We start from the raw sequence: 288358 nt of genomic DNA on the forward strand, positions 1-288358 counted from the left end.
ACTTCATTCTTTTTTATCGCTGAGTAATATTCCATTGATTTAGGTTGTTTCCCTGTCTTGGCTATTGTGAATAGTGCTGCTGTAAACATAGTGGTACATGTATCTTATTTTTTCTGGATATATGCCCAGGAGTGGGATTGCTGGATCGTATGGAAATTCTATTTTCAGTTTTTTGAGGAACCTCCATACTGTTCTCCACAGTGGCTGCACCAATTTACATTCCTGACAACAGTGGGTTCCCTTTTCTCCACACCTTCTTCAGCATTTGTTATTTTTAATGATGGCCATTCTGACTTGGTGTGAGGTGAGATACCTCATAGTAGTTTTGATTTGCATTTCTCTAATAATAAGTGATGTTGAGCATCTTTTCATGTGTCTGTTGGCCATCTGTATGTCTTCTTTGGAGAAATGTCTATTTAGGTCTTCTGCCCATTTTTCGATTGGGTTGTTTGGGTTTTTTTTGTTGTTATTAAGTTGTATGAGCTGTTTGTATATCTTGGAAATTAAGCCCTTGTTGGTTGCATAATTTGCAAATATTTTCTCCCAGTCCATAGGTTGCCTTTTCATCTTATTTATGGTTTCCTTTGCTGTGCAAAAGCTTATGTTTGATGAGGTCCCATCTGGTTTTTTTTCTTTTTGCGGTACTTGGGCCTCTCACTGTTGTGGCCTCTCCCATTGCGGAGCACAGGCTCCAGACGCGCAGGCTCAGCAGCCATGACTCACGGGCCCAGCCGCTCCGCGGCATGTGGGATCTTCCTGGACCGGGGCACGAACCTGTGTCCCCTGCATTGGCAGGCGGACTCTCAACCACTGTGCCATCAGGGAAGCCCCCATTTGGGTTTTTTTTTGCTTTTATTTCTCTTGCCTTGGGAGACTGACCTAAGAAAACACTGGTACGATTTATATCAGAAAATGTTTTGCCTATGTTCTCTTCTAGGAGGTTTATGGTGTCATGCTTTATATTTAAGTCTTTAAGCCATTTTGAGTTTATTTTTGTGGATGGTGTGGGGCTGTGTTCTAATTTCATTGATTTACATACAGTTGTCCGGCTTTCTCAACACCAGTTGCTGAAGAGACTGTCTTTTCCCTATTGTATATTCTTGCCTCCTTTGTCAAAGATTGACTGAAGGTGTGTGTTTATTTCTGGCCTCTCTTATTCTGTTCCATTGGTCCACGTCTGTTTTTGTGCCAATACTACACTGTTTTGATTACTGTAGCTTCGTAGTAATTGTACAATTACCGTGGTACTGTCTGAAGTCTGGAAGGGTTATGCCTCCTGCTGTTTTTTTTTTTTCCCCTCAGGATTGCTTTGGCAATTCTGGGTCTGTTATGGTTCCATATAAATTTTAGGATTATTTGTTCTAGTTCTGTGAAAAATGTCATGGGTAATTTGATAGGGATAACATTAAATCTGTAGATTGCTTTGGGTAGTATGTCCATTTTAACAATATTAATTCTTCCCATTCAAGAGCATGGGATATTTTTCCATTTCTTAAACCACCTTCAATTTCTTTAATGTTTTATAGTTCTCAGCTTGCCTTTCACCTCCTTGGTCAGGTTTATTCCTAAGTATTTTCCTTTTTTTTTGATGTGATTTTAAAAGGGATTGTTTTTTTTTACTTTCCCTTTCTGAATTTCATTGTTAGTATACAGAAATGCAACCGATTTAACAGTTTTATACTGATAGACCCTAAGGTTTTTTCAAATTGCTTATTTAGAAATATTATATTAGCCTTATGCCTGTCATTTCTAACATGTATGAGAGTACCTATAATAAATTTCTGGAAGAATTACCCAGTTAATAGATATGTGCTTTTAAATTTTGATATTTTGAAAACTTTATTAGAAGTTGTATCCATGTGTACTGTTCTACAAATGTACATGTTGGATATGACATGGTAAAAATAGGTGTGGCCACAAGAGACGAGAATGAGGCTTGGGAGGAAGTTTATTATACTCACAGATCTCAGAGAGGAGGTGATCACGTGCCACCCAGGGCTACAGGGGAAACACTGGATTTGGCAGAAGATGGGAACAAGGGGAAAGTCTAGGCCAATGTCTTTATCAGGGTTTGTTTAGAAGAGGCGAGGTAGGGTAAACAGTTTAGGATTGGCTCGCCTGAACAATTCAAGTGGTCTCTGGGCTACAGAAGTGGCCTCTAGTTGCCTGGTATCTGGCCCTGGGATGATTGTAGGGCAGAGGGAATATATGATTGGTGTGTGAGAATTAGCTAAGGAGGTGGTTGGGGCCACAGACTTGGAATTGGCTGGTTTGTATGTGAAAGATGTGCTCCCGGGCAAGCCCTTTGTTCTAAGAAGGGCTAACCTTGGGAGAAGCAGTCTCTCAGCCTGCAAACTTCTTAAGGTGTAAAAACATAATAAAATACAGAAAAATTTAAAAGATTAATGCATATATTTTAACAGTGTACAAGATCACCTATTTTCTCACAACTTCACCAACATTAACAAATTGATGTTTGGTAATCTGGTGAAAAATGACATCCAGTTGTAGTTTTGAGTCATCTGTATTTCTTATTTTTGCTCTTTTTCTTCTATTTTCTCATTCATTCACTAAAAAATATTAACTGCTTACAATATGCCATGTACTTACGATGTGGGCACCCTCAGAAAGCTTACATTTTAAGAAATGAATAGGACCCATTAGAGAGAAAACTACACTTTAGAGAGACATAAAAAAACTGACTAACTGAAAGGACAATTGTTGATAGATGAGAAGAATCAATGTCAGAAACAATTATGGCAGTTATTACCAACTCAGTAGGTGTGGTATGGGATCACAGAGTTTTGGGGGGAAGGCAGAGGTGGCAACTTGAAATAGTGAATAGATACGAACATTTTTAAACCGAAAGGTACTATGAGGGTATCTGCTTTGCCAGATGTTAAAACATACTATGAAAGCACAATAATGAAACCAGTGTGGTGCTGGTACAATAACAGACAACCAGAAACAAACTCTAGTTTATATATGATGTGTGAGCAAGTACCATACTATTTTAATTATTACAGTTTTTCAATACTTAAAAATCTGGTTGTTTCCCCCAGTACAGTTTTCAGAATTTATAAAAATTGCATTAAAAAACAAAAACTGCTTTTGACTGTTTGGATTATGCTTCTTTGAATACGATTTCATCCAGAAAGCAGACCTCATAGATCCAGGTGTCATAAGGGTTATCCACATATACCCACAATATTAACATGCTTAGCGAAAAAAAAACAAAAACAAAACAAAACAAAAAAACCCCCCCACAATGGCCATGGGGGAGGGGTCAGAGATTACTGGGACTTTTTTTTAAACACTTATTTCTCTATTGTTTAGAATTTTTATATATAATAAAAATACCTTGACTTTATAATCTCCTAACCATACAAAAATATAGGCAAAACAGTATAACAGAAAGGTGTAATGGTAGACATGATATCAAATATTTAACTTTTGCAAAAATCCAGTAATTGAAGCTGGTATATTCTCTACTTATTCTTTCAAAGCAAATAGAAAAGTATTATTTTTCATGATTTGATTTACTAAAATTTTTGTGTTTGTCAGGAGTCTTTTCTGAGCAATCCTTAAAACCAGTTTCAGTTTAAGGTGAATTGCCTTTAAACTTCTGAGAATACTGTCTTGTTACAAACGTAAAGGAGATAATTTAAAGAATGCATCAAAGAGAAACACTTTACATAATGAGGTGTGGTTTTAAAAATGTCCTCAAATTGTTTATTTTGTATGAGCTAAATATGTGGGTAAAGTATAGCAGTACTCCATTTATATCTTATCTTTTCCAATTGAGGAGAGTCAAGCACCAAAATGCCCTGCTTATTAGCTAGATGACAAATGGGCTTGGAGAATGTAAAATACTTCTCTATAACACTATACATTCGTGAAATAGCCAAGTAAGTATACTGAACAAATATAAAGACAAGTCTCCAAATACTATCTATCTCACCAATGCTAAGGTGACACTGATCAGTATTAGAAGAAAAAAAATTTAATTTACTCTTTCATAAAGTTTTTAATAAGCTATAATTTTCTTACATGTACACTATTAACCTTAAAAAGACAAATACTACCAAATGTTAACTACTGTACAATTTATAAAAAATATAATTTTAAGAATTTGGAATAATAAAGGGAAGGTACCTATTTCAAATGGATTAAATAAGAAAATGCCACTTTTTAAGAAATTTCACCAGGAAATGGGAAATTTCCAATTTGTCTAAAGGAACACCAAAACCTTTTACTGACGTCAGAGACCTTGCTATTTTTATTCAAGACTTCATCTACACAGTTTCAAATAAGCCCTAAAAAATATTTTCCAGTACATATAAGGCCGCTACACACAGTACATGACGGGAAAAAAGGACTCCGTCAGAATGAGAAGTCATGAAGAACAGAGATATGTCTTGCTCACCTTTACATCTCCAGTTCCTAGCACAGTGCCTGGCTCAAGGTGAAAATGCTTAAGCAATGGTTGTTGCTTGGCATTGAACCAGGCAGATACACCCTTCTACCTTTGGTTCGATTTTCATTCCATATTAAGCACGACCTGAGTGGCAGTCCTGGTTCTTGGCCCTTGATGTTAAGCTGAATAAAGTAAGCCAATATGCATACACTTTCTACATCAGTTCTTCTGACAGGATCCTCAGCACTGACTCATCACGGGCTGTGAATCTTCTCTTATGTGGTCTAATTCTTATTTCTTGGATAATATCAGCATGCAAAAGTAATGCATTTTCAGTGCAGTACAAGTATGTTCATATGAGTAAGAATGGAATAAAGGCCTTTCTTTTCCATGTTTTAAATAACAGATACATAGCATCTTATGACATAATTAGCAATTTTTAGACACTGAACATAATACACTGTATTACAATGCGATGTGGTAGGCTTCCATTTTAGGAACAAAAATCAATTTCACATGAAAAAAGATTTATTTTACATTTAGAATAAGTCTAAATTTTTAGCATTTAAGTACTGTAAAATAAACAGAGAGGAGCTTTTAAGATGTATTGTCTCCATTCTGTCCAAAAAGCCTGTACAAAAAGCTTTTTTTTTACAGTTATTGATCATCACCTCGTTGCCTTAAATTTCTAGATTTTCCATTTTCAATTCTTCTCTTTTTGAAGACTGGGGCCACTCCATCTGCCACGACTCCAAGAGAAGTGACTGTTTTTTCTTTAAAAACCACTTTGGGTTCCCCACCAACATCAGCCTCTGAAGTTGGTACATATTCATTTTCAGTGCTTGGAAGTTCCAAATCTACCTTCTCACTGGAACAGAAAGTAAAAATAGAACCATTATTTGACAGAGTAAGATAAACTTTCACCTAATGTGGGAGCCCACCAAAGCCTCAAGGTCATCTTTCTAATGATAATAATAGAAGTTAGAAGCTGGTCATTTTGGAGTAGGAAACTATTTTAAAATACTGATTTTATAATATTATTTAAGGTACTGAGCACCTGTTGATGTGGACACATGAGGAAAAGTCCCATCTATTCTTTTGTTCCTGTTGGGTGTATCATTGAAGGAAATGCTTGTACTTACGATTAGCAGTATAAGTTACACAGGTGGATAAATGAGAAGTATCTTTGGAAACGGATTTTGCCGTGGACTGACAAGGACTCTGGAGGCTTACACAGCACAAGACGAAAACCATGGAATCTCAATGTTCTGGTGTAGCAGACTCCGTGAGACTGTTTGCCTAGCATCCCTTTTCTAGCACTAGCCCTTCAACTGTCCACTTGGTTAGTATGAATAATCAGACGACTAGTCCAGAGCTCAGTACCTAATTAATATGAACCTATCATAGTACCCTACTGTCTACATAGTCAACTGGTTTGTGAAAGATCAAGTAAGTCACACCATACCCATCAGTCCCGCCCATGAGCTTTTTGAACATGGACCAGAAAGACCATTATGTTTAATGCTCTAGTGGCTAAGAATATAAAACCTGTTGGGAACCATATATTCTCCTATTTAGAGAAAGAAGTTCTGCAGAGATAGAGAATAAGGCTGGCATGCAAAGAAAAGTAGGATGGGAGATGGAGAATCCTGCCAGTGTTTCAGGCCTGGTTCCAATAATTCGTGAGGCCCGATTCCTACCCCTCCTACAACTTGCAGGTAGAACCTTTCTGGGAATCTTTGAACTAATAACCTCTTTTTAAAATTTAAGGTAACTCAAGTTTCTATCACTTGAAACCAAAAGATTACCTGGTCAGCATGAAAGGAAGAGTGATGACAATAGAGAAAAGGGAATAAAAAGTAAAGGTATGATTTAAATGTTAGAAGTCCCAGATATTATATTTCCCAGTTGAGAAACCCCATCTAAGAAGAGTGAAGATTAGTACAGATCTACACTCCTCAATCTCAGAAGAACCCAGGTAATGTAGTCATTCATCTTGATTCCTGGAAATAAAGGGAGAAAATCCTTTCCTGGAGGCCAGGAGAAGTTTGAAAGGTTATGGTAGATCTACAGTAGTAGTTAACTCTAATAACAGCAGCTCTAGTGAATGTCTACTATAAACCAGACAATGCACTAGGCACTTGGAATAGAAATATTCTCTTTTTATTTGGGGTCTTCTAGTTAGTGTCTTTTTTAGCACTAGAACTCCTTTTAACTTTTTTTCCCTTTTGGGAACCACCTCTTCTCCCTTCTGAGTTTTGAGCTTAATTCAGTTCAGGTCCAGTCAGAATTCACCGTGGTTAGCTCAGTAATAGGAACTGGGTATGTGATGAAAGCTAAGCAGGACCACTTTTGGAACTCGCAAAGAGCACCTCTTTTTTGCTGGGGTCTCTAACTGTAAGTATGATATAAGCCTAAAGCTTTGCTGTCAAGTGGGGAGAGCCTGTGAGAACGGCAGTCAAGTCAGAGGAAAGCAGAGACAAAAGTCAGAGACATTCACAGTGATTTCTCATCAACTACGGCTCTTGACAACTGCAGTTTAGAGATAACATGATTTTTAGGTGTTTGCTTAGAGTTTAAATTTAATATATGCTATTCAGTTCAATTATCTTAAAAGTACATGATCACAAATTTGCTTCCCTCTCACACAGACCATATAGAAATGTCTATGGTGGTAGAACTGAGAGATCTTTTTATGTTCCATCTTATATATACATGGGTAAAAAAACAGGTTTAAAAGAGGTCTCTAAGCATTGTAATAATTTTTTTTTAAATGTAACAATAGTTAGGAAATTTGCTAGGATTGCAAAAAACAAAATAAATGAGAATATAAGTACAAAGAATATAAGAACAAAGAAAATTCTAAATCAGTGATGGATAGTTCAAAACTATAAAAACCAAAACCAAAAACTATTCTATATAATATAAAACTTGAGGAAGAAGCTATCTTGGTAGATCATGATGTTAAATAACATTTCCTCAAAATCTGACGAGGGGATGCAAGAAATAGGAATTCTCACTGGAACAGGTCTTAAATCTGATTTGTTTTGAATAGAGATGCCTTCCAAACTTTATTGTATTAAAAATATATGTTAGGGCCTCCCTGGTGGCGCAGTGGTTGAGAGTCCGCCTGCCGATGCAGGGGACACGGGTTCGTGCCCCGGTCCGGGAGGATCCCACATGCCGCGGAGCGGCTGGGCCCGTGAGCCATGGCCGCTGAGCCTGCACGTCCGGAGCCTGTGCTCCGCAACGGGAGAGGCCACAACAGTGAGAGGCCCGCATACCGCAAAAAAAAAAAAAAAAAAAAAAAAAAAATATATATATATATATATATATATATATATATATATGTTAAATGCCATTTTTGTTTGCTTTTCCTACTTCCCTGTTTTCCCTTAGATTGCCAATAATGGTGCTTTCCAAGAAGGCTAGTAGCCCCTGAAGTTGACGGGGTATTCATGCTTGGCTTTGTATTTTTATGTTTTTACAGGAGTGGAAACTGAGGCTTAGAGAGAAGTTAAATAACTTGGTCAACTAAACTGTTATGGTAGTAATATTACTTGGATTAAAACCCAGGCCTGTGTTGATCTAAAACCTATATTCTTCCCCCTAGACCACTCTGCTTCTGGGTGAAACTAAGAAATTCCATTAGCCAAGCAGAGAAAGATTTTGAGTAATGAAGAACAGTAGGGTTTGGTTGCTGGACAAATGAATCCCTGTCCAAGAAAATCTATGAGAGACTCATTTAATTTCACAATCTTGGTGTTTTGTGTTGTATTTTGATAAAGTGATCAAGTCATAGTATTACTTCTTAAGTGGGATTATGGGAGAGATAAAATAGAAAGAGTCCATTTTTGAAATCATGGTCCTAGGGAATTCCTAAGTGGAAGCTAACAGAAGTGGCAGTGAAGTAGGATATACACCCATGTGATATAATCAGAGGAAAAGAAGTTTGTATTTGAAAGAAAAGAGTCTGCAAATAAAATATCTTACAGAGAATACACCTTCTTTTCAAATAACTTTAGAACAGTTACAAAAAATAATTACATAAACACTTCCTCAAAACCATGGTCATTTCCAAATTCAAAATGTAAAAACTGTAAAGGTTATAATACCTGAACACAATGTAATAAAGGTGGAAAAAACCCAAAAAAACTTCCACCTATGTAGAGATTGAAAAATAAGTCCTTTTGGAAAACCACCAAGTCAAAAGAGTAAGCAAAAACACAATATTAAATTGTTCCAAAAACAATGAAATCAAGGAATCATCACCCAAAATTTATGTGATATATGGACAGAATTATATTCAGAGACAATACAGCTTTGACTATTTTCATTAAGAATAAGAACAGACCCCTTCCTCACCTCCTGTCAATAGTCTTAAGTGTTCCTCTGGAGAAAGAACAAACACAAAGAAACTTAAGAAAAGTCAGGGGAAGAAAATTACAAAAGTAGAAATGAAGAAACAGAAAATCCATTAATAAATGGATATGTAATAAAATACACAGTTAAAAATAAGAGCTGATTCATTAAGGAAAAACAAATTTAAAAAGCCTTTAGTGGAGACCCCAGTCTTCATTCCCACAAAATGATCAACAATTAGATAGCTATCCATGAAGAAAAACAGCTCTAGGAGAGCTCTGGAGTCCATTTAAGAAATTTAAGCAACACAGTGGAACAAAATACCATGAGAATAATTGCAAAAAAAAGATAAGAAAGACAACTTCACTTTGCCTGCATCATCCCATCCCCCGAGCTGACACTGCTCAGAGACAAGAGGAAACCTCCCAGTTGGAAACAGTTCCCGACAACATGAAAAGAAGAGTGGGTGGGTGACCAGCTGATACAGCCTTTTGGGCCACTGCACGAAGGTCCTGCTTAGGTTTCACTCCACCCACAATGGTGAAGGTGAGACGTATAGAGACTGCTAGGAACAAGGAAAACAATCAGGGACTACCAAGAACAGCCATGCAGTGGGAGTGATTGCAGTTCACGGTGACCTGCTCTACAGGCAAACAAAGGAGCTTTTGCCACTGAAGAAAGAACCAACAGACATCACAGCTGCTGCAGATGCCCTGCAGATTTCACCAGGTATTGTGCTGCACAGCTATTAGCTTTCACTTCTGTCAGCTGCCTCAGTCCCTTTGCCCTTGCCACTGCCAGAGCCCGGGAACCACACTGCAGTCAGCTCAGGCCTCCGTGCAAGATGGCAGCCTAGACTCCCATGGCTGACCCCACTGCCATTTGCATGTTTGGGGCTAGCCCCACCAGCTCTGCACTTGCATGGTGCTGCGCTGACACCCATCACCAGCCTCTACTGCAGGGCTTAGCCTCAGGGGGAGATTGTGCAGCCATGGGAAAGCACCCCGACAGCTAGGGTCCCTGAAGCTGTCAGTGAATGTGTAGTTGACTCTGGCCCTTGCTGCCTGCCTGGCCCCTACTACTGTGTGTCTGCAACTGGCCCTGACCACTACATACACAGGCATCTGTAGCTGGCCCCGCAGCCGAGTGCATGTTCACCACCAGAGCTGGCCACCACCACTGCCTGTCCTGGTCTCTAGCTGCTGGACCTGGAAGTGCTGCTGAGGACCCCAACAGCCCTTGCAGCCACTGTGGAACCCCTGCAGTGTTTGCCAAGAACCACGCAGTTGTTGGATTCTAGTGACCTGAGCTAAAGTGATAACACCCCCCCAGACCCACTGCTGCCACATGCACCCTTGGCGCCCGGTACCACCAGACCTGCTCCAGTGTGCCCCACCTGCAGATGGAAGTTCTCCCATACTGACATTAGTCTATAAAGTCTACAAGAGGTTATTCCTTTTTCAAATGTGTAGACACCTACACAAGGCTGCTAGGTTCACCAAGAATCGGGTAAAACTGTCTCTACCAAAGGAATACAGTAAACTCCCAGTAACTAGCCCAAAGAACTTGAGACCAGGAACTATCCAACAAAGAATTCAAAAAAAACTGTTCTACAGATGCACTGAGAACTATAAGAGAATACAGGCAAACAATTTAATGATACCAGGAAAACAACAGAAGAACAAAACGAGAAATTCAACAGAGAGAGAAAAAACATAAAAAAGAACCAAACAAATTTTGGAGCTGAATAGTACAATGACTGAACTGTAGCATTCAATAGAGAGCTTCAACAGCAGACTAGACCAAGCAGAAGAATCAGTGAGTTTGAAGACAGATCATTTGAAATTCTGTAGTCAGAGGAGAAGAAAAGAGTGAAAAGGATGAAGAAACCCTATGGGACTTTTGGGACACAATCAAGAGAAATAATGTATGCATCCTTGGAGTCTCAGAAGACGAAGAGAGGGAAAAAGGGGCAGAAAGATTATTTAAAGAAATAATGGCTGAGGGAATTCCCTGGTGCATCAGTGGTTTGGACTCCGTGCTTTCACTACCGAGGGCACAGGTTCAATACCTGATTGGGGAACTAAGATCCTGCAAGCCACATGGTGTGGCCAAAAAAGAAAAAAGAAACAATGGCTGAAAACTTGCAAAATGTGGGGGGAGATTTATGGGTCCAAGTTGAAGTTAGTAGGTCGCCTCAAAATTTCAATCCAAAAAGATCTTTTCCAAGACACATTTTACTAAACCTGTCTAAAATCAAAGAATTTTAAAAGCAGCAAGAAAAAAGAATTTCTCTCATACAAGGGAATTTCATAAGGCTATCAGCAGATATTTCAGTGGAGACCAGGATGATATATTCGAAGTGCTGAAAGAAAAAAAAAAAAGCTAACCAAAAATACTTTACCAAACTAAACTGTCCTTCAGAAATGAAGGTGAGATGAAGACTTTCCCCCAGGGGCTTCCCTGGTGGCGCAGTGGTTGAGAGTCCGCCTGCCGATGCAGGGGATGCGGGTTCGTGCCCCGGTCCGGGAAGATCCCACATGCCGTGGAGCGGCTGGGCCCGTGAGCCATGGCCACTGAGCCTGCGCGTCCGGAGCCTGTGCTCCGCAACGGGGGAGGCCACAACACTGAGAGGCCCGCGTACCACCAAAAAAAAAAAAAAAAAGACTTCCCCCAAAAAACAAAAAAATAACGGGCTTCCCTGGTGGTGCAGTGGTTGAGAGTCCACCTGCCAATGAGGGGACATGGGTTTGTGCCCCGGTCTGGGAGGATCCCACATGCCGCGGAGCGGCTGGGCCCGTGAGCCATGGCCACTGGGCCTCTGCGTCCAGAGCCTGTGCTCCGCGACGGGGAGAGGCCACAACAGTGAGAGGCCCGCGTACCACGAAAAACAAACAAAACAAAAAAAAAACGCTGAGGGTATTCATCATCACTAAAAGTGCCTTATAAGAAATGCTGAAAGGTTGCTAATTACCAACATGAGAACACACAAAACAATGGTAAAGGTAAGCAAGAGTCAGATACAAAACAGTTTAATAATAATATGGTGTTCTGTTAATACTTAACTCTAGTATAAAGGTTAGAGGGCAAAAGTATTAAAAATAGCTATAGCTAAAACAATTTGTTAATGTATACACAATATATAAAGATGTAAATTGTGACATCAAAATAATACTGTAAATCAACTACACTTCAATAAAACATTAATGGGGGGGCAAGTGAAAAGGTACTTTGTGTATTCAACCAAAGTTGTTATTAGCATAAAACAGACTGTCATATATATATGATTTTTCATATAAGCAGCATGGTAATTAAAAGCAAAAACCTAAAATAGATTCACAAAAGATAAAGAGAAGGAAATAAAAGCACACCACTATGGAAACTCATCAATTCAAAAAGAAAGGCAGCAAGAGAGAAAAAAAGGAAAAAGGGAACTACAAAACTGCCCCAAACCAATAAGATGGCATTAGTAAGTCCTTATGTATATTAATCTAAATGTAAATAGATTTAATTCTCCGATCAAAAGGTACAGAGTGGTGGATGGATAAAAACACAAGAACCAACTATATGCTGCCTACTAGAGACTCACTTCAGATTTAAAGACACACATAAGCTCAGAGTTAAGGAATGGAAAAGGATATTCCATGCAAACAGAAACCAAAAGAGGGCAGGGGTAACTATATTTATATCAGACAAAATAAACTTTAAGCCTAAAATGGTAACAAGAGACAAAGAAAGTCATTATATAATGATAAGGGGGTCAATTCATCAAGAAGATGTAACAACCTTAAATATATATGTGCCCAACACTGGAATATATTAAGCAAAAACTAACAGGTATGAAGGGAGAAATAGACAACAACACAGTAACAGCAGAAGCCTTAAATAAACCACTTTCAACAATGGATAGATCATCCAGAGAGAAAATCAACAAGGAAACATCGGACTTGAACAATACTTTAAACCAAATGGACCTTACAGACATATAGAGACCATTCCGTCCAACAGCAGCAGAATACACATTCTTTTCAAGCACACACAGAACATTCTCCAGGACAGATCACATAATAGGTCACAAAATAAATCTTGGCAAATTTAAGAAGACTGAAATCATACCAGGTATTTTTTCTGACCAAAACGGTAAAAAACCAGAAATCAATAACAGGAGGAAAGATGGAAAATTCACAAATATATGGAAGTTAACACACTCCTGAACAGTTAATGGGACAAAAAGGAAATCAAAGGAACTCAAAAAATATCTTCAAACAAATGAAAATGGAAACACAATATACCAAATCCTACAGGATGCTGCAAAAGCAATTCGAAGAGGAAAGTTTATACTGATAAATGCCTACATTAAGAAAGAGATAGATCTAAAAAAAACAACCTAACTTTACACCTCAAGGAACTAGAAAAAGAACAAACTAAGCCCAAAGTAGCAGAAGGAGGGAAATAACAAAGATCAGAGCAGAAATAAATGAAGTAGAGACCAGAATAATAGGGAAGATAAGAAACCTAAAAGCTGGTTTATTGAAAAGAAAAACAAATTTGACAAACTTTTACCTAGACTAAGAAAAAAAGAGAAGACTCAAAATCAGAAATGAAAGAGGAGACATTAAACTGATACCACAGAAATAAAAAGGATTGAAAGAGACCACTATGAACAATCATACACCAACAAATTGGATAACCTAAAAGAAATGGATACATTCCTAGAAACATACAACCTACCAAATGAATTGTGATAAATAGAAAATCTGAACAGATCAGTAACAAGGAAGGATACTGAACCAATAATTAAAAACCTCCCAACACAAAAAAGGCCAGGACCAGATGGTTTCACTGGAGAATTCTATAAAACATTTAAAGAATAATTAATGTCAATCCTCCTCAAACTCTTCCAAAAAACAGAAAAGAAGAGAATATTCCCAAACTCATTACAGGAGGCTGGCATTACCCTGATACCCAAGCCAGATAAGGACACGACAAGGAAAGAAAACTATAGACCAATATCCTCGATAAATATAGATGCAAAAATTCTCAAAATATTAGCAAACTGAATTGAACAGCACATTACAAGGATCATACACCATGATCAAGTGAGATTTATCCCTGAGATGTAAGGACAGATGGTTCAACATTTGCAAATCAACTGATATTGACTGAAACTGAAAGATAAAAATCTTATGATCATCTCAACAGATGCAGAAAACGCATTTGACAAAATACAACATCATTTCATGATAAAAATACTCAACCAATTGGGAATAGAAGGAACATAACATCACAAAGGCCATATATGACAAATCTACAGCCAATATCATACTCAATGGTGAAAGACTGAAAGCTTTCTCTCTGTGATCGCAAACAGGACAAGGGTGCCCATTCTTGCCACTCCTATTCAACATAGTATTGGAAGTCCTAGCCAGATCAATCAGGCAAGAAAAAAAAAGGCATCCAAATTGGAAAGGAAGTAAAATTATCTCTCTTTGTAGATAAGATGATCTTTTATGTAGAAAACCCTAAAGACTCCCCCTGCCCCCTTCCCCCTCCAGCAAACTGTTGGAACTACTCAATAAATTCAGTAAATTTGCAGGATACAAAATCAAAACACAGGAAATTCCCTGGAAGTCCAGTGGTTAAGACTTTGCGCTTCCACTGCAGGTGGCACGGGTTCGATCCCAGGTCAGGGAATTAAGATCCTGCAAGCTGCACAGAGTGGCCAAAACCAAAATCAAAATACAGAAATCAGTTGCATTTGCATACACTAACAACAAAACATTTGAAAAAGAAAACAATCCCATTCACAATGCATCATAAATGATAAAACAGTGATAAGTTTAACTGAGGTGGTGAAAGGTCTGTATACTGATAACTACAAGACACTGAAGGAAATTGAAGACACAGACAAATAAAGATACCCTGTGTTTATGGATCAGATCAATTAATATTGTTGTAATGTCCATACTACTCAAAGCCATCTGTAGATTCAATGCAATCCTGATCAAAATTCCAATGGTATTTTTCACAGAAATAGAAAAACAATCCTATAATTTTTATAGGAACCACAAAAGACCCCAAACAGTCAAAGCAATCCTGAGAAAGAAGACCAAAGCTGGAGGCATCACACTTCCTGATTTCAAACTATACTACAAATCTTTAGTAATCAAAACAGTATGATACTCTCATAAAAACAGAAACATAGACCAATGGAAAAGAATTGAGAGCCCAGAAGTAAACCCTCACATGTAGGGTCAACTAACATTTGACAAAGGAGCCAAGACTATTCAATAGGGAATATATATTCTCTTCAATAACTGGTGTTGGAAAAATTGGGTAACCACATGCAGAAGAATGACATTGGACCCCTATCTTACATCACTCACAGAAATTAACCCAAAGTTTATTAAAGACTTAAACAAAAGAAATGAAACTGTAAAACTGCCAGAAGAAAACATTTTAAAAAAGCTCTACCTGACACTCGTCTTGGCAATGATTTTTTGGATATGACACCAAAAGCACGGTCAACAAAAACAAAAATCAACAAGTGGGACTACATCAAACTAAAAGCTCTGGGCAGCAGAAGAAATAATCAACGAAATGAAAAGGAAACGTACAGAATGGAAGAAAATATTTGCAAATCATATATTTGCTAAAGGGTTAATATTCAAAATATATGGAAAACTCATAACCCAATTACAAAATAACCCCAAAGAATCCATTTAAAAAATGGGCAGAGAAAATGAATAGACATTTTCTGAAGAAGACATACAAATGGCCAAAAGGTACATGAAAAGATGCTTGACATCACTAATTGACAGAGAAATGTGAATCAAAACTGCAATATCACCTCATACCTGTTAGAATGGCTAGTATTAAAAAGACAAGAGATAACAAGTGTTGGTAAGGATGTGGAGAAAAGAGATACCTTCAGCACTGTTGGTAGAAATGTAAATTGGTACAGACACTATGGAAAACAGTATGGAGGTTCCTGATATTAAAAACAGGACTACCATATGATCCAAGATTCCCACCTCTGCATATACATCCAAAGGATATAAAAACAGGATCTTGAAGAGATACCTGCACCCCCATGTTCACTACAGCATTATTCACAGTAGCCAAGATATGGATAAAAAAGATGTGGTATATACATACAGTGGAATATTATTTAGCTATGAGAAAGAAGGAAATCTACCATCTGTGACAACATGGAGGGACCTTGACAGCACTGTGCTAAGTGAAATAAGACAGAGAAAGACAAATACTATATGATATCATTTATATGTGAAACCTAAGAAATCCAAACTTACAGAAACAAGAGAACAGAGGTGGTTACCAGGTTTGAGGAATGGGGGAAATGGGGAGATCGAGCAAAAGGTACAAATTTCCAGTTGTAAGACTATTTGGGGGAATCTAATTTATAGGATGGTGATTATAGTAATCATACTGTGTTACATACCTTAAAGCTGCTAAGAGACTAGATCTTAAATGTCCTCACCACAAAAAAACCAACCAACCAACCAACCAACCAGAAACATGGTAATTAAGTGTGACATGGAGGTGTTAGCTAACACTATTGTGGTAGTCATTTTGCAACATATCAATCAAATCAACACACTGCACACTTGACTTATTTATTTATTTTGGCCGCACCGTGTGGCTTGTGGGATTTTAGTTCCCCGACCAGGGATTGAACCCAGGCCCTCGGCAATGAGAGTGTGGAGTCCTAACCACTGGACCACCAGGGAATTCCTATGCATACTTTAAACTTACACATGTTATATGTAAATCATAGTATCTTAACACAGCTGGAAAAAAATTCTTTAACAAATATCATCCCAAAAGAATAAAAAAGTTTACAATGTGAAAGGATTTAAAAATAATTGAAAAATTTAAACATACAAGAAGTTTAATGTATTACCATATGTTTTAACTTTTAAGCCCTTGATGAAACACAAGATTTTAGGGGAAAATATGAATTACTGAAACTGACTAGATGAAGCTACTTCCTACCCCTGCCCCCTAACACCAGCTGCAGCATGTTAACAGTGACTGAGTGCTTAGGTGTTCTAGGTACCAAGTATGAACACAGTGATAAGTGTGTTAACTTGTTTTTTTTCTAGTTTATTCCTCACAATAAATTAGAAATTAGGCAGGAACTATTATTATCCCATTTTACAGATGAAGAAATTGAGGCTCATGTAGATTAGGCAACTTGCCTAATGTCACATAGATAGTATCCAAGAGACTGAAAAAGCTATCAAAACTTACCTCCCCCTAGAACTCCAGGACCAGAAGATTTTACTAGTGATTTTTTAAAAAACTTTTTAATCCCAGGGAAACTATTAACTGTTTTAGAACATTAAAGAAATGGAAAGCTACCTAATCCATTTTATTTAGCATAAGTCAGATACAAAAATCTCATAAAATTATCATACATTTAACAAAAAAAAAAACAAAACTAAACCATAGACCACCATTTCCCAATCAGTTTTCCACATCAGAGCTATGGCTACTGAAATTCACCAAAATCTATTTCTGATGATAATCCTTGAACAATCCAGAAATAAAGCACACTTCCTTAACATAATAAAGATTATCTATCTTAAGCCAATATAATCCTCAATATAAATTTTAGAGACATTTCTATTGATATCAGCAACAAAACAGATGTGTAGAAATGCCCACTCCCCTTATTATTATATAACATTGGGCTTAAAAATGTAACTAAAATAAATAGGACATGAAATAAATTAGGAAGTAGTATCAACAGAAAAAAATCAAAAAATATTTGCAGACAAGTTTCTACATGGAAAACCCAAGACTCAAAAGAGTAAGTCTTAAAAATAATAAAATAATCAGCAACATAATTGGACACATAGGCTTTTTCACACCATAATTACTGGTTTACAAAATAATGGAAAAAATGGACTAAATCTGCAATTAAAAATAGCAAAATATATAAAAATTTATTCAGGTACTTAATAAACATGTACTAAGCACCTATTATGTGCCAGTCACTGTTTTTAGTCCTGGGGTTACAGAAATGAATCAAGTAGACTAAGTGGCTACTTAGCTTACATTCAAGAAATGCAAGCATGAGACTTACACAGAGGTAGCTACAAAAGCCAGAGAGAGAATCCTACAAAATGACTTGAGTAAAAAGAGTCATGTACAACATTTTTTGATGAAACTATGAAATATTGAAAACACATCAATTTTTGCCAAATTCAACAAGTATAATTTATTTGTAATATTTATATAAATATTGTTGAACACTTGCAAATGATTTAACATGGAAAAAATGGGAAGAAACTACTTAAGAAAATGTGGGGAAAAAAAATACAGGGATACACCACCAGATATCAGAACATACCATATAAAAGGATATAGTTAAATCATAGTAATTAAGGCTTTATGGTATTGTCACAAAGATAGATGGACCAATGGAACAGAATAGGTAGCCAGAAACAAACTGGTAAATTTAAGAATTAAACACAAGATAAAAAAAAATGCAACTTAAAAATGGGGAAGAATGGTACTGGCAAAATCGGTTTGCCAGGTAAGATAAAAAATTATTTTACAATCTCATCTCGGGACTTCCCTGGTGGTCCAGTGGTTGAGAATCCATCTTACAATGCAGGGGACACCGGTTCGACCCCTGGTCAGGGAACTAAGATCCCACGTTTCGAGGGGCAACTAAGCCCACGTGCTGCAACTGCTGAGCCTGTGTGCCACGACTACTGAGCCCGCATGCTCTGGAGCCCACGTGCCACAACTAGGGAAAAGCCCACACGCCACAACTAGAGAAAAGCCCACGCACCGCAATGAAGAGCCCGCGCACCACAACTGAGACCCGATGCAGCCAAAGAATAAATAAATATTAAAAAAAACTCATCTCATACAATGTATCAAAATTATTAAAGATGGATTAAATAACTACATAAAAGATGGATTAAATAATTACATAAAAATGGGGGCTTCCCTGGTGAAACAGTGGTTAAGAATCCGCCTGCCAATGCAGGGTTCGATCCCTGGTCAGGGATGATCCCACATGCTGTGGAGCAACTAAGCCTGTGCGCCACAACTACTGAGCCTGTGCGCCACAACTACTGAAGCCTGCGTGCCTAGAGCCTGTGCTCTGCAGCAAGAGAAGCCACAGCAATGAGAAGCCTGTGTGCAGCAACGAAGACCCGACACAGCCAAAAATAAATTAATTAATTTAAAAAATAATAATAATTACATAAAAAAGAAGTAAGACCACACAAACCAGGAGGAGATACAAGTATAAACTTGACTTTTGGATGAAAAAGGGTAGTATCAATAAAACAGATCACAAAGGAAAAGAAAAGATACCAGACTAAACATTACAAAGTTCTACACATCTAAAACCATTATAAGCACAATTAAAAGTCAAACTACAAATGTGGAAAATCCACCATAACTACTACTAATAAATGGTTAGCTTCTGTGCTACATAAGGATCTTATGCAAGTAAGGAAAGACTAATACTTCAATAGAAAAATTTGCAAAGACTATGAACAGACAATTCACAGCAGAGTAAATACAAAACACTGATAAATACAGGTATATGAAAAAAATGTTTCAACCTCACCAGTAAATCTACTTAGGAAGTCAGACACAATCCATCACATATTAAACTGGCTGATGTTAAGAATAATGGCTTTACAGTAAACTTATCACATGGAAAACAAAATACTCAAATTTTAAGAAATCTCAACTTTGATGTACAGGAGATATTGGTATAGGAAGACCATCCTCCTATTTTAAGTCACTTAGGAAATCACTTAGGGGCTGAAGTAATCAATGTAGTCTATTATTTCTGCAACTTCAACATATACAGTCAATATCCTTACAGTCCCTGGCACTATGTAGCATTAAATACACATTTCCTAATATTTCATTAAGTAAAATAAAAGCTGAATATTTAATAAAAACATTTTAATAGTTCAAAGCTATATTATGGTACAATATCACTAAGGAATCAATTCTTATTAGAACAGTATATAAAGCTGTCCAAAACTTGTATTACTCCGTCTTCTGAAAAAACATGACCTTTTCATTAAAGTACAGTTTTTTGGTTTGTTTTTTTTGGCTGCCCGCATGGTATGTGGGATCTTAGTTCCTCGACCAGGGATCAAACCCAGGCCCCCAGCAGTGGAAGGGCAGAGTCCTAACCACTGAACCGCCAAGGAAGTCCCCTAAAGTACAGTTTTAACAATGAATAATTTCACTATAAAAGTATGCATGGAACAGTTATATTACATTACCATTTCAAAGCATTAATGTTTGGAGAAAAACTGCTTAATTCATATAAGTACTTTTTTCCCACCTGAAGATATTTTTTAAGCATTTAAGAAACAGCAATGTGTGAAGCTGGGGGTGACATTTTTCATTGTGTAAATGATCCTAAGACAATAGCTGATATGAACACGTAAGCTAATAATGTAAACCAGGTATCATCTCTACCATCATCTTGTTTAGTTGATAAAACAGCCATTTTTTGAATAAAAACTTAACAACTTAGCTAAGTGTCACAAGCCATTTTCAATACAGTAACAAAACAAGAGCTTTTTTCTTGCCTTTAGATAGATCCCATGAAGCATGTACTGAATACGCAGGTATTTGTTTCTCTGATAGAATAACGATGGTTGAGTGTGAGAATGCACATGTGTGTATGGTATGTTAGTGTGGGAATTTGTGGCCAATAGAAATGTCATGTCTTAGTAAGAATTAAAACAATCATTAGTTTACTTTAAAAAAATAAACCTTAGCTTACATTTTAAAATATTTAATTAGAAAAAACAAAACCATTCTAGAAATAAAGGAAATGAGCTACACTTTTAATGAGCACCTTATTCCTGAAATTAGGTACTGCAATTTATGGAAGTAATGGGACGTAAAATACCTGTAATAACAGTGGCATTAAGTTTCAGGTACTTACTGGGACTCAACCTCTTGTTTAATTTCTTGCCACTCTCCATATGGGTTTGATTTTTTATGAGCTTTGGGTTTTTCTTCATTTGGACCTGATGAGTTCTTCCCTTGGGTATCTTTTTCTTTCTGTGTTTCTGGTTCAGTTCCTTTATCACTGTTTTTATTTTTTTCCTGAAATGTCAAAGTTAAGAAATAATGAACTTCAAGCAAAACTGCCAGGACCAAAAATTTCTTTAACGTAGTCTTGGTATTGATTTATAAATAATACATTAACTCAATAGTTCAAATTTGCACGTAACACAACAAACGTACATAAAAGAACTTCTTTAATGCTTGATTAGGTTTTTCATTAAGTCTAAAATGCTAACACATCATGGCCAAGGCTGTTTTTTAAAATAATATAACATCATCCTATTAATGTTCTACCCCCCTCAGAGACATACACTGGCCTTTTATCCTCTCTGCTCCACTTTATTGCTTCTCTCCTTACTTACATGTCCAACAGTGACCTCCCTTCATACTGTGCCCCTTTTGAATTTAATGCCATGTCACTGGACCCTTCTATACCCATTATCTATTTAAAGAACTCCCTCAACAAATTAGTGTTAACTGAAATCCATCTTCATGTTGAGGACACTGCCAAAACCTCACTGGCCTGTACAACTGGTAATGATGTGAAATTAGAACAAGACACACCCCTGAGGTAGAAGTAGCTCCCAAGGAGCCCCTGGCGAGGGCTGGTGCTTTTACGGCGCTTTTATCATCTGGGATAACAAAGCCCCGTGGCCCGGGTTAGCGTGTGGACCATGCATTAGATTTCAGCCTCTTCGTAAACTGCACAGCCATGGGTGGCAGTCCTGGAACACTGTTCCGTTTGCAATTCTTTGAATGGATGTTCACTCATCCCCTTATGCTGCTGATAACACAGAAGTAGGAGACAGCACCAGCTTTCTCTTAGCCAACCTGACTGCTTCCAGGCCATGACATTTGTAAAGTAAGACATTTTTACTGAGGTCATGCAATAAATGCCTCCGCCTCTGAGGCTCATACCACCTTCTATACAGTTCTCTTCCATTCTTCCGCTCATGATCTAATGACCTCTGGCCACTACTCCATATATATATATTTTTAATGTTCACACTTAATTGTATGTATGTTTTCCTCTTTCTTTCTTTCTTTCTTTTCTTTCTTTCTTTCTTTCTTTCTTTCTTTCTTTCCTTCCTTCCTTCCTTCCTTCCTTCCTTCCTTCCTTCCTTCCTTCCTTCCTTCTTTCTTTCTTTCCTTTTCAGCCATGTGTCATGTGGGATCTTAGTTCCCTAACCAGGGACTGAACCCACGCCCCTGCATTGGAAGCGCAGAGTCTTAACCACTGGACCTCCAGGGAAGTCCCCATTTCTCCATATCAAGTGATGACTCTGGCAACTCTGTATGTTCTCTCTGTTCAAATTCTTGTTGTCCACACTGTAAAGCAACTATACTCCAATAAAAATGAAACAAAACAAAAAACCAAAACTCTTGTCATCCCAGAGCTTAAAAATTCCCTACCCTCAGTTTTGTGACCCACAAAACCAATGACTTTGGCCTTCACTGTATTTCAGCCGCCTAATAAGATAATCTCCTCATATGTAGCACCTGGTGCATAGGTAGTATTCAAATATTAGATCCTCACACATATGTTCCTTTTAATTTGAATGAGGTCATCACTCAAAAATGCCCCACTTACGAAATCTTAAACTCCAAAAGCCCACCCTCTGACCACAATGTTATTCTTTTGGCTTTCTGGCTCGCTTACTTCTACAATACCTCCTACCCAACATCGTTACCATCTCTACTACTTCAATTTCCTGTGTTCTGAGTTTGTTTCATCTAGACTTTACATTCTTCGTTATCAGGCCCCAGCCCACAGAGAATCACATTATAAATATTCTTTTGCTAGCACCCTTAAAATATCTTTGTCCCTATGCCTGTCTATTGCGTAGGACCTAAAAATCTCCAACACAAGTCTATCCAACCATTAGTTTGTCAAGTGTTACAAAAAAAATCACACAACCATACAAACTGATGAGATTTCAGAATTTATGACATCCAATTTCAGCAGAGACTTTAACACTGCTTAGTAATGTGTCTCCAGTTATTTCTTCTCCTGGTCCCCTTAGTGATTATTCAAAATACATATTCAGCTCCACAGGGTTGAATTAATAATTTTATAATGATTCATATCATGGAATACTATCCATCCATTATTTTAGTACATGAAGACTTAACGATGTCTTTGTGACAGATTAAATTGGAAAGTGATAATAAAACCTTATTACAGTATGACGCCATACCTTGTTTAGAGCAATGTACAAGTCTGAATAGAAAATTATAGACCAGTAACATCAAGGTATTATACTGATTTCTCTGGGAAGCGGCAGGATTATAGTTTGTCCTTCTTTGTTTATCTGTATTTTGTAATATTTTGTTCGCTTGAAGTTAATAATATCTGTCCCACGTTGGATGCTGGGTTACCTAAATTTCACTATAAACATTGTAAGGTACCTACTACACAAGAGCTTTGCTGCTGCTCTTCTATACACTGGATACATTCCTCACCCCTTGGTGGGACTTAGGGTGAGGGGTAGGTTGAGAAGTTGCAGGCAATGACAAGACCCTAGGTAAGGCTGGAAGTGCCCTCTCTCCAGCATCCTGGATATTCCTTCACCTCTCAGGCCAGTACTCAACCATGGATCAATGCTATGTATCTTGTCTGCTTTGGCACCCAGGCTCCTGAGTGTCCCTGGAAAGGTCACAAAAGCAGGAGGACTAGCGATACTATTAACACTATTAAAATGTCTGTTCTACTTTCCCACCATGGTTGGGCACTTAGCACCACCACCTGTCAATCCTCTTACTTAGTTCATTTCTTCTCCCACCCTGGCTCAGTGATTATTTTAGTCTGTTAATGTTGTCAAGCTCCCCAAAGCTTCTCACTCTCAGCAAGCAATCTTGATTTCTTTATACATGAGTAAGTTGAGGCTAAAAGGCAGAACTCTTCTTTCCTGACAGCAAATCATCCATAGCCATACCTTACAGAAAATGAAAACCTTACCTTCTTACAGAAAACGAGTTTATTCCTTGTTCAAGACCAACCTATCCACTCACCCTTGCTGGTATTCCCTTTCTACCTCCTTTGGAGTCCCTCTTAAGGAAAACATCACCCCCACAAATCTCTCACAATTAAAAGTCAGTATGTAGCCACCATCTTATCATCTAATTTCTACTTTTCACTTCACATCAAAACCACATATACACTGTGAACCACTTTTCACCCTCCTGTAATCTGAGTTTTCCCACCTAAAACTCTGGTATAGCTGCTAGAAGGATATCAAGGACTTCCTTACTGCAAAATTCAATGGACATTTTTCCTTTTCTAGACCTAGTTAATGCCTGATGTTTTCTGCTCCTTTGGCTTCTGGGATACTGAATTCTTCTGCTTCTCAGCATACCTTCCTAATCATTCTTTCCTCATTCTGCCTTGTGGGCTCCTTTTTCTCCTGTACTTAAATGTTTAATGTTCCCCAAGGTCATTTTCCTAGGTTACTTCATCCACTCTGAGACTTAAATTACTACCAGTATGTTGATGATACTCAAATTAACATTTCTAGCCTAGACATTCATACTTGCGTGTTCAGACAGCTCTCTGAATGTTACAGAGGCATTTCAAACTTAGGAGGTCTAAAAATGAATTTACTATATTGTTATCAAATAGATATCAATAAATGATACAACCATTTATCTGGGTGCCAAAATGCATCTCTTGGTTTTATTTCTATCTTCTACCAGAAAGCTGAAGAAAGTCTGTAGATCTTTTCATAAATTAACAAACTGTTGTAAAGAGTAAATCAAGAACTTACCTTAAACTTTATTTTTAGCTTTTGTGTTTCTGTAGAGACCTCTCCTTTTTTTCCTCCCTTTTCTGCTTCTTGTTCCCCATCAGAATCACTATGTGAACCTGATAATTTGGACTCTTCTAGGGTGCCAAGTGACTTTTCATTGACTTTACTAGAAAGCAGATCGCCAGAGTGTGGAATGAAATCATCAGGTTTTTCCCATCTGGATTCTATTCAACACATTTTAATAGTCATGTTATTTAGTTACCAATTCTATTTAGAAGTAATTCCCAATATCATGTTTCCTGTTACTTACAGTATATTAAGTGACAACACTGCATCTGTTTCACACCATCACTTGATCAAGAAGATAATAAATAAGAGATCCCAAAGGTCTTGCTATTATCTTTCAGAAATTAAATTCAAGCAATCTGGATTCACTAGATGTATAAACTACAGCCCCAATGGAAAGAGACCTAACAACTGGTAATACTTTCTGAGGACTCAAAATTGAACCAACACCAGTTTCAGGAAACATCGTAATGGGCACACATGAGATTTACTGAAGTTTATTTATCACAAAATTTCCCTGGGATCTTCATAAAGTGGAATAATATGGCGAAGATCTGAATGAATATAATTTGTCGTTTTATAATAAGGGAAAAAAAATCTCAGTTGAACTCTACTGCCACCCAGTGGTTTCTTGGGCTTTTAGTAAAATGATAGTTCTAATTATCCGCAGTTATTCTCTATTTTTAGTTTAATAAAAGGGACAGGGATTCTAAAATTTATTGTTCAACTGGCAAAGTTTTAAGAGTAAAGGGGGCTCTATTAATAATCACATTGATCCAGACATACACTGAAATTGTTGAGGGAAAATCAGTATGTATAGTCCCTTATTAATTACAGGGTTCTTTCCAGCACTAATAAAAAATATTACTTTTTCCTTGTCTTTATTTCACACAAGTAATAAAAGAACTTACAAGAAATAATTGGTTAAGCATCTAATATGTACCAGGCACTGTTTGGGGAACTTTAGAGACGCATGACCATCATGAACTCACATAGTACAGGATCAGCTCTACTTAAGCGCAAATATAGGCTCAGTGACTTACCCACAATCACAGAGCTGGTAAGGGAAGCTGTGCGTTGAGCTCACTCAGATCTAACTCTATAGTTATATGTTATTTTATCTTTATAAGGATTCAGTACATCAAGTTTACTGAGGTAGAAGCATTGTCATCATTGGGCAGGCTGGGTATCTACTTGGAGGTCAAAAGGGCCTTTTCCTCCTAAAAGACTTAATGCTATGTAGCAGTCTTTGGATAGCAGGAATTAAAAAACAAACAAACAAACAAAGCTCAAAGTTACACCAATACTATAGCTATTTTGGTAAATTTAATTGCAGAAGAAACCAACTATAATTACTGGAAAGACTAGTTTTATGAAATTAGGTAAAATCTTAATTTGAAAAACTTAGATAATAATTAGGTAACAATAATTATGCATGTTTTCTAAATATTTATATAACTGAAAATTATTAAATTAGTAAAAGTGAAAATTAGACAGTCTTAGCCACTGCTAAAATAGCTTCAGTTCTGCTTTTTAAAATAGGAGAAGGCAAGTTGAATGAGGTGATCTTCCAAGGTAATGATTATATTTCTAAAATAATCACGATAAAAACCAATGATGGTAGAGAAAGTAAAAATGATTTTCAAAGCAAAAAAATTTGTGAATGCAGTATCACTTGAGAAGAACAACACATGGCTCAGTGTATTAGAGAAATCTTTTTGCTTTTCCATTGTATTAGTGTTTTTAAATTATAAAAAATACGTACTTGCTACAGAAATATGTTTATTAGTATACTAAAATTCTCAGGTTCAGACAATTCATCAGCAGGCTAATAAGCAGTGTGAGGTACAATTTTAGACAGCTTAAGAGATAAACAAAGGTAATACTTACCCCCCGTTTCTGTATTATAATAATAGGTATAGCCATTTTCACTTAAACCTTCTACCCAAACGGTCTTCACTGCCGTCTAATGGGAGGAAAAAAACCAGCATAAACTGAAGATGTGGTCATATATTAGATAACTAAGGCAGAGTCAGCCAACCTTTCCTTTCCTCTTGACACCTGGCAATTAGGGGTGGTGATACTGATCATGGCCAGGAAGCTTGATTTGTGTTCATCATGAGCCACCTTTCAGGGAGGGAATGCCTTGCCTCTGAAAGCCAGGAACAGTTCTTTGCAGACTGACAGGGACATGTAAATGGCAACTGACTGCAAACCAACTAATAATATTTGCCCTGCGTGGACGTTTAGGGTAGACATCACTTTTCCACCACCATCCACCCTTTTAAAAAAAGGACTATAGAAAGAAAGGAACAAAGGGGGTTGGGGAGACAGGGAGGCTTATCTGGAAGTAAATTTGCTTAATCAACCCTACAAAAATCCCAGAAGCCAATCACTTAAAAGAATTAAAGCAAGACTATTAATGTGCTTCAGTTACCTTTTTTAAGTTTCCTTGAAATCCTTCAGGTTTCTCCCACTGAGATGCTTAAAACAAAATATATTGCATTTGTAAAATCTTCCCCCCAAAATTTAATTTGGCAAAAAATTGCAAGATATTCAACGTGAACGAAACGCTACGTGTCTACAGGTTAAAACATAACTGAAAAATAAAAAGAAACAACATACATCCCAGTAGTACTGTGAAGAATACATGTGGATGCTACGTAACCAAGACGGAAGGACAGAATGAAGGATAAGAAGTTACTGGTCCTTCACAAGAAGTATTAGAGCTAGGTAGGGCTCCTCTTAAAGATTTCTTGGAATTCAGGCTTGATCAATTTTGACATCTTGGGGCAGGGGAGAGTGAGAGATGGAATGAATGACTCCAAAGAGGAATAAGATGAAGAATGCAGGAATTAAAAACAAATATTGCTGAGAGCAAGAGTATATAAAGTAGGATGGTGAACAAAGGCAGCAAGGCATAGGCACCAGAAGAGAGAAAAAATGTAATTAATAAATAATTTCTATGTAAATTTGAGAAAGACTTATAATGCCTAGCATACAATTATTTATGGTTCACTGCTGAACAACAACACGCACTTCACTTACGGCTCAGTGCAAACTCTCAGAGATTACTATTCCTATGTCGTCAAAAACTGACTGTGATTCTAGAGATCTTAATAATTTCCATGATACTGGTAGCCCAAGGTTTTCTTCGTGATTAACTCTCTCATCTCATTTCCTACCTTCCTGACCATTCTTACCGTTTCTTCTACCATTCCTTTAATATATGTACCACCCACCCTTTCCACTTCTTGTTCTCTTCTTTCTCCTTGTGACCTCATACACTCCTAAAAGTTAAAATATTTACAAAGCTTTATCGAGAAAATATAAAGCTATAATTTATTTGTAAGGAACCCACCATTAAGTCTTTAATTATGACTTGGAGTCACTATGAGAAGGGTACCTTTTTATTTATTTATTTATTTATTTTTTTTTTTTTGCATTATGCGGGCCTCTCACTGTTGTGGCCTCTCCCGTTGCGGAGCACAGGCTCCAGATGCTCAGGCTCAGCGGCCATGGCTCATGGGCCCAGCTGCTCCGCAGCATGTGGGATCTTCCCGGACCAGGGCACGAACCCGTGTCCCCTGCATTGGCAGGCGGACTCTCAACCACTGCGCCACCAGGGAAGCCCGAGAAGGGTACCTTTTTAAAGGGCACATCATTTTTCTTTACCAGTGGCAAAAACGTAAAGTTAGTCTTTCAGTGTTTAAACGTTCCCATATTAACTAAAAGTCCTATAACCCAAAACAAACTGTCAGTTCTCATTCTCTACTGTTTTTATGCCTAAATGACTTACCTCCTGTGATAAGGTCATAATAGTAATGGTAACCCTCAGAGGTTATGCCTTCTACCCATCTGCCCTTTGAAGGGTCTTTTTTCTTCTTCTTCTTTTCTTTCTGCTGATTTGATGCAGAGGTGGGTGGGATAGTGCTGGTTACTGGTGACACGCTTGGATCTGAAATTTCTGAAGAAAGATGAGAGAAGGGTGATGTAGCTGATGTAAATTTTTTTTCCTGTTATAAAACACTAATAGGGCTTCCCTGGTGGCGCAGTGGTTGAGAGTCCGCCTGCCGATGCAGGGAACGCGGGTTCGTGCCCCGGTCCGGGAAGATCCCACATGCCGCAGAGCGGCTGGGCCCGTGAGCCATGGCCGCTGAGCCTGCGCGTCCGGAGCCTGTGCTCCGCAACGGGAGAGGCCACAACAGTGAGAGGCCCGCGTACCGCAAAAAAAAAAAAAAAAAAAAAAAAACCACTAATAATTTTATTCCAATTAAAAGCCTGACAAGATTGTTTTCGGAACTTGACTCGTTATTACAAAGCCTATTTAGAAAGTTAAACATGTAAGAATATAAGAATATCCTGGAGAATTATAAAAAAGAAGTGATAAGGGGAATCTAGTCCTACTAGATATTAAAACATTCTGAAACTCTGATTAAAAAACCAATAGTGTAAAACTGATCCAGGAGTAGACAAACATATGACTGAAACACAATAGTACAGAAACAGTTCCAACTGCATATTTCTGGTATTTCTTATTAGAGAAAAAATAATAATTTAACAAATGATGTTGGACTGACTGGTTAATTATTTGGGAAAAAGTAAATTTATTCTCCACTCCCTGCTCCTCCCATGTTTTTACATGAATATAAATTTCAGATCAAAGATATTTACGAGAAAAAACAAAAAGTAAAATAATGTTAAATTTGACTGCATAGAAATTCAAATATTTGGTATGGCAAAAATAAAAACAACAAAAAAAACATAAGACAGACAAATGATAAATCTTTACAACAAATATGACAGAGGATTAACGTTCCCAACAAAGATCCCTTACAAATCTAACATTTTAACACAAAAGTGGGCAAAAAGTACAAAGGTACTTTAACACTTAACTTCACTAATATCCAAAGAAATGCAAATACATACAATTTTTTTTTTGCATTAGATCAATAATACTGAAAAGAATGACCAAATCCACAGTTAGTCAGTATGATCTATCGGATATCTACATGGGTATAAAAAATGGGTAGTTTTTATGGCTTTGCTTTTTTCCAAAGGAATAATTATTCCCAACATCAGTTAATAAAATAATTTTATTTCTAGAAAAAGTATAAATCAGCCCAACATTTGTGAAGACAGCTTGATTTAATCAATCAATATACAAAATATATTTACACTTAAATCTGCAATCTCACTTCTAGAAATCGAGCCTACAGAGATAAATGTGAAAACATGCCTACATAAGGGTGCTCACTGAAACATTCTTCCTAACAGTAAAAAACTCCAAGGAACCTAAATGTTAATCAGGAAGAGACTAGTTACATAAATTATGGCATTTTAATGGCATCCTATTATGGCATTTTATACCCTTTATTGAACACTTGTTACAAGTGGTCATAGTAATGAGCAATTCATACTATTATGTTACTTAATTTTAGTAAAAATTGAAAGTCGTATCACTAGCAAGAGGCGATTTTGGTTGACCCCAAAGCTTGTGTTTCTAAACACTCTGTAGCCACTAAAAATAATGTGTATCTTTAATTATTTAAAAGAAAAGACGTATTTGACATATCATTTAGGGAAGAAATAAAACCACCCCCAAACAGACCATAGCATAAAATGTACAGTATAACTTTATTTTAAAAATTCTAAAGATGTCTGGAGAAATCTTAAAAGCAGCTAGTTTTAAAAACTCTCTTCTTTGCCTATACTGTTTCAATTTTAAAGGAATACATATTCTATTTAGAAAACAAGGCTATGAAAAACATTTGATAGGAAAAATCCAACTAAATATAAAACACTAAGATTTATTTGCTCATAGGGCAGCATAATAGAATCTCCTGATCTACCTAATTGATGAGATGAATTTTCAACTACGTCTTTAATTCTGCAGGAATGCCTACAATCCTTTTCCCCCTTAAAATGAACATAAAGCTTTAACCTTGTAGAAATACTACTACCCCCACCTTTTAACTAATAATGTCCAGGATATTTTAAAAGTCTGGTCACGGACTTCCCCGGTGGTGCAGTGGTTAAGAATCTGCCTGCCAATGCAGGGGACAGGGGTTTGATCCCTGGTCTGGAAAGATCCCACATGTCACGGAGCAACTACGCCTGTGTGCCACAACTACTGAGCCTATGCTCTCCAGCCCATGAGCCACAACTACTGAGCCCACATGCCACAACTACTGAAGCCCATGAGCTCTAGGGCCCACGTGTCACAACTACTGAGCCCGCGTGCTGCAACTACTGAAGCCCACGCTCCTAGAGCCCGTGCTCCGCAACAAGAGAAGCCACCACAATGAGAAGTCCTTGCATTGTAACGAAGAGTAGCCCCCACTCGCCGCAACCAGAGAAAGCCTGTATGCAGCAACGAAGACCCAACGCATCCAAAAAAAAAAAGTCTGGGCACAACTGTTCTTATGTGATGAGGGCAACACCAATTAACTTAACTGTTACTCTGCTTAAAAAGTTAATCAAAAGCAGATTTTGTTAGAAAGTAAAGAATACCATTCCATGTTGACTACTGCAACCGTTATGCAAGCTCAACAACTGAGATCTGGTTTCAGGATGATGGATTTGTCATGAAAGAAATGCTTTATAGAAAGTTACCAACTTAAAGTCTAAATTCAGTGACAAGATAGATATACACCACTTAAATAATGCCTTTTATCTGGAAATGAGTTATCCTCACACCCTCAAATTATCTACCTTCTTGCTGGCGAGCATGTGGTAAAATGGGAGCCTTCATACACTGCTGGTGAGAATGTAAACTGGTTCAACCACAGAGGAAAAAAATATGGAGGTTCTTCAGAAAGTTAAAAAATAGGTCTACTATACCATCCACCAATTCACGTCTGGGTATATACCCAAAGGAAATGAGACTGGATTGTGAAGAGATATATACTTATTGCAGCATTATCACAGCTAAGTTATTCATAGCTAAGATAGGAAACAGCCTAAAATGCCCATCAACAAATAAGTGGATAAAAAAAGATGTGGCACACACACACACACACACACACACACACACACACAAATTCAGCCATAAGAAGGGAGGATACCATGCCATTTGCGACAACATGGATGAACCCTGAGCACATTATGCTAAGCGAAATAGGCCAGATACGGAAAGACAAATACTGTATGGTATCACCTATATGTGGAATCTAAAAAAGTCAAACTTGTAAAAGACAGAGCAAAATAGGGGATGGGGGAGTGGAGGGATAAGACTGATGTTGTTTAAGGGTACAAACTTGCAATGAATAGTAAATAAGCCAGAAGTCTAATGAACAATATAATGAATATAGACAATGATATCATACTATAATTATGTAATATGATAAATATTGCTACAATGGCAATCCCATTACAATAAATGTATCAAAGTAACACACAATGTTACATACATGTCCAATATATTCAATAAAAAAATTTAAAAGTAAAAAAAAAATCTACCTTCTAGTAGTAAAGTCACTTAATTTGTCCACACAAGGTTAATTCACTATAATTCAATTATATAAATAAACATGATTCATAGTTTTGACCATATAGATAAAGTGAACGGGGGTTATAATGCAAGGCCAATTTTTTAAATGAATAGATCCATTTAGCCAAATAATTAGAATACATAAAAACTCAAGTGTCTCGGAAATGAACCGCTGACCTACCATAGAGCGAGGACTAGGAAACCCCAAGAGTAACACAGTTGTTGTGAATGGAGGTATTGAAAGATGACGATTTAAAAGCAAAACGAAAGTGCACGAGCAAAAGTCCCACAGTCTAAATAGGGCTGTGATGTACAGGCAAAGCACTAAGAGTACACCGAGTGTATAACCTCTCTATGGAAACACTAAGAGCTCACTTAGCATGACCTCTGATGTTACTTTTAGAACGTGCTGGCTCCTTTTTTACCTGACTCTAAGCCAAGCCTTTTCAAATCCTCTTGGTATGCTTTCAGGGCAGCTGCCTCCATTGCAGCAAACTCCTTTGATGCCTTTTCTTCTTCCTTTGCCTTATCCAGGCTTTTCTGTTTAATCTGCGTCAGACACATTAAAAGTGAAAGCTAGATAAAGGGCTGATATTTACATAGAGAAATTGGCAAAGAAAGAAACAAACTAGATTACCTCACTGATCCTCCTTGCCACATTTTCCTTATGGTTCTTTCCTCTTTCATGAAATTCGATGCTCTTGAAGATTATAAAAAAAAAGAAAATACAAAGGAAAACTACACATAATGTTCACAGCAAAGTAACAGTAAATAAAGATATGGAACATAATAAAATTGAATTACAATTGGCAGAAAAGATAAAAATAATTCTAATGCAAATTGGTCCTTTTTATCAAATCATGCTAAGGAACTAAACCACATTTTTTATTATTATGCCCTCTGACTAGGTTTCCTTTGGTGCTTAAAATAAACTATGATGACCATATTAATAGAGAAATATACAAGGTACCCTTGATGACTAATCTAGTGAATATTGTAAAGAGGACTCAAACAAGACATGAAGCCAAAGAAGGAGTGGAAAAAAAAAATCTTAACTTCAAGAAACACCTCTCAACATAAAATGTCAAAACCCGCGAACCTCTAGAATTTGTACTGCTCTACTTGCCACATTAGGTAATAGACACAGAGAATAAACAGTGATTCTTAGAACCTTATTCCTCCAAATTGCGAGAAAAGTAGATGTTAAAAAACTCCTCCTAAATTGTAAACAAATACTATTACTATGTGGTAATGGTACAAAATGTAAAACTTCTATGCAGGGCAATTTGGCACTATCTGTCAAAATTAGGCTGCTGTAATAGAGAACAAAGAAGCTCCTCATATACTGATGATGGAAGAGCTCCAGCATATGGTGTCCAATTAAAAAAAAAAAAACTGTGATGCATGGCAGTGTAAACAGCATGCTACCTTCTATGCATGCTGGAATCAGAACTTGTATCTATATGCCTATAGAAACAATGGACGGAAAGACAAGAAAATTTAAAAAGTGGTAACCTATGAGGAATGATGGTAAATGGATGGATGGGGACAGAGTTGGTGAGTGAATGCTATTACCTATTTAACAGCCAGAATGCCCCCTAAATTACAAATGTGTTGTTGTATGCAGTAAGAAATTTTTGGTAACTTTTCAAAATAAGTTTTGTCAGTCAATTCTTATCTAACACATTTGCTGATTATTCGAAAGTACTGCTGTGAATTCCTCTTTAAAGTGTGACTTCATAAAGCAAACATTCATCCTCTATTTTTCATATGTTCGTTTCCTAAAGTTGGTTATACTACACAAAGAATATTTAAGGCCTGTTCAAAAACAAATTAATTTTGTTTCTAAAGGTTAAATCAATGTATATTAGCAATTCAAGAAGATGAAGAAAGACTATCCCAGAAGGAATTATTTACTCTAGATCGTTGGTCCCCAAACTTTTTGGCACCAGGGACAGTGGAAGACAGTTTTTCCCTGGGGTGGGTGGTGGGTGGTGTTGGTTCAGGCAGTAATGTGAGCGATGGGGAGTGGCTGTAAATACAGATGAAGCTTCACTGGCTCGCCCGCCACTCACCTCCTGCTGTGCAGCCCGGTTCCTAACAGGCCCTGGACCAGTACCACTAGAGGCCTGGGGGTGGGGGACCCCTGCTCTAGACAACTCAAAAACACTGAATTGCTTGGATACTTCCAGGGAAGAGACTATCAGTGATTTGTATAGCTTTTAAAATTCGTGGCATTTTTTTTTTTTTTGTAAGGATGGCTAAGTCAAACAAAATAGTCAAGAACTTTAGCAACTATTCAAAAAGACAAAAGTAAAGCAAGACAAAACTGAAAAGAAAAAATCCTTAAACTCTTTGCAGATAATAGTAATAAATGTCTATCAAAGAAACATAACACTGTTAAAGATGGGGCTACTGTTCTTCTGTGCATCCCACTCTACCAAATAATAAGGATATGAATATACATTTAAAAGATACCCTACCGTTTATGTACTATGTACATAGACTATGACATGCATGAGATGGGGAAAAAACCAAAAATCAATGGTGCTTTTTGTTTCATGTCTTAAAAGCTGAATTTGGACTAAGGCATACGGTAATAATGTGCTTAAAGATTCCTATTTTCATATTCCATGACAAAGGTAACAATGTTCTTTCAAATTTAAGCATTTAGAGATATAAAGCTCTGCATCAAACATATTTAACTATCTCTAGAACAGAAAACATACAAGAAAAACTACAATAATGTCATTTCTTTCTACATATTAAGGGCTTTCTGCTTTTACTTTTGTATATGACAACATTACAAACAGCACCATCATAACGTAGGTGTTTCATAAACATTAATGCAATTACCCACGCTATGTCCAGTTCCTTAATGTGACTGAAGGGCCACAGAGAAATAATTTGGTTTAGTACATAATCAAATTTGGGCTGATGAAAAAGAGGCGGCTCACAGCTTTCCTACAAGGAATGAAAAGACAACAAAAATTGTTCGATGTTTTGAAAAATCAAGAGCAATGTATATGAAACTGTTTTGTAAGCTCTGAGTTTAGATCAAAAAGGAACATTTCACATGAATACAATATTATGAAAATCTTTAATAGAGCAATTATCATACAGGCCTATTGTCCGCTATCCAGCACTTGCAGTAATCACAGAATTTCTTTGGTTGGGACTTCCAGTAGTCTGCCCTGGAAAAGGAAAAACAAGTTTAAGTTTATTTACAATTTAAATTTAAAAAGGTAAATTTTTGCATGATTTACAACTTCTTAAAGAGTCCGAAATATAAGCCTCTGCTACTGAATCTTGACTTGTTACACACAGCACCCTGCTTTATTATTTAGCTGACTGAAATCAGTCAACTGAAACTGGGAGTGGAAAAAGTCTGCAACGGATTTAAAACGCCCTTAAACAAAATAGCTTTTTAAAAAATGCCTCATTTGTTACTGTCATCAGTGTTAAGAAATAAGGAACATATTGGAGAAGATTATCTATTCTTTCCATTCCTTTCTGGCATTTTTGGAGATTACTGTTAATTGAAACATGAAGAAACTCATAAAGTTCACTTTAAATCAAGTTATTTCTACCCGAAGAACAAAACATAAGACACCTCTGGTGGGAGGCCGTGGTTCCTCTGAGACTATCAGTTAATACAGTTTGTTCTTGAGCCTCATGGCAAAAGAGACTTGGAAAACCCAAAGGATCTCTCGGCCGGCAAGACCAAAAAATAAAAAATAAATTCATAGGCTAACCAAGGCTGGCCGCTTCTAGTAGGCGGAGGAGGCAGAGGTGGCCGCAGCCCAACCCTACAATTTCACAATACCCCACGGTTCAAACGCTACAGAAACCAGAAGGATGCTCTCGGCCCCCAACCGTGTAGGTGGCGGGAGCGCTCCGTCGCTTTGCGGCGGCCGTCCAATCTCCAGGGGCCGCCAGCCTCCCTCCCAGAGCCCGTGCTCCAGGCCCCCGGGGCGCTCTGCGGGGTAGCATTCCCACCCCGCCCAGAAAACCGGCCCCGCCTGTCCGCTGCCAGCCCCGAGCGAGTTAAAGGAGCGTCCGTCACGCCCCCCGGCCGAGGGCGGGGGGAGAGGGGTGGTGGCGGAGCGAGAGACCCGGAGGGGGAAAGGGCCGCCCGGCGAAACAAGACCTCGTTGTTTAGAGCCTGAGACCCGACTCACATGACAGGACCAGCCGCTCCGCGGGTCGCTCCGGGCCCGGCTGAGGCTCGCGTTCCCCACGCGGGGCGAGTCGGAGCCCAGCTCACCGCGAGGCCCACCGCAGCCTCCAAGCCCGGACACCTCCCTTCTTCCCCAGGACCAGTGTTCCACGGTTCCCAACTACGGGTGCCCAGAGGACTCAATCCGCGTTCGAAATTTCCTCTCCTTCCCCTCCCCCTCCAGGGGCGGTACTCCCGGCTCCGGAGAGGTGGGGTTGCTATAAACGGGTTGAGGTCACCGAGAAGGGGCGAAGGCGCGACGGGACCTGAGCTGAGGGACGGGAAGCTCAAGCCTCACGTCCCCGCATCATCCCGCCTTCTCTCTTTTTCCCTGAGATCCAGAACCTCCACCCTTCTTCTAGGCTCGCTGGCTCGTGGCCGAGGAGCTCGCGCGCCGCCTCCGCCCCGAACGCAAACAGCTGTTCCCAGAGACGTCGCCGCCCTCAACTTTGCCAACTAGTCCGCACGCACTTTGACCAGCAGAGCAGCCCGGACCTGTAGGCTGGGGGCCGTTGGCGGAGTTAAAAAAAAAAGAGGTGAAACAGCTGGTTTCGGAGTCGAGAGTCGCTTGGGTTGGCCTCAGAACTTTCCTGAGGCGGCGGAGCGACCCAGCCCCGCCCCCCGGACGCCCGCGCGCTCGGGTCGGGCGCGTTCCCTGGCTCGCGAGCGCGTGGGCAGCGGCGGTAGCGACTCGGGTGGCGCAGAGGCGGCGGCGGCTGGAGTGGCGGTGGGCGGTGGAGCTGAGGAAGCGGCGGCATTTGCGCTTGTCAGGTGAGTCACCGCAGCTATCTTAGCAGCACTTCCCATATGGTCTAGCGGTTAGGATTCCTGGTTTTCACCCAGGCGGCCCGGGTTCGACTCCCGGTATGGGAACGTTGTGTCCTTTTTAGAAATGGACTGGGGACTAACTCATTTTTATTTCCAGTGGCTCTAGCTCTTTTTTCCTGTCCCCTACCCCAGGTGATTTCGTGGAAAACGCGCGTTAGAGTAGTTATTAGTGACGCCGTGAACTGGGCTGCGGCTTTGGGAGACACGAGTGCCGCGCCGGGCGGGCTGGAGGAGCGAGTGCACGCAGGGTTCCTCTGCTCCTGCCGGAGGCTGGCGGGGCTGAGCGGCGGGGAAGAAGTTTCACTTTCCCCGGGGCCGCCCTCCCGCCCCTCCGGCCCCCGGCCGTCCCTTCCAAGCGCTCGGGAGGTGATGATTAACTCTGGCCTCGCCTTATCTGCCCCCAGTGCCCTCCTCGGGCCCACACCCTCCTCCTCGGCCGGCCCCTTCTGACGGTCCCAAGCGAAGCGGGGCGTGTTGCCCCCTGCCCTCGGCGCCCGGGAGCCCGCGCCCGGCTTGAAGCCCCGTTGTCTCGGCCGGGTGTTGACTAGAAACACCCCCGACACAAAGCAGCCCCCTGGCAGGGGAGGGGGGGCGCGGGGAGGCGCCGAGGGCGGTCCGGAGATCCTCAGTGCCCGCGGGTGCGCTCTCCTGACCGCGCAGCTGCCCGCGGCAGCCGGATTGGCCGCGTGTCCACCCCGGGCTCCCGCGGCGCCCGAGCCCCGCCCCGAGGCCGGCCTGCGAGGTCATCCCAACTTGACATCGGGGGCGCCGGCCGTAGTTCTCAGAAAGTACCCCAGACTCCGGAGCCACAGACTTAAGTGTTTCTGCTCGGGAAGGCCTCTGGGGAAGGGCGTCCGTCCCGTTCTCCGCCCACGCCCGTCCCCCCCACCCCCCCAAAACACACACACGCTGTGGAGAAGAAAAATACCACCAGGATGAGATGTCTTTAAAGAAGAAATGTGACTTTCCAAAAGGGTCTAACGTTTTGAGCGCCGCGGATAGAAAATCCTGGGGTGGAGGTGGGGCTTGGAAGAGAGAAAATTGGCCGGAGCCTGGGGAGGGGATGTTATAACAAAGTTTCACTGTATTTTTAAATATAGAAGCCCTGTGTTTATTACAAAGAAGGGGCAGCTGTGTCAGCAGCATGTGAGCTGTAAATGAAACAAAAGCGTTATCTTAAATGCAAGCTGAAATTGGAAAATGGGGTGAGCTCTAATGTTTAGTCTGTTGGGCCTCCGGGAACAAATGAAGAAGGAAAAAGTGGCTCTTCTGGACGGGTCTTTGGTCAGTGCCATTGAGAAGAGCAGAAGGGTTAGTTGTTAGTATGTGCCTCCCCAAACTGTGTTTGTTAGTTTTAACTGCACAGTGAATTTTGAAAGAATCTGTTAATGTGGACAGTATGATGAAGGATGAATTACTTTCACATTGTAAATAAACTTCCACAACTAAAAATGTTTTAGATCATCTTCATTAGTTCAAATATTTGAACGTTTTCTCTACACCGAGCATCATCAGATACTCTTGGAAGTTAACTGATGTTCAGGTTCTTCATGTTAGGAGGTTTCGGAGAGAATCCTGAATGGAGTCGTATTTTGGCCCTTTTGATTAGCTGTATGACCTTGTGATAGATCTTTCACCTTCTCTGTGCTCTGGGTTTAGAGCCATAAATTCTTGATAATACATACCACTCACAAACTTGAGAGTTAAAAGAATTGTTGAGCAATTCTTGTGTCGGTAATGAGAGTGGAAAAGTTTCAATTAAATAGAGGATTGTGTCGTTGTTCAGAAACCATTTACTAAAAAATTCGGCCTGAGTTTGGGAGGAAGGAAAGATCCTTCTGCCTTAATTGCCTCCAGAAGAGCTTCAATCTTGACCTCGCATTTTGTGATGACTTGGTATCAAATTGTGCTAAAGTGGATGTGATTTTCAACTGAGCACCCGGTAGAATTGCAAATAGCTTTATATATATTTGAGGGTATGCTAAGAGGAGTAGTTTGGTGATAATATATCTGTCCGAGACATAGACTTATATATTGTTGTGTACCAGGCACAATTGGCTAGGGCAACATCTGAGTTGCACAATTCCTTCAAGAGCACATAGGTGAGAAGTCACTTCTACGCAGGGAAGAGGACTAGAGACCAGACAAGGAAGGGAGAGTGTTTGCCCTGGACCTTGAAGAACGGGTTGGATTTCTCCTGGTGGGGAATGTGTATCAGAAAGCTGAGATTGGGGCAACAAGTGTGAGGCTGGCTAGTAGCCTGGCTGGGTGGGAGCACACAGTGCCTGGAGGGAGAGCCATGGGGGTCAAGTTGGGATGGTGAAAAGGGAATTTTAACTGGATAAATTTTGACTAGGTAACAAGTTGTTTTATGGCATTTACTAGACTTTTTAAAACATTTTGTGTCTCTTTGAAGAAACTATAGCATAATATGTGAAAAATTCTTTTTTTTATCAGTCAAACAATATAGAAACATGTAGAGTATTTTGTGTCCATGGGTTTTATGTTTAGCAATTAGATATTAATTTTTAACCAATGGAGTGGAGAAAATCAATTAACATTTAAAAAAATGAAATCTAGGTTTAGATTATGAGAATGATCTGCAACTATATTCTTACTGGAAATAGCCTAAGACAGAGCTGCTAGTTACTGGCGGTGAAGCATACACCTTAAATTGGTCAGGACTAGGTGATAAATTTGTAAGGATTCATTCAGATTCTTGTGCCTTGCTTCCAAAACACCACTGGTAGTCATGTTTTACATGTTCTCTCTTGAGCCACAAAATAAAGTGATACTAAATGAGTGGTGTGGATTACCCAAATAGTCTCTTTACTATTTGTTACTATTAGGTGCAGCTAGAAGATGTACTGACAGTTCAGTAAACGTTTGCGTAGATGAACACCTGTACGTAAAGAAATATAAGGGATGGGAAAATGACGATGGCATTTTAAAATCCAAAGACTTTACCGTGGTCTCTGAGCCTAACATTGTCTAGCCTCTCCTTGGGTCCCCAACGCCACCTCCTCCCTCCTCTCCCTTTTCATTGTACTTCAGCTGCACTGGCTTCTTGCTTTTTGTTCCTTGAATGTGCCATACTTGTTCTTTTCTCAGTCTTATGTCTTGCTGTTTCCACTGCCTGCAGTATTCCCCCTCCAGCTCTGCCCATCTCACTCCTGTCAGCGTTACCTTATCAGAGAGGCCTTTCTGTCTACCCTCACTAGAGACTCCCTTTTCTGGTTACTGTCTGGTTACTTCATGCTGCTTTATTTTCTTCTTTTTCTTATCTGAAATAAACGTGTTTGTTCCTGTTTATTTCTTGTCTTATTCTACTAGAATATAAGTTCCATGAGAGTAAGAATACTGTGTAGTGAGATCACTCTTGTTCTGTAAGAGTCAAACAGTAATGAAGAAGTTGGTACCGTCATAGGTTGCTGGGGGAAATGTAAAATGGTGCAGCCACTTTGGGACACTGTTTGGCAGTTCCCTCAAAATGTTAAACATAGAGTTGCCATGTGACCCAGCAGTTCCACTCCTAGGTATATACCCAAGACAAATTAAAACATGTCCACGCAAGAACTTGTACACAATTGTTTATAGCAGCATTCATAAGCAGAAGGTGGAAACAACCCTAATGTCTGTCAGCTGAGGAATGAATGAATAGAATGCAGTGTATCCGTACAATCAAATATTTTTTGGCAATAAAAAGGGATGAAGTACTGATATATACCACAGCATGGATCAATCTCAAGAACATTATGCTAAACAAAAGAAACCAGGTTCAAAAGACCACATTTTTCATGATTCCATTTATATGAAATGCCCAGAATAGACAAATCTGTAGAGAAAGAGGATGGATTATGGTTGCCGAGGACTGGCCGGGGTGGGGGAGGACGACACGGGGGATGGGAAGTGATTGCTAATGTAGGTACACAGTTTCTTTTTAGGGTGATTAAAATGTCCTAAAATTACATTATGATGATTGTTGCACAACTCTATAAATATACTAAAAAACATTGAGTTCTACTCTTTGTGTAGGTGAACTTCATGGTATGTAAATTATATCTCAGCAAAACTGTTAAGAAGAGATCGAGGCAATCAAAAGATACAGAATATTTTGTCTCCATTTTACGTTTATCATTTGGATATTAAGTATTTAAAAATAATAATGGAATGAGTTAACACTGCAACTCTAGCTCCTAGATAGTCCAGGAATGTAGCAAGAGCTCAGTAAATAACAGACGAAGGAGGTTGAAGTATACAGATAATTAAGATACAGTGCATAGTGTGATAAACGCTTAGAGGAGACTAAGCCAAGGCTTACAAGGGTTGGAAGGTCTCTAAAATGTCACGTCTGGGTTTGTGTGAAGAGAATGGGGAAAGGCCTCTAGAAGGCAGCATTTGAGATTGGCTTGGAAGGCTGCTTATGCTTTGCTGGTGGAGATGATTGAGCGGGAGACAAGGCTATAAGAAGGAAGCAAGCAGGAACAGAGGTCCCTCAACAGTTGCTAGCAGATTTTGGCTGAGCTGAGAGTACAAATAGTATAGGAATGGACCACTAGTAGTAGTAGCACAGTGTACGAGTGCAAGACTAGGCTACGGTCTGTAGCAGACAGTGTCAGCGCTGGCAGATCTCCTCTGATGTCTTTTTATCATCCCCCCCCAACCCCTCGTGTGCTTCTGATGGCTCATACTTGGGAAGAGTTGTATCCCTTACCGGCAGAGAGCTGGAAGTACCTGGGGGTTTATCCCCCTTCCCCTAATAGCTCTCAACCTGAGATTGTCCTGTCAGGAGAATATCTTTGGAGCAGGGACTTTGACTTTTCCCCCGTTCTGTATCATCAGCACTTGGAGCAGTGCTTGGCACTCGGTGAGCATTCAGAAAATATTTGAGTGAATGAATGAATGAATGAAAACCAGGAAGTTGCAAAGTATATTCAAAGTGAAGTTTATTTCCTAAATCCCCTTGACTCTTGCAGAGCGCTTAGATAGGAGATTTTGGCAGGTTCTGATTGTGAAGGTCCTTGAATTTTGGAGTAAGGAGTTTACTTAGCTAAAAGAGGGAACTTCTGGTAATATGATAAGTGTTTTAATGAAATTAATTTGGCAATAGTGTGCAGGATGAACTGGGGGATGGAAGGGTTGTGTCTGTGGTGTCCACACTGACCGAGGTTGGGGGGTCTTCTGCAGTACAGTAATAATCTAACAACTCTCTTTGCCTCTAGTATCTCCCTAAATAGTGTGGTGGCAAAAGAATATAAAGGATTAGATAGAAGAGGTGCATTGAAGGAAAAATTTAAGATGTCAGGAGTAAATACTCCTCAAAGAAATAGGGAAGTTAACGAAGCATAGATTTTTTTTGGAAAGGACAGACAATTTTTGCGATTGTTGGTCAGACAGTAAATTATTATTGCCCACCAGTGTGTGTGTGTGTGTGTGTGTGTGTGTGTCTGTCTGTCTTTTTGATCACTGAAATTGTACCTTGAATTCAGAGACAAAATTAAGACTGTGAGACTGCCACCCTGTGGACAATATAACTTAGAACTGAAATCCTCAAAAATTATAATAAAACTTGATCCACTTGAAATTAACTATTATAGAACTGATTGTGGTTCTTCCATATTGGTATATGTGGTTATGCTCATTAAATAGAAAGTTGAAATTAGTTTGTTTTCTAAACTTTTTCTGGGGCTTTTAAATAAACGGAATTTAAATGAAATCAGTAGCTTTAAAATGTTGCAAAGAAATTCAGGAATGCCTTTTAGATGGCATACTTCTTTCTCTAGAAATTTCATATCAAAGAGTGTGTTTTTTAAAACATGGTGGCATGTATGCCTGTTGTAAGGTGGTACTTTTTTCTTGTATTTTTTATCCTATTTTATACATATGTCCTTGAGAGTTATATTTCTTGAAAAATATGTGAGGACTTCCCTGGTGGCGCAGTGGTTAAGAATCGCCAACCAGTGCAGGAGACATGGGTTCGAGCCCTGGTCCTGGAAGATCCCACGTGCTGTGGAGTAACTAAGCCCGTGCACCACAACTACTGAGCCTGTGCTCTAGAGCCCGCGAGCCACAACTACTGAAGCCCACAGCCCTAGAGCCTGTGCTCTGCAACAAGAGAAGCCACTGCAATGAGAAGCCCACGCACCGCAACAAAGAGTAGCTCCCACTCACCGCAGCTAGAGAAAGCCCGGGCACAGCAACGAAGATGGAACGCAGCCAAAATAATAATAATAATAATAATAATAATAAAATAAAAACACTTGTTTTGAAGAAAATGAATATTTTAAAAAGAGAAAAATATGTGAAAGTGTACCCTGTCATTTTTTTCCTCCTAAGTGAAAGTGGCTTTCCCTTCCCATTTTTATAGAGTAGGATTTTATTTTTAGAAATTCGCCATGCTTTGAAGAATTGCCTTCATTGTATGTTTGTAAATAACTTGGCTTTTATTATAGGTTATTTATTTAGAAGGGCAGTCTGCTCACAAATTAAACTGGTAAACTAGCTTGAATCAAAATGAAATGGTGGGTGTGAAAAAATTGTTTGCTCTCTGCAACTCAGGAAATGGTTCTGTCTAGAACTCTGCAGAGTAAAACTTTCCCAGCAGATGAGCTGCTTACAGCCTAATGTTGTAACTGGCTTACACGCTTGTTTTCCCTGAGGAGTCTGGAGGGGTGGGGTCGCCATTTAGCGCTGGAAGTTTGTGCTAGCGGTAAAGCAGAAGTGGGCTGAAGCCCCATTCCGAGATCACAGTCATGCATCCTTTCTGAATGTGATATCCAGGATGAGGAAAAGAACGAATGATGCATCTACTGAACCCCTACCCCCTTCACTTTAGGGACCTTATGTTTTGGTCATGGAGAGGTTTTCAAATATAATGTTAATGGTTTAAAATATTCAAATATTTCTCTGAGTTATTTTTCTCAGAAGTGTAGCTTGACAAACATGATAATAGACTTTCAATATTAGGTTTTGTTTAACCTTTTCAAAGTAAATAGATGAGATTGCGACTTTTCTGAACTATTTTTTCCTACATTTATGTCTTATATTCCACAGTTGATGTATACTGTGTGATTTGAAGTAGACTATTAATGGTGAAAATGCAAATGCTTATCTAGGTCTGCAAGGTACATTGCCATATAAAAAACAGTATTATTTAGGTACTGTTTAAGGAAAGTAACTTTCAAAATACTTCATGGTCTATTTGCTCCTTTCCTAAGTATTGGGACAAAGAGCCAATAAAATTAGAGGTATATTTCTGTTTTCTAACCTTCTTTAATGGTTTAATTATCATATCATTTTTGAAACTATGGAATTGAACTTATATAAAGAAATTTTTAGCTTAATATTTAGCCTACACTTAAACTTTGTTATCACGTGGTATCCGCCTTTTTAATGCTAGAATGGTGATTCTTTTAGGATTAATGGTAGTTAGTATTCCCTTTTACTTTCTAAGCATGGGTTCATTTTCATAACTGTAAGTATAAAACATTTTGTTCTTTGAAAAATAATTCCAGCATAGATGACTTGAATTTTGATAATAACAATAACAACTGTGTCATGAGTTTTGTGTGTCTGTTGGGTGTGTGTTTACAAATCTTAATAGGTCTTTTATTTTAGAATGCAAACTATTCACTATTAAATAAATACCTTTGATTTGAACCTTTTTTTTTTTTTTTGCTTTATTTTAGATGTCTAGGGAGGTACTTAGCCTAGTGACTTCTAGATCCAGAGGGTCTTCTAGATAGTCTTAAATCTTTACTTGTAGTTTAATCTTTAAATTTAAAGTTTCTTTTGGGTTCAGAATCCCAAGATCAGGATACATTTCTGATTTAGGATGTGTTGATATACTGCTTTGTGTGAAGCTTTTTATCTGTTTCCAGGTTTAATTAAACACTTAATTCAAGTTTTCAAGGTTGTAATGGGATTTGTTTTGCCCCATCTGTGCTTATCACTGATACCTTCCTATGCCAAGGGACCCACTGACCCTATTACCTGGGAAGGATGGGGCCCTGCCACTTAGTCATCCCCTGAGTAGGGCAGGCACTGACCCAATCACAGAGCTGAAGTGGAAAGGAAGAGCATGACGGGAAGGGTGTGTCCCAGAAAACAGGTGGCAGGTAGCGGGAGGGGAAGCATCCTGATGGAAGGCCGAACGAACATAGGCTTAAGGAATTCAAAACTTCATGCAGGCAGTTGGCATCAGGAAATTTCAGATATGAGTGGGAATGCCTTTTTGTTATTTATTCTCCCTTTTTTTTTGCCCTTTCACATGAACCACAATTTTTTTAAATTAACTGATTTACTTTTTTGGCTGCATTAGGTCTTCGTTGCTGTGCATGGGCTTTCTCTGGTTGCGGCCAGTGGGGGCTACTCTTTGTTGCGGTGCACGGGCTTCTCATTGCAGTGGCTTCTCTTGTTGCGGAGCACGGGCTCTAGGCATGCGGGCTTCAGTAGTTGCAGCACGCGAGCTCAGCAGTTGTGGCTCACGGGCTCTAGAGCGCAGGCTCAGTAGTTGTGGCGCACAGGCTTAGTTGCTCCGCGGCGTGTGGGATCTTCCTGGACGAGGGATCGAACCCACGTTCCCTGCATTGACAGGTGGATTCTTAACCACTGCGCCACCAGGGAAGTCCCCTGAACCACAATTTTATTGTCCCTTAAATCTTGCTTTGAAGGACTGTTTCTTCTTTTCTATTTTCAATACCTTCTAGAATTGTCTTTCGCTAGTTCATGGAGCATATTTTAAGAGGGCTTTTTACAAGTTTGTAGGAAAAAGAAAGAACATAAAGTTTATATAAAAGTAAATCTGCCACCTCACACTCATTAGGATAGCTACTCTCAAAAAAACCCAAAAAACAAAAAACCAAATACCAAGAGTTGGTGAGAATTTGAGGAAATTAGAGCCCTTGTGTTCTGTTCATAGGAATGTAAAATGGTACAACCACTATGGAAAACAGTTTGGTGGTTCTTTGGAAAATTAGAAATAGAATTACCAAATGATCCAGCAATTCTATTTCTAGCTGTATACCCCAAAGAATTAAAAGCAGTCTCAAAGAGATGCTGTACATCCATGTTCTTAGTAGCATTATTTACAGTAGTGAAAAGGTGGAAGTAACCTAAGTGTCCATAAATGGATAAATGGATAAACAAAATGTGGCATACACTTACATGGGAATATTCTTCAGCCTTAAAGAGGAGGGGAATTCTGACGCATGCTACAACATGAATGAACTTGGAGAACATTATGCTAAGTGAAATAAACCAGTCACAAAAAGACAAATACTGCCATGATTCCACTTACATGTGGTAACTAGAGTAGTCAGAATCATAGAGACAGCAGTGGAATGTTGATTGCCAGGGGCTGGGGAGAGGAGGAATAGGGAGCCGTTTAATGGATACAGAGTTTCAGTTTCACAAGATAAAATGAATTCTGGAGATTGGTTGCAAAACAATATGAACGTACTTGTTACTACTAAACTGTACACTTCAATGGTTAATTTTACCATAATTTTTTAAAAAGGCAAATTTGAATTTGTATTTGGATATGCAAATTGTAGGAGAGTAAAAAGCATCTGTAAGGAGATAGAAGTTACTTGATTTGGTCAATATTTAGATGCTTGGGATGTAACAACGAAAAAATCAGACAAGATCCTCATGAAGCCTACCTCTTAGTGGGAAAGACAGACATTGATTGAACAAGTAAAAAGTGTGTTTGAGTGTTACATGCAGAACAGGGAGACAACTAACAGAGTAGGTGGAAACGCAGCTGTAGTGAAAAGGCTTCCCTAAGGAAGTGACATTGAAGTGGGATTTGAAGGATGGGTAAGCACTGGCTAGGAGAAAGAGAGGGATGGAAAGTGATGGGAGGCTGAGGGAGTAGCATTATGCAAATGCTCCAAAGCAGGAAAGAAAGGGTATTATGCTTTGGGAAATGGAAGGAGGTGCTGAGGGCTTAATGTGAAATGTGATGGGAGATGAGGATGGCGAGTATCGGACCATATAAGGCATTGTAGGTCATGTTAAGGATTTTGAGTTCTACCTTAAACAGAGTGGTTAGACATTGCTGTGTTTCAAGCCAGGGAGTATGGAGGTGAAATGAAGTGGAAGTAAGAAAAAAAAATGTGTCTTTTTATACAATGTACCCTTTAAATATAAATTACCTGCTTAATCTGGTGCTTGAATGTCAGAAGGAAAAGTGGTTCAGTTATGTTTCTTCAGATGATATATTGGTTGCCAGTGTGGCCTGTTAATGTGGTAAGATGTACTTAAAGGGTGAATTTAAGGGAATCGTCAAGGGTAATTGAGTAGAGGCGATTTTTACCTTTATATTCTGACTTGTTAGTTGAAACCGTAGAAATGGATGAGTTTGCCAAAGGGAGAGTCTGGAGTGAAAAGAGGCTTTTCAACGGAACCTTTAGGACATCCAGTGTTCAGTCATGAGATAGAGGAAGTGGGGCAGAGAAAGCTGAGGAAGAGTAGTGCAGCACTGGGGGAAAACCGGGAATGAGACTTACGAGTCTAACAAAACAAGCTCTGAAAGTGTTAATTGGATTTAGCCCAGTGTGGTCATTGACCTTAGTTAGAACAGATTTAGTGGCATAGTACAGGCAGGATTAGATTAGATAGATGAGAATGAGTCAAAGAATGGGTGGGAAATGAAGAAATGGAGTATAGACAAATCTTTGAGAAAGGTTGGCTGTGAAGGGAGTGAGAAAGGATGGTAGAAGGGATTGAGGTGTATGTGACAGTTGGGGTGTCAAATAACGGAAGTTTTTTTTTTTTTTAAAGAAAAGCTTGAATTAAAATAAAAATCTTCTTTAGATCTGTGAAATATTTGAAAAATGTATTACACACCTTGCTGATTCCCTAAATAGGATCTACTGAATACAGATGTGAACCCATTGACTTAATCTAGATATGGTATTGTGGGACTGTGTACACACAGGTGCAATCAGACCTGCCTGGTGAGGTACAAAGGTCTGTTTGTCACTATACTAATTTCTGGTCATCTGGGCAGTAAATATTGCAGAATCCTGGGTTCACTTAAGACCAACTAATTTGAGTCTTTGGTGTAGGACTCAGAAGTGTGTGTGTGTGTGTGTGTGTGTATGTGTATGTATGTATGTATGTGTGTGTCTTTAGATGATTCTTATGCATCTGTTCTGTGGACTGTCTTTGGAGAATCATCCCAAGAATGTTTTACTTTGAAGTCTTCTGAATCTTTTTTTTTAAAAACACATTTATTTATTTGTTTGTTTATTTTGGCTGTACTGGGTCCTAGTTGAGGCATGCAGGATCTTAGTTGCGGCATGCAAACTCTTAGTTGCGGCATGCCTGCGGGATCTAGCTCCCCAAGCAGGGATCGAACCGGGCCCCCTGCATTGGGAGGGCGAAGTCTTACCCACTGGACCACCAGGGGAGCCCCTGAATGCTTTTTAATAGCTCTATCATGAGGATTAAATGAGGTATGTATGTCAAGCACTTAGCAAGGAAAGATTTTCATAATTTTGTCTGCCTGTATGACTGGAGTAGTGGTAAAGTGTTTTTGTTTTTTAGCATGAACCTAGCTTGATCTTTTTTCCTGACTGTAAGGGTAATACACGTGTCCCCCTCCCTCCCCCGTAAGTCCTTCTTTAGCCACTTTTCATACTTCTTCCCTCCTCCCTGCCCTCTAAGGGCCATGGTGCTTCCTCCTACTGCCTTGCCTTTGTTCACTCCTACAACTTCCTCTGCTGAGAGTATTCTGCCCCAGCCTTTTACATGACTGCCACCTTATCATTCAGGTCTCAAAGCAGCTGTCATGTTTTCTGAGAGGCCCTCCCTTATCTAAAGTAAGTTTTCTTGGTCACCCTTTGTCCCTTTGTTGATTTCCTTCATATGTGGGCAGGGACTGTGTTCGAATTGTTTACTTGAGTCCACAGGTAAACTGACTATATCCCGAGTCTACAGAAGAGTGCCAGGCACATAGAAGCTACTTAAATACCAAATATCACAGACGAATAATACAAATCATAAAAATTTTACTAACCGGCACAAGTACTGTTAGCTTTCCGTTGATCATTACTTCAGATATTGAAATGTGGACCATATATGTATAAATGTCAATTGTGCAGTGATACATACTGTTTTCTAACTTGCATATTTCATGTAAATATATTGTGGAGATTTTTTTTTGGTACACTATTTTATATAGATAATCATTCTTAACAGCTGAATAATATGGTATGCTCCGTATAATGAGAAATGGTTTCTGGAACACCTAATTTATTTAACAGTTTGTTTTCAATATTTTACTGTTTTGAACAATGGTACTGAATTTCTCTCTGTATCTTTGTATATGTTATTTGTTTTGTTAGAATAAATTACTGAGACTGAAAAGGTACATAAAGACCTTTTAGGGACTTCCCTGGTGGTCTAGTAGTTACGAATCCGCCTTCCAGTACATGGAATGCGGGTTTGAGCCTTGGTCATGGAACTAAGATCCCACATGCCACAGGGCAACTAAGCCCGCACGCCATAGCTAGTGAGCCTGAGTGCTGCAACTACAAAGGCCGTGCTCTCTGGAGCCTGTGTGCCACAACTAGAGAGAAGCCCGAGTGCTGCAATGAAGAGCCCACGCACCGTAACAAAAGATTCCACGTGCTGCAACTAAGACTGGACACGGCCAATAAATAAATAAATAAATCTTTTAAAAATATAAATTAAATGGATTTAAAAAAAGACCTTTTGGTTGTGAAATTCCCTCTGGAATGCTATTCTTATACTCTCAAAAATAGAGTATGAGACCATTTATTTCCCCATACCCTCTCTAATCATTTTACTCTTTGCTAATAGGTGAAAAATGGTATTGTTTCTCTGCTCTGAGGTTGTGAGAATGAACATCTCTTGTATTTGGCCACATTTTGTGAAGTGCCTCTTCATGCCCAATGCCCATTTTTCTAATAAGAGTGTTTGATTCAATTAATAATAGTGTTTTCTTTCCTCCACATTTTATTACGAAAGTTTTTAAACATGCAGCAAAGCTGAAGTTTTATAATGAACACTCATATACCCACTATCTAGATTTTATCATTAACATTTTATAATATTTGCTTTACCATACTTGTATCCTTCTATCTAAAGTAAATTGCAAGGATGTCCCTGGTGGTCCAGTGGGTAAGACTGCATGCTCCCAGTGCAGGGGCCCTGGGTTCGATACCTGGTCGGGGAACTAGATCCTGTATGCATGCTGCAACTAAGAGTCTGCAGGCTGCAACTAAGACCAGGTGCAGCCAAAATTAATTAATTAATTTAAAAAAAGTAAATTGCAGGCATTAGCACATTTCCATCTAAATACTTTAGCATGCTTATCACTGACTATAGTTTCAATATTTGTTTACTTTTTTCCTTTTGAGGTACAATTTTTTTTTAACACCTGTATTTTATTAGGTATAGTTTGTTCTCTTGTATGCTTTTTTTTTTTTTAGATGTTGGGGGTAGGAGTTTATTCATTTATTTTATTTATTTTTGCTGTGTTGGGTCTTCGTTTCTGTGGGAGGGCTTTCTCTAGTTGTGGCAAGTGGGGGCCACTCTTCGTCACGGTGCGCGGGCCTCTCACTATCGCGGCCTATCTTGTTGCAGAGCACAGGCTCCAGACGCGCAGGCTCAGTAGTTGTGGCTCACGGGCCTAGTTGCTCCACGGCATGTGGGATCCTCCCAGACCAGGGCTCGAACCTGTGTCCCCTGCATTAGCAGGCAGATTCTCAACCACTGCGCCACCAGGGAAGCCCGAGGTACAATTTTTGTAAAATGAAATCTATGAATCTTTTTAGTTTAAACATTTTATTTCAATTTAAAACAGTTGGATGTTCATTGGTCAACCTTTGAAGAGGACAAGGCTGTTTTCTTTGAGAATGAGCCTGCTGTTGCATTTCCATATTGTATTGCCTTTCTTATTGCCTAAGATTTCTAGTTGGTTTTTTAAATGGAGCAAGAACTTTATTTTTTGTAAAGCATTTGTTGAGTTTCAACAAATGTTTTTGCCTGGGTAAGCCAAACCTAAGACTAGGTTTTGTTTCTTTTTTCTTTTTTTTTAAAAAAATTTGTCATATGTTCCCCCTAGTTTATTCTTTGCCTTACCTTTAGTTATGGTGCTTTTAGATTTTTATGTAGTCAAATGTCATTCTTTTCCATATCTTTTTTTCTGCTGTTTGTGTCATACATGGAAAGACATTCCTTACCGAATAGTATATAAATGCTTATATTTTCTTCTGGTCCTTTTTTTTTTTACATTTAAATCTAATTGGAATAATGTGATATAGGTTTTTTTTTTTTTTTTAGTGATTAGCAGTGGTTTGAAATTGTTAGCTAATACTGTCTAATGAACCCTCTTCCCTTCTGTGGGTTTTTTTTTTCCCCAGACAAAATAGGATTTAATGTTTTTGTTGATGCCGTTTTTATTATAACCTAAGTTTGTATAGTATCAGATTTCTTTTTTTGGTAGTATCAGATCTCTTTTTTAAAAAATTTATTAAAGTATAGTTGATTTACAGTGTTGTGTTAACTTCTGCTCTACAGTGAAGTAACTCAGTGATACACATACATTCTTTTTTATAGTATTTTCCATTATGGTTTATCCCAGGATATTGAATCTAGTTCCCTGTGCTATCCAGTAGGACCTTGTTACTTACCCATTCTATAATAATAGTTTGCATCAGATCTCTTTTTAAATAATATCCTATTCTGTTTAATCTATTTATTCCTACATTTAGCTACTTGAGATAATTTATTGTCTGGTAAAGTACATCCCTTTCTTCTTTCTTTCTTTCTTTTTTTTTTTTTTTTTTAAAGAATTCCTCACTTTTCTCATTTTCTTTCAGATGAACTTTAGCAGAGTCTTGAAGGATGGGGTGAAAGGATGGTGGGGAAACAACAGCAAGAGCCAAGGCAGAGAGATCAGTAAATCCTGGGGACTTGTTTCTCTAATTTGTGACTGTCTGAATTCTTAATCTGTGTAGCAGATGACACATGCTTATTTTAGTATCTTTAAATTTGGGAGATGTCTCTAGGGTGGTTCAAACTAAATTCTAAAGTTCAAAATGTTTATGAGGTTTTAAAAGTTTGGGATGTTATAGAAAGGGCATAGGATTCTAGGGTGAGAATGGTTTTAATTCCCTGCTTTAAATGAGCAGGTCATAATTTTTGAGCAACTATGTGCATCACCTATGCTGGTATTTTTCATGATTCTGTGGGTAGACTGGCTGCTTCTTCAGAGCTGACTCAGCTAGGGCTGGATGCATAATGTAGGGTGGTTTCACTTACATGGCTGGGACCTCTCTGTGTGGCTCTCATACTCTGTGGTGGCAGAAGGGATCCTAGCAGCAAGAGAGGGTAAGCCTCTGTGTGCCTCAGCTTTTCAAGCCTCTGCTTGTGTTTTATTTATCATTAATCCATTGGCCAAAGGAAATCACTTGCCCAATTCTTCATTTAAGGGATGGAGAAGTAGACTCCGCTTCTTCATGGGAGAAGAGGCAAAGTCAGTCATGTTTCACACAGAGAACGTTAAACAAATTAGTAGCTATTACTGCAGCAATTTAGCACAGGAGGTAAAGGCGTTAGCTACCGGGATTTCTAACAGAAAAGGCAGTGAGAACAGGCTGTGCAAGACCTGGGGGGAGGAATGCTTGATGCGTTCATGGGATAGCAGGGAGATATCAGTGTGACTAGAAGAGGGGGAGCAAGCGGGAAGTGGGAAGAGATACAATCACAGAGGCTGGGGCAGGGTACGATCTTGCAGTCCTGAACAGTTACGAAGACTTTTTTTTGTGTGTGAAAAGAGGCACTATGGGAGGGTTTTGAAGCTGGAGAGTGATATGATCTGACATATCTTTTTAAATGGATTACTTCTGATTGCTGCTTTGAGAGTAGACTGTAGAGAGAGAAGCAGCAATCAGAAGTAATCCATTTAAAAAGATAGGTCAGGCTGCTTGGACTACCTCAGTGATTGATGCAGGTAAGAGATATCAGTAACAATGAAGTTGAGTGTTGTTAGGGTTCTATGTATATTTTGAACATTGAACCAACAGGATTTCCTGACAGGTACATGACAGTCAAGAAAGCCAAGGTTTCTGGTCTGGGCAGCTAGAAGTATTGAATAGATACCAAGATGACTGGAGAAAACTGTGGGTAGGGTACTTTTTGAAGGGAACATCAGGAATTCAGGTTTGGATATGTTAAGTTTGCCAGTCAGATACTGGAATGGAGTTGTCAAGTTTGATAGAGGAGTCTGTGGTACAGGAGCGAGACCTGGAGATAGAAATTTGAGAACACTAAAATACTTAGAGCATCAAATATGTCCAAGAAGTATTTCATAAAATAAATAAATCTAAAATACTTTAAAGATTTCAAGTTTCATCCGTACCAGTGGTGTGGTTTCAAGTATGGGAGAAGAGCAGCAGAGCAGTTTGGCTGCAGCTAAAATGTGTCCTTTGTGATGAGAGTAGATTGTGATTCAAAAAGACATTAATTCGGCTTCCCTGGTGGCGCAGTGGTTGAGAGTCCGCCTGCTGATGCAGGGGACATGGGTTCGTGCCCCGGTCCAGGAAGATCCCACATGCCGCAGAGTGGCTGGGCCCGTGAGCCATGGCCCCTGAGCCTGCGCGTCTGGAGCCTGTGCTCCACAACGGGAGAGGCCACAACAGTGAGAGGCCCGCGTACCGCAAAAAAAAAAAAAAAAAAAAAAAAAGTCATTAATTGTCTGAATGGTGTTGTGAAACATGAATAAATAAAGCCTGTAGTCTAAATATTTTATTTGAATATTCCTCTTTACTGAAACGTTTACCAACTTGTTTCTAATTTGAGAAGTTTATTGACAGGATGCTGTATAAGTGAAAGCCTGAAAAGGTCAGAAGACAAAAGTTGAAAGAAAGGACCACTGATTAGGATAATCAGTCCTAATCTATTGGGGAGTCTCCTCCTTTGTTCTCTCTGTCTCTAATTTTATTTGTAGACTTAACATAATGCGATGTTCAGGTGTAAGCACTGGGACTAATCCAGAAGCTGTTCTCTCTTAACAAATGCAGAGCTTTGCTGCTGTGGGCTTGACCATTAAACAGGGCTGCCAGACCCAGCCTAACCAACCTATTCATCGGAATTGGACTGTTCAGGAAAGTGAGAAAGGGGCCTCGCTTTTTGTGTAATTTAGACTTGCAGAAATGACCTGGGAATGGCATGGACTGTGTGGAAGAGAAAAAAAGCAGATTTATGACTGAGACAGTATTTAGTTGAACCTCCAAATGTTTTCATTCAGCAAATATTTATTAAACACTGTTGTGGGTCAGGAATGCTATCCGGCTGAAATAAATGACCAATGAGACATGTAAATAAGTGACGAAAAAACAAAAAAGAGTGTCTTCACCAGATATTCCAGCAGAGTAAGCAAGAGGAATTATAAAGGAAATCAGTTCACCTTTAGGTCCCCGAAACCTCGAGTGCTTTGCATATTTTAGCAGTGTATAAATGTATGTATGAATGGATAAACGATGCGATTCGTTTATCTATTAGATCACTTACAAAATAGTGTGGGAGCACAAAGGAGGAAGTGACCAGTTCTTCCTTCTAATGGTGAAAGAGAGATTCCCCAGGTGGGGAAGGCCAGCAAATGTGGAGTGAGAAAGCATGACATGCTCTCAATTAATAAGTTCAGCAAAGCTGGATTGTAGGGTGAATGTTGGGAGGTGGCATGGTCACAGGTGAGGCTATAATATGGTAGACCAAAGTCAAGATGCAAAAATATCTTGTATTGGAATTTACTCTGTGGGTGCTGGTAGGCCATTGAAGTTTTTTTTTTTTTTTTTTTTTTTTAATAAGAATATTAGGAGGTAGAATTTATGAGAAATTCCTTTAGGAGGACTTCATTTTTTTTTTTTTTTTGGCCATGCCACATGGCTTATGGGATCTTAGTTACCCTGACCAGGGATTGAACCTGGGGCCCCAGCAGTAAGAGTGCTGAGTCCTAACCACTGGACCACCAGGGAATTCCCGGAAGGACTTCACTCTTGAATTGGAAAATCAAATGTTGATAAGAGTTTTTAAAGTTATAAACATATACACTGAAAGTGAGCACAGCTAGTAAGTCATATAATTTATGGTAGAATCTGTTTTATCCCTTTCAGATAATATATATGATCTTAGTGCAGGCAAGACCTACACTAGGTAATCAAACTTAACGCCAGGGTGATCAAAATATGCAGGATGGCATTGGTTTGTTTTTGAAAGAGAAAGAAATGTATTTTTGCTTTATGAAATTATTGCAAACCTTTTTCTTAAAGATTCTGACATTTAACTTACTTTGAAATGATTTTAGGCTCACGGAAGAATTGCATTAATAGTACAGAGAGTTCCTGTATATTTTTCATCCATCTTCCACTCATGTTAACATCTTATATAGTCACAGTACAATGATCAAAACTAAGAAATTAACGTTGGTATAATACCATTAGTTAAACTGTAGTAGGATTTTTATAGTTTTCCCACTAATGCCCTTTTTCTGTTCCAAGATCCACCAAGGATACACACATTGCACTTAGTTGTCATATCTCCTTTCAAATCTGGTGGTTCCTTGTCCTTTTTGACCTTGACACTTGGAAGAGTACTGGTCAGGTATTGTGTAGAATGTGCCTCAATTTGATTTTGTCTGATATTTTCTAATGATTATGGACTGGAGTAATGAGTTTTGGGGCTACTGGAGTTAAAAACAATTTTTGTTTTATTTTTTAACTTAATCATAAGTAAAATTGATTCCTTTATTTGCTGTACAATTCTATGAACTTTAATACAAGTTTAAATTTGTGTAGCCACCACCAAAATCAGGATATAGAACAATTCCATCACCTTCATGCTCTGTCCCTATAGTCAGTCCCACCCTCCCCGCAGTCCGTCCCCTACAACCACTGATCTGTTCATCATTACGGTTTTGTCTCTTCGAGAATGTCATGTAAATGGAATCATGTAGTATGTAACCTTTTGACACTGGCTTCTTCTTTCACTCAACATAATGCTTTTAAGAGTCATCCAAGTTGTATTTATCAATAGTTAATTTCATTTTATTACTGAGTATGGATGTAGTATTAGTATGTTTGTTTATTCCCCTTTTTTGGATAGGTATTTGAGAACACATTATGTGTCCTGGCACTATAATAAGCAATTTAAGTCAATTTTTTGTGGATTTTCAGGGCTAGTTGCTAACGTTAGTTTCTTCATTTCTCTATTTTGACCAGCAATGTAATTAAGAGAAATTGAAGTTCTTGTTTCTTTAACATATCCTAAAATTCCCCTACTTTTCTGTTTATATTTGGTTCTTTTTATTAAAGAGCAAAAGTAATAGCAAGGTGAATTTTTTTCATGTTGCTGGGTTTTAATCTTCGGGGCTGAGCCTTCTGTGATTCAGGCCTATAGCAAAAACTCAAGCCAAGTAAGTCATCGGTCCACAAGCAATGATGAATTTGTATTGAGTGCATTTATTTATAAGAAAGCCATAATACTTAGCTTTTTTATTAGTCTCCTTTTAGGTAGGGCCTTTAATTTGTTTCATAGATAAATAAGAAATAGCAAATAAAAATAGACATAGTCTAAATCAGGGTAGTTTAAAATAAGAGGCTTGACCTCTATCATATTGTCTTAAATTTTACAAATGGCAGAAGGTAGTTGTCTTTTGTTTTTAAGAGCATGCAGTTTTGGTGTATTTTAAGATGAACTTTTGGGGACTTGTGTTAAAAGTCTATTTGCTTAAATATCCTACTGCCATAAGATAAAAAAATGTTTCTAGAATATTAGTATAGGTTTTCTTTTTTTAAAACCTTTTATTAGTAAAGTGTAATAAGTGTAATTGAATTTTTGGAGGACTTAATAAAGTTTCCAGGTTGTTCTGAATATCTGGTAATTTTACATACTACTTTCAATAAATTATATAAAACTTTGAGGAGGAGACATCTCTTTTAAATGTAGCCTTAATGTGATTTTTGTTTTCAGTTCCTCAAACACTATTCAGAGGCCTCAGAGAGGCTGTGGAGTAATAAAATGTCAGAACTAAAATGGATTTTCAGAATTACCAGATCTCTAGACTCTCTCAATATTTTACAGGAAAAGGAAACTGAAATCCCATAGTAGTGTGAAGTAACTTGTTCACAGTCACAGTTGGTTGTAGAAGCTGCGTGATACAGTTCCTCCCCCAAGTGGGTAACTGGTTTATGAATGTAGACACAGAGTTGTACAAAATTAACTGCAATACAAAATGGAATGTTCTGGGCAATAAGAAAGGCACTGCTTTTCTTAAACAACAGTCTCTCCATCACCCCAAAAATCTTTTCTTGACCCCTTCACAACAAAATTACTTTCTGTCTTTAGTTTCTCACCCCTCATTCTCCCCTAAACTCTATCTGATCAGATGTTTTGCTTGTTTCTTTTTCACCTTTACCACACCATGAAAATTCTTCTTTCAAAATCAGCAGTGATGTCCATGCTGCTAAATCACCTGTTGCTTTCCTCTCAGACCTCATCTCATTTGGTCTGTTGTCAGCATTTGGCACAGTTGCTCATTCCTTCCTCCTGGAAGTACTTCTACTTAAATTTCAGGTTAATGCCACATTTGCCTTATCTTCCGGCTGCATTTCTGGGTACTCCTTTTCAGCCTCCTTTGCTAGTTCTACCTCATCTCCCCTACCTCTAAATAGTAGTGTCCCCAAGCTTCTGTCATTGTTACCTTTTATATCTGTAGCTTTAATATCAAATATATGTTAATGACTCCCAAATATATATACCTAGCCCAGACCTCTACCCTGGGCTTCAGGACTGTATATTCAGCTCCAGGACAATAATACCATTTTGACATCTTTACTTGGATAGCTAATGAGCATCTCAAACTTAGTGTGTTCAGTAACTCCTGATCTCCCCCTACCCCAAACCATCGCCATCTGTGTTCACCTTAATGTGTTCAGTAACTCCCCATATCCCCTTACCCCGAATCTATCACAGTTTTGGCATCTGCAGTCTTCCAGTGGCCAGAAAGTGAGCTTTGAAGCCTTATTTCCCCCACAGCCCACTTGCTTCCATTCAGAAATCTCGGATATTCCTTAAAAACATACCCATAATTTACTCATATCTTCTTCTTCTGCCTCCTTTGTCTAAGCCATTATCATCTTTTCTGAGTTATTGCATAAGCTTCTCCTTTCTTCCATCCCTGGCCCACTGCAGGTTTTTTTCAACACAGCAGTCAAATCTTATGACTCAGTTACTGCAAACTCTCCTGCTAAAGTCTCTAAACAGTGAGGCTCTCCCTTAGTTTCTAGTACTCTTCCTCCTTCTGTTACTCTCTTCCTTATTTTCTCTACATGAACCACACTGGCCTCCTTGCTTTCCTTGAACATATCAGGCAAGCTCCCTGTTAGAGTCTTTTCATGGGCTTTTTTTCTGCCTGAAATGTTCTTCCTTAGATGTGTCTTCATGGCTAGAGGTCTTTACTCAAAAGTGACCTGGCAAAAGGAAATCTTCCCTAGCTAGTTTGTATAAATTGTCATATTCTTCTCATTGCTGTTTTATTTTTTCTTAGTCGTCCTTATCACTAACATACTACACATTTTATTGTGTCTTTTATTTATAATCAACATACTATATATTTAGTTCATAACATTTCTCTCTTCCTGGCTAGAATGTAAGCATCATGTGAGTAGGGGTCGTTTATCAACAATGTGTCGTCTTCTTCACTGCTGTATAACAAGGGCCTAGAGAAGTGCCTGGCACATAGTAGGTGCTTAGTGAATATTTGCTAAATGAATGAGTGCCTAAGAGTACATCAGATCTGTTACTAACTTGACATTGGTCGTCACTTCTCTCTGTAGACCTCCTTTTCCTATTTTTAAATGAGACTAGATTGTATCCATGTTTTAGGTTTTCTTAAAACACTGAAGACTTAAATGAATGTAGTATCAAGTTTCCTTGAAAATTTTTATAAGAATTCAGTTACTTAAAAGAAAAGTTTAAAAACCACTGGACTGAATAGAGGATCTCTTAAGTTTCCTTTCAGCCTTGTGGTCAGTTCTTGTAATAATAGTTATAAGTGGGGCAACAGAGGGAAGCCTTCATGTAGAGAAGGCATTTGAACTGAGATTATGAAGGATGGATGGGTAGGCAGAGATAAGGGAAAGGGTAGGAAATAAGGTAAGTGCTTTCCAAGCCCAGGGAAGGCAAACAAATTGGAATGGAGCAATCCAGGTTTCAGTAAGGCTGGAGAGAGAGAGAGAGAGAGAGTGAGAGAGAGAGAGAGAGTGTGTGTGTGTGTGTGTGTGTGTGTGTGTGTGTATGGGGGTGGGGAGGGAGGGAGAGAGAGAAAAACAGACCCGAGATAGACAGTGGGGAAGATGTGGAGAGTGGGGAAGGTAGGACTGGAAACAGGTAAAGTGAGGTCAGATTGTGAAAACTTTGAACACCATGATAAGTAGTCCAGCTTTTTGCCTCTAGGGAATCAAAGTTTGTTTTTCAGCCATGAGTGACAGAGTTGTTCTTTAGGAAGATTTCTCTGAGAGGGTGAAACGTGAGTTGAAAGTACGCAGTTGGTGGTAGAGAAAGGGACAGGTAAGATGTTGTTGAGATATTATTCTTCTATGATGTGTTGCTTTTACCTGAAGAATAGCAAAGGAGGAGCTGAAGTTTCACTCTCATCTCAATATAAAAAACAGAAGATTTCCTCTCCACAACATTTGGAGGTTGCTGAATAGTAAGGTGACAAGAGTCTTTCTGAGTGGCTGCTGTGTGAAGAGCACTAACTACATGAGGTTCTAGGGCTCTGTAGCAGCAGAGCAGTGGTTCTCATAAGCCTGGGCTCTATCCACACCACTGAATCGGTTTCTAGGAGTAGGCATGTATCTTCAGAAGTTTCTTTTGGTAATTCGGAGGTGCATCCCTGGTTACAATCCACTGAAGTAAAAAATATATTGTCTTCAGTATTGAATTTTAAATTGCAAGAGATAATTTCATGGTGATATAAAACTTGAGATTGCACTTAGCATATTACCTGGGAGCATTATAAAGAATACAATTGTACGGTCAAGTCTTGGTTATTTTTGACAAGAAAGGAAAGTCTGACACCCAAAATAACACCTACAATAGAATCTTGTAACATAGTTACATGAATTCAGCTATATCAAATCATGGGTCATATCAAACAACCTAAGTGTCCATTGATGTATGAAGGGATAAAGTAGATGTGTATATATGTATACACACACACACATACATACAATGGGATACCTACTCAGCCATAAAAAAGAATGGAATCTTGCCGTTCATGACAACATGGATGGACCTTGAGGGTATTACGCTGAGTGAAATTAGACAGACAAATACCATATGATTTCACTTATATGTGGAATCTAAAAAACAAAACAAATGAACAAACAACACCAAACCAAACTCACAGATACAGAGAACAAACTGGTGGTTGCCAGAGGGGAAGGGGGTTAGAGGATAAATTAAATGAGTGAAGGAGGTCCAGTTATAAAATAATTAAGTCATGATGATGTGATGTACAGCATGATAACTATAATCACTAACACTGTATTGCCTTTTTGAAAGTTGCTCAGAGAGTCTTAAAAGTTCTCATCATAAGGAAAAAATTCTGTGGTGACAGATGGTAACTAGACTTACTGTGATCATTTTGCAGTGTGTACAATATTGAATCATTACATTGTACACCTGAAACTAATATAAAGTTTTATGTCAATTATAACCTCAGTTTGAAAAAAAAAATCATGGGTGAAATCATGTCTGTTAAAAATATTTTCAGTGTACAGGTAAAATCCTGATACGCTAAAATTTCCCTTCAATGAACTGTTTGAGAAAAGTTATTCATTCATGTCTGAGTCTCTGCTATGTGTTGGACCCTGTTTTAGTGGTAGGAGTACAGTAATGAACAAAGCCATTGCCTTTGGTTTGCCTCTGAAAACACACAGACACTTGACCAGGAGGACGTTCTTATGGATGAGTCTTATAATCTGAAGGGGGAAGGGGAAGGGGGCCTTGGTTTAACAAATCTAGTGATAGATAATAGAGAATTACATTTAAGCTCACATTTGGAAATGCTGCACGTTGCTCAGAACCTGGGATTACGCTTTGGAGGTGTTAACATCAACAAAATTAATGCTGTCCCACTGAGATTTATAACACTGAATCTTGGTCTTTAAAATTTTATTTTTATATTTAAATAGTAGGGAAGAGTGATTTTGGTCATTTATCATTTTAATGGTTTGATCTTTTCTTCTTCCATCTCTGGATGGAAATATGTTAGCTGCAGATCCAGAAAGATTCAAACCATGCCTTTTTCTTAGCCCGGGGTTCCTAGATATGAAACTTAGACTGTTCTGTATTTTCATGTACTAGAAGTTCTCAAATTTGAGTTCAAGGAGAAGAGGTAAAAATAAAAGGGAAGAAGAGAGTGCTTGCTTACACAGTAAATTCTTTTCATAAGTTCTATTTTTAAACAAAGAAATGAACAGTGTCTTAACTTCAGTTGGCATTTAATAAATTCATTCAGTTGACATCTTTCTCAGCTAATAGTTCAAATATAAATGTTGGCAATTCCCCCAGGTGTGACAGCTCTATATTAAGATATATACTGACTTTGATATATATCTAATTTTAGAAATAAACATGCCCACAGTATGTACAGGTGCATTATATTTCCATCACAAGTCTAAGATGCCACATTTTATTTGCAAATTTAGAGACCTAAAGTTTGTCATCCTGAAGTATTTGATACTGGTTGCTTCTACTATGAAGCATAATAATAACAGCTAATGTTTATGAAGTGTTTACTAAGCGCCTAGTACTATATTGAACATGAACTGGATTTCTTTTTCCAGTCACATTTGTTGAGGTATAGTTTATATACAGTACAATTGGCCCTATTTAGTTATACAGTTTTGTGATTTTTGACATGTACAGATATTATAACCAATACCACAGTCACCATACAGGATATTTCCATCACCCCAAACAGTTCCCTTGTTCTCCTTTGTAGTCAGCCCGTTCCCCTCATTCCCATCCCCTGGCAACCACTGATATAATTTCTGTCTTTTTTGTTTTGCCTTTTCTAGAATGTCATATAAATGGAATCATACAGTATGTATTTTGAGTTTGGCTTATTTCATTTAGCCTAATGCTTTTAGATTCATCCATATTGTATCATCTGTCAGAAGTGTAGAAGTTAATACCTTTTTATTGCTGATAGCATTCCATCGTATGGATATATCACAACGCGTTCATTTGTTCACCAGTTGGTGGACATTTGCGTTTCCAGTATTTGGTGATAATGAATGAAACTGCTATAAGTATTGATGTAGTTTTTTTTTTAATAGACACATATTTTCATTTCTCTTGGGTAAATATCTAGGAGTAGGACAGCTGGATTGTAGGATAAGTATATGTTTAACTTTATAAAGAATTGCTAAACTGCTTTCCGAATAGGCATTCCCACCAACAGTGTGTGAGAGTTGTAGTTGTTCCATATCCTCACCCTTGGTATTGTTAGTGGTGTTGTTGTTGTTGTTTTTAATCTACTGTAATGGTGTGTAGTGGTATTCTGACTTTAATTTGCTTTTCTCTATTGAGTAATGATGCTGAGATCTTTTCTCTGCTTATTTACCATCTGTATCTCTTCTTTGGTGAAGTATCTGTTCAAATAGTTTGACCATTTAAAAAATTGGCTTGTTTTCTTATTTTTGAGTTGTGAAAGTTCTTTATATATTCCAAATAGTAGTATATGAACTGACTTTAATTCTCACAATAATTCTTTGAATTGGAGGTGGGTACTGTTAGAAGTAATTTCCCAGGATTACACAGCTAATAGGTAGCAGAGCTAGGATTTGAACTCAACCTGTGCTGAAATGTTTGCCAGTTTTGTTTGTTTGTTTGTTTTTTTGGTGGAGATTGATTTTTGGGAGCTGTGAATAGAACCAAGATCCAGTTCCTGTAGGTAGTAAGATAATGCTTATAGAGACACCCCTGAGCAAAGGGGCAATATATTACAGTAGCAGCAGCTCTGGATTGCCTCTTTGGGAACAACTCAGATGTTTCTTTCTGTTGAAGAGGGGTAATTATTTTTACTTTACATCTCTTACTTCACTTCTACATACCGGTGGCCAGAAGTACTTTAAAATTACAGTCCGAATATCTGCCATTATCAAGTAATAAGGTACTTGATACAAAAGGATTTTCTCAATAGCAGAAGCGAACCCTTTTATATATCTATACTTCATAAAAAATTTCACACATTTGATGTGAGTCATTTGTTTTTTAAAAACCTTTATCATAATAATGCTGACTTCTAGGCACTTACTATTTGGTGATATCCTCAGGGAGTATGTAGAACTTACTGACCTTTCAGAGTGGCTTCGGACCCCAGTACTTTTAAAGTTATAGTCATAGTGTTAGATGTTTTTTAAAAATCTTCTTTCATTATCCACTCTGTCACTTGTTGGTTCGACATCATCCTTTCACTAGTCCCTCTTTCACCACATATAACTTCTAATTCTGATTAGGTAAAAGATAATCAGATTGTTAGGCTTATTTGTGGATATTATCTAAGATAAATTTTAGCTCTGGGAAACGACTTGGGGGATTTTCCAGTGAAAATTTCCCGTGACTGCTCAGAGGACCTTTTTGCTTGGTGTTTGGGTTGCAAGTAGTCATTCTGGATAAATGAGCTCTAAAGCAAGTTAAATATAACATTTGTCAGTAGAAAATGTGATGTATTTTTCTTTTTAGCATAATTTTTATTAATAATTTGTTAAATCGTGGAGATTATTTTAGTAAAAATATTAGTCAAGCAGTGTTCAGTGGCATGGATAAATAGGCACTTAATGGGCAGAAAGTTAGTTGACAATCATTATGTTTTGTAGCAGTTTATAAAGTTCCTGTCGGTGACAGCTTGTCCCCTCAGCTGTGCCTCTAGTAAGGCAGAATAATTACTTCCAAGTAATTTAACTAAAGGAAGAAAACCTTGCTAAATCTTGTTTACTTTTTGTAAAAGATAGGATGAAGCCTAGCTAGTGAGTTGCGCTTCTTCATTTCAAGTACTTTTGGAAGTGCTTAATGCTTTCAAGCCATTCTGATCAATTTAAGCTCTTAGAATAAATTAATAAATACTCACCCAGAGGACAGGTTAAGTAGCTGTAGTAATTACCGTTTCCACTGCTTGGGCACATTGTCAGATGTACGATGACTTGGAGAGCAAAACTGCACTGGCCATAGGTTTTGTTGACACCCTGGGGCTCACCAGAGCTGTAGCAGGGTGCTTTGCACACGGTTGGCTTTTATGTGTGGACAGTTCTGTTTGGAAGGTAAAGAAAACTGTGGCTATCACTTGGCAGTAGTAGAGTTATGAACGGTGATTGCATTGGTAATTCGTTTCAAGTAGAGTTTTGTCAAGCTTGCAATTCTATTTAAAATCATTTTGCTATATTGAACTTTAGTTCCTTTCTAATCCTAAATTTGCTTTTTTATTCTGAAAACCAGATTAGTAATTCACACTTATTTTTCCACTGAACTTTGAATTTTCTAGTGGATTTTATCTGTTTAGCGAATGTATAAATCTGCATCTGGTATTACAGTGTGCTAGCTTTTCCAGATTACATAGCAATATACCCCTTTTATATAAGAGTTAATGAGTTGCCAGGTTAGACTCAGCAGGCCATTGTTACATTAAAAGCCAGAAAGTTTGCTGTCTCTCTTCCATTCCCTTCCCTACTTTTTTTTTCTTTCATAGTTTTATTTAGTTGCTATATTAAAATAACTTTTAAAAATTGAGATTTTTATTTTTTAAAACAACATACAGGTTTTTCATTTTGCTTCCTTACAGATTCTGATTCTATCTCATTGTTAATTTTAAATTATGGTAATTAACCTGAGCTGAGTAATGGTTTAATCAAGGTAGACCTTGCTCCTTGGCTGTGCCTCTCTCCTTTTTCTACCCCTCTCCCCGTTTTCACCTGTGGATTCTCATGTCTGACCTAGCAGAGTAATTGGGTCCACGGCAACATGGGCGTGCCTCCCTTAGAAACACTCAGTCTCACATATGACTCATAAGCTGAAGCACAGACACCACTTCCCCAATCTACAGGAGCCATTTTAACAGCACAAAACTTGCCGGATTGCTTTTTACTTTCAAGCCCAAGGGACAGTATCTAAAGAGAACGAGAATATTTGAAGGTAACTTGTTAAGATTTTGCGTGTTTGCTTCTGGCTGTTTCCTGAGCCTGATAAACGGAGGGTGGTTCTTACCTGTCGAAGGACAGGGCTGAATGTGTTCTTTAACTCTCTGGAAAAAATGTGTGTAGTCAGTCACATGCCTGATTGAACTTCACTACTAGGGGGAAACAAAGCGTTCAAGTTCTGGAAAGTTTTAGATCTTCTTGGTAAAGCATTTTTTGTATTTTGTATGATTGTTTTTCCTCCCATATGACTTGAGAATAAAGGAGATTCTTCTTACTTTCTTTTTCATACTACAAAGCAAACTAGGTCAAATTCCAATTTTTAAAAATGTAATTGTATTTGTGAGGGTACCCTGTGATTTACAATTAAGTAAACTATATTATTCACCTGTGATTTGGGTGTTAAGAAAGAAGTTTCAAGAGCGAAGATTTTGTTTTGGCGTTTTAGTTAAGGGGAACTTTGGGACACCTCAGTCATAGGTGTTGCTCATTGACTGTAATGCCCTTTGTAATATCCTTTTTTCTTTCTTTAAAGTTGATGAAATTATACTAAACATTTAATTTTGAAAACTATATAAGTTTGAGTAAAATGAACGGTCATTTAGATAACAAGTTAAAGTGATTATTAAATAAAGAGGAAGAAAGGCTAGAATGATTCATTTACTATTAGAAAAAAATAATAAAGTTTTATAATTCACACTGGAAACTTATTCTGAGTAACAGCCTTAGAAGCATAGCTAGTATCTGAGGAAACGTAGTATTTTGACTTGTGTAAAATGAAAAAGTAAAGAGTATTAACCTTCTGTCTATACAACTATTCTTAAAATTTGCTTGTTTTGAATAAAAAAAATACCTAGAAAAGGTTGCTTAGTTTTCTTCTGAAATATTTCTCATTATTGAAATTAGGAGATTCTGGTGTGCCTTGAAGTTCTAGGTGCTCTGAGAAGCTGGATGCAGCAGTATATTGCTTACGAAAGTTATTTGTGAAACTAAAATTTGAATGAAAGTAAAATTTGAATATGCAGTGATTCCAAGTACAGTTTTTAGAAATAAAATTTGCCAAGTCATTTATTATTGAATGTAATGATATTTAGCTAGTTCTTTGGGAATTCGCTGCTAATAAATGTCTAACTGCTTGAAGGCCTGTCAGCTGAAAGTGAAGATTTCTAGGCAGTCAATTATTATTTCTTACTCTTTGAAAGGATTGTTCATATTATCAGATCTCAATTTGTGTTCTTATAAGACAGGCACAAGCAGACATTTTACCAGTTCAGCTCTGAGCCATTTGCTGTCATCTTTGTTTGCATATTGCTGGTTTAGTCAGCTTTTGAGTAAGCAGAGGTTGTATTTACTTCTAGTCTGCTCTGTGTGAAAAATCTAATGAAACTTTTTTGCCTTTCTTTCTCTCTTTTTTTCCTGCCTTCCTTCCTCCCTCCCTCCCTTCCTTTTCTTTCTTTTTTTTTTGTTTTGAGTTTTTAGAGGCCAGTGATCCACAGAGAAAAATCAAGGGGCAAATAATTAAGATTTTATTCATTAAAGAGAAGTAGAAGAATCTAGTTTCTTAAAATGAAGACATTGGTGCAATTCAAATAAAAATAAATGCCAGTCATATATTTCAGTTTCTTATTATGTGGAGAAGACTGAGGTGAGGCTTCAGGGAGAAGGGAGGAAAAAAAAAGCATAGAAGCAAAGGAAGACCAGTACGACTTATTAGGCAGTCCCCTTCCCATCCCACCCCTTTCCTTTTTATAAGGTTGAATATGAGTTTAAAGTGAGTCATCAGAATTAAACTTAGAATTACCAATTTGAAGAAGTTAGCGTTAAAAAAGACTGAAGATCATCCAACTGCCTCACTTTTATAGTTGAAGAAACAGTGGCTCAAACAGGTCTTGTGACTTGCTCAGGGTTATGTAGTGCTTGATGGCAGGCCTTCTAGCCTGGAGCTACTCATGAGCTGCTCATCACCAACAAGTGTTGCATTGTTTGAAATGGTCTGTATTTCCTCAAGAGTAAATAAAGCCTTAATTAAGTTGCTTGGTGATCATTTTGGTGATAAGGTATGACCAAATGAATTAACTAATGATTTTGAAAATGTGTTCAAACTAGTTTCCTTTTTCATCAGAGAGAGGATGAGGCATTTGTTTAATTTCTACAACAGCTTTTTTTCACTACTATTCGAATTTTTTCATAGTTGAATCATTGTGACATTGCATGTTTAAGATGGGCCTCTGGGAGATGGAAATACAAGGACTTGGGAATTTACGTTGAACTTCCAGATACAAAGACAGGTTTATTTCCACTTTAATTTTACCTCATATTCTTTTGGGAGGGCATATACTGTTTAGTATGATACCTTGTTCTGTTAAAGTGTGTGTGTTAAACTTGGCATATGTTTACAAAAATCTAGAGGTCTCTAAACACTAACGTAAGTACAATCTTGACTTTAACCTTCCCGTAATTAATAATCTCATTCCATTTGTTGTACCCTGCTCTTCTTCTTTGAAAGTTTACTTTACATACCAGGCACTTGATTCTTAGAATCTTCTGGGGAATACAAAATCTTTGTCTATTCACTTTTTGATGTGTTTTATTATGGTGGTTGAAATGTACTTTAGATCTGCCTTTCTTTAGGTCTGAAATTTGGATTTTTAAAATGCTTTGCATATGACTGTTGAATCTTCTAACTTTCCAAGTCCCCTAACCTAATTCAGCATCAGATGCTCCACAGTGTGGCCATCATTGTTCTAAGCAACGAACAGAGCACAGAAGGCTCGGAAACCTGGGCTCTCGTCTCACAAACTTAGATTCTTACTGGGAAAACGTAGGTGAAATAAGTGAAGAATGGAACCAAACCACTGAGTTGTTAAATTTTGGTTCAGACTGTTTGCCTAGAGGTGAAAGGTGACTGAAACTTAAAATAGGCAGAAAAGTCTATGAGTCTTTAGGAATTATGAGTATTGAAGAATGAATAGCATTTGTGTAGGTTAAGGAGAGTGTCTTCAGTAAGAATAAGAATATAAGCTCTTAGAGAGCAGAGATGTTTTATTCTGTTTCTTCGTCTTTTTCAACCTTTGACAGAGTATCAAGCACAAGTGTATATAGGCTGGTGTTATTTGCTGCATTAAACCCTTGGCTGCTCAGTTGGGCAGGTCCTGTTAAAGTTAGTGGTAGCAAATCTTTAAAGGACTTGTGGCCTTCAACTTAATCTCTGATGCCTGCACATTGTAACCAAAGAAGTAATTAACACCTGCCTGGTAGTATACGACCTTTAAAGTAGTAATTTTTGACCTTTGGTGTAACAGAGAATCAATCACCTGGCTTCAACTTAGAGATTTTGGTTCCTTAGGCCCTGGGGTTTGACTTATCCATCTGCAATTTTAATAAGTACTCTAGATGACTGTGATGCACGGGCTGCCACACTTTCTTGGAGAGTTTGCAGGCTTAAGAGCTGTGAAGAGTGATTAATCAGTTACTTAACATTTTAATATCTGAATTTTTAAGGAACAATTGTATTTTGAAGCCCACGGCCTCTAGTAAGTAAGAAAAGTCACTAGAACTTATTTAGCCTCGTCTCCCTACCCTGGTTATCCCTTCCTCTGTTCCAGTTTTTTGCTGTGGTATATTTTTCAACTTTGTGGCTCTCCCTGTTTCCTTTTCTCTAATTCTACTTTTTCTCCTCCGGCTCCCCATTCACTACCGGCTTGACCACAATATATAATTAAACTAATTATTTTTGTTTTTCAGGTATAATTAGCCCCTTCTTTATCTCTCAGCGAACCATCACACTCTCTCCAATGTTAGTTTTTTTCTTAGTTCCCTTTGGTGCTTCATGGTATCTCTCCATTCTGTTTTCCTTGGGTTAGAGCAAAAACAGCCCCATCCTGATTTAGGGTAGCATTATAGTCTTTGAAAACCCTTCTCTCCTGGGAAGTACACTATTAGTGTTTGTAATTGTTTGAGTCTGGGAGGGAGTAACTTTTTTTTACGGTATGAGTTTCTTTGGACATTTAACTGCATAGTTGATTGCATATTTGTAGGCTTTGCATTACATTACGTCTCGTGTGATGGGACATAGGTGTTCACAGACTCTCATAGAAATGGGAAGAAGAGTCCCATCAGTTGAGTGGTCTGAATATAATTTGCTACCATCAGTTGGCCAGAATATTTTGCTCCTTTGCTTAGGAGCTGCCTCATATAAATGGTAGGAATTAAATTAGTAATATCATTGAGTCAACCTAAATGATTAGGGCAGTTTTCAACTGTCTGAGCAATCTTTCTCCCATTAGTAGAAGAGGAACTCCTAAAGAGCAAGTTATTTGTCACCTCTATCTTTGTGTCTTGTCAGACGATCTGTATACTAGAGGAAAAGTGGCTATTGAGCTATACTACAAATGTGTAGGCACCCCACCCTTTTTGAAAAAAATAACTCCTGGGCTGTATGCTTTGTTGGTAGAGGGGATAAATTATGCAGCTGAGCTTTGGCTGAACAAATTTCTGTGCAGAAACGTTTTCATTTGCTTCTCTTCCAGTAAATAAGTATCTGAATTAACATTGTCCTCATCATCAGAAAACTGTTCCTAAACTTCTCTTTTCACTTTCAATTCTCTTAACCCTGTAAGAATTCAGAGCTCTTCTTTCATTTGTCTTTTAATGCTGAGTAGCGGGTATCAGCTCTTTTTCATCTCCATATTTTGTAGCTGGAGATTGGTTGCCAGCATCAAAACAAACCAAAAAAAAAGCACAACCGTAAACTATGAATACCTTCTGGAGTTTTTATGAAGATTGATTTAATAATTTTTATATTAAAAAGCTATCAAAATGATGCACATTGTTAAAAATCTAATAAAAACCTTTAGTGAAAAGCAGCCTCTCTACCCCTTCCCACTCTCAGTCCTGCTGCCTAAAGGCAACCACTTATACAAGTTTTTGGTTTTTTGATTTTTCAAATTTGTATTTTCTTGGATCTATCCTTTTCCAGTCTTCTACCCCATGGAATAGAAGTTCTTCAAGGTAGCAGGAACCAGTGTGACTTTACATGATGTAAAGTCATGTAAAGTTCATCTTCTGTGTGATAGATGCTCAGTAATACAGTGGTCATTGTATTTGTGCAGAGTTGTATGGTACAGTTTTACAAATCTAAATTAAAGAAAATTGGTTATTTTCTGTATTTTAGAAAACAGTCCTGTAAACAGTGAAACTAGAAAATTTTACAATAAAACTATAAAAATGAGGTGTTGATTTAATAACTGTTAGTTTATGTGCATCTTATTTTTTATACCAAAATACTAAATGGAAGCTGAATATTGTAATGGAGCAATTCATTATCCTTTTTCCTTTAAAACTGAAATGTGCATGTAGGGGAATGTATAAAACATATACAGTTTAAATGTAATTACATAGTGTTTACTCATGTCATAACAGAAATAGAGCACGTTTATTAAGATAGAAATCCCCCAGCAGGACTTTCCTGGTGGTCCAGTGGTTAGGACTCCCTGCTCCCAACACAGCTGGCCCAGGTTCGATCCCTGGTCGGGGAACTAGATCCCTCAGGCCTCAACTAAAGATCCTGCATGCGGCAATGAAGATCCCGAGTGCCACAACTAAGACCCGGCACAGCCAAATAAATAAATAAATAAATAAATAAATAAATATTTAAAAAGAAAAAAAGAAATCCCCCACTCTGCCCATGTTTTTTTCTCCTTAAAAATAACTATTATCCTGATTTTTGCAATAAGCTTTTCTTTATAGTTTTACCCCTTTGAACTTTATTTAAATGGATCACACCATGTATATTCTATAGTGACTTGCTTCTTTCATTTAACTCTATGAGCTTCATCTTACTTAATTTTAATTGCAGTGTAGTATTGCATTGTCTGTATCGGAATGTATTTATTCTTTCTTGTTGATGGCAGTAGATTATTTCCAGTTTGGGAACACTCTTGCACATAATTCTTGGAGCATACGTGCAAGAGCATATGTGAAGAGTTTACAAAGAGTATGGAGAGAATGAATATTTAAGATACTTTAGAGTTTTTCATTTTCTTTCCTAGGAACTATTGCTATTGCCTGCTATTGATGCCTTCCTACCCATTCAGCATCTTACTATGGTGTTTTGCCCTGGGGACTAAAATCTTCCAGGACCCTAAACAAATGGGCAGTTGATGCCTTTAGAGTAAGTTGCAAACATTAGTATATTTGACCACTAAACACTTAGCAGTTTAGCATGCCTGTCATTTATTAACTAGAGTGTAATTAGTTCAAACATAATTTTGAATAAAAAACAAATTTTGATAGAACATTGTAATCCCTATTATGTATATAAAAACAATATTATTATTGATATGTATGAAGTAAAGGTATAAAAATACAGACAGTTGGGCCAACATCAATTTTAGAATAGTTGGAGGAGATTGGTGAGGGATATATAGAAGGCTTTAACTATATTTGACTTTTTTATTCTTAAGAATCTGAAACAAATTATGGAAAAGTGTTAATGTAATGTGAAGCCGGGTGATGGGTATGTCAGTGTATTCTTTCTTTGGTTGAACTATTTCATAGTAAACTGTGCTATATAAGGGGTAGTTTATTTTTGCTCCACATTTATATATAACTGAGAAATAATGTTTAATTTGATGAGGAGTAGAAGTTGATTTTTAAAAAATGTGGTGAATAAACTCTACATCAGTTAAAAAAATCACCATTTCAGTGAAGGAGATTAGGTAGATTCAGAATTAAGTTATAATAGGACCGTGTATCTGTCCCACATAACTAACGAGATGGCTCTAGGCATACTTCTTTTTTTTTTTTTTTTTTTGTGGTACGCAGGCCTCTCACTGTTGTGGCCTCTCCCGTTGCGGAACACAGGCTCCGGATGCGCAGGCTCAGCGGCCACGGCTCACGGGCCCAGCCGCTCTGCGGCATGTGGGATCTTCCCAGACCGGGGCACGAACCCACATCCCCTGAATTGGCAGGCAGATTCTTAACCACTGTGCCACCAGGGAAGTCCTCTACGCATACTTCTGATGAGTAAATGATAATTTCCAGTTGAGATCCATGGGAGCTATAGTTTGCTAGAAATGATTTAGTCTTTAGGATCATCACACATTCAAATATTTTTCAAAAACACATTTTAGAACAAAGATTCATAAAACATAATTGATATAGTATTAATTGACACTGATAAACTTTTAAGTAGCTAATACCCCAAATCAGACTTTTACATCTAACCAGATTTATTGCCATAATTAGTGTTTCATCTTGCTTCCTGATATGGGTGTCATCTTGTTTCCTTAAAATTCTTACTATAATGATAGTAATTCCTGCATCTTTAGTGACTTTTTTTGTTATAAACTTGATATGGAATCTTTATATAAGATTTCCAAAATTTAATAATGTAAATGTGGGAGTTGCTATAAAAAGGGAAACATAGATCTTAATCCAGTGTTTTGCTTTTGCAGTCATCTCTTGGCTCTCTTTTCTGAGCTCTTTTTCACAGTGTCCGTATAAGTAGTGGCAGGGACAAAGAGGAACAAATGAAAGTAGAAGTCATAAGATTTTATAGTTGGAAGGGTTCTTAAAAGTCATGCAATTCAGGGGTCTCCTGGATTTGTTTTTTTTATTATTATGTTCCTTTTCATCCTATATAATTTATTGATTTCATTCAACAATTATTTATTGTCTGTTAGGGAGAATTCTTGATGCTGGGGAGTACAGCAGCCAGAGATTTTCTTATGGCAATTTAGAACATATCCATGCTGATGGAACCAATGCCGTATTTTGTGTTTTTGGCCGCACTGTGTGGCATGTGGAATCTTAGTTTCCAGATCAGGGATTGAACCCGTGCCCCCTGCGTTGGAAGTGCAGAGTCTTAACCACTGGACTGCCAGGGAAGTCCCCAGTGCTGTGTTGGTGGCGGTGTGTAGCCTGCACCTTTTAGGCAAGATAGAAAAGGTTAGACCCCCAAGCTTCTTGTTAAGATCTCTACACATGGCATTCCTAAGGTGGGCTATAGCCTTTGTTCTGCAGAAGGTCAGAACACTTTGTGAGAGGCATCACTGAAGATGGGCTGCTTTTTGCATCTTAGATATTTCTGTTTGTTATAATGGAAGCCTAATAATCATGATTTATCTTTCTTTGGTAATAATATTTTTCTAAGCACTGAGTCCTAGCAAATGTTTAAAATTCCTTTCCAAGTAACCTTTGTGTTTATTTAGAATTTTATGTCTTAAAGAAGCCTTGTTAAAGTATGCTGGAAGAATATATACAGTATTATACTATTTATATAAGGTTAAATATATACCGCACAAAACACACATATATTAAAGCATAAAGCAAAAGAATGTGAAGATTTTAGATTTAAATTAGAATAATCAGAATTAATGTTATACGTGTTTTAGTTTGAGAGACAGTTCATATTTAGAAACAGAAGATTTGTGTAAGTTATTTGTTTATTCAGAACGTTTTATGGCATGAACTGTTAAGCTGGGTGTTATATTTGATCCTTTCGTCTTTGGATCAGTGACAAATATGTGGGCTGTTATAGGATCATTTATAACCTGTTAGTCTTCTGAATAAACTGAAAGGAAGGTGTACTGTTCATCTGCACTTGGAAGAACAGAACAGCTGCTCACCATTGTTAGCATATTTGGTTGTTGAGAAGTGGTAGACGCCAGGTTCTCTGCAGATGTCCTGAGACTTTCCTGACCATTTTCAGGTGGTTCGACCCAAGCATCAGAGCCAGGGGCTGTGGGAAGGGAGCTAATGTGTAAGGAAATGGACAATTCCCTTAGGGTTCAGGGAGCATTTATTCCCTAGATACTGGGGACAGTTGAGGGTAATACATTTACAAGTAAGAGAAGAAATATACTAAAGATATGCTAGGAAGGCACTAGTAACTCTTACACTGTTGAAAAGAATGAACTAGATATTTTCATTGAAAAATACTGAATAAAAATGAAATTGGTTTCCAAGATACTCATTTAAGAAATGTTACTTGCTTTAGGAACATGGTGCCATGTTTAAAGCTGATTATTACATGTATATTAAATTCTCTTTAGGAAAGAAAGACCATAAGATGAGCTTACTTGCAGTAAAAGATTGAGTTATTGTGGACATTGACCTAGAGACAAATAGCAGTATGGCCTGGTGAAATTGTAGTTGTGGTAACTTACAGCTTAGGTAAGAATTGACCAATGGAGAAGATGGCTGTATTGTGCCCAAGTTTTTATGGAATATGATGCATATGAGTGATGAATTGAGGTGATTCTTAGGAATTATTAGTTGGGGAGGCAGCTAGGCATGATGAAAAGTGAGCATCTCTGTTTTAGTTGTAATTAATTGCAAGCTTGCTTTAAATGACTTAAAACAGTAATAAGTATTCACCTATTGGGAATGGAGTTCTATTTGCTTTGTGTATAGTTGGAGAACATATGTGAGTAGATAATGTGAGCCATGTTTTGGATATACTGAGAAGAGAGCAAGGGAGTGGAGATAGTTTGATTGGGGGGGAACACAAATTGTAATCTGGGAGAAGTGCTCACAAGAAGCCATGGTAAAAATGACCAGAGATCAAAGAGGCAAGGTGTCTGTCCTGCTGTTTTCAGTCAGTTGTTCAAAGTTTTTTTTGTTTGTTTTTTGTTTTGTTTTTGGTGGTAGTTATCTTTTTTGAGAGGTAAAGGCAGGGTGGGGAGAGCGTCTTCTATCTAGGTGGTCACATGTTATTTATCTAACCAGTTGGGTAAAATAGTTTGGGGGCTGTTCTGTTGTTCAGAGACTTGATTTTTTTACTCACTCATTGTGGTTTTCAAGTCTTAATTTGTAAGGTACTTATTCCTAAGAGTACTTCTTAAGAAATCTATTAATAACGAGTCTTCATGTGTGTAATGAACTTAGATCCCAACCTCAGAATACCTTTTTAAGTGTTCTGTTTTCATAAACACTCTTTACCAATTCTATCTTATGCTTCTGACACCAGGCTGTGATACCTTTTCACATAAACTATTGGACTATTTATAAAACAAGACATAAAGATGTAGCAGAGAAGGCAGGAAATACTTGACGTTTGTATGCCATATCTTGTTCTCTGCTTCCTGTCAGTTAAACCACGATGAGAGGAACAGAGACACAGATGTACAGTTGCTGCTCTAATTTCCCATTAGGGAGACCAGTTAGGTATAAAGCTTGTTTCATTAAACTTTTGTCACTTGTTGATTCTAGGCATGTTGTAGTCTTGTTTTGTATTATATGGGTTGTATGGATCACAATTAGATGTTTGATATAGAAAATATAAAATGTGTTTACTTTTGTGAAATTTTTATAGGTCATAAAAGGCTGGCATTCAAATTTGTATCTATGGTATACATGCAATATGAAATGATAAGCTAATATGTTGGTCTCAAAATTTTGACAAGCATTAATTTATTTTTGTATTTTGGTTTATCAGTATTCTTTAAAACTTTTAGAGCACTTTATGGTTTACAAAGTAAAATCTTACTAGGTACAACTTTAAGATGATGAAAGGAAGGTCACAGAGGTTGACTTATCCAAGAAAATAAAGTTAGTAAATGGCAGGACTAGGATTTGGATGCAGGTCTTCTGATGCTAAATCTTGTGTCCTTTTAGGAAAAGGTTTGTTTTCATTAAATTACTATTTTACCTATTATTCAGTGATTTAACCTTTTAGGTTTTCCTTAGCTTCTTCTATCTGGAATGTCCCCCCAGCAAATAATTACTGAATAATATGGGAGAATAAGCTTTGTAGCCACTTCTGCTACATCTTTTGTCTTAGCTGATAGACTGATTGCCCATAGTGTTTCTTTCCTGTCCTTCTCCCTTACCCACTGGTGTCTGGCAGATAGGTCCCTAGTGAGCACTTGTGAAATAAATAAAAGAATGTAGATAGTACTGATATGATTTCTGAAGGCCACCTAGTATATAGGAAAAGATAATACAGGGGGAATTTTCTCTTCTTCCTTGAAGTGTTTATATTTGTAAAGGGAATGCTTTAAAAAAAATTCCAATAAACTTTTTGGTTGTTGTTAAATTTCAGTTAACTCAAAGGCAAATTAAAAATTAAAGTGAAATAGAGGCCCTGAGGTTTGCCTGGAAGAAGTCAGCCATTGGATTTAGCTGTATCTATTTTCACCTCAAATTTTCCCTTCCCCTCTCCTTATGTGCCTACAGATTGTCTGAAAGGTAAGAAATTCTCCCACAACTCTTACTGTCCACTTTGAGTGGGAGAGGTCGCATTTTCTGTGTCTAGTTGCCAGGGATTGAGAGGTAGCTGGGAGTTAGACATGGGAGGAGAGGGGCAGAGTTTCTGTTCATGGGTTGTAAGGTAACTGTATTGCCTGACAATCTCACATTTTTAAAGCAGAATATTTTGAGGGGGAACATCAAGATCACTAGATTAGAAGCCCTTCGAAGGCAGAAGTTTTGGTCTGTTTTGTTCTGTGCTGTATTCCTGCCACCTAGAATAGAGTCTGACATGTTGTAGGTACTCAGTGGAGTGTATGAATAGATGAATGAACGTGAGCTGAAGTCAGACGTGCTCAAACTCTCTCTGAGCATCTTGAGTATTCCTTTGACAAATATTTATCCTGGGCCGTCTGTGTAAGCTGTGTGAGTATGGTGGTGACCATGACAAAGTCCTTTTGCCCTTATTTGGTTGGCTCTGTCAATGCACGGTTATTACTGATATGAAGATTAAATGACAGATATAGCAACATACTGTAGCATAAGGCCTGGCACATGTAAATAGTAGCTATTATTTTCTCCTTCTTATTTATTTCTAATTTGTTATCATCTCTTAAATTCCTTGAGGATAAGTATCATGGTTTTTTCGTATCTGTGCAAAAACATCCGTGATTGTAGAGATGTTTAAGAATTACGTAAAGTAGTATATATGTCTTGCTTTATAAATTGTAAAAGCACTTATTAGACACTAAGATATTATTACCAACAAATGATAATGTAAATGGACCTATTGTGCTATTGTACAATTTCTGGATGTGTCTTCATGCTAAAGTATTTTAAAAAATCTAATAAGTGCCTGTTATATCTACTAAAGCAACTTTGAATTCTTGAACTTCCAAAGAGTAAGGCAAAGCCATAAAGCAGAAAATACTTCTAACAAAGAGCAAGTTTAATGCAGCTAGACATTTTTACAGGAGTATCTCTCTTTTAAACATTACCCTGGAAGGAAGTAGATTCCTTGAAAGTTGGTGATAGAAGTCTCTATTAAGTGACTAAGAAACTTTAATCTGTCATGGATATCATATCCTTCTTCACTAACTGAATCAGCATCATCTTTTCAAAATACTTAATACTAAATGGCAATATACAGTAATCCATAGATGCAGTGAGTTCATATATTTCAAAGTTTCACTGGTATCCATATGGATGTAGGACAATTTTGATGTTCAATTGAATAACTTGTAAGAAAGGTTATATCGTAATAAGTCATATCTTTTTGAAAATTTTATTTTCCTATTTCTCCCTTCTTCCAATCCTTAGGCAGAGAGCAAAAAGTTGAAGTAAACTAGTGAGTTTTGTTTGTTTTAAATAATTTCCCCACACCCTGGGTAGTTTAAAAACCATTGTTGAGAATCTCTATTACAAGTAATTAATGAAGAATTTAAGGAGGACAGTATACACATCAGTGGCTAGAAGTTATCAGTGTAGCAGTCAAGCTATGGAATGTTTGTTTAAACTGTCCTCATCATTTTTAGATGGTAGTTACCAGATCCCGCTTGCACTGGGCTTTGTAATCTTGGGACCACACTCCGTTGTTGCAACCGGATATGAAAACCTCCAGGAACTTTCCACTTCTTCTTTCCAAATCAAGCCTAAATTCCACTGCCTGACTTTCAAGACCCTCCATAATTGGTTTTGCTTTGCTTATTTAACCACATTTTCTACTATTTCCCATTGTCAACTCTTAGCTCTGGTCAGGCTGTTAACTATCTCCAAACTTACTTGGTAGGTTTTGATTCTCTTTATTCTTCTGTGACTCAGCCTTCTCTCTCTCTCTCTCTCTCTCTCTCTCTCTCTCTCTCTCTCTCTCTCACACACACACACACACACGCACACGCACATATGTACACATGTATGCACACATAAGCAAACATGCACATACACACACTATACTGTCTTTCCCTTTCCCTGTGGTCTCTCCACATCCTATGTCACTTTAAGGTTGAGTTTAAGTCCTTTACTGTCTAAAGTGTTCCCTTGATCCATTTGACCATCCCCTCTTCTGAAATGCTGCAGTATAGATCAGCTTTATTAGCGTTTAATTAAATGCTAACTTTTGGTGTTCAATTGTTTTCTCTCTTGGTCTTGTTTCCTGAACTAGATTGTGAGCTTCACAGGAATAAGCCCATGCAGTATCTTTTTGTCTTTCCCACAGTGCTGAGCTAAGGGGAAGTTCACTAAGTATTCACCAATTTTTTTTTACCACCAAGTCAATCAGTAGACCATGGTTTCTTCTGAAAATGGATGTTGTGGAAGGCCTAAAAATTGAACTGTTCTGTATTATAAATCTTTTTTTGTTTGTTTTGTTTTGCCACACCATGCGGCTTGTGGGATCTTAGTTCCCCGACCAGGGATCAAACCCGTGCCCTCGGCAGTAAAAGCATAGAGTCCTAACCACTGGACTTCCAGGGAATTCCCTGTATTATAAATTTTTATATTACTTGTGAATGATATTTAAAGTTTGCTTCAACTTAAGATATGTACAATAGGAAAATATAAAGTTACATGTGTAATTTATACTAAGCCCATGCCCTTCCACTTTCTCATCTCTCATCTTGTGGTTTTACTGCTTCTAGTTTTTTTGGTGTCATTGAGTTTAGCATCTTAGGTGAGAGCCAGGTAGTTACGAGGATGATTGTAGGAAGAATCCCATTTTAAGGATCTTGACATGGAGCGCCAGAATCGTTTGATTATATCCAAACTTATTTAAACTAGATTTCTATTATTTAAAGAAGAAAAGGGGTATGCTATGAAATTGGAGATATTCTCACACATAGTGAGCAGGAAGTTTTGTGCACAAGGATCTTTGAGTCCATCAAACTTGTTGGTGACTTGGGAAAAGGTGAAAATGCTTTGCATCTCTAGAGTTTATATCCTTAAGTCTGGTCCCACTGTGACTTGGAAGAGGCTGCTAAAATGCCACAGGTATAAAAGGTTATGATCACCCAAGAAGATTTGGAGAGATCTGGATTGAGCCTATCATTCAGCACAGATGAAGCCTGGGAAAGGGTAGTACATACAGGGTGCTGGGGGGAATTGGGGCAGGGCCGACTTTGGCTTCTTTAATTCGGGGGCGGGGTAAGGGGGCCATGAGAGACTATAAAATGCAGAAATGCTGGTGTACCTATTTTTGAGTTGGGAGTGAAGAGTAGTAAAAAAATTGTGACAGAGGTGTCCTTTTTAAACTTGGTCTGTGAACATTCCCAGTCAGTCTTCTGGTGCAGGTGATCAGATACCCTGTTTTTACAAATCTGACTGGCTGCATTTTTCCTCATACCTTTTGGGACATCATGAAGAGCCACTTCAACCCTGTTAATGAATTTGAAGTTTTTCTTATAGGCAGTGGAAGCCACTGATTAGTTTTTTTTAAAATTAATTAATTAATTAATTGTTTTTGGCTGCGTTGCGTCTTTGTTGCTGCACGCGGGCTTTCTCTAGTTGTGGTACATGGGGGCCACTTTTTGTTGCAGTACGTGGGCTTCTTATTGTGGTGGCTTCTCTTGTTGCGGAGCATGGGCTCTAGGTGCGCGGGCTTCAGTAGTTGTGGCACGCGGGCTCAGTAGTTGTGGCTTGCGGGCTCTAGAGCACAGGCTCAGTAGTTGTGGCACACGGGCTTAGTTGCTCTGCAGCATGTGGGATCTTCCCGGACCAGGGCTTGAGCCCGTGTCCCCTGCATTAGCAGGCGTATTCTTAACCACTGTGTCACCAGGGAAGTTCCTTTTTTTTAAAACAAATTTTAGTATAGTTGATTTACAGTGTTGCGTTGATTCGTTGTTTTTTTTTTTTTTTTTTTTTTTTTTTTGCGGTACGCGGACCTCTCTCTGTTGTGGCCTCTCCCGCTGCGGAGCACAGGCTCCGGACGCGCAGGCTCAGCGGCCATGGCTCACGGGCCCAGCTGCTCTGCGGCATGTGGGATCTTGCCGAACCGGGGCACGAACCCGTGTCTCCTGCATCGGCAGGCGGACTCTCAACCACTGCGCCACCAGGGAAACCCCGTTGATTAGTTTTAAGTAGAGAAGTAAGTTGATCATATTTTCATTTTTGGTTAATTACTCCTATTGCAGGGTGAAGAACCACAAGGGGAGCTAGAGTAAAGGTAGTAATGACCCATCAATTGAACACATAGAGCTGCTATCACCTAATAATACAATCTGTGGCCATTAAGCTTTTTATGTAACCTTTGATTTTGTTTTCACCTGATGGTGTGTCTCTTCCTAAGAGTGAAACTTCTCATGACAGAGTAACAGTCTCTTCTAGAAGAGTATTGTGCAGTGTGGGAGTTAGAGATGGCAGGAGCCGTGTCCTGTAGCAAAATCTCCTGTGGGACTTCACAGCAACATCCCTGGCTTTTCCCTTTCACTTTGGGCCAGAATGAAACATTGTTATTGATGGGAATCTGCCGTATTCTCAGGTGAGGGAACCATTGGACTAGAGCGTATCTTTTCTCTGATGATAATATTAAACGGGGGAATAAACAGCCACAGAAATGAAACAGTTTTCTTGTGAACTGATTCTTGTTTGTTACAGAAAGAAAAATGTTAACTGCCCGATCAGGTCTTGCTGATAAGCACATTTCAGCATATTTGTGTTCCCGAGCTAGGTGTGTTTTTGTCGGAGTTTAGATTTTGCGTGCTGGAGGGAAGAAAGTTCCTTCAGTCAGTTTATTTGCATAATAAAAACACCAATAAATGACATTTTTGACAATGATCACTTTCAGCCATTTGGAGAAAGTAAATTTTTTTTTTTCATGACCAAGGTTAAAAGACTATCTGATTACTGTTGGGTATTTCTCTTTGGTTTTAAATTCTCTTGTTTTCAGAACATGCTCAGAAAAAGGGTTAGTCTTGAGACCACAGGTATGAACAGGTCTAGGTATGTGATATGGTTTTGCAAGGTGCTACAAATGCTGCCTGAGTGTAATGTGACACCAGGTAGGCCTAAGTGGCCAATGATGGGAAGTGGAGAACAATGTGAAAGAACCGGCCTTTCAGGTCTGGGGAGTGAGTAATTGCAGCCTGTCCTCTGAGTACTGGAACTGTTCTGGGGTGTCAGCAGAAAGGCCAAGCATAGAGAAGTCAGCCTGTTCCCTTGATCATATTGACTTTGTGGGGTTTTTGTTGTTGTTGTTGTTGTTGTTTCACTTTAACATGGTTGAAGCTAAGGTGAGCTTATTCAGGTTTCCAAGGCCTGCTTTGGCTTTGCATAAATCACCAGAATACAAAAAACATCAATTTGTGTTTCATTCACGTGGAAATAAAAATATACTTTTGAAAAAGATCTAAGTACTTCACTTCCCTTGCCTCCCCCTCAGTGTCAATGAAAGATGCCTAAAGCAGTGGAGCTACTTAAAAGATAGATGGTTATATATATGGTACTTATATGATTCCAATAACAATATTTTTAAACTTATTCTACATTTTCTTGAATTCCTTGAATATTTGAAATGAGTTAAAGGTGGTAGTATAGAAACATTTTCTTTTTGAATTAAGAGAACCCTGAATGCAGTAGGGAATGATTTGCTCCTCTGTGACATTTACTTGTATTTTTTCCTCTTCTACTTTGTGTATAGAGTACATGATTTAGAGAGTGCTATGCAGTGAGATTTATTTTACAATTAATGTCTTTGTTTGTTTGTTTCCTTATTCAGTAGAAACTGAGAGACTACCCTTGTTGGGGGAGATTAAAGTCTGGTTACTTAACTGTAACTACATTTTGATGTGTTTTTTATTTTTTTCTTATCTACAAGTTTTTAGTGTGATAGCAGTATTGTATTCAAAGAACTAGCAAGAAAAATGTCAATAAAATTAATTTTAAAGTATTTTAATGAGTTATTGTGGTAGCTTTATAAAAAGGCTTATTGATGTTTCCTTTTCACTTTTTTAGGCTGAGTGAAGGTAAAGCAAGATAGTATGATATATGATAGAACTTGGAAGCGAACAACAATAGTAAAATTTTAAGATTTAAAGCAATAATAGAAAAATGTAGAAACTCCTCTTTTTCAGTTATTCCACATAAAAATGTGACTGAAAATGATTTACCAGGTAGCAAATGTGTGTAAGGGATTTCTTACTTGTCCAGATATTCTACTAATGAAAAATACTAATGAAATTCTATTAATGTAGAGAATTGGGCTGGGAATTGGGGAAAAGTAGAGAATTGTTGCTTTCTTTGTCATTAACTGTCTGTGTGACCTTGGACAAGTCAGACTGCGCTAGGCCCAAATTCTCTAACTGTTCAACAAATGCATTGTCCTAGGTAATCCTTACATCTTTTTTAGTTCTAAAAGTATGTGATTCCACACTTTTCAGATTGAGAATGGGCAGACCCTTGGAAGATTGTATAGAATTTATCTTGATACCACTGATTTATTATTTTCATTTCTGTTGGGAGCTAATACAAAGCATTCTACCATACTAGAAAACAACTGGAAAGGCCTAACTATGGTCTGTTATGGAAGAATTCCAGTCATTACAGTTTATGGATTTATTGCTTGCTTCTCATTTCTAACTTGAATAGCTTCTCTTCTCTCACGTTTCTTACTCTGTTTTCTTTAATTTTTATTGTATTTTTTCTGGTTTCATGGTTTTTCCAATATACTTCCTGTTCTTACGATGGGTGTATCTGTATGCTGAAAAGGGTGGTTTATCAGGTTACCACTTCATATAAAAGTACTTTCCGTTCAGGTACCTGGCATCTGGGGTTACTACATAGTTCCAGTTCTTTAGATACTCCCCGCCTTATAAATACACACACACACACACACACACACACACACACACACACACACACACACACACACACACACACACACACACACACACACACACACACACACACACACACACACACACACACACACACACACACACACACACTCTCTGAATACTTTATTAGAGATAGTCATTCAAATTAAAGGTAGTCATTCAACCACCCATTGCTCTAAGCTGGTGTATTTTACCTTCTTTGGGCCAGAACTGTCTAATCTAAAAACTTATTCCTCTTTTGTTTGACTGGTTCCCTTTGTCAGTTTTCATATTGAGCTTAATGAATTGGTAGCCTAATAACTTCCAGAGGTTGGCAGTGATTTTTTAAAAATATCATTATGAATTAATGGGTTTATAGACCCTTGTGTTTAAAGCCCTTTTGAAGGGAACTTAAATTTGCATTCAATTAGGGATTAGAAGGCAAGTGTGAAAAGTAGTAAAAACTGATTTTGATGATCATATGTTTATAATACCTGAAATCTTTTATAATAAGTTATATAACAGTTAACCATTTGAGTTGGTTGTAGTAGCCAGTAATGTGGCTGAGGGTTTTGTATTTACAATCAGTAAATTCATTTTGTTTGGATTAGGGACATAATAGAACTCTGTGTTAAGGGAGCCTTGCCAGACAGGGTGTGGTCCTAACCTTGAAGCAACTGGATTTATCAAACAGGTGCCAAATTTTTAGGCACTGGAGTAGAATTATACTTTTGTTGATAATGGGGCTATAGTGTTCTTTGTTGGAGTCTAGCAAATAGCTGTGGTAAAGGAGACTCCTAGGGAGTATGGAAATGAGACTTAAGGAATAATTTGTTATCTGGCAAGCATGTGTTACGTATCTCTTGCACTGTACATAGATTATAATGAAGCTAATGTTATTGAGTAAAATTTATATGCCAAGGATTCTGCACATACATTCGCATCTCATCTTCACAGAAACTCTAGATTTTGGTGTTGTTATGCCCATTTTACAGAATGAGAAAACTGTGGCTTATACCTATTTTGCAGGAAGAAGAGACTGACACTAAGTAAGTAACTTGTCCAAAGTCACAGTGCAGAAGATTCAAACCCAAGTGGTCTGATTCCAGAGCCTGTGCTCCTAACCGTTTTGCTTGACTACTACTTTACCTTAAATTTGAAGCTTAGTTTGGCAATAAGCGGTGAGGACCTCATTGATGAGACATTCCTTTGGCATGTCTCCTTGAAGAATAAGAATATGGTCCTTACCGAGTTGAAAGATATGACAGCCAGCTTGGGGAGTTTTTCTTATTTGGTGGATTCCCAACTGGATGACTGCACAAAACTGTGCAAGTAAGTTAACTGTCTGTGTCTTTGTGTTGAATTAATAGTTTTCACTTTTTACTTGTTATTTTATAAAGACTAAATGACACTTTGAAAATGAAATATGTTTGGGAACTATTAATACAGCAGAATGTGCCTGAATATAATACATATAGCTAATGGTTAGTAAATTCAACCAATTTTTACATTTCCTGAAGACCTTATAATTTTGTTAGAGTAGAAAAAGGGCCTCTGCTTTACCCTGAGTACCCACGTTTTTTCCACACTAGAGCAGATTTGAGGAGTAAAATGATAAGTTTAGTTTTGGACATGTTGTAGACACGTTGACTGTGAGGGGCACTGACACGGATTTATCCAGTAGGCAGTTTAGTGAGTGGATTTGGACATCGGGAGCTGAACTAGAGAAGGAAGTTTGTTTTTTCTAATTTTATATATGTATTTACTTAGAAACCTGTGTTCTAGGGAATTCCCTAGCATGGCAGTTCAGTGGTTAAGACTCCGTGCTTCCACTGCAGGGGACACGATTTCCATCCCTGGCCGGGGAACTAAGATCCCGCAAGCTGCGCGGTGCGGCCTAAATAAATAAATAAGAAGAAAAAAACATTAAAAAGAAAAAGAAACCTGTGTTCTGAACTATTACAGCATAAAGGATTTGGGTAGATTTAGAGGCTGTGTATTGTAGTCATGGACAGAGTCCTGATTTAGGAGATGAAGATTCTAGTAATTCTGTTAATGCTTTCAGATTGTGAGACCTTGGACACAGGACTCAGTTTACTTGTGAAAAATTGAATCATTGATCTAGGTGTCCAGTCTCATCTGTTGCTGAAAAAATTTTAATACACTGAGGCTGTGTTATATAAGTACCTCTAATATGTATGGGTGGTACCTCTGGATCGGGAATTAGAAAAATTCTTCCCAGGAACCACCTTGGTGCCATAGGCTGTATAACTACTCAGAGAAGAGGAAGAGCAGTGGGATAGAGTGAAAGAAGACAGAGGGTCAGAGGCCTAATGAAGCCAATAAAATAATGCAGGAGCTTTCCTTTACTTACACATTTTCAGTTTATGAACTTCTACATAGAAATGAACAGAATAAAGGTTATCTCTTCCTATCCTAACAAAGGCTTAGTGATCATGGGCTGTCATTTCAGTTTCGGTTGATTACTGTTGGTTCCTAGTGTGTGCCGTAAGATACAGGTATGTTGATTGCTTGTCCTTATTTTTGAGACTAAAAAAAACATTTATTAAAGAACAGTAACACTGTGGAAGTGCTAGTAAGAAAAGGTTTGTGACTGCAATGGAAAAGAAAGTGAAACTTTACACAGATATGTTCACATTGATCATTGGAACAGTGTCACCTTTGTATTTATGAATAAATGGATTTTGGAATCTAACCTTTTACAGAGAAACTTTTCTGTCAGGAAACATCCCTTGCTTCTGGTTATACTTTCTTACTGTGGTTCTTTTAAGTTCAGAATAATGATTTCCATCTTGTCAAAAGTCTTACAGTAATTCTTTCAAAGAACATACATAGAGCGTAAATATCTATGATAGATTTTCAAAACAATATCTGTCATTAATGTTATCCTTTTTATTATTAGTATTATATTATTATCATTAATATAATCCTTTTTATTATTATTACCAAACCGCACAGGTTTGGTAGGTACAGAAGAAACTTTAGACAATGGTTATTTACCCAGAGAAGTTTTGCTCTAATTATTGTGGTGCCTGGTACATAGCTTTGCAAATAATAGACACTGAAACACGTACTCAATTGAATTAGGGGGACATAATTTTCAAGTGTGAGACAGTGTACAGTTAGTGCTAATTTGGTGGTAGAGGTAATAAGTGCTGTATTTTTGAAGGCCCATGTAGGTCAAGGCATAGAGGTCGGGAGGCTCTGTGAAAGAAATGGGACTTGAGCATTGAAGGATAGAGAAGATGGGAATGGGTACTGAGAAGTGGGAGGGGAATTCCAGGAATGGGGAATAGTAGAAGTTGAAAACGGAGGTAAGAATGAATGTAGTTTGTGTGGAGGACCTAAGAAGGAAAGCCTAGTACAGAAGAATTGGGTGAGAGTTTAAAGGAAAATATTGTATGTTTTATGTTTCTATGTCTGTCTGATGAATTTTGGTCAAAGTACTTTCCCCCGCACCAGACATGGTGCAGTACTCAAAAACTACCTAAATAGTAGTGCTAAAAATACTTTCCCAGTGTTGGAGTTGAAGTCTTTATTAAAAGAGATGAAGTGGGTGTGGGAAACTGCTGGGTTAGAAGTTAGTGAGTAGAAATATTGAACTGAATTGAATTCTTAATTTTTTTTTTTTATTTCCTGTTAGGGAAACCACAGTCATCCATGATGACCCCTAGAGTCTGCAATATATAGGAAATTGGCTTTACTGAAATTAGGAAAATGAGTATGTGATTTAGCTAGCACATACTGGCTGGATTTAAGTTTTCAGGGAAACTGATTCACGAGATCAGCTTCATTCCTGAACTTGTCTCTTTAAAATTAAAATTGTAAATGCTGTTTCAAAGAACTAGATGTTCTTTAATGTGCTTATTTTTATGTCTTTGTCTTTTCATGTCATATTTATGGCCATAACCATATGAAGCAATATTTAATAAAATTGTGATAAACTTTTAATTTCCTTTTACTTTTGTTAGTAGTGGTAACTTTAAAAAAATATATTGTTAAATATGCAAACATCTTTGGCAGGCACTCTTTAGAGCTCTTCTCCCTCTGCTGTGAAATTGTTTTCACTCTTAAGTTGCGTTTCTGTTTTTCTATTGTAAAGTGCACTTCTTTGCATGTTCTAATTTGCCATGACGTGGTCAAGTGCTGTTTCCTTCCTGTTGCTTGCAAGCCTGTGCTAGAGATAAGGATACATTTCAGTGCATTAAAAAAGAAGCCACTGAAGACAGGCTTAAGCATGGTGAAGCATTCTACTTATCAGAAACCTTTTTAAAGAACAGAAAGAGTGAGCTTTATTTCTGCTTATTTTTAAAAGCTCTTAAAATAGTACTATTAAACTTTAAATGTATTAGACAGATTTTAAATCCTTATATATATTAGGCCTAACAAGGATACTGTCTGAATGTTTCTATTAAGGCAAAAATATATGTTATGAAATTACTCATGGAGTAGGAATTCCTATGTGTGTGGTTTGCTAGGTTAGTAGAAAGAAGGAAATTGTTTATATATCCTTTATTGCAATTACAAAAACCTAGTTATGGCTGGGTGGAATTTTTTTTTTTTTTAATAAATAGCACTTCCTAGTTTAATGGGGGTTCGTGGGAGAGAATGGCTTCATTTTCAGTAATGAGAGGTGATCTTATCTTAGCAGGAATGAAATCTTAAAAGAAAACATATGTCTAGTTTTTTTAAAAAACAACAACAACCGTGTATTCACTAGTCATGTTGGTTTTGTTTAAAAACGTTAACAGAAAAATGCTTTGGAGACATTACTGTCTGTATTAACTGTTATATTCAAAATAGTATGATTGCTTTCTCATAACTAACTTATGTTTTTCAGGTCAAGAAGTTCTAGAGAAGAAAAATTTCAGAAAAATTGTCTCAATTTAAGGAAAATCCCAGTGAATCAAGAAGATTTGAAGCACCTTCCTTAAAGAAAACCTGGTATACAGTAACTTCGCAGACTTAGCTTGGGTTATTTACACAAATTGGTCACTGGACTCTGCTGCCTGGTGCTTGAACCTGTTTGGAATTTTTCTCATGTGGATCTAAGGGGAATGCTTTATTATGGCTGCTGTTGTCCAACAGAACGACCTAGTATTTGAATTTGCTAGTAACGTCATGGAGGATGAACAACAGGTATGAATGAGACGCAGAGAAAATTGGATTTTAATAAATTTATTATTTTGCTTTTTCTATTTGTCTCAAAATTATTTCCTTTAAAAGACAGTAGGAGAAACTTTATTAATGTAAACATTTAGATGTTAAAAATGTGGAGGTAATGTGATTTTATGTGTTAAGTACTAGTTAATTCATTAAGATAGAATCTTATCCTTAGCTTTGATGCGGTAACAAGGATATAATACTTTCGGGGTTAGCTTGTTTTTCTGTAAAATGAGACTTAACAGGAAATACCTTAAGTAATTATTTCAGAGTACTCTGAAAAGTTCTAGATGACATACTGACAAGACATGTAAATTTTTCTTAGGACTGGTGATCGTAATAGTTGCTTGCAATTACACAGTTTTAATATATGTGGTTAATTAAGATTTATAATCCTGGACTATTCCTTCAAGGGGATGGAAAGATGTTAGCAGTCTCATTATCAGACATCATTTCAGTCCAAAGCATGTGACTCTGAGGAAGTTACTTAACTTCTCTAGATCCTGATTTCATCATCTGCTGAATGAAGGGATTGAACTGAAGAATTTCTAAATTGGCTTTCTTTTATTGAATTTATACAAGATGTGTAAATTACTATTTCTAGAGTGTAAGAAAGATCCAAGAGATAATGAGAAAAGGACTGAGTTAATTCTGGTCTCCCCCCTCCCCACTAGAGGTTCTTGGGACTTTATAATTTACTTCATTTTGAACAGGTTATTTGGGAATGTAAGACGTGATGTGAGAGAAATCATGTGCTAGAAAGATTCATTGTACTCATGGAGTAGGAATTCCTTGTACTGGGAAAAATATTTTGAGGGCTAGTAGACTTAAAATAATGTCTAATAAAGTTGATTTAAATATTGAAATAAGCCTAATCCTAAATATCTAACTTTAATAGGCCAATTATAATGTATCATGCTTTTATTCTAGGTGATTCTTACTTTTGGCAGGGTATTGTAATTTCTTAGTTCTTTGTATTGTACTGTTGAGTGAAGAGACAGAATAAAACATTTATAAATAAACCTACAAACGGTGAGAATTTCGATTAAGGTGCTGTAAAATCAAGGTGAACTTTGGCTAGGGAGGAAAAAAGTGTGAGGGAGAAGATTGCATCCCAATTAAAAATAGTTTATGGATTTAATCTAGGGACAATAGAAAAGACATTTTAGAAGGAGAAAGTGTTTTGAATTTGTTTTAAAACAGTATGTTTCTGTATACGTTAAGGTTTGAAAACTGTGCGTTTACTGTGCAGCCCTCGAAGATGAAAGATGTGGTGAGGTTTGTTCTTGGGATGTGGCCACAGGGGACAGAGCTCTAAGCCGCTCACTGGTATATGCTTCCAGTGCACTGGCTTTGACACTCTTTAACCATAAGAAATACGTTTTACATCATGGTGCAGCATTCATACGTGTATCTATATAGCCTTAGAAAAAGTTTTCCAAGGCAGTACCTACCCTTACCATCTGTGATGTACTTAGTTTAACTTAGAGAGGTTATTAATGACTTTGGATAGGGAGATGTACTCATACCTTAACATCAGAATGCACATATATATTTTTCTTATTTATTTATAAAAAGTTATTTATCTTTTATCTAACAAAATGAATATGTATTAGTTTTTTGAGATATTATTATAAGGACTTAACAAATGTGAAACATGGGGCAAATACTATCATCCCTATTTTACAATGAGGAAATTGAGAGAATAGATAGGTTGAGTGACTTACCCGAAGTCGTACATACAGTTGGTAAATAGTGGAGCTACAGCTTGAACCCAAGCAGTTTAACTCTCACTAATGATGTTGAATGCTCTTGCCATGATATATGCTGATTGTACTATATTATAATCAGTTGGCCAGGTTTAGGGTTTTTTCATCTGTGGCCATGAGCACAGAAAACTTAACTTGATGCTTGCAGGGGTGGATCCAGTAGTGTCAGATTTATTAGCATCTTATCTATTAAGTAGCTGTAGCTCTACTTTGTTGTTTTTTGTTTCCTTAAATTTGTTTTTGGTATAAAAGTCATAGCATGCCAATTATAAAACAAGTCATCTAAGAGAAAAAGAAAGTAAATAGTGAGAGTCTCTTTTCACTTACAGTCCCTAATCCTGTTCTCCCCAGAAGATACCAGTATTGACTATTTGATGTGTAATTTTTTGGACAAAGGCCTAAACAGAAGAACAATATACATACATACCAACCTATATACACAGGTTGTTTTTAAGATACAAATGAAAGAATGTAATATCTTTTTTGTGACTTATTTTCACTTAATATATTATAAATATTTGTGTGTTTGTATGCCAGCTCTGCATCATTTATTTTCCCACATGGTGGATGGATTATAATTTACTTTACCAGTATTTGATCATGGGCAATTGGCTATTCCCACTAGTTTGTTAATATATTATAAATGAATATCCTTGTTTGGGAGGCAATAGACCTACAATGGTTAAGAGCTCAGATATTGGAGTCAGAGCACCTGGATTTGAATCTTTGCTCCACTACTTATTATCTCTGTGACCTTGGGCAAGTTACTTAACCTCCCTGTGTCTTAGTTTCCTTATCTGCAAAACAGGGATCATAATAACAGACTTGATATTGTAGTTAGGGTTGTGAAAATTAAGTGTGTTGATGTATATAAAGTTCTTAGAACTGTGCCTGGCACATAGTAATATTTACTGAGCACTGTCATTTTATTACTTCACGCGCACGCGCATGAAGTGTGTAGTGTATCTTCGTATACTTGTATGACTATTTCTGTAGTAAATTTTTAAAAGTAGAATTACTGAGTTTACTAAAAGTATATTCAAAAAACTGTATCAGTTTCTACTACCACTAACAGTATATTTCTCAAACCATCACTAACAGAAATCCTTTTTTTCTTTTTGTTCAGTCTTTTGGGTGAAAAAAAAATTACATTTTACCATTTAATTTGCATTTTCTTGACTACTACTATTGAGGTTGTGGGATTGTTCCATTAGCTTTTTTTTTTATTGTTGATTTGAATTTTCTTTGAATTAATAATATCCTTTTGCCTGGTAGGAGTTCTTTATATATTATGAATTTACATCAGTGTCATTGTCTTCTAATTCATTGTACAGTTAATGGTTAACTCTCTTTTTATGACATGTGATGCAGATATTTTGTCCCAATCTGGTACTGTCTTTTAACAATATGATATCTTGTGCCCTATAGAAATTTAAAATATTTATGTCATAAAATTTACCATTTTTTTGGGTGAGTTTCGTTTAGGAAAGCTTTTCTTACCCCTAAAACTATTAAATATTCTCTTATATTTTCTTCTAGTATATTTTATAGGTTTAACTCCTTAGTCCATATGAAGTCTACTTTTTTTGTTGTTGTTGTTTATTTGGTTTTTTGTTTTTATTTTTTGCGGTATATGGGCCTCTCACTGTTGTGGCCTCTCCCGTTGCGGAGCACAGGCTCCAGATGCGCAGGCCCAGTGGCCATGGCTCACGGGCCCCGCCGCTCCGCGGCATGTGGGATCTTCCCGGACTGGGGCACGAACCCATGTCCCCTGCATCAGCAGGTGGACTCTCAACCACTGCGCCACCAGGGAAGCCCCTGAAATCTTACTTTAAAAAAAAAAAATTATTTTATTTATTTTTGGTTGTGTTGGGTCTTCATTGCTCTGTGTGGGCTTTCTCTAGTTGCGGTGAGCGGGGGCTCCTCTTCGTTGCGGTGCGTGGACTTCTCACTGTGGTGGCTTTTCTTGTTGCAGAGCACGGGCTCTAGGTGAGTGGGCTTCAGTAGTTGTGGCTCGCGGGCTCTAGAGTGCGGGCTCTAGAGCACAGACTCAGTAGTTGTAGAGTATGGGCTTAGCTGCTCCGCGGCATGTGGGATCTTCCCGCGCCAGGGCTCGATCCTGTGTCCCCTGCATTGGCAGGCGAATTCTTAACCACTGCACCACCAGGGAAGCCCTGAAATCTACTTTTGTAGGATGTGAGGTACAGGAATCTGACGACTCTCCTCTCCCACAGATGGGGATATTGGCCCTTCGCCATTTATTGAGCGTTTTATGATTTCCACGTTTAGACTGCTGCCTCTGTTGTACACTAAATTACCAGAAGTATAGACTTTAGTTTTGAACTTGCCCTAGTGTATTTTATTCCATTTACCTGTTTTGTAGTGTGCCAATCTCACATTGCTTTCATTAGTATCACTTCATAGATTGGATATCTGATAAAGATATTCTCCCCCCCACCCCAAAATTGGGATAGAGTTTTGAATGAATTTTAGAACTGACTTGTTAAGTTACATAACTCTGTTGGGATTTTGACTTTTCAAAGTTAAGAAGTATTTGTATCTTTAAAATAATTTGTTCTGTTTTATGATCCTATATTGGTTTAATTGGTTGGTCTTTATAAAGTCACTGTTTGAAGGTACCAGATTAGAATGTATTTCCTGTTTTTAGTTATGGTCTGTGGTTATTAATGTAGTCGTCTAAAGAACCTGACACCATTAATGTGTGGTTGCCACCACCTTGATCATTTTCCCTTATATCAATTCGTACTCTTTTCAGATTTGCTTGGAAGAACTTTGGGCAGGGATGAGGAAAGGGGTGTTGGAAAAGAAATATCAATATTGCTGGTGCTGACAAGCCATTTAGAAGTCTGTTCTTGCTATCCATTCTAAACTGGGCCTATTTGTAGGTGAGAGTGAGGTACTTTTGTGGGAGAGCAACGCTCAGTATTGAATTACAGTATACTTTTATTTGAAAGTGCCTTGGTTTGACCTTATTGAACAGGTATGTTTGCCTGGTGAATGTATGAGAGAAAAAGAAAGCTGAAGGTTGTGGACCTAAGTATCTAAAGAGAAGGAAACTTGACTCTATGCTCAAATATTCCAGAAGTTAATTGAGTGAAAAACAGCTGTTAGTTTAATGCTTTTTATAATTTTGATATATCATTACACTATATGTTTTTTTCAGTTGTTGGTTCTAAAAGTAGAACTTAGCAAATCATAGTTATTTGTGCTTAACAGACTTAGCTCACTAGGGAGAACCTTGGTGACATGCTAGGGAAAGTAAAACAAATATTTTTATAGAATCCCGCCCCAATGTAAGAAGGTGGTCTTCTGACTTTCGCTCTTAGGGTGTAAATTGGCTCACTCTGCTGATTCCTAGAAGCTAAAGTGTAAACTGCTGTCTTTTCACCAAGCTGCCCGTTAATTCTCATTCAGTGTTTGGCAATCACTACCCCGTGTAACAGAGGTCAGCACAGAGTGCGGTGGATGCAGAGAAAGGAGTCTTTGACGGCCCTGCAACTTTGGGAAAGCTTCACCATGGAAATTACATTTGAACTGGACCTTGAAGGAAGATCCAGTTTATCTGACAGATGAAGAAGAGGAAGTGTTTCAGAACAGTGGACTGTCCAGAACTTTTGATATATTTCTCTTGACTGTATAATCAAACTAAACACCTTAACTTACGGTTAGAAGCTTTTCATAGTGTGATTGTTTCATGCTCTTTTCTTTCTTGTACTACATTAGTTTTGCCAGCCTACTGTATGATTTTCCCAAATGCTTTTCTGCTTCCCCACTGTTTGATCTTCCACATTCATACCTGTTACCTGTTTAAGTTCTAATCATCTTTCAAGATTTTAGGACAAAACCTACTTATTCCAGGAACTTATCCTAAAATCATCCCTTCAGGAATTAACAACTTTATCCTGTTATTCCTACATGACTTAATGTCATTATCATACATTTGCCATGTTAAATTTTTATATATACATTATTAATTTCCCAGATAAGTGCTAAACTACTTGAAGAAAGGGTTGCCTCCCCCCCTTAATATTCCCCATGCCTTTAACAATTTATAATACATTTATTGGTTGAATCCTCTGAAAGTTTTTTCTTCCTTCTCTTAATCTTGTTGGTAAAATGGTGTGGGATCTATATCAGTTATGGCCCTTATTACATCAGAAGGCCTTTCTTTCGGTTTGTTTGTTTTGCTTTGGTTTTTTTAACATCTTTATTGGAGTATAATTGCTTTACAAAGCTGTGTTAGTTTCTGCTTTATAACAAAGTGAAACAGCTATACATATATCCCCATATCTCTTCCCTCTTGTGTCTCCCTCCCTCCCACCCTCCCTATCCCACCCCTCCAGGTGGTCATAAAGCACCGAGCTGATCTCCCTGTGCTATGTGGCTGCTTTCCACTAGCTATCTATTTTACATTTGGTAGTGTGTATGTGTCTATGCCACTCGCTCATTTTGTCCCAGCTTACCCTTCCCCCTCCCCGTGTCCTCAAGTCCATTCTCTAGTAAGTCTGTGTCTTTATTCCCTTCTTGCCCCTAGGTTCTTCATGATGACTTTTTTTTTTCCCCCATATAGGTCCATCCACCTCACTACAAATAACTCAGTTTCGTTCCTTTTTATGGCTGAGTAATATTCCATTGTATATATGTGCCACATCTTCTTTATCCATTCATCTGTTGACGGACACTTAGGTTGCTTCCATGTCCTGGCTATTGTAAATAGAGCTGCAATGAACATTGTGGTACATGACTCTTTTTGAATTATGGTTTTCTCAGGGTATATGCCCAGTAGTGGGATTGCTAGGTCATATGGTAGTTCTATTTTTAGTTTTTTAAGGAACCTCCATACTGTTCTCCATAGTGGCTGTATCGATTGACATTCCCACCAACAGTGTAAGAGGGTTCCCTTTTCTCCACACCCTCTCTAGCATTTATTGTTTGTAGATTTTTTGATGATGCCCATTCTGACTGGTGTGAGGTGATACCACATTGTAGTTTTGATTTGCATTTCTCTAATGATTAATGACGTTGAGCATTCTTTCATGTGTTTGTTGGCAATCTGTATATCTTCTTCGGAGAAATGTCTATTTAGGTCTTCTGCCCATTTTTGGATTGGGTTGTTTGTTTTTTTTGATATTGAGCTGCATGAACTGCTTGTAAATTTTGGAGATTAATCCTTTGTCAGTTGCTTCATTTGCCGATATTTTCTCCCATTCCATCAGAAGGCCGTTGAATGAGAGGTGATATCCTGCCCCACAACTCTCTTGACTACAGTACTTTTTTTTTCTGGGACCTGCATGTCCACATTCTCACTTAGTGCATGGGCAGTATGGCATGTCACCACAATTCCAAGACCAGAAACAAATATTCATGGAGTTTTTTTCTTGAAAATGTATTTAGAACTATTGTGTTAAATGTGTTTAATGAAAAACTACCTCAAATAACTTAAAATTTGTTATTGAAATTATCAGTAAGTAAATATCCATTTAGAGTTTTCATGTTTCTTGGGAGACTTGTTCAAGTTGTAGAGGGGGAGTTTTTGACATGGTTGTATCTTGAGAACGAGGTTGTATTTTGTAGACTGAGAAAAATATAGATCACATCAACCTGCCATTTTTTAGCTGAAATGGTAAAATTCTGTTAGGCCAGGGAGTTAGTGTACCTTAGAGTAGAAGGAATGTGTTGACAGTATTCTGTGTGTAACAGCACCAGTGTTGTGGAGACAGGAAGTTGGAATGATGCTACTAACCTGTGCGTGGACATGGTAGAGCCTCTGTTATTTACATACAGTTCCAGATTATATTGACCAGTCTGTCTGTTCCTGTTGTCCTCATTCTTAATCTTGCCAGGTCAGATTTATCAGACCCATTAAAAGTTTGACCATCTGTGAAACTAACATACAGAGATTGCTTGTTTCTTTTCTGTACATTTGGAAAAGCCTTCATCAAAGGAGTTATGCTATAGAGCCCCCATTACAAGCCTTATCATCTTTGGGAAAAGTCTGACTTTGCATAAGGTCTAAGGCCCTCTTCAGGTTATGTGAAGGGCCAACCCTGCCTGTGGCCTAGAGTTTGGCCTGGTTTATCTCCCTGCCAACTACCGGCAGCAAGGAAGCTGATGGTTGTTAAGAAAGAAGAGTTGGTGAGGGGAGCAGGAACTTCTTATCACTCTCTTTTGCAGAGTCTTCCTCTAAGTGTCCCCCAGCCATCACACAGAGGCTCCATGACAACGTCTTAGAAATGAATATGGATGAGATCATTGCATAGGGTAGGACATGGACTGGTCTGGCTCCAGAAACATTCAGTGCTGAATTTTAGTAACTGATGTTTACTTAGCATTTTGTTCTGCGTACCTTGTGCTTTACAAGGATTGTCCTAGTTAATTCTTACCACAACCTGATGAAATAGGTATTCTAATTCTCACTTTACAGAAGAGTAAAGTGAGGTTCCGAGAAGGGGAGCGACTTGCCTGTAAATGCTAAAGCTGGGAATTGCAACCAGCTTGTGCCTTAAACAACTATATTTGGATAATTCCAGCCACTAATACGTGTAAGTGGTTAAAAAAGTAGTTTTAAATGTGGAAGAATTACTATACTTTGCATTTGTTATGTTAGCAAAAAGAAAATGTTATTCATTCGAGTTAATTTGTTAGTGTAGTTACAGGTTGACAGTCTTCGTGCCTGATAAACCTGTGTTGTATTTCTTTTTTTAAAACAACAGTTTGTTTTGTTTTGTTTTTGCTTTTTATTTTTTATTTGTTTTGGCCCCACCGCACTCGGAATCTTAGTTCCCCGACCGGGGATTGAACCTGGGCTCTCAGCAGTGAAAACGCCAAGTCCTAACCACTGGACCGCCAGGGAATTTCCTAAATAACAGTTTAATTGAGATATAATTTATATGCCATATAATTCACCTATTTAAAATGTGTAATTCATTACACATCTAGTATATAAATGTCATCCATCACCGTAATCAGCTTTCAAACATCTTACTTATCCCAAAAAGAAACCTCTACTCATTAGCGGTCGTGCCCTATTCTTTCCCCCACTCCTAGCCATTAGCAACCACTAATCTACTTTTTGTCTCTTTGGATTTGACTATTCTGTACGTTTCTTATAAGTGGCATACAATATGTGATCTCCTATGACTGACTTCTTTCACTTAGTAGAGGGTTTTCAGGGTTGTAGCATGAACAAGTACCTCCTTTTTGATATTGAATAATGTTCCATTGTATGGATAATACCACATTGTATTTATCCACTCTGTATACCTTTCAGGAGAAGCTATTTTTTCAGTGAGGTTTGTGTTGGTCAGTTTTTTTTGAGGATAGACTTAGCAGTCTCTGTTCTCCCAGATAGTACTCCGTCACCTAGAGCACCCTTGCTGAGTAAGTAAGGAAATTAGTACCTCTTTGATGTATTTCAGTTTAGCTATGTAATCTTGACATTTTTTGCCCCCTTTCTATTTCACTTAACACATAACACGTAAAGGATAAGCCACTATATATACAGGTGGTGTTACTGTGTTACTGGCCTTTCCTGTTTCTAAAGCCATGGTCACCTTCAGTACTATTTAGAGAATACTGATGAAGATAATGTCCTTTGATTTAGTGAAATAAAAAGAAAACTGATAAATTAAAAGAAAAAAACTGATTGTTAATGGTTTGTTAAAGTGTGAATTTAACAAAGTGATACCCTTAATAATGTTCATAAATCTAATATGCCTAATATTAAATAAGTTAGAATACAGGCAGGATTTTTTTTTTAACACGGTTATAGCCAAAATTCTCAGTATTAGGCAATTCTTTTCTTGGAAAGAAGAATTGTAATGACTTGGTGATACGTTTGTGAGCTTATCTGTTTCATCTGTTCCCACCTCTTGTCAATTAAGAGTCTGTGATGTAGCATCAAGAGTATCAGCTTGGAGAGGAGGCTCCACCGCTTACTAGCTGTATGATTTCAGACAAGATTTTAAATTTCACTGAGCTTTGATTTCCTCCACCAAAAGTGAAAGTTACTTCCCAAGGTTATGAGCAGTCAGTGTTTATGTAAAACATTTAGCAAGAGCATAGCACAAAGGAAGTAGTCAATAAATGTGGCAGTTGCTGTGTTAATGACCTGAGGTAAATCAAGAAAAGGAATTAAGGTTTGTAGTGTTGCACTGTGCACTCTGCATCACTCAGTTGTTTTGGATAAGTGAGGTAATGAAGGCAATTTTTATGACTTGGATACCAGTTAGACAAATACATTCACCCTTTTTTTTTTTTTTGAAGTTTTCCTATTTTTTCGTTGATACTTGAGAATGACTGACTTGTTTCTAGAATAAGCCAATAAACTTTTCATTCAGGATTTAAAAAATCTGAGAGATTTATTCTGTAGGGGAGCCCTCTCCTTTAACATTGTAGCATGTTAAGTTTATTTTGATGTAGTTTGATCTGGAGTTGTTCAGTTTTTTGCAGTGACTCTAATTTCTGTCTTTGTCTATGATCATCTAGTGTGACTTTTGATTCTGGAAAAGGCTTTGTTGTAGCTAAACTGCCTATATTCACGAATGCCCTGGCTCATTTTATTCTACGAGTTGTGCATATGTAAGATTCTTGTCAAAGTGCATCTTTTAGAAGTAGGAATTACCTCTTTAATTATGATTTTACTTAAATTCTTTGAGTTATACAGAAGCTGCATGTTTAAAACATTTATCAGTCTGGTACTGACTTGTGATGTTGCCTAGTTAGTTTGCAAGTAAACATTTAAACCTGGTTAAAATTGACTATACCTCCTAAAATTTACCTTTTTTTTAACCTTGTAATTGATTCTGTTCATACTTAGCTAGCCACACACACACACACACACACAGATACACACACACACACACAGATACACACACCAATATATTAAGCTTTTAAAGTGGGCACTCTAGTAAAAAAAAAACTAAGATTGTTTTCAGTGATTATTTTACTTTTTTGAGATACATGGCCAAGTTGTAATTTATCCTGACTGAAAAAAGAAAACTCTGGGCAAAGACTAAAGAAGGCCAATTGTCAAGAAAGACCTAAAATGAGATTAGACTTAGCTAAATCAACTCCACAGGGGTTTACAGTGGAATTTCAGAGATTATCTTGGGGAAGTCTGGAGAAAAGACCATTTTACTTAGACCTTTCTGTTTTTCATGGTGCTGTGCAAGAGAAAAGGCTTCTTCAGAAACACTCATCTCTACTGGAGTCAACAGAAATAAAACAAAATTTTTCAGCTGTAGCTCTAACACAGTGTACATTAAGAAAAAATATATATATATATATATATTTTTTAAGCCCACACTTTAGCTGAGGTGAAACTTTTATTATGACTATAATTTATCTGTAGGATCCTGTACTTGTGGACTCTGGAGTCAGATTGCCTGGGTTCAGATTTCAGCTCTGCCTCTGGCTGACCAGTGGCAACCAAACAACAGCACAGTGTTGTGGGGTAACGGGCATAAGCCACGTGAAGTGCTTAACATAGTGGCTGCTTTCATCATCACCACCACCACCATCGCCGCCACATTAAGAATATCGTTTTATTTTTACTTTATTCTATTTTACTGTTTAGTGAGGAGCTCTCGAAAATAGAGACTGGAGGATACAACATTGTAATGAGTTCCTTTTTCATCAGATTAAGGACGGACTTTGACTGTGTTAATGACCAGGAATTTGAATCATATTTCCCTTATACCAAGCCCCTGGCTGTAACATAATATTTAACTACATCATGGTATAAAAGGTACGTAATCCATGAAAACCTAGGATATCGGAGAACTGAGGGGACTGATAGAAGCATGTATTAAAATTTTGTGCCTTGATGCTGCTTTGGATGTTAACCTCTGTGCCAAGGAAGCATTACCTGCTGTATTGTTGAGTAAAGTGTAAAAATAACACTGCCTAGCATTTTGTAGAGCCGTTTATAGTTTACAAAGTCTTCTCCACGTACGCTTTGATTCTCACAAATCAACCTGCAATACAGTGTTCTTTCTATTTTCTGTAGTAGACTATTATCTTGAATTTATTACTGGATAACTAGAAGCACTATATTAGAATCCTGTAATAGATTCCTAGGACAGGGTTACAAAGGTACCCAGAGTATTGTTCAAAATAACCTGGCTTATTTACTAAAGGTATCTAGATTCCTATTCTTTTAAAAAATTTATTTATTTGTTTGTTTATTTATTTATTTTTGGCTGCGTTGGGTCTTTGTTTCTGCGCGGGGGCTTTCTCTAGTTTGCGGCGAGAGGGGGCTACTCTTTGTTGCGGTGCGCGGGCTTCTCACTGTGGTGGCTTCTCTTGTGGAGCACGAGCTCTAGGGGTGCGGGCTTCAGTAGTTGTGGCGCACGGGCTTAGTTGCTCCGCGGCATGTGGGATCTTCCCGGACCAGGGCTCAAACCCGTGTCCCTTGCATTGACAGGCAGGTTCTTAACCACTGCGCCACCAGGGAAGTCCCGTCCTATTCTAATAACATTCTTTTAGAATATCAGTTAGTAGATGGTTTGTCTTATTATCTGTTTATTTCCTCATTAATTTTTTTTGACGGAACTTGATTTGTTTATATTTCTATTAAGAGATGATGCAGAACTGTGTAGGGATTTTATATGCTGCTTTAGCTAGTGCATTGAAGTATTTTTAAGTTTTTGGAATGTTAGTAATCAATGTTTGGTGTTTTGTTTAAAATGAAAATGTACTAGTAACAACAACAACTAGTTGTTGTCAGGAAATTGTCAGGGAACAATCTCCATAAGCATAAAACTGGTAGGCCCAAAGACTTTCGTGGGTGAGTTATCTTAAACTTTAGTGAATCATTTAAACAGTTTCAGTTCAGAGAGAGAAGTTCCCTAATTCATTTTTACAGAGCCAATATAACACTGATGCCAAAAACTGGCACAGTATATGCATACACACATGAACAATAGGCTAATTTCAAGATGGTTATTTTGTTTAACTATATGAGGTAATATTTATTGTCTCTTAGCTTTACCAAGTCCTGTAGGTGATGTGCATTCTCTCAATCCTCACAATAAACCCTGGTACAGTATGGCAGCTGTTTTCCCCACTTTATGAATAAGGGAAGTCTTTGTAAAGAGGAATCTCGAGAGGTTTGAATGAAGGAATGAGTATTGCCCAGAAACACAACTGTAAAGTGGCAGCACCTGCATTGGAGTTGAGTCTTTGACTTGAGAAAGTCCAAAATCTTAACCATTATGCTAGGAGAGATATAAGAGATAAAAGGAACTTTGAATGAAAGAGAGAATCTGGAAGAATATTAAGTAAATAGCCTTTAGATTCATGTACTACACTTTCAGTCAGGAAAACTGTTTATAAGTTAGACCAGTGTGTTGGGTAATGTGCACTGCAGCTCCTTAAGACTTTTCTGCCTGATTGCTAAAACTGCTTTTCATTTTCTTTTAAAATAAGACTAGAAGGGATAAGCTCCTATAAAGAGAGCTTGAGTCAATCAACAGAAGTATTCTCATTTGCAGATAATGAAGCTGTTTTAATGACAGATTTTCAAAGTATGCCAGGAATCTGGCTGTGAAGAATCCTTCACAAGAACTTAGTGCTGAGTCCCAGAGACCAGCTATACAATCCTGGCTTGTTTTATATAATACATTAATTCCTGAAATCATTTAAAATGCACTTTGGAAATTGGTGACAGTGGTAGCTATTGGGCATGGGGAACTATATAGAAAGGGGGACAGTAATGTTTTATACTCTTGGAATATAAATATGTTCATATATAAATCTATTCCCAAAATAATTTTTTAAAAATGTACCACGGGAACTTGTATGAAGGATTTTAATTTTGACTAATTTCGTTCACCAGTCACCCTAATTTTGTGTGTGTATATCCACCTAGATGTGCTGTGTCTAGAGATTTTCTTTAATATTATTATGGCTCGTAGGAGGGGGTGAAGGAAGACCATCCTAGTGTTTGATCTGGTCCCAGTCTCCTCCCCCAGCTGCTCTGCTTTCACTTCTGCCTGAGAATAGTGCTCAGAGCTGAGAGAACTAGAGTATAGTGAGTTGAAGGTATTTTCAGGTTCTTTTTCTGCCATCATATGGACCTCTGCTTTTTAAGCTTGAAGTATAGCATAAACACAAAGATGCACAAATCGTAAGTGTACAGTTTGATGAATTTTCGCAAAGTGAACACACATATGTATCCAGCTTTTGCTTTTAGTTGGAGCTAAATGGTTGTTGCTGGGAGTAAATGGTTATGTTTCATGCACCAGTTTTCTGAAAGGACTCTTCTTACTAAAAACAAAATAAAAGGGACTTCCCATGCGGTCCAGTGGTTAAGACTCCGTGCTTCCTATGTGGAGGGCCTGGGTTCGATCCCTGGTCAGGGAAGTAAGATCCCACATGCCAAGTGGTGAAGCCAAATTAAAAAACAACACAAGGGCTTCCCTGGTGGCGCAGTGGTTGAGAGTCCACCTACCGATGCAGGGGACACAGGTTCGTGCCCTGGTCTGGGAAGATCCCACATGCCGCGGAGCGGATAGGCCCATGAGCCATGGCCGCTAGGCCTGCGTGTCCGGAGCCTGTGCTCCGCAATGGGAGAAGCCACATCAGTGAGAGGCCCACGTACCGCCAAAAAAAAAAAAAACCAACACACAACAAAAAACCATGCCTGTCAATGTAAGATTGTAGTAAGCCATGTCCTGCCCCCCCCAGCTTTATTACATATAACATTGTTTAAGGTGTGTACAATGTGATGATGTGATTTGTGCGTTTGTATATATGTATATATAGTAAGTCAAGTTTTAAGAGTGTTTATTTTTATCTAAGTCAAATATTGAAGGATTTTGATCATCAAAAAAATTCATTGAATGCTTGCTCTATGCCATGCAGTATAAGTGATGTATTTACATGTTATTGAATTTTTACAACAGCTCTAGAAGATATTATTATTCGTATTTTAGATGGGCACAAAAACTAAATCCTAGAGAGACTGAATAATTTGCCTGAGTTCAAGCACCCAGGGCATGGTGTACAGTCTGGCCTTAAATAGGGTCATTCTGACTCAAGGGCCTGAGTAGTTACTGTTATATCCTGTTTTCGCCATGTGTATTTCTGGTGCATTTGCTGCATGGTAAATATTGTCAGATTGCTTCCTGATAGAGTAAGGGGTCGGGTTTTTGTTTTTTAAATCAAAGGTGGAGGAAGTCATTTCAAAGCAGTGTCTTCATAGGATGAGGCTTCGGGACAGCATTCTGATCGGAAGAGAGGGCACAAGATAAATTTTTACAAGTGCGCTGTGCTTAGTTTGCATGTTTTAGTTTGCATGTTTGCAAGATACTGAAGGTATCTCCTGTACCCAACTCCTGGTATCGCCTTGACCGCCTTGACCGGAGGCAGAGAGATGGTATAAACTACTGGAAAGGTGCTCATTTAGCATCTTATCTTTAAAGAGGATTATCTCCATTGGGGAATTTTTTCTTTTCTTTTTTCTTTTAGCCGCGCCTGCTGTAGGGCATGCGGGATTTTAGTTCCCCAACCAGGAGACCAGGAATCGAACCGGGCCCCCTGCAGTGGAAGCACGGAGTCTTAACCACTGGACCACCAGGGAAGTCCCTCCATTGGGGAAATTTTTAAAGACTGTTTTTAACCAGCTTTTTGTTTAGGAAAACATTTGATAGATACTTCATTTTAAGCTGTTTCGTAGAGGATCGGCAGGATGTTTCACAACAGCGTGGACCAGATTGAGCTCTGCTATTGGAAAAGCTTGGCAAACAAGTTATTTGAAAGTTCTTTTGCTTTTTTATATCCAAAAACTTGTTGAATAAACTTACTTAATAGAGTTGGAATAATGATCCATAGTTTCTTACGTATCTGCCTAGGGCTTTGGATTGTGGTATACTGAGGAAACAAGCAAGCCTACTCAGGGTAGTAACATATTGTACTGCTTACAGATTGGTCACTTTCCTTCTCTTTTAACTTGATGGTGTTTCCACATATATCATCAGCCACAAATGGCAACTACATAGTGGACAATGTTGAAATTTGGGGAATTGTTTCTCTTTCCTGGTAACACTTGGTTTGATTTTTATTACTGCTGCTAAAAAAAATTGTTAATTTTCCTTTCATCACATGTCATAAATTTACCTGAAATTAATAGAAAGGGAAACCGGTATACATATTTTTCTGTCCAGAGCTGTTAACACCTTCACTAAAGTTACAAAACAGTCAAAAATCAGTTTTTCACTACAGTTTAATTTGCTATGGAAGTAGCGGCTTTAATAACTCTGATCTTTAACAGATTTTAATTCTAAGAAGCATTCCCTCTCTCTTCTCACCTATCATTTGTGATTTAGTTTAGTTCTATTCCAAAAACAAATGGGAAAATAATCTGCAAGTGCCAAATAGCAGAAGGTCTCGTAACATAATAATATAACTGTTTGTCTCTTTGGATTACTAGTATCTCAGACATTGGCATAAATAATCAGAGTTGACTCAATTTAGGGAATGCAGTTTAGAATCTTGTAATTCTTTAGAGCAGTGGTTCTGACCCCTTCATACTCATTGGAATCACCTGAGGAGCTTTAATAACATGCTCTGGTTACATCCTTAGATATTCTGATTTGTTTGATCCCATATAGGGTCAGGTACTGATATTTTTAGATGTTTCCCAGTATATAGTCAGGGTTGATGACCACTGGTAGTTTACTGAGATTCCCTGATTTACTGAAGAGGCGATGCTTATTTAATCTAATTATTTAAATGAAGAGTGGGTTTAGAGCTGATTTAGAAGATTTGGAGAAAAAAAATTTTTTTAAGTAGCCAGCCAAATGAAATGTAATATTTTTGTTCAGGCATCAATGAAGTGTTGACTCCCTCATTTCTTAAAAGGAGGTAACAGGGGCCTCCCTGGTGGCGCAGTGGTTGAGAGTCCGCCTGCCGATGCAGGGGATACGGGTTCGTGCCCCGGTCTGGGAGGATCCCATATGCCGCGGAGCGGCTGGGCCCGTGAGCCATGGCCGCTGAGCCTGCGCATCCGGAGCCTGTGCCCCGCAACGGGAGAGGCCACAACAGTGAGAGGCCCGCGTACCGCAAAAAAAAAAAAAAAAAAAAAAAAAAAAAAAAAAAAAAAAGGAGGTAACAGATCTTATTGCTAACTGTTAGAAATGTGGCCATTTTATGACTAGCTCTGACCTTCCTGAAACTCTCTTTTTAAATAAATCTTGGGAAGGAGTCTGGTCAAAATGATATAGAAAAACTAGGTGGATAAAGTTTGATGGTCTTCAGCAAAGAAACTTGAAGAATAATGTCTAACCTTAATTTATGAATAGTAACAAGAATATATATATATATATACACACACACACACATATATATATATCTATATATATCTATATATCTATATATCTTTACTGCCTTAAGCTATTGAGGTTATTTAGGGTAAAGGGAGCTGGTTGTCAAATGAGAGCTTTAAAGCTAAATAAAATGGAGTCCTGTTATGGGCTGAATTGCCCTCTACCCCCCAAATACATATGTTGCAATCCTAACCCCTGATATCTCAGAATGTGACCTTATTTGGAAATAGGGTCATTGTGGATGTAATTAGTTAACATGAGGTTATACTGGAATAGGGTAGGCCACTAATCCAGTATGGTTAGTGTCTTTATAAGAAGAGAAAACTTGGACACACACATATACAGGGAGAACACCATGTGAACATGATGAGGGCCATTTACAAGCCAAGGAGAGAGGCCTGGAGCAGATCCTTCCCTCAAAGCCCTCAGAAGGAACCAACCCTGCTGACACCTTGATTTCAGACATGTAGCCTCTAGAATTGACAGACAATACGTGCCTGTTGTTTTAGCCACCTAACCTGTGGTGCTTTGTTACAGCAGCTCTAGCAAACGAATACAAGTCCCAATATTTTATTTATTAAAAAAAATTTAAATCTACGAAAATTCAGCATTTGAAATTTGCCAGTTTTTTCATTTAAGAGACTAGGGTCCATTTCTTTATATGGAATGTCAGAATGTGTGGTTATGAAGTTTTTAGGTTCCTGATGATTCAGTCACTAGTCAGTCAGTTTATAAGGCAGGAGTTTACCATGAGCCCAGATCAGCAGCTGGAGTTTCTGGAGCGTGTGTTTTCCTTCTGTTTATGGTAATAGAGAGAGAGATTCTTTCCAGTCACCTGAGAGGGGTTTCCTAGATCTATTTTGTATATACAGATTCAGGCTTGTTACCTAAGATTCAGAGTTGGTCTGTTCATTGTATGTGAATTAATAGCACCCTGGAGAAATTAGAGATGAGCAACTTTGAATATATATCTCAGTGGACTAGAGAAGAGTGGCTTATGTTTTTCATGAGAGGAGCAAATATCTAGAAGGAGAAGACAGTATGGCTAAATTGGGAGTGATCCTGGGAAGTCCCTGGGGACCAAGAGGGACTGGCTGTGCCTTCAAGATAGTTTATAACAGATTTGGATCGGAGAAGCCCTGAAAAAAGATAATATTGAAAGTCATACCGCAAACACAGCTCCTTGCCTATTCTGGTTTTCTAAACAGAGCTAAGTAAATATGCCAAAAAAACAAAAACAAAAACCAATCCCAAAACAAAATGGGACCATGTTTAAGGCTGGTTATAATAGGGAATAGGTAAAGAACATGGACTCTGGAGTCAATTTAAGAGTCTTCCGGGGACTTCCCTGGTGGTACAGTGGTTAGGACTCCGAGCTCCCAATGCAGGGGGCCTGGGTTCGAGCCCTGGTCCGGGAACTAGATCCCACACACATGCTGCAACTAAGAGTTCACATGCCACAACTAAGGAGCCGGCAAGCTGCAACTGAGGAGCCCACACACCACAACTAAGGAGCCGGCAAGCTACAACTAAGGAGCCTGCCTGCTGCAACTAAGACCCAATGCAACCAAATAAATAATAAATAAATATTTTTTTAAAAAGTCTTCCACTTACAGTAAATTATTTCCTTTCTCCTTGAGACTTCATTTTCCCATGTATAAAACAGATAATCTTATGTGTCTCCTTAATTGGATTTTGTGATGATGAAATAAAGTGGTAATCCATGTGAAGCAATGAGCAAAATGCCTGGTGCTGATAATATTAGCTAACAGCAGTAGCAAAGCCAGAAGGTATGTGACCACTTGTGCATGCGACTCCCTCCCCCTGGTTCAGTCCATAAGAATGAGTAATCTCTTCTACTGTAATGTTATCAACAGGCAGTTTTCAAATCCATACCTTTAAGATACATCTTCAAACCTGGAAGTGCCCTTGGGATCAACTGCTGCTCTTCTTTCATTTAAAGTGAGGAAGATAAGATCGTGGTAGTAGGATTGGAGAAGGCCTTGGGTCTCCTGGTTCACAGTCTTTCTTCTTTACCTACAGGCTGCCACTCTCTAAATCACACAACCACATGTCCCTTTTCATTCTTAAGTAACCTTTTGCTTCTGTGGAAGCTAATTTTTCTCTCTACTTTTTGTGTGTTTGAAATTTGTCTTAAAACAGTTTTAAAATTATTTTAAAATTTGAACTGGAATTAAAAATGATTGTTTAACGCAAATTAGAATATGCTTGGTGATACACAGACTGCCTCTGTTAGGGAACAAAGAAATTGGCAACAGTGGTTGCTTCTGGAGAGGGGCACTGAGGTAGATGTAGCATTGATTATAGTGGTATATGACAGGGTGTTCTAACACCTGTACATCTGGAGACTATAGCGTCATCAGCTCCAATCCAGTTACAGAGTAAGAGAATAGGACAAGGCAGAAAGTAGTAACACGTATCTGTAGTTCTTTGAAACTTGGGAACTTTATAGATTCTGAAAAAATTTTGGAGATATCCCTTGTAATAGCCACACTCTAAACACTCACTACCCAAACTTAAGGAGCCAAATAGATGTGGGTAGGGAGAAATACTTGGCTTTCATTTGAGGGCTTCTCCTGTGAATTGCGTCGACCTGCCTCTGTCTCTGACTTAGTGGTGATCTTGGGTAAATTTCTTAACCTAATTCTTTATCTGCCAGTGGATAGAAATGATAAGCCCTGTCCTTACCTGGTACATGGAGTTGTTGTGGCTTAAAATGAAATCATGAGAATTAACTCTGGGCTCAGCCTTGTCAGAAGACGAGGAGCTTAAGTTTAGCTCTTAGGAGAGAAGAGGAGAAGTGCTGTTAACAAGCATGTGCTCATGCTAAGTTGGGTTGCATGTGCAGCATTCACTCTCAAAGAAGAGAAGGGCAAGGCAATGACTATACTGTGGCTACTCTGTATGACACTCTCTCTAGTGCCTCCCTGTGTGTGTTTTACATTGTAATGTTTGAGCCTCTTTCTGTTTTAAAACTTATGATTTGGAGAGCCAGTTCCTTCTGACTAATTTCCTCTTTTCTGAAATAGGAAGAAACATTTTAAAATAAAGCAATCCAAATATGTTTTAGTATTAATGTTATCTATAAATTTCAGAACATAACATTCTTGAAGGCACAGATAGTATCTGTTTAGTACCTATGATACCATATATTTAATTTAGGTAATTAAATTCTTATGTAAGAAGTAATATTTAACTTCTGTGCACTGCTACAAACATTACTTTTAAAAGATTGAGGCTGCTTAGTTATAATGAAATCATAAATAATATTTTCAATATATATATATTTTAAGAAACAGGATATTTACATGAGCTATCTTCCCATAAGATACTTATTAATTACGAAAGGAAAAATAGTAACTTTATGGTAGAGAAGCCTGGTAGACCCCACCCTAACTGAATGATCAAAGTTAATATCACTAGTAATGGGACGAAAAGGTTTTTTTGACCTCCTGATAAGATGTATTTGAAAGGACACAAGATTACTTTTTTTTTATTCTAGCCAAAAATGCAGACTGAATCTAATGATGAGTTAATATCACAAAAACCCAAATTGGGGGACATTTTATGGAACAAATGGCCTGTATTCTTCCAAAGTGTCAAGATCATGAAAGACAAAGAAAAACTGAGAAACTGCTCCAGATTAAAGGAGAAGAAATTGTTCTAGATTAAAGGAGTTGTCATGAAGAAACATGATATTTACTAAATGAAACTTAGGATCCTGATCTCAATTTTTTTTCCCATTAAAAAAAAAAGACATTAATGAGATGGAGAAATTTGAATAAGGTCTATAGATTAAATAATAGGACTGTATCAATGTTACTTTCCTGGTTTTGATAATTGTGCTATCTTTGTATAAGATACTGGTCATATATTTAGAAAATATATACTTAAATATTTAGGGTTAAAGGAGCAGTATGTCTACCACTTTCAAATAAGTCAGAAAAACTATAGATATAGAAATGATAATATAGAAAGAGGATGATAGACATGATTAAGGGTTAAAATTTGGGGAATGTGGATGAAGGTTGTAGGAGAATTCTTTGTACTACTTTTACAACTTTTTAAAGTCTGAAGTTTTTAAATTTTTAAAGTAAAAGAGAAATGTAATGACATCTTAATCGATTTTTTTTCATCAATAGACTGTAAATTTAGTGTATATTAGTGTTTTAGGAGATGATGATTTGCAGAGAAATGTTACTATGAAAGTGTAACAAATGAACAGAACCCTTACCATATGACAAGTAGAGCAATATAAAACAAGTTAATAAATGTCAGCATTTTTACTATATTTAAAAAGTAATTCTTTTATAGCTAGCCCTTATTATATAGTATTATGATTCATGTATACTTAGGTACATTCAAAACATTTTTTTATTTGGCTTTCACTTTTAACATTGAATTTTTTCGTGACTAATTAACTGATTTTTGAGTAGGCTGTTAAAAATCCTCTCTTCCTCAGTTTCCTGATCTGTAAAATGAGATGGCTAGACTAGAGTTCTTCCAGTTCTCGACTTCCCTGATCTTATAACCAGATAGAAAGTGAAAGTTAATTTTCCCAACTGAATCAAAAGCAGTTAGTTGTTAAACACGGCCTGTGTGCCAAGTGACAGTGTAATATTTATTAAGCTCACAGATTTTTTTCTGTCAAAGAAACTTTTGCTGAGATTTTATTTAATTGTACATTTCATTTGTATCCACTTCTTATGCATTAATGATACTAGATTTTTTAATTTAGTGAGCTTTAAAAACATACTTTTATGGAATTTCCCAATGAAAACTTGGCTGTTAAGACCCAAAATTGGTAATGAAAGTTTTATTTGGTCTTAGTAGATATATATTCTCTGTATCCTAGAAAGCTTGTCAATATACAAGTAGCTGATGATGTGAAAACTAAATTGTGTAAAATAATTTGGGTTGTATTTAACAAAAGCAAAACTTTGTTAATTATTTTTTTTCCTTCACCCCTCCCAGCTTGGTGATCCAGCTATTTTTCCTGCCGTCATTGTGGAACACGTTCCTGGTGCTGATATTCTCAATAGCTATGCGGGTCTAGCCTGTGTGGAGGAGCCCAATGACATGATCACTGAGAGCTCCTTGGATGTCGCCGAAGAGGAAATCATCGACGAGGATGACGACGACATCACCCTTACAGGTGTGTGAGCCTCTGACAGCACCTTCCTTCAGCATAGTTTTAGTCAGTGGGTTAGCCCTGTGATTTGGGGGATATAAAAAGTTCTTGACTCGGTTTTGAGTAACTCCGTTACCGGCGGAAGCTAGAGCCCTGTGGGAAGAAGGAAATGACGTTTTCTTTCTCATCTGCCTGTGCTTCGTAGTGCTCACTTATCTCCTCCTGCTTCTTTCCTAAATAGACAGAGATGAACGTGACGAAATAGAAGGTGTGTAAGAGGAACCAAACCAACTCGGTTCACCAGGTTTTCACTGAACACTGTTTGTGTGCCTAGCTCTGTACTCCTGATAACAAATTAATGAGAGGTTGTTTGCAGGGCAAAAGATAGGAATATTCTTTTGTAACTGCTGCCGCAGGAAGCAAAATAGGAGGCCATGACCCAAATGTAGGATAAGGTGCCGAGCTTTAAAGATTTGTTCAGTCAGAACTAGTAGGATATTTCACACTGAATGTAAGTGGTGAGGTGGTGCTTTTTTCCATCAGTTTTAGAAACTGGTGCATGCATTTGTAATTTTATACATTTACATTCATATATCTTGGCCAGAGATGTTGGAGGTGTTTGAGAAAGTTAATTACTTAGAAGCAAAGATTATTTGAATATTTACTCTTTTTTTTTTTTTTAAGTTTTATTTATTTATTTATTTATGGCCGCGTTGGGTCTTTGTTGCTGCGTGCTGGCTTTCTCACGAGTAGGGGCTACTCTTCGTTGTGGTGCGCGGGCTTCTCTTGTTGCGGAGCACAGGCTCTAGGTGCGCAGGCTTCAGTAGTTGTGGCACGCAGCCTCAGTAGTTGTGGCGTATGGGCTCAGTTGCTACACCGCACGTGGGATCTTCCCAGACCAGGGCTCGAACCTGTATCCCCTGCATTGGCAGGCAGATTTTTAACCACTGCACCACCAGGGAAGCTCTGAATGTTTATTCTTAAATTAAAAACCAGAGATTAGGGCTTCCCTGGTGGTGCAGTGGTTGAGAGTCCGCCTGCCGATGCAGGGGACACGGGTTCATGTCCCGGTTCGGGAAGATCCCACATGCTGCGGAGCGGCTGGGCCCGTGAGCCATGGCCGCTGAGCCTGCGCTCCGCAACGGGAGAGGCCACAACAGTGAGAAGCCCGCGTACCGCAAAAAAATAAATAAATAAATAAATTAATTAATTAAAAACCAGAGATTAACATTAGTCACAGTATTATCAACTAAACCTGGACTTTATTCCACGCATTTCACACTAACATCCTTTTTCTATTCCAGGATCCTATCTTGAATCTCACATTGCAATTAGTTGGTAATTTTTCCTAGTCGCTTCCAGTCTATGACAGTTCCTCTGTCTTTCCTTGTCTCTCATGACCTTGATGCTTTTGAGGAGTACTGGTCAGACACTGTACAATGCCCCTCAATTTGGTTTCTGTGATATTTTCTCATGATTGGAATGAGATAATCCATTTTGGGCAAAAATACCTCCAAAATGGCATTGTCTTCTTATCATTGTATCATATTAACATAGTAGATTTTTTTAAAAAGTACGGATTTAATTCTCACAGCAGAAAAAGAAAACTTAAATTAGAGAAGTTAAATGACTTGCTTATGTCATGCACCCCGTGACTGAGTCATTGATAACGTTGATGAACAACACTTAGTTTTTGTACTGTCCTCTTATTTTTTACAAAGCATGTTCTCATATATTCACATTTTTGTTCAGAGCAACCCAATGAAAGTTTTTTTTTTTTTTTTTTTTTTGCGGTATGTGGGCCTCTCACTGCCGCGGCCTCCCCCGTCGCGAAGCACAGGCTCTGGACGCGCAGGCCTAGCAGCCATGGCTCACGGGCCCAGCCGCTCCGCGGCACGCGGGATCCTCCCAGACCGGGGCACGAACCCGTGTCCCCTGCATCGGCAGGCGGACTCTCAACCACTGCGCCACCAGGGAAGCCCCCAATGAAAGTTTTTGATAAATCTATATTTGTTTCTCACTTATCAATAAGACAGTTGGATTAATCATATTAGAGGTTTCAACTCATCACTGACTGTGTACTTCATGTTTTGTATAACAGAAAGACCACCACTATGCATGTGTGTGTTGTGTAGCTAATGGGGTTTTCGCCACAGTGTGTTCTGACCTACTTTCTTGATGCCTTAGGGTAAGGCTACACGCTTTGTGGGTTGGGAACCAGGGTCTCCCCTGAAGGAGTGTTTATTCCTGGTTTTAGTCACCAAGGAAGATATTGGTCCTCAAAGAAGAAATGGAGACTAGGAAAGCAGATCTTGGATCTTTAGGAGAAGGAATTATTTCTTCCTTCCAGTGCTTCACTCTCTTGGGCTTAGACTTGAAGATAGCTGATGACATGATGCAGACAAGCTCCTTCCTTCCTGGAAAATAGAACTGGTATGGAATGGATCCAGAAAATAAGCCACATCTTGAAAATCAGATTTGCTATTTGTGTGTTTCTTCTTTCTTGCCTTTCCTAACTTCCAACCCAAACCTTTGTTTAACTCTTCTGTACTTGTTCGAGTCATGTCATGAGAAATGAAAGGATCTTATAGCCCTCCTTAGTCCAGAGTGGGGGAGGGGAGAGTACTGCGCTTTTGAGAAACTACAGGGAAGATGGTGATGGGGATAGGACAGTTTATAAACTAATTATGAGACCTAGGTAGCACTTCAGATTATAAGGAATATTTTTAATATTTTTAGACATGATAACAGCATTGTGTTAGATTCTTTATCTTTTAGATACATATGCTCAAATACTTAGAGATAAAATACAGTGTCATGGATTCCTTCAGAGTAAGCCTGGGGGTCAGGGTGTGTTTGAGGGGACCTTGAGCAGTAAGTGGAGTATGGATGAAAAAAGATTGATTATGTTTTGATAATGATTGATGCTGAGAATGGATATGTGAGAATTCATTATACTGTGTCCCATAATTTTGATTCTGTTTAAAATTTTAAATAAAAAGATCAAACTATTTTTATGGACTTGAGAGTTATATTAGATGGCAGCTGTCATCGATAACCCCTGATTTCAAATTTTCATGTTCATCAGAACACTTTCATTTTTTTTTTGTTTGTTTGTGGTACGCGGGCCTCTCACTGCTCTCCCGTTGCGGAGCACAGGCTCCGGATGCGCAGGCCCCGCAGCCATGGCTCACGGGCCCAGCCGCTCCGCGGCACGTGGGATCCTCCCGGACCGGGGCACGAACCCGTGTCCCCTGCATCGGCAGGCGGACTCCCAACCACTGCACCACCAGGGAAGCCTAAACACTTTCATTTTTATCATTTATTTATCTCATATCAAGTTTGATATAAATTTTAACCTTTAAAATGTATAATGATAAAATACTATTTTTATCTGTTTATATGTTGGGGTTTTATATAACATTTCCTTTGAAACAAGGCTATGCTATTAAAAATTTATGAAAAGCATTTGACTATGAGCTTTATCTATGTGGAGATCCTTCCATTACCAGTCTTGAGTCTAAAACTGAAATTATTAAAGGAGATGGACCCCTTTGGACCCCTCAGCCAGCTATCCGGGATCCAGCCCCACTCACAGGTGGGCCAACAGCAGCTTTTGGACACCCTGGACCCCACGGCTAGCCGTGTCAGGAACTGGCCCTGCCCACCAGCAGGCTGACACTAGATCTTGGGATCCTGAGCCCCACAACTACCCACTCTAGAACCTGGCTCTGTGCACTTGTCAGCCAACACTAGCCCTGGGACCACCTGGGGTCCCTGGCAGCCTCTGCGCAAGGCAGGACCTGGCAAACAACTGGACCACAGGCCAGCCACACCTACCAGACCATCCACAATAGTTAGCCTATCACAACAGAAGGACCCACGCAGTCCACTAGGGAGCACCCCAGAACACATAGCTCTGGTGACCAGAGGGGAGACCACTGCTGGGGTGCATAGGACGGCACCTACAGAAGACCACTTCTCCAAGATTGGGAAATGTAACCAACCTACCAAATACATAGAAATAAAAAGAGCAAGTTAAATAAAATGAAGTGACAGAGGAATATCTTCCAAATGAAGGAAAAAGATAAAACCCCAGAAGAACTGAGTGGAGATAGGCAGCCTGCCCTATGAAGAGTTCAAGATGATGATCGTAAACATGTTCAAGGAACTGTGGAGAAGAATGGGTGCACAGAGCAAGAAGTTAGAAGTTTTTAATAAAGAGTTAGAAAATGTAAAGAACAACCAAACAGATGAAGAGTACAGTAACTGAAATGAAAAATACACTGGAAGGAATTAACAGTAGACTAAATGACCCAGAGGAACAGATCAGTGAGCTGGGAGTCAAGAGTAGTGGAAATCACTGAAGTTGAACAGAAAAAGGAAAAAATTATAGAAAGAAATGAGACAGTTTAAGAGACCTCTCAGACAACATCAAGCGTACTAGTATTTGCATTATAGGGGTTCCAGAGGAGAAGAGACAGAGAAAGGGGCAGAGAACATGTTTGAATACATAATAGCTGAAAACTTTCCTGACCTGGGAAAGGACACAGACATCCATGTCCAGGAAGCACAGAGAGTCCCAAACAGGATCAACCCAAAGAGGACCACAACAAGACACATTGTAATTAAAGTGGCAGAAATTAAAGAGAAAAATTTAAAAGCAGCAAGGGAAAAGCAACAAGTTACATACAAAGAAACTCCCATAAGGCTATGAGCTGACTTTTTAGCAGAAACCCTGCAGGCCAGAAGGGAGTGGCTCAATATATTTAAAGTGGTGAAAGGGGAGAACCTACAACCAAGAATACTCTACCCAGCAAGGCTTTCATTCAGGTTTGATGGAGAGATCAAGTTTTACAGACAAGCAAAAGTTAAAAGAGTTCAGCACCAACAAACCAGCTTTACAAGAAATGATAAAGGGATTTCTCTAACCAAAAAAGGTCACAACAAGAAATATGAAAATTATGAAAGGAAAAATTATGAAAGGAAAAATCTCATTGGTAAAAGCAAATATACAGTAAAGGGAGTAAATCAGCCATGTATAAAGCTAGTAGGAAGGTTAAAAGACAAACATCATAAAACCATCTGTATTCACAATGAGTAGTTAAGGGATACACAAAACAGAAAGACGTAAAACATGATGTCAGAAATAGTAAATGTGGAGTTGGGGAGTAAAAATGCAGGGTTAAAATGCGTTTGAAATTAAGTGATCAACAACTTAATATGTATATTGCCATATGCAGTGTGGAGAATACAGTAAATAACTAGGTAATATCTTTGTATGATGATGTGTCTTAACTAGACATATTGTGGTGATCATTTTGATATGTATAGCAATACCACATCACTATGTTGAGGAACTAACAGTGTTGTAGGTCAGGTGTACTTCGAAAACAAATAAACAAACTCATAGAAAATGAGATCAGATTTGTGGTTACCAGAGGCAGGGGTGGGGGGAATGGGAATTGGACCAAGGTGGTCAAAAGGCACAAACATCCAGTTAGAAGATAAAAAAGTACTAGGGATATAATGTACAATATGATAAATATAATTAACACTGCTATATGTTATATGTAAAAGTTGTTAAAAGAGTAATTCCTCAGTTCTTATCACAAGAAAAATTTTTTGTGTTTCTTTAATTTTGTATCTATGAGATGATGGGTGTTCACTAAACTTATTGTGATAATCATTTCACGATGTACATAAGTCAGATCATGCTGTACACCTTAAACTTACACAATGCTGTATGTCAATTATAATCTTAATAAAATTGGAAGGAAAAAAGGCTTATGGGTTTTATTGTTGCTTACAAGAAATTTTTGTAATCCATTTAATGAAGGGCAAACATTTTCTTTATATTTTTAAAAGCTTAGTTGTACTTTTTTTTGGTTTTCATTCCTGTTTCACGTAGGAGCCACCAATTTATTTTGTATTTCCTGACCTAAGCACTGAAGCTAAGTGGAATAAACAAAGTTTTACAAATTAGATTACTGATATTAACCACATTTAACTTGCCTTACGTTTTTGAAATTCAGAAGGTAGCATGATTTCTATATGTAGTTGTGGAATGATTTCTAGTGTATATGAAGTTTAAAAAGCAAGGGTCAGTACAGCATGAATGGTTACCTATTATTTAAGATAGGGGAAAGAATATAAATGATATGTATGTGTTTGCTTACATTTAAAAATAGAAAGATATGGGTTTCCCTGGTGGCACGGTGGTTAAGAATCCGCCTGCCAATGCAGGAGACACGGGTTCGAGCGCTGGTCTGGGAAGATCCCACATGCCGCGGAGCAACTAAGCCTGTGTGCCACAACTACTGAGCCTGTGCTCTAGAGCCCGTGAGCCACAACTACTGAGCCCGCATGCTGCAACTACTGAAACCCACGTGCCTAGAGCCCGTGCTCCGCAGCAAGAGAAGCCACAGCAATGAGAAGCCCGCGCACCACAGCAACAAGTAGCCCCTGCTCTCCACAACTAGAGAAAGCCCGCGCCCAGCAATGAAGACCCAACACAGCCAAAAATAAATAAAATAAATAGATTTTATAATAGATAAAACCAAAAGCTAATAAAAATCTTTCAAACTTAGTGGTCACTTTTTTTTTCTTAAATACTTACTTACTTATTTATTTATTTGGCTGCGCCGGGTCTTAGTTGCGGTACGAAGGATCTTTTAGTTGTAGCATGCGGGATCTTTATTTGTGGCATGCGGGCTCTTAGTTGGGGCATGCGGGATCTAGTTCCCCGACCAGGGGTTGAACCTCGGCCCCCTGCACTAGGAGCATAGAGTTGTAACCACTGGACTACCAGGGAAGTCCCGGTGGTCACTTTTGAAAGATCCCATTTATTATTCCGAAAATCAGTAAATAACGGAAAAAGAACCAAGTGTTTAATTTGCCCTTATTGTGTGAACCATGGCTCAGGGTAACCAGATAGTTTATGACAAAGTTCTTCCTTATAGAGAATTCTAGCTAATAAATGCTAGAGGAATGATAAGGTTAGAATTATCACCATTTTGAAATCCCTAATGAAATAGTGCATCTAGGTAACTATCATCAGTAACTTCTAAAGCCATTAGGTAAAAGGCTGATGGAGAATTTTATGCTGGATAGATCAGGCTGGCAACACCTGAACCTGCTTCTCAATCCTCGCAGTACTGAAGGAAGATCTACCTACCTTCAAAAGGCCCAGTGAATCACACAGCATCACCTTTGAAGTATTCTTGCCAAAGAATTGAATGCAAATCGAATCAATCTTCTAGATGTAACCAGCAGTTTACAGGAAATACACAGGGGGAGGGATTTGGTAAGTGACACCACAGATATATAACCAGCAAAATTTAGAATGTGGGAAACTACAAACAGATGACCCTGTTTCTCCTAAGATAAACAACAAAAATGGAAAAAACCCAAATACTAAGGAAGGGACGTGCCACCAAATGTAATGCATGAACTTTGTTTGAAATCTGGTTAACAAACCAACTTTTTCAGATTAAAAAAAATCTGAGACAGAAATTTCAATATTAATTGGATATCTGATTTAAAGAGTGATTTTTAAAAGATGTGATCATGGTATTGTCTATATACTGTAATATTTACAATTGAATGATAGGCTCTCTGGGGTTCACTTTGAAATAATCCTGTATCTGTGTTGGGCCAGGGAGTATAGATTAAGGAAGATTGACTGTTAAGTATTGAAGCTGGGCCCTTGACACATTCAGTTCATTATAAATATGATTTCCTATATGTTTGTATATGTTTGAAATTTTTCATTATGCAAAGCTTGACAAAGAAGTGATTTGAAATTCTCATTGTATTTTCTTAATTGATAGGCAACTGAATAATTATACATACTAATTTTATCATTTTCATCAACCCAGTAGACTTTAAAATATTTATAAAACTTATTTATATAAATGAACATTTAGAGTTATATAAATGTTTAGAAGATGGTAATTAATTATGGAGTTATCTGTGCCTTACTTGCCTGATTTTTTCAAAAATTTAGTTTTAGGAGGATATTTTCTTCAATTCATAGAATTTCAAAGCCTTGACAGAGGAGCAATATGCTTTTCTTCTTTTTTCAAAAAAAATTTATTTATTTATTTATTTATTTTTGGCTGCATTGGGTCTTCGTTGTTGGGTCTTCGTTGCTGTGCACGGGCTTTCTCTAGTTGCGGTGAGTGGGGGCTACTCTTCGTTGCCATGTGCGGACTTCTCATTGCGTTGGCTTCTCTTGTTGTAGAGCGTGGGCTCTAGGCACGCAGGCTTCAGTAGTTGTGGTATGCGGGCTCAGTAGTTGTGGCTCACGGGCTCTAGAGCACAGGCCCAGTAGTTGTGGCGCACAGGCTTAGTTGCTCTGGGGCATGTGAGCTCTTCCTGGACCAGGGCTCAAACCCGTGTCTCCTCCACTGGCAGGCAGATTCTCAACCACTGCACCACCAGGGAAGTCCTGCAGTATGCTTTTCTACTATGCCTTAAATCTACAAGATTTTAAATAGGAGGCTTAAGTTTTTAAGAGCAAGTGTTACAATGCCTTATTTTAATCATTTTGCTAGACTTTTTGAAGTATTTATCTTTTCTGGTTTTAACTATTATGGAGGAATTGGACTTTTAAGCACTTGTTTTTTTAAAATTCTTTTAACGTTTTTATTGGAGTATAATTGCTTTACAATGGTGTGTTAGTTTCTGCTTTATAACAAAGTGAATCAGTTGTACATATACATGTATCCCCGTATCTCTCCCATCTTGCGTCTCCCTCCCTCCCACCCTTCTAGCTGGTCCTAAAGCACTGAGCTGATCTCCTTGTGCTATGCGACTGCTTCCCACTAGCTATCTATTTTACATTTGGTAGTGTATATATGTCCATGCCACTCTCTCACTTTGTCACAGCTTACCCTTCCCCTTCCCTGTGTCCTCAAGTCCCTTCTCTAGTAGGTCTGCATTTTTATTCCCGTCTTGCCCTAGGTTCTTCATGACTTTTTTTTTTTTTTAGATTCCATATATATGTGTTAGCATAAGGTATTTGTTTTTCTCTTTCTGACTTACTTCACTCTGTATGACAGACTCTAGGTCCATCCACCTCACTACAAATAACTCAATTTCATTTTTTTTATGGCTGAGTAATACTCCATTGTATATATGTGCCACATCTTCTTTATCCATTCATCTGTTGATGGACACTTAGGTTGCTTCCATGTCCTGGGTATTGTAAATAGAGCTGCAATGAACATTGTGGTACATGACTCTTTTGTTTTTAAATTTAATTTTATTTATTTTTTTATACAGCAGGTTCTTATTAGTCATACATTTTATACACATCAGTGTTTACTTGTCAATCCCAATCCCCCAATTCATCACACCACCACCACCACCCCCCTGCCGCTTTCCCCGCTTGGTGTCCATACGTTTGTTCTCTACATCTGTGTCTCAATATCTGCCCTGCAAACCAGTTCATCTGTACCATTTTTCTAGGTTCCACATATATGCGTTAATATACGATATTTGTTTTTCTCTTTCTGACTTACTTCACTCTCTGTGACAGTCTCCAGATCCATTCACGTCTCTACAAATGACCCAATTTTTGTTCCTTTTTATGGCTGAGTAGTATTCCATTGTATATATTTACCACATCTTCTTTATCCATTTGCCATGACTCTTTTTGAATTATGGTTTTCTCAGGGTATATGCCCAGTAGTGGGATTGCTGGGTCGTATGGTAGTACTATTTTTAGTTTTTTAAGGAGCCTCCATACTGTTCTCCATAGTGGCGGTATCAATTTACATTCCCACCAACATTGCAGGAGGGTTCACTTTTCTCCACAACCTCTCCAGCATTTATTGTTTGTAGATTTTTTTTGGGGGGTGGTACACAGGCCTCTCACTTTTGTGGCCTCTCCCGTTGTGGAGCACAGGCTCTGGACGCGCAGGCTCAACGGCCATGGCTCACGGGCCCAGCCGCTCCACGGCATGTGGGATCTTCCCGGACCGGGGCACGAACCCGCGTCCCCTGCATCAGCTCTCAACCACTGCGCCGCCAGGGAAGCCCTGTTTGTTTTTTTGGTATTGAGCTGCATGAGTTGCTTGTAAATTTTGGAGATTAATCCTTTGTCAGTTAAGCACTTGTTTTTGATAGAATGTATAATTAAAATTTAATTGATTTACTTTTCATTATAATTAGGGGAAGTAGTTTCCTAACAAAGACTGTGAATCTCCTAATGAAGTTTTGTGTATCTTGATATGAAAATGAAAAGGACACCTACTTTTAGAATTAAAAAACTGGTCAAAAACCTATTCAGGTGCTCTAGAGTGCTTTTTTGTGCTAACTCAGAAATGTGAGCACTGGCCTTAAGAGGAAAAGCTTAAAGCCTTTAAAAGAGGAAGACTCCATAAGGGTTAAATTGCTGTTAGAGAAATTCAGCCTAGATTAAAATCCTTGCCTCTTTTTATGTTGGCTGTCTTCTTGTTCCTTGTCCTCCCTGTGACCTATAGATATTTGGGTTCAAAGATATTAGCTGAGGGAATGGAGCCCAGAAGGTTGGAATTCTGCAGATACATCTTTCATATCTGGAAGAAGGAGGTTCTCTTCTGGCTTGGCAGGTTGTAGGGACTTCCAGTGTTAGCCAGTATTTTATGGGAGAAAATGTGCTTTGTTGGGAGTTTTTCCTAATTGAGAGGAGCTGACTAGTGTATAATCCAAGATCCAGAACTTCTTTGAAAGCATCATTCAGGAATTGTCTCTAATCTCTGCTCCTTCAGCAGTCCATGCCTTCCATTCCTATTGTGGGATTCCTCCCTTGGGGACGCAGTCAGCCACATTAGTCAATTTGTAAAGCAAATTACTTAATATGATATTATTATAATAATATTTAGCTATTACACATTTTGCTTTCTAATGGTATAGACTAATTATCTCATTTTCTTTAAATGCATAATACTTCTTCTCATGCCCTTGCTTCTACTATTATTCTTGCTTTAATTTCTCTCTCTTCCTCTCGAAGTATTTAAATCCTAGCTATCTTAAATGACTCAGCCTAAACCCATCTCTTCAGGAAGGCTTCCTAACTTATAATGATGTACAGTGCCTGTAGTCAGTCTGCTCTATACCGTAAAACTGATCACTTTGTTATTGTCTTAGACAGTATCTAAGTATCTGTTACCAATAGATAAGGAAAAAGGTCATGTCCTATACTATTGTATCTTCCACATTTCCTTGTACAGTTACTTAAGAGTGATAGTCATTCAATATTTTTGCCAGCTGAGGATTTGGAATCAATGAAGAATTTTGTAGATTCTTGGAAATCTTCAGTCTAAAAGAGAGTGTGAACTGTTTAGGAAATATTTAGGATAATAAATGTTATAATATTCTAATGGAAAGTTAAGGTAAATTTCAAAGAACTACAGATTTCTTGGAAATCTGGTTATAATCTTAATAATGAAGAGGAAAATGATTTTGTTGCTTCTCTGGATTGAATAGGAATAGGGAGAGGTGTATAAATGATCATTTCATTCATTTGATTGAGAAAAAGAACTTTTGCTTTAAGTACTACGTTTATATTTAGTTTCTAATGTTTTGTAAAATTAAAAGGCTTATATTCATTGAGTTATAAACTGTCAGTCCAACCCTGAATCTGAAAATCATTATTTTATTTATATATATATATATTTTTTTCAGACTTTTAAAAATAACATGTTTAATTTTGTCAATATTGAAAGGAAAATATAGCAGGTAAATACAAGGAATTATAGATGATAAATACCACATTCAGGAAACTTGAATTTATCCATGAAAAGAGAACATTGGTAGCTCTTTATTTAGTTTCTTGGTGCTGATCCTAGAACTGAGGGGCTAAAAGCCATTCAAGGAATTTGCTGTGCAGCTATTTCGGACACCTCTCTGGGATGCAGAGAAGTCTCTAGTGTCTAGCATGTACTTGGATTAATTTTCATTTGTATTTTAATATTTTTAAAGAACATAAAAAAACCCCTGGGACTAGGCACAGTTCACAGTAGGGAAATTAGTGTTCTATGTTACACATTAGAGAAGAAAGGTACCAGAATACTATAATTATCAGAGTGTTTAGATTCTAATAATGTGACTACGACTAAAACTTTTGGTGATGGTGGCAATTCACTAATTATAGAAGAACGGAAGAAGATTCAGAAATTAACCGAGACTCTTATTCGTTCCTATGAGTGAACTAAGAGTATTGGAATCAATGTTAGAGCTGAAAGGGACCTAAAACTATCAACCCAGTCATTTTAAAGTATGGAGTCAACAGAAACAGCACGACCTGCCCAGTGACATCTTAGTTTATTATTCATGTAAATACAAGAACTATCAGAAATGACTGGTGTTTTCCTCCTAGAGTATGAGTTCTATTTTGCTTACTTTTTTACCTTCCAGTGTCTTGCAGAGGTTTCTGTTGTTGTTATTTTTAATAAAACCCCCGCATCTTGCAAAGTTTTAAATGAGAAATATAGTCATTTTCAGTATAGATTTTATATGTTGAGACAAACTGTTGTTATCAACCAGAGTATTAAGTGATGTATCCTGGTTCAAGAGATGAGAATCTATGCTTTTAAATTCATTAATTTATTTATGTATTTATTTATTTACTTAGGCCACACCGCACGGCTTATGGGATCTTAGGTCCCCGACCAGGGATTGAACCTGGGCCCCTGGCAGTGAAAGTGCTGAGTCCCAGCCACTGGACCACCAGGGAATTCCTGAATCTGTGCTTTTTAGAAGAACAAATGTCTTGTAGCTAATTCTGTTTTCTCTTTAAATGTATTGTAGTCGAAGCTTCCTGTCATAATGGGGATGAAACGATTGAAACTATCGAGGCTGCTGAAGCACTCCTCAATATGGATTCTCCTGGCCCTATGCTGGACGAAAAGCGCATCAGTGAGTGTTGTGTTAGGACTGTTCATGTTTATATGCTTTTTTTTTTTTGACGTATAGTTGATTTACAATATTGTGTTAATTTTTGCTGTACAGCAAAGTGATTCCGTAATACATATGTATACATTCTTCTTTGTATTCTTTTCCATTATGATTTATCATAAGATATTGAATATAGCTCCCTGTGCTATAGTAGGACCATGTTTATATGCTTTGAAAAGCTCTTCTTCCATCTCTCTCTCAGATGGTAAATATCAAGAGACCAGAGACCATGTTTTATATTTTTTTGGTCCCAAGTGCATCTTAAGGTACAGTACTAGTTGAGCCACCTTTGCTAAAGTGTTCAGTTAAACAAGATTTTTTTTTTTAATTTGGGGAGTGAGGACATTAAGGATAAAAAAGTAATTTAGTTGTCAAATAGCAGATTATGCAGAATTTCTTCTTAACCTCATTGGTGAAGTATTTAGGGCCCAAACTATGATAATTTAGTGATCTTTAGTCAATATTGATCTTTATTGATCAATAAAAATGGATCTTTATTGATCTTTAGTCAGTATTCATCAGTGAATAGGCAAAAATCCATTGAAATATTTTCTGAGACTTGATGGCATAAAATTCACTGCCACATTTATTGATCTGCTTTTAAATCCATGTTCTCCTTTGGACGTAGTCAAACTCATAAAATTAATTATTATTAAATCAATTTAAGATGTTTATTGAATATTTTCTATATGCACAGCAATGTATCAGGCAATACATGTTATAAAAATGAACAGGTCTTGTTTCTTTCCTCAAGCTGACAGTTTTCTTTTGAAGATAGTTATTTACGTAAATAACTGTAAAAGCCAAAAATAAAGGCCATGAGAGGGATAGCGGGGTGTTCTGGAAGGAGAGATTTCTCTAGCTGAAAACACCAGAGACAGGCTTTATGGAGGCAGTGTTTTAACTTGGGCGATTAGTAACAAAATAAGCTTTTCATGGGTGGAGGAGACAGGAAGGGGCGTTCAACGTAGGCGGAGGGGATTGAATGAAAGACACAGACCTGTAAAAAAAAAAAAAAAGAACTGTTTGAGATTTAAAATGCTTTGGTATAGCTGAAGTATAAGCTTCATAATGGTTTGTAGATTGTGGAAGCTCAGAATGGCATGCTATGGAGTTTGGGTTGTTCCTATCTTTTTTCCCCTGTAAACTATGGGAAGATATGTCAATTTTATTTTTCTTTCTGATTTTCAGGGTGTAAAGTTTTTATAGAGAAGAATAATATGGTCAGGCCAGACTTAGGTTTTAAAGAAAAACTTTAGCGGCAATGTGAAGAATGGAGAAGAGAGACAAGATAGACTGGGGATAGGAAGTCAGGTAAGGGAGGCGTTGAATGGTCCCGTCGAGCCTGGACTGCCTCAGGGTACTTGACTTAGGGCAGAGGAAATAAAAAGCAGGAACTAGATTTCAAAATCTTATTTCTATTTTAATCTTCAAAGAAACAGGAAATATTTTATGAAATTATTTTGATTTATAATACAAAGTTGATTACAATTAGTTGATTTTATTTCCATTAGATAATAATATATTTAGTTCATCTGAAGATGACATTGTTGTTGCCCCAATCACCCATGTATCCGTCACATTAGATGGGATTCCTGAAGTGATGGAAACTCAGCATGTTCAAGAGACATATGCACACTCACCAGGACGCTCATCACCAGAACAACCTAAGAGAAAGAAAGGTGGGTGGTTAATTTGTTAAGGGAAAACAGTCAACTCTTGATGTGGAATCTAAATATAACTTCTATTCAAGGATATTTCTACCCCAATTAAAACTTATGTGAGAAAAAATTGAAGGTACGAAACAGAGTTATTTCTTCGTATTAGATTCATTTTTAAAGAATTATTTTATACTTTTTTATACATTTAAAATACTTGGTCTATCTCACAGAAAAGGGATTTTCCAACTTTCTAAAGCCTCAATCTTTTATCTAAACTCTTTTATCCAAGCTCAGAAAGAGATCAGGGGTAAGGGCTGAGATCAGTTTCCTCCCGAAGAACATAGTTTGAAAACCACCAGCATAGATTCCAATATAAGAGTCCAGTGGGAAGAATACAAGTTGGAAATCAGCAGGTAAGTAATTGAAGAGGGAAATGTTAGAATGTGTTAGAGGGAATTTTAAAGTTTTCACAAATTAGGACCATACTTACATTCTAACACTGACATTCTTCCTATTTCATTGCCTTTTGATTCTACTCCAGCTTGTTTGATATTTTGAGTTTAATATCTTGGTTGATGGCATCACCAGCCACCACATAACCTAACTTCACATGAAAGTAAGGGAAATTCCAAGAGCCAAAAATACAGAGGAAAATAAGAGTGAGCTGACACTGCAACAGCTCTGAGGGCTGAGAAGGACATGTCAGTCTGGATGTCCAAGGGGCTTGGTTTTATTGCCCCTGTAGAGGCAGATGCTTAAGTCTTGGTCCAATGCAAGATGGGGTATTAGACAGAGACCTCAGCATATAATTGGGATCCCTTAGCTATACCCTAAGGGGAAAAACAGTCCACCCTTTGGCACAGACAGATGTTAAGAAGCTGGTATTTCTCAGCTGGGTGGGAAAATTTTTCCTTTGAGAATTCATAATCCTAGGTTTGTCTTAACTTAGGTTTATGATTAGATTTTAAACTGTTACTGACTTTAGGAATTTCCAGCCAAGTAATTAACATAACAACGGCCCCTGGCTGGCAGTAATTTTGGGCACCAGGCGAAGCTCTTGTAAAATTGCTTTGGCACGTCATACGTTTAATCCAGGCTGCACAGTATTTCTTCAAATAAAACCCTGTTGAAGGTGAACTCACATTTCAGTATCACAGAATGCATAAGAAAGATACTTCCTGAATGAGAAGCAGCAGACACAGAAAACCCTAAGGTTAGTTCGCTAAGAACCTCAGATAATAGGATTATCAAATAGAAACTTTCAATGAATATGATTGTAATTATTAATGCAAGGGAATAAAAAACATTGTCAAAGAATGAGACTATTAAAAAATACCAGGTGAAACTTCCTCTTCTAGTCAAGATGGAGTAACAGAACCTGACTTGGCAACCATTTTTTGGATATGTCACCAAAAGCGCAAGCAACAGAAGCAAAAATTAATAAGTGGGACTGCAATAAACTATAAGACTCTGCACAGCAAAAGAATCAATCAACAACATGAAAATGCAACTTACAGAATGGGAGAAAATATTTGTAAATCATATATCGGATGAGGGGTTAATATCCAAAATATATAAGCAACTCGTATAACTCAATAGTGAAAAAAAATCCAATTAAAGGATGTGCAGAGGACCTGAATAGACGTTTTTCTAAAGGAGACACACAAACAGCCAGCAGGTGCATGAAAAGATGCTCAGTATCACTAATCGTCAGGGCAGTGTAATCAAAACCACAGTAAGATACCACCTCACACCTATAGAATGGCTAGAAAAAGTGATAGAAAAGACAAGAGATAGAGTGTTGGTAAAGATATGGAGAAAAGGGAATCTTTCTGCACTGTTGGTGGAAATTTAAATTGGTACAGCCACTGTAGAAAACAGTATGGAGGTTCCGCAAAAAGTTAAAACTAGAAATACCGTATGACTCAGCAATCCCACTTCGTAGGTATATATCCAAAGGAAGTGAAAACAGGATGTTAAAGAGATACTTGCACTCCCATATTCTCTGCGGCATTATTCACAGTAGCCAAGATTTGGAAACAACCAAGTCTTCATCCACAGATGAATGGATAAAGAAGATGTGAGATATAAATACACAGAATGGAATATAATTCAGCTGTGAGAAAGAGGGAAATCCTGCCATTTGTGACAGCATGGACAGACCTTGAGGACTTTCTGCTAAGTGAAATAAGTCAGAAAGACAAATACTGTATGCTATCTTTTTTTTTTTTTTTTTTTTTTTGCGGTACGCGGGCCTCTCACTGCCGTGGCCTCTCCCGTTGCGGAGCACAGGCTCTGGACGCGCAGGCCCAGCGCCATGGCTCACGGGCCCAGCCGCTCCGCGGCATGTGGGATCTTCCCGGACTGGGGTACGAGCCTATGTCCTCTGCATCGGCAGGCGGACTCTCAACCACTGCGCCACCAGGGAAGCCCTATGCTATCATTTTATGTGGAGTCTGAAAAGAGCCACACTCATAGAAACAGAGAGAAGAATGGTGTTTGTTACGGGGTGGAGGAAATGGGGAGATGTCAGTCAAAGGGTACAAACTTCCATTTATATGATGAGTAAGTTCTGGGGACTAATGTACAAGCATGGTGACTATGGAAATTTCTAAGAGAACAGATCTAAAGTGTTCTCAGAAAAGAAGTGATTACTTTGTGAAGTGATGGATATGTTAACAAACCCTACTGTGGTAATCATTTTGCAATATATAAGTATATCAAATCATCATGTTGTACCCTTTAAACTTACACAATATGTCAATTATATATCAATAAAGCTGGAAAAAAAAACAACAAAAACAGAACCTGGATTTACCCTCCTGTTTGAAACAGCTAAAACCACAGATAAAATATATGAAGCAATGGTAATAAAGAAAGTGGTGGACATCTGTCAACAAAAGTGAGTGATCCCTGGGAAACAGGAAACCAATGAGGTGAGCCCTATGATTACCCCACCTTCCTACATGGAGGAAATATTTTTGGAAAACAGTTTGAAAATTCCTTAAAGAACTTAATGTATACTTAACATGTGACCCAGCCATTCTACTACTCAGTATTTACCCAAAAGAAATGAAGCCATACATTTAATAGAAAAACTTATGCATGAATGAAGGTTCTTAGCAGCTGTATTTGCAGTAACCCCAAACTGGAAACGACCCAAGCGTCCATCACCTGCTGATTGGGTAAACAAATTTGTGGTGTATCCATACAATGAAAGACCACTCAGCAATGAAATGAAATGTACCATTGATACATAAAACAAAAATGGATGAATTTCACCATAATTATGCTAAGGGAAAGAAGCCAGACTCCCTCCCCCTCTGCCAAAAAAAAGAGTATGTTTCTGTTTATATAAAATTGTACAAACTGTAAATTAATCTATAATGACAGAAAATATATGAGTGGATTGGGCAGGGTGGGGAAAGGTGAGATGTAAGGATTACAAAAGGGCATAAAGCACTTTTGGGGGCGAAGAATATGTTTATTATCTTTGAGTGTAGTGATGGTTTCACAGGTGTATACATATGTCAAAACTTATCAAACTAAATATAAACATAAGCAGTTTATTGTATATCAGTTATACCTCAATAAAGCTGTTTTTAGAAAGTGAAAGACTAACATCCTATTTAATGGTGAAAGGCTGATATGATAAGGAACCAAATAGAACACATAATATATGGGTTAAACAGTAAATGAGTCACTGCTTAAGAGAGAATTAGTGAGCTCCAATATAGATCTGATGTAGAATAAAAAATATGAAAGAGAGATGTGAGGATTGCATGAAAAGGTCTACATGTTTAATCAGAGCTCTAGGAGGAGAGAATGTGTAGAGTGAGGAAGAGGCAGTATTCAAAGATAATGACTGAGGAATTTTCCAGAATGATGTTAATCCCAGCATGGTGAATCCTGAGTAGCATAACTAAAATAGATCCAAGCCTAAATGTATTATGGTAAAAATGTGGAACATCAAAGACTCCCCTCCACCCCCTTCAAAAAAAGAAAAGAAAAAAAAAAAAAGGAAGAAGAAGCAAACCAACCAGGGAGGATCTGCATTACCTGAAGAGGATTGATTATTGGATTGGCAGCTTACAAGCTCCCAGTAAAGGCTGGAAGGGCTGGATATGTTCAAAGCACTGAGAAGAAATAACTGTTACCAGAATTTCTATACCCAACTAATCTGTAATTCATGTGGAGCTGTGTACATCACCGCCGTGAACAGTAAGGAAGATGATGGAGAGGATGGATATTGGGTAGGCTACTGACAGTATCTGCCATGACTAAAACGAGTGGAGGAAAACCGTGGCTTAAAGAAAATATTATCTATCAGAGCAAGTCAATAAATAGCATAAAGTAAGATGGGAGGAAGGATAGGAGCCAACTGAAGTCTGGCTTCTCCCATTCCTCACTGTCATCAACACAGTTAGCTAGAAGTCTCTGTGTCATGCAGAGGTTCTCTGCAGATGTCTGCAGTGATGGAGTTGAGACACAGGCTCCTACGGTCTACGTTTATACATCTGGTAGTTTCAAGAGGAACCTGGCCTTAAGAGTGACTTTTTTGACTCTCTTCTCCTTGACTCTTACCTTAACTTCAGAAATGTTTTCCTGGGAATTCCCCAGCAGTCCAGTGGTTAGGACTCCATGCTTTCACTGCCCAGGGCCTGGGTTCAACCCCTGGTTGGGGAACTACAATCCCACAAGCCACGCGGCATGGGCAAAAAACAAACAAAGAAACAACAGAAAGAAACGTTTTTCTATTCAGTTTGTCTTGGGATGTGTTGTCACTAACCTTGCGACTTTAGCTCTGGGATTCTGCTTTTCTAAATTACTGCCTATATTATATTACCCCAGCATTCACCCTTATGATCTAAGATCAGAGAGTCAGCTTCAAGAATGTAGGGGTAAATGGTACTAACTAAAGTATTTATTTATGCTTAATCTTCATTGTCTCTCATATACAGGGTGGTAGTCTGTTCAGACAGCAGCATCAGCTTAACCTAAATCATAGGCAACGTTGCTGCCAAGTTGTGATTCTAGATAAGTGGCAAAAAAAGATCACAAACACAGTTTTAGAATAGTTGGTTGACCCAGACTAAGGCTGCACAAAATACAGTTTAACTCTGTTGCATTGGACTTGTTTAGGATTGGATGATGGATAATCATAAAGTAAATTTGTTTGCTGTAAATTGAAAGAAATATAGAAGAATGAGATGTTTAAAAATACACAAGAAAATAAAAATTGACTATGTGGTTCACAGAAATTTAGCCTCACTTATTTTTTATATCTAGAGGTTTGGGGTAGTTTCCAGTATTTGAGAACTAACCAAGAGGCAGACAAACCTGTGTGGCTTATTTTTTGAGCCCAAGTTTTATCAGCATCAAGAATATTCCCCCAGATTTTAAGAAAGCACTGTCACTATTGTCACCTCAAAGACAAAATGTAAAGTTTAAACGTAACCTCATTTTTACAAATGAGCCAAAGTATTGTTTTCTACATAAAAGTGTTTGTGATCTAACCTAAGTTAATGTCAAATTTTTACTGAAGTTATTTTCCTTTTAATAAATAGCACTTAGGAGACCAATATATGTGTTCCATGTATAAAATATTTGGCACTTGAAATTTAGGATAAATGACAAAACAGCATTTATAAACAGCTAAATTGTCCATTCCTTCTCTCTTTTGAGGGCAAATATTTATGTAGAGCCATTGTGATTTCAGGGAGAAAAACTAAACCACCACGACCAGATTCCCCAGCCACTACACCAAACATATCTGTGAGGAAGAAAAACAAAGATGGGAAGGGTAAGTACTACCACTGTAACTTCCCTATAATACTTATGGGTCAAGTAACATTCAGATTGCTTTAAAATGTCTGCATATTTTAAGTAGAAACCACCAGCTTTTATTGAAATGGATCTTATTGCTGCCACATGCTTATAAGGTACGGTTGCCACCTTCTGTAGGAAGACTGGTAATAATGTAGTCCAAGAAATCCGTCTAGGAGATTTTCACTTACCTATCAAAATAATCCATCCTTTCATTTAATAAAGAGCCTCTTGGAAGAATTCAACCACATTAGGTTTTCAGTTCATAGACACTTTATTATATTGTCTTGGAGTTTTAGTATTTTCATAACTGCTGCCCAAATTTGAAGAAAATTATTAAGGCTAATCTGCTGGCTCTTTATATAAAAAGAACAACTATTGAAAGGTTTTGTACAACTCTTTCTCAGTTTCTTAGGCGTAATAATGGTTCTTAAAGAGGCTGAAAAAAAAAATTGTCTCAAAGTGCTTTCTCCCTAAGTCATTACACATCCAATTGGCAGGATTGCTCTGTTCAGACATCTTATACGGGACTAATAAAAAGATCTATGTTAGACCCTAAAAATTATGTCCATTATATCACCAGTACTAACTGAACTGTGTAGTATGTTTGTATAATTATAGATGGAACTTAAGAAGACCTTTAGTTGTGTTTTATTGTGTTCTTTCAAATGAAATTTTGGGCAGTTAAAAAGAAATTGCTTTTGTTTCAGGAAACACAATTTATCTCTGGGAGTTTTTACTGGCACTGCTCCAGGACAAAGCTACTTGTCCTAAATATATCAAGTGGACCCAGCGAGAAAAAGGCATTTTTAAATTGGTAGATTCTAAAGCAGTGTCCCGATTGTGGGGGAAGCACAAAAACAAGCCTGACATGAATTATGAGACCATGGGAAGAGCCCTCAGGTACGTGAGGCTTCTGTAGTTCACTGTGTGACCAGTAGCAGTTCCTAAATACTGAAAAGTAGGTGACTTCTAAAAAGTGTGCGGGTTAAAGAAATGGTGAATTTTATTGTTGAAGGGCTAAAACCACACTACTTATAGAAATGAGTATGTATTTACGTTGAAATCTTATTCCAGTCTGGGAGAATGTTCTCCTTCCTCCCACCAAATCTTCATGCAAACGAGATATTTTATTTATGAAGGGATCAGAAAATGTTAGTTAAGCTGTCATCAGAAATTGTAAATTGACCACAAGGCTCACATGTTTTGAATCATTAAACTTAAGTTCAGCACAAAGTAACAACTAGTAGTAATGCAGGTACTGAATAAGAGGGTGCATTTTTAAACATGAATCTCAGGTATGATGTGTAATATATTGTGTTGGAATAAATTAATGCTTCGAGCATAATATTAGCCATTGTGAAAATGTTGAACAAAGGTATCACTTAAACCCACTTTTAGTTTGTTTTTCTTGTGATCATGTCATTTAGTCTTCAGGATCTGGGTATATTTGAGAAAGATTTATTAGAAATATCAGTGACCTGAGAACTTGGTAACCTTTTTAAACCAGAACTATTTAGTTACAGTTGGCATTTTATTTTTTAACTCACACTTTTTAAGTTCTTGATTTAATTAAAATAAATGACAGAATTTGAATCACTTCTATTTGTACATCATTAACTTTTTTTTTTCCATTTTTTTTAAAGTTTATTTATTTATTTTTTTAATTAGTTTCTGCTTTATAACAAAGTGAATCAGTCATACATATACATCTGTTCCCACATCCCTTCCCTCATGCATCTCCCTCCCTCCCACCCTCCCCATCCCACCCCTCCAGGCGGTCACAAAGCACCGAGCTGATCTCCCTGTGCTCTGCGGCTGCTTCCCACTATCTATCTACCTTACGTTTGGTAGTGTATACACGTCCATGCCTCTCTTTCGCCTTGTCACAGCCCACCCTTCCCCCTCCCCATCATTAACTTTTATACAGAAAATTATTTCAGATTTACTGAAGCAAATTTAAACAGGTTAGGGACATTATAATTACAGTAAGCTATAGAAGAGAAATAACTACCCTTCATTTAGAAAGTCTTTTCTCACCTGTTTGTTTCTAGCTTTAAACTTTTGTTTACGATTAGGAAATTTTTATTGTGTTGAATATTATTTTAGTTTATGTATAACTGAATACAATATTGATGAAATTTCTGCTTTGAATAGGTACTATTACCAAAGGGGTATTCTGGCAAAAGTAGAAGGTCAGCGCTTGGTGTATCAGTTTAAGGATATGCCGAAAGACCTTATTTATATAGATGATGAGGATCCAAGTTCCAGCATAGAGTCTTCAGATCCATCACTGTCTTCAACAACCACTTCGAGTAGGAACCAGGCAAGTCGATCGAGAGTATCTTCAGGTCCAGGGATAAAAGGAGGAGCCACTACAGTTCTAAAACCAGGGAATTCTAAAGCTGCAAAACCCAAAGATCCTGTGGAACCTGCACAGCCATCAGAGGTTCTTAGGACAATGCAGTCCACACAGACTCCATATCCTACCCAGCTCTTCCGGACTATTCATGTAGTACAGCCAGTACAAGCTGTTCCAGAAGGAGAAGCAACCAGTAGCATGCAGGACGAAACATTAAATTCTTCCGTTCAGAGTATTAGGTGAGAAAACTAAACTTACTGGTGCAGATCATTGTGCGATGTTTCTGACCAGAGTCGTCGTTAAACGTGTCAGGATTCAGAAGTGAAAATAAAAATTATATACATGTCAAGCTAGAACTCTTGGTCAACAGATTGTTTCAGCAGCGTTGCATCAGTCCTGTGATTGTATCAATGATTCCTGATTTTTATTTATTTATTTATTTATTTATTTTTTTTTTTAAGCACTCTTTTTTTATATATAAATTTACTTTATTTCTCTTTGGCTGCGCTGGGTCTTTGTTGCTGCATGTGGGCTTTCTCTAGTTGCGGTGAGCGGGGGCTACTCTTCGTTGTGGTGCGCGGGCTTCTCACTGCGGTGGTTTCTCTTGTTGCCGAACACGGGCTCTGGGTGCGTGGCTTCAGTAGTTGTGGCGCATGGGCTTAGTCGCTCCACGGCATGTGGGATCTTCCCGGACCAGGGTTCGAACCCATGTCCCCTGCATTGGCAGGCGGATTCTTAACCACTGCATCACCAGGGAAGATCCTATACCTTACTTTTAAACTTTGACATTACTTGATGTTATTCAATCAATTTGAAACAGTTCTCTATAGCTTTGTGTAACTGAATTGATCCATATAAGAAGGTATCCACATATAAGAAAATCCAGAGAATAGCTTCAGATCTTTTTTCAAACAAAGGTAGAAGCTGTAAAAATTTAACATAAATTTACATATCATGACCCTTTGAAATGCATTGAGTTCTAAGAAATACACATTAGTCTTTGGGAAGATACTGTCTTCTCAGATAGTATCCAGAATAGTTCTAAAGTTCAAACAGGTTGGAGGCCAAGAATCGAAGGTCCTCTTTTTCAGGCTTTTAGAGTGGCAGAGTTGGAAGAAGAGTTTTGTGGTTTAATCAGATCAAATCTGCCTCATAACCCCAGAAAAGACATGAAACAACAAATTAGACTGCTCTATTGCAGACACTTGGGACTGGTCTTGACTGATTTAGAATGGGGAAAAGGGAGAAAGGCAGAAAATTAGATGGACATTTTCAGGTTCTGTTTTTCCATTTCTACTGCCATGAATTTCCGGAACATGAATCATAATAAAATATAGGAGCCCCTCCAAATCCAGTAAAAATGATTCTTTGATTATTTTCATTAGCTGACTTCAATCTTACAGTTGTATATTCTAGAATATAAATGCTGAGTTTTTGTTCAGTTGATCTTGAAGTATACATTACCTAGAATCAAAACAGACTTATAGACGATTCAGTCTTCCTTGTATGGTCCATTTAAACTTTTGACAAGTTTGATTTAAGAGAATTGAATTCTCTTAAATCGTTGACTTGTAAGGAATATAAAGATCACATTTTTTCCATCTTAGTTAAAGAAGTACTTATTTAACTCTATATTTTCCCTCTAATGTTTTATTTTCCTCTTAGTTCTATTGGTTACTTATGACGACTGAATATCTAATGGAAATTATGTGGTTCCTCGCATGGGTTTCTATGCTCTTTGTCATCTTATCATTGTATGTATTTGTGTTGATATGAAACATACAATGGCCACAGCTGATCACTGGGACTCCCTTCTTGGACTGATTCAGTTGTTTTTTAGCATCTCTAATCAAAGTTTCCTTTTTAGACCTAGAGAATAAAAACAAACCAGAAGAAAAACAACAAGAACAACAAAAACACATACCTTTAGCTCTGATAGTAAATTGTGTATTATATTGGATAGTTTATTACTCTGAATGTCAATTTCTGAGTAAGACTCACTGCCAGATATTAAAACATTGTAATTACACTCCCTACCTCTGATTTTCAAACTGTCTTTCGTGTACCTTTCAGAATCTTCATTTCCACAGTCTCAGAGTTCTGTAGACTCTCTGTCTGCTTCCTGTTTCTCCTATTTTTTTCTCTTGCAACCTACATGTTACCGATGCATATCATTATGTGATGTTTCTGACCAGAGCCATTCTTTGTTTAATGGCTCAAGAGTCAGCATTCGTGATAATGCCTTCTTGCAGCTTTTGTTAGATCTATTTTGCACACAGAGTGCAGTCCAATTTCTGTAGCCTCCACTGCCAGCTCTCACTCTACTCATAATTCCTTCCTTGCTCTCCAGCTAAAGCTTACTTCTTGCCTGTACCACATTCTGGTACATAAACCAGGTGTTTCAGGTGACTTTAATGCCTGTCTCCTGCTATACATTTAAATCTGTAGGACCTAGATTCTATTCCTTGTCCTTTTCCTAGCACCTAACATAGTCTGACATATAACACCCCTTCATATTTATAGAATTTATTTTGAAGTAGTGTATATGATCATTCTTTATCTCCTTTTAGAATAATGAGTTCTCTAAGTGGACTACTTATAAAATGAAGAAATACAAAATTTAATTTTCAAACTTTAAGACAGTTTTTTTCTTTTCTTTTTTTTTTTTTTTTTTTGACCATGGTGTGTGGCTTGTGGGAGGTATCTTAGTTCCCTGACCAGGGATTGAGCCCGGGCCCATGGCAGTGAAAGCGCCGAGAACTAACCACTGGACCGGCGGGGAATTCCCGAAACACAATTTCTTCTCGTAGAAATTATTATGTATTTATATGAATGTACGTATGTATCCACATACGTTCTTTTTTTAAAATAAATTTATTTTATTTATTTATTTTTGGCTGCGTTGGGTCTTCGCTGTTGCACACGGGCCTTCTCCAGTTGCAACGAGTGGGGGCTACTCTTCCTTGTGGTGCATGGGCCTCTCATCGCAGCGGCACCCCCCATTGCAGAGCACAGGCTCCAGGTGTGCAGGCCTCAGTAGTTGCAGCTCGCAGGCTCTAGAGTGAATGCAGGCTCAGCAGCTGTGGCGCACAGGCCCAGTTGCTCCACAGCATGTGGGATCCTCCCGGACCAGGGCTCGAACCCGTGTCCCCTGCAGTGGCAGGAGGATTCCTAGCCACTATGGCACTGTGGAAGCCCCACATACATTCTTAATCATTCATTTGACTTTAAGAAAAAATTCTTCTCTCATTTGGTTATATTTTATTTTCCTCCCCCAAATCCTACTTATTTTCATTGTAATTACCCCAACTTTTAACTATGAGAAATTTCACAATATGGGAAGGTTGAAATAGTACACTGAACACCTATACCATCCACCTGGATTCACAGTTGATAGCATTTTGCCTTATTTGTTTCCTCTCTATATTTATTTATACCCTTTTTTTCCTGTTTGGCTATTTGTCAAGTCAGTTGACATCACCATGACATTTCACCCCTAAATACTTCAGTGTACACTCTTTAAGAATAGAGACATCTGGGCTTCCCTGGTGGCACAGTGGTTGGGAGTCCACCTGCCGATGCAGGGGACGCGGGTTCGTGCCCCGGTCCGGGAAGATCCCACATGCTGCAGAGTGGCTGGGCCCATTAGCCATGGCTGCTGAGCCTGCGCGTCCAGAGCCTGTGCTCTGCAATGGGAGAGGCCACAACAGTGAGAGGCCCGTGTACTGCAGAAAAAAAAAAAAAAGAATAGAGATATCCTAAATAATCATATTATCACTCCTAAGAAAAGTAACAGAAATTCGGCTATATCTTTCTTGACTACTTTTTAATAAAATCAAAGATCTTTGAAATATTTTTTTCTATAGTTGAGGGAAGGTCAAATGATTATGACTTAAATTTAGATTAATTATTAAATTAATATACAGCAAGAGCTGATACTTTCAAAGAACTCTCTATATTCATATACTTTACATATATTAATGCATAGAAAATCCTTATTGCTCAGGGACGTGTAGGTAATATTCCTGTTTTACAGTTGAGGAAACAGAGGCAAGAGAGGCCACGGAGCCTGGTCACTTCTAGTAAGTGGTGGAGATAGTGTTTTAATGCAAGCAGTTTAGTCTAAAGCAGTGAACTTAATGAGTTGCCATACTGTCAGTTAATTCACATAATCATATGAATTATCACTTACTTACAATGAAGTAGCAACATATTTTTTCTCAATTTTTTCCTTTGCTCTTTCCTTTTTATCTCACATAATTGCACATAGAGTTATCCCTCAGTAACCTCAGGAGATTGGTTCCAGAACCCCCTTTGGAGTCCAAAACCTGAGGATGCTCAAGCCCTTTATGTAAAATGGCATAGTATATGCAAATAAGCTCCATACACCCTCCCACATACTTTAAATCATCTCTAGATTACTTATAATACCTAAAACAGTGTAAGTGCTATGTAAATAGTTGCCAGCATGTGGCAAATTCAAGTTTTGTGGTTTGGAACTTTCTGGAAATTTTTTTGGGGGGGCGTGGATATTTTCCAACAGAGAGGTTGGTGGAATCTGTGGATGTGGAGACCGTGGATATGGAAGGCCAGCTGTATCTATATTGAAATTGATTAAACTTTCCTTAATTGATTTAGGGTATGTATGCTCAGTTTTACAAATTTTAACTTTGGCTTCCCAAAAATAAACCTCTGGTAAAATATTTTCCTAAAGTTGTTACTTGGTAAACCTGCAAGTCCATATACCAACCCAGTATAACTTATTTCTCTATAATGTTTATCCAAGTACTAATAGTTTGTCTTAGGGTCTTTTAAATAAATTAGCCTCTAAAAATGTATAATGTACACATTATACATTTTAAAGCAGTGTAATGGAGTAGGAAGAATGTGGGCATAACCTTCTCGCCCTCCAGCCTTGTCAATTATTAGATGTGACGCTGGATCACATTAACTAACTGTTCTGAGTCTGTTTCCTCATCCGTAAAATGAAGATGATATTATTTAAGCTTACAGGTGGTTGTAACAATTAAATGACACTTTCTGACATCTGATATTCAACAAAAGCCAAATATTATATTGTATATGTTTCTTAGCTTCAGAAAGTTTGAGGAATTTTAAATGACCAATATTGTACCAGTTGGTTACAAGCAGCTTAAGCTTTTTAAAGGTAGTTAACTGTAATATAACCTTTGTTATATAATATGAGACACAACTGACAGTTTAATCATTAACTAAGAAAAGAAATAATGTAAAATTCCTGTGTTTAGGAAAAAGCTGTGTAATATTTAATCCTTTAATCTCTGAATTTTTTATTAGTGAAAATTTATTGTTTTAGAATTTGTTCAAATAAGCTAATATATTTACATTGCAGATATCTATCTATCTATCTATATATATGTCTCAGTATATATATTTTCTGGCAGATGGCAGTCAGGTGTTACTTTCTGGCAGATGGCAGTCAGGTGTTCAGGAAAGGGACATCTTTTTCTGACTTGAGTAAAAGCATTGAAAGTCTAGTGGTAGCCCTGATGAGCAATATGGAAATTTTCCAAGTACATTATTGCTCATGCCACATCTGAGAGAAGGAAAGAGGAAGGGGAGGGGTGTGTATTAAAGGTTTTTAACTCCCCACAGTTTAAAGATCTAATAGAAAGTGTTCATCTTTGGCTGAAGTTATTCAGGACTTAAGAAGTGACGGTATGTTGTAATGGTTAAGCACATAGGCTCTGCAGTTGAATGACCCCTTTTCTTATCTAACTGCTCACCTTATGCAAGCTGCATTAATTTTTTCATATGAAAATAGGGATAATACTTATAGGGTGGCAAGGCTATGCATATTTATAGATACAATCTGTGTGCTTCCTATATGCCAAGTTCTATTTTATCTATGCATACATGTACATGAACTCTTGGCATGGGAAGCCCTTGGGTCTTTTTTATTTAAAAAATGGTATCTGTCAGCTACCATTTGCAGGCTTAGATTCCACCCAGGATATCCTGATTCAGGTGGGCAGGGAAGAAGGGAGCACAGTGTATTTTGGAAAAGTGCCCTAGTTCCCGAAGTTGTTCTGTATCCTTCCCACTCATCCCTTCCTGCCCAATAGTATTAGTACATCTGGCCATACCCTGCCAGCCTATTAAATCTTCATTACCTGACTCATATTCTCTTCTAGCAGTGTCCTTCAAGAGAGCTGCCGATCTCCTGCTGTAGACTACTCCTCACAGTGGTGACTATGGTGGCAAACTGAACTTGGGAATCAGTATCCTACATGTATGGGTGGGCTCCAGTTATCGTGCGTCTTTCTGCTTCCTTTGAACTTCTGAGTTGTGCTGAGTCATCTTTCCATCTAGCCCATTTGTCTTCTCCTCCAGAATTTCATTTCTCACATGTGACAGGCCACATAATTGTAACTTTCTAAAATTTACCTGTGATAGTCTCCTGGCAATAATTAACATTTGGTTTACGGGGACTAATCCAGCTCCTAGCCATTTGGAGTAGCAATCGTCTCTCTTTTGTAAGATAGCTTTATAGAATTCAGAGGAAACACAGTTGAGATCCAGGTGCTAAGTTTTTTTCAACAGCATTTGTTTTATATTAACAATGGCCATAACTGTAAACTTCACAGCTGTGAACTTTTAAAATTAGATTGACTTATAATATCATTTATGTACCTCTTTTCTTCAATAAGTGGAATTAACAACCTTACATAAACTGGATTTTACGTTAAAGGATTAAAAAAATTTTTTTTGCGGTACGCGGGCCTCTCACTGTTGTGGCCTCTCCCGTTGCGGAGCACAGGCTCCGGACGGCAGGCTCAGCAGCCATGGCTCATGGGCCCAGCCGCTCCGCAGCATGTGGGATCTTCCTGGACCGGGGCACGAACCCGTGTCCCCTGCATCAGCAGGCGGACTCTCAACCACTGCGCCACCAGGGAAGCCCACATTAAAGGATTTTATGTTAAAATTGTATCTTTATGACTAAAATTTGTGAAAATTACTTGAGCTGAGAAAACTGCTAAAACACGCCTCTATTTTTGCCAAGGGTTGGCCTTATTTTTTGTTCTATCTGCCAGCTTAAAGAACCCTCATGAGTTAATTATATTCATGACTTGTTTTATGTAATATGAACCATGAACTCTTAAAATTCTTCTAATAATTCTGTCTCATATACATTTAAGATTGTTTTTTATTTTAGTTAATTGAGCGTTTTCTCTCTATATATAGAAAAACAGGTTGAAAACAATTATAATCATGTGAAGTTTGGTAATTTGGTTGGGTATATTGATGACATTACCCCTCAAATATTAAAATGATAGTGAGTCCAATATGTTTATTTAAAAGTCCCTAATTTTCTTTCAGGCAGCTTATACATAACTTCCTTGGGAAACATTTTGATATCCTCCTCCCCCAACAAAATTGCTTCCCCATTTGTGTTAATATAGCACTTTGTATAGACTTATTTTTTTTTCCCACCAGATGGTATCATAGTTAATGGACTGAGAGCTTTGTGTTGGGCATTTCTGAATGTAGAGTGTTTCATGCAGGGTCTGGCACAATGTTTATGTTGTTTTGAAAATATGGGAAGGAGCATTTGAAATGAATAACTCATGTTTTGTCAAAGTGAGTTGTCAAATGTTAAGTTTTAAACAACGTAGAATATGCTAATTTCCTCACTTTTATTTCATAATCTCAATAGGACTATACAAGCTCCAGCCCAAGTTCCTGTGGTCGTATCTCCTGGGAATCAGCATTTGCACACAGTAACACTTCAGACAGTGCCAATCACAACAGTTATAGCCAGCACAGATCCATCATCAGGTGCTGGATCTCAGAAATTTATCTTACAAGCCATTCCATCGTCACAGCCCATGACAGTACTGAAAGAAAATGTTGTGCTCCAGTCGCAGAAGCCGGGCTCTCCTCCTTCCATTGTCCTGAGTCCTGCCCACGTACAGCAGGTTCTTACTAGCAATGTTCAGTCCATTTGCAATGGAACCGTCAGCGTGGCTTCATCTCCGTCCTTCAGTGCTACCACACCTGTGGTGACCTTTTCTCCTCGCAATTCACAACTGGTTACTCACCCACCTGGCACTGTAATCACTTCAGTTATCAAAGCTCAAGAAACAAAAACTCATATACAGGAAGTAGAGAAAAAGGAGGTTGAAGATAATTTGAAAGAAGGCACTGGGGAAACTGAGCAGCAGTCACAGCCTTATGTGATGGTGGTATCCAATGGATTTACCTCTCAGGTAGCTATAAAAAACGAACTGCTGGAACCCAACTCTTTCTAAGTAATATACCAAAGGAATTACAGATGGTGGTTTTTTAATTGAACATTTTCAGTTGTATGCATACTATTGATTGATTCTAAGGTAAATTCTCCAAATGTTCCTAATTTTATAGTTACTTGTTAAAAATAATAACTTAGAGTTAATTTTGACTTTGTTAGATGAGGGGAGGAAAACCCAAGTGTTTCTTTTTGTTCTTCAAATGTTTCAGAATTCAATTGTGAAGGAACAGGCGTTTTATACTATGAAGACATTCTTCTGAGGTTTTTTTCAGTGGCTATATCATAAGCATTTTTAAAGTTTCTTTTTAAATTTTACATCGTATTAGCTTTTCTGATTCTTCTGTAAATACAGTACTTAAATATGACATCAGGAAATTTATATAGGAGCTATTTTCATTCCACTTGTATAGGTTAAGTCTTGACTCTTTCAAATGCAAGACACCTATTTTATGCCTTGTTAAAATTATGATTTCACTTAGATCGACTTTAGTTTGTTGCACTGTATATTGAACTACGATTATGTAAAATATAACATTAAAAATCGAAATGTGCCCATGATATGGCTGAACCTGTTTCAGAAGCAGGACAATATAAAAGCATCAGCCTAAGAGTGGCTCTCCTACTAACTAGCTGTGTAACCTTGGGCAAGCCACTTGATCTTTCTGGGCATCATAAGAGGAGGGATGTATTGGATTAGATTAGATGATCTCCAATTTCCTACCTAGTTCTAAATTTTATGATTCTAAGCCCTATGTTTTAAGCTTATCTCCTACTGTAAATATAGCTAAAATATTGCAGAAAAACTAATGACCCTACAAAATTCATTTTTCTGTTACCTGTTAAGATTTGCTCTGAACCTGAATTCCTCCTAAATACTTTGTTCATTAACTCTTTAGGCCACTGTGCACTGTGGTCCACTAGTAAAAAACATGTTGCTGAGTGCTAAATGATATACTGCTATTCTGAAAGAGTCAGGGTTCTTTAAGGCCCCAGAAAGCAACCAAGGCTTGGGCTAAGCTGGCTGAGTAGTCAGTTGCTATAAAAGCATAATTGCTTTATATTTTGGATATTTTTTTAATTGAGAGTGGGGGGAGGGGGAATTGCATACAAAGATATACATTATATATCCCAGTTTCTGAAATGAAATAGTTTTTAGATTACTTTTTCAACTGTAAATAATGTACATTTAATTTCACAAGAAAAATTGTTTTCTGCAAGTTTTCTAGTATAGCAAAAAGAAATTTTTGTAGATGAAAGAATCATTATGTTTAGAGGTCTAATGTTATATGTTTTCATGTTACAGAGTGAATTTGTATTTAAACAAAAATTTAAATTTTGGAATCCTCTAAACGTTTTTGTATCTTTAATTGGTTTATTATTAAATAAATCATGTAAAAATTCTGTGTTTTTGTTTTCAAGAAAATGTTCCTTAAGAACAAGTATACAGACAATGTTGCTAGTATTACAGTGTTATTAAATGTTTATATAACAGCCTCCATTAGTCAGATTAGAATTGCAGGATGTCATCCTCTCATTTTTCCTTTCTACCATGCCAAATGGCAGTTTCCGGACACGACACAATGGATTACAAAGCTCCAAAAGTTAGAAAATAAAATGTTCCCAGCAATAATATTAAACACACTCTAAAAAACTAGTTTCCTTATTAGAAATTAGATCAGTTAATTGTTAAACTTGGAAAACACAGAAACAGAAAAATGTAACAAAACTAAAATCTCAATCCAATATGCCTATACCCAGTAGTAACTTCCACTTATTCATTTCCTCATATCAGTTAATATTCTTCCCAAGTATGAATTTTTTTTTTTTTTTTTTGCGATCCGCGGGCCTCTCACTGTTGTGGCCTCTTCTGTTGCGGAGCACAGGCTCCAGACGCGCAGGCTCAGCGGCCATGGCTCATGGGCCCAGTCGCTCCGCGGCATGTGGGATCTTCCCGGACCGGGGCACGAATCCGTGTCCCCTGCATCGTCAGGCGGACCCTCAATCACTGCACCACCAGGGAAGCCCCCCAAATATGATTTTTAAAGGAGCATTCTTATCTCTGAAGATGGAGGGAAACAGAGAAGAATCTGAAGTAACAGACCTTGTGAGTTTTCTTCAGTTTACTACCCTTAGCTCATACCCTTCTGTTCCATTGTTTTTCTATGACTTTCCATCCTTCATCAAACCTAGTATAAAAATGTTCAGGCTTAACCATTTCTTGGAGTCTTCATTTCCTTATGGAGGCTCCCATGTCACGGAAAACTTAAATAAATTTATATGCTTTTCTTCTTTAATGTCTTTGTCAGTTTGAGTTTTAGGCCCAGCCAGGGACCCTAAGAGGATCAAGGAAAAGTTTTCCTCCATTAGAACTCTAGCCATGCATCCCCTAATATAATCTCCCAATACTGAACTCCTGAACAGGGACATAACTCTTACTCAGTATGTGGCCTTTCTACATCAAATCATTGATTCAACATGTATTAAGGAAGTACCTGCAGTGTTACTGTCACTGTCCTTAATTTATAAACTTGCTGCTTTCCTCACTTTCCATTCATTCTTTTTGTTAAAAATTTCATTGAAGTATAGTTGATTTAGTGTTAATTTCTTCTATACCGCAAAGTGACTCAGTTATAAATTTATATATTCCTTCTTTTTTTGGCCACTCGGCATGTGGGATCATGGTTCCCTGACCAGGAGCCGGACCCGCGCCCCCTGCAGTGGAAGTGTGGAGTCTTAACCACTGGACCACCAAGGAAATCCCTATATCTTTTTCATATTCTTTTCTACTGTGGTGTGTCACAGAGTATTGAAAATAGTTCCCTGTGCATTACAGTATGACCTTGTTGTTTAAACATGCCATATGTAATAGTTTGCCTCTGCTAATCCCAAACTCCCATTCCTTCCCTCCCCTACCCCCCCCCCACCACTCCTTGGCAACCACAAGTCTGTTCTCTGTATCTATGAGTCTGTTTTTATTTTGTAGATGTTGATTTATACCATATTTTAGATGCCACATATAAGTGATATCATATGGTATTTCTTTCTGATTTACTTCGCTTAGTATGATAATCTATAGGTCCATCCATGTTGCTGCAAATGACATTATCTCATTCTTTTTGATGGCTGAGTAATATTCCATTGTATATATGTACCACATCTTCTTTATCCATTCGTCTGTCAGTGGACATTAATCCATTCATTCTTTAACCCACTGTAGTAGTACATTTGCCCTATTACCCTGAAATTACTGTTGCAAAAGTCACTAAAAAGGAATCAATTTCCATATTGCCAAATTCCTCCCCTTCTCTTTCTTGGCCTCTCCAATATTTGATAACCTTTTATAACTCACTGTTCCTTTAACTCTCTATTGCCTTTACTTTTGTGCCCAACTCTTTCCTGTCCTCTTCCTGCCTTTATAATAATTTCTTAGTGTTCCTCTTGGGTTGCTCCAGAGACTTTTTCAAAGGTTGGAGCTCCCCCAGGTTTTATCTAAAGATCACTGTTCTCCTTCTCTGTTTTCTGCACCTTGTCCCCCTTCAGTGTGTTCTTCCCCAGTGCAACAGGGGTGCATTTAATTGTACCAAGCCGTTCAGTGGTTTCTTACTATCCTCAGCTGGATTTGAGGCCCTGCATGGTTTCACCTCTCCTTGATCCCACCAGCCTTATCTTCAAATTTTACTCTCCAAATCATACTGTCAGATAGGATTTGGATGCTTTCAATTACAAGGAACCAAAAAACCCTATTCAAAATTATTAATAGTACAAAATTAGAAGTCTAAAGTTCGGAGGTTTCCAGGTTTGTTAATTCAGGAGCACAGTAGTGATACTGAGCAACCAGATTTCTTCCATCTTTCTGCTTTTCTCAGTATTTTGGTTTAGTTTCCGGGATGGCTTCAGCTGTGGTGGCAAGATAGCTGCAGTAGTTCTTCTATGTTTCTGTTTATCAGTAAGGAGACCTTTCCCAGAGCACCCTGAGCAGCCATCTCTTCAGAGCTCATTGGCTAGGCTGGTCATATATACCCCTTCCTAAACCAAGTGCTGGCCAAGGAACCAGGATTACCATAGATGACTTAGTCATGTGTTAGGGAGATGGACAGTCAAACAAAATTGGACTCCATAGCAAGGAATAAGGGAGGAATGATATAGTCTACTGTCATCTATACACAGCCTTCTTCCCATACATATACTTCCAAAAATGCTCACACCTACAGGAAGCATGATTTCTCTCCTAAAGAGAGATCAGCCGAAGCGTCATCCAGCTACTTGATCCAGTTTCATGACTAGGGTCTTCAAGGTGATTTGCAGTCCTCTGTTTCAGATCAGCTGTGGCCCCTGCTTTCTTGTCCTCCACTGCCACACCAGCATGAGCACTGGGAATAAATCTCTTTCCAAGACTTCTCAGCTTTAGAATACATTTCTTGATGGTGTGAGTTTGATGTCCTGTCTCAGGGTCACCATTTTCCCAGTCTGGAGTAGTTGTCTTCAGTGCCTTGCATCCTTTCTTTTCCATCTGGCGGGTGATACATACTAGAGTCTGTTTTGTAGCATGCCACTTCCAAATACCAAACTGTCTTATCAGTTTGGGTTCTTGGTCATTAGCAACAGAGATGGATTCTGGTTTTCAGCACAAAAGAAATTTTATTAGAAGAATATCATGCAGTTTACAGAATAGACAAAAAGACTAGAGAATCGGGGTCAGTCTGAGTCACACAGTTAAACAAATTGCAAAACCATATTGCACAACTGGTCCACTTGTAGCCACTGTTGCCAAGCACCTAAACACCGAGCTTTGTACCACTGTCTCTACTGCTTCAGAAATTTGAGAGAATAGAATTTGCATCTAGAGAGAATAACCAAGGTCCTTCCTTGACTCCTTGCATTAACTAGCTACCAATTTACGTGACTGGCTGCCCAAAAGAATGACCGATATCCTCTATCAGGGCAAATCTAGATTTTTATGGGGTACACAGTTCGGCAGTTGGATGGGTATGGGGAACTTACTTAGGAAAAACAGAAAAGTAGAATACCAACTTAGAGGGTTTGAAGGGGCTTATGCAAATGAACAGCCCTAAACGCTGTACTTGCCAACTCTTTGAGCTCCCTTTACTTTCCAGACCTCTGCACTTGCTGTCACTCTGCTTGGCACAGTTGCTCTCATTCTATTTCGCTAAATTCTATCTGTTCTTCAGGCCTCAGCTTAGACATTACTTCCTCTGAGAGCTTTCTCTGAGTTCTTAAAACTTTCCCTCTACTGTCATAGAGCCTTTTAGTTTCTCATTTGGGCACAGATGACACTATAATAATTGACTGCTGGTATGTGTGATTTCCAACACTACATTATAAAGAGCCAAGACTGTAGTCATTTTAGTACCCTCAGTCCCTACTGTAATATCTCCACATAGTAGGTACAGTACTCCATAGTTACTAAATATGTGACTAAGCTACATACATGTTCTCCTTACCTGTTTTTATGTTCATGTTCTCATGTTGGTAACCACCATCTGTGTGCCAATGACTATCAATTCTTACCTACAGCTCCGAGCTTGTTTTACAAATAGCTTTATAGAGCTATAATTGACATACAATAAATGGCACATATTTAAATAGAGTATAAACTCATGAAATCATCGCCATAATCAAGTAGTGAACATACTCATGTTTGGTGAACATTAGCCTAAAAGTTTCCTTGTGCCCCTTTGTAACCACTCCCTTACTGCTGATCTGCTGTCTACATAGATTATATTAGTTTGCATTTTCTAGTATTTTAAATAAATGGAGTCATATAACATGCACTATTTTTTGTGGGGGGGGTCTGGCTGCTTGCACATAGTGTTAACTTTTTTGAGATTCATCCATGTTGTAGTCTGTATCAGCATATTTTTCCTGTTACTGCTGAAAAAATTCCCTTGTTTTCTTATAGTATTCTATTACATGGATATACTACAGTTTATCCATTCACCTGTTAATGGACATTTGGGTTGTTTCTAGTCTTCAGCTGTTATCATTAAAGCTGTTAGGAATATTCCTGTACAAATCTCTACATTGGACATCTATTTTCATATCTGTTGAACAAATACCCAAGAGTGGTCTGGCTAGGTCATACGATGGTTGTACCATCTTACATTCCCACCAGCAGTGTATGAGGCTTTCAGTTGCTCTACATCCTCTTCAACATGGTCTTTTATATTCAATATTTTTGCCATTTTAATGGGTGTATAGTAGTATCGCATTGTGGTTTTAATTTACATTTCCCTAATAACATGATTTTGAGCAATTTTCATGAGCTTACTTGACATCCATGTATCTTCTTTGATGAAGTGATTGTTTTTTTGCCCATTTAAAAATTCCCTTGTTTTCTTATTACTGAGTTTTGAGAACTATATATTCTGAATGCTAGCTCTTCATCAGATATATGATTCACAAATACCTTCAAAGTGCAGAAACTTCTAAATTTTCATAAAGTTTATCAACTTCTTTTATGGATGATGCTTTTGGTGTCATATCTAAGAAAGCTTTGTCTAACCCAAGGACACAACGATCTTTTTTCTATAAGTTTTACAGTTTTACCATTTAGGTCCATGATCCATTTTGAGTTAGTTTTTGTAGATGGTGCAAGGTATATATTGAAGTTCACTTTTTTGCTTTTGTATATCCAATTTGTTGAAAAGACTATCCTTTTCAATTGAAAAGTCTGAAAAGACTATCTTTTTCAACTGTCCTTTCTGCCCTGAAATTACCTTTGGACCTTTGCTTAAAATCAGTTGTTCATACACATATGAATCTATGGACTCTCTTTTCTGTGCTATTGATTTGTCTATCTTTGTACCAATACACAAGATTGATGTGTTGAAATCAGGTAGTGTTAGTTCTCCAACTTTGTTATTTTTCAAAGTTGATTTGGCTATTCTGAGTCTTTTGCATTTCTATTTAAATTTCAGAATCAGTTTGTCAACTTATAAAATGGAAAAAGCCTTTGGGATTTTGATTGGCATTGGGTTGAATCAATAGATCAGTTTGGGAAGAACTGACATCTTAAGTCTGAATCATGAGCATAGAATATCTCTCCATTTGTTTAAGTGTCTTTAATTTCTCTCAGCAATATTTTGTAATTCTCAATGTATATGTTTTGCACATCTTTTGTCAGATTTAATTTTCAGTATTTAATATTTAATGCTATTGTAAATATCATTTTAAAAATTTCAGATTCTGATTTTTCATTGCTGACTTTGTTTTAATCTTTCCCCCTATTTTATTGAAGCATAAAGTGCACAAATCTTTTTTTTTTTTTTTTAAATTTAACCTAATTTTATTCATGCTTGCCTTGGGATGGGGAATAGATCATTCAGTAAAAACATACAGTAAAAACAAAATATGTCTTATGTACAACTTTTTTTTTACAATACATCATGGTGATCATTCCATATTAGTATTTAATGCATGCCTACTTTTTTTCATAAATTTATTTATTTATTTATTTTTACATCTTTATTGGAATATAATTGCTTAACAATGGTGTGTTAGTTTCTGCTTTATAACAAAGTGAATCAGTTATACATATACATATGTTCCCATATCCCCTCCCTCTTGCGTCTCCCTCACACCCTCCCTATCCCACCCCTCCAGGCGGTCACAAAGCACCAAGCTGATCTCCCTGTGCTATGCGGCTGCTTCCCACTAGGTATCTACCTTACGTTTGGTAGTGTATGTATGTCCATGCCTCTCTTTCGCTTTGTCACAGCTTACCCTTCCCCCCCCCCCATATCCTCAAGTCCATTCTCAAGTAGGTCTGTGTCTTTATTCCTGTCTTACCCCTAGGTTCTTCATGACATTTTTTTTCTTCTTAAATTCCATATATATGTGTTAGCATACGGTATTTGTCTTTCTCTTTCCGACTTACTTCACTCTGTATGACAGACTCTAGGTCTATCCACCTCATTACAAATAGCTCAATTTTGTTTCTTTTTATGGCTGAGTAATATTCCATCGTATATATGTGCCACATCTTCTTTATCCATTCATCCGATGATGGACACTTAGGTTGTTTCCATCTCTGGGCTATTGTAAATAGGGCTGCAATGAACATTTTGGTACATGACTCTTTTTGAATTATGGTTTTCTCAGGGTATATGCCCAGTAGTGGGATTGCTGGGTCATATGGTAGTTCTATTTGTAGTTTTTTAAGGAACCTCCATACTGTTCTCCATAGTGGCTGTACCAATTCACATTCCCACCAGCAGTGCAAGAGTGTTCCCTTTTCTCCACACCCTCTCCAGCATTTATTGTTTCTAGATTTTTTGAAGATGGCCATTCTGACTGGTGTGAGATGATATCTCATTGTAGTTTTGATTTGCATTTCTCTAATGATTAATGATGTTGAGCATTCTTTCATGTGTTTGTTGGCAGTCTGTATATCTTCTGTGGAGAAATGTCTGTTTAGGTCTTCTGCCCATTTTTGGATTGGGTTGTTTGTTTTTTTGTTATTGAGCTGCATGAGCTGCTTATAAATTTTAGAGATTAATCCTTTGTCAGTTGCTTCATTTGCAAATATTTTCTCCCATTCTGAGGGTTGTCTTTTGGTCTTGTTTATGGTTTCCTTTGCTGTGCAAAAGCTTTTAAGTTTCATTAGGTCCCATGTGTTTATTTTTGTGTTTATTTCCATTTCTCTAGGAGGTGGGTCAAAAAGGATCTTGCTGTGATTTATGTCATAGAGTGTTCTGCCTATGTTTTCCTCTAAGAGTTTGATAGTACCTGGACTTACATTTAGGTCTTTAATCCATTTTGAGCTTATTTTTGTGTATGGTGTTAGGGAGTGATCTAATCTCATACTTTTACATGTCCCTGTCCAGTTTTCCCAGCACCACTTATTGAAGAGGCTGTCCTTTCTCCACTGTACATTCCTGCCTGCTTTATCAAAGATAAGGTGACCGTATGTGCATGGGTTTATCTCTGGGCTTTCTATCCTGTTCCGTTGATCCATCTTTCTGTTTTTGAGTGCCCAAATCTTAGTGTATAAATTGAAAAAATTTGACATGTGACTACATTACTGTAATTGTCACCCTAGTCAAGATATATAACATTTCCCACATCAGGAAGTCTTCCTCATGGCCCTTCCCAGCCAGGAGATCACTCTCTGACATCCCTCACAATGTTTTTTATTTTCATATAAATGGAATCAACCAGGATGTACTCTGTCTGGCTTCTTTAGCTCAACATTATGTATGTGAGGTTCACCCATATTGTTGTGTGTGCTGGTAGTTCATTCTTAGTCTTTGCTCTCTAGTATTTTTCTTCTGTGAAAGGACATTTAGGTTATTTCCAGTTTTTGCTACTGTGAATAATGCTGCAATTAATATTCTTGTACACAAACATAAGTATTCTTTTCTCTTGGGCATATGCCTAGTGGTAGAATTACTGGGCAACAGGGTACATGTATGACTAGTTTTAGTAGATAGTGTCAAAGTTTTCTAAAGTAGCTATACCATACTCTCCCTAGCAATACGTGAAAGTTTCAGGTGCTCCATATCCTTGCCAATGCTTGGCACTGGAATTCCTTTTAATTTTAGCCATTTTGGTGGGAGTGTTTAGTACCAAATTATGATTTTACTGTCCCTGATATAGCTATTGATGTACAACTTCTTTTCATATGCATATTGGCCATTTAGAGAACATCTGAAAATCAACCAAAGTAATTAACATTAACTTATTAAAGAAAAAATACACATGGACATTTCAATAAAGGCAGAAAAAGCATTTCATATTGAATGCTTTCTCCCTAATGTTACAATCAAGATAGGAAGTCCATCATCACTACTTTTACTCAACACTATAGGAGACATCCTAGCCAGTGACAACCAGCAAGAAAAGTAAAAGGTATAATGATTGCACAGGAAGATGTTAAACCATCTGTCACAGATCACAAGACACTGTGATGACTGAAATTCTAAAAGAGTCTACAAAGTATTAGAAATAGTAAGGGAACTTAGCAAGATGGTTGAATATAAGGTCAATATGTAAAAACCAGCAGCATTTCTATACACTAGCAACAAATATTAAAAATTTAGAATGCCATTTAAAAAGCACAAAACCCCTCAGATACCCAAGAATAAATCTAATGAAAGATATGTAAGACTTCTACACTGTAACCTACAAAACACTGCTGAGAAAAATTAAAGACCACTTAAATAAATGGAGGGGTGTATTATATTCATGGATTGGAGGAATCAACATAAAGATGTCAGAAAAAAAAGAAATGGAGGCAACCTAAATGTCCATCAACAGATGAATGGATAAAGACGTGGTATACAGATATACAATGGAATACTACTCAGCCATAAAAAAGAATGAAATAATGCCATTTGCAGCAACATGGATGGGTATAGAGACTACCATACTAAGTGAGGTAAGTCAGACAAAGGCAAATATCATATGATATCACTTAATATGTGGAATCTAAAATATGATACAAATGAACTTATTTACAAAACAGAAACTGATTCACAGACAGAAAACAAACTTATGGTTACCAAAGGGGGAAGATGTGGGGAGGGAAAAATTAGGAGTTGGGGTTAGCAGATACAAGCTACTATATATAAAACAAATAAACTACTGCATAGCATAGGGAACTATATTCAATATCTTGTAATAAACTACAATAGAAATGAAAAAGAATATCCATCTATCTGTATCTGAATCAGTCTGTGTACACCAAAAAGTAATACAACGTTGTAAATTAACTATACTTCAATTAAAAAAAATTAGGGGCTTCCCTGGTGACGCAGTGCTTGAGAGTCCGCCTGTCGATGCAGGGAACACGGGTTCGTGCCCTGGTCCGGGAAGGTCCCACATGCCGCAGAGCGGCTGGGCCTGTGAGCCATGGCCGCTGAGCCTGCGCGTCCGGAGCCTGTGCTCCGCAATGGGAGAGGCCACAACAGTGAGAGGCCCGCGTACCACACACACACACAAAAATTAGGATGAGTTTTCCCCAAATAGATTGATCTATAGATTCAATGCAAGCCCAGTTAAAATCCTAGCAGGATTTTTTGTCCTGGGGGGTTCTTTTTTTTTTTTTTTTTTTTTGAAATTAACAGGTTCTTTCTAAAACTTATAAATAAATGGAAATAAGTTCTATAAAGTGTATAAAATGTAAATACAAAGGCCTTTGACTAGCCAAGGCAATCTTTAAGAAAAAGTTATAGGGCTTCAAGACTTATAAAGCTACATTAAGATAGTGTGGGACAAGGTTAGACAGACCAACGTAATGAGAACCTGGAAACAGACCCTCATACATGTGGTCATCTACTTTACAACAAAGGTGCCATAATTATTTAGTGGGGGAAATGGCAAATGACAGCGTTTTCAGCAAGTAGGGCTGGGTCAATCGGCTATCCATAAGGGGGGAAAAGGAAACTTGATCCCAACTTCCTACCTTTCATAAAAATGAATAAACCTGTCTGTGAAAGGTAAAATAGTCAAGCAACTAGAAGAAAACACAGGTGACTATCCTCATGGCTTTGGAGCAGGCAAGCCCTTACATATGATACAAAAAGCACTGATCACAAAAGGCGAGATAAGCAAACCCAGACAGTTTTACCTCAATTGTTTCTGTAATCCTTACGATCCCCTACAATCACTGCCCTATTTAAGAGTCACTTGGCCTGTAATACAGCAGTTGTCTCCCAACAACTGTTCTTTTCCCTTTAATCATTCTTCCATAGTACAGACAGAATAACAAACATAAAAATGTAAATTTAACTGTTACTGCCTTTTTTGAGTAAAACTCCTATAACGGGTTAGCATCTTTAAGAGAATTACCTCCAAACTTCTCAGCAGATTACAACTAGCCCTTTATGACCTGGCATTTACCTGCCTCTCCACCCAGGCAGTCTGCTTCTAGCTTGAATTTTGGCTCTACCAGTTTCAGAGTTCACATGATCACTTTCTAACATTCGGCCTCTTCTGTTTGAATTGCCTTTTCCATTTCCTTCACTAATTCGAATTCATCTTTCCGGACTGAGGTTCCGGTACCACATATTTGAGGATCCCATCCGTAGACCTTATATTCGGCTGCGTCCCTTGTTGCTATCACAGCACAGACTATTGCCCTTCTTTGGTTTTAGCACTTAGAACAAAATCGGCTTAAGTTTCTGTAAGGCGTTAACATCATAGAATTCCAGGACTTCGTTTAGATTCTGGAAGTGGCAGCCATTCGAGTTCAGTTACTTGTTTACCTCTACTGAGAGCCGCTCACTCCCACTCCTTCCTGCTCCCCACCCCGCCCCCATTCCCCTCCCGTGGAACTTGCTGGAAGTTTCTTCTATCTGAATTGCACGGGTCAAAGGGCGGTGAGGGAGGGCCTGACCAACGAGATGGAAAGTAAAGCAGCACTGAGACAAATTCAGGCCACCATTCTCCCTTCAGTGCCTTCGGATGGAACACGTTTTTCTTCTGTCTGGGAAGCCAAGTAGGAAGAAAGCCTGGGCCTGTGTCGTTCTGGGGAAAGGAACAGTCCACCCGCACCGGAACCAAAAGGCTTCCTGCAGCCCAGCCTCTGCAAGGGCGGAGCGACTTCCGGTGAGTCCGAGTCCTTTAGGGTTCCCAGCGCCAAGACCCCGGCATCGCCGCGCCATCCGGAACTCGCTCCCGGAAAAGAACACGTAGCCGAGAACGTCACGGGCCACGAAAAGCTTGGCTGCCTCCGGGAGCCATGATGAGAGCTGCAGAGAAAAGGGAGCTCGATGTGCCTTGTGTTATTATTAACAGAAATACAAACGACCCCAAACGCCACACGTTCCTGAGCGATAACAGTACGACACAAACATCCGTTCGACCTACCACCCACGGAGGCTGAGCGGCTGTGTGGGTGCCCGCTGGGACTGGGTTACGCCAAGGCCTGCGTAACCATGGCTGCAGGGGGCGGGGCCTGACAGGCTGCTCGCCGGCCGGGGGTGGGGGCGGGGCGGGCCAGGAGAGTCGGTCCTCCACGGTCCCAGCCCAACCCGCGCCCGCGCTTCACCTCCCCTCCCCTCGCGGCACGCTGCATGGCTGCTCATTGGCTACGTAGGACGGAAGCTCGGTTGGTGTTTCTCCAGAAGTTTCCCCCTTGGGCGGCGGCGGAGCTGGTAACGTCGGTAGCAGCAGCTCCAGCAGCGGTAACGGTGACTATTAGAGATGGCGGCGGCGGCTGCGGGACCTGCAGCATCCCAGAGGTGCGTGCTTTTCCTTCTCTTTGCTATTATTTGTATCCCCCTCCGTCTTTCTTTAGTTAGAGAGCCCTGCTGAAGTCGTTGTTTTCCTGGCAGGTTTTTCCGGAGCTTCTCAGATGCTCTGATCGACGAGAACCCCCAGGCGGCGTTGGAGGTGAGAGAGCTGGTTCACTGTGCTCTGGGGAACGCAGCCGCGTCGGGTTCCGGCCCACCCCGCCTCTTCCCAGCACTGTCTTCCCGGGGTCGGGGCTGCTGCTTTTCCTGTGTCTCAGCCCCGATGTTGACAGACTCCGCCTCTCCCTTCTGTGTCCCGCAGCGGCCCAGTTACGCTTCCCATCCCTAGTCAGTTCCTGCCTCCTTGGAGCTGCTTAGTAAAACCTGCTTTCCTTTTTGGGGGTAGAGGTGGCATTCGTAGTTGGTCTGAAAGGGTTTGTTTGTTTTTTAAATGGCATTTGTGACTGAGAGCAAAAAGTGAAATCTAAGGCTTGATGTTTATTCATTCTGTCTTTCGTTTGACAATCATCCTTGCCATTTCTGTGTACCAGGTTTGTGCTGAGTGCCTGTATGAACTCACACTATTGGAATAGAAACCTTTTCCCGTGTGTGCCCGAAAATTTCCAGATGTCCAGTCACTGTTCATTATCCACTCATTTGTTTATTCCTCAAAACAGTTTATTGGGGGCAGCTGTGTGGAAGGCACTGTTTGCTCTGGATTAAAGTCTTATTTATGTATTTAACTGACTTGGAAGGCACTTTGTGTTTGTGTTAAGTGAAAAACTATAAAGCTGTGAAGGAAAGCAAAAGAGCAAGAGTTAAATAGTAATTTGAAGTAATAAAGAGAGCCCAAACTAAGGATACATGATGTAGTGGGTCACAAAATGTAGCCAGGGGTTTCTTGCTTTGAAGCATAAAAAAAGAGGAAACTTTGTTTTGCTGTTATGATTTAACATATGTAAGGTTAGGAATTTGAGGCAAGAGAACCTTTTACCTAGCTATGACTTCTAAAAGGAATTTGTTCCATGGTTGTTAGTTGACATTTGAGAAGAGGCATGAGGGAGTGAGCTGGGAAGCTCCGGGGAAAGATTATTTCAGGCAGGAAGAGGAGTCCGTGTCAGGATGCTGAGGTAGGAATGAAGTCAGCTGTGCAAGGAGCAGCAAGAAGGCCCATTTGGTTAGAGTGGGATGAAAGTGGAGTAAGAAATGAGGTGGGGAGGAAACCAGGGCGTGGGGCCTTTGGGGCCTTTTAGGTTGGATTATGCTTTTGGGGCCGGGATACCAACACCTTCAAACGAACTGGTTGATTACTCAGGAGTGCTGTGATGTTTCCTAGTGATGCTTTTGGGATCACTATTAGAGTAATGTTACCAGAGGCACTGAATGTTTTCCTCCACAATTCCTTATGTCAGCTAGATAGCTATTAATTTTCAGAATCTACCTTTGTTATGGTCCTCTTAGGGCCCATGCCTCCTTTGGAAATCTAGTTTATATAATAGCTGCTATTAAAGGATATTAATGTAATGAATTCTCTGTCACGTTACGTCTCAGTTATTTTACTTTTAAAATTATTTATTGAAGTGGGATATCTAATACAAATCTTAAGTCTGTACTAATGAAGTTTTACCTGTATGTATACCACCTAGATCAAGATATAGAATACTTCCCTTCTCAAGGCTTTCTCATGTTTTTTCCCAGCCAATAATTCCTCTTACCCACCTGTTCCGTACTCTGTCACCATCAGTTAGTTTTTCTTGGACTTCATATAAAAAGTATCATACACTAGGTATTCAGTTGAGTGTAGATACTCTGTCTTGCTTTAAACATTATGGGAGATACATCCATAAGTTGTTTGCTTTTCACTGCTGTGTAGTATTCCACTGTATTAATATAGCACAATTTATTCTAACAGTGAACATTTGGGATATTTCCAGTTGTTAGCTAGTATGAATAAAACCACTGTGAATTTTCTTGTACATGCATTTTGGTGAACACATGCAGTCCTTTCTTTTGGGAGTGCATTTGTCTTTTTCTTTCTAGGAGTGAAATTGGATAGTGTAGGTGTGTGATTAGCTTTAGTACATTTGTCCATAAAGTGTGGCTCTTGGACCAGTAGCATCAGCATCACTTAGGAACTCAGAGAAATGCAAATTCTTGGACCCCACCCCAGATTTTCTTTTTCATTTTTTTTGGCTGCGCTCTAGGCGTGTGGGATCTTAGTTCCCCAAACAGGGATCAAACCCGTGCCCCCTGCAGTGAAAGCACGGACCGCCAGGGAATTCTCCACTCCAGATTTTCTGAAAGTACTTATGACTCCTGTAGGCCAGTACTCCTTACCCTCCCATTTCACAGAAGAAAACAGACCCAAAGAAGTCCAAGTGATCTGTCATAGAGATGTATGCGGCCAATTAGAGGCAGAATAGGGGCCTCAGGACACGTTTCCTGATTCTTCGTCTAGTGCTGTAGAATAGCGGTCTTCAAAAGCATGATCCCCAGACCTTCTGCAGGAGCATCACCTGGGAATTTGTCCGAAATGCAAATTCTCAGGACCTGCCACAGACCTGAATCAAAAACTGGGAGTGGGGAGAATGATCATGATAAGAACCAGCTTGTGTTAAGAGGAAATGTTCTTCTTAAAACGTAAGATGATCTTCTCACAGAGATAAACAGGCAAATGTTAATTACTAAGTAATTGGTAATAATGAGTAGGGCCGGAACCTTGATGAGGAGTGAGAGTCTGTTTCCCTCTAGATTTTCCCAAGGGTTGGTTTAACAGTAGCTATTTCAAAATTAAGGTCGCTTGATATCACCTCAGTTAAAATGTCACATTTTTATATAAGACCATCCAATTAAGAATAAGGAGAAAGTGTATCAAGCTGATTACGTTTTTTATTCATTAAACAAACAATGTTAGTGGCAAATGCTGTACTGGGAGCCAGCGAGCTAAAGATGAAACTACTGTAGTGAGGGAGTTTGTAGTCTAGTGGAGAGAGACAGGCACGTCAACAGATCATTAAAATATAAGTACTCCAGTGGAGTGGTGTATCAGGTACAGTAAAGAACATAGCAGAGTAGAGGCTAACTGGGGAAGTAAAAAAAACTTTGCAGAGGAAGTCTCAATTCAGTAGAGAGAGAAAACGTATACGTGGATTATGAGAATCTTTCGAGGCCCAGTGTGAGTAGTGCTTAAGAGCATGGGCTCTGGAATCAGGCTGCTTGGATCCTATCCTGGTTTCAAGAAAGTTCCTGCTATCACTTTTCTGGATCAGATTTCCTGTCTGTAAAATGGGATTAACTAGGACCACTTGAAAGGGTGATTATGAGGATAAGTAATGTAAGGTACAAGGGTGAGGCCCTCGAGGTAGACATCTTATAGATTCTTTGCTCTCTAGGTTCTAGCCACGCTGGCTTGCTTTCTGCTACTCAGATGTGTCGAGCTCAGTCCTGGTGCAGGGCCTTTGGACTCGGCAGTTCTTTTGCCTAGAATGTAGTCTGTATTGACTGTCTCTTGTTTTGCTTGGAAATGCTCATCACTCTAGATTTCATCTGAAATGTCACCTTCTCAAGGAAGCTGTTTTCTCTGACTACCTTATCTGAATTGGGCCCCAATGTAAGCTTCAAGAGTGCAGGGGTTTTGTGTATCTGTTTACCACTGTGTTCTCAGTGTAGTGCCTGGGATGTAGTAGGCACTCAGGTGTGTTAAATGACTCCTACCACAATTCTTGGAACAGCTGTGAGGTGCATGTACAAGGACGCTGAGGCTAAAGAGATTAACGTGCTCAAGGTTATCGAGTTTAGAAGTGACAGGTCTCAGGTTCAAGGCATCAAGGTCATCCTCTGGAGGAGTGGGTAGGATTGGGGTGTATGATATAATTGTTTGGGAGCTGACTTTGAAGTAGTTGACCACAGATAGCTTTGTTGAGGGCATAGCTGGTTAGCATAAAGTATACCAGTTCTACATGGTTATGTGATTTTTCTCCAGGAGTGCTTGCTAGTTCAGGAAGGGAAAAGGCTTGATACTCTTGTTTATCCATGACTGGGGTTTAGCTGTGACTAGAAGAAAATGGCAAGTGGGGTCAGGCTGAGCTATCCAGAGCTAAAGGCCTTTAAACGTTAGGTCAGTCTGAGCAGTCTGCTTTTGCTTTTAATCTTAACAAGTAACCTTTTTGGGTAGTATTTTAAGAGAGCCTAAAGCTCTATAAAGATTTGGAAATTAATTTTCTAAGATCCACGTCTTAAACAATTTTAATGCCTTAAAAAGGAATTTTCCCCCTATCGTTCTGTGTTATCAGGGTACTTCCTTTACTATTATCTTGTTAAAGATTTCAGTGTAATTATATTTTACACTTCATAGGTTTCTTTACTTTTGCGAACTATAACACAACCCATTTTCTGTGAGAAGTACTATATCTTTGGATACGTTTCGTATAAGTCTGTTTAAATAGCCCTTTGCTGCTGTGATTCAGATGTTGGCACTTAAGTCCTTGCCTTTTGAGATACCTCTCTTTAGTCCCTTTGTACTCTAGCAGCCAGCAGCTGTTGTCACAGAAACAGTAGAACACTGAAAACATGCCACAAGTCAGATGTAGTTAAGACAACCACAAATAATTATTTTAACGTCACTTTTTCTGGTTTTATTATATTGTATATTCCTTATTCAAAATAAATTTATTGTTGTGTTTTATTCATGACTTACAAGTTGGTGTGTTATAATGTTCAGTTTGTGTTGAGTGTTTTTTTGGTAACTTTTTTTATTGATAGCCTAATAAGTCAGTTGCTTAGTTTATTTAACTGAATGACCATAACTGGTTCTCCTTAACCAACAATTGGTTTGTGTTTTTAAAGGTCATTTGCAAGTTGGTTCAAAATTCAGAAGTTTATACCTGACTCCTAAAGAAAAGGAATATTTTTTGGTAGTTCTTGTTATTAATATAACCAATCAATTATGTATATTGAGCACCTAGTCTTTTTTTTTATGAATATGTTGAAGTCCAAACTCTTAATTAATTAATTTATTTTTGCTGTGTTGCGTCTTCGTTTCTGTGCAAGGGCTTTCTCTAGTTGTGGCAAGTGGGGGCCACTCTTCATCGTGGTGCGCAGGCCTCTCACTATCGCGGCCTCTCTTGTTGCGGAGCACAGGCTCCAGACGCGCAGGCTCAGTAGTTGTGGCTCATGGGCCTAGTTGCTCCGCGGCTGTGGGATCCTCCCAGACCAGGGCCTGAACCCGTGTCCCCTGCATTAGCAGGCAGATTCTCAACCACTGCGCTACCAGGGAAGCCCAGAAAAGGAATATTTTATTCATCTTTGAACCTCCAGTGTCCGGCCTATGTTTGTTCCATAATATGTGTTTAAAAATACTTTTTGAAAAACAAACAGAAAAACCTGACTACTGAAAAAAATAATACTTTTTGAATTGATGATCCAGATATTATTATAATCTGTAACAGCCTTTTTGACCTATAATATACATTTTCTTGGTGAGGAGAGGCTGGAAATGTGGTTTTATGATACATTTGAGTAGATATGTAAGAAGCCATCAGCTGTTTTCAAAATTGTTTGAAAGCTTAGTGGAAGATGGTGTTTTTAGCTTAAGAATTTCAAAGTCTTAGAAAATCTTGTATTAGTACAAATGTTAGATGGTGTGTGAAAGAAACTTGGAGTAAAATTTTACCATGAGGCAATGTTTAGTGGTTAAAATTTGATTTGGAGTCAGACAGACCTGGATTTGAATCCTGTCTTTGGCGCAGTCACTGACTAGGAAGTGAGGGAATGGATTTTCTGCGCACCTCTGGGGGAAGAGCATTCTAGTGAGAGGGAGCAGCAGGTGCAGGGTCCTGAGATGTTCGAAGAACAGCAAGGAGGCCATTGTGGCTAGAATGGTGGCGCAAGGACAAGAGTTTTAAGAGGTGAGATGAGAGGGAGAGCAGAAGGTTATATCAAGGAGGGCCTTGCAGATCATTGGAAAGACTTGGGCTTTTGCTGTGAGTCAGCTGGAAAGATGTTGGAAAGTTTTGAGCGGAGACATAGTAACAAGATCTGATTTTCATTACTGCTTGGATCAGGGTGATAGGGGTTAAGATGGTAAAAAGTGGTTTAGATCTTAGGTATGTTGGGTTTTAGGTTTACGATTACCAAGTATAGTATACATTGCTTTGTGAGAATCACACTGCGAGGTTCAAGCAAAGCCACATGTGTGGCTATTGAAGTAATTTGCCTGTTAAGAAAACTACCAAGTCCCTAGGGTGTGTGGGCAATGGGTAGAGAATCAAAGCCTTCCTGTTTGCCTGCATTTGTCCTTGGCTTCACTAATTGTGCTCTCTCTTCTTGCATCAGTATTGTTCCAGCTACCACTTACGAACTGTGACTGCCCAGATGGGCAAAAGTTTTAATCCGCTCTGTTAATTCTTGATCAACTGATGGTAGCTATCTATGAGATATTGTATCTGGGCTTTTGACAGAATGCTGTAATTTCGTAGGCCATTGATAAGAGGATAGGAGGGGCCAGGTAAACTTGATTATGTATTTATTGGTTCCATTAACCTCCCTGAGCTCTAGGTTTAACTTCCATTTTTTTGTTTTGTTTTTTTAAATTTTTGTTTTTATTGGACAGCTTCACATTTTCTAGGCATCTCAAATTCTACATGATCTTTGAATCTTCTCCAAATTAGAAGGAGAAAATCAGTGATGGTCAATGTATATGAACTAAACTCTCCAGAATAAATGAGGTGATGATAATTACCTTTTATTGAGTTCTGCTGTAGGCCAGGAACTGCTAAGTGCTTTAGGTAGATATTACATTCAGCTGTTGTCTTTTGAGGGGAGAAGGGAGGAGAAAGGGGGATATTGATCCTCTTGGAAAGAAAAGTTTCAAGCTTGTTTCCCTATTATCTTTCCTCCAAATACTTTATGATAATAGGTTATTTGATTAAAAATCATGTTTAATTAGAATTCGATGGCTTTTAAAAAACATTTACTGACACTCAACGTGTTTGTATTTGTAGGAGCTGACTGAGGCTCTGGAGCAGAAACCAGATGATGCACAGTATTACTGTCAAAGAGCTTATTGTCACATTCTTCTTGGGAATTACTGTGGTAACTTTTCTTACAAAGTATATTGTCTCTATAAGTTACTTACAGATTTTGCCTAAGATGCAATGAATCAAATAAAATAAAGGATATCTTCCAGGATTTTTAACTTGGTCTTTCATACAAGGTGAAGTAGCCGAAATGTGACAAACATTATGTTGAGCATCACCCATTTAAATTTTATGGTTGTCCATTCTTCTTCAGTGGGTGTAGAATTTGTACAGATATCATTCATGGTTACTGGATATGCTAACAAAGAATAACATCAAATTTACTATTTTACAAAGTATTTAAATGAATTCCCTTGTTTTTTTGTTTTTTTGTTTTTTTGGGTTTTTTTTTGCGGTACGTGGGCATCTCACTGTTGTGGCCTCTCCCGCTGTGGAGCACAGGCTCCAGACTCGCAGGCCCAGCGGCCATGGCTCACGGGCCCAGCCGCTCCGTGGCATGTGGGATCTTCCCGGACCGGGGCACGAGCCTGTGTCCCCTGCATCGGCAGGCGGACTCTCAACCACTGCGCCACCAGGGAAGCCCTCCCTTGTTTTATTTTTTATAAAAAGAATGTATTTCTATATTCTGTAATTTTAGTTATCTGGATAGATAATCTGAGTAGGGAGAAATTAAATACCTTGAGTCAGATTACATAAATGATGTTAATGAGAAAATTAGATGAACTTTGTGATACAGAGCTTTATTCATTGCCTGAAGCGCTTTAAGAAGGAAGCTAAATTTTAGGTCATTAGGAAGGTATGAGGGTAATTTTATTTTGGATTAACTTTTCCTAATTTAAAATCATTTGTCCATTCCACCAGCTTGAAAACTTAAAAGTCAGAGGTTAATTCAAATTTTGTGTGGAGTATTTGTTAGGATCCATAAGTAACTGACGAAAAAACCCATTTTTTTCATATGCAGATGCTGTTGCTGATGCAAAGAAATCTCTTGAACTTAATCCAAATAGTTCCATTGCTCTGCTGAGAAAGGGGTATGCAGTAACTACTCTTCTTGCTGGGTCTGGACTATAGTTTCTTGAATGAATTAATTGTAAGCTTTATATAAATAGTAAATTCTGTATTTATACATTTTATAGCTGAATAGGATTCAATTTTAGGTATGTTTTATACTTTTATTGTAGTATAGTTAGTATATATATATAGTTTAAAATAGCGATGGTTGAAGTAACTGCAAAGTCTAGATGAAACTCTTGGATTTCACATCCCTTTTTTGCTTCATCATTTGGAATTTACTGTATTTAACTGACTAGAGAACATCTATTCCTTACCCAAGCTGGACAGGCTACATTTAATGAGGACTCTGTTATCTATGTACTTTATATCCCAGTTTGTTTCTGTTGATAAGTGTGACTTTATTCTTTAAGAATCAGAAACGACTTTAATTCCTTAATATAACTATATTTTGGAATAAGCAAGTATATGCAATTAAAATCAAGAAATTCCTTCTGAAGTGAGTTCCAAAATTGGATTTTAATGGGAATTATACTAGATATTATAGTAGAGTATTTTAGGAAATCTCTTGGCTGGCTTATTAACTAAACTTAAATTTTTTCTTTTAATAGTAGGGCAAATAGTTTTTTTTATTATTTAGAAGGAAGGCTGTTTTTCATGGTCTCATGTGTGTGTATTTATTTTTAATATGTTCATGCAGGATATGTGAATACCATGAAAAAAACTATGCTGCTGCTCTAGAAGCGTTTACAGAAGGACAGAAATTAGATAGTAAGTATTAGAATTATATGTAAGTACACTAATCCATTATATCTATGTGTCTTACATACCATAGCTGAATTTTGTTAGTGTAATCTCAAGTTAATTATAGAAACCCAGCTTTTTTCTCTTCTTAATGACATTTCGTGTTGATTGCAGAATTTGAATTTACTTAAAAATTGATTAAATTGGCCTTTCTTTAGCACTTAAATCACAGATAAACTATCATCAGAAGCAGAAAACTATATAAACACTTAGTGTGCTCCCAAGTACTTAGTCTGGCTTTATTTTTTTTCTAATGGATAAGTGAAAGTTTAATTTGCTCTCACATTCAGAAGTCTATTTAAGTTATTTTCCAGATTGCTGAGATAAGGAAATCTTACAATGAAAATTTTTATTGAGGCATGAAGTATTAAGTTTGGGGTAAAGTATGATAGGGTATTGAAGAAATATGGAGGTTTGAGAGTATTGTGAGTTTCTAATATCACCTTTTTGAGAGAAATAGATGAAGATTATCACAGCAGTATAGATATCTGTGCGTAATATTTAGAAATTGTAAGAGCCAAGTATCAAAAACTCTGCAGAGTACAAAAAGGTTGTAAGTAATCTCATAGATAGTTAGACTACCTAATCCTAATTGTGTACTATCATTTTATCTTCATCTTATGATAGAGTGTTATCACAATTCTCTAAAGCAGTAGCTCCTAACTGGGAATGGTTTTGCCCTATGGGGGACATGGAGCAGGCTTCCGTGGTTGTGGCTCATGGGCTCTAGAGCTCAGGCTCAGTAGTCGTGGCACACGGGCTTAGTTGCTCCATGGCATGTGGCATCTTCCCGGACCAGGGATCGAACCCGTGTCCCCTGCATTGGCAGGCAGATAAAATTGATTTTTTTAAAATCAGAATTCTTCAGGATGAACAAGTAAATATTAAATCTAACTAATAGGTTTAATATTAGGATAGCTATAAACTCTGTTAGGACAGATATTTTTGTCTAATTCACTGTTGCATCCACAGTGCCTAGAATAGTGTTTGGAACATAGGTATTCAGTAATTATTTGTTGAATGAATATGTTAGGTTGTGCAGATGAGTGATGTTACAGTCAGTTTGTTCTTTCTAGGTGCAGGTGCTGATTTCATTGTCTGGATTAAAAGGTGTCAAGAAGCTCAGAATGGTAAGTATTCAGGTTTCCCATGGTCTTTCCGTTTAAAAAGAAGTAAATGTTTGACTTTTTTTGTTTTGAACTTTATAACTTATAACTTAAGTAGTGGATGTTCTCTTAGGTTGGGCTTTCCCAAGGTATTTTGATTTTTTACCTCATTCGTTATGTTGAAAGGGAAATTTGGATGGATTTGTTTTGCAGTGATATTACTGGTAAGAAATTACTGGGGAGTCTCAAGTGACTCCAGGATGCAAAGTTAAACCACTTTCCCTTATTAGGTATGCATGGAGAATTGGTTTGCTTAATCAGTATGTTTGTGCCATAGAAATCATATATATAATTTTCCCTATACATGTACTGTTACCTGAAAATGTTTCCTTTTTATGTTTTTAATAGGATCACAGCCCGAGGTGGTAAGTCCAAAGGTTTTATCCTTCCTGTTTGTTTGTTTATTTATTTATCGATCTATCTATTTATCTATTTATTTATCTATTTATTTATCTATTTATCTATCTGTTTATCTATCTATTGATTGATTGATTGATTGCTGTGTTGGGTCTTCGTTTCTGTGCAAGGGCTTTCTCCAGTTGTGGCAAACGGGGGCCACTTCATCGCGGTGTGCAGGCCTCTCACTGTCGCGGCCTCTCCTGTTGCGGAGCACAGGCTCCAGACACGCAGGCTCAGTAGTTGTGGCTCACGGGCCTAGCCGCTCTGCATCATGTGGGATCTTCCCGGACTGGGGCACGAACCCGTGTCCCCTGCATTTTCAGGTGGATTCTTAACTGCTGCGCCACCAGGGAAGCCCCTATCCTTTGTGTTTTTACTTAATTATATTATTACTAAATATATTTGAGGGTGGACTCAGAATGAGCTTTCTGTCAGTTACATATCTCTCTAGGGCAGTTTTACTTATTTTCTTCCTCCAAACGCTGTGTCTTCCCTTCTTATTTAGGGACAACTTAGAGGCCACCATTGACCCAGGGCAAGTTCTTTAGATTTACAGTCTGAACTGGCACACGTAGTTTAGGAAAGTTTGGACTGGTTAAGAGTCACCACTGTTTCTCAGTGGTCAGTGTAGAATGTTTGTTGCAGAGAGGCCAGCCATAAATGGTGTAAGACAATATTAGGAAGGCACCATGGAAATAGTGCTTCATATGTTTTTTCCAGAGCAGTTTGATGCCATTGTTAAGCCTGAAGGTTATACTGTAGTCTTAAAAATGTTTTTTTAAATGTTATTGTTATTTTCAGCTTAGAGAGTTACTGAATCTTGGAACTGGACATTTTATATGAAACGTTTTCCAAACATATCTTCAGAAATTTTTCTGTTTTTTATCCTTCTTTTATTTTAGAAGAAAAACGGTTTTTTGAAATTGAAACTCATAAAATTTTAAAAATGCTGAGTAACAGGGAGATCAGCTCGGTGCTTTGTGACCACCTAGAGGGGTGGGATAGGGAGGATTGGCGGGAGGGAGATGCAAGAGGGAAGAGATATGGGGACATATGTATATGTATAACTGATTCACTTTGTTATAAAGCAGAAACTAACATACCATTGTAAAGCAATTATACTCCAATAAAGATGTTAAAAAAAATAAAATAAAACAACAACTGAGTATTCTAATTCCTGTGAAGATGAGTCTTATTTAACAATTATGGATACCATGCTCTGTAGGAAGTTTTCATGTAGTTATTCCATACCAAAGTAACTATAACACTGGGTAAACTAATAATACATGCATTTTTAATATGCAGTTACTAAACTAACTTGTACAAATCTTTCTCTTTTAACTTGTCAAAATCAGTCTGCATCCCAGAGGACTTATCAGTCAAAAATCAAGTAAGTGTTTGTTTTTCATAATGAGTGATAAATAAGCCTAAAGGGAAAAAACCCTGTTGTTTAATAGTAAGCAGGTCCTTACCTGTGATTTAAGTATTTCTTAGTTTATAAAAGAAATCATATTAAAACCTTGAAAAACTAATTGTAAGACTGTTAACTGATTTGAATTACTGTTTATATTAAGGTTAAAATCAAATGAATTGCCAATTAAAACTTACTTCACCTGATTCCACATGTCACCTTTCCATGTATTAAAGAGAGCCTCTTCCATTTAAGTTATTGCTGTTACCTAGGTAAATAAGTTAGTAGACTTGATAGAATTGTAACTCTACCTTCCTTTTATATTTGGAGTAAATTTTTCATAGAATAATTCTGCATGAGTTGAAAGTCACTTGCTGAGGGCAGCAGTTACAATCATGGATAAGTATTTAGCAAGAATTTGAGTTATTTTTAGTTGTTCATTAGCTGTGTGTACAACTTGTATTCTTAGTGTAACAGAAAGAAACACAAGGCATTAATCTCGAACTTTGCATCCTGACTGAATTTCAAAGGAAAACTGTGAGACTTTTAAAGATCCAGTGCTTTTGACGTAAAATGGCTTGAAAATGTTAAAAGAATTTATTCATGTTCTTTCTGGGGAGATACAGGATGACTCTCCAAGTACCTAGTAAACAAGGAACTTTAGTGACAGGAGCAGGGGTAAGGTACATAAACTTAATAATTGGAGCGTTTGGAGTATAAAGTATCCCACATTGATGTAATAAATATACCATGTATCAGGGTACTGTGCTTAGTCCTGGCAATGTGATAGTGGCAGGATAGATAAATAGCTCTGCTCTCGTGGAGTTTATAATCCAGTCTAATTTGAAAGTGATGATATATTTTTAGAGCTTTCAGTGGGAAAGATACACATAATTATAATCTCTAGGCACACTAATCTTTCCACATACTTTGAGATTGAAGGAAGGTACTGTATTTAATATTGTTCCTGGCAGAATGAGTTAAATTATTTTAATTTTAGCTAATTTGCTTCTGTTCCCTGTGCTCAGGGCTGTTTGCCCTCAGCTTCAGTAAAGAGATCCTGAAATGCGGGGTCAGGTTGACCTGGGTCCAGTGTAACGCCTGCTACTGATGTGCCAATTGCCTCACCCTTCTGAGCTTACTTTTTTTTTTTCATTTGTAAAATAGGGATGGAAGTGTTTTACTTCTTAGTATTAGGTTGAAATGAGAGGATAAAACTGTTGATGGTGTATTAGAATTGTTACCTGTTAGAATAAATTTTATCTTTAAAACTAGCTGTGCATGTGGCCTCATGCTGTGTGGTGTGGCCAAAAAAAACGATTAGCTTAAGCACAACAGTATTAGAGATATGTTAGAACCTAGAAAATTATGTAAGTATTTATTAAATCCACTGGAGGGGTTTTGGACATCATCGACCTTACTTTTCTCTTCCGTTAGTACAGGTCATATGAAATTAGTTACATAAAATTGTTTCTGTGAATCAACAGCTGCTTTGCTATTTTGTTCCTCAAGGTGGAGCTCTTGTTGTTCATCAGATTATATACAGTTTTTATCTTGACAAAACAAGCAACAACTTTAAGAAAATTTAAGTTCTGTTTTAAGTTTCCTTTATCTTTTTTATAGGTATGACTGGTATCAAACAGAATCTCAAGTGATCATTACACTTATGATCAAGAATGTTCAGAAGAATGATGTAAACGTGGAATTTTCAGAAAAAGAGGTTATAGTTTTTGAATTATTTTTGGTTGAGGTTAAATACTTTTATTTGTAAATATAAATATATATTGCAGAATAATCTATAGCAGTCTATTAGATATATATCATTTTTTCCTGAGATAATGTGGAAAATGCTGATGAAAATCTGAAGCATTGCTTTTCCATTTGAATCACTTTAAGTTTTGAGACAAGAGTATGTATACTGCAGGTTATAGCTAGGTGTGCATTGTTTTCTCTTTCTTTAGATTTGGAATTCAAAGCAGAATTTGGTTGACAAATATAAAAGACATTAGTAAGATACGTGCTTTGGTTACACATTTGTGTGGTGTACTTCATGAAAAAGATCCACTTAATTGTTGGGACTTATATATCTTAGAATTTACTAACCATATTAAGTGAGTATGACTTTCAATAATTTGGTTTCTTAGCATTTAGTAGAAAACCTTGTGATAGATATTTGAGAGTTCATGGTAGAACTAGATGTTTTGCACATGACTATTTCTTTGTTATGTACTGTATTATTTTGTTCTTGTAGATTGAGTTTCCTTGAGATTTAAATGTTCAGTATGTGTTGTGAAACATACTCTGTTTTGCTACTTAATTATGTACATGAGAATTCATGTGAAGGATACCAGATTTTTAAAAGATTATTTTGAGATTCTTAAGTCTGATATTCCATAGAAAGTTTTGAAAATAATCTGCAGCAGTACTGAAGTTCTGTAATTGTAGTCAGTTTAAGTACTTTACCCTTCTTTAAATAAATTTATAAAATGTGCTACTAATTTTGTGATCATTAGTTGTCCGCATTGGTGAAACTTCCTGCTGGAGAGGATTATAATTTGAAGCTGAGACTTCTTCATCCTATAATACCAGAACAGAGCACATTTAAAGTACTTTCAACAAAGGTAAGATAATTGGAAAGGGTTGTCTGGTAATCTGTGATTGTGAGCGTATAGATCCTTCCAGCCACATATCTTTAAATTAAATACGAACAATAATTTTTGAATAGTTTTTCCACCTTCCCAAATTCTAGGAAAATGGATTGTAAAAATCTAACCTCAAAAATGTTTGTATGCTTATTAAGATAGGTATAATACTTCTCAATAAAGAGGTTTTCATAAAAGATACAGTGATCAGCATTTTTTTAAGATTTGATATTGACAGTGTCTCATGTCTTGAACTTGTCAGTTTGGTCTGTTGTGATATACAAATACTTCTCACACTTTCTTATGCAGTTAAAAGTACAGACTACTATAAAGATGAATCTGCTTTCTTGTTTTTTAGTTAAGCTGACTTTTAGGTTACTTTGTTATGAAGGATTAATGAATAATTTAAATTGCAGTTTGAGTAAACATAATTTTTAGATTCCTTTATATTTTCAAAATGAAGTAAAAATATGCAATAGAATTAAAATTCATGGAATATATCAGCTACCAGTCAAAAGAGGTAGTACGAGTAGGTAGAAGTACAATTTAGCAGGAAAAATACTAAACTGAAAATCAAAAAATCTGACTGGTTCTTTGCTTGCCCTGTTAATTTAGAGTAGTCACACATAGGACAAGATTTTCAGCATCTATAAAAATGAGAGGGATATGGACTGTGAACTCTGAAATCCTTTCATCTGTAAGATTGTATGAAGGTATATGATGAGTTAATGAGAAAGAATGATATAAATTCCATGACTACACCTTTTTTATGCATATGTCCTGCAACACAGTGTGTTATTTAACTTTTGAGTTTAGTTGTGTGAATTTTCCTATCATAGAATAGAGTCAGGGTTGGCCTGTGTCATGAAGAATGGTAACTGGGCCTGCGTGAAGAAGGGGACACCTGAAGAGGGTTGGAGCAGGAAGTAAAGAAGCAGTCGTTTTTGCATCTAGTTAAAAATGATCTGCTCACTTATCTATTTGAAATGTACAAAGTACAGAGCTGTTTACTTAAGAGGCAGAGATAGGAAACAGTTGCTTGGACAATAGAAAGTGAGAAAAAGGGTGCCGTACTCTGAAGATTTTCGTCTTACTGGCCCCATCCACATTGGGTAGAATTTAATAAGATAATATTGGGTACAATAAGCACAAAACTATAACTAGATTTGAGAGGGAGATAGGTCAGAAAATTAGGAGTTTGGCATTTTTATACATCTTTCTATTGAGAGGTTGTTAATGCATGTTTTTTTGAAGTAATTTAAATTGATTTGTGTGATAGATGGCAAATAATTTAAAAACCTGTGTTACTGAGCCACCTTGTATAATGGAATAGTGTGGTTGGTGAATACACAAGTATGTGTGGCTACAATCGAGGATTTAACTAAGCAGCGTCCTGTCTTACTCTTTATTCTCCTTTGAATCTTGTGAGTGCTTATTGATTCTAACCATTCCTCAGCCCCTCTTACTGTGTTCCCAGTTTGCCTTTTTTGCTCCTTGCTCCTTTCTTTAAATGCTACATAACTACTTTCCTTTCCTGTATAGTAGTTTGTTTATACGTACACATTTATTTCCCTTACTCTTAGTAAGTCTTCTGAAGATAAGAAGGTGTCATATTTGTGTCTCTGTATGTGCTTCAGGTAGGGTTACCAGATACAGTATAGGATGCCCAGTTAACTTTCTATTTTTATTTTTCTGAATTTTATTTTATTTATTTATTATTTATACAGCAGGTTCTTATTATCTGTTTTATACACATCACTGTGTATATGTCAATCCCAATCTCCCAATTCATCCCACCACCACCACCACCCCGCCCCCGCTTTCCCCCTTTGGTGTCCATACGTTTGTTCTCTACATCTGTGTCTTAATTTCTGCCTTGCAAACTGGTGTTCATCTGTACCATTTTTCTAGATTCCACACATATGCGTTAATATACAATATTTGTTTTTCTCTTTCTGACTTACTTCACTCTGTATGACAGTCTCTAGGTCCATCCACGTCTTTACAAATGACCCAATTTCTTTCCTTTTTATGGCTAGTATTCCATCGGATATATGTACCACATCTTCTTTATCCATTCATCTGTCAGTGGGCATTTAGGTTGCTTCCATGACCTGGCTGTTGTAAACAGTGCTGCAGTGAACATTGGGGTGCATTTGTCTTGTCATTTTCGACGTACCACAGTTTATTTATTTATTTATTTTTGAATTTATCTTTTAACATCTTTATTGGAGTATAATTGCTTTACAATGTTGTGTTAGTTTCTGCCGTATAACAAAGTGAATCAGCTATAAGTATACATATATCCCCATATCCTTTCCCTCTTGCGTCTCCCTCCCACCCTCCCTATCCCACCCCTATAGGTGGTCACAGAGCACCGAGCTGATCTCCCTATGCTATGCGGCTGCTTCCCATTAACTATTTTACATTTGGTAGTGTATATATGTCAGTGCCACTCTCTCACTTCATCCCAGCTTACCCTTACCCCTCCCCGTGTCCTCAAGTTCATTCTCTATGTCTGTGTCTTTATTTCTGTCCTGCCACTAGGTTCTTCAGAAACATTTTTTTTTTTTTTTTAGATTTCATATGTATGTGTTAGCATACGGTATTGGTTTTTCTCTTTCTGACTTCACTGCATATGACAGACTCTAGGTCCATCCACCTCACTACAAATAACTCAATTTTGTTTCTTTTAATGGCTGAGTAATATTCCATTGTATATATGTGCCACATCTTTTTTATCCATTCATTTGTTGATGGACACTTAGGTTGCTTCCATGTTCTGGCTATTGTAAATAGTGCTGCAGCGAATATTGTGGTACATGTCTCCTTTTGAATTATGGTTTTCTCAGGGTATATGCCCAGTAGTGGGATTGCTGGGTCATATGGTAGTTCTGTTTTTAGTTTTTTAAGGAACCTCCATGGTGGCTGTATCAATTTACATTCCCACCAGCAGTGCAAGAGGGTTCCCTTTTCTCCACACCCTCTCCAGCATTTGTTGTTTGTAGATTTTCTGATGATGCCCATTCATTTTGACCAGTGTGAGGTGATACTTCACTGTAGTTTTGATTTGCATTTCTCTATTAATTAGTGATGTTGAGCATCTTTTCATGTGCCTCTTGGCCATCTGTATGTCTTCTTTGGAGAAATGTCTACTTAGGTCTTCTGCCCTTTTTTCTTAATATATAAATTTAATTTTATTTATTTATTTTTGGCTGCATTGGGTCTTTGTTGCTGCGTGCAGGCTTTTTCTGGTTGTGGTGAGCGGGGGCTACTCTTCGTTGAGGTGCGTGTGCTTCTCGTTGTGGTGGCTTCTCTTGTTGTGGAGCATGGGCTCTAGGCACACAGGCTTCGGTAGTTGTGTGGCACGTAGGCTTAGTTGCTCCGTGGCATGTGGGATCTTCCCGGACCAGGGCTCGAACCCATGTCCCCTGCATTGGCAGGCGGATTCTTAATCACTGCACCAGCAGGGAAGCCCTTCTGCCCGTTTTTTGAGTGGGTTTGTTTTTTTAATATTGAGCTGCATGAGCTGTTTATATATTGTAGAGATTAATCCTTTGTCCGTTGATTTGTTTGCAAATATTTTCTCCCATTCTGAGGGTTGTCTTTTCGTCTTATTTATGGTTTCCTTTGCTGTGCAAAAGCTTTGAAGTTTCGTTAGGTCCCATTTGTTTATTTTTGTTTTTATTTCCATTACTCTAAGATGTGGGTCAAAAAAGATCTTGCTGTGATTTATGTGAAAGTATTTTTCCTATGTTTTCCTCTAGAGTTTTATAGTGTCTGGTCTTATATTTAGGTCTTTAATCCATTTTGAGTTAATTTTTGTGTATGGTGTTAGGTAATGTTCTAATTTCATTTTTTTACATGTAGCTGTCCAGTTTTCCCAGCACCACTTATTGAAGAGACTGTCTTTTCTCCATTGTATATCCTTGCCTCCTTTGTTGTAGATTAGTTGACCATAGGTGTGTGGGTTTATCTCTGGGCTTTCTATCCTCTTCCATTGATCTATATTTCTGTTTTTGTGCCAGTACCATATTGTCTTGATTACTGTAGCTTTGTAGTATAGTCTGAAGTCAGGAAGCCTGATTACTCCAGCTCTGTTTTTCTCCATCAAGATTGCTTTGGCTATTCGGGGTCTTTTGTGTCTCCATACAGATTTTAAGATTTTTTGCTCTAGTTCTGTAAAAAATGCCATTGGTAATTTGATAGAGATTGCATTGAATCTGTCGATTGCTTTGGGTAGTATAGTCATTTTCACAATATTGATTCTTCCAATCCAAGAACATGGTATATCTCTCCATCTGTTTTTGTCATCTTTGATTTCTTTCATCAGTGTCTTATAGTTTTCTGAGTATGGTCTTTTACCTCCTTAGGTAGGTTTATTCCTAGGTATTTTATTCTATTTTGTTGCAGTGGTGAATGGGATTGTTTCCTTAATTTCTTTCTGATCTTTCGTTGTTAGTGTATAGGAATGCAAGAGATTTCTGTGCATTAATTTTGTATCCTGCAACTTTACCAAATTCATTGATTAGCTCTAGTGGTTTTCTGGTGGCATCTTTAGGATTCTCTATGTATAGTATTGTGTAATTTGCAAACAATGACAGTTTTACTTTTTCTTTTCCAATTTGTATTCCTTTTATTTCTTTTTCTTCTCTGATTGCCGTGGCTAGGACTTCCAAAACTGTGTTGAATAATAGTGGCAAGAGGGAACATCCTTGTCTTGTTCCTGATCTTAGATCCTGATCTTAGAGGAAATGCTTTCAACTTTTCACCATTGAGAATGATGTTTGCTGTGTGTTTGTCATATATGGCCTTTATTATGTTGAGGTAGGTTCCCTCTCTGCCCACTTTCTGGAGAGTTTTTAATCATAACTGGGTGTTGAATTTTGTCAGAAGCTTTTTCTGCATCTATTGAGATGATCATGTGGTTTTCATTCTTCAGTTTGTTAATATGGTATATTAATTTGCCTCTACTGAAGAATCCTTGCATCCATGGGATAAGTCCCACTTGATCATGGTGTATGATCCTTTTAATGTGTTGTTAGATTCTGTTTGCTAGTATTTTGTTGAGGATTTTTGCATCTATATTTATCACTGATACTGGTCTGAAATTTTCTTTTTTTGTAGTATCTGTCTGGTTTTGGTATAAGGGTGATGGTGGCCTCAAAGAATGAGTTTGGGAGTGTTCCTTCCTCTGCAACTTTTTGGAAGAGTGTGAGAAGGATGGGTGTTAGCTCTTCTCTAAACGTTTGATAGAATTCACCTGTGAAGCCATCTGGTCCTGGACTTCTGTTTATGGGAAGATTTTTAATCACCGTTTCAATTTCATTACTTGTGATTGGTCTGTTCATATTTTGTATTTCTTCCTGGTTCAGTCTTGGAAAGTTATACCTTTCTAAGAATTTGTCCATTTCTTCCAGGTTGTCCATTTTATTGGCCTAGAGTTGCTTGTAGTAATCTCTTATGATGCTTTGTATTTCTGTGGTGTCCATTGTAACTTCTTTTATATTTATGATTCTTATTGATTTGAGTCCTCTCCCTCTTTTTCTTGATGAGTCTGGCTAAAGGTTTCTCAATTTCGTTTATGTCCTCAAAGAAACAGCTTTTAGTTTTATTGATCTTTGCTGTTGTTTTCTTTGTTTCTATTTCATTTATTTCTACTCTGATCTTTATGATTTTTTGCTTCTACTAACTTTGGGTTTTGTTTGTTCTTCTTTCTCTAGTTCCTTTAGGTGTAAGTTTAGATTTTTTATTTGAGATTTTTCTTGTTTCTGGAGGTAGGATTGTACTGCTGTAAACTTCCCTCTTAGAATTGCTTTTGCCACATCCCATGTGTTTGTGTTTTTTACCTTTTTTTCTCTGTAATTGACTTCTAATCTCATAGCGTTGTGGTCAGAAAAGGTGCTTGATATGATTTCAGTTTTCTTAAATTTACCGAGGCTTGATTTGTGACCCAGGATGTGGTCTATCCTGGAGAATGTTCCATGCACACTTGAGAAGAAAGTGTAATCTGTTCTCAGATAGAATGTCCTATAAACATCAATTAAATCTGTCTGGTCTCTTGTGTCACTTAAAGCTTGTGTTTCCTTATTAATTTTCTGTCTGGATTATCTGTCCATTGGTGTAAGTGAGGTGTTAAGGTCCCCCACTATTATTGTCTTACTGTCAATTTTCTGTTTTATAGCTGTTAGCATTTGCCTTATGTATTGAGGTGCACCTTTGTTGGGTACATATATATTTATAATTGTTATATCTTCATTTTGCATTAATCCCTTAATCATTAGGTAGTGTCCTTTCTTGTCTCTTGTAACATTCTTTATTTTAAAGTCTATTTTATCTGATATGAGTATTGCTGCTCCAGCTTTCTTTTGATTTCCATTTGCATGGAATATCTTCTTCCATCCTCTCACTTTCAGTCTGTATGTGTCCCTAGGTCTGAAGTGGATCTCTTGTAGACAGCATATATGTGGGTCTTGTGTTTGTATCCTTTCAGCAAGCCTGTGTCTTTTGGTTGGAGCATTTAATCCATTCACGTTTAAGGTAATTATCAATATGTGTGTTCCTGTTACCATGTTTTTAATTGTTTTGAGTTTGTTTTTGTAGGTTCTTTTCTTCTCTTGTGTTTCCCACTTAGAGAAGTTCCCTTAGCATTTGTTGTAGAGCTGGTTTGGTGGTGCTGGATTCTCTTAGCTTCTCCTTGTCTGTAAAGCTTTTGATTTCTTTGTCAAATCTGAATGAGATCCTTGCTGGGTAGAGTAATCTTGATTGTAGGTTCTTCCCTTTCATCACTTTAAATATATCGTTCCACTTCCTTCTGGCTTGTAGATTTTCTGCTGAGAAATCAGTGTTAACATTATGGGAGCTCCCTTGTATGTTATTTGTTGTTTTTCCCTTGTTGCTTTTAATAATTTTTCTTTGTCTTTAATTGTTGTCATTTCGACTACTATATGTCTCAGCCTGTTTCTCCTTGGGTTTATCCTGCCTGGGACTCTCTGAGCTTCCTGGACTTGGGTGGCTATTTCCTTTCCTATGTTAGGGAAGTTTTCAACTATAATCTCTTCAAATATTTTCTTGGGTCCTTTCTCTCTCTCCTCCTTCTGAGACCTCTATAATGTCAATGTTGGTGCATTTAATGTTGTCCCAGAGTTCTCTTAGGCTGTCTTCATTTCTTTTCATTCTTCTTTCTTTATTCTGTTCAGCAGCAGTGAATTCCACCTTTCTGTCTTCCAGGTCACTTATCCATTCTTCTGCCTCAGTTATTCTGCTATTGGTTCCTTCTAGTGTATTTTTCATTTCAATTATTGTATTGTTTGTCTCTGTTAGTGTTTTCTTTAATACTTCTAGGTGTTTGTTCTTTAACTCTTCAGGGTCTTTGTTAAACATTTCTTACATCTTCTCTATCTTTGCCTCCATTCTTTTTCTGAGGTCCTGTATCATCTTCACTCTCATTATTCTGAATTCTTTTTCTGGAAGGTTGCCTATCTCCACTTCATTTAGTTGTTTTTCTGGGGTTTTATTTTGTTCCTTCATCTGGTACATAGTCCTCTGCCTTTTTATTTTGTCTGTCTTTCTGTGATTATGGTTTTCATTCCACAGGCTGCAGGATTGTAGTTCTTTTTGCTTCTGCTGTCTGCCCTGTGGTGAATGAGGCTATCTAATAGGCTTGTGCAAGCTTCCTGATAGGAGGGACTGGTGGTGGGTAGAGCTGGGTGTTACTTTGGTGGGCAGAGCTCAGTAAAACTTTAAACCACTTGTCTGCTGATGGGTGGAGCTGGGTTCTCTCCCTGTTGGTTGTTTGGCCTGAGGCAACCCAGCACTGGAGCCTACCTGGCTCTTTGGTGGGGCTAATGGCAGACTCTGGGAGTGCTCACACCTAGGAGTACTTCCCAGAACTTCTGCTGCGAGTGTCCTTGTCCCGTGGTGAGCCACGTCTGCCCCCTGCCTCTGCCGGAGACCCTGCAATACTAGCAGGTAGGTCTGGTTCAGTCTCCTGTGGGGTCACTGCTCCTTCCCCCTGGGTCCTGGTGGGCACACTACTTTGTGTGTGCCCTCCAAGAGTGGAGTCTGTGTTTCCCCCAGTCCTGTCAAAGTCCTGCAATCAAATCCCGCTCACCTTCAAAGTCTGATTCTCTAGGAATTCCTCCTCCCCTTACTGGACCCCCAGGTTAGGAAGCCTGACGTGGGGCTCAGAACCTTCACTCCAGTGGGTGGACTTCCGTGGTATAAGTGTTCTCCAGTTTGTGAGTCACCCACCCAGTGGTTATGGGATTTGATTTTATTATGATTGTGCCCCTCCTACCATCTCATTGCATCTTCTCCTTTGTCTTTGGATGTGGGGTATCTTTTTTTGGTTAGTTCCAGTGTCTTCCTGTCGATGATTGTTCAGCAGTTGGTTGTGATTATGGTGCTCTTGCAAGAGGAATTCGCAAGACACAGTTCTTTTCTTTTTTCTTTTCCTTTGTGCTTCCTCTAGTTTCACTTGTTCACAGGGTGCTTCATGCAGAGGCCTCACACCCGGCACTTCACATCAGTGACTAGTGAGAAATGGCTGATCTGACACTGCAGCTTGGTGGGCAGGCAATCAGTGAATAATTTTTAAATATAAGTATGTTTCATTTGCTAAATTTGGCAACCTTAGCCCTATGCACTGTTTGTAGTGAGTGGGTGGTCAGTAATTGTTCAGAGAATGAATTTATATTGGATTCTGATGTTGGCCTTATGAAGTTGGCAGGGTGTAGTATTTTCCTTCTTAGTTTTACAGGTGAAAAGAAATTGAGGTTCATGGACTTAAAATGCCTTCCCCAAGTTCACAATTTACTAAATTGTTCAGTGTGGCCCAGGAAAAATACTTATCCTTCTGTAAAGCAGTTGCTTCTTTTTATAGGTTTTTCTGTCTGGACTAAAGAATTTATATTTGTAGGATATATTCGGGAGGATGATTATTTTTATTGTCCTAACCCAAAGTAATATATATTAATTTGTTAAACTACCAGTTTTTAAGCTGTGTTTTATGGGAAACAAATGGAAAGAATTGTACTTAATTATATCTTAATGGAAATGATGAAATTTTTGAATCTTTTTATACAGCAGAGGGAGACAATGTTAAAATACTGAAAATCTTTCTCTGGGTTACTGAGTCTTGTCTAGTGATGACACTAAAAGGGAAAAATAGTAATTTGCTTTTCATACGTTTGCAGGTGTCTTGAATCATTTATGTGGTTGGATAAAAGGGTGCATTTTGCTTGGGAAAATATTCCTGAAATTAGAGATTCTGTAAAATCTGTGGTTTAAAAGGGCTATTTCTTTGCCTTTTGAGAATCCTGTTTTCTTTCTCACCTTCAAATATGCATGTTGCATATTTATGTATAACCATTGGTTAAGTGTTATTAATTCAAATGAAATATAATTTGCAGTGAAAAGAGGAAGAGGTAGTATTCTTAAGATACTGAAATAGCATTTCTTAACTAAATTTTTTTTGCGGGGGGTGGGGTGCCACACTGCTCAGCTTGCAGGATCTTAATTCCCTGACCAGGGATTGAACCTGGGCCCCAGCAGTGAAAGTGCTGAGTCCTAACCACTGGACTGCCGGGAATTCCCTTAATTAAATGTTTTACAGTGTAATATGTAATATGTTTTTCTTAGTCAGAATTCATATTTTTTTAGTACCTTTGATAGTTATTTCTACGTTCTACTGAATACCAGCTTACACATCTGCCTATTAATCCATTTTTTTATTAAGAAACTGTAATGGTTCTTTTATTTCATTTTGTTAATATCATGACAATATTCTCTTATCACAATCACAGGATTATAACTTCAGTAACAGCTATGCTGTGAAATATTCATTTTAAAGATTAATATTCACTCCCTGTAAGAAAAAATTAGAATTCTCAGAATCCTTTGGAGTAAATTTGCCCTTGTGGAAATGTTCTTGTGTTCCTATTTTTAGTCAGAGTAATTTCTTTTGTATTATATCAATATAAAATATGAAGGCTTTTAACTGAAATTGTGGGAAATAAAAATGTGTGTCTTAGAGAAAAAGAGCCCCCTTCTGCCTTCTTAACCCACTAAAATTTGAGAAGTTTTAAAATTCCTTTTCTTGATATTCATAGAAGAATCTTAATGATGATATAATGGGGTTGGAGGTGTCCCGGCAGGATACCACTGCTTTTTTAAACACACAGATGTGTGTGGGGTTTTGGATTATTGTTTTGTTATGCCTTTTTGATATGGTTGTGGTAATAGGGTTTTTTTGTTGTTGTTGTTGTTTGTGTTTTTAAATAACTTTAGTTGCTGATATCCACAAATTGTAGAGCTGCCTTTTCTATTAATGTATATACATTTATTTTCAAAAGAAAAGGATTTTACTGTCCATACTGTCTGTAGCTGTCTCGTTAAACTTATTCATTATGGGTATTTTTTTATGCCCTTAGATGTTTTACAGCAAAGTATTTCATGACAGGCATTTACTGTAGCTTTTTTAGCCAATGCCATGTTGTTTGACCTTTGGAGAATTACAGTAGGTAACTGTTTTGATTGCTGTGTATTATCCCATGTAATCCTCACAGTTACTGCATGGTGTAGGTATTGTTATTACCTTTTTACAGGTATGGAAACTGAACTTAGAGATGTAAAATAATGTGCCCAGATTTTCAGCTAATTGTAACAATGATGAAGATATTCATAATAGCATTCAGTTGTTACTTGCCAGACACAATGCTATATTGTTTTCATATGTGGTTTTATTTAATCCTCAAAAGAATCCTAAGTGAGGTAGACCCTATTAATCCCATTTTACAAGCGAAACTGAGGCTCAGTGTGATTAGTCATACATCCAGCAAGTGGCACCTATTTGTGACTCTTGGAATTACACAACTGACTGTTTTTGACTTGTCCTCAACCTCTGCTTATTTCTGAGGAAATAAAATAAGTAAAACTTCTAGCAGAAAAAGACACTTCCAGCAGGTTACTCTATTTATTGGCTCTCTCATCTCTAAAATATAGGTGGTTTTCTCCTCTCACTTTCTGTTAAGTGAGATGATATATATGAAGCACTTAGTACATGGGGTATGTAATAAGTGCTCAGTAAATATTACTGCTATTATTTCATACTGATGATTTTAGATTTTTATTCAGGTTGTAAAAGCAATAAATGCATATCATAGAAAATGTGGAAAAATATAAGTGAGCTGAGAATGTAATCACTCAGTCTCATTACTGATGACATTTTGGCATACTTCCTTCCAGATAATTAGATATTTCCCAAAACTTAGGTCTGTCACTACAGATGATGGATGCTGGAATTTTTTGTTTATGGGAATGTGTCTTCTGATTGATTTCTTCAAGAAGAATTAGAGGTGGTGGTCTTATGCATCAGCACAGTGCCTGGCTCACAGTAGGTACTCAGTAAATACTTGAACTGAGCTTCTAGAACTTTGGAGAGGTTTATTCAGTTTCTCTTCATTCATTACCATCTTTTGCATTAAAAACAATTATAAAATGATTTGAGTGTAAAAATAAAGACAGTAGATGTGCAGTCTGGCCTCAGGGAAGACTGAGCTATTCTAATATTGGACAGAGGGTTTTGATACTGTAATTAAATGTGCAAAGAGCTGAGTGAGAGAATACTGGAAAAGCTGCATTCTAGAGATCAGGAAACACTTATTTATTGACTGCAGGCTTGAAACAGATGGTTCTCAAAAGTTTGCCAGAAAAAAAAGTTTACCAGTAAACTGCACAGCCCTCTAGTCTCTGGGAAAGATTCCTTCACCATCAATTTGTCGTAGTAAGTGGGAGGTCACTTACCTCTTTTTAAGAAAGTGGTGTCTGGAAGAGCCATGATCCTTTAGCAGTATGGCTTTTCTTTAAACCTGAAGTTCCATTCATTGGAAAAAATTAAACTGTCTGCTGTGCAAAGGAGACCTTAGAAGTGGGTGGTAGTACACATAATATTGAAAACTGACAACCCAACAGAAGAGGGATTCTTATTAGTAGTTTGTGAATACTGCTTTGGGATATTATGGCACATTGAAAGCCTTCCCTGTGCATATGAGAGCAACATTCAAGCCAACTACCAAAGATTTTTTTTTTTAATTGGAGTACAGTTGCTTTACAAAGCTGTGTTCATTTCTACTGTACAGCAAAGTGAATCAGCTATACATATTCATATATCCCTTCGTTTTTGGATTTCCTTCCCATTTAATTTAGGTCACCACAGAGCACTGAGTAGAGTTCTCTGTGCTATACAGTAGGTTCTCATTAGTTATAAACTACCAAAGTTTTAAGTTAACTTTTAAATTATTTTTGACTTAAATAAAAATAGAATGGCTGATTAATGGTCCCAATAAAAATATCTGAAATTGTACTGGTGGTAATTTGAGAAGTATCTGTCAGAATCATTTTTAAAAGCATATATAAGCATTAAAAGTGAAGTAGGTGTAAAAAGGAATTCATAGAATATTAGTCTCCCCCCTTTTACCTTTTAAAAAAGCTGTTTTAAATGGTTTATTATGTGTACCTCTTTTAATGAATGGATTAAGTATAATTTCAAGTTCAGGTCAGCATGTCTCAGTTGAAACAGGTTGTGACTTAGGGCTTTGGCTTTATAAAGGCTCTTTGTTCATAGCGCACAATTATTTAGGTCATAGAGGCTTTCAGAGATGTGAGTGCCCTTCATGTGAAACGAGGGACTTTTTATAGATGGTGCTTAGCTCCGGAACACGCGTGGATATAGGGTGCCCCATGGCTGAGGTTAGTTAAGGATAGTTTGGATGTACACGCTGTTTGTGAGGTCTTCATTTCTGGCTGAGTTGAAAATTAAAGGAGCAAGATGCAGTTTTAAATTTTCGTATAATATTAATTGTCCTTTTCAGTAACTATTTCTGTGTCATTGCCAGCTGTTGGATTTCTGACCCTTTTTGATAAATATCCCAGCAGTGACAGCTTAAAATAATCAGAGTACTTTCACTTAATACTGTGTATGAAAAAATATTGATAGTATTTTACTTTATAAAAGTTAATCATAGTTCATTTTAGGGAATTCTGGAGATCCTTTTAAATGTTTGATTTTATTTGTGTAGAATGTAAACATGTAAATTACATTAAAAATGCTCATTGTTTTGCCCCTTTTCTAGTGAGATTTGTTTCCTGTTTTTCTCATGAAAACATTTTTTGTTACATTTCTATGCGTCTTAAAAAAATACCCTTCCATTCCATCACTTCATATCTGACTGAAAATATTGGCAGATTTCTTTTAGTGTTTTGTTAAAGTATTTTAAAACGCACATTTTAAGGATTCTCCCCCTAAATGCTGTTGGTAGAAAGATTACCAGTAATTGTTAATTTAAATGATTCATCTTCCCCAAAGGGGTCAGAGAACCAAAGTGTGACACAGTAGGCTTTTCTTTTTGTAAAGTCTGTCTTCTGGGTGTTTTTTCTACTTACAAAAGTAGTAATGCTTTTCTTAGAAAAAGCGTTAGAATATAAAATTCTAATTAGATTCTTCAACTATTTGCATAATAATTATAACTGTGTTTACCAGCACTATAAATGCTTATTTTTGCTAGGCTAAAAATGAGGGCGAGAGCATTATTTGAATAAGGAAAGCATAAGGTAAATGCTATGCGAGTGTATGTTAGGGTTAAGGGTAGATTCTAAGGGAGCAGCCTTGATTAGAGAGTTAAAGATGCTTTTAGGATGCTTTTAACATTTCATTGTAGTAAATGGCCTTAGTTTAGCCTTCCGAAGCTCCTCATGGTCTTACACCTTTTTTCCTTCTGTATTTTTCACTGCTCTGACACACATCCTGCTGCCTGATGCAGTGTGTCCTTTCATGCCTCAGGGCTTCAGTTTTATGCAGTTCCCTTTGCCTCTGGAGACCTAACCTTTCCACCATTGCACATGCTCCTACCCCTCACAGCCCTGCAAGGTGCCCCGAAACCTGTCCTATTCACAGCCAGGTGTGATCTCTCCTGAGCTTTTAGAACATTTAGTTGCCTTTTGAGTAACTTTTTTTCAAGTATTTCACATACTACTGAATGGTCAAGGATAATGCCTTTAGTATTTAAAAAATCCCTCACATTCCTGAAGACTATTTCTTGGTCACAGTAGGTGTTTGATGATTATTGAACGAATGATTGTAAAAATGTTAGCATAACTTGTGTTATCAAACCAGGTCCATTTACCCAGTGCACAGCAAGCCAAACACTGGGACACCGGGGTTTGCAAAAGGGAAAGGGTTTGTTCGTGAGGCAGCCGAATGAGGAGATGGGAGAACAAATCTTGTATCTGCCTCACCAGAGGCGAGGGGCTTGGGATATTTATGGGATAAAGAGGCAAGGTGGTCTGAGGTGTGGGAAACGATGATGAAGTGAGGTCATCGGTGTTCTGTGTAGGCATATCTGAGTTACATGCTTCTTCATGGGATGCATGTTCAGAAAATGGCGTTAGCATGATTTGGGGGTGAAGATTTTTTGCCCTCTGATGTCAAAAGGTCATCCATGAGATACTCGAGACGGCCCAGTTGAGTGGTCAGTGGTCTTGACTGGTTTGAACTGGGCAAGAGTAGCTCCATGTTCCTGGAAAACAGTTAGCATTACTATAATGCCCCATATATCAGAGGTGTTTTATATAGGGGATGGTTAAAGGAGTCTTGTGACATGTTGTTCAAGCTACATGAAACTTGGAGGGTATGCAATTTGCAAGAACAATTAAAGTGAGCTTTATCAGTGAAGGCAGGTTACAGGATGTTATTTATCAAGCAAGTTATAGTTTAAGGGATCTAACTGATGACTGCCCTCAGTTTCACTTGTATCATTTTTATACAATGGAATGAATTTCTCTACTCTAAAACAGGTTAATGTACATGCAAATATAGTAATTCCTTTAGAACATGGTTTCTCAGTGGTGGGCACTGTTAACATTTGGGGCTGGATAATTCTTTGTCATGGGAGTTGCCCTGTATGTTGTAGGATGTTTAGCAGTACCCCATGTCACTCCTCACTCCCACCTCAGTTGTGATGACCCAGCAGTATCTCCAGACATGGCCAGCTTTCCCCAGGGGACAGAATTACCCCTGATCGACAACACTGCTTTAGAAGAAGAAAAGCATATGGATTTCAAGACTCTTAATTGTAGTTTATAGTGTGTATGTATATTGTTTTTGAAGGGTGGCTTTTAAGTAGAAACAAAATAAATGTTTCAAGTTTTTGGAATTTAACTTTGTATAGTCTAAGGAAACTGTTCGAGGACACTATTAATGCTTATAAAACATTGATAAGTTAAAGAAATTGCATTTTTTTCACTGTTTTGTGTATTTTACATGGAATAATAGATTTTATTTGGTGTTTCCTCCAGATTGAAATTAAAATGAAAAAGCCAGAGGCTGTGAGATGGGAAAAGCTAGAGGGACAAGGAGATGTGCCTAACCCCAGACCGTTCATAACAGGTTTGTTTTCTGGCCTTGATGAGCTTTAAATTCTTACTGTGTTATATAGTTGAAATTAAATAGTAATGAGTATTCTTTCTGCTTTCATTATTTATGTTCCCAAGGTAAGATACATTGAATATAAGGAGGTTGCTCTGTAATGAAAACAGAGTATTTCTTATGATGGTTCTAACTTCTTAAACTCCATAAGAATACAGATAAATGGCAGCAAAAGCCCAGAGGGAATTGGGATTTATTGTTTATCATGTCAGTTTGTGACATCAGTTAGGGGTTGTTTGCTTTTGTGTGTTGGCCTTTCCTATTTTTTATTTCTGTGTTTTACGTGAATTAGTAGTTTACTATGCTGATGTATTTCCTCCTCTTCTCTTCTCCCCTCTTATTTATTCCTTTCTGTTTCTTCTGATTATGTCAACTCTAATTTCCTGGAATTTCAGGGCTTCACAGTGAAAAGTATCTAGTCCATTTCTCTCTCTCTCTCTGTCTATGTCTCTCTGTCTCTCTCTCTCTCTCTGTCTGTCTCTCATGTTTTGGCTGTGCTGGGTCTTCATTGTGGTGTGCGGGCTTCTCTAGTTATGTGGTTCAGTAGTTTTAGCACACAGACTTAGTTGTGCCATGTGGGATCTTGGTTCCCCGACCAGGGATCAAACAGGCCCCCAGCATTGGGAGCACCGAGTCTTAACCTCTGGACCACCAGAGAAGTTCCCCATTTCAGTATATTTCTCTTTTTTAAAAAATAAATTTATTTATTTATTTTTGGCCGTGTTGGGTCTTTGTTGCTACGCGTGGACTTTCTCCAGTTGTGGCGAGCAGGGGCACTCTTCGTTGTGGTGCACGGGCTTCTTGTTGCGGGGGCTTCTCTTGTGGAGCACGGGCTTCAGTAGTTGTGGCTCATGGGCTCTAGAGCGCAGGCTCAGTAGTTGTGGCGCACGGGCTTAGTTGCTCCGCAGCACGTGGGATCTTCCCAGACTGGAGATCGAACCCGTGTCCCCTGCATTGACAGGCAGATTCTTAACCATTGCACCACCAGGGAAGTCCCTCAGTATATTTCTAAGATGTGGAGGCAAACAGCTAATGAAGGCCTAAGGCAGGCTTAGGGGTAGAGTAGAAAACTAAGGTTGATTGCTTAACCCTTTAAGGAACAGACTACTTTATGTTGTGGTCAATTCTGAGCATAGGCAATAGGCACATAGGTATTTTTCTAATGGAATGATTAATCTGTAGGACACACTTAGAACTACCGTCTAAGACTATTTTATAGCAATGGCCTCATTAATGAATGGAGAGAAATTTCCTTTGATTAGAGATAATGTTCTGATTTGATGACTGAAAAGAGGTAACTCTAAGTTTCAGCTGCTTTTAGATTTTTCACTGCTTTCTTCTATAACAGAAAATACAATTTCCTTGTGGCACTTTGTAGAAAACACTAAGTTAGCCAACAGATCATTTTTAAATTTTATTTTGAAATAATTTTAGATTCTAAGAGAAGTTGCAGAAATAATAGAGTTCCCACGTACCCTTTCCCTGCATGATAATATCGTAACTAACCTATAGCATGATTAACAAAGCCAGGGAATTGACACCAATAGATAACTTTTAAGAATTGAAATACTTCAAATTGGTATATAAGCTATTTATTAAGCTTCTGCTTCCCGCTTTATGTGAAAGGTATAGTAAAGGTGTTACGCGCTTTTCTTGGGGCTGACTCCCAGATACTTTTGGATTGAGGTTTATGTATAGCTTAAAGTATTTTTTAAAAGAAATATCAACACTTTAAGTATAGTATATCACCTAAGTCTAACAGCAGCCCTGATAGTAGGTAGCCTAGTATTGTTCTTCCTATTTTACAGGCTCAGAAAGGTTAAGCAACTTGCCTGAGATTACCTAGCAGTTTTCATTGTCTGGGACTAAATCCAGCTCTTTAGAGCCTGGCTCTGGTTCTTCTAACCCATGTGTGATACTGCTTGTTGCTGCATTTTTAACAATGGAAGTCTCTGCTGACATGAGTATCTTTGCAGTTATTTGATATCAATATTATAGTGAATAAGCAAGGAAGTTAGGTTACCTGTCTCTCCGTAGTTCATCTACCATCTCTACAGGTGTTAACGTTTTTCTGAGATTAAAGATTTTTTGGTGTTATAGTTACAAACTCTCTAAACTCAGTGCCTTGGAGATTCAAGATGCTATTCCTCCTGACCTGTTATATTTTTGTAAGGAGTTAATATGCTTGTCAGAGTTTTGACAAGCTGGAGACTGCAGATAAGGGCAAGTTGATTAACCTATCTGGGTCAGCTTTCTTATCTGTGAAATGGAGATTAGAACTGTGTTCCCATCTGGTGAATCAGCATTAGGATTAATTAAACCCAGGTTTCCTAGGTTCTTAATTTACCGTGGCACGCATGTTTTTGTTTTCCTGGCTAGTAGTGAAAATGTACAGAAGACAGAGGAGATTACTTTTAGAGGAACGGTAGATAAAATGTGGAAAACAGTATGCTTGCCCTGAATAAAACTGTGGTGTGCTGTGGTTTTGTTTTGTTGTGGGATGGAAGAGCAGAATGAACAATTAGTAGTTTCTCAACTATTTTGAGAAAGGGCATATATAGAGCTCTAGGCAGCAGTGCAAGAGGGACATTTAGACTAGCATTCATGTGTCCTAATATACTCATAGGGAAATTTTGAATCAGGTTTTTTTTAAAGCTCTATAGCTGTTCTGTCCAGGGTAGTAGCTGCGGGCCACCTGTACCTGTTGACCACTTGGAATATGACTAGTCTGGATTGAGATGTGCTCCAAATGTAAAATACATACCAGATTTTGAAGACTTAGTATGAAAAAAAGAATATAAAATATCTTAATATTTTTATATTGATTTCATGTTGACCTGATATTATTTTGCATTTATTAGGCTAAATAAAACATATTATTAGGATACATTTCACCTGATTCTTTTTAGTAATGTGGCTACTAGAAGTTTTTAAATTAGGTATGTGAGTCGCATTTGTGGCTTACATTATACTTCCATTGAACAGTGGACAGAACTGCTCTTACAGCTCTTAGGTAACCTGTTTCGTTACTTTTTAATTATTTGTGTGCGAAGATCTTGATTCCCTTGGTCTTTGGGGCAGTCTTGGCAGTGCCTGAGTCCCTGGGTTCGTTGCCTCTCTGGCTGCAAGCAGCCTCTGTTTATCCCAGTGTGCCCTACAAATATTATTATTTTCTATATGTGCATGATGTGGGCACTGAACTCTAGATCATCACATGTAGTATTTTTCAACATTCAGGAATTCTTTATTGTTTTCTCCTACTGAAGTAATCTAATATTTTTAATGTGGGGAGAGGATGGAGTCTTAACTCACTGGCAGATGGCCTGGCAATTCATTACTTTCAGCTTATTTCTACTCTGAAAGATATAAGTACCTCAGGAGAAGACACATTTTTAACATTTATTAAAACTGTTTAGAGAAATTTGTTAATGAAGCATCTTTTTAAAAAATTACTATTTTTAGAATTGTTTGTACTATCTTTGCACCTTCTTTGTAAACATAAAAGTTCCTGTGTGCTTCTCACCCAGTTTCTCCTATTATTAACATGAAGGATCTGGGTTTTTTGTTTTTTGTTTTTTGTTTTGTGGTACGCGGACCTCTCACTGTTGTGGCCTCTCCCATTGTGGAGCACAGGCTCCGGACGTGCAGGTCCAGCGGCCATGGCTCACGGGCCCAGCCGCTCCGCAGAATGTGGGATCTTGCTGGACCGGGGCACGAACCCGTGTCCCCTGCATCGGCAGGCAGACTCTCAACCACTGCACCACCAGGGAAGCCCGAAGGATCTATTTTTTAATCTAATTTTGCATAATGTACCAAAAGTTTACACTTTGAGTTATTTTGCTCAAAAGAAATTCCCAGATTTTACATTATGCTAACTGATTCAGTTTTTAGAAGTGTAAATGTTAATTATTGATTTATATATCAGAAAGACACTTATTACAAACATGAAATTCAGTGACTTAAAACTATTTGCTAAGATGTTGTATACACCATGGTCAGAAAGTTACATATGCTTGACATAATCACATGTTGATTAATCAGTTTTGTCTTTTTTTACTCCATAGATGTAAAGAACCTGTATCCATCATCATCTCATTATACAAGAAATTGGGATAAATTGGTTGGTGAGATCAAAGAAGAAGAAAAGAATGAGAAGTTGGAGGGAGATGCAGCTTTAAACAAATTATTTCAGCAGATCTATTCAGATGGTTCTGATGAAGTGAAACGTGCCATGAACAAATCATTTGTAAGAACATAAACTTTAAGAAAATCTATTGTAATAGTAAATTTCACAAATTAAAAAAAAAGTATGTAATTTGAGATCAGATTGCATGTACTATAGTTGGGAGGCCATTTTGAATGGACTTTGTCTGAACATTTGTTCTTGCTCTAAACTTAGAGTAATTATTGAGGAAGTTGGGAACTTGTGGAGGGGGTGAGAAACAAATGGTATGTTCCAAGTAAATTTTTTCATCAGGGAGTTAGAACTGGGAAGTCTTAAGAAATACCAGGGTTATAGTTAGTGGGTGATACAGAGTTATTCCAGTTGGATTTATCACAATAGCTGAGTGAGCTTCCGGTGTTTACCTTCTGGTATCATGTATAATCTCAGTGTCAGATGAAGGATATAGAAGGGAAACTTCCAGAACAGTGTTTGCCAAGTAGAAGGTGCACATTAATTATTCATTGGTTTGTTAATAATTTCCGTATTGATTAAGAAAATTCAGGTTTTTTGCCAGGGCATGAATACCACCTGAATTAGGTCTCAAGTTCTGAGATTTTAATGACTAGTCATCACTGTAGAACCATGTAGATTTTGCTTGAAGCTGTAATCATTTGACTTTTACCCGTAGCTCTGGAAATGTCACTGTCTTCTTTTAAGGCATTTATATTTACAGTAGAAAGTTAAAGTTATTATTTAATAATTAAAATTAATATATAGGTAATAAGTGTGTTTGTGGCTCAGATATTCCATGTAAGTTACCAAGTGGTAACTGATCATGATTGTGCTTTTCACTGTTGCCTTAAAAGAATTGTTTTTAATTAAACTTTTTATTTTGAGATAATTGTAGACTCACATGCAGTTGGAAGAAGTAATAGAGATCCCTTATGTCCTTTAGTTTTCCCCAGCAGAAACGTCTTGCAGAATTACAGTATTACAACCATGATATTGACAGTTAAGATAGAGAACATTTTTATTTATTTGTTTGTTTATTTATTTATTTATTTTGGCTGCATTGGGTCTTCATTGCTGCGCGTGGGTTTTCTCTAGTTGCGGCTAGCGGGGTCTACTCTTCGTTGAGGTGCACAGACTTCTCATTGCAGTGGCTTCTCTTGTTGCAGAGCACGGGCTCTAGGTGCGTGGGCTTCAGTAGTTGTGTGTTTTATATCTAAGTATTTGGTTCTTTTTTTTTTGAGTGATTATGAATGGTATTATATGTTTAATTTTGGCATCCATGTGTTTGTTGTTAGTGTCTAGAAATACAGGGGGTTTTTGTTTTGTTTTTAATGTTTATCTTGTATTTATCTTGTATTTACCTTGTTGAACTCACTTACTGGTTCTAGGAGATTTTTTTTGGTAGATTCCTTGTGATTTCTTATGATTTTCTATGTAGACAATCATATCTTCAAATAGGGACAATTTAATCTCTTGCAATTCCTATATACTAACAACAAAAGATCAGAAAGAGAAATTATGGAAACAATTCCATTCACCATTGCAAGAAAAAGAATAAAATACCTAAGAATAAACCTACCTAAGGAGGTATTTCAAATAGGGACAGTTTAATTTCTTCCTTTCTAATATGTGTGCCCTTTATTTCCTTTTATTGGCTAGAACTTCCAGCAGTATGTTGAATAAGATTGGTGAGAGTAGACACCGATGTCTTCTTCTCCATCTTAAGAGAAAAACCATTCAGTCTTTCACCATTAAGTATAATGTTAGCTGTAGGTTTTTGTAGATGCTTATCAAGTTAAGAAAGTTTTGCTGTATTTCTTTTTTTCTGAGATTTTTATCATGAATGGCTGTTGACTTGTCAAATACTTTTTCTGCAGTGTTTCTGCATGTGGTCAATACGATTAGGTGATTTTTTTCTTTAGTTTGTCAAAGTGGTGATTTTATATGATTAATATGATTGATTTCTACTGTTCTACTGTTGAACCAGCTTTGCATCCCTGGGATAAACCCCACTTGGTCATAGTGTATAATTCTTTTTATATATTACTCAATTCTATTTTTAAATACTTTAAGCATTTTTGTGTCTATATTTATGAGGCATGTTGGTCTACAGTATTCTTTTTTGGTGCTTTTTCTGGTTTTGGTATCAGGGTAATACGTCATAGAATGGATTGGGAAGTGCTCCATCCTCTTCTTTTTTGGGGGGAGGGTATTTGTAGAGTTAGTGTTGTCTTTAAAGATTCTTTAAACCAATGAAGCCATCTAGGCCTTGATACTTCTCTTTTTGGGAGATTTTAAATTATGAATTTTGTTATCCTAATAGCTTATAGGACTCTTCAGGTTGTCTATTTCATATTGAGTGACTTATGGTAGTTTGTTTTTGAGGAATTGGTCCATTTAAGTTGTTAGTGTTGGTAGGGTTCCCTTCAGCTTTGAAGGGAAATGCCCATTTCATTCCTATAATGGTAATTTGTGTCTTTTCTCTTTTTTTTTTTCCTTTGTCTTGCTAGGGTTTGTCAATTTTATTTACTTTTTTTTCCTCAAAGAATCAGCTTTTTGTTGATCTTAAATTTTTCCCTTTTTTTTGTTCTAAATTTCATTTATTTCTGCTTTTAATTACTTTCTTCCTTATGCTTGCTTTGGGTTTATTTTGCTATTCTTTTCTTAATAGGTTATTTGGATGTGAGCTTAGATTATTGATTTGACTCTTTTTCTTTTTTCTATTATATGTGTTTATGCTATAAATTTCCCTCTCAGAAGAATTTAGCTGTCTCCCACAAATTTTGATGTTACTTTTTCATTTTTATTCAGCTCAGTGTATATTTTGATTTCACTTGAGACTTCTTATCCTAAGTATATATTCCATTTGAAAAGCATGTGTATTCTGCTCTTGTTGAATGGAGTGTTCTATAAATGTCACTTAGATCCTGTTGATGGATACTCTTGTTGAGTTTTTTTATATTCCTGGTTGATTTTCTGTCTTACTTTTCTACTGATTGACAGAGGGTCTTCAGCTATAATTGTGGATTTATTGATTTCACCTTTAAGTTCTGTCAATTTTTGCTTCACATATTTTGCAGCTCTGTTGTTTGGTTCATATGCATTTAGGATTGCTATATTTTCATGGTGGATTGACCTTTTTATCATTATATAATGTCATTCTCTAACTCTGGTAATTTTCTTTGCTTTGATGTTAATATAGCTGATTCTTATGTCTTTTGGTTAATTTTTGCATGATATATCTTGTTCCATCCTTTCACTTTCAACCTGCCTAAGTCGTTTTTTAAAAATTTTTTTATTTTATTTTAAAAATTTTATTGGGGTATAGTTGATTTACAGTGTTGTGTTAGTTTCAGGTGTACAGCAAAGTGATTCAGTTATACATATATATATTCATTCTTTTTCAGATTTCTAAGTCATATTTAAAGTGAATTTCTTTTAGACAGCATGTTGGGTCATGTTTTTTTTTAATTTGTTCTGCCAGTCTCTCTTAATTGACGCATTTGGAGCACTTAACATTTAATGTAATTATTGGACTTACTTATGTCTACCATGTAAGTTTTCTGTTTGTTCTGTATTTTGTTTTTGTTTTTCCTGCCTTCCTAATGGGTACTTGAACATTTTTTAGAATTTCATCTTGATTTATCTATAGTGTTTTGTAGTGTATCTTTGGTTGCTCTAGATTTTATATTAGCTATATTATACTTAGTTTATCATAGTCTACTGGTGTCATTTTTTTTTGACACTGAATGACGTATAGAAACCTTACCTCCCTTTATGTCCTTTTACTTTTTCTCATTTATAATTTTCTTAAATATTTCTTCTATATATGTTTAGAAACCACATCATGCAGTATAATAATTTAGAAAACTTCAGAGGAAAAGCAAACCCTATTGCATTTACCTATATTGTGACCTTTCTTTCTTCCTTTCTGACTTTCAGGTTTCCATTTTTGTTTCTTTTCTTTTTTTTCTTTTTAAACTCCTGAACACATTGTCTCCTCTCATTTCTTAAAAAAATATTTATTCATTTTATTTTTGGCTGCATCAGGTCTTAGTTGCAGCAGCACGCGGGATCCTCCGCTGTGGCTTGTGAGCTCCTCATTGCGGCACGTGGGCTTCTCTCTAGTTGTGGTGCTCAAGCTCAGTAGTTGTGGCGTGTGGGCTCTGTAGTTGAGGCATGCTGGCTCTCTAGTTGTGCTCCACATGCTCAGTAGTTGAGGCACACAGGCTTAGTTCCCTGACCAGGGACTGAACCCATGTTCCCTGCACTGGAAGGCGAATTCTTAACCACTGGACCACCAGGGAAGTCCCTCCTTCTGTTTGGAGAACTTCCTTTGGGCATTCTTTCAGGGTAGATCTGTCCATAACAGATTCTCTCTATTGACAAGGATTTCTTTGTGTTTATACTGGCCGGGATTTGCTCAGTTTCTTGTGTCTGTAGGTTTATGTCTTTTGCCAAATTTGGGATCTTTTCATTCATTATATCATTGAGTACTTTTTCAGACCTACCTTCTTTGTTTTCTTCTTCCTGGAACCCGATGACACGGGTATTGGATATTTTGTTATAGTACTACACATTCCTGAGACCGTTCATTTTGTCTCTGTTTTGTCTCTGTCATTCAGATTGGGTGATTTATATTGTTCTCTTTTCCAGTTCACTGATTCTTTGCTCTATTCTCTCTATTCTGCTCTTGAGCCCGTTCACTGACCTTTTTATTTCAAGTGTATTTTTCAATTACAAAACTTTCATTTGGTTCTTCTTTATGTCTTCTGTTTCTTTACTGAGATTTTCTATTTTTTTCATTTGTTTCAAGCTAGTTCATAATTCTTGCTGAAGCATTTTTACCCTGACTGCTTTAAAAATGTGTCAGATAATTTTAACATCTCTTTCATCTCTGTGTTAGCATCTATTGATTGTCTTCTCTTTTTAAACATATAATCTGAAATCTTCCTGGTTCTTGGTGTTTTTCACCAGTGCCAAGTGATATTCAGTTGAAATCTGGACATTTTCATGTTACAAGACTCTGGATCTTATTTAAACCATCTGTCTTAGGTGGCTTTCTCTGACAACCCCTCTGGCAAAGGAAGGGAAGTCACTACCTCACTATTGCCAGGTGGAGGTAGAAATCCAGGTACCCCACTCTACCTCCATTGACACCCCAGGGCATCTCCTTGTTACTGCTGGGAATAGGTAGGAGTTCTAGCTCCCCACGTGGTTTCCACTGACACCACAGGCAACAGAGGAGGCCTGTTTGTGATAGCGTAGCATGGGTGGAAGTCTAGGCTCTTCATTCAGCCTTCACTGGCCTGGGTGGGGATGGGACCACAGTTTATTACTGTGGTGTTTAGCTAGAGTGATTATTGTCTAAAAGTTTTCTGTCTTTCTGTTTGTCCATTGGCTAGAGAAATCAGGCTTTTGTTGGGGCTTTTTTTGTTTGCACCCTTTGGCATTTCCAGCTTCTTCAGTTCCAGCTCTCGGAAAAAAATAAGGCAAAAAGAAAACCCAAAGAACTCACCACCGTGTTGTTCCTTGGGTCCCAAGGTCCCTAGCTGATTTGTCTTCTTTTCACCTTTTAGAGTTGTCTTATATTTGTTATTTATATAACATACAAGGTTTTTAGTTGTACTTAGTGGGAAGGCTAGGAAAAAGTACTCTTACTTAATGCCTCCAAAAGGAGAAATCAGGATTTTGTTAGTTTGTTTTGCCGCACTGTACAGCTTGCAGGCTCTTAGTTTCCCCACCAGGGATTGAATGTGTGCCCCCTGCAATGGATACGTGGAGTCCTAACCACTGGACCGCCAGGGAATTCCCTGAAATCAGTTTCAGTGTTGACTTTTAAGAACTTACTGGACAAAATAGTGTGTGAGATTTCAAAGTTATATTATAGAATCTGTGTCCATTTTCATACAGAAACTTTGCTAAGTGTAACTGAACCACACGTATGCATAAAATAAGCCATCTGTTTGGCAGCATTGACCTGGAACATACCAAGGGCTTGCTTCTGTCTTTGTGGGGGAATACAGGCATACCTTGGAGAACTGTGGGTTCAGTTCTAGACCACCATCATAAAGCAAATTTTGCAATAAAGTGAGTCACACTTTTTTGGTTTCTCAGTACATATGAAAGTTATGTTTACACTATGCTGTAGTCTACTGAGTGTGTAGTAACATTATGTCTAAAAAATAATGCATGTACCTTAATTTAAAAATTCTTTATTGCTAAAATATGCTAACTTTATCATCTGAGTCTTCAGCAAGTCATAGTTTTTTGCAGTAGTAACATCAAAGATCACTGATCACACATCCCCATAACAAAGATAATAACAGTGAAAAAGTTTGAAATATAAGAGAGTTATCAAAATGTGACAGACATGAAGTGAGCACATGCTGTTGGAAGAATGACGTCAGTAGATTCACTTGATGCAGGGTTGCCGCAAATCTTCAATTTGTAAAAAATGCAATGTCTGCAAAGTGCAGTAAAGTGAAGCACAATAAAACGAGGTGTGCCTGTACAAAGAAACAGACTCTATCTTATCTCTGATCTCTCTGTCTGATTGGGCAAAAAGACCAACATATACAGAACAATCAGGGAAGTGCTCAGTTGCACTGCAGTCCATAAGAAGAAAGGGGAAAATAAATGTCATCAGCAAATATGATCAGATTATAAAATCTGCTTCCTTTAGTTCTCTTAGGAGTAGTTATTATATAAACTTGTCCCATTTTATTCAGTATTTTATTTGCAGCCTACTGTGTGCCAGGCCACTGCACTTAGATCTAGGATATAAGTATTGGTAAAATATGTTTCTTTCCTCTTAGAAACTCTCAGCTTTAGTTTGGAGCCACGGGTGGGAAGCAGGTATGAGAAGGCAGATTCGTAAAATTTTATCAGTGCAGTGTCATAGACAAGTCCTACAAGAGTAGCTAGAGTCCTGACCAGGGTCAAAGAAGGCCACAGAGAGATGGTGACATGTCATGTTTGGAGGATAACTAAAGACATAAAAAGAACCGGGACAGAGAAGAGCATCCCGTGCAAAGGAACCCATGGAAAGGAGCTTGGTAGAGAGTGTGGGGCATTGGGATTATCTTGAGGCTCCAGTGTAATGGTAGCATACGTAACTTTATACATTCACCAGTAACATAGCTGATTATTTTTAAATGTTTAGATTTTAACGATTTTCTGTTCTTTGCTGTGATCCAAATCAGTGAATTTTTATTGCATTAACAGTTACAGCTTTATTTTTTAAATGTATTTATGAATATGCTAGGTTTGTTGGTAGCTGTTATGTTCAGTGGGTAGTAAATAGATGACCAGTGCTTTACTGAGACACTAACTTTATGTGTCTGTGTGTGGATGTACCTTGATTTAAAAATAATTCCAGGGCTTCCCTGGTGGTGCAGTGGTTGGGAGTCTGCCTGCCAGTGCAGCGGACACGGGTTCATGCTCCGGTCCGGGAAGATCCCACATGCCGCAGAGCGGCTGGGCCCGTGAGCCATGGCCGCTGAGCCTGCGCGTCCGGGGCCTGTGCTCTGCAACAGGAGAGGCCACAGCAGTGAGAGGCCCGCGCACCGCAAAAAAAAAAATAATAATAATAGTAATTCCAGCATACACTTGTGTATATTTGACATAGAGAGAACATTAAGAAGGGGTTCTTAAAGTTCTGTCCAACTAGAAAGAGTTTACTTTGCAAAGTCTTTACTGTGCTCAGTAAAAGATTACATTATCGTTTGCTTTGGAAGCCAATTTCATTGGGTTGGCCAAAAAGTTCGTTCGGTTTTCCCAGTAAGATGGCTCTAGTAGTGCTTAGTTGTCTTTAACTTCATTCGAAACAATTTTGTTAGATTGTATTGTGACAGCTGTCATATCAGGGTGCATTTTTAAAAAACTTATCAAAATTAGTGAATTTTTGTGTAGCCATTTCAATATTGAAGATGGAAGAAAAAAGCAACATTTTCTGCATATTATGCTTTATTATTTCAAGAAAGGTAAAAACGCAAAAACAGATTTGTGCAGTGTATGGAGAAGGTGCTGTGACTGATCAAAAGTGGTTTGTGAAGTTTTGTACTGGAGATTTCTCACTGGACGATGCTTCACGGTTCTGTAGACCAGCTGTAGTTGATAGCGGTCAAGACATTAATTGAGAACAATCAATGTTATACCATGTGGGAGATAGCTAACATACTCAAAATATCTAAATCAAATGTTGAAAATCATTTGCACCAGCTTGGTTATGTTAATCGCGTTGATGTTTGGGTTCCACATAAGTTAAGTGAAAAAAACCTTCTTGACTGTATTTCCTCATGTGATTCTCTACTTAAACGTAATGAAAACGTTCCGTTTTTAAAACAAATTGTGACGGGCAATGAAAAGTGGATGCTGTACAATATTGTGCAACAGAAGGGATCATGGGGCAAGCGAAATGAACCGCTACCAACCACACCAAAGGCCAGTCTTCATCCAAAGAAGGTGATGTTGTGTATATGGTGAGATTGGAAGGGAGTCCTCTATTATGAGCTACTTTTGGAAAAGCAAACAATTAATTCCAACAAGTACTGCTCCCAGTTAGACCAACTGAAAGCAGCACTTAATGAAAAGCGTTCAGAATTAGTCAACAGAAAACGCATAATCTTCCATCAGGATAACACCAGACCACATGTTTCTTTGATGACGAGGCAAAAACGATTACAACTTGGCTGAGAAGTTCTCATTCATCCACTGTATTCACCAGATTATTGTACCTTTGCATTTCCATGTATTTCGGTCTTTACAAAATTCTCTTAATGGAAAAATTTCAATTCCCTGGAAGACTGCAAAAGGCACCTGGGACAGTTATTTGCTCAAAAAGATAAGTTTTGGGAAGATGGAATTATGAGGTTGCCTGAAAAATGGCAGAAGGTAGGGGAACAAAATGGTGAATACGTTGTTCAATAAAGTTCTTGGTGAAAATGAAAAATGTGTCTTTTATTTTTACTTTAAAACTGAAGGAACTTTTTGACCAACCCAATATTTTCATCTCAAGGTAGTCTTTCCACATATACCTCTATGCTGATTAGCAGGGAGACATGGTGCTTTTATATGGCAGTGTATGTGGACATGGTCCTCCTACCTAACTAGAGTTTCCTTTTCAGATTTTTACACGATATGGTAACTTATCTGGAAAGCCTAAGGTTAAACCAGAATATTGTCTTGTGTATATTGAGCCAAACATAGCTTATATTTGGGACTCTGTGCTTGGAATGTTTTTAGAGAAATATTCTGTTGTGATTTTATGGGCCAATAATTAATCTATTTTTATTTTTTATTGCAGATGGAGTCTGGTGGTACAGTTTTGAGTACCAACTGGTCTGATGTAGGTAAAAGGAAAGTTGAAATCAATCCTCCTGATGATATGGAATGGAAAAAGTACTAAATAAATTAATTTGCTATCACTGTATTGCATATATTCAGCTAACACCCATTGTGTATTTATACTGCATTCATGAATTTTGAACACTGAGTACATCTTTTTAAAGGATTATACCTCTTTACCTCTTTGTGCTTTAGAAATTATTTTCCTTCAAGTGTTCTAAGAGTCTAATGAAGAATGAAGATCATGTTTTATCACTTTTGTCCTTAAGGACTTCAGATATGCTGAAACGGAATGAAGTATCATTTGCTACTAGATAGATTAATTCTACCTAGTTGTGGGAGTGGAGAAATTGTTAATGGGATATCTTGGGTTATTGCCTTATTTTTGATGCAGTATTCTGCTAATAATTTATTAGACGTGGCAACTTTGGATGAGCATAGATTTCTCAATTTCAGCATTAAATTGTTTGCTTTTAAAAACGGCTTTTGAATGGAGTTGTAAATACAATTTTTCTATGAAGAAGTTTGGTTTATTTACCTTTTTCTTAAGTTTTTAATGAAAACTTTGAGAAATTATTTATCACGGGATTCCCATTTGATTATTTTTATGGGAAGTATTTGTAATTGCACTGAGAATTTTGGTCCTTACCCTTCAAATTCCTGTACAAAACATTGACACCTGAGTTTATCATGCTGCAAATTTAACTGTACTGAAGGCTAATCTGTGAAGCGGGGTCAAACAGTAATTTAGGAGAGCCCAGCTCCACTTCTTGCTGCTTTTGCCACAGCAGGATTCCTGAAATTACAAGACTGGTGGTTTGGTTTGGTTTTTTTTCCTTCTTTTTTTCTTTATTAGAAAATCTCTCTTCTTATAGCCCCATGATTACTTTGCTTTTGGTGGTTTAGGGCAGCTACTGAGAGAGTAATATGTATACATTTAGTACCTATTCTGTTTATAGAATAAATAGATACCATGGGAATACGAAAACAAAAAGACACGATCGTTGACTTCAAAGACTTTATAATCTAGCAGAGAGAGAAAATTAATATTCAGGAAGGAATTATGAATGGTTGAATGGTGAACATATTACAAATACAGTTTTGAGATAGAAAAAATATCTATGATTAAATGTTCTGTGATTAAAATTATTGACAGTCTAAGCTGTTATAAAGCAAAGGCCATGGATGACCTGTAGGTCTGATTCCTTTTCTCATTGTAATTTCAGAACCATAGAGGGTGGTGTCTGTTAGGTCTCACTAACATTTTGTGGCAAGGAAGCACTCTATACCCTCATAGCTGATAGGGTAAATGGGCGGCAAATTAGCCGCCATCTCCAAAAAGAGTGGGGGTTCAGCCTCTTCCTTCTACTCATTTGACACGTGCAGGGGAGTTCATAAGGAAGAAGTGGTGGGGTGATACCAGACCATGCCCAGACTTGCTGTTACTGCTTGTTTATGCATGTCGGGGTCTTCACTTGTCCTTCTGCTCACTTAGAGTTATAGGCTACTGTTTTTGATCTTGAGCACTGAAGGAAAAGGCAAAATTAAGTTCTTGCATGTATGAATGTCTAAAATTTTCTCCTTAGGAAACAAGATAGTGATTATGTTAAGTTTTCTCTCTACCAGTAGTTCCCAGGGGTAGGGAAGCTCTTGCTACAGAGATGGTAAGTCAGGGGCATACCCCAGCGACAAGACTCCTGGCTCTAGCAAGTCTCTGCCACCCACTAGCTTTAAAATCTTTAGCAGGTTTACAGCCTTCCTGTGTTTTATTAGTTCCTTTATCTGCAAATCCATAGGGTCTTTAATTAAAAGTCCATGATTCTAAATAAGGAAGCATTTTTGCCTCTTAAAAGCAACTTTTTTCTTTCTTAGGAATGACACTATTATGATAGAAGTTGGGTTTCTTTAAAAAGGTTCTAGTACTAGTTTTGCTTTTATTTTCAAGGATACACTGTCTAAAGTGTGTTTATCTGTTGGCTAGATTTGCTTAAGGATGTCAGATTCAGGATTTTGCTGAGCCAAATGGAGTTCCTAATATACCTGACTGTGTTATATTACAATGTTAACTTGTCTAAATACAATAGGTTTATGGGTAAAGAAGGGAATTTTGAGAAGTAGGTTAGACTGCTTGCCCTAAAGTACCACTCTAAAGTACTGCTTCTCTTTCACCATTCTAGACAATGAAAAATCGAAAGACTCCAGAAAGTTAAAAAACTTGATTTTGAGCCTTTATCTTTATTCTCTGCTATCTCAGCTTGGCTATTAATTGGTCCCACTTTCTTTCTAGACTCCCATTTCCTTCCCCCTTCCCCCCTTCCCCCCTTCCCCCCTTCCCCCCTTCCCCCCTTCCCCCCTTCTCCCCTTCTCCCACATGGCTTTCAGGATCTCAGTTCCCCCACCAGGGATTGAACCCGGGTCATGGCAGTGAAAGCCCAGAATCCTAACCACTAGGCCACCAGGGAACTCCCTAGACTCCCATTTTCAGTTCTCAAATCTTGGTTCTCTTTGTGCTCTAGTTACCCTTTTGTTTCTTTAGAATGTACATTTTTCTCTTAGTATTTATTTTCCTTTTTGAGGTTCAGTCTTGGAATACATTTTTTTCTGTCTTTATATGGAATGGAAGAAAAGGATGGTTGCACTAATAACTACAGTTGTCCTGCACCCCGTCCCCACCCCTAGCATTTCCATTCCTTTGATTTGAGATATTCACTAACTGTAGAACATTGAATTGTTATTGTCTCCTTGAGTCTGGGAAAACTTCTATTTTCTTAGCAGGCTAACTATATAGGACAGGAAGAAAATAATTGACCTGTCCTAGATAAATTTTTTAGATAAATTTCAAATAAACATTTAAAATGAAGCTATGGGCTTCCCTCGTGGCGCAGTGGTTAAGAATCCACCTGCCAATGCAGGGGACACGGGTTTGAGCCCTGGTCCGGGAGGATCCCACATGCCGCAGAGCAACTAAGCCCTTGCACCACAACTACTGAGCCTGTGCTCTAGAGCCCGCGAGCCACAACTGCTGAGGCCCGCACACCTAGAGCCCATGCTCTGCAACAAGAGAAGCCACCACAATCAGAAGCCTGCGCACCGCAATGAAGAGTAGCCCCTGCTCACCACAAATAGAGAAAGCCTGCACGTAGCAGCAAAGACCCAGCACAGCCATAAATAAATAAATAAATAAATAAATAAATAAATAAATAAATAAATAAATAAATAAATAAATAAATAAATAAATAAATAAATAAATAAATAAAATGAAGCTATGTCACTATGCTATTATGAATAGTTTAGAAGACATTTTAATTTAGTTCACTACTGAAACTATCCTTTCCCATTTTACCTTTTCTCCTTCCTCAATTATCTACATATCAGATTAGGTCATTGATCTGAGAAATACGTCACTGACCCAGAGCAGTATTGCCTATTAATTGACCATCTGATCTGCTTAGGGCACTTTACTTTTATTGGGATCTTCCTTGTCTAGGTTAGTGTGCATGTCTCTGACTTGTAGCTATTACTGATTTTTCCAAAAATAGGTAGAAGTTTTCTGGGTGTTATGTGGTGTTTGTTACTAGAGCCACTTTTTGTTTTGTAACCAACTAGCTGTAAAGAAGTTTACCTTTGCACTCTTACCTGCTATTTTAGCCCCATATTTTAGCATCCATAACAGAATATGGATATCTGTTATCTCTGCCTTGGAGGAACCAAGGAGAGGAAATAATAAAAGCTAAAAGGACAAAATAATGGTTTCTGTGCCAGGAAGAGTCATGTGTAGTTTTAAATAAGGGGGATCGTCAACATTGATCTGGTTTATTTTGTCTCCAGCTATGCATATTCTATTGTAAAACCATTTTACACATATCAAGAGATTTTATTGGAAACACTGGGTACTTGTGGGTAAGTTGGAGATACTGCTTTACTCAAAAGTGTTACTATTTGGTGCCACATTTGTGATTTGCTTCTGAAATTAATTTAACTCTTAGCCTCTCTTCCTACCTCAGTAAACTTATACCCCAAATCAGCTAAAATCACACACATTGCTAGCCCACGCAGGCAATAACAGTGATAACTATTCTGTACTAGTGCTTTTAATGGACCAGGTGTGCTTTATATGTACTACCTCGTTTATAACAGCCTTGTGAGGTAATGATAGCATCCTGTCATTCCAGATCAGAAAAATGAGGCCCAAGTTAAGTTCTTTGCCTAGCTCAGTCTACTGATAAGTGATGGACCTGGGATTTGAACCGAGGCCTGTGAGAATTCAGTTCCCATGCTTTTAACAACTGAATGAATTGGGTGGACGAGTGATTTTTATTAATTAATCAGCTGTCTCACAGTGAAGCAGAGGATGTGCAAGTTGAATTTTTAAATTCTTGTACATGAGCTGGGAAGCACATTTCTTAAAGATCAGAATATTATCATCAGCTTCATAAGGAGGAGGAAAGCTTATTAGGAGTCCAAATCTCTTGCCTCTTGTAAAGGTAATACAAGCAAGTAGTCTTGACTTGTGTTGAAGATTTTGTTTTTCTCAAATGCAGATAATTACAGAGAAACAAGATACGCTCGAGGGCCTCCCTGGTGGCGCAGTGGTTGAGAGTCCGCCTGCCGATGCAGGGGATACAGGTTCGTGCCCCGGTCTGGGAGGATCCCATATGCCGCGGAGTGGCTGGGCCCGTGAGCCATGGCCGCTGGGCCTGCGCATCCGGAGCCTGTGCTCCGCAACGGGAGAGGCCACAAGAGTGAGAGGCCCGCGTACCGCAAAAAGAAAAAAAAAAAAAAAAAAAAAAAAGATACGCTCAGAACTGTCACAGGTGAGAGAAGACTGGTACATCCTGATCAAGTTCTTGTTCTTTGAACTTGGGAGCTCTCACACTAGTGTTCCTTGTTCAAATACTAAAATTGTTTCAAGGGTTTTTTTTTTTCCCTATCTAGATATGTGTGTTAGGATCAGTGTATCACTGATTTCTTCAATAAAATAGGAATGGTTCAGGTTTAGTCCCTTTGTTCCAATCATGTTAACATTTTATATATATTCTGAATTTTGCCTTGTGTGGAGTCTTCTAAATATTACCTTTAGCTGTGCCTTCAAATTTGATTTTTTAATTCTTATTTTTGCATTGAGACTCTCGTACATAGCTCGTTGACTTTATTTTCTCTTACAGGATTCAGTTATACAAAAGATGTTTCAGAAACAGTACTGTTGGCCCAAAAGCAATTTTTACTTATCAAAAAGGAGTAAGGAAGATAATCTTTAGTGCTTGTATATGGGCTTTTAAAAACCGTGCTCTACAGTGCAACTACAAAAGCTCGAAATAACAGTAAACTGTTACACATACTGTGTGCTTGATGCTCTGTTAAGTGCATTAAAAGGCAATATTCCACAGCAGTTAAATGCTGGACTCTGAAGACAGCCTGCTTGAGATTAGTCCTGGCTACACCGCTTACTAGCTGTGTGACAGTGGGCAGGTAGTTAATGTCTCTGTGCCTCAGTTTTCCTATCTAAATTGGGCTAATATACCCACCTCATTGGCGTATATGAGTTGAATGTGTTAATACAATTCTACAATTATTTATCCTAATCCAGAGGGCTCTAAAAACTAGATGTGTGTGTGTGTGTGTGTGTGTGACTCAGTGGTAAAAAAAAACAAAAACCTGTCCTAAACTTGCAATTTGAGTAGTCATATATTTTGCTGCAGAAATATTAATTTGTTTAATAACAGTGCTACCACAGATCCTGCTGAGGTTATTAAAAAATTCATAGTATATCTGTACTGCATTCTAAAATTCAAAATCCTGAATTCAGAAACACATCTGGCTCCAAAGTTTTTGAATAGAGTTACATGTACCTGTATATGTAAAGTGCAGAGAGCAGTGCTTAATGTATATGCATTTAGGCTGTGAGGTTGAAATGCTGTAGTAAGCCTTTTTTTTCTAAGTTCAGTCCTGCAAGATTCAGGATTCTGTCTGAGGAAAGTATATCAGCTGCTTCAAAATCATTAGTATAATTAAAAAAAAATTATAGTGAGAGCATGAAAGTTTGCAGAAAAGCTTTTATTTTGAATGAGTAGTTATTTTAATTTACCTAAGCAAAGCTTAAATATGCGAGTATTGTCAGCAATACTTTAAAAAGAATCATAAAGTAGGAACTTCCCTGGTGGCACAGTGGTTAAGAATCCACCTGCCAATGCAGGGGACACGGGTTCGAGCTCTGGTCCGGGAAGATCCCACATGCCACGGAGCAACTAAGCCCGTGCGCCACAACTACCGAGCCTGTGCTCTAGAGCCCGTGTGCCACAACTACTGAAGCCCGTGCACAGCAGCGAAGAGTAGCCCCCACTCGCTGCAGCTAGAGAAAGCCCGCGAGCAGCAATGAAGGCCTAACGCAGGCATAAAATAAGTTAATTAATTTTAAAAAAAGGAATCATAAAGTATAGTGGTGCCAGAACACACAAACTATATGTAGAATGTTAAGGGACTTCCTTTCAGAAGTTCTTTGATTTTAATTCCATTTTAATTTAAATTCAAGACAGTAAAACTATTAGGGCTTATAAAAACAAGTCGCAAAATCATGCCACTTGCAAACCACAGATTCTGTCCTGTTACTTCCATCTGTGTAGAGAAACTGATAGTTGTTTTTTTTTACAAGAATTCATCAGTCTATTCCCTTTCTACCCTGCTCCCTGCCCCTCAGACAATCAGTGGGGAGCAAAAAGTATGTGCAGTCCTTTGTATATAGACACTAGTACTATAGACTCAAGTTCGGGGGTCTTCTCTCCCAACTACCACTTTTTGTCACTCATTTGTACTCTAACATTGACCTTTTCTGTGACCTAACTGACTACAAATGAACACTTTCCTAAGTTAGCTAGCTTAGTGCCTGTGAAATATGTTAAGAAATTGAATGTATTTCCTTGGAATTACTTACTATTTTGCTATTTATTAGTTGCAAAATGATCAATTTATTTCGACTACCACAGAGGTAATGGTCTCATAGCAGAAAGGGCACTAACACGTGAATTTGGAATCTTAAAATCCCAGTTTTGATATGTTAATAATGGTGTGTTTTGAGGACAAGTGACTTAACCTTTCTGGACTATTTTTCTCATCTCTAACACTAGATGATAATTACCTGTCAGGACTGTGAAGACTTAACTAAGTCCTGACTCAAAAGTATGTGACCAATAATTGTCACTTAAGTATAAAGTCCTTGATTTTTTTTCTCAGTGCTGTTGAGTAGTAGAATTCCTAAAAGGAAGGTAACAAATCTGACTTAGCTGCTATTCAAGGGCAGCCTCAGCCATTTTTTTAGCTGTATCTGTCACTGCTTCACTGTGCACCTAAGCTCCAGGCACACAGGAATAGTCTGTTTAGGGGTTTGCATACTTTTTACGTAAAGGGCCATATAGTGAATATTTTAGGCTTTGTGTGGCACATAAAGTCTCTATTGCATGTTCTTCTTTTTAGTTTGCAGACCTCTGCTCTGTCTGAATATCCCATGTATTTTTATTCCTTCTTCCATCCGACCTGGAAAGCTTCAATTTCCTGTTGATGTGTCAAAACTAAGTTCATATGCCACCTCCAGGAAAGCTGTTTAATCTTGTGTTACTCTGTCAATGACTGGCTTTGTAGCAGTTGCATTGGGTTATTTGCTTGTGGTTGAGGCACCCGTTAGATCCTTTGATAGAATCAAACCAAAACCACAGTGTCCTGTGAGCATGTTTGAGAGTTTGATCTGTTCATTATCAAGTCACTACAGTTGACTCATTTCTTCCCTCGTGACTGAGCTGCTTTGGGGAGGGTCGAGGGGGCTGGCTTTGAACTTTGTACCTGCAGTACCTGGTGCATAGAGAATAAGCTTTCAGAATTTGGTAGGTGGTCTTAACGCTGCACAGAGGAATGCCCTTATTTTCTTCTCTTCATTCTTTTAAGTGTCCTCAGAATACTCTTGTTAAATCCCCCCTTCCATCCCCTCCACAGGAATTCACTGCCACTCCAGCTGTGTTGTGGTGGAGGTGCCTTGTTGATGCATCTGTTAAGGCACAACTCAGAGTTTCACCGATTTTTGTGTTAGTTGCATGGTGTCTGTTTCACCCTGCGTGTCCTACTTCATTACGTTGTTATTTACTTATTTTTGGATCTTTGATGCCGAGCACAGTGCCTTTCACGTAGTAGATATTCAAGTATTGAAACTCTTGTTGCACACTAAAGAATTAGTTTTAAAAACTGTACTTTGTTTATAATATGTGCCCTTGAAATTATTTATTCATCAATATAGATAGAATAGTAATTTTAAAATAGATATTTAACCCCTGGTCATGAGAGCTAAATCTAATTTGTTATTCAGTTATCTACATCACTAGAGGGAATGGCAATTATATAACTAATCAAAAGCCATGTGATACGTATTTTTTTGTGTTGCCATTTAATTTTCACATTCCTTTTATTCCCCCCTGATTGTTTTAAAACCAAAATATATGTGTTTCCTTAAAGAAAGGACTGAAATTTACTTTCCAGTTAGGTTAGTCATCCTTAGAGAAGAAATTTTGAGCCCAGGGAACTTGGGTAAAGGAGGCCAGAGTTTTACAAACCCCGGAATTGCTTTGGGCATATGCACAGGTCTGGAAACTAAGAGTGAGTCGAGCAGTTTCATTTATAAGCATACCAACTTCTGGAGGCAAAAATTTGGACTGCTTACTAGTACATTTTTTTTCTGGAAAACCCCCGAAGAGATTTTGAGCTACTGAATACTACATGAACCTCTTCGGTGAGGGTTACGTACTTTATTTTTTTAACAATATTAATACCTTTGCCGTCTTTCAAAAGCCATATACTTTTTTTCTTGGATTGGGTTTTCACTTTAATATTGGTAATAGAATAATATATAGAATAATATAGATAAGTGACAAATACATGTTCATGGTGTCATACCCATTCATTCATTCATCAACGTTGAGTGCAAGGTATGTGCTAGACACTGTTCTGGACACTAGGGATACACCGGTGAACAGATGCCCTGCATTTATGAAGCCTAACTTAACGGGGGAGATACGCAGAATGTGCGAAGAGGCCCGTAGGTGGTTGAAATTTGAGATAGGAGACCAATTGAGAACTCAGGGAGCCCACTTGAACTCAGTACAGACGCGAAGGAAGCAGAGGGAATGGTGGAGATTCCTGAGAAGGAGCACCGCCAGCAGAAGGAGCAGCAGACGTGCAGGCCAGGGCTCGGTGCGCGCGGGAGCTAAGGAGGCTGTGGGGCCGGGGCCAAGTTGGTGAGGGTCGGGACTGAGTGAGTGGAGGCAGTGGGGACCTCGGTCACGTGGGGCCTTGCAGGTGGTAGAGGTGACGTGATGGTAGCCAGTGCCAGGGCTCGCCCCAGCTTAATGTGGAATCCTGTTGTCCTCGGTGCTGTCAAAATTTTACTGGTTATCCGTTTTAAAAATGTTCTGATTTTTATCAAGTGTATATACAGTCGAATCAAATTTAGTTTATAGATCTAGCAGGGATTGCAGTGGAGTTTTGCTCTGAACACCTGATGGTATTGACGTGAATGAATTTGAGTCATGGTATTTGACTTAGTGGGTATATGCGAAGGCCTCAGGTTCAGTACTTCATTGAAATATTTATTTCTGTTCTTTTAACACAGTAAATTACAGATAATGTCACATTTTAGTGTAATCTGTGTTTAGCAAAGCTGTTTCCTGTTCTGGAATATAAGTATGGTTATAGCATACTAGATGCTGAGACCAAATTGGATTAATTAGAATGATTGGTTGTGAACAGGGACTTAATGAGTGTGGCATAGGATTTTATGTTTAATAGAATTGTCAAAATCAGATCAGCAGGCATGTTTTTATGGGCCGTCTGCCAAGGCTAGAAGTCACTTTGGTACCTGTACTCCCTTAAACATGTATTTGCATTCCATTCCTTGTCAACATGAGACAAAACAAAAATAAAATCAGAATTTTAGAGCTGGAATGAATCTTAAGTACTGTCTGGTTTTACAAATGCATTTTTTCCCAGAGCACTCTCATACACTTTTTTCTTCATAAGAGTTCTTTAACTCACACAGATAGTTAGTTGCTGATCGAATCAGAATTTAACTTGGATAAAACTTAAATTATTTACCCCAGTCTTGTACTGATCTTCTGACAGTTGTCCCAAATATCAGGCAACTAAAAATTCCAGCATTGGGAAGATATTCTGTGTAAGATAGTGGTTCTCAAGCTTGAGGGTGAGTGACCCTCACCTGGGAAGCTTGTTTTTTTAAAATGTAGGCTTTCTCTGTTTCCTTCCTGAGATTTTGAATCAGTAAGTTTGTGATAGGGCCCAGTAAATCTCTGTTTATCATGACCTGGTGACTTTGAAGTATGTGACCTGGGACCTTGCCCTTAAAAAAATGATTTTGCGGAGTAAAGGTGAGAGAATTAAAAAGTGAGGTTATTAGTACTAATCATCTCTGATGTCTTATTTCTGAAAAATTTTAGAAAAAAGTAAAAAGCTACTTGAGATCTTGTTCTTTGGAAGAATTTGTTTCCCTCTTACATAGATGTAAAGGCAGAGGAGAGATGCTTAAGGATTATTTTTGTTCCTCTGTCATCAGAACCTTAGGGTCATTATGATACAAGTCATTGAATCCATATAACCACAATGGTACACCACATGATGAAGGGAAATCTTTTTCAGTTAAAGTGAAACAAGTTGAGACTATTTGGACAAGATGCTAATTTATCATTGCTGAGATATTACTAAAACTGAGCAGAGAATATTAGAATAGTCAATATTCATGGAGTATATATGGAATATGATAGTACTGATTGATAATAAGGCACTATTTCTTTAGTGACTGGAATATTCTCAGATGTTGCCTGATTACACCTAGGTGCTAAGTGATTTAAAAATTATGGTGGTGCTGGTGGATTAAATAGAGTAGAATATGTTAGGGAGATCTTTCTGGAGTGGAGATCTTTTTCACTATGTAGTTGTATAGTTACCTTAGTAACTAATAGGCAGGAATATGGTTTTAATTGAAAAGAAACCACTTGCCTTTAAAAGCATAATGTCCTAGATGAATGGATAAAGAAGATGTGGCACATACATACAATGGAATATTACTCAGCCATAAAAAGAAACAAAATTGAGTTATTTGTAGTGAGGTGGATGGACCTGGAGTCTGTCATACAGAGTGAAGTAAGTCAGAAAAAGAAAAATACCATATGTTAACACATGTATATGGAATCTAAAAAAAAAAAAAGGTTCTGAAAAACCTAGGGGGCACGACAGGAATAAAGATGCAGACATAGAGAATGGCTTTGGGGACGTGGGGAGGGGGAAGGGTAAGCTGGGATGAAGTGGGAGAGTGGCGTGGACATATAAACACTACCAAATGTAAAATAGACAGCTAGTGTCCTGCAGCTAATGTCCTGCTAAGAGAAAATTTATGCTTGGTAAGGTTATTCCAGGTCTTTGACTATGTCAGTATAAGGTAAATTCATTATAGAAAGATGGATAATAGTCTAGGTTAATGGAATATAGATAGTTGAAAATTTTTAGTAATTAAATAATCACACCTTTGAAAGGCTGAAGAACAGGAAGCTAAAGAAATCATGTTTTGAAAAAAAATGTATTGCAAGTAAATTTGCAAAATCAATGCTAGTTTTAAGAAAAAGTGTAGAGAGATTATTTCTTCCAAACTATCTCATTGCTGTTAAAATTTTTGTAGCCATGTTACAGATGAGAAAAAGATTGATTCAATTACAGAAATTTGATATGAAGAGAATATTTGTAAAGGAACAGGCACAAAGAGAACAGGAATATGACATATCTGTAAAGTTATTAGTAAGCTCACTTGTTTAAAGGAACTTAAAATGGTTTTTAATAATTTGGTGTTTTAACCTAGTGATTTATTTATAGCTTTGTAGGTGTACTGTTTCCAGTCCCATTACTTATTTTTATCACACTATGGTGATAACATAGACCCTAATAAAGACTGACGCCTGTGTATTTGATTTAAAAAATATTAAGACATGGTAAAGGTTCAGTAAACCAAACACCTTAGCAGATATTTGCTAGGTTAGGTTATACACGCATAAATGTATATATAGATGTACTTACCTTTACACAGTAAGTACCCAAAAATTGTATGTAAATTGATTACTTTTGAGTGTAGGCAGTTTAAATAAAACCTGTGGTTGAGTCCCTTTATTGTTAAAGGTCAGTCAACGCTAACTTAGTTTTGTAAATTTGATTGTGACATACTGGGCTTTTCAAAGTGAAACCTGTATATGCATATAAAATATGAGCATGCATATATGTACCAAAGCCCTTAAAAGGAATTCAGCTTTCTTTTATAAACACCAAAACTCACTCTGCCTGTAAACTGCTTTTGCTAAAGTTTGCATCATTGACTCTCAAATTGGCACCTTTCTGTCTGCATACGCTACTAGGACTATTCTGTGCATGTAGATTTTTGTCAGCTCCCTCCTTCCCCCTCAATAAATCCATTAACTTAAAAAGAAATGTGACACTTCTATAGAATAAATGTTCATAAAGCAAATTAGCATATTCAGCTTGTACAGAAATAAAAATTATTCCACTCACACAAGGAATTTCTACTTTGTAAAAATGTAGCTTGTATTTTGGAGTGTAATAAAATCTGGTGTAAGAGCAACTGTTGAGTGGGTTAAGTGATTATTCTGAATATATTTACTTTTTTAGTGTCAACAGTTATTTGAGGTGATGGTGGGAAGGAGGTATGAGGATGAAGTTAAACAAGTTTTTAACATTGCAATGGAAGTTTGTTCCATGGGATATGTTAATGTAACACAGAACACTTAACTGAAGCCCAGCAATACCATTTCTTCATTTTCTCTCTGTGCTGACACAGCAGCATCTATCACATTCAAGGCTACTGGGTCAAGCTAGGACCTTAGGACCTTGAAAATGAACCTGTGATGTCCATGAGGATTGGTTTATATCACCACTGAGAATTAATTAAAGGACAAGTCAAGATTCAGCACAGCAAACTGGGCAGCATTTGCAGCTTTTGGACTGGCCTGGTTAGAGGTTATTTAAGGATTGGTACCAATTTGCAAAAAGTTTTGTGTTCAGCAGTGTCCTCTCTTCCGTGTAGTACATTCTTCCTTTGTACACTTGATTCTTCTCTTTCAAAGTAGACCTTTAGTTTTCTTCATTGAACACAATTTGAGTCTCTTTTGTCATTCCTATGCTTAATCCAACCTTGAGTTTCCCCTCTGCCCTTAAAGCATCCATTTCCTTTCATGTTAAGTTGACTTCCTTGGGTATTGAGTGACTTTTCATAACACAGCATAATTCCATTCTCTGTTAAGTAAATTAAGTAAACACACCTCCTGCATTTCATTTAATTGTGGTGCTTTGAAAAGGAAACACCTTTTCAAGAGGCAGCCTTCCTTCCCTATGACATGCTCTCCTCCTTGCTAAGTCTGGCACCTCTTCAGTTCTCACATGGAAAGCTACCAAGGGGATCCAGCTAAAATGGAAACTTAACCAGCCTCCTCCTTGCTGGAAACCTTTCATTGGTTTCCTATTCCTTATCCCCAAATAAATTGAATTAACATGCAATATGAGTAAGATACAGCTCCTGCCTACATTTCCATCTTTTTTTTTTTTTTTTTTTTTTTTTGGCCACACCTTGTGGCATGCGGGATCTTCCCAACCAGGAATCGAACCTATGCCCCCTGCAGTGGAAGCGAGGATTCTTAGCCACTGGACCACCAGGCAAGTCCTATGTTTCCATCTTGATATTGCCTACCTCAGCCTGAATGCTCTGTTTCCCTGCTTGTACCGTACAACCTCACCTCTACCTGACCTATTCCCTCTGCCTGGAATGCCCTTGCTTTCACCAGCCAGCTCACTCCTGCTCATCCTTGAGTGCCCATTGAAGGCATTCTTTCTCCAAGAAGCCCAGTGCTCCCATCGTCATCAAGGCCTTTGCTGTACCGAATCCCAATTATCTGTTCTCTCATTAGACCGCAGGCTCTTGTGGGGTGGGATCACTGACTCAATCTTTTTTTTCCTTTTATTTCCAGAACCAAGTACATACAGTTTGCTGGGTGGTGAGGTGGGAGATGGTGTGCAGAACCATTGGCACTTGTTTGCTTAGTTAGTAGAGTGACAACCATTTTGAAAACTCAACGTGTAAAATTTGTAACTGTAGGAAGTTGCTGCTGCCTGAGCAGTGTGATCATTACATATAATTCAGTGTGTATCTTTCCTTCATCCCTTTTTTCTCCAAAGACTAGCTTGCTGTACACTCCATTAAATGCAGGTATATGAGTGTTCATCTGATAACCAAGTTTAAAAAATTCTGTATGACTTTACACATGTAAATTGGCAACACTAGATATACAGTAGCATGGTGTATATAGACTATGGGACTGTCATGGTATCAAGACCTTTCATCTCTGAATCTTTGTGTTGTTTTGGAAAACTTTTATTTTCCTTAAGAAAGTTCTTAATCTCTTAAACTATGAGCATCAAAACTAAAATGTCAAAAACACGAAATACCTGCTTATCTTCCTGATCTAATATTTCAATTTTTAAAGACAGTCCTTGTTCCTGAGATTCTTTATGTCATTATAGATAAATAAGCCATTCCTCCTCAGCCGTGTCTGTCAAGCCGCACTGCCAGCCCTGTTACTAGGAGAGTAACTTATTGGTAATTGGTAATCAGCAGCCTGATTTGTACTGCATAGGTAGAATATGCTGCTTCGTGCCCAATGACCACTTACTGAAAGCAGACTGAAAGGGTGTGAAGACCTGGTTTTCAGAATGTCAATGGAAGTCCTTCCCCACAAGTCTGATTTACCTTCTCCTACATTTTCCTTCTTTATCCTAATGCTTGCTAATTCTCTTTTCTTGGGGGTGACTCTTAACAGGGCAGCCACCTGTTAATCACATGCCAGCACATAGTATAGATAAAGAATTTCCTATGAGCTGCCTTATAATGTTCACTCTCAGATGCCATTATGTCTTGTTTTCCCTTTTCTGTCTATGTTGTTATCTAGGAACTCGGGGGGCACATTTGCAAGACTGGGAAAGAACAATAAAGGTTAAGAACAACTGAGGAATTATGTACAAATAACAACAGAAGACAACTTAATTGTTTTAGTGACGATTTAAAAGGAACTCAAGTGTACAGTTGAGATCTTTGACAAATTGTAAATAATGTTTCATGATGATTTCAAAATAGCTTGGTAAGGAAGTCTTAAAAGCAGGCCTTACTGGCAAAGAAAAGCAAAAAATAGCAAGTAATAAAAGGATTATGATGATATTTTAGACTTAAACTACCCTTTCAGTACATTTGCAATTCTGGATAAAGTTCTGTAAAGCAGTTCAAAAATATTCTGTTAAGTGTCTGGAATAACATTGCTCAGTTGGAATATAAAATACTTCGTGGTCCCTTCAGCATCAAGATGCCTCAAACTTTGGTTGTTTCTGGAGTTAATTCTTTACAGCACCTGGTATATGAAGTGATTTCACACAATGCCCAAGATGCGGGCCACCCACCAGCTACATGGCATGACAACTCTACAGGCTGAACGGCAACCCTGGTAATTATAAGGCCATGGATAATAGCCCCCCAGTGGTTCACAGATCTTCTGGCAGTGGGTGTAGCTCCGCCTGCATTCTATACAGCAGATTCCTTCATGATCCAATCTAGGGTCGAATGTCATGCCTTCTCCTTCCTGCTGCTGTGAAATAAAAGAGAATTATTTGTGTTTCCTTCATAATGAGAAGTTTATAGCATCCACGTTATTTTAAAATAAGGTCCTGAATGTCTCACTGCTACCAGAAACCAGCATTATTTTCTGTAAGGAGTTTTCTATCTTTAAACCTTATAATTCAGAAATCCTTCAAACATCAGGGAACTTCCATCCTACCTAATCTGTCACTGGCAGGAAGGTTTCGTTTTTTTGTTTTTTGAACGTTTTGGTGAAGTTTCTCCATGCCTTAAATGAGCCATGGTTACCACTCACTAGTGACTCAATTTGTTTTAAATAGGAAAACAGGGAGCGTGATTCAAAAGTAGCATTTCGGCCACTGCTACGGCACCCTGGTGCCTTCTTGTAGTAATGGCTTCCAGGGCTCTGGGGAGCACATTTTGAAACTCACTGATCCAGGCTAACAACAGATTGCTCTTCCACTTGCACTGGCTGAGAACACTGCCAAGTCACGTAGCTTCTGCCTTCATGTCAACATAAGGTTCTGTAACACTCAGAAAAAGGCACCATACAGTGTAAAGATTCAAGACCTTAAACTTTATCTTCTAGTTTCTACGTGCCATCATCATAGTTACATAAATACAAACTCATATCGAAGTAAAAGTCACCTACAAAACCCTATTTTCACTGCTGGAGAGATCACAGAACTGGAAGAAACCTGCCCCTGCCAAGTTATGTACTATCTGGTTTTCCTTTTCATGGATTTCTAGGGGTAAAGAGTCTATATCCTCTTTAATGTGGCATTGAGTTACACTGGCAAAAAGCCCTTATCATTCATGTAAATTCTTTGTTCAATTTAAGGCTCTTTCCTGGAAGAATAACTTGGGGAGATGCAGCACAACATAGGTTAGGCTTGAGCTAAGTGAACTTAAGCAACCCTATTACCTTTCTGGTATACTTTTTTTTTTTTTTTTTTTTTTTGCGGTATGCGGGCCTCTCACCGTTGTGGCCTCTCCCGTTGTGGAGCGCAGGCTCTGGACGCGCAGGCCCAGTGGCCATGGCTCACGGGCCCAGCCGCTCCACGGCATGTGGGATCTTCCCGGACCGGGACACGAACCCGTGTCCCCTGCATCGGCAGGCGGACTCTCAACCACTGTGCCACCAGGGAAGCCCTCTGGTATACTTTTTAAAAAGTCTTTATTCAACTTTTTTTGCTGTGTGTGTGTGACGGGGTGCTCTCTATTATGAGAAATTTCCAACGTATTGGAAAGTGGAGAAAATTGTGTACCGAACATCAAGATTTGACAATTGCCAACCTTTTGTCATATTTGATTTTTTTTAAATATTTTAAATTCTGAAGTAAATTTAAAGAGACTTGAGGGCATTGTGACATTTCACCCATAAATACATTAGAATGTCTTTCCAAAATAAGATAGTATTTTCCTGCACCACACTGCCATTATCACACCTCACAAACTAACAATTCATTAACACCATCTGACACAGCCTATGTTCAGATTTTGTCATCAAAGTATTTGTCTTACTCTCTTAACACCATTTAAAAAAAATTCTTTAGACTCTCCCCTTTAGAATGTCCCCTTTAGACATTTTTTTCCCTCTTATCTCTTGAAATAGCTTCATCTGGGACAGCAAAATTTAAAACTGCCTCATTAATTAATTGTTGCTGACTCTTCCAGGGCAGGAGTAGTCAAAAGGCCTGTTGGTTGAGGCATTTCCTCACCTGAGGGTTCAACAAAAGTTTGTTAGGATTAAAAAGTTGGCAGAAATCTCAGGTTCTTGCCCTGAGATATTGCCTCAAAGGGATATGTGAAGGACGGAGATCACGGGGAAGGTGTTCCTGCTTAAAGCTCAACATGTAATAAAGGAAAAAACTGTTACCAGTGGAATTTTTTCAAGAATATGGATCACTCAAGCCTGAAAGCAGAGCAAAGTCACATCCTGCCCTTCTGTGGAGGGGCTGATGCCCTCATCCCTAGAACCAGGTGCAGCTAGGCCAGCTACCTAGAGAATAAACTATATTAAGTTTTCTGTCTGCCTATTCAGTTTTTGTTTTTTGTTTGTTTGTTTTTTTGTCTGTGTTGGGTCTTCGTTGTTGCGCACGGGCTTTCTTTAGTTGGGGTGGGCGGGGGCCCCTCTTCGTTGCGGTGCGCGGGCTTCTCATTGCAGTGGCTTCTCTTGTTGAGGAGCACGGGCTCTAGGCACACGGGCCTCAGTAGTTGCAACACGCGGGCTCAGTAGTTGTGACTTGAGAGCTCTAGAGTGCAGGCTCAGTAGTTGTGGCGCACGGGCTTAATTGCTGCTGCACAGCATGTGGGACCTTCCTGGACCAGGGATGGATTACCCATGTCCCCTGCATTGGCAGCGGGATTCTTAACCACTGCGCCACCAGGCAAGTCCCAGATTTTATTTCTTTATTATTCTTTGAGCTTTAGGGAATGAAGTACTGTGGTGTCTTGAATTTTCTGGTAAGCCTTGGGTTACTTAAAAAAAATACTTTTTTGCTCTAAATCTTTCTAAAATATATTAGTCTAAAATGGTAAACTAGAAAATATATTTGCAACACATGAAACAAGAGGAAAGAAAATGTACAAATGACTTCTCTGTGTATGAAAAGATACTCAATCCTACACATAATTAGAGACTGGCAAGATAAAGATAACCAGGAGATACAGTTTTACACCCAAGACTTTTTAAAAGTTTGATAATAAATTAGGCCTTTCATTACCATTTGAAGACGTGTAGCTGCTGTAATTCCCCGGAAGACAATTTAGTGTCCTCCATTAAAATGTAAAATTCTTTGACCCAGCAGACCCATGTGTCAGTGTTTGTGTTAAAGATATACTCCTGGGCTTCCCTGGTGGCGCAGTGGTTGAGAGTCCGCCTGCCGATGCAGGGGACGCGGGTTCGTGCCCCAGTCCGGGAGGATCCCACATGACGCGGAGTGGCTGGGCCCGTGAGCCATGGTCGCTGAGCCTGCGCGTCTGGAGCCTGTGCTCCGCAACGGGAGAGGCCACAGCGGTGACAGGCCCGCGTACTGCAAAAAAAAAAAAAAAAAGATATACTCCTACAGTGTACAAGAGTATAGACTAATAGCTAACATGGAGTAAGGTAGTGCTTACTATGCGCCAGCACTGTGCTAAGAGCTTCACCTGCATTACCTCATTTACTCCTTCCCATACCCTATGAAGCATGTACAACGTGTATCTTATTAACAGTATTTGAGGAGGGACTTCTCTGGTGGCACAGTGGTTAAGAATCCGCCTGCCAATGCAGGGGACATGGGTTCGAGCCCTGGTGTGGGAAGATCCCACATGCCACGGAGCAACTAAGCCGGTGTGCCACAACTACTGAGCCTGAGTGCCACAGCTACTGAAGCCTGCACACCTAGAGCCCATGCTCCACAACAAGAGAAGCCACTGCAGTGAGAAGGCCGTGCACCAGAACAAAGAGTAGCCGCTTCTCACCACAACTAGAGAAAGCCCCCGTGCAGCAATGAAGACCCAATGCAGAGAAATAAATAAATAGATAAATAAAATATAAAGAGTTAAAAAAAAACGGTATTCGAGGAAAATAATTTACATGTCCACCAAAGCTGAACTAGTTCAATTTCTGTACATATGTGGAATATAATGGTGCCATTGAGGTGGGGCTTCCCTGGTGGCGCAGTGGTTGAGAGTCCACCTGCCGATGCAGGGGACACGGGTTCGTGCCCCGGTCTGGGAAGATCCCAATGCTGCAGAGCTGCTGGGCCCGTGAGCCATGGCCGTTGAGCCTGTGCGTCCGGAGCCTGTGCTCCGCAAGGGGAGAGGCCACAGCAGTGAGAGGCCTGCGTACCACAAAAAAAAAAAAAAAAAAAAAAAAATGAATGAGGTGGATCCATTTAGGAGATACAAAAAAATTTCCAAAATACTGTATTGTAACTGAAAAGACAGCAAAGTGGAAGTTGTGTATGCTTCTTTGTGTTAAAAATGTGTGTGTGTGTGTGTACACTTATACAAAGGGACTGGGCAAATAGCCATTGTTAACAGGTTGCTCAGGGGAGGGTGTCTGTGGTAGAAGGGAAACTCACTTTTCATTGTATACATTTTTATACTGTTTAAAAAAAAATACATGCATGTATTATTTTTTCAATTAAAACACTAGCTACACATAAGTACTTATTTTTCTATTTTCACTCCCTGCAAAGTATAGTAATGGTAAAACTACATTTCATTGAAGATTTGAGAAGTTTTTAGCATGTTGGTGTCATCCTTACAAACACCAGTTCTCGAGGTTTCTGTCTAAAGTGTTTGGTCCCCATATGTGAGTCTGTCTCCCGAATGGATTGAGTGCCCTCAAGGGCAGAAGTTACTCCTGTCTGTGTGCACAGGGCCTGGAAAAGAGCAGGTTCTCAAAGAATGTCTGTTGAATGGATGAATAAAGTAGATATAAAGGGGGAAAGAGAACACTTTCATCCTGTGTGTTGCCTGCAGGGCACACTCTTGGAAATATTTTTAAATAATCAAATTCCTGATATGATTTTGTCTTTATAAATTTGCCTATGACTCATAAAAGGAGAGCACAGAAAACAACTTTGAACAAGGAGTACAACCGATCAGGATTTTACACTACAGAAGCAATGCTGAAGAGTTGTTACCCTCATTTATAAACCCTGCAACAAAGAAATTAAGATGTATTTTTTAAAATAATTGGGTAAAAGTCTCAGTTGAACACTAGATGCTTATTTGAAATCGCAAGCAGAAATATCACCGCTTCAGTGCTGGGTTTAGTGCAGTCATCTGAACCTGTCATACAAACACCAGTACACACGTGGTAAGGGTTGTCTGGATTGAAGGGCTCTGAATCTTCTTGAACACTGGGTCTGGTTTCGTTATTTGGTCTTCCAGGCCCTGGGTTGCCCCGTGGACCACTGTGTAATCTTCTTGTGGTCATCGTTGTAACAATTTTTCTTACCAATTCTCTTCTTTCTCTCTGGATTTCTGCCAAAAAAAAAAAAAAAACTTGCTGTAAGTTAATTCCTTTATTTGAATAATTAAGGAAATTCTGTGTTTATCAGGGTGAAAAACATAAGAAAAGGATATTAAAACACATACGACCAGATCCTATTTAAATTTGTATTAATGATTTTCATAAGAATAAAGCATGTTTCACAGTCTTGGGTTAGTAGTTAAACATCAGATAATCAGAATTTGGTTTATAATACTAACTGAGGCTGGTGTTGTAAGATAACTGACAAAATCCATTCTCAGTTCCCTTTTTCTTTGCCTGCCTCAACTTAGGGGCTGAGAAAGTAAAATAGCACTTATTTCCCTAGCCTCCCTTGCAATTAGGAATGGCCAGATGACACATAAGCAGAATATGCTAGTGCAGTTTCTGGGAAAGCTTTTTGCTTTCTTGGTAAAAGGGGACAGATACAGCTTCCTCCATCTCGTCCGTCTTCCTTGAATGTAGATGTGACATCTGGGTTATGTGACCAGAAGTGATAGGCACAAGGATGACAAGCCAGCATGCCTCAGATAGCAGATGGTAAGCTAGAAAGAGAGTTGACGCTAGTGCCAGAAACCTACCTCCAGACTTCTGGCTGTATGAAAGAAGTCAACCCGTATTTGTTGAAACCACTGTTGGTCTGCTATTCTGTTACTTGCAGCCCTTTACATTCCTCATGAATTTACTATATATGCATAAAGCTTTACAGTTTTCAGGGGATTTACTATTATCTTGGTTGATTCTTTTAAAAATCATTTGGGATAGAATAAGCAGATACTTTTATACAAAAGGGCAACAAGGCTTGGAAAGACCAAGTGACTTGGCCGAGACCACAGAAGGGGTGGCAGAGAAGAGGGTCGAACATGAACTTCTCTGGCTTCCAGCCCACTGCCCTTATTCTCCACAATGCCTCAGGGGTTCTGCAGCAGGACTGATGGCTGCCGAGTAACAAGAATGGAGAGAGGACCACACAGGGTGGCTTTGGCATCTGAGTCTCGGTTTCTTCTTCAGGAAAATGGGGATAATAATAGTATCTAATTCAGAGGATAGTAATAGAGTTCATGAGAATTTGTTTCTAAGGGTTTTAGCATAGTGTTTGGCATATAATAAGCCCTCAGACGTTAGGTGATGGTGATGATATGATGCTATGTTATCTGTGAGGGCATGCATGTGCGTCCAGCCGTGGATAGCTTCCCCGGATAGCTTCTTGGTTTCTGTGGCAGGGCTGGAGAGGTATCAGGGAAACCTGGATTCTAACCTCAACTTCACTCTTTTTTTTTTTTTTTTTGGCAACTCCACTTGTTTTAACTAACAATGACCTCAGGAGAGTAATTCAATCTCAGAACCTTAGTTTATCCATCTATAAAATGGGAATATTACTAGTTAGCTGGACAGTTGTTGGCAAAGATTAAGTGAGGACAAGATGTAAAGCTCTAGCAGAGTACAGTGCCTGGTACACAGCCTGAGCTCAGCAGACCTCAGCTCCCACCCCCCTCCCCGTTTTCCTCTGACCTTGTACAGCGTCTTTCCCAGGGTCTCTGATGATACAGCTACATGACACTGATGACCTGCCAGCAAAAAGATCCAAGGGCAGGGGTTGCTGGACCCTGGAGCTGGGAGGCTTTTATTAGAATTAGGTGGCGGAGAGCCAGGCACCCTCAGGGAGGGTTTCATTTTGTTGACTTTATTGTAAAATATGACTGCATTGATGAGACTGGAAAAAAATTCCCTCACTTTTAATTTCTATGATATTCCATCCTATGACTACACCAACACTTAGTTAATCCTTTTCAAATCTGGGGGCATTTAGGTGGCTTCTACTTTCTGGTGTTGTATGTAATGTGTGTAATTCTTGGATGGATGGTGTGATGACTGAATACTTAAGATGTGTAATTAATACTTAATGATACATAACTGAATACTTAAGATGTGCTCATGGGATTTCCCTGGCAGTCCAAGTAGTTAAGACTCTGTGCTCCCAATGCAGGGGGCACAGGTTTGATCCCTGGTTGGGGAACTAAGATCCTGCATGCTGCACCGTGCAGCAAAAAAAAAAAAAAAAAAAAGGTTTGGTCATGCTGTTAGTTGTGAGGGACCAAGTCACATCTTGGATGTAGGAAACAAGCTCCTTCCCAGAGGGTGACGGTTCTCATTTTATCGGTCATCCCAGCACTGCCAAGAGCACTGTCTTCCCAACCCCACCCCCAGACCTCTTGCCCTGCTCTTTTTCCATAGCACCTTGGATCACACCATACGATTTTCTTATTTTAGTTTAGTGTTTATGTACGGTCTCCCTTTAGCTACAATGTAAAACTCCTGGGGGGCATGGATTCTTGTCTCTTCTGTTCATCAGTGCATTCCAGGTGCCTAGAACAAGTAAATGGCGTTTATTGACAAGTAAACGTGTCAATAAATGTTTGTTGAATGAATGAATGAATACATGAATGAACTCTCTGGGTAAGAAGCATGTCCTCAAACAGAAAGTGATCAGAGAGAGGTCTACATGTAGCAGAGTCAGAGACTTTTGTCCTTGACTGAAAAAGGTGACAAGGTGTCGGAGAAGGAGTTCCTGGGTGGTGGAAGGCAAGAAGGCCCGTTCCACGCGGAGGCAAGTGGGGAACTGAGAGCCAGAACTTGTAAATGGCCAGAGAGTTGAGTTGCGACCACCCGCTGGGGCAAGACCTACGATGGCAAAAGCGATGGTCCATTTGGCAGCCCCTCGGGTTGTGGCCGACACCGCTCAGAGGATTCCTTCTCACTGAGCCTGCGTGTAGCCTTGGAATTCTCAACCCACTCTTCCAGTCAGCCACTGCCAGCAGCTTATAAATTGCATCCTATTTGCTTTGCCTGGGCTAAAAAGTAACCGTCTTATCCAAGCTTTGGAACTGAATAAGACTTGTGAACTGTAGGAATAAGTTAGCCATGGCAAAATCAGAAGGCTGGAGTGTGTGTGTGTGTGTGTGTGTGTGTGTGTGTGTGTGTGTGTGTGTGTTTTAAATTTTTGGCCGCACCGTGCGTGGCATGTGGGATCTCAGTTCCCCGACCAGGGATCGAACCCACGCTCCCTGCATTGGAAGCTCAGAGTCTTAAGCACTGGACGGCCAGGGAAGTGTCTGTTTTTTCCGATTGTGGTGAAATATATATAAAACTTACCATCCTAACCATTTTTAAGTGTCCAGTTAAGTGGCATTAAGTACAGGCACATGGCTCTGCAAACATCATCACCATCTATCTCCCGAACATTTTTCTTCTTGCAAAACTGAAACTTGCACCCGTTAAATAGTAACTGCTCATTCCCTTCTCCTAAGTCTGGTGGTTTTAGTTCCTGTGTTTTCTTTATTTCCACGCTGCTCTCTCTTTGAGTTCAACATAATCTTTCTGAGAACGTAGCCTATCTAGGCTGCACTAGGAGAGGGGCCTTTTCCCCCAGCTTGAGCCAGAGCTACAAAGCAGGACTTTGGGAGGCCAGTGGGGTGACTGGGATGGAAATCAAGAGAGCAGCCCTGGAGACACAAAATCCGGGAGAAGAGCCTGGCCTGCAGAGCTCATCAGCTGGCCTTCTCCACCCGGAAACAGCCCAGAGGGTGCTCCAACCTAGCTCTGAACCCCAGGGGCCCTTCATTTATTTTCCCTGGACTTGGAAGTGGACCCTCGAGCCTTGAACTTAAGGAATCTCAGCCTATGCCCACAGCTGCTTTTGGCTGCCCCATAATTCAAGGTTTGACCATAATAAGGATTCGGAGGTATAACAGCTTCTTAGACCCCTGATTCTCTGCTCCAGGAATAAAAACATGTAAAATTGCGAAGTGCAAACAACAGAGATTAGGGGCAGAGCGGAAGCAGTGGGAGTGTCATAAATAAAACCCGCAGGTAAGGCAGAGGTGTTCTGGGCCCACCTGCTTCCTGTTACCCCACTGCTCCGGCCCTGCTCTGTGACATTCATGGCTGTCCTTTCCCTTCCCTTTGAGCTCTCATGCCAATTACTGTGATACTGCGATGCGCACCCGGATTCATCTTCCTTGTCACATGCTTGGGTCTGTGCAGGGGCTCACAGGAACCTCACCAGGGCAGGGAGAACTCCAAGCAGCGTCAAAAGAATTTAAAATGTTACCTTTTGGATAGGTTGGTTTAAGCCAGAAAATAGGAAGGTCGCCACAGAGTTCTAAGATTTTAGAACTCAAGAAGCTGTTGTCCTTCACGGGCTGGTCTACAGCCACCCAGATGAGAGAATTTTCTTCATATTTAACAGGCATGATCTTGCCTTCCTGTAAGTAAGTGAAAATGAAATGCACTGAACAAAGAGGGCAGTGGAGCATGCTGCATATTAAGATTCATGTGTTGGTAAAAGATTATTTCGCCCTATAAAAACTTAATGAGTTTGGGATTAGCAGATGCAAACTAGTATATATAGGATGGATAAACAACAGGGCCCTACTGTATAGCACAGGGAACTATATTCAATATACTGTGATAAACCACAATGGAAAAGAATATGAAAAAGAATATGTATCTGTACAACAAAGTCACTTTGCTGTAAGCAGAAGTTAACAAAACGTAAATCAACTATACTTCAATAAAATTTAAAAGAAAACTTAATGAGAATTCTCTGTGTATATGTGTGCACATCCACATTCGCACACACATACACACACACACACACTCTGGAGTTCTAATCTCTTCTCTCTGTAGCTTTTTTCACAATATTCCACACCCCTCATGCCATCCTGCCTTTGGATAACTAGAATGTGTGAATATGAGCGTCCTGAGTGGAAGTGAAAATTACTTGATGTCAACTTTGAGATTTAGGTTAATCTGATGGTTTTGATCAAAGATGTTTTAGAGGAAAAGCAACTGAATGGACTCTGGAATCTGATAAAGGATAGAGGAGCCCTTCGTGTGAAGTGAAAGTCCTTTGGGGGCTGGTTCTGCCACTTCCAAACCACAATGGAAAAAGCCAGCAATTGGTTCTTTAATGTCTTCAGTTCAAAGTAGTATTTAACATAAACAATTTCTACATTTCCCAGCTATAACAAAACATATTTCAGATGTTTTTTTGCATCAAGCACACCACTGAGATTTCAAAGCTAAATGCTGAGCTTTCTTCTACAGCGAGATGCTGAGAATGGTTTGATAACCTAGGAGACAAATTTATTTTGCCAGGTTGCTCCTTTCATGTATTTATTAGTTTACAATAGGTTGTAGGTTGGGGAAATTAAAATGTTTTCTTATTTTTTAGCTAAAAGCAGCACTTCATTTATGCTTTCTCCCTGAGGCTTCTGGCTGCCTTAAAACAAGTTAAAGTTATTGGAGGTAGCTAACACTCAGGTAATCCAGTTATTTACCTTAAATTAAATGGCTCCATCCAGGAAATGAATGTTCTTTGGGTATAGGAGCTTTTAAAAGTTATACAAAACTGGGCTTCCCTGGTGGTGCAGTGGTTAAGAATCCGCCTGCCAATGCAGGTGACATGGGTTCGAGCCCTGGTCCGTGAAGATCCCACATGCTGCGGAGCAGCTAAGCCCGTGCACCACAACTACTGAGCACATGAGCCACAACTACTGAAGCCTGCGTACCTAGAACCCACGCTCCGCAACAAGAGAAGCCACTGCAATGAGAAGCCCATGCACCATAACAAAGAGTAGCCCCTGCTCGCCGCAACTAGAGAAAGCCTGTGCGCAGCAACGAAGACCCAACCAGCCAAAAAAAAAAAAAAAAAAAAAAAAATCAGAATAAAAAACCACCTTGTTTTTAAAAAAATCAGAAAATGTACTGCAAACTTATGATAAGATCTTTGTCAGCTATGGTTGAGAAGTTGGTTCTTTATATCCACTCATGGGGGAAATGTCAAGAGTTATTAGTTCACTAAAGGCTTCATAACAGAAACTGAGTGATAGGACCATTAAAATAAAGGTAATGCAATAAGGGATGTTCAAGGTCAGAACACAGGCGGTCTCCGTCTCATTTTTAGACTCTGTGCTAGTGGGTGCACACTTGTGTTCTGAAGGGCGCAGCCCATGGGGAACAAACCAGATCATGATCAGAGAAGAATCACGAGAGGGATGAAGGGCAGGAACCCATCTCACAGGATGAATGGTGGGGAAACTGGGAGTAGAGGAGATACTGAGGACATGAGAGCCAACTTGAAAAACTCGCGGGTTGGGCTTCCCTGGTGGCGCAGTGGTTGAGAGTCCGCCTGCCGATGCAGGGGACGGGTTCGTGCCCCGGTCCGCGAAGATCCCATGTGCCGCAGAGCGGCTGGGCCTGTGAGCCATGGCCACTGAGCCTGCGCATCCGGAGCCTGTGTTCCGCACCGGGAGAGGCCACAACAGTGAGAGGACCGCGTACTGCAAAAAAAAAAAAAAACTCACGGGTTGGTTTTAGCTCTTGTTTTGAGACACCTGGGGCTGCTCCTAGGAGAGCAAACAATTGGGCAGTTTCCAGGCACTTTTGCTTATTCTTATTTTTCCTCAGCTGCCCAGGGAGCTGATGCCTGATATATCTCCCTCTCGGGGATACTGGAAAGATCAAAGGTGATCATAATAAAATTAAGAATTAAAGCAGCAGCCGTCTATTCATTATCTATCGAGTTCAGGGCCATGGGGACAGGGTGCACACTGTAGTTTGTAGGTGACAAATCTGAGGCTCAAAGAGTTGAAGCCACATCCATAGCAAGTGTCAGAGCTGGGATTTGAACCCACTTTTTCCAAAGTCCATTTTTTTTCCGCCCTACCCTGCCACAACTCAAATGGCAGATGAGAACAAATGCGGCTACTTCGTAAGCCCTAAAGCACCAAATAAGTGTAAGGTATTATTGTTAAATGTATCTTTAGAACTCTGTGTGCAATTCTTAACATAAATTTTTATAAAACCAAGCTCAAAGGCAAGCTATTAGTAATAAATGGATGAACTATGTTTAAAGCACCTCACAAGCCTGACACATAGGAAAGGAATTCAGTATATGTTGAGTAGCCTCCTTGGGCTGAACTTGAACCAGTGAGAAGAAATTGCAGAGGGAGTCACTCAGCTCAACCTAGGGCAAAACAATTAGAACTACCTCTCATGAAGTTGCCTGACACACAGGGAAGGAGCGCCCTGTTGCTGCTTTCCAGCAGAGGCTGAGGGATCAGCTGTGGTGAATTTTCAGGAGGAAATCTTCCTGCTGAGTGGTGCTGAGGCTGGAGTGAGGCTTGAGGCTCCTGAGGCCCCTTTAATGAAAAGATCCTAACACGTGAGGTCCTTTATTATTATTTTTTAAAATTATTTATTTATTTATTTTTGCCTGCGTTGGGTCTTTGTTGCTGCGCATGGGCTTTCTCTAGTTGTGGCAAGCGGGGGCTACTCTTTATTGCAGTGTGCGGGCTTCTCATTGCAGTGGCTTCTCTTGTTGCAGAGCGTGGGCTCTTGGCGTGCGGGCCTCAGCAGTTGTGGCACATGGGCTCAGTAGTTGTGGCTCGCAGGCTCCAGAGCGCAGGCTCAGCTGCTGTGGCTCACGGATTTAGTTGCTCCGTGGCATGTGGGATCCTCCCTGATCCGGGTTCGAACCCGTGTCCCCTGCATTGGCAGTCGGATTCCCAGCCACTGAGCCACCAGGGAAGCCCATGAAGTCCTTTAAGTTGTCATTAAAAAAAATTTTTTTTTTGGTTACGCTGGGTCTTAGTCGCAGCAGGTGGGCTGCTTAGTTGTGGCATGCAAACTCTTAGTTGTGGCATGCATGATCTAGTTCCCTGACCAGGGATCAAACCTGCATCCCCTGCATTGGAAGGCAGATTCTAAACCACCGCACCACCAGGGAAGTCCCCTTTAGGTTGTTGTAATCACTGATCAGATAGTTCCCTAACATCAGGCAAATAAGGGCCATGTCATGACCAATCCCCTTTATGTACTTTAAAATCTGGTTTTTCAAAACCTCCAATTATACTACATCATGTAAGAATGATCACTTGGAACCAATGAGTAGGACCAAAATAATTAAGTTCCTTTGGCAGAGAAGAAAGAGAGCTTATGTTCTGGTCATGAACCTCTCCAGGAACTAGAGACAGAAAGGGCTGTACCTTCAATGTCTCCCCAAAGCCCTTGCTGTGTGGTGCAGGCTGGTACCCACCAGTTCAGAGGAGATGCTCTGCTTGGTCACGGTGCCCACCTCAGGAACTCGAGCCTTCACCTGTGCTTTGATGTAGCACTTCTCCCCTCCAGCAAAACGGATTCCTGTGATGCCCTAGGAAACAAAAGTTTATCCATCCATCTATCCATCCGTTCATTTATTCAGTGTATTGAGTGTCTACTGCGAGCTAGGCACCGCTCCAGGTCCTGGGTACAGGGATGAACAAAACGGATGGAGTCTCTGCCCGCATGGAGCTTACCTTTTAGTGTTATTTACCAAAAATAAACAGATTAAAGTCAGGTGGCGTTAAGTGCTATGGAGAAAAACAAAGCAGAGTGCAGAGATAGGAGTGACAGGGGATGGTGCTTTAGACCGTGTGATGGGGAGGCCCCTGCCAGGGGCTGCCGTCAAGCTGAGACACAGCTGTTAATTGCTCCATCCAACCCCCAAGCTCAGATGAAATGCATCTTTCCTCTGCAGCTTTCTCTGACCGTCCCAGGCTAAGTGGGCTTCCCTCTCTCTGACTCCCTGAAAGCTCCCCCATCTCCATCCCTCATTTGGCACTTAGTTCTCAGGGCCCTTGCTCCTTGTGTATGTCACCTCCCTACTCAGCTCTAAGCTTGAGATAGATCTGAATGTTTTCTTTGTTTCTGTTTGTTTGGTGCTCCCACAAAGGTTCTCAAAAGACGTTGGTCCAATTAATTAATTCCATCAGTTCGGATTTTTCCTACGTTGCTGAGCCCAGAGTAAATAGTAGCTTTCTATAACACTGGGAACTGAATTTTGCTCCTAGACCTTATCCAAGGACTTGGACGTTTTGTTTTTGTCCTCTGTGAGATATAAACAGTGTCTCCTCCTCTGCCTAGGGAACAGCCTCAAGGGAAACCTCAGCCGCAAGGCTCCAGTCTTGGCTGACAGCTGGGCACTGACTCCGCCCGCGGAGCGCATCAGGCATAACAGTATGTTCTGACCCAAGAGTGTTTACTTTCACTCTGCTGGTTAATTTCATGACTAGTGAGTGGCCAAAAGTGGTATTAAAGACCTACAAATTTTATGCCATAATAATGTAGATACCAACACAAATCTGAACATCTCAACTGATCAATCTTCTGTTGAACTGAGACAAATGTCAGGAAGATACAGAACTTGTTCTAACGTCAACACCAAGGAGCGGGAAGAAGAAAAGCCTTTATAAACCTAGGGGCCTGGCTCAGGAGTCAGCCCTCTTAAATGGAGAACGAAGTCAAATGTCATTCATGCCTGAGGATATTCACGGACGGTTACACCATATGGAATCTCAGAGCCAGGAGCCCTGCAAAACGGGGTGGGTGACAGACTGGAGAAGAGAAGGAAAGGCTCCTTCTTCCTGAAGCTTCTCGTTATCTGCCTTGCGGCCTGATTGGCCACATACACATGTAACACATTTCACTTATTCCTCCCAGTGTCACCTCTCACCCAGAGAGAGGTGGCGGCATGACCCCCTCGACCCCCCTTTACAGAGGACGGACTCCAGGCTTACTGCAGAGGGTCTTGACTCTGAACCAAAATCACCTGGAGAGATTTTAAAAACACAGAGGCCTGGGCCTCTCCTCAGAGATTCCCATTTAATTGGCCTGGGGCCGTGCCCAGACACTGGCATGCTTAAAAGCTCCCCATGTGTTTATAATGTACAGCTGGAGCTGAGGACCACCCGTTTAGGGAGAAAGAAACTTGTTCAGGGTAACAAAGTTTTAAAATAACTGAAACAGCCTGCTATGCACTGAATGTCTGTGTCCCCCCACATTCCTATGTTGAAGCCTAACCCCCCATGTGATGGTACCCAGAAGTGGGCCTTTGGGAAGTGATGAGGTCATGAGGGTGGAGCCCTCATGAATGGGATTAGTGCCCTTTTCCCAGAGAGCTCCTTCCCCCTTCTGCCATGTGAGGACACAGTGAGAAGACAGCTGTCTGTGAGCCAGAAAGAAAGACCCTCACTAGACATGCAACCTGCTGGCACCTTAAGCTTGGACTTTCCAGCCTCCAGAACTATGAGAAACAAATTTCTGTTGTTTAAGAGTCACTCAGTCTATGGCAATTTGTTACAGCAGCCTCAAGGGACTAAGCCACAGCCTCTGGACCCAAGTTTCTTCTGTACTAGTGGTTCACAAACTTTCCCTTGTATTCCAGTCACCTGGAGGACTTGTTAAATAAAATACTATGTTGGTCCCCTCCCTGAGAGTTTCTGATTCAGGAGGTCTGGAGTGGGGGCTAAACTGTGTATTTCTAACAAGCACTCAGGTGCTGCTGCTGCTGGTGGCCTAACGAACACACTTGGTGAACCACTGCTCTCCACCGTGCTATCTCTGGAGAGTCTGCTGTTCTTATTCTACTTGTAAACCTAGGGCGTATGGTTTGAAAAACAGAAGGCAGGGGAGGGGGATTACTGCCCCTCTATGTGATATGTTCTTTTAACTCCAAACTCTCATAGCCTCTGAATCTGAGATGCCAGGGAGGAAACACCATAGAGCTATTACCATATCCCCAGGGAGAGAACTGACACTCTGGAAGGATTCACAGCCCTGAATGTGAGTGTAGTATGTATTGAGTTAGTTCTGACAGTCTACAGGTTGCACAGAAAACCGAAACCCCATAGGGATGGGCCCTGTGGGAAGGAGTTCACACTTATTAACCACCCTGTCTAGCTACAAATCCATATCAAGCAGCCAGACATGTTAAGAGATTAAACAGAGGGAAGGGAAAGTCAAGAAAATATCCTGTTTTTACAAACAAACAAGACCTTAGAAGCTGGTGATAATGAAGAAGTTTGCTAAAAAGGTAATGAGTGAGGATCCCAATGATCTAACATCCTTTTATCGAGTCGGCTAATCTCATGTTAGCTGCACAATTTTTTTCTTTCTAGGGGATCTCGTTTATTTCTGTGGCTTAAACCAGAAGTTTCCAAGGAGGGCAAGGGGTCTTTTCCCCAGGGGGCCATTTAGAAACTTTTTTTTTTTTTTTTTTTTTTTTTTTTGTGGTACGCGGGCCTCTCACTGTTGTGGCCTCTCCCGTTGTGGAGCACAGGCTCCGGACACGCAGGCCCAGCGGCCATGGCTCACGGGCCCAGCCGCTCCGCGGCATGTGGGATCTTCCCGGACCGGGGCACGAACCCATGTCCCCTGCATTGGCAGGCGGACTCAACCACTGCGCCACCAGGGAAGCCCCCAGGGAGTTTTTTATTATCACAAAAACTGGGGGCTCTCTGGGCTTTTGTTGGGTGGGGCCCAGGGGTGTCGGATCCCAAGCAGCTCGTGGGGGCCCTGAAGAACGAACCACCCAGAGCCCTGGGTGAAAAACCTGATTGTAAACATCTGTGCCTAGAACATAACACCGTTTTACATATAAAACAGTGATGTTTGGTATTGTCTTAATGCACAACAAATTTCCTAGGACTGCAATTATTGTGCAAATGGAGAGAAGATGTTACTTTCATTTACTGTTTGAGAAAATTACCTGGTATTTAATTTGTCAACACACACTTAGGTCAATCTGCCTTTTAGGTTGTGGCACAGACAGTGACCCAAGTATATGACTTTTATGATGTTTTCTAGTACATCAAGCTCAAGTCCAAATTTTATTATAAATTACTTTCAATTTATTTTTTCTTTATGTTATAGCTGGGGGCCATACTGATTCTTGAAATCAATAACTTACTTACCTACCAGGTAGGTTGTGCTATCCTTCCCCCCCCCCACTTTTTTCCCTTTTCCCAGCTTTTTAAATTAAAAATTTCACATATACACAGTCAAAAGCATTGTATAGTGAAAATCTGTATATATCAATATATTCTATCTTAATTTCTAACCAGGATTTTTGTTATATAAATGGGTCATTAGGTCTGAGAGGGTTGGCTTAAACCAACATCACTCATGCTATTGAGGGTATAACTTTCTAGAAAGTAACTCATACATTATCAACAAACTTAGCTTCTGTGTTCCACAGCGTATTGACAAAGACTCTCCTAACCTAACTCTAGTCAGGCTCCTCTGGGTCCTCTGTTTACTAGGTCCCAACCTTGGGCTCTGTCTTGGCCCGTTTATTCCAGTTTTAGCAAGAATCCTGCTGAGTCAGCCTTGGTCTGATCAACCTGGATATCTGATCTCCTTGACCTGCCTGCAGCAAAAATCCTGTTAGGTCAGTTTAGCAAAGAACCTCTTAGTAATTTTCCATCCACCAACACCTCCACCCTGCTCCTTGGCTATAAATCCCCACTTTTCCTTATTGTATTCGGGGCTGAGCCCACTCTGTCTCTCCTACTACAAAACCCCACTCTAGTAGCCTGCCTTGAATGAAGTCCGCCTCACCTTCTTTAACAAGTGTCCTGAACAACTTTTTCTCTAACAGTGTAGAGCCTGGAGCCCTTTGTTCAGTGCTAATTCCCTCTCAGGGGGCTCTTTTTTCCATTGGCTCTACTACAGTCTTGGTGGGGTTAGCGGGGAAGGCTGTTCACTTACAATTCAGAAACTTTCCTACTCTGGCCCCACCTGCAACTCCATTTTCTCATCTTGGCCACCTCCCGGGCTACTTAGAACTTGGGAGCAGACCTGAGCACGGGTATTGCATAGTCTTCCCTGGGCCTGGAAAGCCCTGCCCCAGCTTCTCTGCCGGTCAAAATTCTTCTTCCATTCTTCCAGACCTGATTCAACTGTTGCTGATAATGAGCAGGACCCTGTGGGGCTCCTGGGCACAAAAGCCTTTCTGTGTCCCCTATTTCTTTGGTTACAGGAATAGGCATCATTCAGCCTCCAGGATCTTCCCTGAGTTCCAATGGGCAGGTTCAAACAGTTGCTAATTAAGGAAGGGAAGGGATGCAGAGACCAGGGAGGAAAAGTCAAGAAACAATAGTGCAGCCTTGGGGCAGGGTCCTGGTTCCCCATCAAGGGATACAAACAAGAATATCTTTGAGCTGTTTTGCAGATACTGAAACCCCCTCCAGGTGGGAGAAGTTAACTGTGTGCTGCCCACAAGCCTGTAGACCCCAGACCAGTTGGAACCGGAAGGTTGATGATGCTGACTCCTCACCACCAACCCATCAGAAGAATGTCCACGAGCTGATCACACCCTTTTTGAACCATTACTATAAACTCCTCACTCCCCCCTCCAGGTTGGGACACACAGTTCTGAGGGCATTAGCCCACTGTGGCTCCCTTTGCCTGGCAAAGCAATAAAGCTATTCTTTTCTACTTCACCCAAAACTCTGTCTCCAAAAATTAATTCAGTGTTGGGATTTTCAGAGACTGGATTCAGCTTCATTGCCACCTCTGTAAAACCTGCTCCATCCCTTAACTGATAGCGATGGCCTCCTCCTCCTCGATGGCTCCACGTTTCTGTCCAGCGTGTTTCCCAGCCTGACCTGAAGCCACTTCTGTGTGGATGTCTGCCTCCTGGCCCCAGACTGTAAGGTCCTTGAGGGAGGGGACAAGTGTCAGTCATCTTTGCATCCTCCATGCTTCGCACCATCCCTTGCACACAATAACGTTTCCTGAATTTGACGGACGGTTTGTAATACAGGAGAAAGTAATACTGCAGGTACCATAGTGGCTGATTCATGGGTTTTCAAAAGTCCGGGCTTATTTAAACCCATAACAGGTTCTATCCATCAAAAAGATGTTCTACTCACCAGTTCTGACTTAGAGAAATGTGGAAGCTATCAAAGAGGATTGATCAGTTTATAAAATATGTGTGGCCCCATTGGCCTCTGAGAACAAAACACAATCAATACCATCATTAGAACCAAAGGATTATAAAACAGAAATATAGGTTTGGGATTAAAATTTTTTTAAATCAATTTATTTATTTTTGGCTGCATTGCATCTTCCTTGTTGTGCGTGGGCTTTCTCTAGTTGCGGTGAGTGGGGGCTACACTTCATTGCAGTGCACAGGCTTCTCATTGAGGCGACTTGATGCGGAGCATGGGCTCCAGGTGTGCGGGCTTCAGTAGTTGTGGCACGTGGGCTCAGTAGTTGTGGCTCTCAGGCTTAGCTGCTCTGTGGCATGTGGGATCTTCTCAGACCAGGGCTCGAACCCGTGTCCCCTGCATTGGCAGGTGGATTCTTAACCACTGCGCCACCAGGGAAGCCCAGGATTAACTATTTCAAAAGGATATTCCTGATACATGCACATCTTGAGAGAGATGGATCTTTTCTTATTTAACGGCATAGCTACCTTTGCATATCTTGATATTATGGCACATCCTAGGTATTCAATTTTGTTCTGGGTTGGATGAATAAAGCATGTGTGGGAGTCACATTTTATAATTTTATATTGAGCAGTGCAAAGAAAAACATGCCTTTTACCTTGTCCTCGGTCTTGCAGTAAAAGCCTTTAATAGGTCCAGAGAAATTATCCCTGTGCCTTGACCAGAACCATCTGCAAAGCTATGACTAAGTGAAATGCAGCCACGCACACATGGGGCTGCAGAGCTTGGTCCCCGGGCAGAGCCCACACTGAACACAGCCAGTCCTTGTCATCATCAAATAATGTGTAACATCAGCCGGGCTCTGAGGTTAGCATCTGTTTTTTATTCAAAAGGGCTTGTGAAGTGTTTGGGTATCAACAAGGGGAGTTCTTTCATTCGAATGAAAAGCATCTCTAGTTTTTCTCATCAGTCAGAGGAAGTCAGGTCGATGAGATGTTTGCAGGCCAGTAAACTATCAGAAGAGACATTATTTTCAAGCGCCTTTTTTCATGAAGTCTCACCGACTCCATCTACAGGTTTAACAGGAGAGCACAAACAGTGATGCCTCTTTATCATCTCAGAACATGAAAGAGAGTAAGATATTTATGGTGCCCATCCAGAGAGGAGGCCTGCAGTGACACTTTGGTTTGCAGATGTCCACTGAAGCATCAATGCATGGCTTAACGTCTCCAACTGCCTGTAAATTGAATTTTTGAAAACAAACATGTGTGCCCTTTTCAAAGGAGACTCGAAGGTTTCATCTGTAACAGGCCATAGTCAGAAAGCAGATGAGACACCAGGGGAATTTCACCATGCTCATTTCCTGGATTAAACGGGAAATCTGAAGAATTGAGAAACATGTATAAATAGATCCCACCTGTTTTTGATGAGATTATTAGGTCATTAAAGTTTCCCTCCTCTTGACAAGTGCCACTTTCAGAACTTGCAATGTTCTAGAGGAACCTGAGCATTTTATTCACTGTGTTAAGAAAGCTGCTTGGAAAGAAATACCTCTCCCAAGTCTTTCTGCCAAAACTTTTTTTTAAAGTTTTTTAAAAAATTAATAATTAATTAATTTTTGGCCGCGTTGGGTCTTTGTTGCTGCGCATGGGCTTTCTCTAGTTGCGGCGAGCAGGGGTTACTTTTTGTTGTGGTGCGTGGGCTTCTCATTGTGGTGGTTTCTCATTGCAGTGGCTTCTCTTGTTGCAGAGCATGGGCTCTAGGTGTGAAGGCTCAGTAGCTGTGGCTCATGGGCTCTAGAGCGCAGGCTCAGTAGTTGTGGCACACAGGCTTAGTAGCTCCATGGCATGTGGGATCTTCCCAGACCAGGGCTTGAACTCATGTCCCCTGCATCGGCAGGCGCATTCTTAACCACTGCGCCACCAGGGAAGTCCCTCTGCCAAGACTTTGTATAGTTCTAAGAACTTGTTTTTTTTTTCAATGCTAAGGTGTTGCTTTTTCATTTTGAAAATGTAAAGGACACAGAGTGGTCCTCTCTCAGAGAGAATATGCTGCACGGTGCAGGTGGGTTAGCGGTACCATGGCTGCCAAAAAGAACAGTTCCCATTTGGATGTGTGTGAGAGGCGCTCCTTCTCCCTGAATGAGAAGTCTCCCAGGCTTGCCTGGTTAAACTCCATAAATGTATGAAATATACTTACATTCTGGAAATCATTAACTTCGATCGCTTCTTCAGCTCCACTTCCCATTTTAAAGGTCTCCAAGTTGTTCCCAGCATCTATTTCCATTGACCCATCTTGTAATTTCCCATTGATACTCATGGTATAATGGACATTGTAAATCTGGAAGAGAACATCAGTTAGTGATGCCTCCCTTTCAGAGCAATTCAGGGCTTATCTTTAGATCTGCAGTATATAAAGTAGCTTTCCTATTTCTCAGAGATACACTGAATCATCCTTAATAGTAAGGATGATTATCTTAGTTATCTGTGAGGACTTTATTCATAGACCAATCACTTAATACATGATTTCTTAAAAACTATCTTAAAAGTAAAGCTTTTGATAGTCTCTGATACTAAATCAAATAGCTCAGTGATTTGCAATCCTGGCTGCATGTAGAAGCATCTTAATAGAATCTCCAGCTACCATGCTTAGGTTCCCCCCACTGGACTGATCAAATCAGAGCCTGTGGGGATGGGGTGTGAGCACAGATCTTTCTTTTTCTGAAGGTCAATTCTACTATGCAGCCAGAGTTAAGACCAGTTGATGAATAAATGGAAATTGAGGAAGCAGAGGGTTAACTGGGCTGTTACCTGAACAAATCTGCAGTGGCACCTCACTTTGAAGGTATTTTTTTTTAAGTCCTTCAGTCAAGATTTGGCGTGGAGTGTGGTATACAGTAAGAACTGCAGACAGGACTAGGATATGCCTGAGACGGAGTAGCATTTACAGAGAGCAAGGTCAATGTGCACATCTGTTTCAGCTCAAAATAAGGGGTACTCATTTTAATGACTCTATGGGACAGACATGGCGTCATAAGGCATTATGCTATGAGACGTGTGGGGAGAAGGGAGGGAGGCTTGGCACTGTCCAACAGCACTGGCCCAGGAATCAGAAAAACAGGTGGCCACACCCCTTATCCCTGGGTCTTGGGAGTTGCCTTGAGTGTAAAACAACGAAGTGGGACCTCAAAGGTGATTTTTTTTTTTTTTGATGTTGGGGGTAGGAGTTTATTACTTTATTTATTTATTTTTGCTGTGTTGGGTCTTCGTTTCTGTGCGAGAGCTTTCTCTAGTTGTGGCAAGCGGGGGCCACTCTTCATCGCGGTGTGCGGGCCTCTCACTGTTGTGGCCTCTCTTGTTGTGGAGCATGGGCTCCAGATGTGCAGGCTCAGTAGTTGTGGCTCACGGGCCTAGTTGCTCTGCGGCATGCGGGATCCTCCCAGACCAGGGCTCGAACCCGCGTTCCCTACATTAGCAGGCAGACTCTCAACCACTGTGCCACCAGGGGAGCCCTACGTGTTGGATTTCTGAGTAACATCTTGTTTAAAATTCTGCCATTAGAAATTTTTTTATAGTGTACCACTAAATTAGATGATCCAAAGGGCTCTCTTAGTTTAGACATCTGGTAAGGACAATAGTTTAAAAAGTAATTCACACGCTGCTCCTGTTCAGTATGCTGCTGTTCTAGAACATTCTCTGTGTCATGGGGTAGTAGGTGGGTTCCTTTTCTTCTCTTTTCTTCCTTTTTCTTCAAGGTACATATATGTATATATCTATATCTTATATATGATATATAATATATCTCTTATATGACATATAAGCTATAAAATCTTTAAAGGGGAAGGAGTGGGAACTGATGAAAGACACCTGCTACTTAGTGTCAGGTCAGTAGGTCAGAACTGCAAAGAGCTCAGATTCAATTCAAGTCTGATTTTCTCCCTCATTATGATGAATGGCTGACCGCAGCATGGACAAACCCTGGGAAAAGTATCTGTTGTTATTGGATCATTACTTGTAGAAAACTCATTATTGCAAGACCCACAGAGTGCTATTTTAGTTTATCAGCAGAGACGTAGAAACGGCTTTGCTAGCATGTACCCTTTTAGGTAACAGCCCTCGGTCGGTGGAAGAGAAAATGCCGGCATGCAGTTCAGCCACATTCTCAGTGCCCCTCCTTCCCTCGTTCTGATGAACTTCGATTCCTGCAGGGCACTGTCTCCACGGCTCACCTGATCATAAGAACCACTTCTAGGAGCTTCCCTGGTGGCGCAGTGGTTGAGAGTCCGCCTGCCGATGCAGGGGACACAGGTTCATGCCCCGGTCCGGGAAGATCCCACATGCCGCGGAGCGGCTGGGCACGTGAGCCATGGCCGCTGAGCAACGGGAGAGGCCACAACAGTGAGAGGCCCGTGTACCGCAAAAAAAAAAAAAAAAAAGGAACCACTTCTAGGGGTTCTGCTTTAGGGGAAGCGGGAGCAGAACCCACCAATCTGTTTTCACTTTGCACCTCAGGCGGTCCTCACCATCAGCCAATTTGGGGAAACCTGTTTTCTTTGGCTGAGCCAGGGTTTTCTGAAGGTAAAGCTCAGAAAGCAGGCTCTGTTCTGCTCCTGCGCTCTCTGAGCAGCCACTATTCACGTGAACTAAGTTTGGCTGTCAAAGGGCACATGGCAGACAACGCGCATGTGAGTTTCTGCTGGCACGAGTGTCCTTCCTTCACTCAGGAGATAAGAGGCTCTTTTTTCTTTTTTTTTTTTTTTAAGCATTGCACATAAGCTTTTTACTACTCAAGCAGTCCTAAATTTAAGTAACTGTTTGCAAATTCTTAGCGGGTCTTAAGGAGACAAGATCGCAACACTAGAACTGTGGCTTTTATCCTAATTTCACTTTCCTCTACCACCCTTCGCCACCTCCCCGCCAGCAAAAGCTCCCTAACGAGGCATCCTTTGTAATGTAGCTGCAGCCTGGCTTTCATAAGCAGCACACTGTCTGCATGGGGCAGCCATGGAGGTTTGTGCCCTCCTGAAGTGCCTTGGGTTGGGGGGTGGTAAAAAGTCGGAAGTTATTTCCAAAGTACTGGGCCCTGAGCTCAGAAAGTGGCTCGGTTGGTGGAGCAGTAATCACATTATCTGCTCTAAACTGATGGAGCTGTTAGCACCTAAGGCTATTTCTATCCAAGCACAAAGGAAGTTTATTATGTGCCAATAGTCTGCTCAATATGGTGCCTTTTACAGCCAAGGAGATTTGCTAATGAGTTTCTAATAAAGCCTGGGTTCATAAGATAATTATATCATGTTTGGGACAATGTCTTGAAAAATCAGGCTGAGAATAAAGGCCCCAAGCAAAGATATCTTCCCCTCATCTCACGGGGTAGCGTTGTCAGTTATCTCATATTGGTGGGAGTTTCCCATATTTCAATGCCTTGTTCCATTTACAATAATGTGGATGAAGCATGGTCTCAATATTTGAGCCCAGTCACTTGTCCCCTGATTATTAGCACTCCAATGCTTGAGAGTTCTCTAGCTGATTTCCAGTAAACCTGTCCTAAGGGGATTTACCCATATGAAAGGCATAGGAGGTAAATTACTGCTGGTTCTCCTCTATAAACCAATATAGAGGAACAGAAGCATGGATAATCCCCGAAGAGTGGGTAGTCCATTTGGTTGGGGATGTCTTTCTGTTTGACAGAGACTTGATTATGTTTTGTTTGGGCCATTTACATTTGTATTCAGGGAAAGCAGACCTGTGCCTGTGCTACGCATAGATGGTGCCAAATTTACTCTATTTAGTATTTTGTGGTTTGTTTTTCAGACTTAAGTAATATGGATCAGCATGGAATATTTTGGGAGTTAAAAAAAAAAAAACCTACCACGATTTTCTTCACTTTCCTGCCTCTATAAGAGACAGGGATAACTTTGATTGTTGGCAATAAAATGTGATTCACTATTCCTCTGTATTTTTAGAATTTAATACTGCTCTCTTGAACCAGGCAACCAACCATCTTGCAGTAAAGTACAAGTTATGATAAAAGGAGGCCCTGCTCATTCAGGGTGATCCTTCAATCTCTCTTTCTAAAAGCTTGTCAGTTAGCTGTGTTTGCCTTGAATAATTAAATGCAAAGTGGTGTTCATTTTAATACATATCAGGACCAAAATCTTTACCCGCCCCCCCAAAAAAGCAAAGCTATTTTTGTACCCAAAAAGGACCTATACCATTGAAGTTTTGTCATCTAAAAGATAGCATTTACATTCGAAGATGGTACAATTTCCCAAGGGATGACAATCTAAACCCTGCTATTAATGGAGATGGAGATACTGACATTGTTCTCATGTTCAGATATGCTGCTTTCAAATGTGAGCATCTGGCCCAGCTTCTATATTTAAAATATACAAATAGATTAAGGCACTTTTCAAATATACACAAAATACTGTGCAATTCTGATCTTACAAATCGATGCTTGTAAATTTGATATAGTCTCTAAAACAGACTCAGTGCTAAATGGCATGCTTATCTACGTTAGGCATTTGAGTTAAAAATACAAATTATGCAGTGACTGCAGAAGATGTGATGTGTAAAATGGCTGAATTGCTTTCAGCACCATTTTCTCTAAGTACTGGGATTCATTCATGCTTTGAATTTCATGGTGGGAGAGAAACGGGAAACAGCAGTCACAGATCCTCTGAGGGTAGTGACTAAGAAACAGCCCTTTGTGTGCACCCTGGAGATGGAATTCTTTTCCATTAGTTGAAATACTTACACCAAGCCTGGCAATGGTCATCAAGATAAAAATGCCTCCCTTTACATAGGTGAACAAAATTCAGAGTATTTAACAAAAACACGGGTATTTTGCTTAGTTGGGTCAGAAACACTTTTTATATTCCTTGAGAGCCAACTAAGCTTTAAAATAAATAGTTGCATACAAAGAAAGTAAGACAGCAGTTAGTAAAACATTTACCATTGAATCACATGTGACCAGGCCAGAAGTGATTTTTAAAGACATTTGCCATCTTTAAGGAAGTTAGATCTTTTTTTTTTCCCCCTTACTGCATGAGAGAAGGGGGCATTAAAAGATGGGGAGAGAGAGAGGGAGAGAGAGAGAGAGAGAGAGAGAGAAGACAGAAGGGAGAGGGAGGAAGGGAGGGAGGGAGGGAGAGAGAGAGACAGCGCTACTGAGAGGTCAAATTCGTCCCCTTATTGGGTCTGAATGTCCTCCACTGTCTTTGTCCCAGATTCTTAAATTCACAGCCTTTCTCAGCTGGGGGAGGGCTTAGTTCCATTTCTTTCCTAAGGATGAGTAAAGCGAGGCCAGAGGGGATGTGCCTTACCCATGGTCACTCAACTGCTTAGCGGAGACGCCAGGCTGGGATGGGCCAAAAAGAGCTTTCTTGGAACCGTCCACTGCATTTCCCTGCTACTCTGTCTTTAACATCTTCCCGTAAAGTCCTGACTGGCTTTTCTGCAAAGTTGCCCGTGAGTGGGAAGCCGCATCGTGGAGTTGGTTGGAAGAAGGGGGAAGGTACCCGGGAGACCCCGAGGGGAAAGCATCAGCTGGGGCGAGGGGGCCGCTCTGGAGCCACCTAGGAGGGGACACGCGAGTGACAGAGAGGACACCGCCATCCCGCGCGCCCCCAGGCCCCGCGCCCCTCCCGGCCTCGCGCACCCTGACTCGTGCCCGCAAGCCGGCAGCCGCCCTCCGGACTTACGTGACTGTCGCTCCCCTTCCAGAAGTAGAAGGCCCCGATGGCCCCGAAGAGCAGCAGCGCCGCCCCCGCAATGAGGACCACGGCTCCGACCTGGAGCAACCGCGCGGGGCTGGTGGGCTTCGCGGTCACCGTGGCGTACGCCTGCGGGCCGGCGGGAGAGGGGCTGTCATGTCCGCGCGCAGCGACCCGTCGCATCGGGGGTGTCGGACAGCTCGTCCCGGGCTCCTCCGGGCGCCCCCTTTCGCCGCGCTTGCGTCCGCGGGTCCCTGGTCCTCGGGAGTGGATGTGCGCTGAACAAACTTCGCGGTGCAGGGCCATCGCCCCGCGGGTCTCTCTCCGCCTGCCACCCGACGCCCCCTCTTTCCACCCTATCCACCCTCCCCTTCACACCAGACTGGGGATGCCAGGCCCCTTGCACACGCACACGCGTGGGGCGCCACCCCAAGCCCTCATTTGGGCGCCCACATTTGTTCCCAGCTCTCAAATTCGGTGACACAAATCGCTGACCCGGGACAGGGGATACGGGCCCCGCGTGTCTGGGGCTCCCAGGCGGTACTCACCGGGGGGCTACAAAACTCAACCTCGTCGGGTCCCACCAGGGCGATGGGCACTTTGTCCGAGTTCTCCGTCATGGCTGCGGCCACAGGAGCGGGACACTGGGAGGCTCCGCGCGCGCCCTGGGCTCTGTCCTGCTGCCCCGACGTGCCGGGCACTTCAACGCGGCGCACGCGCGCGCGCGCACCGTGCCCCGTCCCGCCTGGGCCAGCCCAGCGCTCCCCACCCCTCCCAGCGCCTCACCTTTCTCCTCCCTTCCTTCTCCCGCCTGGAGCAGCAGTGAGCTCATCCTGCCTTCCAGATGCCCCTCTTCTCGCTCTCTCCCGTCTACTGCCCCCACCACTCCACCCCCCACCCCCCACCCCCGCCCCAAACATCCCGGTAAACCTGAGTGTGTCATGGTGGGTGGTGCTGAGTGAATAGACTAACGATGCTGACCCCAAGAAATGCTAAATCGCGGGCACTTTTTCCACCATCCAAGGATCTCTTAGGATGTCAGAGGGCTCTGCCGGGATGCTTGGCTGGAGGCCCATTTCCTGCAGTGTCCTTGGATGTGTGTGTTGGACGGTGGTGCTGGTGGAACAGGATGCAGAGGAGAGCAGGGCCGTGAAGGTGGAATCGGGGACACGGGCCAAAGTTTGCCAGGGTTTATGCTGGCCTGGCGCTGCTGGATGACCCTGGGACAGGAGCGTGGATCAGCGTCTTAGAGATGGGCCCTTGTCACTGGTTTCTCTAGGAGTCTTAACAGGAGGGTACAGCTGCAGCAAAACTGAAGGCCAAGCAAAGGGGCTGGAGGGAAGGAGCTGGCGAGACCAGAATAAGAGTACATTCTGGTTGATTGACTAAGTTAAACAAAGAGACAAAAACAATGGCAACACACATACACCAAAAACACTGATATGTCCAAAGGAATAGCTAAGTATATATGTACATATATAGTATGTATTTTATACTCTATATACAGAGAGATAGACAGATAGATATAGTATATAGTATATATTTTTAAAGCAGAGCAGGAGAGAGTTTTTTCACTTTTGGAAATGCCATCTGCCAGTACTAGGACTACGTGGTACCTCGTTTGGATCCAGGCTTCATGAATTGGGTTCTAGCTTGGTGCAGAGTCCTTTGCTGGGCAGTATGCGCGGTAGGGGACGGTGCAGGGGAGGGCCTGCGGTTTCCTGAGCAGCGGGAGGTTGGGTGGACAGTACTGCGGTAGGAGGAAGTGTTGGATCTTGAGGGGATGCTGATGAGAGGGGGCACGTGGGGATAAGTATGATGACAGCGGAGCTGGGAAGGAGCGGAGGAATGGAAAAGACTTGCACAGAAGAGTCTGTAGGTCTCTGCTGGTGCTGGGCTGGGGAGACTGAGGCTTCAGGCCTAGGCAGACTGAGAGGGTGGTGGGAACCCAAGAGAAATGAGGAAGTGGGGAGATGCAGTTGTGAGAGAGTGGATATGGTAAGACTAATTTCAGACTTGTTGAGCTGGCTGTGGGGAATGGAAAAGAAGAGCCCGGGAACATCCCAAACCTGCCTTGGATTCAGACAAGGCACCACTGGCTGCACCTCCCACTAGATGTAAGGGGCTGAAAAACCCCCTTACAGTCTGCAGAGGCTCAGCCCCAGGGCACTGCTGCAGAGTTCAAAACCTCCTCTCCCAAGGGCACTTGTAATGGGAATTCCAGAAGGAATAAGAGTAGTCACAGTTAGAAAATTGGGAGAAGATCCAGGATAAAGTAGTGATGCAGGAAGGAAAGGAGAGTTCGGGAAGGATGGGTCCGCAGAGTCAGATGCTGAAATCACGGAAGCAGGAAGGAATACACAGAAAGGCCATTGGATTTCCCAGTTAGAAGGGCACAGGAACCAAAGAGACGGCAGTTCCAGTTATTTTATTTATTGGTCACAGAAGACATGCTGCAAAGCATCATAGAGTGACTAAAAATATTTACAACTCATACCACAGACAAGGAGCTCGTTTTCTTAAATAGAGAACTCCTCGGAATCATAAAAAGACGACCAAAAAATAAAAGAATAGGAACAGAGGCTCCACAGAAGGGGAAATTCAAATGGCTCTTCAACAAAAGAAAAATGCTTGACTGCATTATAAAAAAGGCATGCAAATGAAAAGTATTCTTTTTCACCTATCAGACTGGCAAAAATAAAAACCCTTGTTAAAACAATCTGTTAGAGAGTATGAGGTGAAACGAGGTCTTGTTGCTCTGGATGGGTGAATTGGTACAACTTTTATGGAGAAAATGTAATTCCAAAATGCAAAGCATAATTTCATTTCTGTGGATTTATCCCACAGATGCGCTCACAAGGCTGGAAAAGTCCTCTACATGCAAGGATACTCCTTGTAGCATGTTCGTTAGAACAAAGGACTAGAAACGTTTTCAGTGTCCACAGCAGAGAATTTATGGTACAGCCTCACAGAGGGATCTTGGCAGGCATTTAAAAGGATGAAGCAGCTTTGAATATACTGATCTAAGAACATCACCTAAGATACTTTAAGTGAAAAAAGGAAAGGGTAGAAAATGTTCATAAATGCCTCCATTTGTATAAAAGATACAAACAAGGGAATTCCCTGGCAGTCCAGTGGTTAGGACTCTGCATTTTCACTGCCGAGGGCCGGTTCGATCCCTGGTCAGGGAACTAAGATCCCACAAGCTGTGCAGTGCGACCAAAAACAAACAAACAAACAAACAAACAAGAATACGTATATGCATACGCTCTCTGGAAAGACACACAGGATGTTGACAGCAGGGTTTGCCTCTGAGGAGAACCGTGGGACTTGGGGACACCAAGGGGAGGAAGGTGCTTCACTGTGTACCTTTTGGAACGTTCTGAATTCTGTGAACATGTATTAACTATTCAAAAAAATGAGTGAATAAAACAATAAATAGCAGTGAGTGGGTGGGGAGGAAGTGAACGCTGCACATGGAGGCAATGCTTTCGAGAACTTTGGCTTTCAGGGGAGAAGAAAGTCAGGAGGACAGATCAAGGGAGTTGGAGGATCAAGGGAGTTGGAGGATCAAGGAAGTTCTCCACAACCCACCCAGGCTGGAAAGATGTTTGGCGGCTGAAGGGGGGTGGGAAAGGAGGGGAGGGAGCCAAAGCAAGCGGGAAGATTAACTCTGAGGAGGAGAGAGGGTCTGGGGGAGTAAGTGACGATACGGATGCTTTGGGGATATGGATGCTGAGGAGAGGGCGAGAAGTGGGGCTGGGGACGCAGGACGCTGCCTCATTCATACAGCCAAGGATGCCTCTTTCAGGTACAACACAGAAAGTAGCTGACTGGGGCTCGAGGGATGGCGGTGAGGGCTGGGCAGGGAGACCACTTACATCCTCTGAGCACATTCTCCCAAAGTGGTATAGTTTCAACCATTTTAACGTTATACGTTTATACAATGACCGTTAAGAGTGATGAAAAGATAGTAGAGATGAGAGCATGGCGGGAGGTCCGGGGTGAAGGGGATAAAGGGATCCTCACTTCACAGGGTTGCTCCCCTCTGCTCATCCCCCTGCTGTACCTAATCCACGGGCCCATTTCCTGGGGACCAGGACCCGACTCTGACCTTGTGCCAGGCACTGGGCCAGGCCTGGGGACACAGCAATGAGCAAATGAGACATGGTCCCTGCTCTTGAGTTGTTTATAGTGGAGTGGGAAAGAGAGTCATTAGCCAGGTAATCGCAAAATAAAGGTGTCCCTGCCTTTGTGATAAACAATAAGAGGGAGAAGTACAGGTACCCCGAGATAACATAACGTCTACTCTACATTGGTCAGGGGAGGAAGGAGCCCCTGAGGAAGTGACATTTAAGCTGAGGACTGAAAGAAGAGTAAGGATTTTCCAGGTGGAGATGGGTGTAGGGGTGTGGGAAGTGTGGAGAGACAGTGGGTTCAAAGGCCTTGAGGTGGTAAAGAATTTGGCATTTGAAAAAAGAGAGGCTGGATTGTAGAGAATGAGAGAAAGAATGGCAGGAGATGAGGCTACAGAGAGAGGCAGTGATCTCAGCAGACAAAGCCATGTTAAGGGTTTTGAATTTTTTTCTCTTGGGATTGGGAGGTCCTAAGGGCTTTGAAACAGTGGAATGGCACAATCAGGTTTGCATTTTAAAGACATCATTTTTATTACAACCCACACAAACTCATGATAAATTTTTTACCTGAATATTTTCTATTATAATGATTTTATATTTTTTCAGACACCTTTTCCCGGTAGCCTAGATCTTTTGCTATATATAGGGAAATACTTTACCGGACTATAGAACAGTGTTATACTTGGAATTGAAAACCCTCTTTTCTTTCCTAAACTTGTCATATACTTGCTGTGTGACCTTGGGTAAGGTTTTTCACTTCTTTGGTGCTCTTTTTTCTCATCTTTAAGGTGAAAGAAAAGTCTAAAAGGCGTCTCAATTTGTGACCTTCTATAAGTCTATGTTTTTCCTTACAGATAGTCATAGAAATAAAACATTACTACTTGCAAAAAATGAAATGAAATGAAATGAAATGAAATAATAGAAACATCATTTTGACCTCCGTGGGCTAGAATGACTAAATTGGAAGGGGGCAAGAGTGAAAGAGGTAGATATTTTAGGAGGTTCCTTAGCAGTCCAGGCGAGAGAGATGTTGGTGGTTAGGACCAGGAGAGTCACAAACGATGGATATGGGAAGGAATGAATGGGTTGGAGATTTCTTTTGGAGGAAGAATCAACAAGCTCTGAAGGTTGATTGAGTGTGAGGTATGGGGCAGAGGCAGATGTCAAGATGACCCCTACATTTGGAGCACAAATAACTGGGTAGGTGGAGGGAGCACTGGCTGAATTTTGGACACGTTAAGTGTAAGAGCTATAAAAATTCAGGCGGAGAACTTGTACTTGATAGTGTCAGGTAAGAGACAGAGAGGGCCATCTGCTGAGACAGAGAGGCTGGGAGACCGAGCAGGGCTTCTGAAGTGTGGGAGAAGTTGATAGCAGTTGTATGAGAAACACAATATGGAGTTTACAGAAGTTGTGACCATTTGGAGCTGGAGAACAGAAAGGTGCCAGGACCCCATCAGCTCAGAACAAACTAGGAGCAGGGTAGAGGGCGCTGGCTGATGTTGGGAGTGATGGGTATATTGGTCAGGGTTCTCCAGAGACACAGAACCAATAGGGTGTATATGGGTAAATAGAAAGGTATTTATTACAGGGGATTGGTTCACATGATTATGGAGTCTGGGAAGTCCCATGATCTTCCATCTAAAAACTGGAGGCCCTGGAAAACAGGTGCTGTTAATTCCCAGTTAGAGTTCTGAAGACCAGAGAATGAGTACAGATGTCTGAGGGCAGGAGATGGGTGCCCCAGCTCAAGCAGAGAGAGTGAATTCACCCTTTTGTTCTATTCAGACCCTCAACAGACTGGAAGATGCCCACCCGTATTAGTAAGGGCAGATTTTCTTTACTGAGTCTACTGATTCAAATGCTAGTCTTTTCCAGAAATGCCTCACAGATACCTAGAAATGTTTTACCAGCCATCTGAGCATCCTTTAGTCCAGTGAAATTGACACATAACCATCACAACATGTTAATAAACTAGATGGGGAGAAATTCTTTCACAATGTATATGTTATCAAATCACCACAATGTAACACTTTAAATATCTTACAATTTTATATGTCAATTATACCTCAATAAAGCCAAAAAAATTAACCATCACAACTGGGTATTGAAGATGGTCTTGGGAAGGGCAGAAGGTCAGGGTCTAGTGATTCTAGGGTCTGGGCTGGAAAGGGAGGTCCTTGAAGTTGGGAGGTGCTGATGAACTTGGAGAAGGATTGGTGTGATGGTGGTGACCTGATGGGGTGGGAGAGGAAAAAGCTATGTAGGTTGTAATCAGAGAGGGAGAACACAGAATTTGAGATCTTAGTGGTGGTTTGGTTCTGCATAAAAACGTGGTCTAAAGTGTGGACTTAGGGACAGAGGGGATTGGAGATGATGCTTCTAGGAGTTGAGGATATTGAGGTCAGGGTGATTTTGAAGTTGAAGGAGGGGTGATAAGGATGTGATGGAAAGAAAAACTATAAGAGAGTTGCAGAAATTGTTAAGGGAAGAGGGAGAATGTTCTGCCTGGAACTCCTTGGCCAGAGGTGAGGGAGTGAATAATATGGTGCGAAAAAAAGAAAAAGAAAAAGATGGAGTGAATGGATGCATGAACGTCAGAAGAAGAACTCTGTTTCAAGAGGGTGGTGAGACCCAGTCCTGGAATGGACTGTGGAGAACCAGAAACAGCTTCTGGTCTCCAGGGAATGCATGGAGTACCTCCCTTTTCCAGGAGAGGGATGGAGGAACAGCCTAGAGCTCCAATATTAACACTACTGTTGTAGCTACTTTTATACAGGTTCTCTATCACTACTGCTTCCTGTATACTCTGGCATTTAGGTGAGGAAACGGTGGACAAGTGGTTAAAAGAGGGGATTCCGGGGTTTCCCTGGTGGCGCAGTGCTTGAGAGTCCGCCTGCCGATGCAGGGGAAATGGGTTCGTGCCCCGGTCTGGGAGGAACCCACATGCCACGGAGCGGCTGGGCCCGTGAGCCATGGCTGCTGAGCCTGCGCGTCCGGAGCCTGTGCTCCGCAATGGGAGAGGCCACAGCAGTGAGAGGCCCGCATACCGCAAAAAAAAAAAAAAAAAAAAAAAAGAGAGGATTCCAAAAGAAAACAAAAACATTAACTCAAAAAGATATCCGCACTCCCATGTTCACTGTAGCACTATTTACAACCAAGATATGGAAACATCCTAAGTGTCCATCAGTGGGTGAATTGATAAAGAAGATGAGATATGTATATACAACGGACTATTATTCAGCCATAAAAAATGGGGAAATTCTATTTTTGACAATGTGAATCCACCTTGAAGGCATCATGCTAAGTGAAACAAGTCAAGAGAGAAAGACAAATATGATCTCACTTACATGTGGAATCTAAAAGAAAAACAAAATGAAATCAGAAAACTCACAGAAAAAGAAATCAGATCTGTAGTTACTAGAGGCAGGGCGTGGGAGGAGGGGCAATTGGAGGAAGGTGGTCAAAAAGTACAAACGTCCAGTTAGAAGACAAATAAATACTAGGGAGGTAATGTATTTACAATATGATGGCTATAGTTAACACTGCTATGTGATATATATGTATATATATATAGGAAAGTTGTTAAGAGAGTGTAGCCTAAGAATTCTCATCACAAGAAGAAAACTCTTTTCCTACTTTTCTTTTCTTTTTATTGCAACCATATCAGAAGATGGACGTTGGCTGAACCTACTATGGTAGTCATTTCACAATATATGTAAATCGAACCACCATTCTGTTCACCTTAAACTTACACATTGATATAAGTAAATTATTTCTCAATGAAACTGGGAAAAAAGGGATTCTATGGTGTCACTAACACACACTTATTCTACTCAGGCAGCTGGCACCTCTCTATAACTTTCCCGTGGCAACATCGATGTCCACGACTAGGGGGACTGAGAGGGTGTTGATGTACGGCCGTCGTAGGCAGTTAAATCTCGGTGTATCGTTCCAGTCCCTATATCCCCATGCTTATGAGCTAGCTCATGGGTTCTGTTTGCATTTCCTTTCCCACTTCCTGCTGTGCAGCCAGTTTGGAGTTAGTGCAGGGAACATTTTTATACTGACAAAATAAAAAGCCATTGCACTGATGGCAGATACACTCCAGAAAAAAAAAAAAAGGTGCATTCCAATGCTACACACCAAGGGTTAGTTTATTATCTGCCTTTTGGGGTCATCAAAGCAGGACTTTTTCCCTTTAGCTTAGCCAATTTTGAGCCTTTAAAATTTTTGTCAGTCCACATAGATAGGTTAATTTCCAGATGATTTTTCACTACTCATCCCTGAGCTGCCTCCTTCTCCTCCTCTAAATACCAGAGTGTATAGAAAGCATGCAGAACGTAGTGATGCAGAGTCTGTATACGTAATTGGAGCTGTAGCCTGCCACTGCACCCCTCTAGGTGGCTATTTCTTGGCTCGTTGGCTCCATCTCACCTTTCCACTCTCAAGAACTGAAATCCCCCTTGATGGAGCTTTATGTGGCAGTAATCCCTGGGATATCATGAGAAGGTCCTCTGTGTCTGCCTGCCTCCCTTCAGGCTTGCCCCCTTCAACCCCTTTGCACTGTAGTGAGATCAACTTTTCTAAAGTGCAACTCCCATCCCCTCCCACCTCTGCTTAAGACCCCACAGTGGCTCTCAGTGCCCAGAGTCAAGTCCATCTTCCTTCAAAGAACATACGAGGCTCCAGCCATTTCTCCAGTTGCCCCTTTGCCTAGTTATTTGTCTGTTTTCCCCGCCAGACTGTGGTGTAAGTTTCTGGGAGGTCAGGACTGTGTCTTATTTACTGTCATTCATTGGATAGATGCAGAGTTAATTAATTAATGAAAAGAGAAGCAGCACAAGGGCCATGGAAGACAAGTCATAGTTTAGGAAACCTTGCTGGAAAGGCTTACGCTCCTTGTTAATTAATTGCCTTTGTAGAATTATGAATGGTCACTCACCTTATGGTAGGAGCTACTCGTGTGTTAAGTGACCATCATTTTTAGCTAAAAACCAGAACTCATGGTTTGACAGGATTTTTTCTTTCCTTCCAGATAGGAGAGGTGGTCTGGGAAATGCAGTTTGGATGCTGATTATTGGAGTACTTCAGTGAGTTATAGGGATAATGACATAGAAAATGAAGTATTAAAACTAGCCTGTTTGGGGGGGGCAAGAAAAAAAAAACTAACCTAGTAAATCCAGGACGTATGATCAAGGGTCATAAGGATAGCAGAGCAATTGGCATCTAAACTGTATGACCTTGTGTTGCTGGGGACTGTCTTGTATAACTTTGGACCCTTCCAATGTTTAGTGGTGTGTGTTGAACATGGTAGGTCATTGGTAGATGTTTGTTGACGTTGAAGAGGGAGTAAGCCAGTCATCTCCTCTGTGTTGCACATAATTGCTCAGGGGAACGGAGACAGAATACTCAGGAACATCTAGACTCTTCACAACACAGCAATTACCACCTGAGCCCATTCACTGTGATTTGCCCTGGGTTTCCCTCAGAGAACAGCTCATCCAATTAACAGTTTATTTATTTCTTTAAAAATTGATTGATTGATTGATTGATTGATTGATTGACTTTTGGCTGCGTTGGGTCCTCGTTGCTGCGGGTGGGCCCTCTCCAGTTGCAGCGAGTGGGGGTCACTCTTTGTTGAGGTGCGTGGCCCTCTCATTGCGGTGGCTTCTCTTGTTGTGGAGCACAGGCTCTAGGTGCGCGGGCTTCAGTAGTTGTAGCACGCAGGCTCAGTAGTTGTGGTGCATGGGTTTAGTCGCTCCGCGGCATGAGGGATCTTCCCAGACCAGGGGTCAGATCCATGACTCCTAACCACTTCGCCACCAGGAAAGCCCAACAGTTTATTTAAAATGACTATAACTTCAACACACCTTGCCTTGGAATCACTAAGGAAAATGGGCCAAGCTGGTAACTTTCAAGTCCCATTCATGTGGATCTTTATGGTCCTCCAGCCATACTCATCCAGATATGTTTTTCCATCAATTGTGGGAAATTCCTTCTAAGAAAAGGGACTGTGAAAATAGATAGGGAAAGCCAATTGAATTCTCTTTGCTGAAAGTAATAAAAATGGGAATAGAGAGAAATGAAGATGGGGGCATCCTGAAGGACCATTAGGTCTGCCTCTTCTGCATCCTTGTTGAATAGCTACTGCATGTCAACCCACAGCAGGCGCAGTAAGTGGGTAGGATCCCTGCACAGCAAGTTAATCCATATGCAAACATGGTGACCCCAATTGCTTTTCAATAGAGAGCCACATGGCCTGTGCCCTTAAAATACATCATTTGGGCAGCTGCCAGTGGGCTAATTTATCCCAGCTGGCCAGAAACAGCCCTGAGATCATCAGCGCTTTTGTTAATTGGGAGAGAGGGGTAGAGGAATTGAGATATTCCTGGGCACCAAGCATTCATTAGCCACCTGGCCTCCCTAAATTATGAGCCTGCCATGATTTTCCCAGTGCTTCGACTGAAATTTTAATATTTGGAATGTATTAATAACTCGGAACATGTCATTTCCTAAATAAGCAATGCCCTTCTGGACTCATTGGAGAAGGGAGCCCAGAGAATGGTTAAATGGCACAGATATTGGCTACCCAGTGAAATGAGCAGTGTGGAGGTGACCCTGGAAGTTCTATCCACGGCAGCAAATGCAAACAGATGCGACGTATGAATGGACCTCTGGGTTGATGCCCCTGATTTCTATTCATTTGTTCTATTCATATAGCATCTTAACAGGACCAACCTGAGGAGAAATGGTGAAACAGATGATAATAGCAGCTAACAATTCTAGAGCACTTATTCTGCACGATCACCGTGCCATGCAGCTTATACCACGTACTCTTCAGAGCAACCCCATGGGACACTGTTACAATTCCTTGGGGATATATGCTTCACAATGGCAGGGACTTGGCCTGTCTTGTGTACCTTTTTATCCCCAGCACCTACAACCGTTCCTGGCATACAGTAGCAACTCAGTAAAATATTTGGTGGATGAACAATTAAGTCTTCATTTTAGAGGAGGCCGTTGAGGTGTGGCAAAGTTAGTAACCCATCCACGTTGTCCAGTTCTAGAAAGTGACAGAGCCAGGATTCACAGCTTACTCACCGTCCTCAAGCATCCCCTTATTCCGGGTGCTCGGGTCCCGTGATGGGGGGATGCCTTTATAAGAAGAGGAGGAGACATCAGAGCTCACTCTCTCCACCTTGTGAGCACACAGTCATCTGCAAGGCAGTAAGAGGGTCCTCACCAGGTACAGAATCTGCCAACAACTTGATCTAGGACTTCCCAGCCTCCAGAAATATGAGAAATAAGTGTCTGTTGTTTAAGCCACCCAGTCTGTGGTATTTTGTTATGACAGCTTGAACAGATTAAGACAACCCTTCAGGTACACTCATCAACATTTACCTGTCCTGTGTCCCACTCATTTAAGGCTCTGTTCTCCACCATTCAGCAACAGCTGGTGACATGATCAGCTTCCTGCCTCCCCTTCCTGCCCTCTCACCCCTCCAACATCTGTGTCGTACATCAGAGTTTACAGACAGTTCACATACGTGAGCTCACATGATACTCAAACACAACTTGTGAAAGAGGCAGCACAGTCATTATTATCCCCATTTTAAAGACAAATAAACTGAGGCTTAGCAGGATCAAGTGACTCCCTGTGGCCATGCAGCAAAGACTAGGACTCAGTTCTCTGACTCCCTAGCCCAGTGTCCTTCCCCAGTACCACATTGTGGATGATGTCATAATGTGTCATTCATTCAAGAGCAGGTCGCCTCATAACTGGAGGCTGATGGAGAGGATGTCAACTTAAATGAATGACCCTCCTATGGCAGCATTTTGGGCAGGTGAGCTCAGATTTGGGGTACCTCAAAGGACTCTGAATTAGCAGGTGTCTGTCTTTCCTACACTTAAGCCTGAGGCAGGATCATTCTCCTGAAAATCTCCCCAAACCTGGCAAACAAGTTCACTTGCCTAACCTGCATACCTGATTGACCTTCAAGCTCTGACCACTTTTTTTTTTTAATAAATTTTATTTATTTATTTTTATTTTTGGCTGCGTTGGGTCTTCGTTGTTGTGAGCAGGCTTTCTATAGTTGTAGTGAGCAGGGGCTACTCTTTGTTGTGGTGCGTGGGCTTCTCATTGCTGTGGCATCTCTTGTTGTGGATCACGGGCTCTAAGCACACGGGCTTTAGTAGTTGCAGCATGTGGGCTCAGTAGCTGTGACTCATAGACTCTAGAGAGCAGGCTCACTAGTTATGACACATGAGTTTAGTTACTCTGCAGCATGTGGGATCTTCCTGGACCAGGGCTCGAAACCATGTCCCCTGCACTGGCAGGTGGATTATTAACCACTGCGCCACCAGGGAAGCCCAAGCTCTGACCATCCTGTCACCTGCGTTGGTCCCTTCTGACCATCCCCATCACATCTGTCCTACATACCTCAGAGCCTCACCCTGTCCTGCTATTGCTGGGGTCTCCTAACTGGACCCCTGCTACTCCTCTACCCTGTCCAGGCCACCTCCCATGTTGGGAACAAAGTGATCTGCCTGAATAACAAATCCAGTGACCTCATCCTCCTTCTTAAAAACCTGTGCTTGAAGACTATAAAAGGTAGATGTGGCTGACTTAAAAAAGGAAAGATAACAAAAATTAAAAAACTTTCTTTGGGGGGAAGAGTTGAAAATTGCTTAACTCTTTTTTTAAAAACCTGCCTTTTTACTTTCTTTTGGAAAATAAGCTCATTAAGAGCAGAATTTTATTAATTTATGACACGAAGTGATTAGAGACCTAAATACTAAGTAATATGTGGATGAACAACCACACCTGATGTGAATTTTATGTAGGACTTGGATCTGTTGTATGTCATAAAATTCAACACAGAATCCACTTGCATCAACTTTATTTTTTAAAGAGTATACCAATTTTTGGCGCCAAGGAACGAATCCAAAAGAAGGAAAAGTCAATAACAAGTCAATAAAAATGAAGATGATCATTGTGGAGTAATTTATAATGAACAACTAGAAACAACTGAAGAGTTGTTAAGTAAATTATGTTGTGTCAATTTGATGGGTTATCATGCAGTCACTAAAACTTAGAATCAGGCAGACTGTGTAGCAACAGAAAATGCTTATGATATAATGTTAAGCACACAAAGTGGAATAGCGAATTGCACGTGTACCTCATTACAACCCTAAAAATCATGTTTACATGTGGCAAGGACTAGCAGGAAGCAAGGAGAATGAAAACAGATGATTAATTCAGCCAGTGGAATTGTAAGAGATTCCTCTGCTTTTGGCATTTGTGTGCTGTTTTTCATGTTGTTTGTGCAGTTTCAAAAGGATGCTGTTCCGCCCTTTGGGGAACCACTTTCGAGACTGTCAGTCCCAGGAAGGCATATAAACAGCAACAAGAACTGTAATTCCTGAATATACCTTACTACGGAGTCTCTCCTGTGGGCCTGTCTCTGCTGGTGGGAATACACTGATCCAACCTGATCGTGGCTGTTTGCACAATTGTTCCCAAATAGAACGTTGTTGCAGAAATGCAAACACTGGAAGAATATTTACACGTAAATGTGATCATAGCCATGGCCATTTACCATCTTTTTTTTTTTTTTTTTTTTTTCATTTAAAAACAACTCAAGTACAGGCTGGGAAACTGGACTGCTGTGGAGGGATTGTTGATTGGGGTAGAAGTTTGAACGAGATGATCTCAAAGTCTCGTTGAGTCTACGAGCCTCACCCATCATCTGTGTTATGTTTATACACATGTGGCCAAGGTTCTTCGCTGTTCATAGGCCTTCTCCTGCTCCAGGCAGACATGGTGCATCACTAACGAGCAGGACACTGGGAATGGCTAGGCCAGGCTCTATGGTCAGGTAGCCCTGGGAGCAAATCCCAGTTCTCCCAGCAATGAGCTTTGTGACTGTGGCTGAATTACTTTGATCTCTCTGAACCTCCCTTTGCTCATCTGTACAACTGGGACATCAAAACTTATCCCTGAAGGAGTGTAAATTGGTGCAGCCACTATGGATAACAGTATGGAGGTTCCTCAAAAAACTAAAAGTAGAGTTGCCATACGACCCAGCAATCCCACTCCTGGGCATATACCCTGACAATACTCTAACTCAAAAAGATGCATGCACCCCTATGTTCACAGCAGCACTATTCACAATAGCTAAAACATAGAAACAACCTAAATATCCATCAAAAGATGAATAGATAAAGAAGATGTGGTATATATATACAATGGAATACTACTAAGCCATAAAAAGGAATGAAATAATGCCATTTACAGCAACATGGTTGGACCTAGAGATTATCATACTAAGTGAAGTAAATCAGACAGAGAAAGACAAATGCCATATGATATCAGTTATATGTGGAATCTAAAATATGACACAAATGAACCTATCTATGAAACAGAAACAGACTCACAGAGAAAAGACTTGTGGTTGCCAAGGGTGAGGAGAGGTGGGGGAAGGATGCATTGGGAGTTTGGGGTTAGCAGATGCAAACTGGTCTATATAGGATGTATAAACAACAAGGTCCTACTGGATAGCACAGGGAACTATATTCAATATCCTGTGATGGGGGCTTCCCTGGTGGCGCAGTGGTTAAGAATCCGCCTGCTAATGCAGGGAACACGGGTTCGAGCCCTGGTCTGGGAAGATCCCACATGCCGCGGAGCAACCAAGCCCGTGCGCCACAACTACTGAGCCTGCGCTCTAGAGCCTGCGAGCCACAACTACTGAAGCCCGCATGCCTAGAGCCCGTGCTCCGCAACAAGAGAAGCCACCTTAATGAGAAGACCACGCACTGCAACAAAGAGTAACCCCCACTCGCCACAACTAGAGAAAGCCTGCATGCAGCAACAAAGACCTGACGCAGCCAAAAATAAATAAATAAATTTAAAAGAAAGAAAAAAAAATCCTGTGATAAACCATAATGGAAGAGAATATGAAAAAGAAGGTACATATGTGTAAAACTGAATCACTTTGCTGTGCAGCAGAAATTAACACAACATTGTAAATAACTATACTTCAATAACATAAATTTAAAAAAATGACTTATCCCTGAAGGTTGTTGAGAGCATGGAGAGGAACAGGAGGGTAATAGGTGATAAATTAAATGGAGACACACGATAGTGACCCAGGAGCAAGCTGGTGGGCTTACACACACGGAAGCACAGGAGAAGTGAGTTTTAAGTAGGGATTTCAAGGAACATATCAAGTGCAAGAGCAACAGAAAACTGCTGCTAACATATGCTACGACGTAAAGTTGGGAGTCACTGCTGATTCACAGATGGCGAAGAGCCCGCTTCTCCTAGGAGCAGCTGTACCGAAAACAAACGTGAGCAATCAAGAGGCTCCTAACTTCTCATTTAATTGCCCCCCCCAAAAAAAATCAAATGCAAAATCTGAGAATCACCATAGGCACCTGCTTTACCTTCCCTGAGTCGAGATACTGTCTGCAGCCACGAGATCAGGCTTTCATGCTGCAATTCAAAGAGTAGCTTCCCTAATAAGCTGGTTTCTCAGACTTATGCCAGCTACACATGTCATGTGAGCTATTTCCTGTTTTAAATCCCTAGCAATTCTCTTGGGACCAAGATTTCCATTGACATTGAGATTCGGCATTGAATTCAAAGATTCTTTACATAGTTACACAAGAATTCCATAAACGAAAACAGAAAAACTTGGGACTTTTTCATCCCAGTATTAAGTTTTTCTCTTCTCACCCAGCCTTCACGTTGTTTAGGAAAGATGTTGAAAGGAGAGTAGTTCTTAATGTTTTGTACAAAACTTAAAAAGCAATCAGCTAATTTGATTTCTCAAAGCGGACCTTGAGCACCCAAGAAACTTCTAATATTTCAGGAATGTGGAAACTGAGCGAATGAGCATGTTGCATGAAAAGATTAAATACATGGTAAATACATGGTCTTTTCAGAGTCAACACAAAACCCCCTGGTTATGTATGGCAACTCAAGACTGGTTTTATGAAACTCACTGAGCCAAGTTTTATGCTGAAGCCAGCCAGATCTATGAAGGGAGCTGGACAGAGGTGCTATTCATAGCACTTGGGGATTTTTGTGGAAACAGCTTACAGATTTTCTGACAACCTGACCTTTCAATTCAGATGAATGAAGTGCTATTGTTTGGTCATGAGGAACTTTAATTAAAAAAGTTGTCACCAGAGCTGTTTCTCATGGGGTGCATGTGTGTGGAAATGACAGTCTTTAAATTTTGCTTGAAAAATGAAATTAGACACCAAAATCAATGTCAAAATAAGGTTAACTTTGAATGAGAAAATAAGGAAAGTGACAGAATGCCAAGTTAAGACTAATAACTTCTGGGCTTTGTTTGTAGATACACTGTCTCCCACACTGGACCCCAGTTTAGATTACTCTAAAGAAGGAGTGTCTAGGGTACACAGGACAGCTGGGCGCTTTGTAGATGGCCGCTTGAGTACCGTGTTGTTTGAAACTACCTTACTTAGTCCTTTTCATTTCGAGTATGTTGGTCTGGTTCAGGTCTTAGTGGTGGCATTCCAAGACACACTTAGCTGTTCTTAAGCCATGGATGTTCTTAGCTGGATCTAAAATGCCAAATATTGTGCTCCATAAGGGCATGTTAAGACTTCTACAGTTTCCCAGGCATCTTCCATTTGTAAATCAGTTTAAATTGACTGATGGTTAGACTATTGCTCCAATATCCCCTGAGCTGAGCTGAAAGAGTCAACATAGAACCCAAGGATGCTAAACCTCTCAAAACATCTGGCTCAACAATTGCCAGTTAAAGAGGAAGCAGATTGATTTCTCCATCTTTTTCAAGGGCAGATGGCTTAGAAGAAAGTGCAGTGGATTTGTACTTGATAGAGCTGGGTTTGAACTCAAGTGGAAAGAGGGTGAGATTTGGAATTTGAGATGTGGGTCTCATATGGACCAATGTTAGCAACTGTGAAAACCTTCTCACCCCTCAGAGCTTCAGTTTATCTCTGAGAAATGAACCTATCAGTAACATTAATCTCACAGGACTGTTAGGAGTGTTCCATGGAATATGATGTACTTGAAAGTGCTTTGTGTCTTCTAAAGTACTGTACTAATTTGGCCACTATTCTTACTAATTGTGGGACCTTGAGCCAATCTCTTAACTTTCCTCAGCCTTGGTTTCCTTCTTTGTAAAATGGGGAGAGTAATAGCAGGCCTGTCCACTCCATAAAGTTTTCTTAAAGTTCAAAATGAAATAACGTGAAAACCTGGGTAAATGGCAAAATACTTTTTTTAGCAATTTAGAAAAATTAATTTAAAAATATTCAAGTGAAATGCCTTGAGTGTTGTCCATTTGGGGATGATTGAATGATTGCTGGTCCTTGTTGAATGTTGCCATTTGTTTAGTTTGATATACAGGTGATTTCCAAGATTCTAATAATCCCTTAAGTAGTCAACAGCATAATTGTAACTTGGTGGCTTAAGAAAATAATGTTCTCATGTTACCAAAAAGTTGTTTCCAGTACTTCACAGGACAACCTCCTCTTGAAAGCTGGCCCATCATTGTACCCGCCTTTTCTCCTTTTGGTAGATATAAACCCTGTTTTCTAATCTCTCTATTGTCTGCTTCAGCAATATACAGCTGGCACATATTGGCCTGCAGCCAACCCTAATTTCCTCATTGCTCTTTTCACCCTTTGAGAATTGGAAGAGATGATCTCTGCTAGCAGTTGGGCACTGCTTATGCAGAATCTTTGCGGAGCAGGAGGGGGGTATTAGAGACACTATGGAAACAGACACATTCAGACCACCTCGATGGACAGGCAGAACTTAAGCAATTGCATAAACGTGCATTTTTGAAGAAGGTCCTCTTCTTGCTGTGCAGTAACAATGTAGCCTTTGAGGCATTTTATGAGCTTTTTCCATGCTTTTCAGTGCTGGTGTATAATAGTGTTCCATAGTAGCCAACATGTCTTGAAAGTTTCTGTCATTGCCTTTATCCAGAGAGGGTTGGCTTGGCCCAGCTGAAGATATACTCTTCCTTTAGAATAAAGTCCAAAGACAGACACAGTTGACATTATCTTTGCAATTTCAAATAAAACGTTCCTTGGGGGCTTCCCTGGTGGCACAGTGGTTAAGAGTCCATCTGCCAATGCAGGGGACACGGGTTCGAGCCCCGGTCCGGGAGGATCCCACATGCCGCGGAGCAACTAAGTTCCCCGTGCCACAACTACTGAAGCCCGTGTGCCTAGAGCCTGTGCTCCGCAGCGGGACTGACCACTGCAATGGGAGGCCTGCGCACCGTGGCGAGGAACGGCCCCCTCTTGCCGCAGCTGGAGAGAGCCTGAGCTCAGCAATGAAGACCCAAGGCAGACAAAATAAATAAATAAATAAATAATAATAAATAAATAAATTTATTAAAAAAACATTCCTTGGTGAAAGGCGGTCTTGCTCCTCTCCCAAGATCTATCAGTACTGGCTGCCAAGCTGGTCTTTGCATTTCACAGAGAATGCGAGGGACAAGCGTTCGTACTTTTCTCCGTCCTTGCAAAGTCCTTCCTTAGCAGGTCCCCACTTCATCAAACAGGACAAAAAAGATTTTTCTTTTCTAGGGGATTTTGACTTCTAAGGACCAACTGGGAGGTTAAAAGGCCAAATGAGCTGATGTAACAGACCCAAGGACTGATCTATTTTTCACATTTCTCCCAAATGAAAAGCAGAAAATGACCAATTTAGTTAAAACTTGAGAATGTGAAGTAGCACAAAGGACTAAATCTTTCTGAAAAGTAAAATAACCACCATAAAAGCAAATAATAAGACTTGTTAGCAGCTACCCAAGTAGTGGGAGCAAGGGATGGCACAGGTAAAGATCTGTGTGTGTGCTGGGATTAACAGATACACACTACTGTATATAAAATAGGTAAACAACAAGGACCTACTATATGGGATGGGGAGCTATACTCAATGTCTTGTAATAACCTATAATGGAAAAGAATCTGAAAAAGAATAGATAGAAGGATAGATAGATAGATATGTGTAACTGAATCACTTTGCTGTGCACTTGAAACTAACACAACATTGCAAATTAACTATACTTCAATCAAAAAAAAGAATCTGGGAACAGTGGCATGGAGTTGGGGGAAATGGAAATCTTAAACACAATAATAAAACCCACTAAAAGTTGGGGAAAAAAAGATCTCTCTGTGTGTGTGTGCGTACATATACACAGTTGGCATTAACAGACAAGATGCAGAAGAACGTAACGGTTGGGAGGACAGACCATCTTGGGTTGAGTCACAGGTCCCACAGTTACTTCTTTGAGTCTTAATTTTTTCATCTGCGAGTGGGAAAGATAACAGTGCCTACTTCATAGGATTGCCATGAAGATTAAATGAGATATAGGGAATAGGAAACACAACAAGTACCTGGCATAGAGCAAGCCCTTGGTAAATACTGTTATTTTATTATTCCCTGTATTCCCTGTGAATGTAAGCAGTGTAAAGATATGATGAACAGTCACCCAGTGTTTTTTGGGTTTTGAGATTGGACTTTCTGCCACCTACAGCATCATAAAAGGGAAATGTGTATCCTTTAGTTCTAAGAATTTTTCTTGTCCTTTTTGGAAGTTAATTTCTTTCCCTACGTCTTCACATTTTTGAATATCTTTTGAATGATCATTCATTTTTTTAAAATTTCCCATTAAGAAATTCTAAGTTCTGTGAATTTTTCACATCTTTATCTTCCACTTCTTTTATTCTGCTGTCATATGTCTTCTTCTCAAATGATGCTTAAAAATAGCATTTTAGTCTAGTTTCATTGATGTAATACCTTCCTTTATATCTAAGAGGATATGAATTAAGTTTAAAAAATTATTTATTTATTTATTTGAATTTTTGAATTACAGTTTTTAAGGAATTTTTCTTCTATTCCCTGCATCGTCTTTATTTCTTCCTGGTTTCTTTGTCCTGTGTATTGGTTTTAGACTATCTTTTCCTGTAGTGGTTTTCCTCACTTGTCTGGGATCCTTGGCTGTCATTGCCACTTAAGTGTGAGGTCTTGAGAAGCTGAATGGGAGCTCCGTGTTCATGAGCAGGACTATGGGCTGGTGTGGAAGATGGACGGGGACACTTGGCTTTATGCTGGGACACCCAGATGTCTTTATCTGGGAGGGAGTCTTTCCCTTGGGCCCATCAGTTTTCTCGGAGAGGAATCCTCTGTATACTCTTGTCTTGAGAATTTCAATTTAGTTCCAGCATTTGGGGAGCAAGAAGGGAAGGGGCAGGAGGTTCTGTCCACACAGCTTGCAGTATCTTCTTCAATTTTCCTCTTTTAGATGCATCTCATCTTGCCCTCACCTGTGCCTAAGCCGCAGACTCCCACCGCTGTCTTGGTTATCCTCCCTGGTGGGGGAAGAGCTGTTGCCTGGCTGCATGGATGGGGCAGGAACCCGGGGCATGAACTGCTTCTTACATAGACTTCCCATCAGTCATCCTCTTCTCTGCAACCTTACTTTGTACCTCTGCCTTCAGGGGTACATAATATTACCAACTCCTGAGTCTTCCTGGGGTCCTGGGGTACAATAGGCTTGCCTCTGATTGCCTTCCCAGCAGGCGCTTAGACTCAGCTATCTTTTTTGACTCTCCATGTAGTTTCCATGTTACAGAATGTTATTGACATTTCTCATCTGCTGTTGGCTCTTCTCCTGAATTTTTTTTGTATGTTTTTAGCTGTTTACTTCTTTTTTTTTTGTAGTATAATTTTATTTATTTATTTTTGGCTGCATTGGGTCTTCGTTGCTGTGCGTGGGCTTTCTCTAGTTGCGGCGAGCGGGGCTACCTTCTTTGAGGTGCACAGCTTCTCATTGCGGAGGCTTCTCTTGTGGAGCACAGGCTCTAGGCACGCGGGCTCGGTAGTTGTGGCTCGCGGGCTCTAGAGCGCAGACTCAGTAGTTGTGGCGCATGGGCTTAGTTGCTCTGCGGTATGTGGGATCTTCCCAGACCAGGGATCGAACCTGTGTCCCCTGCATTGGCAGGTGGATTCTTAACCACTGTGCCACCAGGGAAGTCCCTCTTTAACTCTTCTGTTGTCATTTTATCAGGCTTTAGGAGGAAGTGGAGATAAACACCAGTGTTTATGTCATCAGAAGTCCACCGAGGGAATTTTAACAATATCCCAGCATCCAGGCCCCATCTCAAGATTCCTATGTGGAGGCCTGGGGTGGGATCTGGGTGTTCCTACATTTTAAGGGCTCCCAGTAGGGTCATGAGGTGAGCCAACTTGGTGGCTCACTGAGCCCCAGTGGAGTGTGGCTTTCAGCGATTTTCTCATGCGCACTTGACTTCTCTCCTTCTTGCTAGAAGCACAGCAGTAGAAAACAGCTAATTGACCCCTTTCTATGTACCTAGTATTGCGTTAAAAATTCTGTCGGTTGAGGATGATAGAATCAAGCAGTTTGGCCAAGAATTTTTGGCTGATACCAATAAATGGTGGAAAAGGTAGGGACTGAAGCACTGTACAGGCTTCCCTGGTCTCTCATTCATTATTTTTTCTGGGTTGATGTGATTCTTCACGAGGCTAGAACCATTTCGACTGTCAGACTTGGTCTTACGTCTCAACAGATCCAAGTTTAGAAAGGAGGGATCTCTCCCTCCAACCCTACTATTCCCATCCCAGTTCAAGTGTGAACAATGCTGGGGAAGGGCCCGGGATGGCTGGCTTGGGTCAGGTTTTTACCTCCTGATCAATGGTGATAGTGGGTGTTGTAAGAAGACGGCAATGGTGGCTTCAGACCTTGTAGTGAAGGAGGAGGGGGAGGGATGGTCCTTCTAATGGAAGAGGGAGAGAGGGTTGTTCTCAAAAGAAGGGAGGAGTGCTGGGTCAAGGGAAAAATAGATCCATTACAGTCCATACCGCTGGCTATTCAGTACCTGGGTATGTGTGTACACATGCGTGAGTACGCATACACACACACACACACTCTCTCTCTCTCTCCGTCTGAGATCTTTCCAAAAATGCAATTTTCTTGTGCAAAACCACAAACAGACTTACCTCCTCAGCCTTTAGAAATGTTCAAAAGTCATTTCCAAATTCCACAATTCCACATCTTTTGTGATGTCCATTCCTTTTCATCAGCTCCTGATATAGCTTCTTATGGTCCTGTAATTTACAGGCAACATGAACATTTACTTTTTCTCAACTTACCCAAGTTCCCAAGGCTCTAGTCTCAGTGGGCTGAGTCCCCAGACACCGCAGGTAATTGATGAACAAACAGCTTAACTGATTCTTACCAAAGAGAGAATGAAGGGATCCTGACTACCTTCCCTTTGTTGTTCCGGTTGCCTGTTGCTGGGCAACAAACCACCCCCAAACAGTGGTTAAAACAATAACAATCCCCCCCCTTTTTTTTCCTCATGATTCTGGGGGTTGACTGGGCTCAGTGAGGCAGTTCTGGCTCATGGTCTCAGATAGTGGCTGGGGCTGGGGTCCTCTCAAAGTCATCTTTATCCCCTAAAGGGCTCCCCACGCAACTCTCTCTCCTTGTGGTCTCTCTGTATGGCGCTCTCAGGGATCTAAATCTCTTATATGGCAACTGAAGGCTCCCAGGGCGAGTGTCTCAAGAGAAACTGGCAGAAGCCCTGTGGCTCTTTTCCTCCTATGCTCAGAAATCCTACACTGTCATTCCCACCACATTCTGTTCATTGAGGCAGTCACTAAGTCTTGTCCAGGAGACAGGTTTCTCCTCTTTTTTTTTTATTTTTTAAAGAAGATGTTGGGGGTAGGAGTTTATTAACTTATTTATTTATTTTTGCTGTGTTGGGTCTTCATTTCTGTGTGAGGGCTTTCTCCAGTTGTGGCAAGCGGGGGCCACTCTTCATCGCGGTGAGCGGACCTCTCACTATCGCGGCCTCTCTTGTTGCGGAGCACAGGCTCCAGACGTGCAGGCTCAGTAGTTGTGTCTCACGGGCCTAGTTGCTCCGCGGCATGTGGGATCCTCCCAGACCAGGGCTCGAACCCGTGTCCCCTGCATTAGCAGGCAGATTCTCAACCACTGCGCCACCAGGAAAGCCCCAGATGTCTCCTCTTGATGGAAGGCATGTCAAGAATTTGCAAACGGTATTTGTTTTTCTCTTTCTGACTTACTCCACTCTGTATGACAGACTCTAGGTCCATCCACCTCACTATAAATAACTCAATTTTGTTTCTTTTTATGGCTGAGTAATATTCCATTGTATATATGTGCCACATCTTCTTTATCCATTCATCTGTTGATGAACACTTAGGTTGCTTCCATGTCCTGGCTAAATAGAGCTGCAATGAACATTTTGGTACATGACTCTTTTTGAATTATGGTTTTCTCAGGGTATATGCCCAGTAGTGGGATTGCTGGGTTGTATGGTAGTTCTATTTTTAGTTTTTTAACGAACCTCCATACTGTTCTCCATGCTAACACATACATATGGAATCGAAGAAAAAAAATGTCATGAAGAACCTAGGGGCAAGACGGGAATAAAGACACAGACTTACTAGAGAATGGACTTGAGGATATGGGGAGGGGGAAGGGTAAGCTGTGACAAAGTGAGGGAGTGGCATGGACATATATACACTACCAAACGTAAAATAGATAGCTAGTGGGAAGCAGCTGCATAGCACAGGGAGATCAGCTCGGTGCTTTATGACCACCTGGAGGGGTGGGATAGGGAGGGTGGGAGGGAGGGAGATGCAAGAGGGAAGAGATATGGGAACATATGTACATGTATAACTGATTCACTTTGTTATAAAGCAGAAACTAACACACCATTGTAAAGCAATTATACTCCAATAAAGATGTTAAATAAATAAATAAATAAATAAATAAAAGAATTTGCAAACGTGTTAAAACCACCATACTGCCCTCAACTCAACCTGTTCACATTTTAGGATTTTTCACTTTGAACACTCCACTCCTGGCCTATACAGGATTCTTTAGGTTGCATGTGACACGAACATAATTCAAATTAGCATGTAGCCAGACCACTGAAGGGTGGGGTGACTGGAGCCGGGGACTTCAACATCTGCCCCCTCTCTTCCTTTTGAAGAGTCCCGGGGACTTGCTTAAGATACATGCCCATCCCTGGACCGATGACTGTAGTTATGGGGTGTCTACTGTTCCTGGCATAACTTGGAAGAGGGATTACCTTTTGGTCAATCACTGTGGTTAAGGTCATGTAAAAAGGTAATGACTCCCATGTGGATGCCGAAGCAGAGGTGTGGGGGAAGGGTAGTTCCGGAAGGAGGAGGAGGGCTTTTCCCACAGGAGGTGGGAGGTGATGGGCTGACTGAGCAATAAAAACTTTTATGTATATTTTTATCTCATTTAATTCCAGCAATGATTGAATAACTACTGTTATTCCTTTTTAGCAAATGAAAAAATTGAGGCTTGGAGATATTTAGTATCATTTCCAAGGTGACTCAGCCTAGTGTGACAGAGCTGAGTCCTTGATCCCCATCTGTCTGAATGCGCAGCTGTGCTCAGAACACTATTCTCCCTCCTCAGTCCCCAGCCCACATTCTTCAGGGCAGACAACGAAGGTTAGAGACTCAAGGAGCTAAGGAGGTGAGAGGGAGTAACCCAGGGGCACAGGGCTCTAACCTCCAGCTCCTGTGGTTCACTTTTCTCTCCTACCCACTGCACTGCTTCCAGCTGAGCTGCTGCCAGGGCCACCACTCCTCCGAGTGGCTGGGGAGCAGCCTGATGTCTACTGGTGACTTGGTCCAGCTGTCTGCCTCCTTTCATCCCTTCATTCAACTGAAGCGAGGCTGGACTTTCCCCAAAGGAATATTATTAGGAAATGCATGGAAAAACAAATCCCAACCAAACAACACAGAAACACATGAGTTGAGGAGATGAATGTGATCACAGACGGCTGATTTCTTAACTCCACAGAAGTTCTGCCACCAACTAGTTTGGCTGGGACTGCTTTTGCCAGGTCCCCAAACTTTTTGCTGCTTTCCCCAGCATCAGCTGCCGTGATTTTCCAGAGGTGCTTTCACCAGCTCATTCTTTTCTTATAAATTTTATTTATTTATTTATTTATGGCTGTGTTGGCTCTTCATTGCTGCATGCGGGCTTTCTATTGTTGAGACGAGCCGGGCTGGGGTGGGGGCTACTCTTCGTTGCGGTGCACGGGCTTCTCATTGCGTCGGCTTCTTTTTTATGGAGCACGGGCTCTAGGTGTGTGGGCTTCAGTAGTTGTGGCACGTGGGCTCAGTAGTTGTGGCTCGCGGGCTCTGAAGTGCAGGCTCAGTAGTTGTGGCACACGGGCTTAGTTGCTCTGCGGTATGTGGGATCTTCCTGGACCAGGGCTCGAACCCAAGTCCCCTGCACTGGCAGGCGGATTCTTAACCACTGCGCCACCAGGAAGCCCCCCCCCCAGCTCATTCTTGAGGCTGATCCTACCTTTGGGTAGTTTTAGTTTCATTGGTCATGAAGTCGGAAGCTCACCAGTGGCCACATAATCCCCAAGGAGGACACCCATCACCCCTTGATAATGGCCCCCTCTCACCTGAAGGGGACTGGCAGGCCCCATACCTTCCACTGTCCAGGATCGAGTGGGATCACCTTGGTTGTTCCAGAATTTCTTCCATTCAGTTCATCTGCAGGACAAAGGTCATTGATATGGCCACAACCCAATAGAGGTCAAGGCTTTTGGGCTTTTTGCTTGTGTATATGCACACACAAAAATTTATATATTTATATTTATACACACACACACACACTCCCCTGGGATATATGTGGCAAAATTATGATCACTGGAATTTCTCAATCTCAAAATGCCTCATACGTATGGTAATGACAACCCTCATGTAGGCAGAGGATGGGAGAATGACAAGAGATTTCTCTCTCTGGACCTTTGTAGACGACAATATATAGGAGGCACTTCTGTTTGTCAAGAAAGAAGCAGAAGGACCCGAGGCAGGTGTTGTTTCTAAGCTTAAAGCTCTCGGGTTGGGGAGGGAACATTTTTCTTTTAAACAGCTGAAAGCAAGACCAAGTAAAATTACAACAGTTTGGCAGCATAATTTTAATAAATTCTGTTTTTTCTTGGCACAGAGATTCATCAGATCGTGGCTTGAAGCAACAGAGAGATGACAAGGAAGGAAACAAGTGTTGAGACACTGGCAGTCAGCGTGGTAGGCGCCTGGGATATTATTTGGTTGTGAGTGATTCACGCTGTTGCTATTTCTCAATGCTTTACTGACTGAAATTAAAAAATGATTATTTAATGTGTTCCCTTCCTCTGTCTACTCCTGAGAGAACCAGCGTTATGACCTTCCCAATTAGTGGAGTGTTAGATGGGTCTCTATCAGGTCCTCGTCTCCTGGCCACTCACCTGCCACCTGCCTCTCCTGTCCCCTGGAGCTGGGGGTCACACTCTGCCACCTCTCAGGCTGTGGCTGAAGCCACAGAGAGCTCAGCTTTTCTGGGGAGCTTCAGAGAGAAGCAAGGGGCTGCTACCATGCTGGTGGAGGGAGAGGGGTGGCAGCTGCTAAGGCCTCCATAGGATGTTTGGACACTCTAGAAATCCTTCATTCATTCAGTTACTGGATCATTCCTTTATCCATTGACTACACATCTGCTACATGCCAGGCTCTGTGCTGGGTGATGGGGAAGCGGGTGACAAACAGGCAGCCCTGCTTCCTGTCCCCTAGGGCTTATACGTTGTCCCCGTCCAGAGTCCTGAGTCTGCTCCCAGGTAGGGCTCTGAAGCTGGCTTGTGTCCGAGTGCAACGCAGCCCTAGTGGACTCCTGGACAGCTCATGACTGCTGTGATGGCTCTGGTACCTAGTGAGGTGTTCCATTTAGAGAGGCATTGTGGGTAGAGCAGCCCGATGTTGTCCAGGCATTGCACTAAGTAGGTGACTGGTCCTCTGCCACATTCTCCTTCTGCACAATCCTTTGAGCTTGCGGTCTCCTGATTTCCGACAGTAGCTTTAAGTGGGGATAAAATCCGACTTTCGGGCTTCCCTGGTGGTGCAGTGGTTGAGAGTCCGCCTGCCGATGCAGGGGACGCGGGTTCGTGCCCTGGTCCCGGAAGATCCTACATGCCGCGGAGCGGCTGGGCCCGTGCACCATGGCCGCTGAGACTGAGCGTCCGGAGCCTGTGCTCCGCAACGGGAGAGGCCACAACAGTGAGAGGTCCGCGTACCGCAAAAAAAAAAAAAAAAAAAAAAAATCCGACTTTCTTCTTAGCATCAATGACAGATGGTCTGCAAATCTTGACTACCCTAAGTAACACCAAATAAAAATGATGCACACATTTGTGAAGGATTTCCTACTCAGAGTTGTCAAATGCTGTCAGTGTTTTCCCTTTACGGTTCCTCTCCCATCCATCAATTCCTCCCTTCCCATCTCTACCGCCCCAGTTCAGTTCCTCATTATCTCCTGCCTAAGATGTTTGCATCTGCTTTCTTACTAGTTTCCCTGCCCCCATGCTCTCTGCCTTTGAAATCATCCCCCGTAATGCTGCCCGATTAATCTTCTTAAAGTGTGGCTCAGATCACGTTATTTCTTGGCTCAGAAACAATTTGTGACATCTATTAAATTGTCTAGTAAATGAAGAGAACACTCTTGGCCTGATGAGAGGCAGGCCCCCATACCGTATCTTCCCTTTCCTGCGTTCTATTGGTATTTCACAGCTCACGTTCACACTCCCAACATTTCAGCCAGATTGGGTACTCACTGTTCTGGAAGCTTGCCCTACACTTAGTTGCTTCTCCGAATCCTCCGGCTGGAATGTTTTTTCTCATGGTCTTCACCTGCTGGAACCTCCTAGCTATCCTTGAGGGCCCGGCTAAAATAGCTTCTCCTTCTCCAAGCCTTTCCTGTCCCCACAGTGGGATGTCAATTTTCCCATTTTGAATCAGCATGGCAAGTCTTTTGTTCCTCTTTTATTACACATGTCATAATTTGTGGTGAGTGCCCTCTTTGGAGAGCAAGCTCCTGAGGGCAGTGACTTCCACCAGGCCCTCAAAAAATGTCTGCAGATTCTGGTGTGTGAGTGTCTTATCCATCTGTGCATTCCTGGCATGTAGTGCATCTCAGAGGCACCGTAGTGTTTTGTGGGAAAACAAAACAGAGACCCCTTAGCTCTTCTACCAGTGCACTTATAAAGGAATAGAAATTTCTTTTTTTATTGAAGTATAGTTGATTTACACTGTTGTGTTAATTTTTGCTGTACAGCAAAGTGATTCAGTTATACATATATTTACATTCTTTTCCATTATGGTTTCCACTATGGTTTATTGAATATAGTTCCCAAGAATAGAAGTTTCTACACTGCACACCTGTTCATTGATTATTATAGCATGCCCGGTATGAACAGAAATCCAGCTCAACCCAGCTTAGTCAAAAAAGGGACCTATGGGAAGGACATGGGTTTGCAGAATGGAAGAAGAAGTTGAAAGAACTAGAGTAGTTTCAGGGACTTCAGGGCTTGGACTCAGCACCTCTGTGTGTTGGGCAGACCCTCTTGCCTCTCATCTTGTTTCTCCCTGGGAGATAACTTTTAAAAAAGTATGGGAGAATGAGTAGTGAGAAGGATGAAGGTGTGCGGAGGGGACACATCGGGGTCATACATGATCATCTAAGGTGATTAAGTGGATGCCAAATCTCAATCCTATTACTTTTGACCCAAACTGCAAGACTTATAGGACAATCCTCAGAGTCCCTAATTGTGTCCTCTGGCTTCTGTGGCCGAAGCAAACCCACAGGGAAGCCTGTCCCTTCCTGTTTCAGATGGAGAGGCATGTAGGAGCTTCAGAAGGAATGGGTAGCAGAGAGCTGAGGTGGGAGACGAAGCTGGAGCTCCTGGTGGTGATGGCAATGGCGAAAGCAGGGAGTGGGGTGGGCAAAGGACCAAGCTAAAGAGAAGGTTCTAGTTCTGGATTAATTCTGGCCCTAGGCATGGAGGATTGGAAGTTTTTTAAAAAAATTTATTGGAGTATAGTTGATTTACAATGTTGTATTAGTTTCAGGTGTACAGCAAAGTGATTCAGTTATACATACACATATATTCATTGTTTTTCAGATTCTTTTCCCATATAGGTTATTACAGAATATTGAGTAGAGTTCCCTGTGCTATACAGTAGGTCCTTGTTAGTTATCAATTTTCTATATATTAGTGTGTGTATGTTAATACCAAGCTCCTGATTTATCCCTCCCCTCCACACCTTTCCCCTTTGGTAAACATAAGCTTGTTTTCAAAATCTGTGAGTCTGTTTCTGTTTTGTAAATAAGTTCATTTATATCATTGTTTAAAATTAGATTCCACATGTGAGTGGTATCATATGATATTAGTCTTTCTCTGTCCGACTTACTTCACTGAGTATTATAATCTCTAGGTCCATCCATGTTGCTGCAAATGGCATTATTTCATTCTTTTTTATGGCTGAGTAATATTCCAGTGTATATATGTACCACATTTTCTTTATCCATTCCTCTGTCGATGGATGTTTAGGTTGCTTCCATGTCTTGGCTATTGTAAATAGTGTTGCAATGAACATGGGGGTTCATGTACCTTTTCGAATTATGGTTTTCTCTGGGTATATGCCTAGGAGTGGGATTTCTGATCACATAGTAACTCTATTTTTAGTTTTTTAAAAAACTTCAATACTGTTTTCCATAGTGGCTGCACCAATTTACATTCCCACCAACAGTGCAGGAGGGTTCCCTTTTCTCCACACCCTCTCCAGCGTTTATTGTTTGTAGACTTTTTGATGATGGCCATTCTGACTGGTGTGAGGTGATACCTCATTGTAGCTTTGATTCGGGCTCTAAGCGTGGAGCACTGGAAGCCAAGCCTTTTAATGAACAGGAGTGAGAAAAATGTCCTGGTTGCTGGAGCAATTAGATGACTTGAAAGGGCTAAAAAGAATAGCTAAAGAAGCAGGTAATGAGAGATACATGAATCCGTGAGGCTATGACGGAGGATAGGAGTCATCTGCTTACCAGAGGGAATGTGAATATTTAACGTGTGAATCTATAAATATTTAACTATGTTCAGATATTTAGGTACTGAAATTGCCTCTTTAAAAAATGAGGTTTTTCTGAATACAGGGCCATTTTTCTCAGGGCACAAGGTAGCCTAAGCAATTCATTTAAAAAATCATTTTTGACAACTTCCCATGGATCACAGAATACAGCCCATTGTGTGCTGGAATCCCTTCTGATACACTGATCAGATGGAGTGTAGTAAAATCTTGATCTGGCTATTTTTCACCACACCCAGGATGTCAGAAAACCTCTTCCTGGTTTCTTGACATTTAAAAGCATATCCTTTTCTCATTCTCCCTATGGCAATCTTGCAAGACTCCCCTCTGCGCAAAATCACACCCCAACATAGAAAATACATGCACTTAGGGAGTGGTTAACAGCAACAAAATAATAGCTAAAAATGGGAGATGGGCGCTTAGGAAAGGAGAGGTGGGGAAGGAAAACCTCCAGGATATTTGGCCACAGATACAATCTCAGGTAGACTAGTTCTACGCAAGAGTTTGCATGGAAATGGAAGACATGGAACTTAATTCCCTCTGAACCACCTGTGCCCACATGCCCTTTGGAAGCCTTTGTATACTCAGGGCTCAGGTTCCATAGTAAAGGTGGCTGCTCTGCACACCCCCCCTCTTCAACGTCCCTCTGCTCAGAGACCATGTGTCCCCAAAGAATCCATATCATCACTTACTCTTTGTCTCTCAAATTCTCTGCATCTGAGGGCATTTCCTTTCCTCTCAATACCTTCTCTACCTTCACATTTAAGGGAAGACCCTTCACACAGCCCCCAAGCAAAAGGAGGGGGCTAGGTAAGCTTCTATCCATCTCTGTTAACCCTTCACCCTTGCCTACACCTCCTGTGTTAGTCAGGGTTCTCCAGAGGAACAGAACCAATATGATAGAGGTATAGCTAGAGATACAGGTAGAGGTAAGAGGAGACTTATAGGAATTGGCTCATGGGATTATAAAGGCTGAGAATTCCTACAATCTGCTTTCTGCAAGTTGGAGCACCAAGAAAATCAATGGTTTAAGTTCGAGTCTGCAAGCTTGAGAATTCCAGCCTGAGTTTGAATACCCAGTGAACCAGGAGAGCTAATAATGTCTGACACCCAAAGGCAAGAGAAGATGGATATCTCAGCTCAAGCATGGAGAGCAAATTCTCCCTTCCTCCATTATTTTGTTGTTGTTGTTCTACTGAAGCCGTCAGCAGATTGGACAACGCGATGCCCACCTGCACTGGGGATGGTGATCCATCTACCAATTCAAATGCAAATCTCTTCTGGAGACACCCACACAGACACACCCAGAAGTAATGTTTTTACCAGCCGTCTGGACATCCCTTAGCCAGCAAGCTGACACATAAAATTAACCATCACACCTCTCCACGTCCACTGTCCTCTGTGTGATCACAGCTCAGTGGGTGTGAGCTGTGGTGGTGGGTGTGAGTTTGAGGAAACAAGGCAGGAATGGAAATGCAGTGCAGTAGGAGCTGTCACTGCCCAGGCCTTCCATATACAATCAGCCCCCAAACTACATTTTTGGTCTTATCAGCCTCTGCCCTAAATTGCAGGCCACAGGAGTCAGCTTGCTGTTCCCGCTTACAGCTATACCTCTTTTCTCTACGCTGACCTCAGTGTGAAAATCCCATTCCCCTTTTCCTCCTGATCCTCAAGGGCAACTTAAAATTGATTTCCTCGAATCTGACAATGTTTGTTAGACATAAAATGTATCTTTTGATCTAGCAATTCCACTTTTAGGATTGTAAACTAGAAAAAGACATTAGGATTCAAAGATCTAAGTTCAAGGATGTTCACTGCAACTGTCAAGAAGGGGAAACAAGCTAAACGGCTGTTTGTAGGGGAGAGTGAAATAAATTGACACCTCACAATGGAATACTATGCACAGTTTGAAAAAAAAAATGAGATTGATATAGAACAGAAAAATGTTTAAGATGTATGGTTAAGTAAAAGAAAAACACGTTGCAAAACAAGATGAGTTATAAAAACAAATTTTCGTAGAGAATAGAAAGAGAGATAAGGGCTTCCCTGGTGGCACAGTGGTTGAGAGTCCGCCTGCCAATACAGGGAACATGGGTTCGTGCCCCGGTCGGGGAAGATCCTACATGCCGTGGAGCGGCTGGGCCCGTGAGCCATGGATGTTGAGCCTGTGCGTCCGGAGCCTGTGCTCCACAACGGGAGAGGCCATAACAGTGAGAGGCCCACATACCGCAAAAAAACCCAAAAAACAAACAAGAGAGATAAGAGCATAGGCAAAGTCTAGAATGTATTGATCCTAAGCTACTGGCAACCTGAATTATCTTTGGAGGATAAGACTATGGAGGACTTTTTCTTTCTTCAATATTTGTGTAATATTTGATTTTTTTTTTTTTTTTTTTTTTTTTACAAAAGGCAGAAACTCTACTTCCTTAGGACATCTTCCTGGGTACTCCTCATTCATTTTTTGTATGAATTTGAAGCACATTAAATGGCCGATATCTGACCCTATTTTGCTACAGAAACAGCAGTTCCAAAGCCTCTGATCTACTCTCTCCTCAACCCCTCAGCATAGCACCAGGCTCTTGGCTGAACCGACTAAATTGATTGCCCATTGGCATTTGGTATTTAGAAATATGCCTGTTAATTGTCTCATGCGAACATCCTTAAATGTATCCACAGTGTTAATATGATTTGCCGGATAATTTATACTCACATTCTGTAAATACATTTCAGGTGTGTGTATCATTGGACAATTATTGATATGTTTGTGCAGGGAGAAAACAGAACTTCAAGATGAATCCTAGGAGCAGGAAAGCCTCTGGATGTGAAGAAAAAGTCGGCAAACCTCTAATTCTTTCTTGTTCTTGATTTCTTTTTAAGACTTGTCAGCTAAAGGGAGTTAGGAGGCTTGCACCAAGGTCAGTGTAATTTTTTTCCACCCAAAGCAAGGCTTCGAGCTGCCTGGCTGTGAGGCTGAACACTGACAGTGGTGTTGGTTGGGCTGATTGTTCATCAGGGTGCTTCTTTGGAGACAGTCTGTTTGTCTGGAGGGGTTGGCCACATTTCTTCATTAAGTATTTGTCCTTCTTTCTTTTCTTTGACACAAACAGTTATGATATTAGTCTTCAATGACTGACCTCTGACGTCAGATTGTCCACAGGCTCAGATAAGAGTTCTCTTTGTGAACACAAGCAAATACTTCAGGTGGTCGGTTTGCTACTGGAAAAAAAAAATCAAATATGCAGACTTGGGAACCTAGATGAAATCTCTCCATTTCAAAGGATGGGTGTGATGAAAAATGAGATTGCCTGCTTTCTTGAGTTACCTCTGGGAGGAAAGCCTGAGAAACAGACACCCAGGCATCCCAGGGATGACAGGGATAGGCGCTCAGAGCCTGTCCTGAGATTTCTCACCTGCCAAGCCTGGATGGAGTCCGTCACACCCTTGCAGGGGGCCAGCCTTGCCTAGCACATGAGAGGAGGGTCAAGGCTTAGGACTAGATGGTACTGCAGCGATGAACAGGCATCGCGTTTTTGTTTTTGTTTTTGTTTTGGCCACACAGCACGGCTTGCGGGATCTTAGTTTCCTGACCAGGGATTGAACCTCAGCCCCCTGCCGTGCAAGAGCAGAGTCCTAACCACTGGACGGCCAGGGAAGTCCCGTAATTATTTTTAAGTAACTTAAAATCAGAGTATGTTAGAACATTAGAACCAGATGGGACCGTAGAGATTATCTAGTTTCCCAAAGTTCTGCAGGATTGTTTTAGGTGCTCAGAAATATAAGGGAGGAAGCGTTCTATGGTCAAGTACATTTGGGAAATGCTGGATGTAGTAGAAGCTGCTGGTGCCCCCCTTCAGCACAAGAGACTGACTTCCAGCAGCCTCTGTTTGTATCTCATTGTCGAAGGCCCTTCCTGAAGTCACGGAGGGCTGGTCTGTCCTTACATGGAGGGCTGGTCTGTTCTTACATAACCGGCCAGGGGTACCAAGAACTTGACACTGACCCCAAGCAATCCTTAAGCTATAACTGGAGAGAGTTGGTGTATAAACACCCCAGCAATTTCGCCCCTCGGGTGGGATAACTGAGGCATGTGCTCTACACTGACTCCTTCAGTTTCCCCAGTGGGACCGAGGTCCAGTTGCCCTCAGTGGTAGCTGGCTTAATAATGCATCCTTCAAGGATGTCTTCCCTTCCCTGTCTTGCTTCTCAATTTCCTTAGCTTTTTTCCCTTCTCTTCCCAAATCAGCTACTTGCACTCAAATCCTTGTCTCAGCATCTGCTTTGGGAGTCCCAAGTAAAATTGCTGGGTAAAGAAAAAATGAACAGATTTCTTTACTACAGAACTTTCCAGAGCCTTTAACATGCTAATATACTTTGTGACTATCCAAGAGAGATTCAGTCTGCAGAATTTCCCAAATATTTGACTACAAAACCATATTTTTCCCCTTACAGTTATCTCTTGAAACCAGTACCCTAAGCAAAATATTTGGGGAGACATTCTCTTCATTTTACTGATGAGAATGTCATCAGTCTCTACATTTTACTGAGAAGAGGACTTTCCGAAAGTCAAGGATTCATCTGTCTAAAGCATCGCAGCCAACAGTGGGAGAATTATGGTTAGAATCTAGGTTTCCTTTTCTCTCCTCACTACACAATTTTGCATCTGTGCATCGTATCAGGTCAGCACAGTGTCAGAGTTCTAAGGTCAGACCGTGGAGTTGGGAGTTAGGTCTCAGGGTTCCATCTGGTTCCATCGCCAGCCAGCTGTGCCTCTCTGCTTCGTCATTTACAATAATCTTTTGTCTTACCTTCTTCATATATGAAACCAGGGAGTTAAGGTGGCTGACTTTTTCTTCCTGTGGTAAAATATATACAGCATAAAACTTACCATTTTAATGACTTTTAGTTGCAGTGGCGTTAAGTATATTCACACTGTTTTGCAACTATCATTATCATCCATCTCCAGAACTTCTCCATCTTCCCAAACTGAAACTGTGTACCCATTAAACATGAACTCCCCATTCCCCCATCCCTCTAGCCCCTGGAAACTACCATGTTACTTTCTCTCCCTATGCATTTGACTACTCTATGAACCTCATGTAATTGGAATCATGCTGTATTTGTCTTTTTGTGATTGGCTTATTTCACTTAGCATAATGTCCTCAAGCTTCATCCATGTTGTAACATATTGCAGACTTTCCTTCTTTTTAAGGCTGAACAATATTCCACTGTAAGTAGGTACCACATTTTGCTTATCTGTCTTTCATCAAATTTGGGAAGTTATCAGTCATTATTTCTTGATGTATTTTCTCTGCCTCTTTCTCTTCTTCCTTCTGGAACTCCTACAACGTGTATATTGATCTGCTTGCTGACATTCCACAGGTCCCTTAGGCTCTGTTCACTTTTCTTTAGTCTTTTTTTCTTTATGCTTCTCAGCCTCATGTCCTATCTTAAGTTTGCTGATTCTTTCTTCTCCCTGCTTAAATCTGCCTTTGAATACCTCTAGTGAATTTTTCATTTCAGTTACCGTATTATTCAACTTCAGGATTTCTTTTTGGTTTCTTTTTAGGTTTTCTATTTTTTTTGATATTTCCATTTTATTTGGACATCATTTTCTTGACTTTCTTAATATCCTCCTTTCGTTCTCTGAGCATTTTTTTTTTTTTTTTTTGCGGTATGTGGGCCTCTCACTGTTGTGGCCTTTCCCGTTGTGGAGCACAGGCTCTGGATGCGCAGTCTCAGTGGCCATGGCGCACGGGCCCAGCTGCTCTGCTGCATGTGGGATCTTCCCGGACCGGGGCACGAATCCGTGTCCCCTGCATTGGCAGGAGGACTCTCAACCACTGCGCCACCAGGGAAGCCCCCTTTGAGCATTTTAAATATATTCTTTTAACATCTTTGTTTAGTAGATTTGTCATCAGGTCTGTTTGAAAAACAATTTCTGTTGATTTTTTTTCCCCTCTGAATGGGCCATATATTTGTGTTTCTTTGCATGCATTGTGATGTTTTTGAAAACTGGACGTTTGAATCTAATAATGTGGTAACTCTAGAAATCAAATTCTCCCCGTTTTCCAGGTTTTTTTTTTTTAATTCCTTTTTATTGTTGCAGGTTGCCTCTGTGGGGCGAATTAGCGTGAGGTGTAAACTAAAGGCCTTCTTAGGTCTTTTCAGAGCCTTTCCCTGGGCATGTGTAGTTACTTTCTAATTTTCCCCACGTATGCAGTTGTTTTTGAACAGCCTAGTCTTTAATGGCTGGCTCTCAAACAGGGAAAAAGAGAAAAACGAAGAAGGTGGGGGAAAGAGCCTTGCCTTTCAAATTCCCTGTTCACTTTAATGGGGGGGCGAGGCTTGCAACAATGGTGCAGGGGAGGTACAACAACAATGGCTGCCTGTCTCTTTACCTGCACCTCTGTGATCAGAAGCAGCAATTCCTGATCAAAGCACAGATCCCTGATATTTGGAGGACAGGGTCCTTTTAGCTCACTCTGGCTCCAGAAAGCTGTGTTTAAGCTACTTCAGGAACACATGCCTGCCGCATGGGTGGGGTTGGAGGATAGGTAGCTGCTACTACTGCTAAAGGCTGAAACTGACTGAAATTAACTGCAATTTACCATCCAAGTCTGCCCCTGGAAGTTGCAAGCCTTCAATAGACACCAGAGTTACAAAAGAGTTACATCAGATAGCTTCTGCCAGTGCAATTGCTCTCTAGCTGAAGAGAAATTCCTGGTGCTTATTATTTTATTTATCTTTATAGAAGTATAGTTAATTTACAATGTTGTGTTAGTTTCAAGTGTACAGCAAAATGATTCAGATAGCCATCTATCTATCTATCTGTCTATCTACATCTTAACTCTCCATCTTCCCAGAATCCTCTCTCTGTGTTTAATTTTTTGAGGAATTGCCATATGTTTTCCATAGAAGCTGCACCATTTTACATTCCTGACAGCCAAGAGTGCCAAGAGTTCCAATTTCTCCACATCCTTGTCAGTATTTGTTTTCTGTTTTTTGGATAACATCCATCCTAACACATGTGAAGTGGTGTCTCAATTGCATTTTCCTAATGATTAGTGATGTTCAACATGTTTTCATGAGCTTACTGGCCATCTATATATCTTTTTTGGAGAAATGTCTGTTCAAATTTCACCCATTTTTTTTTTTTTGCGGTATGCCGGCCTCTCACTGTTGTGGCCTCTCCCGTTGTGGAGCACAGGCTCCGGATGCGCAGGCTCAGCGGCCATGGCTCACAGGCCCAGCTGCTCCATGGCACGTGGGATCCTCCCAGACCGGGGCACGAACCCACGTTCCCTGAATCGGCAGGCGGACTCTCAACCACTACGCCACCAGGGAAGCCCCTCCACCCATTTAAAAACTGTTTATTTTTGTTGTTGTTGAGCTGTAGGAGTTATTTATAGACTCTGGATACTTAGCCATCTCATCTGCCTTCTTTAAAGCTTCCTTCCTGTCTTAACATTTATATATCTTAAAACCACATTAAAACCACACCTACTGTTAACTCAGTAAACCTTACACTCTATCATAGATACTTTAGAACCTGGCTACCCAAAATGTGGTCCTGGACTGGCAGCATCAGCATCACCTGGGAACTTGTTAAAAATGCAGAATCCTGGGTCTCACCCCACATCTTCTGAGTCAGAATCTGCATGTGAACAAGGTCCCCAGGTGATTCACGCAACATTAAATCTTGACAAGTGCTGCTCCGGAACACAGTGCGGCTGCGTAAGAGGTAAGATGAATCGGCATTTGTATTTTTCAGTTTTTGATTCCAGAATTGTCCCATCCCAGCATTCTTGCTCTTTCTGCTGTTAAAAAGCAAGACCAAGCTACGTAGTTCTGATGGCAAAGTCATGAGTATGTGGCCCTTCTTAACCCTGACACGCTGAGATGGATATTTTTCTCCAGGGTTGAATCAGATCAATCCTTATGTCTACATCTTTCTTCTATATATTCCTCTTTTTTCCCCTTCTCCCTGCTCCAAAAATAAATGTAGCCAGTGTCTGTACCTTCTGTTTCTTTCCAGAAAAAAAAAAAAGGAACAGATTCCCACACTGGTTTTCAAAGGCCCATCTGACACTGTGTTTTATTTCTTAGCTGCTCCTTGTAAATTGCTTGTAGGCAATTCTCTTCAACCTCCAACTGGGGCTTTGTGCAGCAGAGGTGGTTATTATCTCAGCAAGCTAGTGCCATCAATCCAGCCCTTCTCCCATGGGATCATTTGCCTTTAATTAGAGCACTCCCCAAATGTCCACTTCTGAACTGCTGGGGAGGGTGCAGTAGCCAAGGGTGAGACCTCTGTACAATAAACTTTCGAGTCAACGAGTCTCTTCCCTGACACCTGTATGCTGCACACTTCATCTGACATATTGCATTAGCCTTGAAAAATACCTTTGGCTCAGGTAGATTTCTGGAAATGACAATAATGGACATGATACCCATCTTAATGGACACATGCACCTTGAACATTGGCCAGCTGCTTTCTGTGTTCCCTCATGGTGAATCTTGCTTTTAGTGGCTTACTGAATTCCCACTTACTCAGTCTAAATTTTCTTTTAGTGATGTGAGCATTATCTTTGCTTATACTGATTTCTATCACATATAGCACACAGGTAGAAGTTGAAACTAAAATATACAGTTAGCTTCTCACCATTCCTCCAGGAGTAAATCCAAAAGGAAGTGTTGCCAATTAAGGAGGTTCTTGGTCTCCTTAATCAATAGAAATTGATCAGAGGCCAGACAAGAAATTCAGGCAAGGCTTTATTGGGGCCCCTGCGGCAGCAGGAGGGAGTGAGAACAAGTAACAGGTTCCCTGCTCCCTCGCTCACTCCGGGGGTGGGGGGTGGCGAGCTGGCCCCTTACATGGGGTGAGGATAGGGGCAACTCCAGGGTCACGTGAGAGGGGTGGCTTAAGTGTTTTGCCCACCCCTTTGGGGGTGGTATGTGCATGGGGCATGCACAGCACCCTGCTTTTGCTCCCTGCTCTTCAGAAGTGGCAGTTGTGTCTTTTTGTATCTTTTTGTCCATAATTTGCCCCAACTGTGCATTTTTAGTCCCTTATAGTTTCTTTGTATTTTCTTGCTCAAGGAGATGTGTGTCCAAGTGCAAACATTGCAGCAAAAGGTGCCAGGTCCCAGGTCCCAGCCTGTCTCAGATGGAAGTAGGAGGGAGGCATCTCTATGTGAACTGATGCTCAGTGTTACTCAAAAACCTCAGCCTATGCCCCTGTGATGTCTCTCACAAAGGAAGGGGCTTCTTGGGGGAATGATGGTATATGCAGTGGATGTTGTATTTGACAAACCAGCATCCATTCTTCTCCCTTTGATTAGTCTAAGCCCATCACAATGACCCTATTCCCCTGCTAGTGACTGGCTCTGGAATGGCACATGATGAAATGAGGCTGGCAGTGATGTCTGGGGGTGGTGTAGGGGTGGGGACATTCTGGAAGAGGTTTCCTTGTTCTACAGAAAAATGCTTCCACTTTTTCCCCTTGACCTTGTCACATGTCTGGAGAAGACACCTGGAAGTCCTGACACCTTGTTGCTATGAGCTTGAGGAGGAAGCTGACACTGAGAACAGCAGAGCAAAGTTTGGACCTTGATGACACCGCCGAGCTGCTACTTCAACAGAACCTGAGACCCTGACCTGTGGTCTCTCTGTTTTGTGAGACAGTAACTGTCCTCATTGTTTAAGTCAGCCTCTGTCAGGATTTTTGTTTCTTGTAGCCAGAAGCATTCTGATGAATTCAAAGGGAAAATATGGACAGTGTCCCAATATTTCAGTGTTTTGGTTTTTTTTTTTAGTTTGCAGTGTTGTAAGTTCATGGCATGAAACAGATCCATATTCCAACGTGTACAGAGACATCCCAATGCTGAATATAAATTAAATATAACTTTTAATCTGCACTTGCATTTAAACTACCTACCCCAGGACTTTCCTGCACTGACACAGATAATCGAGAGCTGGCTATTTTATTTCCACTGAATTATGCACCTTTTAGGATGTAGAGGGGTCACTCTGGGTCCCAGCTCTCCCGTCCCAGTCTACTTCCTTTGAACTTGGCTGTGGGCCCTTCCAGGCAGGCTCTAAGCAGACTTAAGCATCACAATATTCACAATGTGTGTTTCAACTCCATTAATTTACGGGCAGGATAAAATTGCTTTATAAAAGGAAGTTTTAAAATTACATTTAAACTTTAAATTACATTTAAGCTAACATTTAAAATTAAATATTAGTTATTTTCTGAAGAGTTGGTTCCTGCATATGGTACACAATTCAAAGGCAGTGAAAAGAAAGTCTCGCCTTCAACCCAGGCTCCAGCCACCCAGTTCCCCTTCCACGAGGCAATCATTGTTACTGGTTATGAAAGGAAACCTATCTCCCTAATTCACTCCGGCTTCGGTTCAACTCAGGACGTGAACCTTGCTGATACAAAGGATATTATGGAAAGTTGGATAGAGCCCTAGACTCACTAAGATTGTGCTCTGGTCCTGACCTTGAGAGAACAGCTGAGCCCCTGACCTTGATTATATCATCTGGGCTTCTTTTATGGAATGCGGGTAATAATGCCGATTCTACTCTTCTTATGTGCTTAAACTTCAGACGAGATACAGTAGTCAAAGTTCTCTGGAAAGATAAAAAGGCAACAGCAGTTGAGTGGAGACAAATGAAAATAATTTACCCCATTGGGATCCAAAAATGGAATACACAGTTTTCTTTCACCTATTTAAAATTCTGCTTAATGCTTCAACAATTTCTGCACGAGCTGAAATAGAAATATAAAAATAAAGGATGATGCAACCTATTGTCAACAGGTTCTAACTAGATGGCATCACTCTTTTGGACCCCTTCTGAGGTACAGGAAGCTTTAGGATTTGGGTTGGCTTCCGTTTGTTGCTGTTGGTTTTTTGCAGTCTAGTCATTGAGTACTTTTGCACTGCAGGGGTAAAGGATGTTAAAGCAGCACCTGGTTTAACAATTTCTGGGTGGTGGCTATGTCCTGGAGTAGCATGGTAGCAGCAGTGGGTCAAGTTCCTGCAGTGGGTGTCCTGATTGTAGGACTTGAGAGCCCCCTTCCCCGTGTGTATACTGTGCTGTATGTGCCTGGCGGTGGGAGTGGGGGTGATGATCAGGTACCACTGGGGGGCTGGGTAGTGGCATCAGGACTTCCCATGTTGGGCCTTAAGAAGGGAACCATCATTTGAGAGGAATTACAACTGGTTTCTGTTTCAACTGGAGACTTTTAGGAACGATTCTGAGCTGCAAGGAAGAACTGAGGGAGGCTGAGGAGGGAAGCATCCAGGGCTGCCAGGGCTGCCAGGGCTTCGCTGGGTTGGGGAAATGAGGGTTGACCGGCAGGGAAAAAGCCAGCTTTGTGAGAAGCCGACTGCCGGCTGCTGCGGGAGGCCCACGGCTGGAATGTGGTCCTCGTCGGAGAGATGTGCTGTGTTTATCCTGGCTGCTCCCTGGCAAATCCACGCTGAGGCCCCGCCGCGGGACCCTCGGGTATGAAAGGGAGCTTCACCCCTGCAGGGCCCCTCTTTGGACTCCGGGCATCTGCGGTTCATCTGTTTAGACTTCGAGCCTGACAGAGACACTGTCCCTTTGTGGGTGACTTCTGTGGCCGAGAGACACTCTCATTCTTTTTAATTTAATTTAATTTTTTCTGAAAACTCCAGCTACTGCTCTAGGATTGGACCAATATTCTGTGGTTGCCATGGCAACGGCACCTTCTCCTACCTGAGAAGAATTCCTTTTTCTCAGGAGGCATGCAACGCCTGCAATCCCCACCCCCAGCCTAGGTCGCTGTGGTTACAGGCGGTCATTTCTGGAATGCTGGGGGTGGGGTATACCATGGTCTTGATTGACAGTGTCATTCCTGTTGCTTCCCTCTGTCCACTGCCCAGGTCCAAGCTGAACACAATAAGTGTGAATTTTGCAAAATGGGGCTCTGGCAGTTTACCTCCCTGCTTTTACATCTTTCCTTTTCCAGTTAAAGTCAAGTCAGTAAACTTTGAAACAGCACGGCCTAGTGATTAGGCTCAAGGCTCCAGATTCAAGGTTTTGAGCTTGAACTGCAGCTTTGACATTTACTAAGTCTATCCCCTCAATTAAGGTTCTGAGTCCCTCAGTTTTCTTACCTCTAAAATGGGAATAATAACTGTACTTTCCTCACAGGACTTCAGTGAAGATAAATCAGGATTATGTGTGCAAAGTTCTTGGCACGGTGGCTGGCACATAGTAGGAACTCACAAATAAGGTGTTTGCTGTTATTATGATGTGTCAGAAGCTGTGCAAGGGAATTTTAGGCTGAAACAACACAAAGACAGATACCTGCAGCCACACGCCATAGCCCGATCTAGCCTTAGGGCGGGCATACATACCCAGCTTCATCCATACTCACCCTGGTTTCTAACCTGTTCCTGGTAGCTGGATCATCAGTTGCTCTCCATCTGTTTGTCGACTGAAAAAAAGCAAAGCACAACCTAAAGGTTGAGATTGATGTTTTTATTCAGTGGCCAAATCTGAGGACTTAAACCTGGGACACAGCATCTCAGGTAAAGCTGAGAAACTGTTCCAAAGAGGGAGGTGGGGGAGCCAGGATATAGGGGAGTTTTTGCAACAAAACCAGGTGGTTGGAACATCAAACTGTTAATAAAGGAAAACCAGATATCTCAAGTTAAGGAATTAATGCTTTTCTATGTATGGGAAGATGCAAGAGTGTGGGCTCACTGAAATCATTCCTTTGATACGCACCTCGGCTCTCTGGGCCCAGCATCCTGTGTTTTCTCATCCTGAGTTTCCTCAGGGTGCACCACTGTGGGTGATGGTAGTGGCTGACTGCTAGATGGGCTTGGCAGTGGGCAGCCCATTTGTCTCCATCCTGAGTTCCTTCAGGGCTCACCATCCGGGAGGCTGTAATGTGGTGGCTGGATGGCTGCAACACACTTTGTTTACTGATATGGCAGGCAGTATTTCAGTTCTCATGTTCTTGGAGTCCACATGCCTCCATCCTGGCTTGACCTAACTTTGGTAACTGCAGCTCTTTCCAGAATCCATCTTTACATCCTTCTTTTTTTTTTTTTTTTCTGATTCAGATTCACTGCTGGCAAGATAAGCCTCCACAGCTGAGTTTCTATTGCTCATGCTGTTGGACATACATGCCTATAAATAAGGTTCTTGTTCTGGGCTGATGTGGTCAGCTTAGCACCTCTCCAGATGAGTCTTGCTGATTCTCTCTTGTCACACAACCCGTTCCCAGTGGGTGTGATGCAGGCGCTCATGCCAGTGCATCCGCTGTCTCAGCACAGAGCCACACTGCTCAGGAACTGCCCCATTCCTACCCTGCCACTGAGTTCACCCCAGACCAAGGCAGACCCCTCCTAGTACCCTGGTTTTGGCTCCTTCTTGTCTAATAAAATTTCCCATGAAGTTTTGGCGGCGCTTACAGAGATCCTATTCTTCCCTATCCAAAAGGCTGCCTTGGATTCAATCCGGGTGAGAACCAAATCTCATCTGACAGACACCTACCTGCTGGACCAGGTGGGCAGATGATCCAATCCTAGTAGCAGAAACACAGTCCCCTGCCAAGCCCCAAAGTTCATGCAAATAGCAGCACAGATAATCTACTATCATGTCTACCCTAGTATCTTATATAGATCTGTGTTATAAAGTAGGAGAGTCACGTGTAGCTATTAAGTGCTTGAAATGTGCTGGTCTGAATTGAAAAGTGCTTTACGTGTAAAATACACACTGTCTCCTGAAGACTTAGTACAAAAAGTAAATGATCTACTTCATATTTTTATATTGATTACACAATGAGATGATAATATTTTGGATATATTGGGTTAAATAAAATATATTATTTATTAACTTCACCTGCTTATTTTTACTTTTTAAATATGGCTACCAGAAAAATTCAAATTACACGTATCTCATGTGTGTTACTTACATTATTTTCCTACTGGGCAGAGCTGATCTAGAGTGTAGTTTCTCTGCAATAAGTTAAGGATCAAGGAAAATATACATGACTCTAGGTATGTGAATCAGGGAGGGATTTAACATAGGGAATTGGGGGCTTACAAAACTAAGACTGGAGGAATGAGAATCACCAGCAGGGGTGTGGGTGTGGGGGAGGAGTTTTCCTGGCTTTCAGATCCACTGCTGGCTTTCAGAGAATCCGGAGGTACTGCTTAGGGCAGAGGTCAGAAAACTGCAAGAAAATGCTGCTGATGGGCCCAGCTGCTGCACAACACTTGGGTAGGTAGTTGGTAAGAGTTTCACTGATTTCTGCAAAAACCCACACCTGACAAAGCCCATGTGTCCACTACTTGTCCTGGAGGAAGAATAACTGGTCCCCTCTCACCTCCCTTCTGCCTTCCAAATCTCATGAAAACACACCTCGTTGGCAGAATGCAAATCATATCCAGGATCCTGAAGGCCATGGATCCCCACCTTCCAACCCTGTGATATACAAGGGAACCAGAAAGAGGTGTATGCTATTTGTTCCAAATAGACAAAGAGCAAAACAGAACAAAGTAGTCTCATATTCAGCACAATCCTGGAGTGGACTCATATTCACCTCAGGGTCCAGCATAGTGCCTGGCACACATAGGTGTTCAATAAACATTGAAAAAACTATTCTTGTGCGTGTATATTTATGTTGGCTCCAGCATTTTGCTATCATAGATAATGCTGCAATGGACAGTCGCATGTATGACTCTTCCTGTTTTTATTGCTATATTTTCTAGGGATAGGTATTCAGGAGTGGTCTTGCTGAGAATTGTTTAGTTTTGTCATGTTGCTTTCCAAAAGTTGTACCAATCTATAGTCATACACGTATTATACATACAAGAATTCTATACGGAGGATGGCTTTTTCTGTCGATGTCACCAACCTTGTGTGTTAATGTTGTTTGCTTATATTTGCTCTAATTTAGGATGTATAGCGTGATCCCAGTTTTCTTTGGCTTGAATACTGGTGAGAGAGTTAGCAAAAGGGTTACGGATGGGGCTGATTAACTTGGATGCAGATCACGATTTCCTTCATCTTTGAAGGCCTCTAGCTGCCCAAGAACTTGGTCCAGTTTAAGCCTTTCCCGCTGTTTTATGTGTCCTCCCTTTAAGAGTAACTAAAACGAGTGGCAAACTTTGAATCACTGAATTCTTCCCTTCTCCCAGTGAGAGTTAAGGATAATTACACAGACATTTAACATTTGTCTCAGAGAAGGAAATATTAAATGGTACCAGCTAAATGAGCCTTTTATTTTCTTCCCTGCGTCTTGCTGTGTTTCATGATGGAGACCCGCATAGTGATGGCTTATGTGTTTATGAATTATATTCTAAGAACAAATACATTCCTTTTTTCTCTGCAAGGGAGGCTTTAAAGGATACAAAGACGATGCAGAATTGGACCAGAGAAGGGTTTGGGTTTCCTAGCCTGTAAAAGGGGATAAGTAACAGGATACCTCATAGGGTTGTCTTGTGGATCAAATAATTTAATACACAGAAAGCGCTTTTCAGTGTGCCTGACACACAGCAAGTGCTGGGATGGTGGCTGTTTCTGGGACAGGTGAGGCGATGCGTGTTCCTGAACCTGAGCCCTGATGCTTTCAGTCACTTTGCCCCTTTTTTTTTTTTTTTTTTTAAATGATCAGTAACCAAGTGAAGAGGCTGTTGGCACTTAGCTGGGAAATACAATTACCTGTAAAAGACTTGTGGCCATTTTAGGGTTTATGAGCAGGAAGATGTGTGCGAGGTGCCTAGAATTACAATGTGTTGAATCAAAGAATGGCTGAGCTGGCAGGGGTTTTTGACATATTTTGTGAGATCATATTATAGATCAAGAAATGGAGGCCCATGAAAATGAAGTGAAAGACCCAAGATATTTTAGCCAGTCAATGGCAGATCTCAGAGTAGAAGTTGCATTTTCAGACTCACAGACAGTATCTTGCCTGTTCCACAAGGGCACCACACCCAACAGCGGGCCAACGTCATGAGCATGAACCAACTGGGGTGGTAGAGGAACATTGCCTTCCCTAGGCCAAAAAAGGGAAGAGATGCTGTTTTGCTAGAGATCCAGTTTCCTTGGAGCAGTGATTCCCAGTTTTTTTAAAAAAAATTTATTGAAGCATAGTTGATTTACAACGTTTCAGGTGTACAGCAAAGTGATTCAGTTATACATATATATATATATATATATATATATTCTTTTTCAGATTCTTTTCCATTATAGGTTATTACAAGATATTGAATATAGTTCCCTGTGCTATAGAGTAGGTGCTTGTTGTTTATCTATTTTATATATACTAGTGTGTATCTGTTAATGCCAAATACCTAATTTATTCCCCTTCCCACCCTTCCCCTTTGGTAATCATAAGTTTGTTTCCTATTTCTGTGAGTATATTTTTGTTTTGTAAATAAGTCCGTTTGTATCATATTTTAGATTCCACATATAAGTGATATCATATGATATTTATCTTTCTCTGACTTACTTCACTTAGTATGATAATCTCTAGGTCCATCCATGTTGCTGCAAATGGCATTATTTCACTTTTTTAATGGCTGAGTAATATTCCATTTTATAGATATACCTCATCTTCTTTTACCATTCATCTGTTCATGGACATTTAGGTTGCTTCCATGTCTTGGCTATTGAAAATAGTGTTGCTATGAGCATTGGGGTGCATGTATCTTTTCGAATTAGAGTTTTATCTTTTTTGGATATATGCTCAAGACTGGGATTACTGGATCATATAGTAACTCTATTTTTATTTTTATTTTTTTTGCCACACCACATGGCTTGTGGGATCTTAGTTCCCCGACCAGGGATTGAACCCGTGCCCTCAGCCATGGAAGTGGTGAGTCCTAACCACTGGACTGCCAGGGAATTCCCTATTTTTAGTTTTTTAAGGAGCAGCCATTCCCAATCTTTTTGAGAGTGAGGAATACTTTCTAACATCAATAAATTTCATAGAAGCCCCCACTTCTAGTATGATATAGACTATATATAGATAGCCAATGTTAGAGAAAGTGTACAATAATACTAGCTACAGTAAACAGAGCAGCACTTTACAAAGGAGAAGCCTTCAAAAAGCAGTTGTACCTACATTATTTATTCAAACTCCAGATAATGATTGGATGGCATTTAGAGTCATGAACACTCTGCAGTAACTCCACAACCTCCCTGGCTGACTTTCATGTCCATTGTCATGGGTGGGGGTGGGTGAGCAGGTTGTAGCTGTTTTCCTTTATTTTCTGAGCTCCAAAAGGAGGGAACGAATATAGGAATAATGTAACAAAAACAAAAAGGAGCAGCAGGCTAAAA

General features: G+C 39.6%; 4 protein-coding genes across 16 annotated transcripts; 2 read left to right on the plus strand and 2 right to left on the minus strand.

The window, feature by feature from the left end:
- Nucleotides 1-1978: 1978 nt before the first annotated feature.
- WBP4 (WW domain binding protein 4) lies at nucleotides 1979-36510 on the minus strand. 2 transcript variants are annotated; one of them, XM_081215137.1, is made up of 10 exons: nucleotides 35790-35938; nucleotides 35298-35370; nucleotides 32814-32876; nucleotides 32602-32725; nucleotides 28484-28651; nucleotides 27122-27168; nucleotides 26575-26650; nucleotides 24637-24842; nucleotides 20748-20911; nucleotides 1979-5285 (listed from the first exon to the last, which is right to left on the minus strand). In XM_081215137.1, exons 1-10 carry the CDS (start codon nucleotides 35921-35923, stop codon nucleotides 5075-5077), a joined length of 1266 nt encoding a protein of 421 aa, XP_081071263.1. In that variant the 5' UTR covers nucleotides 35924-35938; the 3' UTR covers nucleotides 1979-5074. The 2 variants fall into 2 exon arrangements, with proteins under 2 accessions (XP_081071263.1, XP_081071264.1); XM_081215138.1 differs by lacking the exon at nucleotides 35790-35938 and adding an exon at nucleotides 36358-36510 and having other exon boundaries at nucleotides 4149-5285.
- Nucleotides 36511-36971: 461 nt separating this feature from the next.
- ELF1 (E74 like ETS transcription factor 1) lies at nucleotides 36972-143365 on the plus strand. 5 transcript variants are annotated; one of them, XM_081215133.1, is made up of 9 exons: nucleotides 36972-37166; nucleotides 88316-88614; nucleotides 110753-110933; nucleotides 123708-123815; nucleotides 125369-125536; nucleotides 131235-131318; nucleotides 132052-132244; nucleotides 133499-133942; nucleotides 141400-143268. In XM_081215133.1, the coding sequence occupies exons 2-9, from the start codon at nucleotides 88543-88545 to the stop codon at nucleotides 141992-141994; spliced, it is 1845 nt and encodes a 614-aa protein (XP_081071259.1). In that variant the 5' UTR covers nucleotides 36972-37166; nucleotides 88316-88542; the 3' UTR covers nucleotides 141995-143268. The 5 variants fall into 5 exon arrangements, with proteins under 5 accessions (XP_081071259.1, XP_081071258.1, XP_081071262.1 ...); XM_081215132.1 differs by lacking the exon at nucleotides 36972-37166 and adding an exon at nucleotides 65325-65456 and having other exon boundaries at nucleotides 141400-143365; XM_081215136.1 differs by lacking the exon at nucleotides 36972-37166 and adding an exon at nucleotides 65325-65456 and having other exon boundaries at nucleotides 125441-125536; nucleotides 141400-143365.
- Nucleotides 143366-155015: 11650 nt separating this feature from the next.
- SUGT1 (SGT1 homolog, MIS12 kinetochore complex assembly cochaperone) lies at nucleotides 155016-198750 on the plus strand. Of its 2 annotated transcripts, XM_081215140.1 has the most exons (13): nucleotides 155078-155198; nucleotides 155292-155349; nucleotides 162191-162281; nucleotides 163188-163257; nucleotides 163938-164008; nucleotides 165118-165171; nucleotides 165556-165572; nucleotides 166962-166996; nucleotides 168641-168737; nucleotides 169531-169638; nucleotides 185014-185104; nucleotides 189208-189389; nucleotides 198628-198750. In XM_081215140.1, exons 1-13 carry the CDS (start codon nucleotides 155161-155163, stop codon nucleotides 198727-198729), a joined length of 1014 nt encoding a protein of 337 aa, XP_081071266.1. In that variant the 5' UTR covers nucleotides 155078-155160; the 3' UTR covers nucleotides 198730-198750. The 2 variants fall into 2 exon arrangements, with proteins under 2 accessions (XP_081071265.1, XP_081071266.1); XM_081215139.1 differs by lacking the exon at nucleotides 155292-155349 and having other exon boundaries at nucleotides 155016-155198.
- Nucleotides 198751-213248: 14498 nt separating this feature from the next.
- Nucleotides 213249-241503, minus strand: CNMD (chondromodulin; the record flags this gene model as incomplete). 7 transcript variants are annotated; one of them, XM_081214679.1, is made up of 7 exons in its annotated part: nucleotides 213249-214402; nucleotides 219203-219372; nucleotides 223491-223644; nucleotides 227481-227594; nucleotides 235354-235494; nucleotides 240857-240997; nucleotides 241417-241503. In XM_081214679.1, the coding sequence occupies 7 exons, from the start codon at nucleotides 241486-241488 to the stop codon at nucleotides 214187-214189; spliced, it is 1008 nt and encodes a 335-aa protein (XP_081070805.1). In that variant the 3' UTR covers nucleotides 213249-214186. The 7 variants fall into 7 exon arrangements, with proteins under 7 accessions (XP_081070805.1, XP_081070804.1, XP_081070800.1 ...); XM_081214678.1 differs by having other exon boundaries at nucleotides 219203-219393; XM_081214674.1 differs by having other exon boundaries at nucleotides 213249-214399; nucleotides 241417-241488.
- Nucleotides 241504-288358: the final 46855 nt, after the last annotated feature.

This window comes from Mesoplodon bidens (assembly GCF_964165515.1).
Source record: "Mesoplodon bidens genome assembly, chromosome: 17".
Classification (NCBI taxonomy): Eukaryota; Metazoa; Chordata; class Mammalia; order Artiodactyla; family Ziphiidae; genus Mesoplodon; species Mesoplodon bidens.

Coding starts and splice junctions, on each gene's coding strand:
- WBP4 (XM_081215137.1), bottom strand. CDS start 35,923: ATGAATTTATTTTTTATTTTTTGGTCTTGCCGGCCGAGAGATCCTTTG. Junction 28,652..32,601: donor AAGGCTTGGCTTAGAGTCAG/GTAAAAAAGGAG, acceptor ATCTTTCTTCAG/AAATTTCAGATCCAAGCGTG. Junction 5,286..20,747: donor AAACAAGAGGTTGAGTCCCA/GTAAGTACCTGA, acceptor TTTCTGTTCCAG/TGAGAAGGTAGATTTGGAAC.
- ELF1 (XM_081215133.1), top strand. CDS start 88,543: ATGGCTGCTGTTGTCCAACAGAACGACCTAGTATTTGAATTTGCTAGT. Junction 88,615..110,752: donor TCATGGAGGATGAACAACAG/GTATGAATGAGA, acceptor CACCCCTCCCAG/CTTGGTGATCCAGCTATTTT. Junction 125,537..131,234: donor ACAACCTAAGAGAAAGAAAG/GTGGGTGGTTAA, acceptor TTGTGATTTCAG/GGAGAAAAACTAAACCACCA.
- SUGT1 (XM_081215139.1), top strand. CDS start 155,031: ATGGCTGCTCATTGGCTACGTAGGACGGAAGCTCGGTTGGTGTTTCTC. Junction 162,282..163,187: donor TCTTCTTGGGAATTACTGTG/GTAACTTTTCTT, acceptor TTTCATATGCAG/ATGCTGTTGCTGATGCAAAG. Junction 163,258..163,937: donor ATTGCTCTGCTGAGAAAGGG/GTATGCAGTAAC, acceptor ATGTTCATGCAG/GATATGTGAATACCATGAAA.